Source organism: Mesocricetus auratus, unplaced genomic scaffold (genome assembly GCF_017639785.1).
Source record: "Mesocricetus auratus isolate SY011 unplaced genomic scaffold, BCM_Maur_2.0 Super-Scaffold_100008, whole genome shotgun sequence".
NCBI classification, from domain to species: domain Eukaryota; kingdom Metazoa; phylum Chordata; class Mammalia; order Rodentia; family Cricetidae; genus Mesocricetus; species Mesocricetus auratus.
Window position 1 is genome coordinate 55,195,377 of NW_024429192.1, and position 217,847 is coordinate 55,413,223.

General features: G+C 43.9%; 3 protein-coding genes and 1 pseudogene across 6 annotated transcripts; 3 read left to right on the plus strand and 1 right to left on the minus strand.

Annotated features, from left to right (window-relative positions):
- Window positions 1-19,707: 19,707 nt before the first annotated feature.
- On the plus strand, window positions 19,708-49,556 carry Parp14 (poly(ADP-ribose) polymerase family member 14). 2 transcript variants are annotated; one of them, XM_040750853.1, is made up of 17 exons: window positions 19,708-20,054; window positions 25,013-25,143; window positions 26,301-26,334; window positions 28,280-28,513; window positions 31,682-31,918; window positions 33,964-36,203; window positions 39,158-39,397; window positions 39,926-40,144; window positions 41,092-41,167; window positions 41,532-41,681; window positions 41,939-42,001; window positions 42,339-42,503; window positions 43,660-43,866; window positions 43,954-44,553; window positions 45,859-45,992; window positions 46,986-47,160; window positions 47,457-49,556. In XM_040750853.1, exons 1-17 carry the CDS (start codon window positions 19,868-19,870, stop codon window positions 47,744-47,746), a joined length of 5,382 nt encoding a protein of 1,793 aa, XP_040606787.1. In that variant the 5' UTR covers window positions 19,708-19,867; the 3' UTR covers window positions 47,747-49,556. The 2 variants fall into 2 exon arrangements, with proteins under 2 accessions (XP_040606787.1, XP_040606788.1); XM_040750854.1 differs by having other exon boundaries at window positions 28,298-28,513.
- Window positions 49,557-54,279: 4,723 nt separating this feature from the next.
- On the minus strand, window positions 54,280-99,784 carry Hspbap1 (HSPB1 associated protein 1). 3 transcript variants are annotated; one of them, XM_040750856.1, is made up of 8 exons: window positions 99,610-99,784; window positions 86,144-86,329; window positions 75,326-75,507; window positions 64,410-64,546; window positions 60,787-60,904; window positions 59,226-59,309; window positions 54,952-55,062; window positions 54,280-54,833 (listed from the first exon to the last, which is right to left on the minus strand). In XM_040750856.1, the coding sequence occupies exons 1-8, from the start codon at window positions 99,671-99,673 to the stop codon at window positions 54,318-54,320; spliced, it is 1,398 nt and encodes a 465-aa protein (XP_040606790.1). In that variant the 5' UTR covers window positions 99,674-99,784; the 3' UTR covers window positions 54,280-54,317. The 3 variants fall into 3 exon arrangements, with proteins under 3 accessions (XP_040606790.1, XP_040606789.1, XP_040606791.1); XM_040750855.1 differs by having other exon boundaries at window positions 60,787-60,958; window positions 99,610-99,782; XM_040750857.1 differs by having other exon boundaries at window positions 60,787-60,958; window positions 86,144-86,270; window positions 99,610-99,742.
- LOC110341164 lies at window positions 79,898-83,344 on the plus strand (annotated as a pseudogene).
- Window positions 99,785-100,624: 840 nt separating the features above from the next.
- On the plus strand, window positions 100,625-183,884 carry Slc49a4 (solute carrier family 49 member 4). Its single transcript, XM_040750858.1, has 9 exons — window positions 100,625-101,277; window positions 126,825-126,918; window positions 146,907-147,172; window positions 148,853-148,982; window positions 151,538-151,646; window positions 156,167-156,234; window positions 158,541-158,668; window positions 175,240-175,422; window positions 182,832-183,884. Exons 1-9 carry the CDS (start codon window positions 100,935-100,937, stop codon window positions 182,945-182,947), a joined length of 1,437 nt encoding a protein of 478 aa, XP_040606792.1. The 5' UTR covers window positions 100,625-100,934; the 3' UTR covers window positions 182,948-183,884.
- Window positions 183,885-217,847: the final 33,963 nt, after the last annotated feature.

Genomic DNA, 217,847 nt, shown 5'->3' on the forward strand with positions numbered 1-217,847 from the left:
GACCAGGGTCTCAGCATCCCCCTCCTCAGAGGCCATACTCACCAGACAAGTTTCTCAGCATCCTCTCTGAGACCACACCCACAAGACAAGGGTCTCAGCATCCCCTCTTTAATGATATCCTGCAATGACTTCCCATAAGCTTGCCTCTTACAGGTTCTACTCCTCCCAATAGCACTTGGCTGGGCTGGGCCTTTAGCGTGAGTGTGTGTGTGTGTGTGTGACACTTGGGATCCAGATTTCCTCCAGGACATTCATTTGCTTCCCTTATCTTAATTTCACTTCCTCCATTGGTAGTGTCCCAATGCTGCCAGTATCCTGGCCTGCCATTTTCTCTCCTTGCGTACACAGACCCTACAGTCAGCAATAGACCCAGTGGCTTAGGGCTTCTTATGTCAAATAGCAATCAAATAGCCCACAGGCTGATCAGTGTTGGCGCACGCCTTTAATGCCAGCACTTGGGAGGCAGAGGTAGGTGGATCTCTGTGAGTTCAAGGTCAACCTGCTCTACAAATTGAGTGCCAGGACAGGCTCTAAAGCTACACACAGAAACCCTGTCTTGAAAAGCAAAACAAAACAAATGAGAGAGAGAGAGAGAGAGAGAGAGAGAGAGAGAGAGAATAGAAATAACCCACAGGCATGCCCATAGGCATGATAGGCATGAATTCTCCCTGATGGAGAAAATTCTTCAGGCTTCCTTTCCCAGGCATGTCAAGTTGATGACCCAAATTAATCACCATAGTCATGTTGTGCCAGGTTCGCAGAACCCATAGACTAAACCAAGGAGTGGGCACTGATGCTAAAGCAAAAGCTTTCATTATAGTTCAATGTGGCAAACTTGAATCTCTTTCCATGGCAGAGGAAATGAGATGCCAACCAATCAAAAAGAGAATCTTTTAAAGGGGCAGACCATAAGGTTGAAGGCCACAAATTTCAGTTTCCATGGTTACTTAAGGTTATACAAAGTACAGAGTAAAGCAGTAACTATATATTTTAAGCAAGATACATATGAGTAAGATAAGACAGGGCTTGGGCTTGCAGGGTGACAGGGTCACAGAGTCTGTCACCAACCCCACCCTCAGCCCCCACTGGGGGATCTTTACAACTGGCAGGGGCAAAGGAATGTTAACAGAAGTGGTGGACAGTTACCTCCCTTTCTCTCAGGCACCAGCCATGCACTCCTGATTTAAGGAGTTAAATTTCCCTTTATCATTAGAAGTTCCTTTTCAAGCTGGGTGTTGATGGCGCATGCCTTTAATCCCAGCACTCGGGAGGTAGAGGCTGGTGGATCTCTGTGAGTTCAAGGCCAGCCTGATCTACAGAGCCAGTGCCAGGACAGGTTCCAAAACAATACAGAGAAACCCTGTCTCGGGAAAAAAAGTTCCCTTTCTCTGTATAGATTTAGGACCCAAGTTTTGAAACTTCTATTAATTTTAATTTTTGGTTCCTCAGTCATACCATTTTCAAATCCTGTTTGTGGCCTTAACTCATTTCTTGTTTCCCCATTTTAAAGATGAGGAACTTGAGTAATTAAGGAGAACTTTGGATAGGTAGTGACCTTATTACTTTCTATTCATGAAAAAACATATAAAAGAAAGCAATTAATATGGCGTTCAGGGTTCTAGAGGGTTAGTGTCCATGACTATCATAGTGGAGGGCATGGCAACAGGCAGACATTCATGGAGCTGAAGCAGTAACTGAGAGAAATTACAGGGGGCAGGCAGAAAACAGTGGGGAAGGCATGGCAGAGGGGTTCAGTTCACATAGTAGTGGATGAGGGAGCAGAAAGCAGGGAGCCAGGGGTATACCCCTAGGACCTGACAACAGTGGCCAACTTCACCCAGCTTCCAAAGTTTCTAGGACCCCTGAAAATGACATTAACAGGGACTCAGCCATCAAATCGTGAGCCTATGATTCTCAGTTGCTACTCTGAAACGTGTTTGCACAGTGTGTCTAAGCATTGGTGTTCACCTACAACCTTCCCTTCCTGTTTGGTAGCTTCTCTAGCTCTATTGTAAAGGATTAGACATGCAGCCGGTCTGTCAGTCACTGTTTTCACCTTTTGGAGCACTTGACTGTGAAGTACCATGAGCCTTTCTAGTGATGTGTGTTGGGCTCAGCAGAAGACAGTCTTATCAACATTTCTGCTGGGAGGTGTTGGTTTCACTTCCCATAGTCATCTCTCTGACAGCTGCTTCTCCCCAATGTGTCACAAGACCCAGCACACATAAGAGCTGTGCATGCACAATTAGCCACCGTGAAAACACCAGTTTCATTTGTTAAGGTTTTTGCAGTAATATAAAAATTATACTAGTTTATGCAAAAACTAGAATTTATTGGCTCATAGTACAATACAGCCCAGGAATTTCCTGCTTTAGGTATAGCTGGATACAGGTGATAAAATGACATTATCTAGGCCAGCAGTTCTCAATCTGTGGGTCCTGGCTCCTTTGGGGGTCGAATGACCCTTTTCACAGGGGTCACAAAAGACGATCAGACAAGGCAGCTATTTACATTTGATTCATAACAGTAGCAAAATTACAGTTATGAAGTAGCAACGAAATAATTGTATGGTTGAGGTCACCATAACATGAGGAACTGTATTAAAGGGTCACAGCATTAGGAAGGTTGAGAATCACTGGTCTAGATCTTGATGTTCTTGGTTGTTCAGTGGTGTTTTCTTTTTCCTTAGAGTTTTACATGCTGAATAATGGCTGCTCTCAGCTTCAGGTCCATTTCAGGCAAGGATATCCAGTAACAACATATATTAGTCATCAAGAGTGGGACACAACAAGGTGTTCAAAAGAGCCCTGGAAGTCCTTCCGATTGGAAAAACCTAGGTCGTTGTTGCAACCAGGAATAAACTCCCAAAACACAGAGGGATAAGCCAGGTCTCATGCTCTACACTTAGCTAGAGGTGATCATTATCTCAGCTTTCATTGGCTGTTCCCAAAGAAAATTCAGGGTGCTTTTTTTTTTTTTTTTTTAATTTTTCAAGACAGGGTTTCTCTGTGGCTTTGGAGGCTTGTCCTGGAACTAGCTCTGTAGAGCTAGTCTGTCATTTTATTGAGTCCCCTTTCTCACCCTCACTGTCAGCTGAAGAGTGAGAGACATTCCTCAGGAACAAAATGGAAGTGCTGTGTCAACACTTTCATTTCTTTTGAAGCGCTGCAGGGCCCTTTATGGAGGAAGTCAGTCCTCAACTGCAGGAAGTGATTCTTCTCAGCCAGGGATTTCTCAGATAAACAGACACAAGGTCATGTTCTTCCTAAGGCAGGCCCCATCCAGGGACAGACTCTGGGGGTCACAGAGGGCCAGCCTCACTGGAATTGTGCATAGCTAAGGAGAGACTAAGGCAGGAAGATGTCAGTGTGTAGCCAGCCTGGGCTCCACAGTGAGACCTTGTGTCAACAAACTACCAAAAATGAAATAAGTAACATAAAGTCTAGTCTTAATCCCAGCACTTGGGAGGCAGAGGCAGGCAGATCTCAGAGAGTTCCAGGACAGCCAGGACTGTTACAGAGAGAAACCCTGTCTCGAAAAACAAACAAACAAATGTAACAAAGAGTCTCAGTCTTTCTTGAACAACGCTGGTGAGCCATTTTTGCCTGCGAGTTCCCTAGAGATTAAATGAGGCTGCTCCTGGGCCTGCAATGGCTTTGTTACCTGATTTGACTTCTGTGTCCCCTTGTCACTGGTCTCCACCTCAAGGTCACTTCCTGATAAACTTCCTGCACACTGCGTTTCTTGTTAGCTTCTGGTCCTTAGGGAAGCTGACTTGCAATGAATGTAATGGGAGCTGACATTTTCAAGTGTCTTTTAATTACAAGCGTTGCGGGCAAGTCAGTGACTCAGAATAGGTACCAACTGCTCAAGCTATGTGTCTTTCACAGTCCAACTGCCTGTGCCTCCTTGAAGGAATCAGCATCACCTTCGCAGACTCAAGTTCATAGCATTTGGACACTGTAGCTATCAACAACCAGAAACGACATTGGAAAATCTTTCCTCCACAGAAGATTTTTGGGAAATCTTTTCTGCCTCCTCGAGTCAGTGATATGCCTCAATTAGAGCAAATTATCTCTCCATGCTACTTATCAACTGTTTCCTGAAATTCAATTGTCTGTCAGTAACTTAAATGTATTAATATAAAGAAACCTCAATAAGGATGACTGTTGTTTTATACCAGGCAGTAACCTAATATTTAAATTTTGTAACAGAGTTATTGTAGCTGTCTTTCTCTTTTTAGCAGCTACTCCAGTTTAGTGACATAGAATGGCAGTAATCAGCTAGGTGTGATGGTGTACTCCTTTAATCCCAGCACTAGAGAGGCAGAAGAAGCTGGATTTCTGTGAGTTCCAGGCTAGCCTGATCTACATAATGAGTTCCAGGATAGCCAGCCCTACAAAGCAAGACCCTGCCTTGCAGGGGTATGGGGGGGTGACTGGGGGAGGGATGCTATAACAATCATTCTTATGTCATTGTTCTGTCTCAAGATTATGGGAATTAACTATTATCATCAAAGATGTGGTATGTCAGAAACAGATATGTCTGTCTTTCCACATTATCAGAATTTATTGAATAACAAATGCACAAGCTGTACAAGTTTCATTGGCTGCAGTTCAACAGGTAATCCTAATTTTACTTCACGGCATGGCTGTCTGCAGTCTCAGGTTCTTTCATGTCTGTCTTAATTTCTACCTTCCAGATCACGTGTTACATAATTATGTATAGGTTACAGAATTGCTACAAAGTGACTACAGAAGTTACAGTTCCAAGAGGCCTTACGGCAGGTGGAGGTGCAGAGTTTATGACGCTGCAAAGAGAACCACTGTAGTTAGTAAGATAAGGTATTAACAAACCCAGTCACACAGTGGTTGGTGGCATGAAGAGGTGGTTCAAGGCTGAGCTTAGATGCAGGACTGAATCCAGTCTAATGGCAGTGTGGCCTGTGTCAAACAAGGAATCAACTATACTTAGCTGACACGGCCTGTTGGTTCCATGAGGTATGTATGCTCTAGACCAGATTCGCCCAACTCTTTGATTTTTCTGGGCAGAGAGAAGTTACAGCAAATTGTGAACTGGCATATAATCTGCCAGGTGGGGGTGTAGCTAACTGAACCCAGGTCCTCTGAAAGAGCAGCCTGTGCTCTTAACCACTGAGCCATCTCTCCAGCCTCAATACCTTATTATTTATTTATTTATTGAGATTTTGTTGTTTATATGTATAGGCTTTTTTTGTTTGCTAAATGTCTGTGTACTACATGCATGCTGTTGCTAACAAAGGCCAGAAGAGGGCAATATTCTCCTGGAACTTGAGCTACCAACGTAATTTTTTTTTTTTTTTTGGTTTGGTTTTTCAAGACAGGGTTTCTCTGTGACTTTGGAGGCTGTCCTGGAACTAGCTCTTGTAGACCAGACTGGTCTCGAACTCACAAGCGCTGGGATTAAAAGTGTGTGCCACCAACACCCAGTGACACATTTATATTTTATTTATTGATTTATTTATTTTTATTTTTTATTTTATTTTTTTGGTGTTTTGAGACAAGGTTTCCCTGTATTGTTTTGGAGGCTGTCCTAGAACTCACTCTGTAGACCAGACTGGCCTTGGCACATCTATATTTTAAAAGTAGAGTTTTCACTTTCAACTTTCTCCCTGTCCTACTCTTGGAAAGCTAGGTGGTAGCTTAGATCTTGCTGCTGCAAGCTGAGCACTCCCTGACACAGACACAGACAGACGGAGAGGAGGGAGGCAAAAGTTAAAAGAAGCGTACCAATGAAATATGAGTATATTTTTAAATTAAAAAGTGATAACATTGATATTTAATGGTCACTAAATATGTAAGGGAAAGGAAATGATGGAAACAGGTTAAATTTGTAAAAACAAAGGCAAGGGGTTAAAATACAAGACACAATAAAGTTCTGCTACACTTACTTATTTATCATTTGTATTGTGTGAGCAGGTGCCACAGCAAATAGGAGGGGGACAGAGGACAATTGTCAGAGTTGAGAGTGAGGTCGGGGTGTCAGCAAGCACCTTTATTCACTGAGACAACTCACCTGCTCAAGAAGACACAATCTAAAACCCAGGAGAAAACTGAAAGCCAAACAACTTTTAAATAATCCAAATACCATTCATTCATTCAAGCACCATCACCATCTGCATGATAAACACCCTACCCTAAGGAACTCATTGTCTACCATGGGAGAAAGGCATTGTGACAGGTCATATAATGGAACTAAACACGTCTTTTTTGTATATGTTTTCTTTATTTTTATTTTATGTGCATTGGTGTTTTTCCTGAACGAATATCCATGTGAGGGTGTTGGGTTCCCTAGAACTGAAATTATAGACAGTTGTGAGCCACCATGTGGGTGCTGGGAATTGAACCCTGGTCCTTTGTAAGATGCTCTTAACTAGTGGGCTGGCAAAACCAGCAGAGACAGTTGATCCGAACAGGGGAGAGCTCTTGGACCCCAGATCAACAGCTGGGAGGCCAGCATGGGACCGATCCAGACCCCCTGAGTGTGAGAGTCAATGAGGAGGCCTGGGCTACCTATGGGGTCCTGAGCAGTGGATCAGTGTTTATCCCTCGAATACTGACAGACATCGTGTGTCCATAACACAAAGAGGGTTGTTCTCTCAGCCTGGACTCTTAGGGAAGTGCCTGGACCCTACCCTGAATGAAATGATAGACTCTAGATATTCCCTATGGGGAAGGAATTGACAATAGGGTGGGAGGATGGGGGGATGGTAGGGGGTTGCGGGAGGAGGGGAGGGAGAGAGAACTGGGATTGACATGTAAAACAAGCTATTTAAAATTAAAAAAAAATATATTAAAAAAAAAAGATGCTCTTAACTGCTAAGCCATCTCTCCAGCTCCCCAAACATCAGTCTTAAAGGAGAAGTAGAGGGTGTGATGGTTTTAACTGGGTTTTAGAACTCGGAGAAGCTTTGTCTGAGAACTATGTCAAACAGAAACAAGAACCTTCAGAACTCAAATCTAAGAAGGTAAACGAAGGGGCTGGTGAGATGGCTTGGCGCTTAAAAGCACTGGCTGCTCTCCCTGAAGACTGGGGTTCAAGTCCCAGCACCCACAAGACAGCTCATTACTGTGGTAACTCCAGTCCCAATGGACCCGATATCCCCTTCTGATCTCCTAGGGAATGTGTAAAGTGGACACACATGCAGGGAAAACACCTGTAACACCTGCATGCATAAAGGTAGAAATATCTTGTTTTAAAAGAAGGTAAACGAAAACATTCAAGTAGAATGAAACACTGTTTCTCAGTGGAGTGGATTGGCTGTGGCCAGTGAGCATCCCCACCTCTAGTCACCAACATCGAAACAAAATAGAGCAGAAGTTTTGAGGCGGAGGAGAGCAGCTGAGTCACCAAGAATCAGAGCAGCCAGACTGCAGCTCCAGAGACGCTTGGAGACAGCTGACTCAGGTCACTTTGCTGTCTCCTTCCAGGCAAGTGTGCACCTGGAGGCTTGCTGCTTAAGGCTGCTGGTGGAGATCCCCAGAGCTGACATCTGTGGAATTCTGAAAACTCCAGGCAGCTACAGGCAGCCACAGGCAGCAGAATAAAATCTTCAGAAATCCTGAGAGGCAAGGTCCAGGACTCTTGTTGGGAAGGGTAATGTGAAGAAGGTACAGTATTTCTGCTGAAATTCCTATAGAGACACTGAAACCAATGCAGACTGAATTTTGCCAGGACCACGTCCACCCCGCCCCCTATTCAGCATAGCTTACTATGGAGTTGAAATGAAATACTTGACAGAATTAATGTAATTTTCACTTTTTTTGTTTTTGTTTTTTGAGACAGGGTTTCTCTGTATTGTTTTGGAGGCTGTCCTGGAACTAGCTCTTGTAGACCAGGCTGGTCTCGAACTCACAGAGATCGTCCTGCCTCTGCCTCCCGAGTGCTGGGATTAAAGATGAATTTTCACTTTTGTATGGGAAAGTAAATAGGCAAAAGTATCAAAAGAATCCCTAGACTCCAAACGGATTATGAAGCGAATTTGGAGTTGTATAAATATGTATGAATGATAATAATATATTAAAAGTCCACACCCATCATTCTCTGCAAAACAAATTCCAGGTAGATTAAGAATTAAATAACTTAAAAATAAAAACAAACGTATGAATCCACAAAGTAGAGAGTAACAGACAAGGAAATCACCATTTGACTCTTGGTAGAAAAGAAGATTGAGAAGACAGATCCAAGAGACTGGGGATGGCTCAGTGGTTAAGAAAACTTCCTTATTGTTGCAAAGGTGGTCCAAAGTCTTCTCTCTTCACTTTCCCAGGATCCTGCACACAAGTGCATATACTCAGGCAGAGAGAGGCAGGCGGATCTCTCTGTGAGTTCAAGGCCGCCCCGGTCTCCAGAGCAAGTTCCAGGACAGCCTCCAAAACAATACAGAGAAACCCTGTCTCAAAAAACAAAACAACAGCAAAAAAAAAAAAAATTCAGGTGGAGAAAAATTTGCACAGAGACAAAAATTTAATGACTAAAATATATAAAGACTATATAGAAGCTATTAAAAACACAAGCTTTTTTACATTTACTTACTCTGTGTGTGTGTGTGTGTGTGTGTGTGTGTGTGTGTGTGTGTGTGTGTGTGCCCCTCGTATCATGACAAACATGTGGAGGTCAGAGGACAAATTTCTGGAGTTGGTTCTCTTCTTCCACTAGATGGATTCTGGGGATCGAACTCAGGTCATTCAGGGTTTGGCAACAAGTGTCTGTACACATTGAGCTGTTTTTCTGGCCCCCAGTTGTACATTAAATAAATGATGGGAAGATAGTTCATTAAAAAAGCACCACCAGTAAGCCATGACTTTAAAAATACACAGCCAATCTTGTTGGTGAAAGAACTGCAAAGTAAACCTATTGTGAAGTTTCATTTTATACCTAAAAAAGAATCGGAAAAACTTTGCAGAAGTTATGAAAATCCATGCCTGCAAGGCTTTGGGAGAGGAGATATGATCATGCATTAATGAAAGCAATGTAAATTGATCCAGTTTTTCTGAAGGGCAAAATAGTACTTTATTGAAAGAATCATAAATATGCCTAACCCCTGACAAAGGGATAGTATTTATCCTGAGGAAAAAATGTTTAATAAAAACAAAAAAATGACACATGTTTATTTTATGATAGTAAAATGCTGGAGGAAAGTTAAGATTCTTCTGACAGTACAGATCATAGAAGGTAAACTGTGGTATATTAAAATGATATACTCCAGTGACATCGTAAAGTGATCAATATGAAAATGATATAAGAAATAGACAATATTTGATCAAATGATGCTGAGCATGTACTCTGACTATACTTTAACAGAACTGTGAATACGTATGGGTCACAGGGCAGATGGAGGGAAGTTTTCAAAATATTTTAAGAACAACAGACTCATAAATTTTTCTGTAAAGTTATTAAATATTTGATTTAAAAAATTCTTTTTGGTTTTCCGAGACAGGGTTTCTCTGTATTGTTCTGGAGGCTGTCGGTCCAGCCTGGCCTCGAACTCACAGAGATCCGCCTGCCTCTGCCTCCCGAGTGCTGGGATTAAAGGTGTGCCCCACCACTGCCCGGCTTTGATTTAAAACTTTTTAAAGTGGAGTTATAATGAATTTTCTTCATAGGACCCTGAACTGCCTTAAAGAAATAGTTACTGCATGTCTAAACTCAGCATGTCAACAGATGATAGTGTTTCCATTGGAAAAAAAAAAAGATATATGTTGAGACAGGTTCTCAATATGTATAGCCCTGACTGGCTCTCTATGTAGATCAGGCTAGCCTAGAATCAGAGAGATCTGCCCCTGCCTCTCGGGTGCTAGGGTTTAAAGTATTGACCTCTATTCCTGTCTGAAACTGGAATTAGAAAGAAAAAAAACTGTAAAGCGGATCCAAGTGATGGTCAAAGCTCAGCTCTACTGGAGAGTCAGGCTGCAGCTGGACTCAACTCTAGAGCTGCCCTGCAGCCTGACTCTCCAGTAGACCCTCTCCAGGGACCTCAGCTGGGAAGCTGGGATGGCTCAGCCCCCACAGACTTGGTGGCATTTCTGTCAGTTTCCCAGTTCTGGCTTCCCCTCTTTCACATTCCTAGATTCTTGAACTTTTTGTAGTCACTCTGTAACCTACAGATAGATAGATAGATAGATAGATAGATAGATAGATAGATAGATGATAAATGGATAGATCGCCAGGAGCCAGCCCCAGGAGTTGTTGGTCCTGAGAGGATGTAAGCCATGACGGAAGAAGGGAGGAGTCAGGCACGATGGTTGGGAGAATCTTGCAGCCTGACTGACTAGCAATCATGTTGCTTCTTTATTTATACAGATTCAAAAGACAAAGCACACTCATGGTTTTTTCAAAAAGAATAGATTACATCACTTTGTCTCCAGACATATGTTATTTTCTATAACATTTCCAGGGTCGTAGATTCAGTTATAATAAACAGTAGAGATAGAACAAATTTTGCTTTTACCATAGTCTCATTACCCTATTTCAAAGAGTCTTTTAGACTGTTTTGTTAGGACAAGTATACTTAATATATAACAGCCTGTTTCCAGACTGGTATCACTTGCGGTTTTGAAGAGCTAAGTAAATAGGAAATATCAGAGTTAGTTCAGGCGAATCATCCTGCCTTGAATAGTGTACTGTCAGTTCTTAGAGAGGTAAAAAGTCCAGGACACCAGGCAGTGGTGGCTCATGCCTTTAATCCCAGCACTTGGGAGGCAGAGGCAGGCAGATCACTGTGAGTTCGAGACCAGCCTGGTCTACAAGAACTAGTTACAGGACAGGCTCCAAAGCTACAGAGAAACCCTGTCTCGAAAAACCAAAAAAAAACAAACAAACAAAAAAAACCCAAACAAAACAAATTCAGGGCTTTCCTAAAGAGACACAGGCATAATTTTCTTGGGAAAATATATTAAATGAATTATAAGTATGCAATACACAGAGACCAAACCCAAAAGTGAGAGACACGCAGCAGTGATTATAGCATTTGACTCAACTATGCTGGAACTGTGTCAAATAGCTGTGCTGGCTTCATGACTCTTGCAGCAGCCCGTGTACACTGCTGTGCTAACAGATAGATTTACTGTGTGATGTATAATGTATAATCTGAGCACTAATATGAAGTCATTAAGATTAGAATAAAAGAACCTGTTTGCCTCAGCCTGAGCTATCCAGGAAAGCAGGGGTGTCTGGGAAATTGCTGCCAATGAAACAACCAAGCTTTATGAATTTGTTAATCTGTAATTTCTGACATTGTGGAAAGAGAGCAGTGTGCTTGTTAATGTTTCTAGTGTGAGACAAATTATATCTTTCAAAACAGTGTGTTGAAGTTCTGACTCCCATACTTGTGAATATGATTTTATTTGGGCATATGAATTCTGCCAGCATATGGGGGTCTGGGAAGATGATTCAGTGAATAAGAGCTTGCTTTAAAAGCCAGAGGACCTGATTTCAAATCCCAGCATTCACATCCAAGCTAGGAATAGTCATGTGTGCCTGTATCCCAGAGTCTGGGGTGGAGGAAAGGTAGACACAGGCAGATCTCTGGAGCTCCCGGTTAGCCAGTCTAGCTAAAATTGTGAGCTTCAGATTTGCTGAGAGACCCTCTCTCAAAAAAGTAAGATGGAGAGCAATAGAGGAAGACAAAAAGACATTTACTGTCTTCCACATGAGGCTTGACACCTGTGGGCACATACATACAAACTTGCACATATGCCACATGTCCTGGTAAGGATTTTTTTGTCACCTTCAGTTTTTGTCAACTTCAATTGAGAAATGTCCCTACCAGATTGTCTTGTGGGGTATTTTCTTGATTAATGTGGGAGGGTCCAGTTCACTGTGCTCAGTGCCATCCCTGGGCAGGATGTCCTGAGTTGTATAAGAAAGCAGGCTTGCAAGCCATGAGGAGCAAGCCAGTGAGCAGCACTCATCCATGGCCTCTGCTTCAGTTCCCACCCCCAGGTTCCTGCCCTGATTTCCTTCTGTGATGGTCTGTTCAAGATGCAATAAACCCATTTTTCTCCATGTTGCTTTTGGTCATGCAGAAATAGAAACCTAATTAAGACACCACATATGAACAATGTCAATGTAATAAAGTTGAGATGGTGAAGATGGAAAAAAAAAGCCAGGCGTTGGTGGTGTACGCCTTTAATCCCAGCACTCAGGAGGCAGAGGCAGGCAGATCTCTGTGAGTTCGAGACCAAGCCTGGTCTACCGAGTGAGTTCTAGAACAGGCTCCAAAACAAAACAGAGAAACCCTGTCTCAAAAAAAAAAAAAAAAGATGGTGAAGATGGGCTTATACTGGATTTAGTTGAACCCTAACCCAGAATCCCTAACCTTAAAAAAAAAACAAAAAAACAGGATATCTGTGCACAGAGAGATTTGTGCAGACACCATGAGTCAAAATCAGATGCTGAAAAAGGAGGAAGAAGACTGAACTGGGCGTTGGTGGCGCATGCCTTTAATCCCAGTACTCGGGAGGCAGAGGCAGGCGAATCTCCATGAGTTTGAGACCAGCCTGGTCTACAGAGTGAGTTCCAGGACAGCCTCCAAAACAATGCAGAGAAACCCTGTCTCAAAAAACCAAAAAAGAAGGAGGCAGAGGCTGGAGTAATAAATGATCAGCCAGCAATGCCAAGGACTGAGCCAAACATGAGGCAGGGAAGTTGTCTTCTTTGGGTTTCTTGCAGGAACCAACCCTATTAACATCTTAGTTTGGAATTCCAGACTCTGAGACAATGGAAAAATCATTATCTATTGTTTTGAGTTATCCAATTTATTGGCTTTGTCATAGTACCCGGGAAATGAATCTAGAAGATTAAATATGTTGTCTGGTGGAAATACCAACAAAGCCAAAATGGGCTGCAGCTGACTGCTGGTTACCAAGGCAGTGGTAAGATCAGTGATTCATCATCCTTAGGTATGGGCATAGAGAGAAGTCTGCATGCATAGTCAGAAAAGAGGTCAAGGGTATCATATCCAGTACACTTTTATTTTATTTTATGTATGTGGGTCTTTTCCCTGCATATATGTCTGTACCCTGAGTGCCTGGTACCCTAGAAGTTCAGAAGAAAGCCTCAGATTCCCTGGGACTAGAGTTACAGATGGCTATCAGCCACCACCTGGGTGCTGGGAATTGAACCCAAGTCCTCTGAGAGAGCTGCCAGTGCTCTTAACATTGAACCATCTCTCCAGACATCTTTCTGTGTGAGTTGCAAAATAAGGATGACTTTTAACATGTTTGATACTTTGATGGAAATCAAAAGGATACTCATACTTTATGACATTTCAAAATTACATGAAATTTAGGCCTGTTAGATGGCTCAGTGAGTAAAAGCTCTTGCTGAGTGAGCCTGATGGCCTGATCTCAGAAGTTGTCCTCTAGGGCAGCCTGGTCTACAGAGTGAGTTCCAGGACAGGCCCCAAAGCTACAGAGAAACCCTGTCTCAAAAAACAAAAAACAACAACAACATGTATGACCTCCATACATGTGTCTCATCTCTCTCTCTCTCTCTCTCACACACACACACACACAAACACACAAGATGTCTGTAACAGGATCATGTTCACATAGTCACACCTGTGTGTTCTATGCTTGCATACAGTAAATGCAAATACAAATTTTAAAAAATTGATTCCCTAAGATGCAAAAGTAGGGTGACATCTTCTTCAATTTCATTTTTAAACACCTGTCTCTGCATATCCTTTGGAGGTGTATAAAAACCTTTTCATTTAAAATCTGTGGTCAGTTTTACCCCCCTGGGAATGTTTTCACAAAAAGCTGGGAGCTATCGCTTTGAAATGCAATTGTCAAAGAAGGTTGTATTCTTATCTCTCAAATTCCCTAGGAGGGAAGAAGCCTGATTTTGGCTCACATCAACTCCAGAGATGAGAAAAATGTATTATTCTTTTGGACTAAAGGCAATTTAAATGGTCACCCCAATTACCAAGTAGATATGGGATGAGCTGTGTGGTGTCAAACAGTGTTTTCAAATCTTTTTACTTGAGGGCTATTTTCATTAATCTTAGAAAGTGTGTGACTAGTGTTTGGCTGATAACATTAAAAGGTGAGATTTTGTTGTTTCTTTGAAATCTGTTTAGCAGATTGATTTTAATAAATATAATTTTGACTTAGTAAGTATTCATAATAAATAATTTTCTTTTTGCCCTTATTTATAGCAATGCTCTCTGGATGGGTAGTGTTACCAGGGAAATTGATGTCCCTTCTTGGAGTTTTTAGTGTTACTAGTAAAAGAATTTAAGGGTGGACTCAGAAGAAAACTTGAAGGCAATTTTATTAGAGTATAAAAGGAAACACTGAGCAAGTAACTTGTAAACATCAGCATCTCTCTGGAGGAGGAAGGCAGAGGAGAGAGAGAAAACCAGGCTGTTGGAGCTGAGCCTGCATGTCTATCAGTGCAAGTCAACCCCATGGCCAGGGGGCAAGGTGTTTCAGAGAAAGAGTAGGGAAGCCCAAAGAATTGGGAGAGCATGCCCAGACTCAGGTCAGTGGAGGAGGAGGAGGAGGAGGAGGAGGAGGAGGAGGAGGAGGAGGAGGAGGAGGAGGAGGAGGAGGAGGAGGAGGAGGAGGAGGAGGAGGAGGAGGAGGAGGAAGGAGGGAAGGGGGAGGGAAGGGAAGGGAAGGGGAAGGAGGGGGAAAAGGAGGAGGAGGAGAAGGAAGAGAAAGGAAGAAACAAGGAGTAGGAGAAGGGGAAGGAGGGAGGACAAAGAGGGAGAAGAAAGAAGGAGAAGGACAGAGGAGGAAAAAAGAGGTAAAAAGAAGGAAAACAGCTACAGACAAACCTCACAGGACCTCCTGGTTGGTCTGGGTATAGGGACTGCATTGAAAGTAGAGCTTCTGGGAAGGAAAAAGTACATTATCTCATCAAAGGGTTAATTATTCCTCCCATCTCTTTAGCAAGAGACTGGGTAAATCTACCTTCTTGAGAGGTGGTCTCTTAGGTGATTGGCTAGCGGAACTGGATTAGTGATTATGTTTGAGGTAGTTTGGAATCTTGTCTTCACCATTTACATGATGCATAGTCACACATCCAGGGAAAACACCATACACATGAAATATTTTTTTTAAGTTTCAGCTGTCAGAGAGAGAACATGTGGTATATACATACATACAATAGAATTTTCTGTTGTAAAGAAAAACAGATCATTATGTTAAATGTAATAAGCCAGATTTAGGAAGATAGATACTGAGACTGGGTATCTCATTTAATATAATTTCAAGATGGGCTCATTTTTCTACAACACATTTTATAATTTCATTTTTTCTTTTGTGAAACTAAAACAGGAGCCACATTGTTGTTAAGGAGCCACATTGTTACACATTGTTATTAAGTCTCTATACCTTACCAGAGTTAAGCTTCTGTTTCCTAAGCCTAAGGTATCCTGCAAACGTTAGGTATTCCAATCTATCCTGAACTTGTGACCCCATGATGTATACCCACCCCTTTGCCTTGCTAAACTCCTGCACCTCATGAAAATGTCTTATTTTTCCTTATGAAAATGTGTCTTTTCAGACACCATGACGAGTCAGTCCCCTTCCACATGAGGCATTCTCGCTCTTACCACAGGCAGCCTTGAGCACTGAGTCCCCTCACTTTTCTGTCTCTGCAGTCCCAGCCAGATGTTGGAGTCCCAGAAGCTTCAGGGAGAGTTGCTGGTTTTCAGTCCACCTTACAATCCTGAAGAAGTTGGATTTAATACCACCAGTAGCAAAGAGGTAGCTAAATTTACTGCAGCAAGTAAGAGCAAACAGACAAATAGCCAGGCGTTCTCTTTCAGTGTCTTTTCATGTGGGCTGCCACCAGAAGGTGTAGTTCAGATTTAGGGTGGGTTTTTCCACTTCAACTAATTCAATTAAGAAAATCCCACTGGGCGTTGGTGGCACACACCTTTAATCCCAGCACTTCGGGAGGCAGAGGCAGGCAGATCTCTCTGAGTTCAAGACCAACCTGGTCTACCAAGCCAGTTCCAGGACAGGCTCCAAAACAATACAGAGAAACCCTGCCTTGAAAAACAAAAAACAAAAAACAAAAACCAAAAAACAACAACAACAAAAAAGAAAATACCTAGCAGGTGTGTCCAGCAGCTTGGGTTTTTAACACATTCCACATATAGTCAACTTGATAATCAAGTTAGCTATCACAGTAGTGGAAACAGGATAATACTTGCTTCACAGAGTGAATTGGTACTGTTCCTTCTCTTTGTGTTTTGTGGGGGATCTTGAGAAGTGTTGATATTAGGTCTTCCTTAAAATTTTGATAGTAGTAGCTGGTCATGGAGGTGTACACCTTTAATCCCAGCACACAAGAGTCAGAGACAGGAGGACCTCAGTGAGTTCAAGGCCAGCCTGGTCTCATGGTGAAAGACCTCCCCAGACCTCCCTGGGTAACTGACATCAGAGTTGACAAGTTGAGACATGAATAGTGATCAAGTCACCATGGCACAGTTGAGTAAACCAACCAACAAACAAGAACAGTGCACGACAGGAAATGTTTCTATGAAAGTCTCCTATCCCTGAATGCTGATTGGTGAGAAACTTAACTGTAAGTTGGCACAGAGGTTTGCAGTTTTTCTGCTTAAATACTTACTGAAGTGAATGTTCAGGAACGTAGTCAGCCCCGGAGTCAGTACTGTTGTCCCTGACAGTTAACTTTTGATGTCTAATGCAATAAAGATCTTACTCTGTGTGGACTCTTGTACTTGGGTTGTTTTGGACTCTCCGACCATACAACATGACTTTGTTTCTTAGAAGTTGATGGTGTGAGGAAAACGAGAAACCATTTGCCCAGCTATGGAACCATAAGTTCTGGGAAAGGGGTTGTCAGTTTTATTTCTGGTTTGGGTGAGCCAGAGACAAGTCCAGGAAGAGTCTGCACTCTAACCTAACCACCTAATCCTGGTGTCCCCTAACACCAGGTTCCAACCCTGTTTGGATCAGATGATGAGCGCCATCTGCAGGCAGGATGCTGAAAATTGGAGAAAGATACCACTGTTCAGCATTATTAAAGATCAGGAAAACAAAGCAAAACAGTAAATGCTCTTCTGTGGGTCTCTGACCTCTTCATACTGTTTCAGTTCTTTGGGGTTAAGTAACAATATGCAAGGTCTGTCTTTCCCCAAAGCATTTCTGAACTTGACAGACTCTAAGACAGGATTTCTTCTTCTGTTCACATATGCTTTTATCATTTACTGAAAATGGAAGCAAATTTGCATATTGCAACAAATGTGTTTGTTGTTAATATAAAGAACTAAATCTTGGCTGAACATTTGCTACTGCAGGACATGGAAACTTTTCAATTTTTTTCATAGTTAATGAGTACTTTTTTTAATGAGTACTTTTTATCTCACAGTTGTCAATGCTGAGAATCCTACTTTGAATTAAATACACACTATAAAAATAGCAGACAGATTTTAGAAATAGTAGGAAATTCTGCCTTAATTCCCAAGCCAAAATTCATTGAAAGAAATTTTATTTTTATCTTATGTGTATAGGTGTTTTGCCCGCATGTACATCAGTGTATCAGATGTGTATGAAGTGACCACAGAAACCAGAAGAGTGTATTAGATTTCCTGGAACAGGAGTTATAGGTGGTTGTGAGCTGCCATGCAGGGCTCCAACCTGGGTCCTTTGGAAGAGCAGCCAGTTCTCTTAACTGCTGAGCCATCTCTCCAACCCCTGAAATAGCAATTTAAAAACTAAGCATTCTAACACAATGCAATCCAAGGATAGACTAATCTGATAACTACATGCTGAAGAGTGACAGCAGGAACACATTACAAGTCTGTTTTCTATTACTAAGACATTATGTTTCTTTAAGAACAGAAACTTTGTAAACAATGAAAACTGCTAAGCGAATCATTCCCCAGTCTCTCATCTGAGCAGGGTTGTTCAGAGTGCTCACTGGTATCACCTGGTGTGAAGGCCTCCTCTGCAAGTATGTGTGTGTGCTCAGAACCAGGCTGCAGTGATGGTAGGAGACACAACACCGGTGAGCAGGGCCAGAAGAAGCAATGACGTGTTGCTGTGGAGTTGATTTTGAGTTAAGTTTTGGTCATTACGATTTTAGAAGCCTTTCAGTGATTCCAAAATTTTCACAAGCCTCACACTGAGTTGTGGGACCCGTTGAATTGCAATCCATAGAGAAATGGGAGCCACCTGTAAACAACCTATATCTTCATACAACCCCTGGTCTGTCTTCATTCACCATGTCTTGCAGCTGGCACTTGGGGAAATCATGGCTGATGTCACCAGTATCTTCCACATCCCTTCGCTGTGCTAACATTTACACATACCTAGTATTTTTTTAATCTTCAAAATATTTAAATCTGCCCGGCGGTGGTGGTGCACCTTTAATGCCAGCACTCGGGAGACAGAGACAGGTGGATATCTGTGAGTTCGAAGCCAGTCTGGTTTACAGAGAAAGTTCCAGGACAGGCTCCAAAGCTACAGAGAAACCCTGTCTTGAAAAACAAAAAACAAACAACGACAAAAAAAATTAAATCCAAGAAACAAAAATAAAAACGTTCTGAGCCCCAACTCCCATCCCCCATCACTGCCTGACTCCAGTCTTCTTGTTCAGTCAACCTTCTGGAAACATCTGGGTAGGTTTGCTGCTTCTCCTTCCTTTCTTTTTTTCTGGCCTCAGCCTCTTCAGACTCCCTCCTCTCTCTGTTTTCCATCAGACCCTGCTGCTAGAGGCCCCCAGAGGGCCCTGGACTGGCAAAGCCTCTCTAACTGTCTGAGACATCATGTGTTGAGGACACACACATTCCCAGCTCTTCTCACCTCGTCCCACTCAGCCCACCTCACTCCTGCACTAGGATTCAGCCTCTTGCTTGGCCCGCCCCTGGATGAACTTTTCATATCCTTCAGCAAATCCTACTGTCAGTGGCAGCTTAGCGCCCACCTTCCCTCCATTCCTCTCTGTATGTGGTATGCAGGCCAGCCAGCCTCCTTTCAGCCACCCCAGCCACCATGCAGCAGCCCAGGTAAATTTGTGCCAGTGACCCACAGCCCAGAGCCCTCCACCCAATCCTCTAAGGCCATTTTGTGATAGTCCTTAGGCTTCACCTGCCCATAAGTTCTTCCACCACCTTCCCATGATTAGGCTAGAAGCCCTTGCTCTCTTACTCCAACACCTGTTTCCTGTCGTAACTCCTGTGTTCTTACATCTGCGTCCCTCTGTTGAACACCCAGAAAGCATGGGGCCTAGCACACGTTCCTCAAAACTGGGAGTTTGTAGACACAAAGTGTTCCCGGATGACAAAGCACAATTCAGACGCAGAAAAAGCAGGTCAAACTCTGATGGTAGTTCCCGAGCGAGCAGGGAGCATCCCAAGACGGATCATTTTGTGAGCCCTTTTCTTCTCTCATACAATGTGGGTTTCGGGTGAACTGAAATTATCCTAGTGATGGAGCAGCGCTCGGCTGTGGCCAGGGTGAAGGGCAGAGAGCAGCTGGGGAGTTGGGTGCAAGGTGCACTGGAGGCCAAAGTCTGGGACAGCCAGCTCCGCAGGACTGGACTCACCTTTGTTGATGTCAGGAGGAGAAAGTTGCGGACTGGGTGTGCCCTGGACCATGTGTGTGTGTGTGTGTGTGTGTGTGTGTGTGTGTGTGTGTGTGTGTGTGTGTGTGTGTGTGTGTGTGTGTGTGTGTGTGTGTGTGTGTGTGTGTTTGCTTTATTCCAATTCGGGGACAGTTAGGTGAAGATAGAAACTAAGGGTGGAGAGGAATTTCCAGGAAACGAAAGCGAAAGAGACATTAACTCAAAGCAAATTCTGAGCAGCTTTGGGCAACCCGGCAGTCGTGGTTCCTGACCAGCCAGGATGGCAGCATCCGGCCCGTTCCCGCTACTGGTCGAGGGGTCTTGGGGCCCCGACCCCCCAAAGACCTTGATCAACAAGTTGCAAATGTACTTCCAGAGCCGGAAGAAGTCCGGCGGAGGGGAGTGCGAGGTCGTTCCACAGCCAGGGAGCCCGGCGTCCTTCCTAGTGCTCTTCTCCCCGGAGGACGGTGAGGGGCGCGAGGGCGAGGGGGTTACCCCTCGCGGGGTTCCGAGCCACGGGTGGCTGGCCCAGAACTCGGCTGCAGCCCGGTGGGAGCGGGAGACCCTGGGAGCAGAATCTGGGTAGCAAGCGCATCCCAGAGTCCGGTTCCCCCTGCTCCTCCAGGCGCTTCCTGGAACTGTGAAGCTTCCCGTGCTTGTCTCTCTCTCTCACTCTCTCTCTCTCTCTCTCTCTCTCTCTCTCTCTCTCTCTCTCTCTCTCTCTCTCTCTCTCTCTCTCTCTCTCTCTCTCTCTCTCTCTCTCTCTCTCTCTCTCTCTCTCTCTCTCTCTCTCTCTCTCTCTCTCTCTCTCTCTCTCTCTCTGTCTCTCTCTCTCTCTCTCTCTCTCTCTCTCTCTCTCTCTCTCTCTCTGCCATTCTTTCTTTTTCTTATTTTAACATTACTGTTTTTATTATTCAAGCGGTGTAGGAAAAGATAAAGAAACTTGGGTCAGTTAGCATGGCAGGATTCTGGGGACAGGGTGTTTTTGGGGGCTGAGCTTGAGGAGGGAAAAGCCCCAAAGCTCTTGTCCCACAGCCTGGGGGTCTTGTTCCTGCTTTGTTCTTCATCTCCAGGGTGGCCTGAGGTGGCTGTGAGCTTTGATCCGAGGTGGGGTGGGCGTAGGTGGGAGTGGGGTGGGGTTTCCCTCATCGATGGAAGGCCTCCCGGACAGTTGAGCAGCTGAGTGTCCCCCACTTCTGTCTGCAATCTGCAAGGGAGGCCCAGCCTTGCCTGCTTGTTCAGGTGGGTGAGCTGAAGCCCCAGACCTGCGGCTTCCGGAAGGCCACCATTAGTTCCCACCTGAGATTTTGTAGACCACGGTCATCCTCAGAATACAGACAGTTCCTCCTTCTTGTCCTTGGATTTGGAGAAACATTTGGGCCAGAGGAGAGGCAAGGAGGCCAGAGGAAGTCAAGGCTGTAGGCAAGGTAACAGGTCCAGCAGAGAGTTCCAAGAAAGAAAACTGAAAGAAAAAGAAGGCACAGACACAGGTTTTCAGAAAGCCTAGGCTGGAGGGCAGGAGAGACCTGCATGGCACTGGCCCTTTCTAGAAAGCAGGCCCTGTATTGTCCTAGGTTTGATTTCACCAGGGAGTGCTTGCTAGACAGCTGGCAGCAGAACCTGTTTTCTCATCATCACTTTCCCTAGAGCAGTGGTTCTCAACCTCCCTAATGCTGTGACCCTATAATACATTTTTCTTTTCATTGCTACTTTATATCTGCAATTCTGCTACGGCTATGAATCATAATGTCAATATCTTTTTTTCTGATGGTCTTAGGCAACACCTGTGAGAGATCATTTGATTCCTCAAAAGGGTCACTACCCACAAGTTGAAAATCACTGTAGAGGGTTAGAGGTTCCCAGTTTGATTCCAGGGGTCAATGCCCCAGTAGACATGGCCTTTATGGAGTGCGTTCTTCTCTAGAGCTGTCCTCAAATGTTGGTCGAATGTTGGGGGTACAGACTACTGCATCGTGGTCACAGGGAGGGTGGGGTAATTAGACACAGCCCCAGCTCTATTCTAGACAGTTTAGAACAGTGAGTGTGGGTGAGAGGAATCAGGTGCCACCAGCCCTCTGCAGTGACGGGACGTACTGAAGTTTGAAAAATCTCTGTTGTTTATTGAGACCCCTAAGCCAACAAAATGGAGATGTATATAAGATATTGGTAGTATAATGACACACAGCATAGGAAAATATGGTTGTGATGATACAATTCCAGTTCTAGCCTTCACAGCAGATCCCTGGGCAGGTGGGTTGAAGGTTGAGCTCACAACCCAAAGGTCAAAGGCAGATCTGTGCTCAGCTCTCCCCTTGGGGGGGTGAAGGTGGGCTGGGCAAGGGTGAGTGCTCCCAGCCCACAGACCCCCTCCTCTCCCGGGTGTCTCAGGTGATACCTCTCATTTCATAGAAGACTAGGTACATGAAAATGTAGCATTGTTTATGGGTCAGTCTTTAGGGCAACTAGAATTTCAGTTCACTTTCAGTTTCCTATCTGAGGCACCACATCCTCAGCAGTAAGCCAGCTGGAATTTCCCTGCTGTCCTAGGGCAGCATTCCTTTCCTGTAGAGGCCACAACTCCTGTCTCTGAAGTAGCCTGAGCAGGCATGACTTTATTCATATAATTCTACAATAGCCGACCAGCAACACCACCCACCCCCACAGAAATTAGTGTATACCAGTCAGTAATGGAAGATCTCACTCTTGTAGGTTAACTGGATTTGTGTACTGTTGAGTATGTATGTCTTTTGTGTTAGGACATTGAGCTACACTCTCAGATCCAAACTCAAAACCACTGTAAACCCCATTTCACATGGGCACACTTTATCATACTTTCTAGTCCCAAATGGGCTCCTGTTTATTATGTGAGAGCCTAGGTAATCTTGAAGTAAGGGAACTAATTTTCTTTTTCTTTCTTTCTTTTTTCTTTTTTTCTTTTTTTTTTTGGTTTTTCGAGACAGGGTTTCTCTGTATTGTTTTGGAGGTTGTCCTGGAACTCACTCTGTAGATTAGATCAGGCTGGTCTCAAACTCACAGAGATCTGCCTGCCTCTGCCTCCCGAGTGCTGGGTTTAAAGCGTGCGCCACCAATGCCCAGCGGAAACTAATTTTCTTTTTTCTTTTTTTTTTCTTTGGTTTTTTCCAGACAGGGTTTCTCTGTGGCTTTGGAGGCTGTCCTGGAACTCGCTTGGTAGTCCAGGCTGGTCTCGAACTCACAGAGATCCGCCTGCCTCTGCCTCCCTAGTGCTGGGATTAAAGGCGTGCGCCACCAACGCCCGGCCGGAAACTAATTTTCTTTAAAAAAAAATTGGTCAGGTGTTGGTGGCTCTGAGCTCATCAGACTAGCTGACCATGTGAGAACAGGAACCCAATGTTTAGCTGTAGCTGTGAACAGTAAGACTCTGGTATCTTTCTCCTTGACCTGTTTGCACTATTTTCTAGCTGGCCACGCCCCTCCTATTCTGTTTCAGGTCTCCTCTATGATGGCCACGCCCTTCCTGTTCTCTATGCTGGCTACACCCCTTCCGGTTCCTTTTCTTTCCTGTTCTTCTCTATGATGGCCACGCCCCTCCTGTTCCTTCCCTGTTCTCCATGGTCTGAGTTACACTGGTTTTCCTCTACTTTCTCTGGCTGCTGCTTGTGATGCTTACAATTTACATTTTCATAACTCTTCATGTGATTGACAGCATTCCTTGAAAACACTTTCAGTGAGGGAAACCTCAGCTCCAGAGGTGTTTGTTTCTTTATAGCTACTCAGCTAGTTTGTGGGTGAGTTGGAAATCAAATGGCAAATCTTTGGATTCTGGTCAGTTTTCACAATAGTTCAGCTGTCCGGTGCTCTAATTCTATTTTTGCAAAATATCTTCTATTCCTTTTTTTTCTTCTCCCTTTACTACTAAGTATGGGTTGTTTATCATTGCAAGCTGAGGTGTTAGTTGAAATGGCTGGACTCCCAGTCATTCTGATAATGGCCAACTGGGTCACCTCTCTAAAACATGGCTTTCATCACACCATGTACCCAGTCATCCCAATATTTATAAGTATTTCTACTTTCAGTGCCTACCGAGTACAGTACAGGTACAGTACTACTAAACTCTTTATATTTCTTCAATGTAATACGTTTACTGGCTCAAAAACATTCCTGATAAGCTCATTAGCCAATAAGAAGACTGGGGGCTTTGTAAGTAGAGTTTGTTTAGCAGGATGCTAACAGTGTTCACTGGAGTTCCATTGCTGTGATAACATATCTGAGATAATTAGCTTGAATAGAAGAAGGGTCTATCTGGGCTCAATGGTTTTGGAGTTTTTGGTCAACAGTCAGTTGGCCTGCTGCTTTTGGGCCAATGGCACAAGGAGTACACCCTGTCGAGAACTCTTGGCTATGAACTGATTAAGAAGGGAGTAAAGGGCTAGGGTCCCAGGATCACCCCCTCTCCTCTGGCAGAATCTGACTTCCTCTAGGCCCCACTTCTTAAAACTTTCAGACCTCCTGTTAGACTAAGAGCTGGCAACTGTGTTTGTAATCTCAAGGCCCTTGGGGAACACTCCATATCTAAGCTAAAGCAATGAATATTAAAAAGTAATCCTGGGGCTGGAGAGATGGCTCAGCGGTTAAGAGCACTGACTGTTCTTCCAGAGGTCCTGAGTTCAATTCCCAGCAACCACATGGTGGCTCACAACCACCTTGAATGAGATCTGGTGCCCTCCGCTGGCATGCAGGCAGAAGACTGTATACACAATAAAAAAAAAAAAAGTAATCCTGGCATGGCAGTACATGCTTTGATCCCAGCACTTGAAAGACAGGGGTAGGCAGATATCTGTGAGTTTGAGCCATCCTGGTCTACAAAGCCAGTACTTGTCTCAACAAAAACAAAACAAAACAAAATAAAACTACATCAACAATGCCCCAGTAAGTTTAGGGGCAGGACAATGGGTCCCTGGGTAATATAGTTTGCTGTGTAAATGTGAGGGCCGGAGTTTGACTCTCCAGTACCCTCATAAACAGCTGGCCAGGGCTACATGTGCCCAGTGTAGAGAGCAGAAGTGGGCAGACACCAAGAGCTCCCTGGCCAGCAAGCCTAGCCAAAAGGGCAAACGTCAGGTTCAGTGAGACACCCAGTCTCTAGAATGGGAGGCAGAGTGATGGCGGGAGTCAGCCAGTGTCCTGCTGTGGCCTCCATGAGACCAGGGATGCACACCCCTCCATGTGTGCCACCTGTACACAACATGAATAATGCACACAAAGTAAGTTTAAAGGTGAAATTCAAATCCATCCAGTAAGTTTTCCTTCTTTTACAAGAGCTTGCTTCTTAGGGGACTGGCTGAGCTGCTGGCTCAGAACAGTGAAATCTGTGGAAGTCAAGGACTGATTGTGTAAGTAAAGATTGCTTGCAGTTTGGCTTAGAACTTTTTTTTTAATGTTTCAGTTCGTCAGAATGTTCTGGAGAAAGAAAATCATGAGTTAGTGTGGCAAGGAAAAGGGACATTCAAATTAACTGTCCGGTTGCCCGAAGACCCAGATAAAGCCTCAGTCTCTAAGGAGGCAGTTCCAGAAACGGTAAGAACACACGGTGTTGTTCCAAGGTGTGGGACTCCTCATGATGAAATATGGTGAAGATGTGCTGAGTGGGGTGGTACTCACCTTTAATCCCAGCACTTGGGAAATTGAGGCAGGAAGATCTCCATGAGTTCATGGCTAGCCTCATCTACATAGTGAGTCCAGACCAGCCAAGGCTACATAGTGAGACTGTGTCTCAAAAAGAAAAGAAAATTGGCTGGGCGTTGGTGGTGTATACTTTTAATCCCAGCACTCAGGAGGCAGAGGCAGGAGGATCTCTGTGAGTTCGAGGCCAGCCTGGTCTACAGAGCAAGTTCCAGGACAGCCTCCAAAGCAATACAGAGAAACCCTGTCTTGAAAAACCAAAAAGAAAAAAGAAAAGAAAAAACGATAGATGAGGGCTAATTCACACTAGCATAAGAATGGTGGCTGGAACTATGGAGGGAGGCAGGTTTGTAAACAATGAAGAAGCGGTCATTTTCTGACACTTTTGGCAGAGTGAAGATTTTGGAGCTGCAATAATAATAAATTTGGGATGTCAAAGTTTACATCTATTTGTTCTGACTCCTTTATAACCAGAAGCCTGCCGTTTTGTTTTCATCATCTTGAGAGACCAGCAGTGCACATGGTGTTCCCTCAATTGTGAAGAAGATTGCCAGGGACCTCTTTGAAGCACATGCCCTGTGCTCATATAATAAACATGAAATAAGTGCCAACTGAGGGAAACCATGGCTACCCTTGGCATGAGCTGGAGACTTTTGTGTGTGTTGCATTTCATCAATGATTGTTGTGACCAGCAAAGAAGACACACTGTGATGTGTAGTCTCAGTTCCATTCACCAGCCCCTTAGCCAAGTGTGTCATTATCATTTCAATTTATAATTAGCTTACATCTCCATCTGGCCCAAGAAGTGTTTTATTTATTATATGAAATTATTTGTAGTGGTGCACGCCTTTAATCCCAGCAGCATGCAGGAGGCAATGGAAGGCAGATCTTTGTGAGTTCAAGGCCAGCCTGGTCTACAAATCAAGTTTCAGGACAGCCAGAACTGTTACACAGAGAAACCCTGTCTGGAAAAAACAAATAAACAAAATCAAAGATACAAACAAAAAAGAAATGATTTGTGTATTAATGCTGTCTTACTGTTTGGGTTTTAGGAATCCAAGATAAAAAAAGATGCTGCAAAGACAGGTAAGTCTCAGCTAAGAAGGCCGTAGTGTTCACCAGGCAGTTTGTGTTTATTAAACAAGTTGCTTGGAAGATCGCTCTAGATTCACAGTACACAGGACCTGCTCAGCTTGGAGTGTCTAGAGTTGCATCATCTTTCCAGTCTCAGTCAGATGTGTAGGAAGCATTCATTCCCTGTGGGAGCACCTTCACCTCGTCAGGCTCCCATGAGAGAAACAGGACCAGCTCTCTCTGGTACTGGGAGATTGTGTGCAGCTGAGGAGAGAGGAGGAAGGCCTGGGAGGTGGTGATGGACATTGTGCTTGGGTGGCCACTTAGCAAGGACAGGGCATATAATAGATGCTTGCTGTGTGCCTCTCTGGGTAGCAGCGCTCTGCAAACACTTAGTGTATCTTAGGTGGACCCCAGCTTCCCAGCACCAGCTCTTCCTTCCTCATCCGCTGCAGGGAACAGCCAGAGGTGGGTTCTCCTGGTTTACTAGTGAGTGGGCGGGGCCATTTCCTGCCCCAGACTTAAATGAAGGAGCAACTAATACTATGTTTATAAAGGGTACCAAATGAAGAACTGTGCTGAGTAAGACAAGCAAGAGCAACCAAGAGATGCAGACCCCCAAGTCTGAGAGAAAGGAATTCTTTCTTCCCTCCATCACTCTGCCTCCGGGTCTAGAGACTGGGTGTCTCACTGAACCTGACGCTTTCCCTTTTGGCTAGGCTTGCTAGCCAGGGAGCTCTTGGTGTCTGCCCATTTCTGCTCTCTACACTGAGCACATGTAGCCGTGGCCAGCTGTTTACGAGGGTTCTGGAGATTCAAACTCTGGCCCTCACATTTACACAGCAAGCTTTCTTACCCACTGAGTCATTCCTCATTGATACTGTTATAGTATTAATCTTTAAACTATTATTTTGTAAACTGGGCGTTGGTAGCACACATCCCAGCACTTGAGAGGCAGAGGCAGGGGGATCTCTGAGTTTGAGGCCAGCCTGATCTATAGAGTTCCAGGACAGCTCCAAACAATACAGAGAAACCCTGTCTCAAAAAAAAAAAAAAAAACAAACAAAACACCAAACACCCCCACACAAAACCACTATTATTTTGTTTAGCATGAATGTGTACACACTTCAAATATCCGGCTTTTCTCCAGTGAGGCCAACCATAGTTCTCTAATTCAGTGAACATCTGATGAGCTTCAGCTGTATGCCGTGTGCCAGCAACACAAAGATGAAGAAAGCCGTGCCTTGCTTTTAGAAGCCCGGTTCCATAATTACAGTGTAGTACTCCAGAGGCATATGTGAGGGACGATGTCCATTCCTCAGAAAGACAAAGTAGAACAAAGTAATGAATTAGTGATAACAACAACAACAAAACCAATGCTACTTTTTAGTTCACTGACAATAATAACAACAAATATCCAACAATACATTTTAGGCTTATTTATTCATCTATCTATCTATCTATCTATCTATCTATCTATCTATCTATCTATCTATCTATCTATCTCTCTATCTCTCTATCTCTCTATCTCTCTATCTCTCTATCTCTCTATCTCTCTATCTCTCTATCTCTCTATCTCTCTATCTATCTATCTATCTATCTATCTATCTATCTATCTATCTATCATCTATCAGGTTTTCAAGACAGGGTTTCTCTGTGAAACAGTCCTGGCTGTCCTGGAATTCACTCTGTAGGCCAGGCTGGCCTCTTACTCATGGAGAACAGCCTGCCTCGGCCTCCTGAGAGCTGGGATTAAAGGCATGTGCTACCACAAATGGCTACATTTTAGTTTTTAATTCACTAAAGCAAAATCTCCCCTATTCAAGATTTCCTTTCAGTGGAGTTAGCCAAGAGGCAGGAAGCCAGAGGAGAGGGGGAGGGTGTCTCAGGATAATTTACTTAATAAAACCATGATTCAATACCTTACACCTTTCATTGTCATTTCCAATTTAATCAGATGATTTGCATATAACAGATTCTCCCAGTGACAGATCAGAAAAAATGGAAGATGTACCCACAGAATGTGAAAATATTTCCTCCATGGTGGCATTTGAAAATCTGCCGGAGAAAGTGAGTGACATAGTGCTGACCATCCTAGTGGAGAATATAAGTGGCCTCCCCAGTGATGACTTTAAAGTGGAAGTGATCCGAGATTTTGGCGTGGCTGTGGTTACCTTTCAGAAGCCTATAGGTGAGTCCTGGGAGGGTCCCTATCCTGGACTTCTGTCCACCAGACCCCAGGATTTGGGACATCTCTGAAAGTTTGACTCTTTGTTGTAGTAAGTAAATGAGGCCTCAGATTTTGGAAAAAGAAACAAATTCATTTTGAGATCCAATTTGGGTATCTCTAACAGACTGCCCTTTAGTATATGATTGTTTGAGTGGGTGGCGTTGAGTAGGGTGGGGAGGGAAATAGAAAGTCTAAGGCGATTCAAAGTGGAGGGGTTTGAACTCTCACTTTATGTCCCCCAGAGGAGTTAAGACTGACTTGTTACCATGCCACACTTACTGGAAGCCAATGTTGCTAAGGAAGTTATCCTCAATGCTTGCCATAAGGCAGGCACTTGCTAAACTCTGCATGTGTTAACTTATTCATTCCTTTCAACCACCCCTCGATGTTGCTGAGAGATGGAGGAACTGAAGTTGATCCCCGGCATCTACTCCCCATTTTCCTACCATTTTACCACACTTCTCCTTGGTATAACCCTTTCATGGTCATACATGCAGAGATGAGGGAGCCCACTTAATGAGGGAAATGAGCGCTCCAGACAGCAAAATGGAGGAATGGGCAAAGGCACGCCAAGTCTGAGTTTGATCCCTGGGACTCATACAAGTTGTCCTCTGACCTCCAAATGCACACACACACATAAACATGAAAAAGAAAATGGTTGCTTCGGTAAGTCATTGTCACAATCAAGACCCAGCTCTACCTAGAACAGGGCAAATTTCCAAATCCAAGCCCTCATGTCCCATGGCCATGGCAATGGGATGTCAGTCAAGCTCACAGGTGCTGTGGTCAGAATTCTAGCCCTGCCACTTAACTATGTGTATGAAGCTGACCAAGTTATTATTTTCTCTATTCCTTATCCACTCATCCATAAAATGGGGATGATCATACTTACTGTGAAGATTAAGTGAGATGATACTTAACATAGTACCTGAAGCATAGTAAGGATTCAGTAAAGGACACTATTATTATTTCAAGTTTATTTTTATTATGAAGGGAAATTTAGAGATTTGTTTATTTTATGTTTACGAATACTTGACCTGCACATCTGTATACCACATGCATGCAGGGCCTGCAGAAGTCAGTAGAGGGCATTGATTCCCCTGGAGTTACAGACAGTTGTGGGCTTCCAAGTGGATGCTGGGAACCGAGCCACAGTCCTCTGCAAAGGGGCCAAGTACTGTGAACCTCTGAGCTGTCTCTCCAGACCCATAAAGGGAAATTTAAATGTAAATAATCTTGCTCTGGGGATTGACATGTGAAGCAAGCTTGTTTCTAACTTAAATTAAAAAGAAAAAGAAAAAAAGAAAAGATGCATACAGGAAAAAGAACGAAAAGAATAAAAAAGAAACCATCAAAAAAAATCTTGTTGTTCATGGAACAACAATCTCGAATACACACTGTGTTAGCTTTCTGTTACTGCACCAAATACCTGGGGGAATCGGCCTCCAAAAAGAGAGGTTCATTGCATTTCACAGTTTGGGTGGCTTCAGTACATGATCTAGCCCTGTTGCCTTGGGGCTTATGTTGAAGCAGATGTAAAATTGTTCGTCCTAATGACCGGAAGGGAGGGAGAGATGAGGGAGGGAAGGAGGTGGGGGAGGAAGCCAGGGTCATTTTGTCCCCTCCCTCCCCACACAGTGACTGGAACATTTCCCTCAGGTCTCACTTGTTGAAGGATCCAGTACTTCCCCATAGCACCAAGTTGAACACTAAGCCTAAATTTAACACGTGAGCCTCTGGGACAGTTTCAATCTAAACTATAGTCACTGTTATGAGCCAAGCACCAGTTTAGTGGCTGAGACACAAAGATAGATCTTGAAACCATAGTTCCCTCTCTAGTGGAGCCCAGTCTGGGAGGAGGAAGGAGACATGTGTACAAATGAATAATGAAGATGAAAGAGAAGTTGTCTCTCGGCTGTAGTAACCTGGGGAGGCGGGAGACAAGAACCTGCATAGTTGTGCTCACCTGAGTGTGTCCTTCAGCACTGTCACCTGAGCCTTAGAGCGTGTTCTGAGGGGGCTTCCGGAGCTGAATGCTCTGGGCCACACCGCCTGTGAAGTCCTCGAAAGCCTCCCTAGGGGGCACCAAGCTTGTTCATGCTGCCATTGCTCCCTCCTTCTCTTTGGCGGCCCCCCACTTTAATCTTCAAATTAGAGACCATATGTAGATCATATACACTCGGAGTCTGAGTCCCAGTTTTATCTGTTCCTTATTGGATCTCCAAAAGACAACTCATTTGTGTTCAAGATCAACACCTTCCCAGTGATACAGAAGCCAGGACTTGTATTCATTTCCCAGATCCCACCCAGCACAATGATTGGCACATCGTAGGCCCACCATCTACCCTATTAATTTAAAAGAGATAGTTAAGCTGAAGGATAAATAGAACCCTCTGGAAAAATGGAGGAGGGCTGTAGAAATAGCCCTATTTTGGTAGCATGGTTCAGTTTGATCCTTAGCATCACAATAAAACAACAGCCCCTCCATCTCCCATGTTGGAGAAGAACATTTTGGACATGGGCATTGCAGACATGGGCATTGCAGACACAGGCATTGCAGACACGGGAATTGCAGATATGGGCAATTGTACATGCAAGGACAAAAGAAGAGAACTTTAAAAACATGACTAATTGTTTCTTTTTTTTTTTGGCTGGTTAGTTAGTTTTGGTTTTTTGAGACAGGGGTTTGTTTTTGTGTGGCCTTGGCTGTCTGTGAACTTGTTCTGTAGTCCAGGCTGGCTTCAAACTCATGGAGATCTATCTGCTTGTCTCTGCCTCTCAAGTGCTGGGGTTAAAGGCATCTCCTGCCATCACCTGGCTCATGACTAGTTTTTTTGTGGTAACAAGAAAATGTTACCACATTTTGAATGTGCTACTTGGATATGTGTTTGGAGTCACTAGCCTGGCTGTGGATGTGGGTTCCTACCTGTTGACATAGTGGGCATCAGGGGTCTTGAGACAGTGGGGAGAGGGTGGCATTGTAAGGAGTGCAATCAGGAGGGTTGGTCAGTTCGGTGGCAGAAAATACAGCAATTGGCTAGTTCCCCCTTCTCACTTGTAGCCAAGCCATTTCTTCTATACCACACAGAGATGTCATCAAAATTTTCTCACTTTATTTTTGTTTTGTAGATACCAAAAAATTTATTACTGATTGTATCAGTCACCATACAAACCGACAACTTCAGCTTGTCCCAAAACTTCTGGAAACAACAAATGTAGTTAGGGTGGAAAACCTGCCTCCTGGGGTAGATGACTTCCAGCTGCAGCTCTACTTTGAAAACCCTTTCAACGGGGGTGGGAGAGTCGCCCATGTTGAATGTTTCCCGGAAGAGAGTTCAGCGCTGGTTGAGTTTTTGGACAGCAAAGGTAATGTGTCTTGGCCTGCTATCCTGGACATAACCTGGATGTTTGGCCATTTCAGCTGTTACTTAAATCCTCGTGCATTTGTTAGTCTGTCAGAAGTGGCATCATTTGGATTTGGTGCAGAATGAGAGCAGCAGGGCAGGCTCTGGCGAAGCAACACAAGCTGATGAGAGACAAGGGAGAGCGTCTCACGAGTCCCACCTATGACTGAAAAAGTCACCATTCTAGGAACTTGTGACACAAGGAAATAGAGCTGTGTTTTGATTCCCAAGTTGTGGTAAAGTTGGACTTGGAAGCACGTATAGTTCTACAGAGGATCTCTAATTCTCCCTTCTGCTGCCCCTGTGCTGACGCAGGACATAATGGGGCAGGCGGTGTCTCATAACCTCAGGATCGAGACTGGAATCATCTTCAATGGTTCTTGAGTCAGATAGACTTGAGGACTGCCTGATTCGTGTTCATTGGCTTTGTGACCTTTAACCCTCAAACCTTCTGTTTTCTCACCTATAGTGTTAGCACATTAGGAGTTACCTCAAGCGTGCTGTGAGGAGTAAATGAAATAATCCATGAACACTGCTTGGTGTGACGTGGTGCTGAGTCCAAGCTCTCGGTCACTCAGGCTATCCAGTCTCTCTGGAGCCCTGTGAGATCCTGCGCCTCTGAAGGCCACATTCTTTCCCTCAGGCCTGAACCTGCCCTAGGATGGAGTCCTTTACTAGGGTATTACAGTTTAGCATCTTTCTACCATGGATGCTATTTAAATCCATGTTGTTGCTATATTGACTCTATTCCATGCAAATACTACTTACACTTGCCTAATAACTAAAACAATGTGGGGTGAGTCCTGCAGCAAGAGAGAGAATGAGAGCATTCACCCAGGGGTGGGTTGTGGTGGCTGCCCTGGTACACATGACGGACAGGAGATTATAACCGGGAAGGCTTTCCTAAATGTGTCCCCTGGGGCTGGGCTGTCCAACAACTGTGAGAATGATTTTGATTTGGTATAGGGGCAAGAACATGGAGTCTGGGTTGGCTCACTCTGGCCATTGCTCAGATACTTCCCTTGGTTTATGGAACCCTGACCATTCCCAGCCTTAGCTTTCTCATCTTTAGTCAGAGTATAATAGAATTTCTACCTGACAAGGCCAGTGTCAAGATTAAAGACATTAAATCAGGTAAAGCCCTTGAAAAAGTGTGTACAATTATGCTTCTCCTGTGAATTTAAGTTGCTATGAAAGGTAAATTCTGGGACTGGACACGAAGGGACAGATGGTAGAATGGCATGCCCAGAGGATTAAAACATTCTTTTTAAAAATAATTTATTATTTTTCTTATTTTATGTGCTTTGGTGTTTTGCCTGCATATACATCTGTGTGAGGGTGTTGGATCACCTGCAATTGGAGTTCTAGACAGCTGTAAGCTGCTGTGTGGGTGCTGGGAATTGAACCCTGGTACTCTGGAAGAGCAACCAGTGCTCTTAACCACTGAACCATATCTCCAGCTCTTAAAATGTTCTTTGTGTTGGTACAAACAGCAGCCGCATGCTTGTATCCAACTTAGTATCTGTTTCTTTTTTTATATATAAAGGATTTTTTTAATGATTTATTTATTATGTATACAGTGTTCTGTGTGCTTATAGGTCAGAAGAGGGCACCAGATCTCATTACAGATGATTGTGAACCACCATGTGGTTGTTGGGAATTGAACTCAGGACCTCTGGAAGAGCAGCCAGTGCTCTTAACCTCTGAGCCTTCTCTACAGCTCCCAGTATCTGTTTCTTATTGTGCCACATACATCAATGACATCAGAAAAACAACAGAACAAAACATGATTTCAGTGTACAGTGGTTAGGTATAAAGTAAATATTGCACTAAATAAAGTCTGCCTTGTTGTAGTTAGCATGTATCAGTTCATGGCTGAGCATTCTGGAAATGCTACCTTTGAGTTCTACAAAAATCAGAGACTTTCATCCTCTAGAAAGTTTGTTTTGCTTTGTGTTCTTTGGAAATGCATGTCATTGAGATTATGCTATTTATTTTGCTTTACAGTGTTAGACACCATTATGGCCAAGAAACACAGCTTCAACAAGATGCCACTCTCTGTCTTCCCCTATTATCCCTCTCTGGGCACAGCTTTATATGGAGAGGAGAAGCCATTGGTCAAGCTCCCAGCATCTTTCCAAGAGTCACTGGGTCTTCCTTTGTGGAAGTTCTTTCAAAAGAATAATCATCTCATCGAGGAGATAAATGACAAAATGAGACACTGTCACTGTGAGCTAATGTGGTCTGAAATCAATGGCACATTGACCATCAGACCTGCTGCCACCTTAGCCAATCATAGACCAAGCATTAAGACCTGGCAGAGAGACGCATCCAAAGTGCTCTCTGCCATCAGGTCTAAATATGAAATTAAGGTGTTTGAAGTGTATTCGCCAGTGTGGGACATCATAGGGCATGAGTTAACAGATGACAGGGTTTTGATTGAGTTTGACAAGGATAGTCTCACCATAGCAGGAAAATCAGAAGATGTCCAAGACATCAGTCAGAAAATCAAGGAATTAATAGACAGCACCACGGAAAAGGTCAGAAAGGAGGAGCAGAGTGTGAAGGAGAAAGTGGCCATTTCTCTGGGGAAACATTTTCTTTTGGAACACAGTGGCTTTCTGAAGAATCTAAGCAAAGAGTACCCAGAGATGGAGATACATTACGATGCTGCCACTCAGCACCTGTGCTTTAAGGGATTCCGTGTAGATGTGTATAAAGTAAAGTGTGACATCCAGGAAAAGGTGTATTCCATGTCTCAGAAAGACATCCGGGTTCCTTCTGAAATCTTCATGTTCCTGCAGCAAGTAGACAGTCAGGAGTTCTCCAAGACTCTTTTTGAGGCACAGAAGATTCTCGCCACATATGAGCTGAAGGACAGAACTCTTCTCCTGACAGCCTGTTCTTTCAGAGCCCTGGAAGAAGCAGAGAAGCAAATTCTCGATGCCTTAAGTTATAAGCTCATTGAAGTTGAAGACAAGGAAGTTCTTAGAGGTAATGTGTGGAAAAAGAAAATTCACCCTCTGCAAAAGAGATACATCTCCACCGCAACCATTATAATAAGGAACGAACTAACTTCAGGAATGCCGGCTGAGGTCATCGTTGCGGGCTGTGTGAGAGAAGTAAATGAAATCTATAGCCAGCTTTTTGTGTTCTTGGAAAACAACATGAAAATTGAAAGACTGGTTGAAATAGAATCACCCTTGATTATTGAGTATGTAAAGACAGACAGGAAGCTATTCTGGCCCAAAATAAGGAAGGCAAATGTGCAGGCAAGTTTTAAGCTGGAGGAAGAATCAAAAGGCATTTTACTAACTGGCTCTAAAAGCAAAGTTCTGGAGTGTGTGAACATGGTCAAGCAAATCCAGGATTCAGCCTGCATTCAAAGATTCCAGATCGATAAGCCTGGTGCCAGGCACTTCTTCCAAGACAAAGCATCGTATTACAAAACTGAGATCAGACGCCTGTATGGATGCGTCATTGAACTCCAGGAGGGTGGAGATGAGGAGAAAGGCAGCCTTAAGGAGCAGAAGTGCCACTTACAGAAGGACATAGCCCCTGGAGTCACGCTGATAGTACAGCAGGGAGACCTGGCTCAGTTTCCTGCCGATGTGGTAGTGAATGCAGCAAATGAGAATCTGAAACACATTAATGGTCTCGCGAAAGCTCTCTCAAATGCAGCTGGCCCTGAACTTCAAGCAGAATGTGACAGAATAGTACAAAATAGCGGCATGGTCTTTACTGGCAATGCCGTTATCTCAAAATCAGGCAAGCTCCCTTGCCGTCATGTCATCCATGCAGTAGGACCTAGGTGGAAGGGAGATAAGGCCCGGGAGTGTGTGAGTCTGTTAAAAAAAGCTGTGGATCGAAGTCTCACTTTAGCTGAGGAGTACAAGTGTCAATCCATAGCCATGCCAGCCATCAGCTCTGGAATCTTTGACTTTCCCTTAGACCAGTGTGTGACAACTATTGTTTCAGCCATCAAAGACAACTTCCAACGTAAACCACTCAGACGCACCTTGAAAAAGATTTATCTGGTGGACATATCTGCAAAGGTTACTGGGGCCTTTGCTGAAGCTGTAGAAACTGCATATAAGGCCACCCTCTCCCGCACTGCTTCCTCACCCAATTTAGGAGCCTTAGAATTGGTACCACCTGGGAAAATGCCACAGGGAGAGGGCTGTCTGCTGGTGTCACCAGAAGGCCTGAGAATCCAGCTGGTGGAGGAAGGTGTGCAGCACGCAAAGGTGAGTGTCCCTGTCACCACCAATGTGCTGTGATGTCACTGGCCTGTGCCTGCTTTATTGAGGGCCAAAGAACAACAGGGTGGAGGGAAAGGACCAAGGAAAATTCCATGTTCTCCTGCTCGGGCCTTCATTTCCCATAGATTCTGGATTGCCATATCACTCAGGAGTAGAGATCAGATGTGTCTAAGAACTGAAAGGGCACTGAGAAAGGTCACCCCATCCCAGTGACTGTGGTCCACAGCAGGAGACACTGCATTTCTCTCTGCATTTTCATCACTGTCCATCTGTCCTGTTTGGTCTTCTAGGGTTGGCTTCTGTCAGTTACAGGTGTGGAAAAGAGCCTAGGGAACACAGAGGACAGGAATCTGTCCAAAGTCATGAGCAAGGGTGAGCTTGGGGGCTGGAGAGGATGAGGGAGCTCAGTTCCCATCTGGGGGTCCTTTGTGAAGAAGGAGTGAGTGGGTGGGCAGGGGGAAGGTCCAGATGCTGCGATCATGTAAGGACAATTCTTGTTTTGTGTATTTGTTGCAGGAAGCTAATGATTTTTGGATAGGCTAGCAGCTAGAAAGCCCCAGCAATCATGTCTTAGCCTACACACACAACACACAACACACAACACACACACACACACACACACACACACACACTGGGGATACAGGCATGAGCAGCCACTGCTCCTACCCATTGTGTCACATCCCTCAGCACCAGAGAGAGAGAGAGAGAGAGAGAGAGAGAGAGAGAGAGAGAGAGAGAGAGTGTGTGTGTGTGTGTGTGTGTTTAGCTAGGCATGGTGGCACATGCCTTTATTTGCAGCACTTGTGAGATAGAGGCAGGAAAATCTCTATGAGTTCAAGACAAACCTGGTCTACATAGAATTCCAGTCCAGCCAGGGCAACACAGTGAGACCTGTTTTCTTTCCCTTCTTCCTGAAAAGTACTTAATACCCTTTCCAACACAGACTCTACTAATAAGAACTATAGCTATCTGAAGCAGGGCAGGTTAATGCCTGCTTCCTGACCAGTAGCTTCATTTCTCTCTAGACTGTGTCATCCTCCAGTGAATGTCTGTCCCATCCTTCTGTTTGCTTCAGGAGGAGTTGGGGCTCAGGGTTGAATGAACTGCCCTTTCTGCCTCTCAGACTGCTCTGAGCATTTTGTTGTTACTGTTCTGCTTTTAAAGACAAAGGCTTGGTTGTGGCTCAGTTGGTAGAGCACTTGCCTAGCAGGCATGAAGTCCTGGGTTCAGTCCCTTAGCACTGTATAACCCAGGTGTGGAGGCACACATCTGTAAAAGCAGCATGAGGGAGATGCAGGAAGGAGGGGCAGAGACTCACATTCCTTCCAGCCCCTACAGTGACATTTTTAGCCAGTCCTTAAAAGCTTTGTTTAAAGACCAAAATCAGAGTCCTAAATTATGACCACTGGGTGTCACTTGTTCCCACTACCTTTAAACAACAAACAGTTGAATATGCTGGCTATGATAATAGATGGAATGAACTAGACATTGTGACCCTGTTTGCTTTGAATTGTTTTACAAGAAAAAGTATCTCTAAGTTCTTGGTGTACTCGGATCAGCAGTGATACAACTGAAACTTAAAAAAATGTGTATTTATTTTTATTTCATGTGAATTGGTGTTTTGCCTGCATCTGTGTCTGTATGAGAGTGTCAGATCTCCTGGAATTGGAGTTACTGACAGTTGTGAGCTGCCATGTAGGTACTGGGGATTGAACCCCAGTCCTTCGGAGGAGCAGCCAGTGCTTTTAACCACCAAGCTATCTCCCTAGTCCCACAGGCTAAGCTGAGGAAAACTTTTTTTTTCTTTAAACAGTGTTATGTAACTCACAGTACCCTTCCTTCCTTCCTTCCTTCCTTCCTTCCTTCCTTCCTTCCTTCCTTCCTTCCTTCCTTCCTTCCAAGAATAAATCATGTTTTTAAAGATACAGTGTTCTGCTTGCATGTATCCCTGCAGGCCAGGAGAGGGCACCAGATCTCATTACAGATGGTTGTGAACCACCATGTGGTTGCTGGGAATTGAACTCTGGACCTCTGGAAAAATAACCAGTGCTCTTAACCTCTGAGCCACCTCTCCAGCCTCACAATTCTCATTTCAAGTGGGCACAACAATGGTTTTTAGTATATTCACTAAAAATACACATGGAAGGTCTTGGTGTTGGGACTATGTTGGGGCAATCCTTGTACTATGAACGTGTGTGTGTGTGTCTGTGTGTGTGTGTGTGTGTGTGTGTGTGTGAAACCATTATCATGCAACCATACCTGCAATTAACATTAGTGAACTTTAATCCCACCAGAAATTTGTGCCCACTAGCTGGTATTCTTAATATATCTTCTGATCACTAGCTGTTATTCTTAATATATCTACCTGATCACTCCACCTTCCCAGCTCTAGATAGCATCTATTCTATGCTGTTGTTTTGTCTGTTTCTTAATTTCCTTTTTGAGACAGTGTTTTTTACTACACAGGCCTGGTTGTCCTGAAGCTTGCAATGTGGACCAGGCCTGCCTCGAACTCACTGAGATCCCCCTGCCTCTGCCTCCTGAGTGCTGGGATTACAGGTGTATGTTACCACTCCTGGCTCTACAGACTCACCTACTCTTGAAGTTTCATGTAAATGAAATGTATTTGTGGTCTTCTGTAACCAGTTTCTTCCAGGGATTGTCTGTGTTGTAGAATATGTCAGCATTCTATCCTTCTAGGTGCCTGCATAATATCTTATTAGATGACTATACATTTGTTTTACCCAAACATTAGCCAATAGACATTTGAATTGTTTCCACTCTGACTTTTATGAGCTGTGTTTCTCTGAACATCGATCACAAAATGTATACCAGCAGCTGTTGTCTCCCTGGTGCCAAGCCTGGTGGCTCAGATGTAGTTATGGTTGATGAACGCCTTGACTAAGACTTTGAAAAGAATCTTTGGTTTTGTCTTTAAGACCGATGTTGTTGTCACCTCCATTCCCTTGGATCTTGCACTCAACAAAGGACCCCTTTCTCAGGCCTTATTGGAAAGAGCTGGACCTCAACTCCAGGAAGAATTGAATGAAGCAGGACAAGGGGTCACTGTTGGGGTGGGCACAATTCTACAAACCAGCGGCTATAATCTGAACTGCCGCCATGTACTTCATGTGGTGGTTCCACAGTGGAAAGTCAACAACAGTGCATGGTCACTGAAGGTACGACCCAGCTTTATATTTTTCAGGAAATGGGGTTGCTCTCTGGACTCTTCCTATATCACAACACAGCTGGTTTCTGCTTCTTCTCTGTGACGGCATCATGAGTTTGACAGGTCCCATACCATGGCTATTTCTTTTCAGTTGTAGATGACTTCTTGTAGGACACAGTTAATAATGTAAGTTAGTTCTTGTGCTTGGCAATTATTGATGGTCAGGAAAGGGTTTGGGGAATACACTACACTTATTAAGAAAAGGGAAGGTGAGGGCTTGAGGTTGGGACAGTGATAGACAGGGACAGCTGTCGCTTCCCTTCTTTGCTTCATGGTGGGATGTGTCTGCACTCTTGTAAGGGAATCTCACATTCTCTTTCTCTTTTTTTCTCCTAAATGTCTCTCTTTAGACTGCTGTTAACTTTTTGTTGAAAGCATAATAGAGTGGACAGTGCTCCCAGTAAAAGCTGCTGAGTGTTTATTTCCTGGGGTCTTTGATTTCTATATGACATTTAACAAAGTGCTTTGTGCCTTTCAGGTCATGAAGAACATCATCAGAGACTGTCTGAGGATTGCCGAGGAGCAGTCTCTGCAATCAATTGGATTTCCAGCAATAGGAACAGGAAATCTGGGGTTTCCTAAACCTGAATTTGCTAAATTAATCATTTCAGAAGTGCTCAAATTTAGTAGCAGAAACCTGAAATCTTTACAGGAAGTTCAGTTTCTGCTGCACCCGAAAGACCAAGAAAACATTAAGGTACAGACTTGACTTGCTTCTGATTACTTTGCCAACTGCAGTTCTGAACCTGTGTTCTAAGTTTTCTTGGTCTAACAGGATGGGTTTTTTGTTTGTTTGTTTTGTTTTTTGAGACAGGGTTTCTCTGTAGCTTTGGAACCTGTCCTGTAGACCAGGCTGGCCTGGAACTCACAGAGATCCACCTTTCTCTTTGCCTCCAGAGTGCTGGGATTAAAGGTGTGCGCCACCACTGCCCAGGGATATGTATATTTTTATAATTTTAAAAATACAGAAGTAAATTAAAAATATAGAAGTAAATTAAATACTCCTGTTCGAGGGTTATTATTTTCCAATTCTGTGTGTGTGTGTGTGTGTGTATTGTTTGATGTTGAGTTGTAGGTACTGCAGTAGAGAGAAGCTCACCAAGATGCTAAGCCTTCACTTTCTGAAGGAGCAGAAGAAAAGACTGACACCCAGCTAGCTCCAGTTACTTTATTCAATCTTATACAAGGCCAATATGAACTGGGAAAGGTTCCAATGAGCAAAGTTATCTTGCCCTTGCTACCCATGAGAGCAGACAACCCACACTCAGTCCCCTCTGACTATGACAGCCAATCAAAAGTAAGAGCTCCGGGTCTGCCATGAGTGTCTTAGGACAAGGTCGGTGCAGCTGCAAGCTCTCTCGTAGCACCAAGTACAGATTGTCCAGAGAGACAACATTTAAGGTTTAAACAGTCTCAAAACAATTTACCAGTCTCTACAGATTAATGCCAACATAGCAAAGGCTTTGCTGAAACTTTTCTCTCAAAGCCAGACACAAGCTTTACTATACATTTCACTTAAAGCCAGACACAAAGGCTTTACTACACATATCACTACACATGCACATACAGAATCCAAAGCCCGAACAAGCAAACTCACTCATCCATGAGGGAGTGTAATGGCTAAAACTGTGTTTGTATTTCCAGGTATTTTCAGATGAATTTGACAGAAGGAGTAATGGAAACCCTAGTGACAAAAGTCCCAAGGCTGAAGACTCACAAGGTTCAGTAAAGTTCTTAAGTTGACCAGTAATTTCTTGTAACTGTTGATTTCTTAAAGTAACTGTTCAGTGACAGGTAAAGGATGATGGTGATCAAACTATGGAACTTATTAAAGAGACATATTAAGGGACAATACAAGCCCACACTTCTCTGACAAATGCGGTTTGAGTTCATCTTGTTTGGGGTCACTGGAGCTTTGCTTTGCTATGTTGCCCAGGATGGCCCCAAACTCCTAAATTCAAGCCATCCTTCTGTCGCAGCCCTGGACCACTGCCAGTACAGTGATAGGGCAGCTGTGACCTCAGTTACTCTTGCTTCTGATGACTTGGCGTCTGATTCTGCCCTTTTTTTTTCTTTCTGGGAAGGCTATTATGGCAGTCTTTCCAGCCCTACTTTAGGAGTTCACGAAATGAATATTGGCCCGATCCTCTTCCAAGTAGCCACAGGGGACATCACCAAAGAAGTGGCAGATGTGATTGTCAATTCAACATCAAACACATTTACTCTGAAATCAGGTAACTTACAGAGATGGATTCTGTCTTATGTAGTAATCAGTGTGGTAGATCCTATGAAGAAATGTTTCTATAAACAAAATGGTTTTGTAGACTTGGGCTTTAAAGTTATTTTAATGGGCTTCCTTACAACTAGCAACATTTTTGAAATTTTCTTCTCTGCCAGTAATGCCCAGGCATGGGCCTGCTCTATGATGGGGCATGTTGGGATACAAAGGCTGTCTTTCTGGTCAAGTTACCATCTTGATTTTCTCATGTAGGAGTGTCCAAAGCAATATTGGAAGGTGCGGGACAAAATGTGGAGGCAGAGTGTTCTGTCTTAGGTAAGGATGGATGCTGCTTGTTGGTGCCAGATTTGTAAGAGGAATATTGACTATGGGAGGCTGAGAAAGGTCTTTGGGCTGGGAAAATTATGTACTAATATTTGTTTTGAGATCCATGTATCAATCTTAAGATCATATTTTTATGAAAGAACTCTATGTGAAAGAATGTTAAAAGTGGAATGTTATGTTACAATTAAGAGAAATTAAGCCACAAAATTTCACTAATCATAGTATTTCAAGAGCTTTTAGTTCATAAAATATTTCCTCATCAAATCAGACATCTTGCTTTCTCCAAGAGTAGGTTCATCATCTGATTGAGTCTGTTTATGTTTCACAGCTCAACAGAACAAGGAGTACATAGTTACTGAAGGTGGATTACTGAAATGCAAGAGTATTATTCATGTTGTTGGTGGGAATGATGTCAAGAGATCAGTTTCCTGTGTGTTGGAAGAAAGTGAACAGCGGAACTACGAGTCCATTTGCCTACCAGCCATTGGCACAGGTTTGTACCCACAGGCTGTCACGGCTCAATCCCAAGTGTGGACTTCCCCATGGATTTGCTCCTCACAGGGTTTGCATGATGACAGTAACACCTCACCCAGGAGTAGACATTTTCCTCACTCCAAGGCACCCCAATACAGTCGGGACCGAGTAAAGCCTGGGATACTTAAGTAGAAGGAGGAAAATGAGCACCTGTGGTCCCAATTACTGGAAGGACAGAGGCAGGAGGAATGACCTGTGTCCCCACAATTGACTACGAGTTTAGTCAAGGGCATTTACTGTAATTTTCTGCCACAGTGGTGGGCACCATTAACAGGTATAATCCAAATGGGCTCTCAGTCTATTAAGTCAGCTTGCCCAGGAGACTTACATTGCCTGTCATGTGACTTTGCCAGCTTCCACTCACTTTGGGCCACACCCATGATTAGAAAGGTCTTACCTAGTCAGTCTTACCTAGTCAGTGGGTTCCAGGGCTTGAGATACAAGATCTGAAACATGCTGAAGACAGGAGTGGATCTATTCGGTGGCTGCTTTGAATGCGCTGGGCAGCTAAAATCATACAGAGTATGGGAAAAAAGACATCCTGGAAGCTCTGGGTAACTAATGAACCTAGAATAGACAATAACAAGTAGCTCACAGTTTGGGATATCTTAGTTTAAATCAGTTCCCCAGAGAGTAGCTGGGAGGATCATAACCCATGCATAAAATCTATCAGAGACTAGGATTGTCTCTGTAAGGGCCATGCTGTTTTAAGATGTATTAGTGTACACACACACACACACACACACACACACACAGCCTTTTATGATATTTTGAGGACACTAGTAAATTAAGGAGGAGTGAGTCACGTGGAATCTGTAATGGGAGGGGAGTGACACTGGGAGCCATGGTCAGCTGAAAAGGACAGATGTGAATGTCACAAATTAAAATGGGTTTCAGGGTCTTTACCTGGGGTGTTGACCTATGGACAGCATGAAACAGAAATTCCCACTGTGTCTAGGATGTCAACACTATTTGCTGATGTGATGTTAGAAAAGTTTACAGTGATCAAAGTGGGAGCAGATGTTTTTTCCTGTGACAACTGGACTTCCTTGTTTATGTTGAGGTCTTGTGCAGGTGGACCTTAACCTTGTCTTTTTGTGTGTGTGTTTTTAAAGGAAGTGCTCAACAGGACCCAGATGCAGTTGCTAAGGCCATAATGGATGCCATTGAAGAATTTATCCAGAAAAAATCACTGCATTCTGTGAGGAAAGTGAAAGTTGTCATCTTCCAGCCCCATATTCTGAAAATTTTTTATGACAACATGAAAGACAGAGAAGGCTCCCCACCTCCTCCCCAGCCGTCTATGCTGTCTAAGATCGCCTGTGAGTTGTTTGCTTTTATGAAATACATATTTGTGACCTTGATGCTGAAGGGAATAAAAGAAAAATTAATTTTCATTTTCTCTTTAGCCTTTCTTGGCTTTACAAAGCATGCTCCCCCCAAACAGAACACCCTGTTTTTGGAGAAGAAAATAGAGCAGACAGCTTTCCAGGTATGTGGTGCAGATGCAGATAGCGTGGAACGCACGATCTCCTGGATACAGAATCTGATCACTGATGAGCAGTTATCCTATACCAGTCGTGATGAATGTATCCGGGACTTTGATGAGAGCGAGTACAAGAAACTGAGTGAGCTACAGGAGGGACTGAATATCACCATAGACTTGGACCAGAAGGCACCTTTGCTTAAAGTTGAAGGAATTAGCAGAGATGTGGTACGAGCTAGAGATGAGATTGAAGACCTGATCAAGAGCATTCGATTGACTAAAGAAAAGGAGAGCCATGCAGACTATGTCCTCACATTTGTGGAATGGCAATACGTTGACAACAACGTCACCTACCGTTTTGACAAGATAGCTAACATGCAGTTGGAGGACGCACGGAAGGCAAAGCACAAGAGCACTGTTGTCAGAGTTAATAATCAGAAGTTCACAGTGAACCTGAGCACAAACACGGCTACAGGCCCTCAAGGACAGAGTCTCACTGTTCAGCGCATCTTAAAAACTGAAGGTAAGTTACATGCTCATGGGCGTCAGCCATTGCTCCAACTCTGAGTTTAACACAATTTTAGAAACACAGCAGTTTTTGTTTTTTGAGACAGTGTTTCACTATGTAGACATGAGTGGCCTCGAACTCTTTATAGACCAGGCTGGCCTCAAATTCATAGACTTGCCTTCTTCTGCCTCCTAAATGCTGGGATTAAAGGCATGAGCCACCCATGCTCTGGTACATTAAAATGTAATGTAGATAAAATTCAAATAACCCTAGTAGAATAATTTCAAGATCTCAGTCCCTGAGTTTTCAAAGCATATACTGTGATCAGGAAAACACAGCATGGATGAACCCAACAGCCCAAGAACAGCCATTTAACTGTAACAACAGTTAATTCTGATTTTCCATCCCTGCAGTTTATAAGCTTCCTGGATCCAGTTCTTCTAGATCCTGAGGCAGTCATGTTACCTCAGGTAGAGGTAGAAGAAAAATAGCTTCCTTGGTACCAGGTCAGGAAGCAGCCTACAGGTTCCCTGATGGATCTGATCCTCAGGAAGGAAATGTCTGTCTTGTGTGGGCAGTTATTCCTGCCATCAAACCACATAACCCAACCCTGGAGGAATGACATATCACACGTGGTATTCTGCAGCCTGTTACAGACAAACCCTACCTCTTACGGATGCTGTGAAGAAAATGAGAAAATACATGTAGACTACTCCCCAGTCATAGTGTGGTGTTCTGGTACAAACCCACACATACACAAAATGACAGATTGTTCAAAACAAGTTAGGTAATTAATTTGTTAATTCACATCAAAGTAGAGAATGTGGTGATATATTGTTGATTAAAGCTTGCCTGGAGGTACAGAAAGCAAAGGTAGTCACAAGCCATAGAGCTAGGCAATGGTGATATACACCTTTAATCCCAGGACTCAAGAGACAAGCAGATGGAGCTTTGTTAGATCAAGGTCACACCGAATTACATGAAACTGATCTGGTCCTAAAGAGGAATGGCTCACACAAAGGTGATCTCAGCACTGGGAACACAGAACTTTAGGATTTAAGAGATATAAAAGGAAGAGGTAGCAGTCAGGCTAGAGATCTATCACTGCCCTTGCCTTAAGTCCCCCCCTCATTTGAACATTCTTCCAAGCTCATCCTGATCCCAGTTGTCCACGGTCTACACTTTTAACAACATCCTTTTAGAAAGACAAGGAATTTCTTGCACACATAGAATTATGAGACTATAACACAAGAGGGAGGCAGGTTTTGCCAAAGCATATGGGAAATGGACACATGAATTCTCAAATTGTCTATTTTGCAGCTGAAATCCCTGCAAATTGGAGTGACATGAAGCAGAAGAAATTGCTTGTGGTCAGTCTGCAACCCAGTGATCCTGAATACAACATGGTGGCAAGCAAGTTCAACCAGACCTGCACAAACTTTACCATAGAGAAGGTAAGTCATTTGCTGATGAGTTTCCTAATGATGGAAATAAGGAATATCACAATCCTGAATAAACCCATTCATATATGAGGTGATTTAGGGGGTCAAGATTTTCTGCTGCTCTCTCAGAGGACCCAAGTTGCAAGTTTGGTTTCCAGACTCATATCAGGGAGTTTACCATAGTCTAAAAATGCAGCACCGGCACTCTGAAATTATGCTGTTCTGTGAGCTCAGTGGCTATGTTTTCATTTTATTTATTTGTTTGTTCTGTTTTTTTAGTTTTTCAAGACAGGGTTTCTCTGTGTAGCCCTGGCTATCCTGACACTCGCTCTGTAGACCAGACTGGCCTCCAATTCACAGAGATCCACATGACTCTGCCTCCTGAGTGCTGGGATTAAAGGCGTATGCCACCACCACCCAGCTTGAGACAGGGTCTTATGCAGTTCAGGCTGGCCTAGAATTCAGAATGTAGTTCAGGTTGGCCTCAAGTTATGATCTTAATGCTTCAATCCCCCAAGTGCAGGGATTAGCACCCAGATTAGAGGGAAAATAATGCATAACTCAATTGGTAAAATTCCCGAGACTCCACATAAAGTCCAGATATGGTGCTGCACCCTGGTAACCACAGAGCTGCCTAAGCAGACACAAGTGATCCCTGGGGCTCACTGGCCAGCCAGTTTGCCTAACTCTGTGAGCTCCAGGCCAGTTAGAGAGCATTGTCTGTATATGTGTGTGTGGGGGGGTGAGAGATAGAGAGAAGTGGGGTTCTCACATCTATAGAAGTCAGAGTGTAACTTTGTGTGGTCAGTGTTATTTTTCCAAATTCAGGTGTCAAACTCAGGTCACCATATACTTCCTGAGCTGTCTTACCAATGATAAAAACATTTCTGAACATAGGACACTGTCACTTGGCACTGAATTTTTACTAATGAATGACAAAGCTGGTAATTTGCTATCACCTGGCACGTGATCTTGGCATCTCCAGAATACTTTATTAATTTATAGATCGAAAGGATCCAGAATCCATCTCTCTGGAGGAAGTACCAGGCAAACAAAAAAATTATGGATGAAAAGAATGGCCATGAAAGAAATGAGAGCCAGCTCTTCCACGGGACGGAGGCTAGCTCTATCCTACACCTCAACAGCAACGGGTTTAACCGCAGCTACGCTGGGAAGAACGGTAAGGAAGCATGCAATCAATTGCCCCAAATGGGGTGCTGGCTGGTAGAGCCCACCCTGGGATCTGTGCACAGTGTTCCTCACATCGTGGTGGCCAGACTGGAGCCAGTTTTTAACAGTAAACAGTAATATGTTTCAGTTTCAGCCCAAGGGTTGAAATTGATGATGATGATGATGATAAAGAATTCACACAAAATATTCATGCTGAGCATCCCTTTTATATTAGCTGACATATTGGGCTAACCTGTTGATTTATATGCTATACTGAATTACTTTAAAATGTCTTTGTCTTTGCAGCTGTGTGCTATGGGAAGGGAACCTATTTTGCTGTCAATGCTTCCTATTCTGCCAATGACGTATACTCCAAACCAGATGCCAATGGGAAAAAGCATATGTATTATGTGCGGGTTCTCACTGGGAACTACACAAATGGAAACTCGTCACTGATTGTGCCTCCTTCAAGGGACCCTTATAATCCTACTGACTTGTATGACACTGTTGTAGATAATGATCAAAATCCAAGTATATTTGTAGTGTTTTATGACAATCAAGCATATCCAGAGTATCTTATCACGTTTAGGCGGTGATACTTCAGGGCACCTTCCAAGAGAAATTCAAATTCATGTCTCTGCTGTAAGACAAATTTTAGCTGTTTTCCTCCTTAAGCTTTCTGTAAGAGCCCAACAAGGTCTTTCATGGACATGCCATGGACATGTTTCCTCAGCTGCTCCTCCATGGTGGAAATGAATCTACTAGAGAGCCAGTCAACCTGAGAATTTCAGTCTGATAACAGCTGTAGCCATGTTATCCCAAATGTGACAGTAGCACCCTCACGGACTTTCAGGAAGTCACACAAGCCCAGCTGCCACCAGTGGAATCATGTCAGAGTGCAATGGTGCCGTCGGGACGCACAGTGTCACTGACCAGTAAGGCTGCTAACTGCCAACTGAACAGATTCCACAGCAGAGAGCCTCTTTCTTCACCAACAGCCCTGTGCCACGTGGCTTGGACAGCTCCAGCCAGGGCTATGTACAAACTGGGTGCTGGGATGTGGCTCATGGTCTCTGTAAACTGAGCCTCAAGGAGGGGTACAGCTCAGAATCCCTGGCCCCAATTGCCAGAGGCCCTTTCTAATGTTAACCCAATGTTCCGGCTACCTAGCGAAGTCAATGGTGTGACGTCTGTTACATCTCCAGGGGAAACCCTTCACCATGTGAAAATGGGTGAACTCTAAGATATCTGCTAGTGTGTTTTCCATAGCAGGCCAGTTTGTGATTATTTCAAAGCTTTATGTGTAAGCCAACTAACTAGTCAGATTGCTAACTTAGTAACTCAGTGTCTACTGGGTGGTAATTCTTCCTTGTGGTACTGCGGGCTGAACTCAGGGCCTCATGCTTGCCAAGTGAGCACTCTAAAACAGCTACACATCCCAGCCCTCTTTACTTTCTATTTGGAGGCAGGCTGTGGTTTAGTTGCCCAGGCTGGCTCTGATAGCCCTCCTTAGCCTTGGCAGGCCTTGAATCACTCTCTTCCTGCTTGTCACTCGTCAGAGGCCTGTGCTACCAGACCTGGCTTAAGTTCTTTTACTTTTCTCCTGTAAATTGCAGCCTCAATGCCATTTGTTGAGTGCCTAGACCTTGCCTGGCAGAGTGAGAGATGAGCTCACATACATGATTTTCTTCCCATTAATAGTGCTATGGGAAATTTTTTCTGTATTTCAAGGCTAAGGGAACATGTTTAGAGTACAAGAAACGCCCTTGTCTGAGGTCATGGAGGCAGGGACTCTCAGAGCCAGCTGAGTCTTGGTGTTGGTGTGGAGTCTTTCGCTATTCCCACCATAGAACCTGGCCCTGAGATGAGCGAGTGCTGTTTCAGCCATCATTCAGTGACTTCACACAGTGACTATCAGTGGGTGGCCATTACTCAGTGTTCTTCACATAGTGGTCATTACACAGTGGCCTTCACGAAGTGACCATCACATAGTGTCTGTCACACAATGTCTATCATCACTCAGTGGCTAGTATCTCAGGTGATCTGTGAGGCGGCTCCAGATTTCCCCAGCTTTTTTCTTTCTGGATTTTGTGTCTACTCTACTCCTTATTAGGAGTTCTATAGGCCAAGGAGCTAGTGCTGTGTGACATCCTCAGGTGGTACACTCCTGGGTGTTGGGAGGGTTAAGTCGCTGGTTCCCACCATGGGGATCACAATGAGCTTCAAGTAGAGCAGGGGTCACCACTGCTGTCCCAACGACACAGAGGCCTTGGAACCTATGCTGCTGTTTCTAAACGGACTGGCACAGACTGGCTTAGGAGGGACTGGCTTCCCCTGCACTGGCTTCTGGACTCAGTACTGACAACAGTCTAAGGAAATGCAATAAAAGTGAGAGGCCTGTGTGCATTTGCTTTGTTCTACAGGGTTTGGTCAACTCAGGGCAAGGCTCAATAACATTTGTTACAAAGAAGAATAAGGACCCAAACAGCAAATGTTACAGTTGCCTTCAGGCTTGAAAAATGTCTCTCAGTAGAATCATTTTTCTCCTAAAGGGCAAACATGGAGTGGGTGTGTATGGGGGTGGGGTGTAGTTCAATGACATATAGTGGTCACTTCTGATAAAAAAAAAAAAAAGCCACAACTGAACAGGACAGCACTGAGTGATCCTTAAGGTTCAGGTGGAAATTACTGGAAGGGCACAATGCACTTTAAGGTTTAGAAAGCCTGTATCCAATGAGCAGGCTTCCTGGGGCCCAAGTCAGGTCTTGATCGCTCACTGTAGGGTCACACAGTTGTATGTGCCTTGTCACCTGAGGGATGTGCTGAAAGCTCAAGTTGTGGTGTCACTTTGTGCAACCCAGATTCTGCTTTCAGTGGGCACCTGGAAGAGTCCAACAGACCTGACACCCAGGGCTACACCAACACTTTGGTACTTTTGCCTTTGTAGTCCCTTGGTGCATAAAAAGAATTAAAACCCAAGCCGGGCGTTGGTGGTGCACGCCTTTAGTCCCAGCACTTGGGAGGCAGAGGCAGGCGGATCTCTGTGAGTTCGAGGCCAGCCTGGTCTACAAAGCGAGTTCCAGGACAGCCTCCAAAGCCACAGAGAAACCCTGTCTTGAAAAACCAAAAAAAAAAAAAAAAAATTAAAACCTAACCTCAGGGCGGGGCATTGGTGGTGCATGCCTTTAACCCCAGCACTCAGGAGGCAGAGGCAGGTGGATCTCTGTGAGTTTGAGGTCTACAAACCTACAAAACAAAACAAAGTCCAAAAAACCCAAACCAAACAAACAAACAAACAAAAAAACCTAAAATATCTTCACGGAGCCTTGAAAGCAAAGTGAGCCTTGGCCACCATACCTACTGAAAACCAGTTGGGTGTTAGCCCTGCTGACTCATATACACCATAGAACAGGACACTACAGGAATGTGTGAGCTCTGCTGGCCTCTGAGGAGCCCAAGTACTTCTGGCCAGTTGGTGTTACTCTGTCAGGTGTGGTCTTCGAGAGGCAGGATGGTCATGCTAGCTTTCACTGAGCTCACCTTCTGACACCTCTTTGTAATCAGGGAATCCCCTCCCATCACCTGCATTTACTGATGTCTGAACTCTTCCCAGGTCTTTGTAGTAACACGATTCCTTCTCATAGAATTAAAGACTTCCCTGCAGAAGAGCCTGCAAGCTTTGCTCAGCCCAGCCCAGCCCAGCCCAGCCTACACTGGGTCCATTCTGTCAGTCCCATGCCTTCAGAGAACCTAAAATGCCTCGTGAGAAACTTACCAAGAAACAACATTTTCCTGAGAAGTTTCATCAAATAATGCCCATTCTTGAAACTAAAATGTTTTTGTTTCCTTTAAAATCAGGAGAAAGCTGTAACCCAGCCCTCTCTAGACCTGCCTTACAGGATACTGAATGCTGGAGTTGTAAGGATTCAGGCATTATGCTGGCCTGCCCGTCACCTGGCAGAATGCACTCAGGCAGTACCCTGGTCAGCCCAGGGTTCCATGGTTAAGTAATTTGCACACAGGTGCAAAGGACCCTTTAAAAGAAAGATCCCACCCACATCAGTCCTCTCTTTCCTGCTGTTCCCGTGGGGCAGACAGGTCTTTTCCTGTCTCCCTCTTCTCTTCTGTCCTCTGTCTCTTTACCTCTTTTCTCCCCGGCCCTTTCCCTTTTTAATAAAACTTCTCACTAAGCTCTGTCTGTCTGGCATGTTTGTTCCCTGCCTTGCTCACCCTTGCCAAGGTCCCCCATGTGCATTATCATAACAGGGGTGATTCTCGAATTATCTCTTCTTTTCTACCCTATTCCATACAGATCTGAGCCCTTCAGCTTGCTTCTATGATTCACAGCTGAGTCATGCAGAACAAACCAAAAACACCTGAAGAAAAAGAGATGTTTCTGTGGAGAAGCACAGATCATGTCCCGCCAGAAGCGGGAGTGGCCCAAGCTGAGGACCAGTGTCCTTACAAGATGGCACTGGGAGGAAGCTAAGGAGGCAAGGCTTCAAGTGTTTGCTAAGAAAAACAACTGGCTGCCCAGACTCACACAGATGAGGTCATCACACTAGCAGACTGTGCCCAAGAGGAGACAGGACACTAGATACATAATAGGAATTCCTTTAAAATTACTGGGTGATGCTTTTCCTGCCCTGCAGTTTTTCACTTTAAAAAGAGGGCTTTACTGTTAAACAATAAATGAGATCCTGCTTGACGTGACTCCCTGTTGCGTCTGATTGTCTCCGGGTTTCAGGGAGGCTAAGGGATGGGTGAACAGTGCACTCTACCCTCTCGACCCAGGGGTCCCCAGAGACCCCAACATGTTTCCGTGGAGATAAATCTAAGATCTGAAAACTGAGCACTGACCACGGTATGCTCTATGCTAGTGCTACTAGTGGAACATTGCTTACACTGCTCTCTCTTGCCTGCCTAGTCAGAGGTAACTTCTGTGTTCCTCCTGTTCTCAGCACTGGCCCAAGTTCCGTGAGTGAAGCCGTAACCGCTAAAACTCCTTACCCTCGTGGAGTTACGTTGTGCTGGGGTTAGAGGGGACCTCCGAGGGCTAAGAGAAAAGACCAACAAGAGCCATGCAGGCTGGTCAATGCCCACATGTGTGCATGGGCAGGCTGGTCAGTACTCCTTTCTACCTCCCTTCTCATTCTAGCCTTAACTGTCTAGTAGTTAAAACATCCCATCAGAATGTATGTAGCAATATACAGGAGACAAAAAAGCCAAATATATATAAACCCTGTAACATTTGGGGCAACTTTAGTCTTTGGATAACTCTGTGTAAAGCCTGCTGGCTGGTCCAATAAACTTGACCTGTTAAAAGAAGCCTCAGGGCCTCCAAAGCTTACAGCAACATGCTGATTTGGCAAGATAAACAATAATCAGGCAAATATACATAGCCAGTGTAGGGCAGTTGTGCAGGCCGGGGACCAACCCACTCTTAGGGATAACTTGTTACAGTGCTGGCTGGACAAGCAGTGCTGAGACTGGAGAGCGGAGCAGTGAGGCCCTGCTCGAGGCCTCTGCGGGTGCCTCAGTGCCGTGCACTGTCCTTGCTTCCTACGCCACACACCGTGCACACCTACTCTGCCATGGCAATCTTAAGGCTGCCACAGACAATGGGAAACAAACGGCTTGGGGGAGGTTCAATAAAAATTTATAAGAATAAGCCAGCATCATGGCACATGCCTTTAATCCAGGCACTCAGGAGGCAGAGGCAGGTGGACCTCTTTGAGTTTGAGGCTTACATAGCGAGCCTGTTTCAAACAAACAAACCCAAAATAAACAATAAAATGACACGAACAAGCAGCAGACTGATCACTGCTGATTGGAGCTGAAGAAGGAACTGATTCCTGCTGGAAACAGGTGGAGCTCACATTTAAGAGGCTGACAAGACCACATGGAGGAGGAAAAGCCAAGGGACTGAGGAGGCCTGCAAATGTGAGCTACAGAGCAACATGCTGGAAAAAAGTGACCACAGCCCATTTCCAAACACGCGCAACCTCACCGACTGCTGTCCATCTTTCATTTTAAAATCATACTGTTTAGAACCAATCTTGTTAGCACTTGGGGGCGGGGCAGGGTCAGAGGATGTTGAATTCAAGGCCAGCCTGAGGTATATAGCAAAACTCTGAAAAACAAACTCTCAACTTGGCCAGGAAGTGTGACTGGGGAACTCAGAGCTCAGAGGCCCTGGAGGTGAAACTATTGTTTTGTTACACTGACAGACTATTACATTGCCTCCCAAGTAGTATCTGTACCAACCCTGAGTCCTCATCAGAGAGGCTTCTTTGTGCAGTGAATGGTGTTAACACAAAGCCTGGAGAAATGAGGAAGAAGCCAAGGTAGGGGGATCTCTGTGAGTTCCAGGCCAGCCTGACCGACATAGAGTAGAGCTAGAGCTAAAGTAGAACCCTGACTCAAAACCACCCCCTCACTCCCAAAGGGAAAGAAACAGGGAGGAAAATTTACTAAGCCAGGGGTCAGGGAGGAATGAGGCAATGTCTTTTGGACTGGACAGGACAGAACTGTTGCACCTAAGGACTGGGCAGATGTGGTGTGGCCGCCTGTACTAGGACAAGCCGGTCACTAACATTTTTTAGATTTATTTCACGTGCATAGTTGTTTTGTGCGCATGCATGTCTGTGTGAGGGTGTCTCTGGAAGAACAGCCTGTGCCGACTCTCCATGGGCACATAAGCCCCTAGCCAAGGAGTTATTGACAGTTGATGGCTTCTTCGGGAAGGAAAGTCAGTTTGCTTTAGGTGTATAGCTCCTGGAAGGATAGCCAAGGCCCAGTGGATGGCCCTACCCCATATACATATATGGGTGGCAGTAACTGAACTGAAAGGGCTGAAAAACAAGAAAAGAAAATAAAGTTTGGAGGGGGAGGAAGGGGACTTGAGAGAATCTGGAGGTAAGCAATGGGGCATGAATTTGGTCAAAATATACTGTATATACATATGATAGCCTCAAAGAGTAAGTAAAAAATGCTACATAAAAAGCAAACAAATAGCCAGGTGGTGGTGGCACACGCCTTTAATCCCAGCACTTGGGAGGCAGAGGCAGGCGGATCTCTGTGAATTTGAGGACAGCTTCCAAAGCTACACAGATAAACCCTGCAAAAATAATTTTAAAAAATTTTATTAAAAGCAATCTATTAGAATCACAAACTTTTTCCTTGTATCAAAAGCTGGGCCACCATCCTGGTTACTTGAGGATTCACCAAGCAGTCCAGCAAGTCATCTGTGGACACGAACGTTCGAGACGTTGCCACAGGACACCTCGAGTTGACCTGCTCCGCCACTACACTTGTCCCTGTACTAGCTTGTTGTCTCCTGGCACAGGACAGTTCTGCAGAGTGTTCTTTGTCTCTGTCGACACATTCTTTGCTGTCACTTCCCAATGTGCGCCCTTTTTCCAACGCTGGTGTCACAGGGACCAGATCTGGGCCAAACAGACTTGCGACCTCCTGTTTCCCCGTCCTCCCCGTGAAGCTCTGGCCGTGTGCTTGTTCCCCTTCCGTGTGCTCCTGCACGCTTGGCTCCTCCTTCCTCCAGTTCTCCCCGTCTGCTCTCAGTGCTTGCTTCTCTACTTCCTTAGCTTTTCCACAACGATCAAAAAAAGCACAAACGGCATCATTCAAGTAGCCGCAATTGACTTCATGAGATGTTTCTTCAACCTAAGAAGAGAATGACCTTTCAGAATGCATTGATCAGAAGTGGGAACCAACTCTCTATCCTGGACCAATCGATTCACCATGAAAATCCAAGAGCAGGATGAAAACCTGGCCATCCTACCTCAGTGGGGTTCAGCCAGCCTCTGGGGTGGTGTGGATCTTCTGCAGTCTTCAGGGCACACACGAGCATGCGGGTGATTGCCTCTTCCACCCGCGCTAGGTGGTCCTCTTCCTAAGACAAGATAAAAATGAAAAAGACACAGTCACCATTTTGTTATGTGTCTCTGTGCCCCATGATTGAAGTGTCTTTTTTAGCTGTATACACTGATCCCCCGCTGATGCTAACTTCCTCACACAAGGAGCCAGTGCTGGGAGCGAGCACTGAACTCTCGTATATTCATTGTTATTGCCATCCATGAGAGTGCAGGGAGACAGTGCTCCAAAACTTAGAATGTGTATTTTTAGAAGACACAGGCTTCTGTACAAATGACCTTAGATAATTTTTTTCTAATCTTTTCCACTCCTTGGTATGTCCAATGTTTTTAAGTATTAAACATATGGAATAATGACTATTATGGAGTTGGAAAGCAAGTCATGTAAAAAATAGGAGAATGAGGCAGCTAGGCTGTCGGGTAGGTTGTCACATGGGAGTAGAACACATGCCTGTCCATACACAGGCCTGGACTAGATCCCCCAACATTTGGGTGGGTTAGGGGAGAGGTTGGGCATGGTGATGCAGGTAGGTCTGTAGGCTGAGATGGGAGACTGCTTGGAGTCTGAAATGTCTTGGATATGTTGATGGGCTGGAGGCCCATCGGAGGCCAGTCTGGGTTACAGGGAGACTGTGTTTCAGAAAATAAAGCAAACAAAAAGTGTCTAAGCATCTAAGCACAGCTTCTTAATAAGTAATGGGTATATCATGCAATATTACTGATAAGTAGAATTAAAACCAACAACTTCTTTTCCTTAAAAACAGAGCAAGAGAAAAGATTCAAAATAGATGCCTGTTAACATACATAACTAAAAAGAGTATCACCAGACAGAACACACAAGGGTTTGTACATATTAATAAGAATTTCTTAAATGGGCAACAGACATGAAGATGAACATTTTAAAAAACAACAATCATTTGACTAACAAATGCCTGAAGACAGTTGACTTTCAGGAGTCTGATAATTGCATGTGCTGAGGAAACGTAGCCTGACAGACACAGCCTTACTTATGGCACTTGGAAAATTGTGAGGGACACTTGGAAAATCACACTGGTATCGACTGAGCCACGTGAGTCCTGCGCACCCCAGAGACCAGCCACCACTTTCAGGTCTATATACACCATCCCTGGAGAAACTCTTGCACTCCTACATCAAAGGCCATGCACAAGAAGATTCTGTTCATGAATGCAAGAAGCTGCGAACAATTCAATTATCCACCAACAGAACAGCCAATAATAATTACTTAGTAGTATCTTTATGCAAGAGACCAACAGGCCACAGGAAAATGAGAAAAGTTGTATTCAACAACAGTCAAGTCTGAGAAATATGGTACCTAACTTATAAAGGAAATCCCCATAGTGAGATCTCACTTCACACCAACATGGCTACAATATAAACAACAACAGATATTCACAAGTGTTGGTGAGGAGGTCAATCTTCACACAAGGCTGATGGGTATGTGACTCAGTGCAGGACTCTGGGAAGTGGGTTGGGAATTAATAGGCTAAATATAGAACTAATTTGGGATGATTTGGGGGAATGGATAATTGTTTGAGTCAAGCTGGGTAGGCGATGATCCCCACATGTTCAGTCAAGCACTCACACAGTGAGATGCTGTTATCATCACAGTTAGTGTTGACTTTGGGTAAAGCATCAGTGTTGACTCTAGGTGAAGATTACATAGCAGATGAGTATGCTCTTCACTCAGTTGACGGTCTCAAGAGCAAAAGGTTGAGAAGGGACTGCAACAGAATTCCTCAATGAGTAGGCATGTGTTTTTACCTTCCCAAGAAGAGTTCATGGAACAATGGGTCATGAGGTTTGTCAGAGCTTTCCAGACAAAGTACCAGTAGATATGTGGATGGATATACATAGCCAACAGAACAAAATTTTCTTTTTAAGCAAGAACATGAAAACAGATGACTAGCCTGAGGGAGAGCTGGAAAGGACAAAACACAGATACAGTCATTAGTGTTCTAGTTTGGGGATAATTAGGTAGTGAGTGGATTCACTGATACTATCTTTTAAAAACAAATCTAATTTAATTTTATTTAGGAGTGTGTGTGTGTGTGTTTGTATAGGCACACAGTGCCTGTAGAGGCCAGCAGAGGGCGTTGGATCCCTTGGAGTTGAAGTTAATAGGTGATTGTGAGCCACTTGCTAGGAACTGAACTCTGGTCCTCTGAAAGAGTACTACATGCTGCTTTCTACTGAGCCATTGCTCCAGCCCTTGATGCTATATTATCTTTAACCTCACAAATATGTCACATATACACTCTCTTTATATGTACAGATATAATACAAAGGCCCATCAAAGGAGAAATTCAAAGAATGAAAGGAAATATTTAACATTAAAGTTTTTCCTAAACTAAGTTGAAATAAAATACTGCTACGATCGATACCTCTTGGTATGCAAAAATAATGGTGCAAAAAGGAAGAAAGGTGCTATTCAGAATATTTGAGAACACACTTCCCCCAGAGTGTGAAAGGGCAGAATCTGCACTTCAACAGTGAAACCGAGAAGGACTAAATACTGGACCACCTGCACCCAACTAGAGCAGGCCTAGTTACCATGTACAAGCCTCAGGACGGGAACATCAGAAGGAGTTAGGAATGCTAATTAATTGACGCCTCACAACCATGCTGAGCTGGGCTCGGTAACAATTACTGTTCTGTAACTGAGGAACTGAACAGGCCTGGAGTGAGCATCTGCTGAGGACATGGGGTGTGGTAGGTGTGTGAGTCTTGCAGTGGACTCCATCTTACATCTGCTCCAGCTGCAGCTCCAAGTAGACTTACTGTGAGGCTGCTATCTTCCAGCATTACTGTCACCTAAGTCCCAGGTGAAGGGGCCCCTCTTCCCTAAGCCCAAAATACAGCTTGCTTCCTGTTACTGTGATTCTCAGGATCTGTCTACTCCAAAGCCCCTCCCATACCCAAAGGAAACCCTCACAAGGGGAGGATATAGCTGCCAAAAGAGCAGAGGAAGGTCAAGCTTCAGGTTAAGGAGGGCAGATGCAGATATGTAACCAGAGCCCTAAAGATGGAATCAAAGGCTGCAGTTAAAGACAGACAGATGAAACTGAGGCTTCGGGTAAAGAGACAGCTATTGTACTGTCAAACAGAACAGGGAACCAGGATGAAGCTGTTCCTGGGAAAAGGCAGAAGTGAACGGTAAGAATATAGCGCTGCACCATTCTACTTTTAGAAATGCTTACATCAAGGCTAGAAATTGTCGGGGCCCATAAAGATGGCTCCACTTCATCTTGACTCAAGGCCAGAGAGTTCAGAACTGCCCTTAGCCTTCAGAGATTAAAGTCATAACACCTAAAGGTCTAAGGCGTGACTACTGGAGGATGTTTGACCTTGGTAATGGATGTGTTATCTAAGTAAGAACAGACTTAGTCTGAGGTGTGGTTACTCTTGACCCTCAAGGCTGGATAATAGGAAATTGAGTCTAAAGTGTGGTTACCAAATGTTTGGAGAATTAAGGGAACAAAGTCTGTTTGTTCCTTATACACGATAAAAGAAGTTTGCCATGTTCCCCTTTTGGTCGGGGTACTTAAGAATGTTGAAGAATAAACTTGGTGTGTTCAGTATTCACTGGATTGCCCTTCTGACTCTATCCTGTGTCTGTCTTGTTCTTAGCATCTTTACCTGCTGTTTCTCAATCCACACTCCCCCTCTCTGGTACGAACCGGGCAAGTCAGATGGATAGACTGAAGCCCCACAAAGGCGGGCTACAACAAGAAATGAGGACCCTGAAGCAGGAAACATATTCCCTCTGCGATGGTGTGGGATGGAACCAGCAATGTTAGGCATATACTGTAGACCCCACCAGGTCCTGACACTACTCAAGGTCAAGGCCACTGTGTTTCCTCTCAGGAAGTAGCTAGACACAGTAGCACCTGTATCATCCCAGCATTCAGGAGTCAGAGGCAGGAGGACTGCAGTTTGAGGCATACACAGAAATAACCTGTCTCAAAGAAAACACAACCAACTCAGGCAAAACAAGAGAATGGCCCATCTCCAACTTCAATATTTATCAAGAGAGGATAGAATCACAGAACACAGAAACGAAATCTCCTGGAACACTGGCCACACAGAACTAGTGACTGAATTTTGTATACAGACTTTGCTTATCATAGGGATTTTTTTTTAAAGGACAACAACAAAAAAGTACCAGCTCAATCCAGGAGTTTATACTGACGGTGACAGGATCAATGGATTCCACATAATGCCACCAGTGTCTGGGGACAAACAGAACCTGAAAACAAACAAAAAATAGTTAGCACAAGAACAGGGCATTTCCCACTCTGATTGAGACTGCTAAAGGGAGAAAAGACACAAATAAATTCAAGGGAGTAGAGTAAAGGGGGTTAGGAAGAAACCCTATGAGCTCTCTCTTGCGTTCCTCCTGTAACTGGTGACCTCAAAGGCTTATAGGGCTTTCTGCTCTTCTCAGTTCTGGGATTTCTGTGTTTATATCTGAATTCTAGTAAAGGCTTTGAAATTGCAGCTTTTCCTCTTTCCCTCTGCAAAGCAGCTGTGCACATTGTGATGGAAGGAAACACGCACTGTGGCTTCTTTATCTACTGGAAAGTTCCCCAAAGGCAGGGAGCGCTGGGGAAGAGTGCAGCAAGCAGAACTGTCAGACGTCACTGGTGGGGACATAAATGGCCACTGTGGAGAACACTAGAGGCCTCTCAAAGACTCAGTCACAATCATCTGAGCCCCACCAAGCCCACTCTAAACACCCACGGACCTCAAAAACAGATGTTCACGGCAGCAACACCCATTCATAACAGCTCACGAAACAAACCGTGGAGTGGATCATCACGGCACACCTACATAGCCAGGAACTGTTTAGACGTGAAAACATGGTCTGCATCAGAAGTCAGACAAAAGTCCATATAGTGAATGGATGCACGTGTAATGTCCAGAGTAGGAAAATCCACGAAGATACAAAGTAGAGTAGTGGTTGTCGGGGCTGGAGGAAGAGGCATAAAGGGCAGAGCCCTGTTCAGGGATGTAAGCAACTGGCCCAGGTCCACCTGTGTGAACGGGGAGGACACGTGTGAAGAGAGCAGAAGGAAGGCTAGCAAGGAGGGCACAACTGGGGAGGGGGGATGAGCAACAACACACACACACACACACACACACACACACACACACACACACACACACACACACGTGCGATGGGTAAGAATGATGGAGGGAATGAATTCTCTGTGAGACCAAGAAAACCTTTCAAATGCTAAGAAACTGGGACAGCAAGTGCCAATGTTGTAAAGGAAATTTTCCCCACAAGGCGGTAACGGGAAATAACAGTCTCTTTAGAAGTGATTCAGATGTCGTCAGTCATTCTTGCTGAAAAGTAAAGACCATTCTCAGGTTCACCTCTGAGGGCCTGGGTGCATTGTAGCCTGTGCTCGCCGTCTGGCAGAACAGGTGAATAAATGTCCTAGTACCCACGCCCTCATATGATCTCTTAACCTGAGATATAGTAATGGCTTCACCAGCTGTCTTCCTCAACGCCTATTCTCCTCTTCACCAGCAGGAGGAGCTCTGCTCTCTCTTCCCATCTCTTCTGGACAGAGCTGTGGGTCTCAGGCCCACAGATGGGGAAGGGAACCTCCAGCAGCAGGGCTGTAGGGAGGAAACCATGTCATCTGTACTGAGGGAAGCACAGGCACCAGGCTGTGGTGTCCACTGACAGGTCATCGATGTTTAAAGCCCATTACCTGTCCTGGGCTCAGCGTGACTGTATGTCTTCGAGCTTTCTGGAACCGAGGGAAACGCTCTAAATCAGGGTTGACAACATTGATTTTACTGAACACACTCGACTCTTCGTAAGGGATTCTGGTTGGATAAAGGAAAGGCATATCTTCAGGAGGAAAGAGATGCCATCTTTTCCTGTGAGAAAATAAGATACAAGTTAGAGCTCTCCACTTGAGACAAAGCATGTAAGAAGGCTCTCTGGAGGGTTTCTCATGCCCTCCTGAGGCAGCCCCCCTCACTGCAGGGACAGGATCGCCTTTGTAAGATGCCTTTTTTCCCCCCCTTTTTTTTGCATCTTATGTCAAAGCTTACTTCCTTACCACTGCTTTCACTCCTAACCCTGAAGCTAACTAGAATAATCTTTATCTTTTCGTTACCTTTCCTTTTTGTGTACATACGTGTGCTATGTGTTTATACATGTCACACAGATATATGTGCATGTGTGTGGAGGCAAGAGGCTGACGATGGTGTCTTCCTCATCATACATTGCTTAACTCTTTTTCCCCTGGTCTTTTGAGACATGGTCTCATTATGTAACCTCATTGGCTGTCTTGGAACTTGCTATGGAGACTAGACTGGCCTCAAACTCATAAACACCTGCCTCGGGGACTGGGGACATTAAAGATCCTCCTGTTTCTGCCTCCGAGTGCTCAGAGTCTGTGCCACAAAGGCATGCCACCTTATTTTTTGAGACAGGATCTCTCTCTGGACCCAGAGCTCTGATTGGTGAGCCTGTCTGGCCAGTGAGGCCCTGGGGCCTCCTGTCTCTGACTCGCTCTACACCTGAGTTACAGATGTGTACCTTTTGCACAGTGCTGGGTACTGAACTTATACCATCATGTTTGTGCAAGGATGTTTTATCGACTGAGCCATCTCCCTGCTGCAAATGTCTGTACTCTACTACTAACCTGAGTAAACCCCGAAAGCTCTCCCCAGCAAACAGCCTCCAGTCGCCTCCTGTCTGGACATGTTAAGTTGATCTATTAAGGATGAGAAACTTGTAACTAATGTCACATAACCCAAGAGGAGTGTAACTGAGGCTCTTTTTAAAAAATAAAACTGTTTGATACACTTGATTTTTTTTAAGGAAAGGAGGCAATAAATCCAATTTCTCAAAACTCTAAAAATCCATATAGTAATAGGAGGAAGAGTGATGAGGCAGAGGACAGGATGTGAATAGAGATGAAGGAGAGCTGAAGGGAACAGAGGAAAAGAACCAAGCCCCGGTTCTGAGGAAAAGTCATAAGGCTTCCATGTATGAGCAGGGACAGCCAGCCCCGGACCACTAGTCCTTTCTGAATAGGGAAGCAGTGGCTGCCACGTTCAAGCTACCAAGAAGCTTTCACTGAACGGTGAAGTATTTGACTTCTGGATTCTAGGGTAGCCTACCAATCACACAGCCCCTGGGTGAGAACTGTCGAGGCTCAGATGCCTGACTGACGGCCTCTCCAGGAATGGCTGTTCCACTCCCCAGCTCCGTTGCTAATGTGAAAGTCATTTTTGGTTATTTGGTATATTCAGAAGTTAATTCTGGAAGGGCTCTGAAGAGATGTCAGTCTAACTTCATGTCCAAAGTAGCGGTAGAGAGAGACCGATGTCTGTTCAGTGTCCCTCAGGCTCATGGGGACCCAGGACACACAGTCTTTGGCTTCTCTAGATTGTGGCTCCATCCCCTACACCAACGTAGTATTCCCCAGAGAAAAGCCATCACAGCCAAGCTATCCAATCTGCTTTGCTAGGTTCCACACCTTAAGATGTGTAGTCCTTCTAGCAGAGAACTGCATCACCGTGCCATCCCCTGCTCAAACGCCTCCCATGGTTCTGTACATGGAAGGGATGGAGAATTGGGGTGTCTGGATGGGAGTCAAGACCTTTATGCTCCACCCTGACTTTTCTGCCTAGTCCTACTGTTCCTATTTTGTAGGGTCCTCTGCACAGTCCATGCTTTCTGGGGACCGTGTCCCTTCCATCTGAGTGACATAATGTAAACACATACTCTGCTTCAAAGGCCACTACACAAACAGCTGATCCTTCCTGCAGAAGCGCTGGCTCTTCCATCTTTCAGTTCCAATGCCCTGAAGACTCCTTCAAGAGCAAGCATCCTCCCTTCATCACTCTCTATGATGCAGGTACCCGGCTGGGGATGCTCTCTGCACTTATTCTAACACACGAAACTTGATAGACATGCAATAGATATTTACTAAAGATATTTTATTACACCAGAGTGCCATGGAAATGAAAAGTATGCTGTTAGTTACAGCAAAGCTATATTTTTAATCAAAGAAAAAACCTATCTTTTTTCTTTTTGGTTCCCTTCCCAATTCAGAGCACCACAGATAAGAGGCAATCTAAAGCAGTGCCCTATTGAATCATGTTTCAGTTCCCAAACTCTTACCTGTAGAAGGGCAGAGAAACTCATACCAGATGCCCTGCTGACTCCCGGCATACAACAGTATACCTAAACCTAAAGATTAGCCTTTAGCAAGGATGTGATGAACTTCCCAGCTTCCCAGCTGACATGCATTCACCCCTCCAAACACACACTATTTCTCTCAGATCCACTCATCATTTTTGTGTTCAGTGGGAATTTGTTTGTGGCCATTTTTACCATCTTCTATGAGTTGCCCTGCAAATGTCGCAAAGGGTCAGAAGGGAAGTCTGGGGCATTAAATATTAGGGGAAATAAGGCTGCATGTATGACAAATGGGTACACCCTCCTTATGACACCTAAGCATAACCCTCCATAGGACAACGGGGTACATCTTCCAGGCTGCCAAGCTCCAGGCTAACGGGTGCTGGCCACTTGGTTCTGCCACTTAGTCAGGTGGAGACAAAGCTCATCTACATAATACACTGTACTGGCTCAGTAGGCAGACACAAACTCACTGACTAACATTTAGTCCAAGAGGAACATAAAAACCATGTGACCTGCCAGTTGTGGTGGCACACACTGGTAGGATTTGCTGAAGGAATCGGAGACAGGAGGATCATGGGTTCAATGCCAGCCTGAGCTACACAAGCTGGGCAGTGGTGGTGCACGCCTTTAATCCCAACACACGGGAGGCAGAGGCCAGTCTATGAGTTTGAGGCCAGTCTGGTTTATAGAGCAAGTTCCAGGACAGGTTCCAAAGTCACAGAGAAACCCTGTCTCGAAAAATCAAAATCAAAAAAAAAAAAAAAAAAAAAAGAAAAAACAAAGAAAAACCAAAAACCAAAAACCAACCGTGTAACTCAGGCTTCCTGGCTCCTATCACATCCAAGAGGCTACTTCGAGGTCTCTTTCTTTCAGTGAACTTATTATCTGTTCTTACTTATTTGCAAGGTGGAGGAAGGCAGTGAAATGTGAACACAGCCAGGTAAAATAGCTAAGAGAATCCTGATCACGGCTGAGACACACGGAAGTCATTTCACGTCCCCTCACTCACACAGAAAGAAACAGAACAGTGGTGAAGGGAAGAGTGCCTTGTCACAGGCTGGTGGAATGGATGGGGGTGGGGCTGCTATCTGACCCCACCTTCTTCCTTTTCTTGTTCCAATTTGTGTGTAGACGCACAGAAGTGGAAACACACACACACACACACATTACCTTCCTTGTACCTGGAATACTAAGTTGCAACCATAGGAGTCCAGATGACAGGGAGTATGGGCTCCCAGGGAGCCGATCCACAGTGTACTTTCCTGTCCATTTCTTCCAGGAAACCCAAAGTCAGCCCACATCACCTCCTGTTTGAAAAAAGTACAGCCCATCAGGAACTGACCATCATCTACAGTGGTGCACATGTTTACCTTTTATTTATTTAAAGATTCTTTTATTTAGTATGTATACAGTATTCTGTTGTATGTCTGCCTGCAGGCCAGCAGAGGGCACCAATCTCATTACAGATGGCTGTGAGCTGCCATATGGTTTCTGGGAATTAAACTCAGGACCTCTGGAAGAGCAGCCAGTCCTCTTTTTTGGGGGGGGGGGTTACGAGACAGGGTTTCTCCGTGGCTTTGGAGGCTGTCCTGGAACTAGCTCTTGTAGAGCAGACTGGCCTCAAATACATAGAGATCCACCTGCCTCTGCCTTCTGAGTGCTGGGATTAAAGGCTTGCATCACCAACGCCCAGTGACATATTCACCTTTTAAAAACAACTGTTTTTTTCAAAATAATTTTTAAAAATTTATTTATTTATTTTTATTACATGTACAGTGTTTTGTCTGCATATTTGCCTGCACACCAGAAGAGGGCACCAGATCTCACAACAGATGGTTGTGAGTCACCATGTGGTTGCTGGGTATTGAACTCAGGACCTTTGGAAGAGCAGTCAGTGCTTTTAACCTCTGAGTTATCTCTCCAGCCCCTAAAAACAACTGTTCCTAGTGCATATATTTTCTTACAAAAAATGCAAGAGATGGAGGGGTTAGGTTTTCAGGGTATTATGGGAAAACTTTTCAACCAATAATACCTGAATAACCTCAGTAGTAGCAGCCATTCATCAAATACTATTTATACCATGCCAGGAACTGTTTTGGGAGCTTGTGGCAAATCAATGAATAAATTAGGCCCACCAGGTGTGACTCTTACACCTGTTAGAGACAGGCTAATAAACAGCAGGCATAACTCTATAGCTACCTGGGGTCAAGATAGTGTAGGCAGCGGGAATACCATGGGAGTTCAAGTCAGGAGGCCACAGGCCTTTCAGTAGGAGACAGTGCTGTGGGCACAGGCACTTTATCACCCTTGCAGTGTAATGGCCACATAAGAAGCCTTATGGGTGAGCTCAGTCATTTAAAGCTCATGCTTCTAAACCAGGCTCAACCAGGTGATTGGCTCAAGCAGGAATGGCTTTTGGAACAGTCATTCACAGGTGACTGAGTCTGCTGTCTGCCCCAAGTCATGAACCCCTAAGTGCAATAAAGACAGCACACTGCTGCAGACCTGGGCTCTCCTGGCCGAGGCAGGTCCCGCCCACTCATAAGTCAGAAAAGAAGAACAGCTAGTGACACAAGCATGCGAGAATGGTGGCGTATTCTTTAATCATTAATGTTCCCTTTGATTCTTTTTAAAGAACGAAACAAAAACACTTCAATGGGCAGAGTATTCACATACATGCAAGCACCTCAAAAAAAAAACTCACTATCTGCAACCCAAACGCTCCTTCTTTTGAGGGGAAATTCAGTTTTATTCAAAGAGAAAAGTTTTAAAACGACATTCAATGGATGGTTTTGAGGAAGACTAGAAAAAACATTTTAAGTGATGAAACAGTGGGTTGTCAGGGATGTCCAAGAGACCCCCGAAACATTATAAGTGTTGCTGTTGCTCTTGGTTGTGCCCCCAGAGGTAGAAGCCGAACCCCCACTGCTGAAGACACACACATATATGAAGCACAGTTAAAGAAAAAGAAGCTATGATTTGAAGAAGAGAAAGGGGGGGTACGTGGGTGGGATTGGAAAGAGGAAAGGGAAGGGGAAATGATGCAATTATAATACAAATTATTTCAAAAAAGGAATGAGGTTATTTAAGAAAAATTTAAGTGGAATGCTTTGCTATGTTTTAATGATGGGTTGTGCAAGGATGAAAAGTCAATTATGGCTTTAAAGTTTGGCTTAAATTCTTAAGATGAGGATCCTGGAAAACATCCAAATTTGAAGATGGTGGAAGTAATAAAAGAATACATTAAAAAAAGATGTCTAGGATAAGTGGGATGGAATTGACACATAGGAATGTATCAAGGGGTCGGGGAGATGGCTCACTCAATAGTGTGCTTGCTGTGCAAGCATGAGGGCCAGAGTTCAATCCCTAGAACCCACACACAAAAGAAGCTGGGATCGGTATCCCACTCGCAAACCCAGTGTTGGGGAGGGAGGCAGAGACAGTAGAAACCTCTCGGGCCAGCCAGCTTTACCTAATCAAGGAATTCTAGGCCAAGTGAGAGGCAGTGTCTTAAAAAAACAAATCAAGTGGATTATACCAGAGGAACACCCAGCGTTGACCTTTGGTCTTCCCCCTTCCCCCCACATGTTCTCATGTACTTGCATACTGATGTGCTCACCTATGTATTTATTTCATGGTAATATCTCATGACTAGAAGAGCACTGTTCACTCACAGGTTATATAAAACGGGGCAAATTATAAACTGGTTGGCCAATGAGAAACGATCCTGGTTTGTAACAGAGAAGCAGGGCAGACAAGGCTCCTCTCTCCCTTTGGATGGCCCTGCTTATCATGGTGTTCTGAGTATTATATGTGACTTACACATAATGATGGTTTTATTTGATATGGACATATGTAGTTCAGTTTCTCAAAGGAAAAAAATGAGGATTCAAAGGCATGCCTGACACCTTTTTGACACCGGTGAAGGTGAACATTCATAGGGGAGACATTGCTAAAACACTAAGTAGCCAGGTGATGGGGGCGCACGCCTTTAATCCCTACACTCGGGAGGCAGAGGCAGGCGGATCTCTGTGAGTTCGAGGCCAGCCTGGTCTACAGAGTGAGTTCAAGGACAGACTCCAAAGCTACACAGAGAAACCCTGTCTCGAAAAAGAAAATGAACAAACAAAAAATACTAAGAAGTATTTGGAAACTGCGGCCCCCTCCATCTATTTTCCTTTTCAACTTAATTCCATTGAGATAAAATTTAAATATGCCAAAATGCACTGTTCTGGAGCAGAGTTCTCTATGTCTGACAAATGTAGACAACAGTTAACGGGCCACAGCAAAGACCAGTCATCCATCCATTACTTCCCAAAGCTGTCTCTTTCTTCTGGGGAGGCAATCCTCCCGTTTCTACAGCCAGGTCAAAGTAATAGTGCTGGGCAACTGGATTATTCTAGATACATATACCAACAAGGAGAATCTATACTGACAGTTTACTCATTTTCCAAAATTTTTCATTTATTGATAGCGTGTGTCATGGCTCATGTGTGAAGGACAGAGAACAATTTGTGAGCATCACCTCTCTCTCTACCATGTGGGTTCTGGGGATGAAACTCAGGTCATCAGACTTGGCATCAGGTACCTTTATCACAGTGATCTCTGGTTCACCTTTCTTAATTAAAGGTTTCCTAACCCCGCAATGGCTCCTGAGCCTTAAGGGTGGTAGTATCAATATCCTGTTTAGGACTGTCAACCCTAAAACTTTGCTTCAGAACTGTGAGGACTCCCAGGGAGAGGTGGGCCTTATTTTCCAGGTATACCTGCTAAGGAGCCCACCAAGCTCCAATGGACAGTTCCAAACCCATGTTCACATAGATGATCCTGGTTAAAATCAGTGGGACTCAGAAAACTTAACTTCTTCCAAAACAACAACAAAAAAACCCCATGAAATGTGGGAAGGAACTTAAAGGGGGGTTAACAGGACTATGATGCAGATTAGAGAGGTTTGGGGAAAGAGAGTGTGTGTGTGTGAAATTGTCAACATATTTTTGTTAAAAGGGTCCCCCCATTGGGAGGCAAAGACAGTAAGATCTCTGTAAGTTCAAGGTCAGCATGGTCTATATATACAGTGCATTTCAGGACAGACAGAGAAACCCTGTCTCAAACAACAGCAACAACAAAAGCAAGCAAATGAAAGGGCCCTGAACACACCAAACAACGGAGGCTTTACACTACAGTAAAAAATAAGAAGGATACCTCAATATTCTTGATAGTGTACTGCATTCCTAAACCATTACCAACATTTAAGTGGCACAATAATAATTAGAAAGTGCACTGAGTTCAAGTAGAAAACATACTTTTTGGTGGAGTCTTGGTTCTATCTTTCTGCATAGGCTTTAAACACTGTTTTTTTTTTTTTTTTTTTTTTTTTTTGGTTCCTAGATAAAACATGACCAAAGCAACCTGGGAGGAAAGGATTTATCCCATCTTACACTTCCAGGAAAGAGTCCAGCACCAAGGAAGTCAGGGCAGGAGCTGAAGCAGGGGCCATGGAGGCTTGCTCAGCCTGCTTTTGTATACTCCAGGACCACCAGGCAATGGTTGCACCACCCACAATGGGCTAGGTCCTCCCACATCAATCATTAATCAAGAAAATGCCCCCCCAGAGCCCAGTCTTATGGAGACATATTCTCAACTGAGGTTCCCTCTTCTCAGATGACCCTAGCTTGTGTCAAGTTGACATAAAAAACGAGTCAGGAAAAGTGCCACGACAGCTCAGTCTCTCACTAAGGTGACTTCTCCAATACTGTTGGGTTACTCATAGGAGCTCCTGGGTCTATTTTTAGATAAAAAAAAAAGGTGTTTTTTTGCTTTTGACAGGGTTTCCTGGCTGCCCTGGAACTCCCTCTTTAGACCAGGATAGCCTCAGACTCAGGTCCACCTGTGTGCCAGTCTCTGCTAAGATTAAAGGCATGTGCCACCATGCTTAGCTCCTAAATAACCCTTAAGCCTATCCTGGTGAATGAGTTCAATTACCATTACTCCATTTAAAGACTGCTGTACACATAATGAAGTCATCCATATTTTTACAGTTTAACAACAACAAAACACTAAAGAAAAACTGGTATAATCTTACAAAGCAGAATGACGGCTTCTGTTAGTCTACCACGAAATCCAATACCCTCCCTCCTCCCAAAATTAAAAACCCATGATTAAATTTCTCAGTTTCACAGGATATTTCCACATTCTTTGTTCCCATCCTCACATTATGGGTAAGCGTCTACAGCCCAGAGTTTAAATGAGTCGATGTTGACAGCTCTGAATGCCTCAGCTCAGGAATGTTCCTTCTGTCACCTAAAGTCACTATCTCACTCTAGCTATTTTCCATTAACAGGTCATGATATAGAACAACCAACTAGACACAATTCCACAATGAACTTGCATCTGAATAAAAACAACGTTGCTCAAGAGCAATAAAACCAGAACTCTGAAAAATAACAGGATTGTTAACTATTGTTAATATACAGAGTTTAAACTCTCTTTTTTCCTCCGGAAAATGACCCAGACATACAGAAACAGAAGAGGCCATTAAGTATCTATCTACTGGGTAAACACCTAAATTCTATTTTCTACTTCTTAATCATGTAAATTCTATGTCTCACCAGGAAGCACCCCTGTCTGAGATTCGTTTAATCATTTCCAAAAACAGCTGCTTCCATTTCCACACATCCTCACAGCTAGGCCACAAAGTCCAACAGGTCTGAGCTAATCTTCCAGTTATTGCTTCTGCAGATTCTATATCCCGCTGACTTAATGAGGCTCCTGTCTCTCCGGAGCCAGCCTCAATCACAACTTGAAACAGAATCTACCCAGAAAACATTCTTGGGGGACAAAATCCCTTTATTATATGCTGATTCTTCACAGTCTCAATTTTTAGAACGCTTATCAATAACTCCAAGAGATAAGAGAGATGTTTCTCACAACTTCCCTCTCTTCCCAGGGTAGCAGAGACAAAGTATTCAGACATGCTTAGCTGAGTCGATGGCCTTAACAGGTAACTAAAGGCCAGAAGACTAATTCTGTTATATCAAAAGGTCAGGTGAGTGTCAAAATAATAATTTCAGGCCACCTGCAAGACTACCATGCATTTTCCAATTATGCCAGTTCATTTACCAGTTTATTTGTCAATATATAAATATGGCATATTTAACAGAGTATTAATCTCCTCTAAGGAAGAAAAGATTAAGTAGATGGAGACATTAACTAGAGGTTGTAAGTGAAAACTTAAAAACCTAGTAGAAGCTGAAGAGAGCTAGAAATTTCTTATCAAAGTCGACAGATGTTACATTCAGTTAAAAGAGAGCTAGAAATTTCTTACCAAAATCAACAGATGCTACATTCAGTTAACTAGATGGCCCAGAACATTTGACAAGGGTAACGCCAGGGGTTTAAGTCAAAATGTCCTTTAAAGGATGCTAAAGACTAGGAGAATATTCAAATATTTATTACACATTCAGGACTATGTCAGCAGTTCTGAGAAACAAGTGAAGAACACAGCCAATGTTGCTCAGGGACCAAGACACAATTTTATGAAATACTAGTCCAAACCGTACATAAAAGGATGCTATTTAAGGGGCTGAGGTTTCACAGCCAAGGCTGAATCTGAGCCAGCCCCAAGTAGAACTTCTTAGGCAAAACTTAGGGGATCTGAGCAAAGGTGAGAGGTGGGCGAGAACATGGTCTGCCCAGCAGTCAATGAGGAGACCAGATGGCAGCTCATGCAGACAAAATGGTTGGGCTAGGAAGCTGAGGAGGGACTTAAATGCTATCCAGACATATTTTCAAGTCATTAAATGTTTAGGAACACAATTAGTATGTTTTAGTATTTAATATTAAATATGACTTGAAGAGTATAATTTTCAGAAGAAATTATTTTAGAGCTAGAGGAGACAGTGACAGAAGAATAGAATAATTATAGAAGCAATGCTAGACTCAAGAGACTCCCTCCCTTTGGCCCTTTTGAGGATCTGTGAAGACAAAACTATCTTCACAATATTATTGGATTGTTACTTGTCTATTTCATTGTGCTGATACTTGTACTGTGTATAGGCAACAGTGAATAAAACTGTCAGCGTCAAGATAGTGCAGTTAGAATACACTATCTTGTATTTATCTTCATTTTAAGTGCATGCGTGTTATACCTGCATCTATGTCTGTGAACCACAGGGTATGCCTGATTCTCAAGGAGACAAGAAGGGGGCATCAGATCCCCTGGAACTAGAGTTGCAGGTGGTTGGTAAGCGCCATGTGGGTGCTGGGATTTAAGCGTAGTCCTCTGGATTAGTCAGTACTTTTAACTGCTGTACCCTCTCTCCAGCCCCAATTATTATATTGTTTTAAAGGTATAATTGATGTATATAATTGATGTACACCAAACAGCATGTATTTAAAGCATTTGATTGATGAACTTGATCCACCTGCATTCTTGAGACTCTGTCAAGATAATCATCAAGATGATAAACATTCTGACCATGTCCAAAACTTCCCCAGTGTCCCCTCATGATTCACATCTCGCCACAAACCACATTCTCTGACAACCACTGACCTACTTTGTCACTATAAATTAGTTCATAAGTTCTAGAGTTTTACAGAAGTTAAGATTTAAATGAAACATTTCTTTTGAGTGCTAATATCAATCAAAGACAAACATGGTAAAAGGTCACTAATACGAAACAAAACCTGACTGATAGAAAATGAGGAAAAGAGCTAACAGTGTCCCTCTCTATACAACAGATAAAACAAATGTACAGAAATCAATAAGGATGTGAGTGACACTTGAACCCCAGCCTGACTTAAAGGAGACTTACAAGGTACTCAACCCAACAAAATAGTGCATAATATCCAAGTTTGCATGGAACACTCATCAACCATACTTTGGGCTGTGAAACAAGTTTATATACGTTTAAAAGGACTGAAATATGCCAAATATGTTTTCTGACCGCAATAGAACCAAATCAATGACAAAAAGATGGTTAGAAAAACCACCAAATATTATAAACCAAATGTTATAAAATAAGCAACAAATCAAAGAATAAATCACAAGATAAGTTAGCAAACATTTTGTATTGAATGAAAGTGATATTGGAAACTGTACTTTAGATGTATGACTTTGGAAGCTGAGAACCAAAAATTTCTCCTGTAAAAACGATGTGGTACCCCACAAATGTGAGTTTAAAGAATGGAATGCATCAAGCACCCTGTCGCACACTAACAATGTGGGAGAGCTACACAATTCAGAAACCCAACATTTCCAAACAGCCAACGATCGACATTACATGAGATCCATTCTGTGTAAGTTGGGCAGGGGATTTTATGATAGGAACACAAAGAGTTCTTTCATTGTGGTTTCAGAGTCTATACTGCAACTAATGAACTTTTAAGGAAATAGCCCACCAGGCCGTAGTGGTGTATGCTTTTACTCCCAGCACTCTGGAGACAGAGGCAGTCAGGTATCTGTGAGTTTGGGGCCAGCCTGGTCTACAGAATGAGTTCCAGAACAGCTAGGACTGTTACACAGAGAAACACTGTCTTGAAAATACAAAACAAAACACAAAACAAAGAAAAGAAAATAGCCCTTACCAAGTTAGGTGTAATATTCTAAAGAATTCCACAACTGCCTGAAAAGATTGTTAAATACTTCCCTTTTCTCAGCTGCATGTGCTGAGACAAGATTTTCTTCATCTCTTAACAGACCAAAAAATTGCAACAGCTATGCTGCAGCAGCAGATATGAGAATCCAATTGTGTCCTGTAACCAGGCAGTAAGATGACTTGCAGAAAATATAAAGCAACCCATTCTTCTAATCACATTACATTTCAAAGCATATTATCTTAGAATATAATTTTTATTAACACATAATGGGCTTATTATGTTATCTATTTTTTTTGTTTTACTTTTTGGTTTCTTGAGATAGGGTTGTATGGAACCCTGACAGGATGGAGCTGAAGCTATACTTTATCTCCTGGTTAAATACTTACCAATAATCTCATGCCTATATACAAAGGCTTGGAAGCATAACAAGCATGATTTAATAACCAAGCTAATTGCATTTCTAAAAGCAAAACCTTAGGTACCTATGATGTACAAAGAGTTGGTACCCAGAAAACTGTCAGATGACAATGTTATAATATTAACAGTCTTGACTATTCTTAAGAGGGAACTAACTACTACTACATGAACTGACATGAACTCATTGGCTAAAATTACCAGCTTTTATAAGGGCTCACTGAGAACTCTAACAATGGCCAAGCCATATGTACACCCAGAAGTGTGTATCCCTGGGATGGGACAGACACCTGACCAAGTTCACTATGAGCAAGAGCCAGACTCAGCATGGCTGGACACATTTCACCTAACTAGAAGAAACCCCTTCTGAGAAAAGGTTTACACAACCTCTTTGTGCCTTGTTTTCCCTAAAACAGATAATCGTGAAATCACAGTATTACTGTGAGAATCCTAAATGCAATGCACTTAGAGGGGCCAAGAGCATGTGAGCGCTTGGTAAATACCATTATTGCACAAGATTTTTCTGAAATGGGGTAGGTGAAGGTGGAAGTACAATCTACATAGTAATTGAGGGGGTGTGGGGAAGACCAAAGTATTCTAAAAGTTAATTATGAAATCTGCGAGTTCCAGGGTTAAAGATCCATAAAAATTATAAGAACCCCCACCTACCTCAGAAGTATCACTTAAAGATGACTGCATGGTGTGGAGATTTGCAACCATTTACTGAACATTTTCAAAATCAACACATTTATTTCATGGCCATAAGCATACAGAAGATCAGCCAGTTCCTGGTGGTGCATGCTTTTAATCTCTTTTTGTAAAAAACATCTTTTTAACTTTTTAAAAGATTAATAAAGAAAAGTCACAAACTATTTGTAGTTACAGTAACTACGTGAATACCTTGACTCAATAAGAAAAAAAAAAAACCCATAGGTTGAATGGGGACAGTGAGAGCCGATGAGCATGGAACACAGGAGAGGGAGCCAGAGCAGGAGTGGTCAGGAGGGAGGGGGTAGGGACACCACACACAGGAGAGGGGGCCAGAGCAGGAGTGGTCATGGGGTACAGGGACACCACACAGGTGAGGGGTTCACTGCAGGAGTGGTCATGGGGTACAGGGATACCACACAGGTGAGGGGTTCACTGCAGGAGTGGTCATGGGGTACAGGGATACCACACAGGTGAGTGGTTTACTGCAGGAGTGGTCATGGGGTACAGGGACACCACACAGGTGAGGGGTTCACTGCAGGAGTGGTCATGGGGGGCAGGCAGGGATGGGGGTGGGGAGTGGAGGGTTGTGGCAGGGTGTAGCCAGACTGTAGGGGAAATACTTCCCTCCACAGATCATTAGTAATGGTGAAGGACTCTGGAGTTAACGCCTGTTAGGATGGCAAGACAGCCATATAAACAAGCTCCCTGGGACCACTCCCTCCTGCCCCACACCTATGGCAAAACAGAAACCAGAGAAGGGAGTCTGTGAAATCCCTCCACAAACAAACTGGCAGTTTGAGATAGAATATACTAAAGAGAAAAGGACATGGTGGTCGTCTACAAACCCTGCTGTCAGTTACACCAACATACAGCAAAGAACTTCCATATTGTTCCTTCTACAACTATTCCTACACTTCAGCAGGGCGTCTGTCAACACTAGGAGCCCAGAACTCTCTGCCTCAGGCCATAAGCCACCGAGGAAACCACAGCCTGAGACTGAAGGTAGAGGAAGCCTGGTCAACTCGACTGCACAGAGAGCGCCCAGAGAGCCGCTTCCATCCCCACCTCCCCACTGACAGAATGACTTCTGTGCAGGCCAAGGGGAAACGAAGTTTTACACAGTCTATGCTTCTCTACATGGTTTAAAGGTGGAAGGGTGTGGAGGAAGTGCCTCTCATCCGCAGAAGACAAATGTCAGCCTCTCTGGAGCAGGTCTTTGGCTTCAGTGGGTCAAACGGTCAGGTCTCATGTAACTACTTATACGAGAAAAAGGCAGTTAAGGAAGAAGGGACCTGGGAAATTCAAATTTAGGATCACTCTCAGGAGCAAATGATTACCAAGACTACAAAGAATACATAACTCACCTGGAAAACATCTGTCTTGTCTTCAAACAGACTGACAAAATATTTATAGTCAGCATAAGCCCAGAATTTGGAATGGTCATAATCTTTAAATGGTCCAGAGACACTAGACTGGTCACAATTCCAGGTCAGAAACTCCTCAAGTGTAGCATCCACGTAACTACATGCAGTTTCAAACTGAGGAACTGCAACACAAGGAAATACAATTTGAAATGTTTAACAAGCCCATCATCTAAATACTTTTTAAAAAGGCAAATATTGATCAAAGTATTGTCTACCAACATTTAAAAATGAATTTTGTACTTGTTCATATAACAATTAAAATCATTCACAATAAAACAAAAAGAATGGTTTTGTTCTTAAGATTTATGATTCTGGGTGGTGATGGCACACTAATCCCTGCACCTGGGAGGCAAAGACAGGCAGATCATTGTGAGTTCAAGGCCAGCCTGGTCTACAGAGCTAGTTCCAGTACAGCAAGGACACACAAAGAAGCCCTGTCTTGAAAAACAAAAAATAAACAAAAAAGATAAATACTACAGGAGAGAGCCTGCATCACTGGGGTCCTCACTGCCTTAAAAATAGGAGACCACTGGAGAGAGAATTCATCATTGGGGTCATTGGGAATTTTTAAGTGTAAAGTGACCCTATGCTCAAAAAGCTTGAGAACAAAATGAAAATTAAAGTTGAAAAAAAATGTAAGGTGTTGGCACACCCCTGTAATTCCAGCACTTGGGAAGCAAAGGCAGGTGGATCTCTGAGGCCAGCCTGGGCTACAGAGTGCGTTCCAGAACAGCCAAGGCTACAGAGAAACTCTGTCTCAATAACCAAAACCAAACCTAAACAAACAAAAGGAAAAAAACTTAAAGGAAGTAAGTGGCTTTTGAAAAATTTCTACTTTGCACTGCATGTTTACAAACAGAGCTTAGAATTGTAGTGACCAGTCCCCCATTTTAGCAGCCATTACAGGCTAACATGTGCTTGCATGACCTTGCAGCTCCTGTCTTTTGTGGCAAGGAACCAATCAGAAGTTAGCTGGCAGAGCTGTGCTTTACAGCTCTGGGTGTGCTTTATGGAGAGTGTACAACAGTGCCTTACAGAGCATAGCAATGGCCCTGGGAGGGCCTATGGGCCATAACAACCAGTTGACCAATCAACACAGGGCGGGTCACCCAAACCTGGAAGCACACCAATCCTGAGACTGTTTTATACCCTTAGACACTCCCCTTATGCTGCCCTATAAGGTCCCTGCCTCGACGTTGCTTGGGGTCTTTCTCCAGCCATCTGCCATGGTGGAGGGGTGAAGGGCCCGGGTTAATTCGTTAAACATCTATAATAAAAGACTCTTTGCTTTTGCATCGAAATGGGCCTCTTGGTGATTTTGGGGTTCAGAATCACAAGCTGGACAATATCCATTTAATGTCTGCATTCATTTCTTAACTCATTTACTAAGCACATAAATTTTTTTTTGGTTTTTCAAGACATTTTGTTTTGGAGGCTGTCCTGAAACTCGTTCTGTAGACCAAGCTGGCCTTGAACTCCCAGAGATCCGCCTGCCTCTGCCTCCCCGAGCACGGCATCAACACCTGGCAAGTGCATAATTTTTGATAAGTGTGGTGCTTAATATGTAGGGACACAAAAGAAATAAGATAACAGTCTTGAGTCAAATATGTTTGTAGCACCAGCACTGAAGAGGTTGAGTTATAAAGACACTGAGTTTAAGGCCAGCCTGGGCCACCGAGGAAAATGGATGGAGAAAGCAATACTCAGAGACTAGGGGAAGAATGTAATGATGAAACGTAATAAGGAGAATAAAAGTTCCCAACTAAGTGACGGGGGTTACGTGATCAGAAGCTCAGACCCACCAGCAGCTGCAACATCATTGGCAGCTACTCCCTTAGCCCACAATCACAGGATGTGCCAATTTACCTAACCAAATGCAGTTATTGTCTTCTCAAGGCCCTTCCTCTCATGATAACCTTGTATAAAAACTTAATGTGCACTGGGCATTGGTGGCCACGCCTTTAATCCCAGCCCTCGGGAGGCAGAGGCAGGAGGATCTCTGGGAGTTCCAGGACAGCCTCCAACACAATACAGTCTTGAAAAACCATAAAGAAAAAACAACTTGATATGCAAGGAATCTCTGTAACTATGGGAACCCTACTGAGACTACCAACCTCAGGACTCTTTCTTCTGTCTTCTCAAGGCCCTTTGTCTCATGATAACCTTTGGTATGCTAAGTCATCTCTGTAACCATGGGAACCCTGTGACCTGAGACTTTGTAGCCTTAGGACTCCCCTTCCCCTCTTTTTTTTCTTAAAAATCCTCCTTACAGAGTAAAGCCCCAGCTAGCTGGTTTTCTGGAAATAAGCAAACCTTCTTGTACTTGCATTCGGTGTTATTAAGCTCCTTGAAGCCTTGGGGTCCTCTCTGAGTGGGCACAACACCTATGCTATGGCTTGAATGTGAAATGCTCCTCATGGGTAAAGGTCTTTGAATTTTGTCCCAGGGGTGAACTGCTTATGAAAGCAACAGAAAAAAAAAAAACCAGTATACTGCTTTAGGACGTTGTTGTGGAACTCTGGATAAAAATGACCCCCATAGGCCCACAGGGAGTGGCACAATAAAGAGGTGTGAACTTGGAAGAAGTGTGTCTTGGGAGTGGGCTTTGAGGTTTCAGAAGTTCAAGCCAGGCCTAGTGGCTCCCTGTCTCTTCCTGCTGCCTGCTGATCCAGAGGTAGAACTCCCAGTCACTGCTCCAGCACCATGTCTGCCTGTGTGCCCCCATACTTCCTGCCATGATGATAATGGACTACACCTCTGACCTATAAGCCAGCCCCAATTAAATGCCTTCCTTTATAAAAGCTTCACAGAATAGAAACCCTAATTATGACAGCTGTGAAACCTTCTGGACATGGGGTCTAGTGGCAGATGGAGGGCTAAAAGGACAAGGCTAGAAGCTTACACCGACTGAGCCAATCCTTCTGCTATGCTTCTCCCACCACAATGCACTCTATCCCTCTCCTGCTGTTTTGAAACAGGGTTTCTACACAGCCCTGGCTCTCCTAAAGGCGTGTGACATCATGCCCAGCCGCACTGTACCCCTTTAAACTATGAGCCAAAATCAAGTTCTGCTCCTTAAGCTCTGTTGTCGAGTATTCACCACAGCAGGGTGAGAGCAACAATACATCCAACCTCAGAAACTAAAAGCAAACCCAGTCCAGACAAAGATGAAGCTTTAACTAGACTGACAGAGAACTTGCAGACCCATGTAATGAAGTACAGAACACTGTGCCACAGACACTTCGAAAAGGAAAAGCAGCACAGCCGACAGTAACCAGTGGCGCTCTGAGGGGAAGTCTACAATCTGTGCACATTGCCTTGAGTCTGATGCCAAGGAGTCAAGACTACGCTAAATGGAAGGAAATCTTCTACAGGTTAAGGAGTGTTTTAGATGAGCATGAGGAAATTAATAGTTAAGAAATCTAATCATGAGCTCCTTTGCAAAGTATGAAACCCTTTCAGGATGGGGGGGGGCAGCACAGAACCTGACACACAGCACATGCTCAGTAAATGTCAGGCACTATCATTAACCCTTCCTATTCTGTCCACTGTTGACCTGGAACTGTTTCAAATTTAGACAGATAGACGGATAGTCAAGCTCTTCTTTCAGCATCTTTCTTCTCCCTCCTTCCTCACCCACTGGGATTATCCAATCATCTTTTGTCCCTTCTCTTACTTTTCTTGACACTACCAAACCACAGAGACCGGACAGAGGCAGGATGTGATCTAATCCATCTATCTCATCAACTTGTCACCTTTGGGAAATGGGAAAACTTTAGCAGGCCATGTTGATCTAAAAGACAAAAATCTATATACTTAAAAGCATTTCACTTTTGAGAACTTGTGAAGCATTTTAGGACCAGCGTCTGGCAAGCTGTAAACCACTGATAATATAAGCGCTTATAACATTGGCATCCTCAAGAATTTATCATAAAACCAAGAGTAAATAGAATTTATTTTAACAGAAACGGATGTGGCAAGACAGTTTTCGTGATTCTGAGAAGGGAGCCTTTCTAATCCTGAGAGAAAACTCTATGGAAAGTGCACGAGTGTTCCCTTCACAGAATTCAACCCAACTGACTAACTGGATGCTAAAGCCCTTGACTGAGCAACTTGGTCTTGGGGTGTAATGAACAGGACACTTCAATGATGGCATTTACCACCAGCAAGTCTGCCTCACAGTCTTCAAAATTTGGCTTCATTACAGGACTTTACTTCCTGTCACAGCAAATTCTGCATGTTAAAAATGAAAAGCTACAAATGTAAAAATTACATTTGAGAATTGTTACTGCCAGGGGAAAATTGAGATGAACAGAATGAATGGAAGTGACAGATCTTTTCATTTACATAATGATTTCGCTCTGGAGTGGTGTTCTGACTTCACTGGTGACAGTCCCCTCTGGTCGCATGCTTGCTTTCCTTGGTTTGCTTTATCATTTTGTTCTTCTCTTTAATGTGAAAGCAGTCCAGACAGTTCCACCGCCAGCTACTTACTGCCAAGTATTAGGCAAGATGCAGCTGCCCCAGTGCAAGATTTCACAGAAAAATACAAAGTGAGCTTGCTTTTAAATCTAAAACAAAGGGTTTAAGTATATACAGTTGCCCAGCAGGAAGGCAACTATTCTTCCATTTTAGAATTTCATCACTTTACAAACTAGAAGGAACAACGTGTGGAGAGTGACTCTGCACAGGACTTCCAGCCACTCTGCTCCTCTCCAACTCACTGATGTTTGACATTGTTTCTAAAATGGTACTTGCTGCTGGCTGAAGTACAGTGCAACCAGTGAGCCCTCATCTCCACAAATTAATTTGACTAAAAATGGGTTTAAAGACCTACGTGCTATTTACCAGCTGTGTCCTAAAATAAACTCAGGAAGGCATTGTGTTTTTGGTTTTGAGACAGTTTTACTGTGTAGGGCAGGCTGGCCTCAAACTCAGAGATCAGGTTACCGCTGCCTCCCAGGTGGTGGGAGCAAAGGTGTGTGCTAGCATGCTTGGCTTCAAAACAAAACAAAAACTGTTTTAAAAAATACCCTGTAACCAAGCTGGGTGGTGGTAGTGCACGCCTTTAATTCCAGCACTCAGGAGGCAGGCTAAAAAGATGGCTTGGTGGTTAAGAGCACTGGCTGCTCTTCCAGACGATCTGGGAATGATTCCCAGCCCCCACATGGCAACTCACAATGGTTTGTAACTCTACTTTCAGGGAATCTGATGTTCTGCCTGCCATGGGCATCAGGCACACATGTTGTACACAGACACACATGAAGGCAAAAGACCCACATACACAAAAAACTACAGGCACACACACATAGGATTTAATGAAGGAGGTGGAGGCTATGAGTTCAAAGCCAGCCTGTGCTATACATTTGTTTGGGGTGGTGTACACTTGTAATCCAAACACTCTCCTCCAGAGTTCAAGGTCAGTCTGGTCAGAATGAGCTCCAGGATAGCCTGAGCAGCATAATAAGATATCTTTCAATTTCTGTGGCCTTTCTACTTTTTCCAATTAGTTTTTACACACAGACCATACTTTCACTTTACAATTATTTCTTTTTTTAAAGTGATATTTGTTGAATACTAACTATGTAGGCACTACTCTAAATGCATTGTGCACAAGAGCTTTTATTTTTCTTCTAACACAGGTCTCACAATGTAGACCTGGCTGGCCTAGAACTCACAGAGATCTACTTCCTAAGTGCTAGGAGTAAAGGTACACATCACTACACCTGGAAAAATCACTTAGTTTTGAAAATATTTTTACCATACACAAAAGTTAATTGACCTTCCCAGGGTCACACAGTAAGTCAAAATCTGAACAATTCTTTCATGTCATAATCCTATGCTGAGGGAACATATATGTTCAAGAGACATAATGTTTTTTAAAAAACTATTTTATGTGTGTGTGTAGGTCAGATGTGACTTTTTCCTTCCATCATTATATTCCCAGGGACAGAACTCAGGGCACAGGCAATGCTTTACTATTGAGCCATTTACATCATCCCAAAGGAATAATTTTTAAAAGGAGCAAAGTATTAGGATAACCTACTGAGTGGAGAAAACCTTTGTAAGTTATACATCTCACAAGGACCTAATCTCTAGACTATATAAAGAACTCTTTCAACTCAACAACTAAAACCTCCATTAGAAAACAAGCAAAAACTGGGCGCTGGTGGCACAAGCCTTTAATCCCAGCACTCGGGAGTCAGAGACAGGAGGATCTCTGTGAGTGCGGAGGCCAGCCTGGTCTACAGAGCAAGTTCCAGGGCAGCCTCCAAAACAATACAGAGAAACCCAGTCTCTAAAAAAAAAAAAAAAAGGAAAAGAAAACAAGCAAAAAGATGAAGACACATTGCTATTGGCTAATGCAACCACAAAAATACACCTAACATCATTAGTCATTATAGAACAAGGCCAATCAGAACCACAACGGATTACGTCCTCACACACACACACACACACACCAGCATGGTGAAACTGAGAAGAGAGGGAGGCACGAGGTGGGAAGTGTTTGCAAGGAGGTGGAAAAACAGGAACCTTCGCACATAGCGGTAGAAGCATTTGGACAGTCCCACAAAAGGTGAGGAAGCATACCACATGACTTGGTGATCTTACCTTTAGCTCTATATATTTATGAGGAATGAAAACACAGCTCAGCTTCAAAGTCTGCACTCAAATGTCCATGGGACTATTATCATAATAGCAAAAACAAACACAAACAAACACCCTTGCATTCCCATCTACTGCTGAGTTAACAAGAAACAAGCTATACATATTGCTATCTGCAGAATATCATCTGGTAATAAAGACATGAAGTGCTGATACACACTAGCTGAGTACCCCTTCTCTGAAAAGTCTAGGATCAGGAATGGTTCATTTTTTATTTCTAATTTTTCTGGATTTTGGAATACTTACATACACAAATAAACTATCTTGTGGATTGAACCCAAAGCTACTATGAAATTCATTTCTACTGCATGTCTTCCTTAGACACATAGTGGTATTTATTACCATACAATTTTAGGCTAAAGGCTATACATATTTGCCTTGTGAGATCAGGTATGGAATGTTTCTGTGGCATTGTGCTTTGGTGCTTAAAAATTCAGATGCCTGGGGGTTAAGGAGGTGGCAGCTGATGCAGGAGGCAGTGCGGGAGATGAGGCACTCCCGAGTGGACCAATCCCTGCATCCCGGGCGCTACCCTGCTCCTGCTGGACAAATGGGCAGCTGAGCCAGGGACCGTGTGGAGCCCCTTGGCGCTAAGATCAAGATATTCCACTTCATGATGGACATGGAGCCTGCAGATCCCATTTTCTTGATGACCCCTTCACAATTCACTGTTAGCATGAGCCGCATGTTGCAGGTGGCTTTGGATACAGCCTCTTCCTTAGCATCACAGATGTTAATATGCCAGCAACCAGGCCTGTCTGCCATAGGATGCAGGCTGGGGCTGTCTCTCCTTTAGAGATGTTGGGAATGTCTGGTGGCTTCATGGACATGCTTGGGATGATGAATGACATGATTGGAAACATGGAACACATAGCCACTGGAGACTGTCAGACCTTTTCTTCCTCCACTCTCAACACTGGGGATGGTGCCCTGAAAGTTTACCAGGAGACATCTGAGATGCGCTCTGCCCCAGGCGGGATCCGGGAGACATGGAGGACTGTCCAGGACTCAGACAGTGGTCTAGAGCAGATGTTCATTGGGCATCACATCGGGATAGGGCTCACATCCTCCAGCGCTCCCGAAATCACCACACAGGGGACCAGGAAGAACAACAGGACTATATCAAAGTGAGATGAAAGTGAGATCGCAGCATTTGATGATGATGGCGAAGGGAGACATCCCGATTCAGGCAGCAGTATTCTCTGGAATTTCGACACCTTGAGACTTCCATGCCTGGCTATCCAGGGACCTGAGGACTCCCCCTCCCAACAGTCCCATCGCTATGACTGGTGAAGGTCCCTCTCTCATACAGGGTGAGAGGCTGAGGGGTCATCCAGTGAAATAACGGTATCCTTCCCAATCTCATCTCAATTTAATATTGAGCCTTTTACCTACGTTTATCCCCGCACCACAATGACCCCATCCATCTTGTATCCACTAACTCGAGTTTTCATTTCCTGCTCTGTCTCCAAATCTCCTCATCTTCCTCTGAGCCCTGCCACACTTTGAAGGTTTTGGGGTGCAAGCTGTGGGTTTAGGGATCACCATCCCTCAGCTCCCCTGGATCCTTGCCCACCTCTTCCTCAGAGCCCACTGCAGATGCCACAGTCCTGTGAGGGCTGTGGAGGGAGTGGACCAGTTTCTGCCTCTTCGTCCCTTCTCCCAGCCCACATCACTCACTCACACACACACACACACACACACACACACACACACACACACACACACACACTCCTATAGCCTTCTCTGCCTTTATAAAATTAAATGATTTGTGCAACTTGTAACTAGGTGTTTATGGAATGAAGAAGAATGGAAAAGAAGTAAAAAAGAAATCAGACCCTGAAGCACTGCAGATTAGAGATGATCCGTTTACATTCCTATATGAATGAGCCCTGAAAACAGGCTGTGAAAGAAAGCAGACACAGGGAGCAGAGCTGTGCCTGGTATTATGACATCCTGAATGGGGACACTTAGACAGACAGAAGCAGGCTGCTGTTGCTGGGGCTCTCTGCTTAAAAAGCACTGGCCTTCGTTATAGGAAAATGAAAACATTCTGATTTAGACAGTGGGCGTACAGCCTATGAAAATGTTAACCACCATTTGATTAGATAGTTTGGAATGGCTAAATCTACATTTTATGCTATGAGAATTTTATTTCAATTGTTAAAAAAAGATTAAGCTACCTTTAGTAAAAACTCACAGTAGTTCTTACAACTGCAGAGAGGCTTTTAAAAACTCCTTTTAGGCTTAAGTATTAACTTGAAAATGTCAGATTACCATGGTTCATGTGCAGTAACAATCCTAGACCCCTAGGGAGGAGGTGGCAGATTAAGGCACAGAATTCAGGTAAACCAAGCTCAGTGAATGAATGCCAGCCACCAGCAGTAGTGTGGTGCCTGGATTCTATGCAGGATGTGAAAATACCATACTTAGTATTTCTCTTCAAGTCAGTAACAGATACTTCAGTGAATGGCAGGTTTGTTTCACAACATCAAAAGGAAAACATGTAATCTGATTTTAAGTCTAGCATTTCATTTAAAAATAACTGGACAATCAATTCTGTGGTTAGAATGAGACACCAAACTACAGTAATTCTCATTTTTTTTTCAAGACAAAGTTTCTCTGTTGCTTTGGAGGCTGTCCTGGAACTAGCTCTTGTAGACCAGGCTGGTCTTGAACTCACAGAGATCCTCCTGCCTCTGCCTCCTGAGTGCTGGGATAAAAGGTGTGTGGCACCACAGCCCGGAAAACTACAGTAATTCTGTTGTCTGTGTTGGGAGTCCAAAATGGCTCTAGACACCAAAAAGCAAACTGCAGGACATATCCTATAAGGTCAGGATAAGAAAAAGGAGCTTGGAGCTGCTGGAAGGGAAACTGAGAAATGTTCTTGCTCCACTTAGGCTATGACTAGGTCTTCAAAGACTACTTCTCTGCAATGCACACCGAGTTTCTACAGGACCAGTTACTCATTCTGAAATGCAAGTTAGAGACCAGACCATAGCTTTGGACACCTTCAGATCAGAAAAATATTATGCCTGTTCTTTAAAATAATGACAATTTAGATATAATGATAATCGATTTATCTGACAAGGCAAAAATGTCAAAATTTTCAAAGTGTTCCAGAAAAAAAAAGGCAACAAGCACAATCACCTGTTAATACTAAGGAAAGAAAAACAAGAAAAATAAAAACAAAATAATATTAAGGAAAGCAAAACAACAAGAAAAACAAAAACAGAGTGCAGTGTATCATATACCAATAGCCTCAGCTACCAGGATGACCTTGGGAGGTGAAGACAAGGTCAACACAGTGAGGCCTTGCTTTTTTGTTTGTTTGGTTTTTTGAGACAGGGTTTCTCTGTGTAGCTCTGGCTGTCCTGGAACTCATTCTGTAGACCAGGCTGGCCTCAAACTTAGAGATCTGCCTGCCTCTACCTCCTGAGTTCGGGGTATAAAAGGTGAGGGCCACCACTGCCTGGTTTGTATCATCTTTTTAAAGGTGGGAGCAGAGGTGTTCAGTATTGCTTCACTTGCACATAAACACATAGAACAAACAGCTTTATGTACATTTCATGCTTCCACAGTAAAAGTCAAGTAGACTAAAAAGTAAAAGATAAATTATACCCAAGACTAAGTGTTACAAATAGCTTGAAGCCATATATGTAGGGATGTGTTCCAGATGAATCATAAGAGGAAGGGACTATGACACTGTATTCCTAGGTATTATTGTATTATTATACTGTAATTCTATACTATTATAGTATTACTATTTTTCAGTGGAACGGGGCACAAGTAATACATTAACTTACGTATTGTCTGCTATGCTCAATCAGTCACAATAATGTCTGGCAACATGAGGAATACACGAATAAACATTTGCATTTTGTGTGGGTGTTTCAACCCGATTGTTTGAACAGGGGAAAACCTGTATGAGGCCAAACTCTTTCTCCAGGCTTTCTTATAAGTGAGTGGGTAGAGGACTTGAGACTACACATAAAGGACTGCCTAGAGACGGGGTGGGCACTGCTGAGAGCATGGGAGTGCCACTGGAAGCGGCAGCAGGGGGGGCAGGCTGCCATAGTGACCGCTTATTACCCGTATCCGTGCTTCTCAGGCCCATTCTGAATCGGATCTGCTTGCCCTGCAGGACCCCGGAAAGGTGTTCCACAGTCCAGTGTTGTGCGGGCCAATCAGAAACCATGTTGCAGAAGATTGCAGGCTGCTGTAAAGACATTATAATTTCTTTTGCTTTCTCTGGTGTGAAAGGTTTGACATGTTCACCTAGGGAGAGAGAATAGGGCATTAGAAAACAATGGACAGATAACTATGTAGTTATTTCCTGCTTCTGTTCTGGCAAATCCTTCCATGCAATTACACTGCACTTACACTCCATTTATCACTGATTAGGTACATATTTGGCCTCAAAGGTCTGATTTCTTGCCTTTTGTTTTGTATTTGAGACAGGGCTTCATGGTTAGCCTGGAATTCACAACGTAGCTAAGGCTGGTCTAGAACTCATGAAGATCCTCTCTGCCTCTGCCTTCCAGAGGTGTGAGGCACCACATCTGGCTAAGGTAATTCTTTTTTTTTTTTTTTTTTTTTTTGGTTTTTCAAGACAGGATTTCCTTGTGTAGCTTTGGAGCCTGTCTTGGAACTAGCTCTTGTAGATAAGGCTGGTCTTGAACTCACAGAGATCCGCCTGCCTCTGCCTCTCAAGTGCTAGAATTAAAGGCATTTGGTACTACTGCCTGGCACGTAATTCTTTTTTTAAGTGATTTTTTCATATTAAAATTTAAATGTTGGTAAATATAATTTTCAAAGATAACAGTAAAGTTTTTTAAAAAGTTTTCTATCTTTAAAAACAATGAAAAATTTGGAATATAACACTTCTTAAATATAAGACAAGGTAAGCCGGGCGGTGGTGGCGCACGCCTGTAATCCCAGCACTCGGGGGGCAGAGGCAGGCGGATCTCTGTGAGTTCGAGGCCGGGCTGGACCGACAGCCTCCAAAACAATACAGAGAAACCCTGTCTCGTAAAACCAAAAAAAAAAAAAAAAAAAAAAAAAAGACAAGGTAAAAAATGTTGATGATAATTACTCTAGAACAGCCAGAGTTTCTGGAATTGTCAATGACTGTACTTGCTATATGACATGCTTAATGCCAAAACAAACAAAACACTATGCTACAGTAGTCAATCAGGAAGGTAGAGGTTGCTTTTCATTGCAGTTCCTACAATAAAAGATACAACTTAGATAGTGACACATTACTAAAATCCTAGCATTGGGGAGCTAAGGCAAGGAGACCAGGATAATGAGCCCAACCTGGGCTACATAGTTAAGTTCCAGGACAGCCTGAGTTACATATTGAATTCTATATATATTCAATAGACATGTAAACAGTTAAGAGATACCAAACTATGATGTACTGAGAACTCAAATGTCACTGAATCTGGGCTGGAGCTATATAGCTCAATTGGTATAGTGCCTGCCTAGCATTTCCTTCTATAGCTGTCCCCTACCCCTCAATCAAGTGTAGTGCACATGATTATAATCCTAGCACTCCGGAGGTAGAAGCAGGAGAGTCAGAGGTTCAGGCCACCCTTGGCTACAGTGTTTGAAGTCAGCTAGGACTGTGTAAGACGGTCTCATAATTACAGAATTTAAAGTTTGGAAAGAACAGTCTGCTATCTTCATTTGTTCTCTCTATCCTCCCTCTCCAACCACCCACCCACCCATCTCCTCTTTCCCTCTCTCCTTTCATCCCTCTGTCCTTCTCCTTCCTTTCAGGGCTGTTGACATGGTGGACAACCATTCCACTGAGGAGCTACTGTTCCAGCAGGGAGGTTCTCTTTAATGACCTCCAAATATGGACAGCCAGAACAGCTTCACACTCTGACTCTTAGACATCTATATGATTCCCCAAATCTCTCACGAAGAGTCCCACGTGCTTTGCCATCCAGCCTTCTAAGAGGAGGTAGGAAGCGTGTGTAATCTGTGCCTGTCTCACTGGCTGTCCTGGAGCTCTCACCATGTCTGCTCTTGAGGTCACAGAGATCATCCTGTAAGGCTCATTTTTTGGGGGGGTGGTTTCGAGACAGGGTTTCTCTGTGGCTTTGGAGGCTGTCCTGGAACTAGCTCTGTAGACCAGACTGGTCTCGAACTCACAGAGATCCGCCTGCCTCTGCCTCCCAAGTGCTGGGATTAAAGGCGTGCGCCACCAACGCCCGGCTGTTGGGCTCATTTTTAAGACAATGAAAACTTGGTTTTGCTCCTTCTCAGGAAGGCCCACACTGTAGAATCTGTCTTTATGCCTTTGGTGACAGAGGTGAACAGGCTCCCAGCCCTCAGCAGCTAACACCTACTAAGAACCTTGACCACTCAAGGGATGAAAGCAGTGTGGGTGTATGGATGAAAGGCTACAGAGCTAAGGCCAGGAGTCAAGTGTCTGTCTTTACCTTCAGCTGGTTATTTTTGTTGGGAACTTTACATACAGACAGGGATCACAGGGTCCCACTTTCCCCTAAGGATAGATGGATGTGTATGGAAAGACTACTGAGAAAATTAATTTTGAGTTAGGTCTTTATCATAAGGAACATTCAATGTTTTAAATGAGCAAAGCTACAGGCAACAGTCAATCTGCTCTTTATTGATATCTGATAGACTCTTCATTTGTATTGGTTGCCTTAAAGAGGGTGCTGTCAATAGAACAGCTGTCCCCTTTAGGGGCTACCAGCTAGACTGTCATCATGACAGACAGGCCACTTGACTATACCTCAGTCACTTCAAGAACACTCCATTCCAATTGCAAGGAACACTACAGCCACCAATGCCACTAAAGCCACAACTACTTCAGATACAGACAAACTTGCCCTGGATCCAGACTTCACTTCAGTCATGACAAGCCTCGATGAACTCTAGATGGCCCCACCCATCCTGAGCAAGTCTCAACCAGGACAGGAGGGGGAGGGTTTTTCCAGTGACTCAGCAACAAACTTGTCTTTAATGTGTATGTGACGTCCATGGATAGTGTGGTCCACACAAAAACACAGTTCTCTACTCAAAGGGAGCAAGAGTTTATTCTGGGGTCAAATATGACCATGGCCCAGGAACAGATTCAGGCTGCCCCAAACACCATGTTCCACTGTGGAAGTGGCTACATAACATTTTATTAGTTACAGAACAAACTCATACATCAAGGTCTTTTGGTGCCCAGTGACATGCACAGACAACACTATGAATAGATGGATCACTGGGTTTAGCTCTAGGTATACAGTTGCAGTTAGGTAAGCAGTTGAAGTATCTAGAAGATAACTAGAGGGTGGCTCTTGAGGTTGTAAATCCTCCAGTCTCCCAATGCCATATGCCCTCAGCTCACACAGCAGCTTAAAGGAGACTGGAGTGTCTAGTGAGCTGCCCTTAGTTAAGAGCTGAGAAAGCAGATGCCCAGAGCCTGGAGCTGTTAAGATCGCCCAGTGTTGAGTCACTGAACACTCAGAGACCACAGCAATAGGGACCTGACTTGAGCATGTAGGGCATAAAGGCTAGAGTTATAACCCCTAGCTCTCAAGGTCTACAGCTTTGGAGGTGCAGACAGTAAGGTCTGACTGATGACCTGTTAAGAGAAGCTTTTTCTTTGCTAGCCGCTTTGGTTTATCACCCGCCAGTCGCCTGGGCTCTGCCACATTGTAGTCCCCAAATAAACACACAGGAGGCTATATTAATTATGAAGCTGTTGGCCTTTGCTTGTTTCTTACTGGCTAGCTCTGACTTAAGTAATTACCCCATAATTGTTAATCTAAGTATGTTTCCTACCGGAGAATAGTTCCAGGCTTCCTACCCCCATGGCGTTACATGTTGACTCTCTTGTGTTTCTCCTTCCCAGAATCCTCCTGGACTCCTAGCCCCACCTATCTAGATTCCTATAGGCTCAACAGTACTTTATTGACAAATAACAGGACTTCCCCAACAATGACCTCAGAGACTAGATCTATAACCTCTATACTCAATGCCTTTAACCCAAAACAATCAATATGCCAAAGTGGCACATTTTCATCCCCCACAATATAAAAAGACAACAGAGTTGGGGTATATATCAGCGGTAGACTGTTTACTGATCCCGAGGCAGACCGTGGGCTCAGCACTCAACGTTAAAAACAGGAAGATTCCATTACCCAGGAGGCAGATGCAGGAGGATCTCTACCAGTTTAAGGCCAACTAAGACACCATAGTGAGACCTTTTTCAAGCAACAATATATTTATACTCTATGCTTATAAGCATAAAATAATTGGGAAAATGATGCCAAAGTCTCAAAGAACCATCCATTATCTCAATAACTCAAATAACTTCTAGAAATTACTAGCCAAATAATCATAAGCTTCAAATATGTACATAGATATGTTATATACATATACGATATATAGCATACAAATACACGCAAATTAATAACACACTATAGCAGCTAAAAGTGTGGATACTTAATGTTCCCCAAATACTAAATTTTTTGACACAGCAACCACATGGCAGATTAGATGCAGTGAAAATAAAAATAAGAGCTATGTGGAAAAGTATAAAAATATGAGGTGGTTAAGGAGAGTAGGGCTGAACTGAACCACAGTTATTACAAAAGCCATGAGAAACACGATGTCTGAACAACAAGAGGTGTCAGTGAGGAAGGCGGTGACGGTAGAGTTGGAGAAATACCAACAGTATCAAAGGCCATTTCAACCAGAGACATGGGGTGGGAGAAAGGTGTGGCCAGAAGGCAGACTGGGGCTTCTAGACTAGTGATGGGTCACAAAGAGAAGTCACATGCAGCCATTGTCTTGTTGGGAAGATGAAGAATATGGTTTTGAATACCATCATCATAATCTCATATATTTACAGTGTCCATAAGCTCCTCTAAGAAGCCTATAAAACACTGAGAAGATATTTTATTTCCATAATCAAAGGGTAAAATGGAAACTCAGATGTCAAATGAGCTAGACAATGACAAATAAACTAATCAGGTCTGATTTTGCAAGTGTAATGTTCTTCATACTGCACAATCTTATTACAGAGAATGGAAAGGGTGGATCTTGACCTAAGTCTGAAAATTTGAGGGGGGGGAAGAAGGGTGGGAGGGAAAGGGAGAAAGAGAGAGAGAGAGAGAGGGAGGGAGAGAGAGAATGTGTATGTCAAAGTCCTAGTCTGCTTTCTATCACTGTAATAAACACCTGTAGTGCTTATTCTGAACCCCCAAACCACCAAGAGACCCATTCCAATGCAAAAGCAAAGAGTCTTTTATTATTAACGAGTTAACTGCTTTAACTCGGGCCCTTTGTCCGTCTAACATGGCAACTGGCTTAAGAAGGACCACAAGGGGCTGCAAGGTGGGGGAATTAATTGGGGGGAGCAAGGGGAGTATCTAGGGGTACACAACAGCCTCAGGATTAGTGCAGTTCCAGGCTTGGGCGGCCTGTCTGTTGATTGGTCAACAAGTTATTATGACCTATAGGCCCTCCCAGGGTGGTTGCTGTGTTGCTGTCACTGTTATGCCACTTTTACCGGTAAGCACTTCATCTAACTTCTGATTGGTTCCTTGCAAGGTCAGAAGGCTGAAAACTAAGCACGTGTGCTGAGTGTGGGGCCTCTGTCTTTGCTAGGTCTTTTCTGCAGCCTGTCATGGCTGCTAAAGCAGAGGGCTGGGTAAGGGTCTGGTCCCTTCACACCATGTCCAAAAGCAACTTGGGAAGGAAAGGGTTTATTTTGCTTACACAGTTCATCATTGAGGGAAGTCAGGGCTAGAACTCAAGACAGGAAGCTGGAAGAAGGAACTACACAGAGGCCATGGAGGAGTGCTGCTCTGTTTGCTTTCTTACAGAACCCAGGACCACTTGCCCAGGGGTGGCTTCATCCACAGTGGGCTTGGCCCTCCCACACATCAGCCAAGAATGCCTACGGGCCAATCTGATGGAGGCATTTTCTCAGTTGAGGCTCCCTCTTTTTTTTTGATGAACCTAGCTTGTGTCAGGTTGACAAAACACTAGCCAGCAAAAAGAGTATGTATGACCTGAAAAGATACAGGCCTAGGAAATAATCTGTGCATATTTTGGGGAGACAGGAATGTCTGGGGAAACATGGGGGCATGCTACATCTGCAGCAGACTACTAGTCCTCTGCCTACCCAGTACCCACTCTCTTCTTCCTGAAGTTTAAATTTTCCTCATTCAGTACTGGGCACTGAACCTAGGTCCCCATGGATCTAGGTAAGCACTCCACCACTGAGCTGTATTGACACCCACACCCCTCCTTATCAACAGAACTGTGTGGGGGCAATGACTGTACACATGTGTGTTCACATATATGTACGCATAGGTACGAAAGTTCCTGAGTCAGCATGTTGACCCTTATCCTCCCTCCTCTCTTGCACAAGAGAAAAAAAGACCTAATAGCGTGAGAAACAAAAGGAAGCAAAAGTATGAGAAACCAAAGGAAACTGCGAATTTTGCCAAAAGGATGCAAGATGTTACCTCTGTGCCACAGCACCGGCACAGCAAACTTTACCTCCTAAGTGTTTTCTGTATGAAAACAAACCTCACAGTCAAGACTCCATTGTTATTAATAGTTGCTAACTGAGGAACACCTTCCTTGCTGTCTCCTCAGGCAAAGACACTTTCAGGGACAGCCTTTCTCTCCCTTTGTAATGCTTTGTGGCTTAGACAGGATAAATCATGGCTGGTCTGACTCACCCTAGCATTTCTCAGTTCTTTTTTTTTTTTTTTTTTTTGGTTTTTCGAGACAGGGTTTCTCTGTGGCTTTGGAGGCTGTCCTGGAACTAGCTCTTGTAGACCAGGCTGGCTTCGAACTCACAGAGATCCGCCTGCCTCTGTCTCCCAAGTGCTGGGATTAAAGGCGTGAGCCACTTCTAATGTGGTAAAATATTCAACCTTCGAACAGTTCGCTTGTGGAACTTTAAAGGGCAAAGACAATCAGACCTATTGGTGCTTCCCGGGTAGGGCCTGACTTACTCCCTTTGTCTCAAACCAGAGCCAACAAAGCACACAGCTCTGAATGCACCTTCACCAAACAGTTCGCACACGTGGATGTACACCTGCGCCTCTTCTACACAGTCAGGCATTACTGACACATGTCTTAACAAAACAGTTTCAAAGAAATTATGTTTCTCTACATGTTAGAGTCTTAAATGCCTTCATTGTTATGATCTAACAATCCCAGATATCCAGAATCTATTTAATGGAAGAGCACCCAAACCAAAGTCTGCTGCAAAAGCAGCTGGTCTAGTGATGGGCATACACAACAAACATTTGCCAAGTGAATACAAAGTGCTATTAAATGTGTGTTTAAAAAAAGCAATCAGATGGTTACCATAATAGAAAAGCGTGCATGTTACAGAATTTCAGACCCCTAGTGAAATAGCAATCACTTGATTGTGAGATAAAACTCATTTGGCTTCTGATAGTTTAATCAACAATGAACTGGGCCATTAAATTAGCAAGTGTAAGTCTCATGATTTCCTTTAAAGAAGGATGTAAGGCTACATCCTATTAATTAAACAGCCTAGGGATATACCCAGTCATTGCGCCAGGAATATGTGCAAAGAGCTGTAAAGACTCTGAAGTAACCTCAGCGGCCTTTGAAGGATGAATGTCTTTCGGTCCAGACTTGCAAGCAGGGATTTCTTACGATACTACTCAGAAACTGCTGGGGAGAAACCTCACTGATTCAGATGCTGCACAATCATCTATTGTAAGGATTATGTTGGCCTGCCCCTGTCACCTGGCAGAATGCACTCAGGCAGTACCCTGGTCAGCCCAGGGTTCCATGATGACTAGTCTGCAGGCAGGTGCAAAGGATCCCTTTGAAAGAGAGACCCCTGCCCACTTATACTTTCTTTCCCGCTATTTCCTTGTCCTGTCTCCTTCTTCTGTCCTCTCTCTGTGTCTCTTTACCTCTTTTCTCTTTCCTTCCCCCCTCCCTCCCTTTCTAATAAAACTTCTCATTTAAGCTCTGTCTGTCTGGCATGTTTGTCCCTCTGCCTCAGTCACCCTCACCTGCCATGGAATCCGCCAAGGTTCCCCATGAGCTTTATCATAGCACCTACTCTCCCTTCAAACATCACATAGGCACAAAACAACAAAGAAAAAGCCAGTACAGTTAGTCTATTTGTTGCAGTAGGTTACTATAATTCTCAGGGGACAGCTGAAACATCATTAAAGAGTGAACTGCCCTTTTCGGAAATAATAATAGTAACAATAATAATAAATCGCACAAAGCATAAGATACTTTGGAACCTAATTTCTCTGGATTTCCTAGCTATCTGCCTTAGTAATTAATATCTGACTTGGACTTTTATCTAAAATTTAGAGTAAGATGAGACTAGAACATTTACCAGTTTTTCAGAAGACTCTCCAAATACTGATAGACTATAACAAAGATCCTGAAATAAAAATAATTTGTCTCTCACATTAGAAAATATAAATGGAAGAATAAATAGTAAAAAATGTGCAGAAGGCATCATAAAAGTTACAATATAGAAATTCCCAGAGTTTTAAAACAGGATTAAAAAAAAACCACAAAACAAAAGCCTGGAATGGGATATTAGTGAAGTATAATAGCTCCAATCTGACAACTATTACACATGTGTGAAATTTAAAACCATTAGAATATTAGTGAACTATAATAGCTCCAATCTGACAACTATTACACATGTGTGAAATTTAAAACCATTAGAATGATAGCTACTAGGACAAACAGCAATTACTATTTGGGCCAGGTCTAAAAACCCGACAGAACCACATGTAACAAAATGACTGAATGATAGACATGTGCCTGTAATCCAGCACTGGGGGCTAAGATTAGATGACTGGGAGTTCGCTAAACGCTGGGGCTACACTCTCAGACTCTGGCCAGAAAAAGAAGCAAACCAAACACTGGAGTAGTAGTAATGAGAGAAGAGGAAATTTATTCAAAATATTTTCTCATTTTTGTAGGCATTACTTTGAAATGTCAATAAAAACTAAAAAAGTTCTCCTAAAAGGCTAACATAAACCAGGAGCCCAGGTGGCACATGCCTTTAATCCCAGCACTCTGGAGGCAGAGCAGGGGGATCTCTGTGAATTCAAGGTCAGCCTAGTATACAAAGTGAGTACCAGGACAGCCAGGCCTGCACAGTGAGACCCTGTCTCGAAAAACAGAAACAGAATATCAATTGTCATAAATCTTGGGAATTTCAAGGATTCAAGATCTTCTTTTGCTACAGAAGAAAGCCCACATGTTAAGGTTGGGGCAGTTATGACTTAACAATACCATTGCCCATCGTGGGGTGAACACATGACACAGGCTGTTTAGATTCTTCTGACATTACACTTATAATTTTTGCCCAGCTGACCCAGAAACTTTACTGCCTTCTCAAAAATTTGCTCCTAAGAGTCTAGGGAAATGGCTCAGCAGGTAAGTGCTTGCCAGGCAAGTGTGAGGACCAAAGTTCAGATCCCCAGAAGCCACATGAACCCCCAGAGCATGCTGACTGACCAGACCCTCTAACAAGTTCTGTGTTCAACCAGAGACCCTGTCTCAATACAGAAAGTTGAGAGATCCATGGAGGAAGATTCCCAGACCTCCACCTACACATGCTCTCTCTCAACTCACACAGATGTGCACAAGCATATGCACAAACACAACACACACACCCAAAAATTGCCTCAAAAACTAAAACTTACAAATTTAAAAATAACACTCGTTTTAAACTTAAAACGTGGAAAAGTAACTTTCTGTGTTTAAAATCAGGCGATATACTAGAAAGAAAGGAATTTTAAATACTAACGCTCTTTCCAAATGCTTCAAAGTATCTTCAAAATCTCTACAAAAATATTTTGATCTGACTCCAGATGCTTCTAAGTAGATTTTCTATAACTGAAAGTATATTGATTATTTCGCTTTGTCTTTTTTTTTTGATTAAAGATAGTCCTAGACCGCAGAGACATTTGCACCCATGCTTCCAGAAGCACTACTGTAACAGCTAAGTGATGGAAGTCACCCTGATGCCCACTACTGAGTGTGTCACTTAGCCTCATGAAAAATGAAAGAATAACATTAACGAAACAAGCTGCCACAAAGCCACTCTGCTATGTGATTTCCCTCACAGAAGTGTTGAAAGTGGTCATATTTATAAGCCTTTTGAATAACGCTCCATTAAGCATAACCAGAAACAGTCTCAAACAAGGATCAGTTCCGGTTTCACGCTCACCCTGCTGGCACCGGGCCACTTCACCTGCTTAGTTGCGCTCTAACTACCCCCGACCTTCCAGCAACCATTCCAAGTTTCACTCACAGCACCCCCAAACCTTCTCCACATCCTCATTTCTGTGGTGGTTTGCTGTTTTTCTGAGAAGCTTGAAACCCATGACTCCCCCCCACACTACTTCACTCTGCCTTTCCTCTGGACTAGACAGACACAATTTCCTCCTTTTCTTCTGCATCTGTCACTACCTCCATGAAAACTGCAAGTTGCAGAGAGGACAAAGGCTTGGGTTAAGTGAAACATTAAGGGTTCACTCGGCAAAGTCTGAAGGACTGAGGAAGTCAATTAAGAGGACTTGGAAGCTGGGCGTTGGTGGTGCACGCCTTTAATCCCAGCACTCGGGAGGCAGAGGCAGGCGGATCTCTGTGAGTTCGAGGCCAGCTTGGTCTACAGAGTGAGTTCCAGGACAGCCTCCAAAGCCACAGAGAAACCTTGTCTCAAAAAAAACCAAAAAAAAAAGGACTTGGAGCTGAATATGAGATAGCCGAGCAGAGTGACATGAGCCCTTAAGGGACACATGTGTGACATTATTGTCCTTTCTTACTTATATTCTCACTTCTAACGCAGCTAATGGTAACATACTAAACTGCAAGCAAGGGCTTTTTTGTTTTTGCTTTTGTTTTTTTGTTTCTTGAGACAGGGTTTCTCTGTACTGTTTTGGAGCCTGTCCTGGAACTCACTCTGTAGACCAGGCTGGCCTTGAACTCACAGAGATCCGCCTGACTCTGCCTCCTGAATGCTGGGATCAAAGGAGTAAGCCACTAACACCCAGCCTGCAAGGGTATCTTATAACAAGGAGCCCCCATCTATTTCAGCAAAGAGACCCCAGACCACCCCATAAACAAGTAGCTGACTTAGAACAAATGCAGCTACTTCTTGGTATCCATTTATCCTTGAGAACAAAGAGCTTAGCGTACATAACTACCAGCATTTGAGACACTTGCAATAATAGAAGGTAGTTTACCTAACAGCTAGCAGTCAAGGCCAACCACTAACAATGGCAGAATCAAAGACAACAGAGGGTTTCAAGCACCCCAACTGAGTGAGCAGCACAGGAACCGCATGATCATCATCACCAGTTAGGTCAGGGGCCTGCTTGGAGTGTGCAGGCTCTCCACTGGTTCAGCCCATGAGAGGCTGAGAACTAACCAATCTCAACAGATTACCTCAGCCTTTGTCTAGTTACAGCAGGGCCTTACAAAAAACCCTAGACAAAGAAGTTCAACAGCTTTTCTTCTCTTGGAAACCCATCCCATTCTTGGGAGTTTCTCACTTTTCCTAAATTTCTCACTTTTTTGTAATTAAGCTTGCTTACACTTTGCACACTCCAAGAAGAATTTGAGTCTTTAGTGTTCATTGGCATGAAAGTTTATGCCTATTGATGTTCTGTTTTTTGTTTTCCGAGACAGGGTCTCACTGTGCAGGCCTGGCTGTCCTGGTACTCACTTTGTAGACCAGGCTGACCTTGAATTCACAGAGATCCCCCTGCTCTGCCTCCAGAGTGCTGGGATTAAAGGTATGTGCCACCTGGGATCCTGGTTTATGTTAGCCTTTTAGGAGAACTTTTTTAGTTTTTATTGACATTTCAAAGTAATGCCTACAAAAATGAGAAAATATTTTGAATAAATTTCCTCTTCTCTCTTTACTACTACTCCAGTGTTTGGTTTGCTTCTTTTTCTGGCCAGAGTCTGAGAGTGTAGCCCCAGCGTTTAGCGAACTCAGTCATGGCACCTTAGCCCCCAGTGCTGGATTACAGGCACATGTCTATCATTCAGTCATTTTGTTAGATGTGATTCTGTCAGGTTTTTAGACCTGGCCCATTAATATTATATAAAGTATTCAATAACCTTAGCCACTTTGAGATTCCATCTCATCCCAGTCAGTATGACTTTTATCAAGAAAACAGGGACAACAAATATTGCTGAGAGTGTAGGGAAAGAGTAACACTTACTCACTGTTGGTAGGGGTGTACACTGAGGCAGCCACTTGAAAATCAGTGTGGAGGAGGCTTCTGGAAATACCGGAACAGAACTAACATGATCCTTCTGTACCATTCCTGAACACAAAGGACTCTATCCTACTACAGGGTTGGTTGCACATCCATGTTCAATGCTGCTGTATTTACAACAGCCAGGAAATGGATTTAGTCTAGATGTTCATGAATTGATGACACACGAGTATACACACAAAGGTGTATGACACACGCACATACACACACAAACACACGTATAAATGATTTTTATTCAGCCATAAAGGAAAAAAAACCCTAAGAAAATGGGTTGGGACTTGAAATTATATTAAATGCAGCTCTTCTAAAACATCTGAGGAGTGTGGATAGAAGCCAGAGAATTAGAAGGGATCCATAAAGGGGGGGCACTAGGGAAGGGAAGTGGGGGGACAGAAGGAAGGTATGACATGAGAAGAAGGGAACACGGGATGCACGGGTGCAAAGTACGATGGAGAAGAGGTTGGTAGACGGTGAAATAAGTTTGATGGGGGAGTCAACAAAGTCAAGTAGGTATGCATGAAAATGCCGTAAGAAATCCTGTTACATTTTATGGCTAATTAAAAATTTTAATTTAATCAAAGAACGAACAAACAGAAGTGATGCTGCTTAGAGACATCAACAGACCTCAAATCAATTTTTTTAAGGCCATGGTTTCAAGCTTGCATTTTATTCTAGGTTCCAAGTACAATACAAATTATTAAAGAATTTTCAGTAATGAAGTATCACTTTGGCTGATGAATGGTGTCGAGAAAGGAGGCATAACATAGGATACAAGACACTTATCAGGAAGATGAACCAGTGGTTTAGGTAAACAAAAGACTGATTTGGGGCAGAAATTGGGTTGGCAAGTAAAAACACCTGGTGCACAAGTTCGGCGAACGCCCCAGAGACCTACACAAAAAGCTATGGTTGCACACACCTGTAATCCCAACACTTTATCCTGGAGACGAGGAGGCAGAGACAGGAGAATCACCACAAAGCGCCCTCAAAGGCCAGCTAGGCTGGAGTACTCAGATCAACTTCTTACTCCCACAAATTGTCTCTGACCTCCACAGCGGTCCTAGTCGTCATACCCCGTCCCCAAAGGAACCCAGAATCTACATACAATCAGACAACGGAATGCACGATGTAAGAAGTCACAACCACTAAAACAAGTCACTTTCTTCACGGCTTAACGCACATTGGGAGACTTGGGATGGAACTGATGCCTGTTTGCACCACCAAGGCACCCCGGAGCCCTTGACCCGCACCTACCTTCCGCCCGGACAGCTATCTGGGCCGGGGTCCCGGGCGCGCTCCTCTCGTCGTCCGTTGCCATGGTTACCTTGCCAAGGCTGCAGCTAGCACCGGGTCAGAGGTACCGCCGGGATCTGCTGCCTGCACACAGGAAGGATTCCGTCTCCGCCGGAACCGGCGCTCCCGGGGTCACGTGACCACACAGGGCGTGGCCACGCCAGTTTGTTTTGCTCTTAGGATTCAGAAAAGCGCCGAGCACGTGGCCTGGCCCGGGGTTCCTTTCTCCAACCCTTAGCTTTGTTTTTGCTCTGATCCTCCTTCTCTAGGCGGATCCTCCATCTCCTTGGCTTTCCCTCACTCATTGGGACTCGCGATTGAGGGGAACCTGGGACAGGTTTGCCCGCTCCTCTACCTCGCTGGTCCCTTTGGTCACTCAGTCTGGTTTTCCTAGCTGCCTGGAAATTTGAACCCCAGGCAGTGTCCCTTGAAGGCGTTCCCTGTGTGACTCATTTCCCGAGCCAGATATGCCAAATTGCTTGACTGTAGTTTTCAAGGACACAGACAGCTGTCAGGGTTCTGGACTTGAACATCAGAACAAATGCCTGCCTGGTTAAGGGATGCACAAACACCCCTTCCCCCAGCTTCTGCCGTTTATTTAGTCTGGTTAACACCGTAACGAGAAGTAAATATAGGTCACTGTGTTCCAACTTTAACATAATCTGTATTGTTTACCCTTTTACGTGACGAACAAAATGGGCAGACTCAGGTGTGAATGAAAATTGGCTAGTTTATAATTTCCCTCGACACACAGGACAAAATCAAATGGTTTTCAGGACACAGTACCCCGAGACCTTCCTATACCTCGATATCCTGCCCTCTATAATTTCTGTTGTTAGGACCCCAATAGGAACAAAATTTCTTTATATAATATAGAAGACGCAAACACTGGGATAAGTGACCTGAGGTCAGGGAGTTGTTTATTAGGCACGTGATGTAAACTTGGGTACTTCCTCCAGCAACCCGCGAGTGACTGGCTCAGCCTCCCCCGCTCCAGCCTCCCGGCCAGCTGATCCCCTCCACGCTTTCCTTCCTTAGGGTAACACCTCGCGACCCCGACTTCTCTCCTAGGGCGTTCCTGCGCTCCCAGCGAGCAGGGTGGACCCTGCCTCGCCTCCTCCCCTCGGGCTCGGGCGGCGCAGGCGCAGGCGCAGCAGACGCGGCCGGGAGGCCGAGAACCACAGAGGCTCCGGCTTCGGCTCCACCCGCCCAGTCAGCGCCCGGCTGGCTGGTCTGCGGCCACCGGGACGCGTCGGGCAGGGTCGGCGGTCGGCGTCGCCGTCGCCATGGGCTCGGGTTGGAGCAGCGAGGAGGAGGAGCGGCAGCCGCTACTGGGGCCGGGGCTCGGGCCTGCGCCGGGGGCTGCGCGCAGGGGTCGGGAGGCGGCGGCCGTGCTGCCAGCGGCCGGCCCGGGGCCCGGGAGGGTGTACGGGCGCCGCTGGCTGGTGCTGCTGCTCTTCTCGCTGCTGGCGTTCGCACAGGGCCTGGTCTGGAACACCTGGGGCCCCATCCAGAACTCGGCGCGTCAGGCCTATGGCTTCTCCGGTTGGGACATCGCGCTCCTGGTACTTTGGGGGCCCATCGGCTTCCTGCCCTGCTTCGCTTTCATGTGGCTGCTAGACAAGAGAGGTAAGGGGGTCCCAGACGCCTGCGGGCGTGTCCCTTCTCTGGGAGCCGGCTCCTGCCAGCATCTCGGCCTGCCTGTGTCTCCCGGCTCGGTTTGGGGTTGTGTGAGGTGACCCAGGGTCGCTGGCATCCCATTCCTAACTCAGGAACCCTCTGTCCCCAAAGTGACAAGTAAGAAGGATGCTTCTCAAGCATTGGTGTTTTTTGTTTGTTTGTTTGGTGTGTGTGTATGTGTGTGTGTGTGTGTGTGTGTGTGTTACGCCCTTTATACAACTGTAGAGATTTAAGCAATCGTCAGATGTTGAAGTTTTGGCGTAGTGTGGACATCAGAGAGACCCAATGCACTTGCTGTGAATGTTTTTGACATCTGACAGAAGTGATTCATGCTTTGGTTGTAAAGGGAGTCGGGGTGCTGAGGGCGAAAGATCAGAAAAGAGACTGGCGATGCCCAGATGTAAGGAAGCAATACGCTGGCGTGGTGACTCTAGCCCTGGAAGCATTGTTGGGAAACTCAGGTCTGACGCTTGGATTTCTGGAAGGTAGCTCCCCAGGTTAAAATGAGCGCGTTCGCCCAGGTGACTGTTCAGTTGCGATTTATTACTCTCAGATAAAGATTGCAGATGCAAGAAGGGGACTCCAGGCATCTCGTTTTGCCAATTACCAGGTGATTCTGTGAGGTGGAGAGAAGGCCACTGTGGGAAGAGTCTAGATGTTGTTATCCCTCCTGAGTACAAGTAAGCCCCAGGAGGCTGTTGTGCAAGATTTAGACTTCTTAGCTATGCGGTTGGATAATGGTTAGAATAGCTTTGAAGCAATAAATTCTTCAGTTAGTTTTCGGATAAAATTGTCTTAGTCTACAGGTCTGTTAAATGGCCATAAACTTACTAAATAACCTTATTTATAACCTTCCTGGAAACTGGGAAGTCCAAGAAGAAGGACTAAGCAGATTGCTTGTCTGGTGGGCTTCATCCACACAGCACTCTTTTCTTTGTAACTTCTCAAGGGAATGGCCAGGGATCTCTCTGGGGTCTCTTTGATAAGGAATTAACCCTATTTGTACAGACCCTGCCCTTGAAACCTGTTAGGTTCCCAAAGCCCCACCTTTTAGTCCAATCACTTTGCTGGGAGTAGGATTTCAACAGAGGAATCTGAGAGGACCCAGACGTTCTCAGCGAAGTAAAAGTAGAACATAGTTTGGTGTGAAGCTGTGATTGTCTGGTGTGACATAGCACTCAAACTGTTTGTTATTGATAGAACAAAATCAGCTGTGTTCGCTCCCATCCTGATGATTCCCTCACAGGAGCCCACACGGAAGAGACAACAAAATTGATTACTGAATACATTCATGATCAATGTGTGTTACAGATGCTAAAAAGGACGGGCAGACCTAAGCACTGGAGGGAAAAGTGCTTTGCTATGTTCTGCACAAGTGTGCAGTCCTGTGCACTGATTCTTTTCTTTTTAAGAAGGTCACTTGGCAAACTGGAATGACTGTCAGGGTTGTGTGACTGGAGTGATAGTGGGTGTAAAAAACCATGACATTTAAGATGGAGTTTCAAGACAGCGGAGGCAGAACATAGAATATGTAGAGGTCAAGTAAAAGAGTGGCAGACTTAATGTGTATAGTTCTAAGAGGAAGGACCGGGATGTAACTGTGGCATGAAGAACCTGCTAGCAGTAAGAGGTGTGTAGTAGTGGAAGCTACCCCTGGTGTAGAGCCTATAGGAAGAGCAGGCATGTGGCAGGGAATTCCAAACAGCACTTGAAACAGAATGAGATAGAAAAGACCAGTTATTAGCTACTGATTTATTTAGCGACTTACTTAAAGCACTGCTTTGCTGTCTATTTGTCAAGCACGACTTTACTTGCTATCTGAAACAGTGACCTAGAGAAAGGTTGAAACAATCTATTATTTCCGTTAACAACTTGCTGATTGCCATGATCACCTCTGCAAAGAAAAAAATCTAGCTTGTGCTGGGTGGTGTGACGCCTTTCACCTTTAATCCCAGCAATTGGGAGGCAGAGGCAGGTGGATCTCTGAATTCAAGGACAGCCTAGTCTACAGAGTGAGTTCCAGGACAGCCAGAACAACAGGGAAACCCTGCCTTTGAAAACAAGCAAACAAACAAAAAGCTAGCTTGCTTGCTCACTCCACCTTTGGCTTTTAGTATAAGATGAGAATACAAACTGGACCCAGGATTGAAGGGTTTCAGAAGCTGTCCTGGCTTTGGTCCACTGGTAATATTCTCTTTCTTTCCCCCACTTTCGCTGATGTCAGTGTGGTTATTCCAGAAAGATTCCCACAACACATGGAGTGGGGATTTCCTTTGTCTGGGAGCTTTCCATTTGCCTTTAAACTGAATTATAGATTTTATTTGGATTCATCAATGTTTTCACTGTTGTTTGTTTTTTGTTTTCTAGCTTAAGATTCAGTCCAGTTTCTTCCAATCTGGAAATTTCTTAGTCCTTTAAAAGTTGACCATGCTAAGAGTCATCAAAAAGCAACAATTAAGGAATTGAGGAGATGGTTCAGTGGGTATGAGTACTTGCTGTGAATGCAATTGGACCTGAGTTTAAATCCCCAAGTACCCATGTAAAAGCTGAGCATGGCCTCCAAGGCAGGAGGGTCCCCTGAACTCCAATGAGTTTCCGATTCAGTGAAGGCTATCTTAAACAAACATGGAAAGTGATAGAGGAAGGTACCCAATGTACTTCTCTGGTCATGGCATGCACCTGCAAACACAGGTGTGCACATACAACCCCTCCCCCCCACATACTAAACTAAAGGCTTAATCACAGCCTTACTGATTTTTGACTTGTGATCAGTGAGTGAGATGCTCTCCATTCTACACAATAGAATGCACACACCCACTGCAATCACTGGGTTTTATGGGTAGAAACATGAACACAGAACAGAAGAAACATGGCCTTTAAAATCAGATGGCTCCAGGCCACGTTTATGTTAAAGCAAAGGAGACTTCTTTAGGATACCCACTTACTTGAAATTGCCTGTTTAGGAGAGACTGGTCTGTTTGGGGATTAATCCACTTCCTTAAAGTTCTAACTTAATTTTGGCATGAATGACTCTTAGCCTGGCTAGTTTTTAATGTCAAATTGATATAACCTGGGGTCATCTGGAAAGAAAGAATCCTGCTAGAGAAAATGTCTCCCTATAGGCTTGACCCGTACTTAAGACATTATCTTCCTCTTAAAAAAATCATTTATTTATTTGTGTGTGTGTGTGTGTGTGTGTGTGTGTGTGTGTGTATACCTGAGGAGGTCAAAGCCATTTCCTGACACTGGAATTACAGGTACTTACTTGTGAGCTTCCTAGTGTGGGTGCTGGGAATCAAACTTTGGTCCTCTGCAAGAACAATTATGCTCTTAAACTGGGGAGCCATCTCTTCAGCCCCTGTGGTGTGTTTTCTTCATTGATGGTTGATGTGAGAAGGCTCAGTTCACTTTGGATAGAGCCACCTCTGGGCTGGTGGTCCTGAGTGCTGTAAGAAAGCAGACTGAGCAAGCCATGAGGAGCAAGCAAAAGAGCAGCACCCTCCATAGCCTCCAGGGTCCTGTCCTGTTTGAGTTCCTGCCCTGACTTCCCTCAGTGATGGACTATGACTTGAGAATTGTAAGCTAAAACAAACCCTTTCCTCTCCAAGTTGTTTGTGGTCATGGTGTTTTAACTATGACAACTCTATTTTGGTTTGGTCTGGTCTGTTGGTTTTTTAGTGTAGGAATTCAGTCCAAAACAATCAAAAAAAATAATAATTTTTTGCTTAACAGAGCAAAATGCTGTTTTGTAGTTTCTTTTAACTTCTTTTTTCCCACAATAGTATTTTATTGTTATTTTCTGAGGTTAGCTAATCTTGCTTTTGTGTTACTGAATGTTAGTTTTTACTCTACCTACCGTGAGTATATCTGTCATCTGTGGCTGTCCACATTAGAAATTACTGTTCCCTCTAGAAAAAAAGTTGCTTTTGGGATTACTTCATAGTTTCAATAACTGTATGGTAAATTTAATTTTGTATTTTCCATTGGTTGAAGCAATAAAAAATGAATTTAAGATCTCTTTCTTGGGCTGGGGTGGAGTACTAGAGTTTAGATCCCCAGAATACACACTGTACACATATATAACCATCCCAAAAGTTCTCTCTTTTAGGAATAGTTCCCCTTTTCAGTGGGAACAGTTAATATACTTTCATAATGTTGGTGTCCCAACTGCACCCACAGCAAGTTCTCTGTTTTAGTGGCTTCTCATGGGGAGCTATATGCAGTTCTGTCTGCTTAGCCTAGAAGCCCTGTTATCTTCCTGGAAAGAGTGTTGTACCTTCCCACCCCTTTCCATTCACCAGCAGTGAGATAACAGGGGTGCCAAGCCGGTGCAGCCTGGAAAGCAAGGCAAAGAATGACTCAGGAAATAACAATAAGCTAAGCGGGCTGGGACTAGAGGCTCCCAGAGTCTTCATCTAGTGAGAGGACTGAGAAGCAGAGAGACAATGGTTCGGAGAAAGAAAAAAGAACAGTAAAGGAGGAAGGGCATGCAATATGGTGTCATCCAATGCACTCTAGTTTGTGTCAGCTGTCCTACCGGCCTCACATGGAGAGAAGGTGTGTGTGAATAGATGCCTGATGGAAGAGGGAAGCCTGGCCTGTCAGTGCTGGACAAGAATGTCTGGAGAAACAGTGGCAGTGACAAAGACCCTGACTTGTTTGTCATATTCCAGAAGTAGCTCAGTGAGGGAAACTGTAGACAGAGATGACATCAGAGAGCTAGAGAGGCTGGCTCAGGCTGGGACTCATCAGCCACTGTTAAGGACATCGGCTCTTAGGAGAGAGCTTGGCCATGAGGCTTTGAACAGAGTAGAGATGCCTGCTGTTGTCCTGATTATGAATGTGGGAGCAGGAAGATGTCTTAGGCTAGTAGGAAAGCCCCGATGGGAGACCGAGCCAAGGCTGGCTTCCAGCCCAGGTGTAGCAGTGGAGTTTGAGAAGAGATAAGACTGGACATGCATGTTGGAAGTAGACTCACCAGCATTGTTGATGAGTTGGGTATAGCATGTGAAGGAAAAGAGAAGGCTAATACATTTCTTAACTTTAGTAACAGGGAGAATAGAATTGTGATCTACTGGGATATTTAAGATTATGGAAGGGAAGCTAGGAGTGGCACATGTCTTTATTTCTCACACTAGGGAGGCTGAGGTAGGCCATTTTCTGTGAGTTTCAGGCTAGCCTGGTTTACATAGGGAATTCCAGGCCAGCCAAAGCTACCTTTATAATGAGACCTTTACACACACACACACTATGAATGTAGTATTTTAATAAATGGCATGAAGATTAAGGTTTAAAATGCCTGTTAGATATTCATGAAGATAAACTGTCAGTTGATATATAAATAAGGAGTTCAGTGAAAAGCCCGAGAGATGCTTGTAGGGATTAACTGTAATGGAACTTAAAATCCTGGGGCTAGGTTAGGTATCTGTGGAGGGAGATGGGAATTGAGGTTCAATAGGATTGAACCTGGGACATCCCATTATTATGAGGGTTAGGGAAGAGGAGTGAACCCACAAGTGAGGACAGAATAGAGTCTTGAATTTAGCAACCTGAAGACCTTTGGTGTCATTTGAAAGGATGGCTTAATTGGAGTAGTGGGATGAGGTAAGAATAAAATGGCAAAGAATTAGAGACAGTGAATGTGGACATGTCTTCCAAGAAGTCATAACCTAAAGGGCAAAAAGAGAATCTGAACAAGAGCCAGAGGAAACGTAGCACTAAGAACTTTCTTTTTTTAAGTAAAAGAACTTAAAGTGTATTTCGGCAATACAGTGGTGTTATGGATACATGAGATGCTGGAAGGAGAGGAACTGATGTAACCATGCTGTTATATAAGCATGATGGAATGTATTCTTCACAACATAGATAGACTAGTTGGCCTTAGAAGCATTGACAGATAATTCTTACCAGTAATAGAAAACAAGGTGTATATATCAAATAGATGAAGGTGATAGGTGGTGGTAGCTCATGGTTTTGTTTTTTTGTTTTTGCTCTTATGTAGCAGAAAATTAGAAACAAATTATTGCTTGATAAATGAGGATAAGGGAACAGTTATTAGAGAGATAATAACTTACTGTCTTAGTTAGGATTTCTTTTGTTGTGAAGAGGTACTATGACCATGGAAACTTGTAAAAGAAAATATTTAATTGGGGCTAGCTTACAGTTTCAGAGGTTTACTCCATTATCATCATGGTAGAAAGCATGGCAGCAAAAGCAGGCAAACATGATGCTGTTGATGGAGCTGAGATTTCTACATCTGTATTGGCAGGCAGCAGGAAGATAGTGAGCCACTAGGCCTGGCTTGAGCTTCTGAAACCTCAAATCCCACCCCCTGTAATACACTTCCTCCAACAAGGCCACACCTACTTTAAAAAGGCCACACCTCCTAATTGTGCCAGTCCCTATGGACCTATGGGGCCATTTTTATTCAAACCACCACACTTTCTAGGGAACTGCAGAACACACCCAGCACTCGGGAGGCAGAGGCAGGCGGATCTCTGTGAGTTCGAGGCCAGCCTGGTCTACAGAGCGAGTTCCAGGCCAGCCTCCAAAACAACAATACAGAGAAACCTGTCTCAAAAAAAAAAAAAAAAAAAGAAGTTGATGGATTGTTTCCACATTGAAGCCCTACTTGATTGATTATTAATTTGAAGTGAGATCATTCAGAATAGTTGTACGTTTTCCTTTACCCTGTTCTTTTGGACATGCTCAGGCAAGAGCAGAAGTGTATGTGTGTACCCACATGTGCTTGTGTGTGTGGGAGTATGTGAATAGGACCTAAAAATTCATGCCAAGAATAAAGGGTTATGTTGAAAGTGATATAAAAAGAGACCATGAACTATAAGTTGAGTCAAGAAAAAAAAAGCATCCTAGACAAAGAAGAAGACTTACCAGTTGTTTTTTATAAGATAAAAATTTTCTTGTCACAGTTGTTTGAAAGGGAATGTGTGGGAAAGAGAGGTCATGATTAAAAAACCAGGTACTACTAATTCAGATTATGTTATGGATGTAATTTTGTAAAAATACAGGCAAAATATAACCAAGAGAGTAGATGGTTTCTTTTGCTATGACGAAACATCATGATCAAAGCAACTTGGGGAGGAAAGGGTTTATTTAGCTTATATATCACAAGTACATTGAGGGCAGCCAAGGCAGGAATTCAAGCAGGGCAGGAACCTGAAATCAGTAACTGATGCAGAAGCCATGGAGGAGTGCTGGCTACTTTACTGGCTTGCTGATCATGGCTTGCTTAGCCTGCTTTCATTCCTTCTTTTTTTTTAAGATTTTATTTATTTTGTACACATTGTTCTGGCTACACACCAGAAGGCACCAAATCTCATTATAGATGGTTGTGAGCAACCACATGGTTGCTAGGAATTGAACTCAGGACTTCTGGAAGAGCAGTCAGTGTGTTTAACTTCTGAGCCATCTCTCCAGCCCTCAGACTGCTTTTTATAGAATCCAAGACTACCAGCCTAGGGCTGGTCCCATCTACAATGGACTGGGCCTTCTTACATTAATCACTAATTTAAAAATGCCTAACAGGCTTGCCTACAGCCAGATCTTATGAAGGCATCTTCTCAATTGAGGTTCCCTCCTCCTGTATGACTGTAGCTTGTGTCAAGTGGACACAAAACTAGCCAGCACAATGGTGGAAATAGGTTGGAGGTCATGATCATGAATAAGAGGACAGAAAACTGAGAGGTCAAGATGAAAACATTATTTAGCAGATATTGAAAGGATTTGAGAAAGGAGTATTGTGTTGAGTAGTAATGAATCAAGTCTCTTCAGACAGCCAGGGTAAGTGATCTGGAGGCCTGTGTGTGTAGTGATCTGTTAACACACAATGAGAAGTAGTTGGTGTTTATTACTTCAGATCAAACAAAGACTGCTTTGGGTTTAGAAATGCCCCCATAGGCTCAGACATTTGGTTCCCAGTTGGTAGCACTGTTTGTCAAGATTAAGGGGAGGTGCAGCCTTGTTGGAGGAAGTACAGCGAGTGTGGACTTTCACAGTGTAAAGCCTCTCCCCACTTCCAGTTCATTCCTTGCTTCCTGTTCCTGTTTCCTGCCACCATGCCTGCCGTTTGCTTCTGTGCTTCCCTGCCATGGTGGACTCTTCCCCTCTGGAACAGTAAGACCTAATAAACTCTTCCATCACAGCATCAGAGAGTAACCAGGACAGAAGTTCAGATCAGAGAGTGGGCTGTTGACTGTGAAGAACCTGACTATGTTGTCTTTGGAGGAATGTGGAAGACTTGGGAACTTCGGATTAGAAAAGTGGTTGAATGCTAAACACAGCTTAATGGGCTGCTTGTGTAGGAGCCTGGAAGACAGCAGGACTGAGAACAGAGCAGACTATGGAGGCTCAGCTCAAGAGGTTCCAAAGAGAAGCAAGTACTTTACTGGCAACTAGGCAAGAGTCCATGCCTGTGATAATTTGGCAAAGAATCTGGTTGTCTTCTCTGTCCATGTCGTAAGAATTTAGTTGAGGCTAAATTGAAACACAATGGACTAATTTATTTGGTGGAGGAAATTTCAAGATAACAATGTTGGATCTGTGGTATGGTTTTTATGATGGGCTTAGGCAGTTCTACAGTGAAAAAGAGCATGTAGGGCAAAAAGAAATAAAAATGTACCATCAAGAGAGAAGAAACACTAGTAAACTTAATGTTACAGCCAAGGCTTGTGCTGAAAGAGAGGCTGCAATTGTTAAAGGGATTAAGGTGTTGAGGAGAGGCCAGCTCTGCCCTAAGGGACTAAGGGAAAGGTACTCCCTGGACCAGACCCCACCCACCTAAGCTCCACCTTGTCTAAGGAAAAGGCTTCATGAATGTTCTGTTTCTAGAAAGTAACTGCAAACAGAAACTGGTGCTAGTGTGGTTCCTGGAGCTGACCGTTCACTCTGAGCTGACAGTACATCCAGTCCACACGGTGATTGATGGTTTTAGAGGCATGAAGGACACGAAAATGAAGAGATTGTGGATTATTTCTCCAAGGTCTTAAGAGAACTGTTGAGGCTGGGCAGCTTAGGGCAGCTGAGTCTCTGTCTCTACATGACGGCCCTGAGAGGCCATTGTGTGAAACTGTGAAGACCAAGTCTAGGTTTCAGTGAGCACCCCAAGATGTTGAATGCTGGAGCCATGGGAAACCTGCCAAGAAGAGATGCACATAGGGAATTGAACCAACCCAAGAGAGAAGATGTCACAGGCAGCAAAGCTGGAAGTCGTTTGAGCCCTTTGACACCAGACATGAGCCACAGAACTTGTGTTTGCGCTGGTGGCTTCTGACCTGCTTTGGCCTAGTATTCCCTTACTGTGCTCTCAATCCTCCCTTTTGGTCTGGTGATCTATATTCTGTGCTGTTAAATATTGTAAGTTTGTGATATGAGGTTTGATTTTACAGAGGGTTACAATTAAGAGATTACTTTAGTCTCAAAAAACACTTTTAAAATGCTAACGCTATGAAAGACTATGGACACTTTTGAAGTGGGACTAAATGTGTTTTGTGTTATGATGTTGCCATGAGTCTGTGGGTGCCAGGGAGTAAATGTGGAGGCCTGAACTGGAAGCCTCCCCATAGGTTTGAACTGTTGGTAGTGCTGCTGTGGAGAGGCTATGGACAGCCTTGGTGGAGGAACTGCACTGCTGGGCATGAGCTTTGAGAGGTTAAGGCTCCGTCCCACCTCCAGTCTGCTTTCTGCTTCATGCGTGTTAAAGATGTGGTCTCTCAGATTCCTGCTCCTGTTGCCAACTTCCGTGGTGTTCCTGCCGTTTTGTACTTAAACCCTCTGGAACCATAAACCAAACCGGTCCTTTCTTCTATAAGTTGCCTTGGTCAGGGTGTTTTGTCAAATCATAGAAAAATAACTAACAGAGCCTGATGGACAATCAGGAACTGGGTTTTCACTAAAACAAAACAACAAAAAAGTACCTGAAATATGACCTCAGACACTGAGCAGCTGGGCACACCAGTGGCCCTTATAATGATGACTTCATCTTGCTCCGTGGAGAGAACCCCATGTAGCAATGCAAAGATGGAGATGCCATTCTTTCCTAAGTTGAAGACTCAGTGATGAATTCAGTATTAGCAATGTAGCACAGTTGGTTGGGTGCCCACTTATCATGCCGCACTTCCTGGGTTTGATCTCCAGCACCACCTGAATCAGAACAGTAGCCCCCAGGCCTGTAATCCCAACCACTGTGGAGGTGGGACCAGGAGGAGCAAGAGTTCAAGATCATCTTCTGCCTCATTTGGCTCCTAGCCTACATGGATTCCATGGGGCTATCTCAAAACAACAGGATAGTTACAACCTGGCATGTTCTTAGGCTAGTGAGATGGCTCAGCATGTAAGGGTACTGCCAAGCTGCCATGCTTGACAAGCTGAGTTTAATCCCTGGAACTCACATGGGGAAAGATGAAAACTACTGCAAGTTGTCCTCCAACCTCCACAGGTGCATTCACATCCACACAATATAAATGTAAAAAAAATTAAAGAAAAAATTAAAGAGGCCATCAAAAAGAAGCAGCTTCGGAGAATCTTTTTAGATCTATGAGAGGTGTTTTATCTAAGAAAACATCCAAAGACTGGAGAAAAGAAGAAAAAAAAACACACCCTAAAAGAGATTGGCAGGAAAAAAAAATGGTTCTGAAACCTGTACATAGTATAAGCCCATGACAGCCAGAATGGGAAAACTTTTATAAATATGCCCCATTTGTGTTTAAGAGGATGAAAGGAAGCTTTACTGTGTTAAGGAGAAATATGAAAAGCATTAAAGGCCAATATTAAACTACCAGAGTTGAAAAGTCTACTTAGTGTCTAAAACTTAAAAAAAAAAATACTGTGCGGAGCGCCCTGACCAGCAGGAAAGACAAACACCAGACAAGGATTCTTCCCAAATCACGCTTTATTAGAGCCTCTTGGTTGAAGGGAGAGCAGGAAGCGAGAGACCCCGAGCAAAGACTGCAGCTGCTTATATAGGAACTAAGGCGACGTGCACTTGTCCTATTGGTCAAGCACCTCCGGCAGACATTCCAGACTCCCCTATTGGTCTAGCAAGCTGAGGACAATATGCATGCTCGAGTTGGTGATTCTGGTTATGACCTTGCATGGAGTTGTTTACTCCAACCCTGCAGGGGCCTGTTAAGAGAAGCTTTTTCTTTGAGAGAAGCTTTCCCGCCAGCCTGGTTCTAGAGCAGCATCAGTCCCAAATAAACACACAGGAGGCTATATTAATTATGAAGCTGTTGGCCTTGCTTGCTTCTTACTGGCTACCTCTGACTTAAGTAATTACCCCATAATTGTTAATCTAAGTATTTCTCTTACCGGAGAATAGTTTCAGGCTTCCTACCTCCATTGCATTACATCTTGACTCCCTTGTGTTTCTCCTTCCCAGAGTCCTCCTGGACTCCTAGTCCCTCCTATCTAGATTCCCTATAGGCCAGACAGTGCTTTATTGACAAATGCACAGGACTTCCCCAACAGGGGCCCAGCGCCATCTTGGAATGGCGGCCACACATCTCGGCTCCCTGCAGTTCCCCCTTTTTGTTTCCTTCAGGGCCAAGTCAGGTCTTATTCCCGATCAGGTCTTCACCTCATGATGTGTGGGCCGATCAAGGGTGGCTGAAAATGCCCCATAGCATTCCTTCCCCAGTGCAATGGGATCAAGCCCTTGGGGGTGCAAAGGCAATGCTACGAGGGAATTAGCCAGCACGCCTTCCTCGGTGCAGTGGGTAAATATCCCATGAGGGTGCAAAGGCTGTGCTTAGCTAGTGGCTCCTGAGAGCAGACAACCATACTTGGGGGGAATCGCCTTTCTCAAGGGCAGCCAGTGCCTGCAGCATTACTGCCTTATCGCGGGCAGATCAACCAAAGGCACAGCACGCACCCTCCTATGCAGCATGCAAAAAACATCCCCACCCCCACCCAATCCTTAAACAAGGAGAAAGCAGAGGAGATCCAGGACTGTAGTCCCTCCGCCAAGCTGTGATCCACACTCATTGAGTTAATCAGGACTACTGCACGCCTGAGATCTTCCAGGGTGGCGTCAAAATCTTCAGGCCACTTTCCTGCAAGGTACAAGGACAAAGAGTGAGACAAATTGGCAGCCCTAGTAAAATTTTCATATTGAATACTGGTAATGCACAGGGCATCTAACTTCCATTCGCAGCCCAATTGAGCCAGCTGCCAAAGAATATCCACCTGTTCCTGTACCAAATCTATTCTTTGGTTGACCACCATCAATCCTCCTTTGATTTGAGCATCCATGGCGGTTTGTTTTTCTAGGGCTGAGGCCACAGTGGTGGATAACTGATTAAGCGTCTCACCTGCTTGGACAGCGGTGGTCATGGCAATAGCCGCTGTAGTGGCTGAAGCCGCTATGGCCGACATCGCAACCACCACCAGAGCTGTGACGCTGAAATATCTCTTATGTTGAAATAATGTCATAGTCCTAGGGGCTTCCACAGGCACAGGGACCCAACGAGGGACCCGCACCACCAAGGCTCGGGTGTACTGAGCCGTGCTCCAGCATTGGGATAAGGAGCAAGTCTCATTAGAACAATTGGTAAAGGAAGAATTGCTTAAGATAAACAGAAATGGCGGGTAGAGGCATATAGGGGCAGGTACATAATTGGTAGCATTTACAACATCCTCTAGCCTTTTATCACATCCTCCAGTAATATTAACTGGTGTTAGTTTTTCCTTTAAGTATTTTTCAGTTACATTAAGCGTACAGCAAAAGTTGCTGTAGCCTGCCTGTCCCCCCGAGAGCAAAACAAAGGGGGTAATATCTGAACAGCTGCCATTTATTCCACAGAGCATCCATTTATTATAGGGTGTCATCCTAGCATCCTGATGGAAAAAACCCAAGGGGTAAGAATTTTTGTGGGAGGCTGGTCCATGCATATCAGGCGAGAAGGTAAACCTCTTTGCCTCATCAGCCCAAGCAGCTACAGTAGACTGACAGTCTGACCAGGGCCAGATTTCTCCTTCCTCAAAGGAACCCCAGCAATGCAGAGCAAGCCGCGGCTGGGTGGGCGGATTCTCGCCTACCGAAATATTGGGGGATAATACCATTTGTTATCCAACACATTCTTCCACACCACATCTCCCACCCCTTCCGGGGTGGGGTGAGTATGTCGGTTGGCCGCTGTATGACCTTTGTCATCCGTTATCAGGAAATTGAGAGTAAAAAGGGCCATGGCAATCCTTTTCCTCGGAGAGGCAGTCTTAGCCACTCCCCCTTTTTGTTTTTGTAAGAGCTCTTTGAGGCTGCGATTAGCTCTTTCCACTATCCCCTGGCCTTGGGGGTTATATGGCAAACCAAAGGTGTGTGCGACCTGAAGCTGTGCACAAAAGGCACGAAAACCCTTGGAAGAATAAGCAGGGCCATTATCTGTCTTTAAACGGATAGGTTTACCCCATGCCGCCCAAGCCTCCAAATAATGGGTCTTTACATGAGTGGATTTTTCCCCTAACAAGGAGGTGGCAAAAATGATACCCGAGTAGGTATCCACTGAGACATGAAGATACTTGACACAGCCAAATTCTGGAACATGAGTGACATCCATTTACCACAAGGTGTTTGGTCGCAGGCCTCGGGGGTTGATGCCTACATGAGGGGGATGGAAGAAGGTGACACAAGAAGAACAAGCTTTTACAATACTTCGAGCATCATGTCTGGTCAGGGCAAACTTTCTCCGCAGGGTGTCAGCGGGGACATAATACAGATTGTGGAAGTCCTGAGCATGTTGGATAGGATCGGCAGCAACCAGGACCATCATGGCTCTGGTGGCTAAATCTGCTTGTTCATTGCCTTTAGAAATAAAGCCAGGAAGCAAGGTATGCGCTCTGACATGGCTGACAAAAAAGGGATGAATTCTTTGCAGAATACAATGTTGAATCTGCAACAAAATATTTGAAACGGGGCTCGCCTGTCGGACTGAGGCAGCCATCTCAAGGGAGGAAACCACATTGACCACGTACTGGGAATCTGAAAACAAATTAAAGGGCTCAGGGAACTTCTTGAAAACTTCAAGCACCACCAAGCATTCAGTAGCCTGGGGCGTATCAGGTTGAAAAGAAAAAACCTGAGGCGGCTGGTGCCCCACAACCATCGCCCCTTTTCCTGTTTTTGACCCATCAGTAAATATAGTCACAGCACCAACCAGAGGAACGGTCGAAGTAACCTTGGGAAAGTAAACCAAATTATTATCCACAAAACCTAATAGTGGATGTTTTGGAAAATGATTGTCTATAATATTAGGAAAGGAGCATAACAAAACTGCCCAATCATCCACAGTGGCGGCCAAAACCTCCACCTGATCTTTGGTATAAGGGATAATCAGCTTATCCGGCTTCTTTGCAAAGGATGTTAAGCAAAATTTTATGCCAATCATGGCCTGAAGGGCTACCAAGGCAGGATAATAATTAAGGGTCCACATTCCCACAGAGTTGCCATGTAGCCACCATAGGGGCCCATCCTGCCATAATACACCAGTAGGAGAATGCCTTGTCTTTAGAATGCATAAAGAAATAGGAAGAGATGGATCATATCTACTAAGCTGTGCCCGGGACAGCGCCTTCTCCACCAAACGCAAGGAGCGCTCTGCCGCAGGAGTCAAGGCCCGCGGGGAGGTCACATCAGGATTGCCTTCTAATATTGAAAATAGGGTCAATAATTCAGATCTAGGAAGGTGAAGATAACCCCTAACCCAATTGATATCCCCCAGCAACTGCTGGAAGTCATTGAGTGTTGTCAAGTGTTGGGTTCGAATAAGGACCTTCTGGGGGCAGATAGCATCCAGCTGAATTATCATCCCCAGGAACTTATCTGTAGTAGAACATTGCTCCTTTTCAGGAGCTATAACCAGGCCCCGAGCCTCAAGTGTTGAAACTGTCTTTCGAAAAGCATCCTCGAGAATTTGTAGGGAATGTGCTGCCAACAAAATGTCATCCATATAATGAATAATACGCACAGTAGGATATTGCTGCCGCACAGCCAACAAGACAGCATCCACAAACAGTTGGCACATTGTAGGACTATTGGCCATCCCCTGTGGGAGGACTCGCCACTGAAAACAGGCATCAGGCTGTTCATGATTAATGGAGGGTATAGTAAAACCAAACCGTTCCCTGTCTTGCTTACACAGGGGCATCGAGAAAAAACAGTCTTTAATATCCAAAATCATTACGGGCCAATTCCTAGGTAAGGCAGAATGTAATGGAAGACCTCTTTGGGTAGGCCCCATGATCTGCATTTGGTTATTAACAGCTTTCAAGTCATGGAGCAATCGCCATTTTCCGGATGGTTTTCGAATGACAAAGATTGGCGTGTTCCATGGTGAAACAGAGGGCTCGATGTGGCCCAAGTGGAGCTGTTCCTGGACAAGCTGTTTAACGGCTTCTAATTTCTCCTGAGAAAGGGGCCACTGGGGTACCCATACCACCTTTTGGGTTGTCCAAGGTATGGGGAGAGGCTGAACATCAGAAGCCAATGAGTCAGTGGCCCCTAGGAAAAACCCAATCCCGTCCGGTCTGTTTTTCCAGATGGGATGATGGGCTGAGGTATGCCTTGAAGGCTCTTTCCTAGCCCCTTAGTGGGGACAAATCCCTGTTTCTTTATCATATTTCTACTTTCCTCTGAGAACTCATTTGTCAACCGTAGCTGTAGTTGTTGTTGGATGTCTCTGCCCCATAGATTAATGGGGAGGTCAATCACAAAAGGTTGAACCCTGCCCTGTTGGTCCTCCATCCTCCAGACCAACTCTTTTGAACTCATACATGGTGTGTGTGCATAGCCCAAACCCTGCAAGGATTGGGCCGAGCGTTTAAGGGGCCATTGCTTAGGCCACTCTTGAGTCCTGATAATACTCCGGTCTGTGCCAGTATCCATCAGGCCAGAGAAGGACTTTCCTTCAATGGTTAACTGCAGTACAGGCCTGTCATTGAGAGCCATAGACAAACAAGCCAGATCGACTCCTGTAGAGCCCAGGCCTTCCTTTCCTCTAATCTTCCTTTTGGAGGGAAACATCCCATGGGACGAGGATAGAAGCAAAAGCTGAGCAATACGGTCTCCAGGAGCAATTGAAATAACCCCTGACAGGGAGTGACAAAGAAGCTTAATCTCCCCAGTATAGTCCGGGTCAATTACTCCCAGAAGAATCATAAGCCCTTTCATTGTTGACGAAGAACGACCCAGGATTATCCCCACTTGGCCCTCTGGCAATGGGCCCGACATGTCTGACGTCAAGATTTGAACCCCCATCTCAGGTGTTAATACCATTCCGGAGGTGGCACAGAGGTCCAGCCCTGTGGAGCCGCTAGTCGCTCGCCGGACAACTGGCTCGGCCCCATCAATTGGGGAGTCTGTGTTGATGTAGGGGTCTGAAATGCCCCAAATATTTTTGGGCCCTGGGGACGGGGGCCCTTCATTCCGTTTTTTGACCCGGCTGTATCGGGTGGAGGAATAGGGTGGCCATTTATGTCCTTAGTGGAGCGACACTCATTTGCCCAATGCTTGCCTTTCTTACAGCGTGGACAAGTCCCAGGCATGCGTGGACCTGCTGATGCAGGCTGCCCAGGCAAAATAGTGCAATTCCTTTTTAAGTGTCCTGGCTGGCCACACCGGAAACAGCCCTTTCCTTTGGAATCAAGGGCGGCTTTAGTGACTGAGAGCACAGCCGCAGCAAGGCCAGCATTAGTCAGAGGGCCCCCCACCTCCCGGCAGGCTTTGATCCAGGCGTCTAAATTTTTATGTCTGACCGGGGCTATGGCCCTCTGACATTCTCTTGTGCTTTGTTCAAAGATGATTTGTTGTACAAAAGGCATGGTGTGCTCAGCACCACCTATCGTCTTTTCTGCTACCTCGAAGTAGCCTGGCTACAAAATCTGCAAAAGGTTCCGTGGGGCCCTGGAAGATCTTTGTCAGGTTGCCAGCTACTTCCCCTTTGTTGGGGAGCACCCGCCAGGCCCGATAATGAATTTCATTTATTTGTTGATAAGCATCCATGGGGAGGCCAACCTGGTTGCCCATATATTGTCCAAGGCCCAAGAGCATGTCTACTGTCCATTCCGGATGTCCATTTTGGATATTTATTCTAGCCTGTGTCTGGGCATTATCAGTGGCCAGGGACTTAAAGTCCAAAAATTGACCCTTAGTCAGGCATGCCCTGCCCAACTCAATCCAATCTGTGGGCGTCAGCAGCGAGACACAAATTCTGCGCAAGAGGGCAATCGAATAATCTGCTGTGGCCCCAAAGTCTTTTACTGCAGCGACTAAATCTTTCAATTGCTTATAGGGGACTGGCTCATATCTCCTCTCATGAGTCATTGGATCTTCCAGCACCGGGAATGCCGAGGCTAAGCGGGCCCAGGTACCCTGGCTAATGTAGTGGCAGCCTCCCTGGGGCGCGCCAGAAGGCAAAGGAACAGCCGTTAACGGCGGTGTGGAGGGCATGACCCGTGGTGGGTCAGGTGGACGAGGTGCCGGATTTTTCATGCCATATGAGGGTGCGATTTTGGCCAATCCCATTCCTCCTTTCAATCCTTTGCCGCTTCCTCCTCCAGCTCCTCCTCCTCCTCCTGGCTAAGTTCATCATCTGATAATTCTTTTTTTTTTTTTTTTTTTTTTTGGTTTTTCGAGACAGGGTTTCTCTGTGGCTTTGGAGGCTGTCCTGGAACTCACTTTGTAGACCAGGCTGGCCTCGAACTCACAGAGATCCGCCTGCCTCTGCCTCCCAAGTGCTGGGATTAAAGGCGTGCGCCACCAACGCCCGGCATCTGATAATTCTAAATTAGCAAATTCCCTCAAGACCGGGTAAAGTCGGCCTGTCTCCTCCCCTGGCCCGGGGAGGGGCCACTCCTCCTCCTTTTGATCTAATTCCTTTTTCTCATCTTTGTGTGTGATCGTTTGCTTTTCCTTTTCTTTTCTATTTTCTTTTAGGCCTATCCAAGTTTCCCTCTTGTGTGTCCGATTCTGAGAGACTATCCTGGTGTGCTATCAATGCTTTTCGCCCTTCTCTAATAATTTCTGTGTTGGTTCCTTCTCTGAGACAGTCACGCACAAGGCCCCAGAAGGGAATCGTGCCCTTTTTTAACTTCCCTTCTCTCTCTGCCGTTTCAAGATCGAGCCCTAACTTTTCCCAGGAGGGCAAAGTAAGATCCCCTGAGACTGCAAACCACCACGCTGTCTTATCTATATATGCCAATAGGGAGGTGATTGTCCGTCTTGACACCCTTAAGTTACGTTGTTTAAGTAAGGCCTGTACAGGGCCGATCATGTCCACCACCTCTCGACCAGCACCCTGAGCATTACCCATGGCGCATCAGGTCGCCGCTTTATCTACAGCGGACTTATCTGGCACTTTGAGAGGCCGTGTTAATTGTGGCAGACTCTAATTTTGGTTTGGATCGTCCGAAAGGCTGCTTTATCTACAACAGGCTTACTTTCGGTTTAAGGGTGTTTGCAGCAACACACTCTTGTCCAGGCCTGTGACAGCGCAACCAAAAACAGCAAGAAAACACAACAACTACCATCAACACAAAAACCATACAAAATACCCAAGGATGGAGTCCCCCAATCAGCATACCTGGAGAAACTTACTTACCGACGTAGCCGCTCAGCGTGTTGGGTTCTGAATCCTCTGCGGTCCCTCGCTCGGTACCAGAAGAAGTCCCGGCGTCCCGAGTTTCCGCACCAGTTGCGGCGCGCTCCCTGACCAGCAGGAAAGACAAACACCAGACAAGGATTCTTCCCAAATCACGCTTTATTGGAGCCTCTTGGTTGAAGGGAGAGCAGGAAGCGAGAGACCCCGAGCAAAGACTGCAGCTGCTTATATAGGAACTAAGGCGACGTGCACTCGTCCTATTGGTCGAGCACCTCTGGCAGACATTCCAGACTCCCCGATTGGTCTAGCAAGCTGAGGACAATACGCATGCTCGAGTTGGTGATTCTGGTTATGACCTTACATGGAGTTGTTTACTCCAACCCTGCAGGGGCCCAGCGCCATCTTGGAATGGCGGGCCACACATCTCGGTTCCCTGCAGTACTGTGTCGCCGGGCATTGGTGCGCACACCTTTAATTCTTAGCACTCAGAAGGCAGAGGCAGGTGAATCTCTGTTGAGTTTGAGTCCAGCCTGGTCTACAAAGTGAGTTCCAGGACAGGTTCCAAAGTTACACAGAGAAACCCTGTCTCAACACCCCCATCCCAAATACTGCACTGGGGCTCAGTGATTTCTGAGACCATTTAAAATGGCCTGGTATACATGTGGTTGGAATCTCAGAATAAGGTGGGCATGGTAAAGGGGTAAAGAATGGATAAAATGAGGTGATAGAAAACTGTTTTGAAGAAATAATGGAAGAAAAGTTTCCAAGTCTTATTTTTCTATCCTGTATATCTAGGAATCCCAGCCGAAGAAAACTACATCAAAACATACAAGGCCAGTGATAACAGAGAATCTTTTCTTTTTTTTTTCTTTTTTCTTTTCTTCTTTTTTTTTGGAGACAGGGTTTCTCTGTGTAGCTCTGATTGTTCAAGAACTCACTCTGTAGACCAGGCTAGCCTTGAACTCAGTGATCTACCTGTCTCTGCCTCCCAAGGGCTAGGATTAAAGGCATGTGCTACCACTGTCCAGCTGATAACAGAGAATCTTGAAATGCATGCGAGAAAGAAGACCGGAGAGCTTTAAGACAGAAAAAGTGGCAGTGGAAGCAACATCCTACGCCAGGAGTCATTATAGCAAGACAAGGTGGAGAGACCCTTTGGAGAAGTGCTTTTGAGGGTTGGGTCCCATTGATTGTGCTGAACCCTCCAGAAGGCACAGTGGGAAGACTTCCAGAGTTAGATTTCAGAGACAATGGGTTAAAGGATATATAGATAGACACATAATGGGCTAAGGGATTTTGGATCTCATTTGTCACCATTGTAAGTAGGATAAACAGACATGGCGTCATCCTGATAGTGTCCATGGTTGATTGATGTGATGGGAGGAGAGGCTTGGCAGCCAGCAGAGTGTGTCTTCCCTCCACCTGAGGAAGAGGAGGCCCCTAAACAAGCATGCTCTCACCACATGAACTTTGTTCCTGCACTCTGTTCTTGAATTAACCTGCATTCTTTGTTTGTTTTATTAAATACTTGTATTTCTCTATAGTGTAATTATAGAAATCTTTAAATTTACTTTTGTAAATTTAAAATCCCAAGTGCTGGGATTAAAGACATACACCACCACCGACAGCCCCCTCCTTTTTTTTTAATGTGTTTGAGTATTTTGTCTGCATCCATGTCTGTATGACATATACATATACACATACATATACGTATACACATACATATACATATACATATACATATACATGAGAACATCACAGATAGTTGTGAGCCACAATGTGAGTGCTGTGAATCAAACCCAGGTCCTTTGGAAATGTAGTCAGTGCTCCTAACATTGACTCATTTTTCTAGCCTCCTGAATTTACTTCCCATTGCAGGTATTTGTCAAGTTCTGCTTCACAAAAAAATAAAAAATCATTCTGACTCTCTTATGTCATAGCCTGATGTTTAGTATAAGTTGTGAAGAATCCCATCCCTATATCCAGTGGTTCCCCATATCTCATCTACCCGAAGTATTTTTAATTTTAATATTGTTTGCTTTTGCAAGTGTATTCTAACCATACTCTTCATGTGTGCTTTTGCTCTCACATGCTGGAATCCCTTGGGGGCCATTCATGATGCATTTTATTTATCTCATTACTGTATTTCACTGAGTCCTTTATTTATCTCTTTTCCTGGGATGAGTTGCTATCTCTCTGATTAAATTAATTAGAGAGTTCTGCCTTGTTGAGGTATGTGACAGAGAACACTCCGCTCAAAATGAAGAATCTAAGTGGAATAGATTAAGTAACACTTGGCAACAATTAAACAGAAAAGCCTGTAGCTTATCTGTACAACAGTGCTGTATCAATTGAAAATTGCTTTAATAGTCAGTTTTTCACAACCTCTTCATTCTTACATTTACATAAGCGATTGCAGCTTCATATATTTGATTAAAAGCCAGGCTGCACAGGAACGTCTTGGGCAGTAGCAGTGGAAAGCTGGGTTATGTGGACCATATGGCACAGTCAAAGCCCACCATTTCATTGCTGAGTCTGTAATTACAAGCAAAATCTTTAGGAGGAAGATAAGCCTTGTGTACAATATGAAATATAAAACTCTGTTTGGTGTCTCACTGGGTACCCAGGATAACTTTAAATGAACAGTGTCTTACAGTTCTAGGGTATTTATGGTCGTGTGTGTATTTTTCATTAATTACACTCTTATTTCCTATGGCTATACAGCCTTTTCCAAGCCTGTGTCTCTTAGTAGAGGCAGTAATGAGCAGTGTGTATGCATTACTTGTTACCAGGAAGCACGATTCTCTATGGCATTCCTTCTGCCAAATTGTATTAATCATATTCAGATTATATAAGAATATTTTAAAGTTTGCCTCATTCATTTCACAAAGTATTCTCAGAGTGGCATTTATGTGCCAGATCTGGATCTTAAATTTATTTTTCCCTGCAATGTTTGTTCTGCATAATCATCATTTTGTTGACTTTCAATTTCATCGAAGCAGAGAAGAAATTTGAAAATCAAACATTTAACCATCTACCATCTACTAATTTTTTTCCTGAAATTTTTTTTCATTAATTGTTTAGTTCTGTTTTCTCTGTGACATAATTTCAAATGTTGGATTTGGGAGATATATGAAAGAATGTGGGGCCACCTGTACCATGAATTGTATAAGTCACCTGTGTGACGTGGCTGCCACAGACATTAAGGTAATGGTAGTTCAGTGTGAACTAAAGAACAGCATTCCAAACATAGGCAGATACCTTTCATCACAGTGTTTCATCCACAGTGTACATCTTACTGAGTCAACCTGTGTTTTTGGCTACCTTGTATTCTCTTTCCTTCTGTCGCTGTGACAAATACCATGACCAAAAGCATCCTAGGGAAGGAGATTTATTTGTCTTACAATTCCATTATTAAGGGAAGTCAGGACAGGAACTTGAAGCAGAAACCTTGAAGGAAGATTGTTTATGGCTCACTCTTTGCCTCATGTTTACTTATACAGCCCAGGGCTATTTGCCCAGGAAAAGGCTGAACTGAAGTGGGCTGGACCCTCCTATATCAATTAACAATCATGACAGTGTCCCACAGACCAGTCTACTCTGGACAGGCCCTCAGCTAAGGTTCCCTTCTCAGGTGACTCCAGGCTGTGTCAAATTGACAGTTGAAACTGACTTAAACTCAGACACCTCATTCCTATACATGTTTATAAATACACACACATATATGTGTATATACACACATATATATACATATACATGTGTACATATATATATGTATGTATATTGTCCTTATGTGCCTGGTCATTGGCACACATTTGAAAATAACTGATCATATTACTAATACTAAGGAAAAACTACCTGGTCCACATTCTTTTCTAGATTTCTGAGCAATTTAAATAAAAAAATTCTTTTTGACTTGTCAGGTATGGTAACACATACCTTTAATGCCAGCACCCAGGAGGCAGAGGCAGGTGGATTTCTGTGAGCTCAAGGCCAGTCTGGTGGACACAGCAGGTTCTTGGCCAGCCAAAGCCAAATAGTGTCTCCATCCTCCCCCCATTTTATTATTATTGGTGTATGCATGTATGATAGGGAAGTTTCCTGGGGAGGCACAAGTTAATGTCCAGTCACCCCAGATGGGTGCCAAAGGCAGACAAAATACGGTCTCATCCAAGTTCAGCCTGTTTTACTGAGCTTTTGTACAGTAATGGGCAAGGGTTTCATTACAGGCATGGGGGACACCAAGGCAGCTGCCATCACTATAAGGCCTGCCCCCCCTCATGGTTGGGGAGCCTCATGGAAGCCACATCATGGAGGCCCATTTTAGTAACTTCCCACTTCATATATAGTTTAGCATCTTCCCAAGATCACTAGTACCCAGAGCTGGAGAAGTAATAGTTGAAGTCCCAGGCAGGGTTTCCTGATACTAGAGAACCCTACTACCATGACCAAAAACTTGACTGTATTGATCTGCTTTAGTTGCCTGTCGCGTCTGCTGCTTGGCCTGTGTCCGAGAACGTGCGGAGGGTGTCGGGGATTGACAACACAGAGACTCGTTCAACGATGTAAAGAAAACTTTAAGCAGGCCCCAAAAAGGTCCAAGAAAACTTCCTAAGAAAGGCTCCCACCAGAGAAGCTTCTGCTCTCTCCTCTCCCCTGGCTGGTTCTGCTCTGACCCCAGAAACTGATCTGGGCGTGGCAGAAAGGGTGGTTAGTCTTTGGACAAGGTCGAGGTCAGGGTGGTTTCTGTGGGCAGGCCTTTTCCAGGAACTTAATGCCCCCAGGCATTGTATTATTTTTAGTAAACATGTTTTTAGTAAACATTGTCTTACAGCTGCCTACTCCCAGGCAGAAGGGGAAGTGGGTCTCTGCTCAAGGTCTGGTGTTCCCACAGTTGCCATGGCTACAGAGCACCTTCCCAGAATGGAGTCTTGCTCTAAGGAGGTACAAGCTTCCATACAACAGAGGGGGTGTGGTCTTTTGTGGAAATTAGAAGACACTTTTCTGGAGTTCATTCTCTCCATCAGAAGTCCCTGGGATTGAACTCAGATTCCCAGGCTTGCCTAGCAAAGAGCTTACCTCTGCAACATCTTGCTTGCTTCTGATTTTAATTTTTAATGGCTTCACTTTTAATATGTGTTAACATATTAAATCATACTATAATTATATGTAATGTTATTTACTACATGTAAATATATTTTTGTCTTATGTGCATGAATGTTTTGCATACATGTATGTATGTATGTACACCTTGTTTGTGCATGACTGGTGCTTACAGAAGTCAGAAGAGGTATTAGAAATGAATAATGTTGGTCTTGCTCTCAGAGTTGTACAAAAAAACATGAGAACAAAAGTAACCTGGCCATGCAATTTCTATTTGTATAAAGGTGTACGATCACCACGACCAGGCTAGCAAGCATGCATGACCTAGATGGTCAATGTATCTTTTATCTCTGACACAAAAGGGCATTTGGCTATTCCTATTGTGGAAGGTTCATCCTCACAGTCCACTCTCAGTTGGCTAATTTGGAAAGTGGAAGGAAAAGGAAAATAAGAGACTTGAGAGGAACGTTGACATAACAACCACAGCTCTCATCCTAAAGGAATAAGATAGTTTACTCTGAAGCCATTCTGAATGGCCATGGCCTGGGAACACAGATTTAGGTTACCCGAAATTCCAGGTTCCAACATGGAAGCAGTTACATGAAGTCTGTATAGTTTCACAGAACAAAGAAAGTCATAAATCAAGGCAAGTTTAAAATACATTGGTGAGTATGTCAGAGAGGCAGGTACGAGATGGGGGAGCTGTTCTATAGGTCTAGGTGCTGTCTGATGGCATTCTTAGCTTTAGTATTGGTAGATGCTAGTGGTCTTCTAAATTGATAGGTTGTAAGAGGTTTCTATTTATTATCACAAGGTTCAGATAGAGAGTGGGGCAACAAATGGCTATCCCAGAAGGCTAAAAACAAGCCTAGGCTAAAGTAATTATTCTCTGAACCTGCTAAATTCCAGTCTCTCTAGAGTACTGAAATGTTAGTCTATCAGCCTCTACAGACAGGGAAGCTCTTTCAGGAGTTTTTCATTCACACCCAGCCTCAGCTGCTTTTGAGGAATTTTCTTTCACTGGGAGGAGGGGAGAGAGGGGAAGCAGGCACATGGCCACTAAACCTGTTTCTCACAGAGGGCATAGGTTCCCTTGGAACTAGAGTTACAGATGGTTGTGAGCCACCTTGAGTGGGAATTGAACCTTTGTCCTCTGCAAGAGAAGCAAGTGTCATTTACCCTCGAACCATCTCTCTAGTCCTAACACATCATTTTATAAACTGAAAGTAGGTTATAAAAACTACTTTCCATGTCCCATAATAAACAAATAATTTGTAACAATTATAAACTAAAATATATAGCTTGGGCCAATTTTCTTCTTTTTTTGAAAAAAACTTAATGTATCTGTTACCTTAGAATAGTTTTTAGCAACAATGTAGTTTTAATTAACAGTTTGAATTTGAAAGTAGGAATTTTTACATTGGATATATATGTATGTATATTTATTTATTTGTGTGTGTGTACATCCCAGAGATATAAAATTTAAATAGTCTTTTAAGATTATTACTTTTAGTATGACACTTGAATAAAACCTTTCAGACATTGGCTTGTATGGTTAGAGAGATAGAGTCCTTCTATCTTTGTGGTCATCCCAGGTTTCTATCCAAGTGAAAGCCAGCTAGTTTTCTGTGTGCAGGTGGATTTTCCCGTCCTCATGTTAGGGCATTAGAAAAGAGCTATTGTGTTAGAATGTAATATTAGGTTGATTACCCAAAAAGAATCTCAGTTAACCCTGGGCTCACACAAAGGAAATGGGACTCACCCGGATGCTGTTCTCCTCCCTAGGTTTGCGGGTGACGGTGCTTCTGACGTCCCTTCTTGTGGTTTTGGGAACTGGTCTAAGGTGCATACCTGTATCAGACTTAACCCTTAGGAGAAGGTAAGTTCTATTTGACTAATCTTTTCTTACAAGTGTATTATTTATGCTCGATTATAAGTCTCTGGCAATGTGATCTGAGAGGGTCACAGGTGTGGAAGCATTTGTTCTTTTTACTCTGTATAATGGTTAACTTAGTTTCCTGTCACATGGAAGGTGCTGGACCAGTTTTGTGGAAATAAATTGCAACAACGGGCAGTGGTGGTGCACACCTTTAATCCCAGCACTTGGGAGGCAGATGCAGGCGGATCTCTGTGAGTTCAAGACCAGCCTGGTCCACAAGAGCTAGTTCCAGGACATCCTCCAAAGCCACAGACAAACCCTGTCTCGAAAAACAACAACAATAACAACAAAAAAACAACAACAAAACAAGTGAATCTTCTTGTTACCCAGGAGCTGTAATAACCATGAGAAAATGAAAGAATAGCATTCCACAAAAAGTATAACAGGTCTCGTGCTCTCTCTCTCTCTGTCTCTCTCTCTGTCTCTCCCTCTGTCTCTCTCTGTCTTTCTGTCTCTGTTTCTCTGTCTGTCTCTCTCGTGCGCGTGCGTGCGTGCGTGCGTGCGTGTGTGTGTGTGTGTGTGTGTGTGTGTGTGTGTGTGTGTGTGTGTGTACACATAAAATACAGGCAATGGAGCTGGAGAAATAACTCAGGGGTCAAGAACACTTGGTGCTCTTGCAGAGGATCCAGGTTCAGTTCCTAGTACCCACATGGCAGCTCACAACCATCTGTATACCCCAGTTCCAGGGGGTCCAAAGTTATGCACATGGTGTACATATGTGCATGCATGCAAAACATTTATACATGTAAAGTAAAATAAATACATCCTAATAGTTATTTTTAAAATAGAGGTAATGGTATAGAGGAGATAATAAATTACCCTGCAGGATAAAGAAGTTTTAATTGTGCAGAGAGACCCACAGGTGTAAATGGTAGAAGAGAGAAGATCACACCTGGCAGGGAAGCTAAGATGGCTACAACCAAGTGAGTGGCTTTGTGGGGAAGTATGGGAAGACCCAAAAAAACCCTAAGATCCAAGCAGTGAGAGGTGCTGCGTGAATGTGGAACTGGATTCTTTAAGATTGTGTGAGCTCCTGGAAAGGTTCAGGGCTTTTTCTGAGCTAGGAAACCACTGGGGGTTTTAAGCTGGGTGTGTCCTGGTTATAGGCTGCTGTTGGAATGGGGAAGCTGGAGGTCACAGGCAAAATAAGGAAACCGGCTGGGAAACAAGTCAGAGGTCCAGGGAGGAAGGTGGCCAGGTGTTGTGGAGTAATGATGTCATGACAAGGTGAAATTATGTTTCTATTTTGGAGAACTTGCTGCTGGGAATGCTGATGATGTGGGCAGGAGAGGGAATCCAGAATGACTCCTGTCTTCGAGGAGCTGTGGGAATGTGTAGCACGATAAATTAAAGGACCAGACACAGATATTGGGGTTCAAGCTTCAAGCTGAACATCAAAGAAACAAAGAAGCCAAGCCAGTAGATCTCACCTCAACCGAGATGAAATGGTAACCCTGTCCCCACAACTCCTCAGAGGCAAAAGGCTCTCAGTTCCTGTCTCCTTCTTTATATTCCTTTCTATGCCCATATCACTCCTGGCTGCATCTCCCTAGTGCTGGGATTAAAGGCATGTGATCCCAAGTGCTGAGGTCACCTTTTAGTGAGCTGTTTCTTTTAGGACTAGATGAATTTCAAGTAGTCAGTGTGGTCTTGAACTAACAGAGATCCATCTCCCACTTAATCTTGAGTCCTGGGATAAAAGGTGTGTGCCACCACCACCTAGCTCTGTAGCTGCTGTGACTAAAGGTGTGTGTCACCACTGCCTGACCTCTATAGCTTGTAGCTGACTTTGCTTTCTGAATCCTCAGGCAAGCTTTATTAAATCATAAATATCACTACAGGAATGGGATGGATGTCATATATGAGAGCAAATGTGACGACAGAGGTCTGAGGCATACCTAGAGTAGATGGCTTTTGATTCCCTTAGCAGAGATGGAGACACAGGAGGGGAGGTCGGTTTCAGTGACAAGGTGACTTTCATTTAGAACAGAACTTTACAGTTTAAAAATAAATGTTCAGTTTCTGATTTTCAAAATATATTCTCTTAGGATGCAAAAGTTTTGTATTGTAAAAGCCAGAGAAGATCATGTGGGCTCCTGTGGAAGGCTGTCAATTCCACCGTTCCTTAGTTGGGTCTTCAATGTGTTTGACATGGTCTTAATTTTTAAAAACATCACAGGGTTATTTGTCTTGTTTTTAAGCATCCACAGTGTTAAAATACAAGTTCAGTGTTGATGTCATCAAGGCATTCTGAAGATGTCAAGCATCCTTTGACTTCTATCCTACTCTGAATCACCTATGCTGTTAATCCCAGCCCTCCTCATCCTTCCCAGTTACGATTCTAGAAATAAAGTTGAGTCTGCGTTTTGACTGAAAAAGTAGAGCAAAGGAGACTAGAACCCATAAAGAAATGTGACTAGCCCAGCTGGAGAGATGGCTCAGAGGTTAAGAACACTGGCTGCTCTTCCAGAGGACCTGGGTTCAATTCCCAGCAACCACGTAGTGACTCACAACTGTCTGTAACTCCAGTTCTAGAGGACTAGACACCCTCACACAGACATACATGTAGGCAGAACACCAATGCATATTAAAGAAAAATTAATTTAATAAATACAGTATGGACTGGATGGAGAAACAGAGCTCAGAGATATTGAAACTTCCCTAAAAAAATGGTATAAATTCAATTTTCATTTTGTGTTCATCTGTAAAGAAAGTTTTCCCAGGAATAAGATAGTGTGTGTCCACACAGTATTTTCAAGTATTTACTGTATATTTACAGTACACATTGCAGCTGTCAAAATGAAAATATTGTAATTAGAGCCTTCATTTTTATCTGATAAATATGCTAGATTGCTACTTTTCAATGTATATGACACTGTGGAAGGAATAAAGACCTAGAGTATGTGCTTAAGCATCACTGAAACAAAGATTTGGCACTCTGTGTTTTGTGGACCTGTCTTACAGGGAACTTTTTGAGTTCTGGCCCAGCCCTGTACCCTGACTTCTTAAATCTTGACTCCTGGAACTATCATGATAATAATGTATTTTGTTTGAATGTCCTGGAGAAAACTCAGGAAAAAGTATTTTTCACTTTTTCTTGGTAGCATCATAGATCAAAAGGGAGTCTCTGATAGCAAATCTAACAGCAACCAAAAGATGCTATAAATGTTCTGTAGCAGTGAATGACAGCACACTGTGGTGTGAAGTACTGTGTGGCATGCTCCGTGAACAAACTGGACTTCTTAATGGTGAAGATGCAGTGAGGGATTTCTGTCTTTAGTCATAGGTGTATCAGCCATCCCATAACATGTGCTGTGTTTGTTTCCTTTCCATTTAGGGAGGTTCTCATCAGTGCAAGCAGTAAATGGCATTTACTAATGTGTCAGACAGTTGGAGAGTGTGGTTCTGATAAACAGGTTTTTCTAGAAATAGTCTCCATCGTGAAATGCCTTGCAGCTGGCAAAATTATCTTTAATTTGGTCAAAAGCTTTTAGAAACTGCATAACTCTCTAAACAACAATGAGAAGAAACCTAGACTCTTGCCTTGCTGCTTTTTAGGAAATTCCTGTTGGATCAAAGACCTAAACATAAAAAACAAGCAGTGAAGTTGTTCAAAAATGGTTGTTTTAAAGAAGCTGAGAGTGGGGAAGGCCTGCCAACTAAGACACAAATCCTAAAAACCACAGAAGAAATGGATTTGACTACATGAAACTTTAGAATGTCTTCGTGACAAGCCACACTGTCAAACAAAGCCAAGACACAAGTTAAAAAGTAGGAAGTCCCGGGCGGTGGTGGCGCACGCCTTTCATCCCAGCATTCCAGAGGCAGAGACAAGTGGATCTCTGTGAGTTCAAGGCCAGGCTGGACCGACAGCCTCCAAAACAATACAGAAAAACTCTGTCTTGTAAAACAAAACAAAACAAAACAAAAAAGTAGGAAGTACAACAAATCAGACAAATGGCAATTTCTTTCGTTGAAAGTAATTATTACAAGTCAACAAAGAAGTAGCAACCCAATAGGACATGGGTAAGGGACATGACAAGCAATAATAGAAGTTAAAATGCAGATGACAGAACTGAAAGAAATAGGTCACTTTCTGTCTGTTAAATAAACGAAATAATTTGCTCTCTATCTGGCATTGCTGGCGTTGAAGCAGTTTAGGGTGTCCCATTTGCAGGACATTTGGGCAATGTATCTGGTTTAAAATGTATACAGGGTTTACCATGTGCATTTATAGAAAATGCAAAGCTGTACCAAGTGGCAGGGCCTACCGTGTGTGTGTGTGTGTGTGTGTGTGTGTGTGTGTGTGTGTGTGTGTGTGTGTGTGTGTGTGTGTGTGGCTTTGCTTATAATAACAGAAGGCTGTACTCACCCTGTTGCCAACCACAAAGGGGTGTGCAGTTGATTGTGGGCTTGTTTGCAGCTGTGAAAAGGCTAACAGTTTTGCAGGTGCCGATGTGGACTGTCTGTAGAATGTGGTTCTGAGCAAAGAAGTCTGGTTTAGAAAAGTCTGTTTAGTGTGCTTCTACTTAGAAAACAATGACAATGAACGGTGTGTGTGTGTAACAGCTTTGGCAAGGACTGTTCCTAGAAAGGTCATTGCTGTCAGTTGTCTCTGGGGGAGGAGCTGGGGAATTGCAGGTCTGGAAAGAAGCAAACATTTACTTGTTTTATATTCTTTCCTACTATTGGGAATATTCTACCACATGTGAATATGGTTTAGTTTGCTTTCTATTGTTGTGATAAACACCATGGCCAAAAGCAACTTGGGGAGGAAAGTGTTTATTTCATTTTACAACTTACAGTTCATCACTAAGAAAAGCCAGGACAAGAACTCAAGGTCTGAACCTGGAGGCAGGAGCTGGTGCAGAGGCCAAGGAGGAGCAATGCTTCCTGTCTTGTTCCCCATGTTTTGCTCAGCCTGGTTTCTTATAACATCCAGGACCATCTGCCCAGGCATGGCACCAACTCCAGTGGGCTGGGACCTCCCACGTAAGTAATCAAGAAAAGGTCCCACAGGCTTGCTCGTAGGCAATCTGATGGCATTTTATCTAAAATAGAGGTTCCTCTTCCCAAATGACTCTAGCTTGTATCAATTGACAAAAAAACAAAACAAAACAAACAAACAAAAAAAAGCAGGGAGGGAGCATTGCCTTTTTGACTAAGTAAGTAAAACTAAAGTGCCTACTAAGTGTCAATGAAGAAACAACTTTCACCTCTAAGAGGATAAAGAGAACTTTTCTGGAGTCAGTAAATGGCTATGGTCAGGACTATAGATTCAGGTTACCACAAATCTATGAACAGAGCAAAGAAATTGTGAGTCAGGACACTTTTCAAATATATCAATGAGACATCAAATAGGTAGTCCCTAGGCCCCAGGTGCAGTGTGACAGCATTCTTAGCCTTTTGGTTGGTGAGAACTAGCAGTCAGTACATTCCAAGGGCTTTACCTAATGATCACAAAGATACTAGGACACATAGAAGAGGACAATAAGTGTCCATTAAGGGAACTAAAAACTGCATAAGATAATTTGATTTGGGCCTAGAAACATTACATTCTCTCAGGCCATTGAAATTCTAACCAATCAGCCTTGTACAAGTGTCAGTGTAAGGGATGGTTTGTCCAGGACAACAGTTACCCCTGTTGGTAAAGCTCCATATTTTTTACATAAGGACTATGAATAATGAGGGGGAGGAGAGTTATATGTAGAAATATGAATCATTTGATAGAAAAATGAGAATATGAACATTTAAGGGTTAAGATTCTTTCCTATAAATGTATAAAATTAAGGTTCCCCCACATTGGTGTCTTGAAAAATAAATACCATAAACTACCTGTTTACTAATATTCTAGACCCTTGGTCCCCACTGCAGTGCCAACAATTTTAACAAGGTCTGTTAGGTAGTCTCGTGTTTATTTAGGCTCAAGAACTACTGTATGCCTATGTGCAGAGTACTTCACTTTTAATTACAGTTGTTTAGTAAATTTCATGGATCCATTATGTGATACAGTCTCATAAGTGCCTTTTAGGCAGATTACTGATTAGAGGATAGGGACTGATGGGATAGCTCAGCAGTTAAGACCACTGCTGCTCCTTCGGGGAACCTGGGTTCAGTTACCACATAGCTGCTCAGAATTTTCTGTAACTCCAGTTCTTGGGGATTTGATGCCCTCCTTAGGCACCAGGCACACACAGCACATATACATACATACAGGCAAAACACACATAAAACAAAGGTAAATCTTAAAGAGTTAGACTCTAGGGACTGGAGAGATGGCCCAGCGGTTAAGGGTCCCGGCTTTTCTTCCAGAGGGTCCTGGTTCAATTCCCAGCAATCACATGGCAGCTTCAGTTCCAGAGGATCTGACACTCTGACACAGACAGACATGCAGGCAAAACACTCATAAAACAAAAATAAATCTTTTTTTATTTTTGAGATAGGGTTTCTCTGTAGCTTTGGGGCCTGTCCTGAAACTCACTCAGTAGACCAGGCTGGCCTCAAACTCACAGAGATCCACCCATCTCTGCCTCCCAAGTGCTGGGAATCAAAGGCGTGTACCACCACTGCCAGGCACAAAAAATAAATCTTAAATAGTTAGACTCTATAAATGTAGTTGCCCCGTTTGAGTCTTAAAGCTAGGCCAAGTTTTAAGTATTTCAGTGTGGTGCTGAGATTCAAAACTGATGGTAGGAGGGGGCCGGAAGGTGAAAGGTCTTCAATAGAAGAAAAAGGTATGAAATTAGCTTTGGCAATACATCATTTTCCCCTTTTGTTGTCATTATGATATGTTGATTTCTAATCATTCCCAGGCCCCTGTATCACCTAGGAATATTAATTTTTTTCTTGTTCAACAGACATACATATATAGGTAACTGCACGAAATACAGCCAGGCATGGTGATGCACATCTTTAATCCCAGCATTCAGGAGGCAGAGGCAGGTGGATCTCTGTGAGTTCCAGGGCAGCCAGGGCTATTACACAGGGAAATCCTGTCTTGAACCCCTCCCCCAAAGTATATAAAAGACATATTTTAGAACTTTTTTGGGGGGGTTTACGAGACAGGGTTTCTCTGTATTGTTTTGGAGGCTGTCGGTCCAGCCTGGCCTCGAACTCACAGAGATTCGCCTGCCTCTGCCTCCCGAGTGCTGGGAATAAAGGCGTGCGCCACCACCACCCGGCTTAAAAGACATATTTTGATAAAAGTATCATCAAGCACATACTAAGTCCCATCGCCCAGGTCAGACCTCTAGAACACCCGTTCATAACTGATTACCCACTTTCCCCCTCCTTCCTGTGTAGGATCACATCATGGATGTGGGTGAGATTTTCAGAGTAGCTTGAGTTGGGTCATTAGGAATATTTCAGGGCCAGCAAGATGGCTAATCAGGTAAAGGCACTCACTGCCACAATTGATGACTTGAGTTCAATCCCTGAGACCCACATGGTAGAAGAGCCAACTATTTCAAGTCGTCTTCTGACCTCTGTATACATGCCATGGCACACATGCACACATGCACCCAACACACAAATAAATAATTATAAAATAAATGTTTTTCTTGGACTTTTTGGAGGAGGCCTGCTGGGGGAGTGGGAAGGGTAGTGTAGCCCAGGCTGGCCTCCTGTTTTCTATGTCACTCCTGAGGATGACGTTGAATCGAATTCTCCTGACTGCACCTCCCAAGTGCACCACCACACCCCGGTTACGTAGTTCTAGGATTCATCCCCAGCTTGTCTCTAGGCAAGCTCTCTACTACGCGAGCCTCATTCTGCCCCAAGAAGAAAACACAGTTTCAAAAGAATTTCAAAGGCTGTTGGAAATGCCTGTTTCTTTTTTCCTTCAAAATCAGGTTTGTCTTGAATATTTTCCTCTTAATACCAAAAGAAACCATTAAAATTTTATTTTATCCACACTGAAATGGTTATAGGAACAAAATAGGCTAAAAAGCAGTTGTCGATAGTAATGCAGGGAAAACACGAGTCAGTGGGCTTGTTGAATCATTTAGAGTGTCTGTCTGTCCTTGAAATCGTTTCTATTAGAAAAAAAAGCAGGGTCCACTCTGCAGCATACATTAGGGTACATCCCTGACAGGTTTGAAAAGGTATTTCAAATGAGACTAAAGAAAACAAAGTAAATCTTGTTTCCAAAGACTTTTTTTTCTAAGCATAAAATCAGTAAAGAAATCACAAAGGGAAACAACCACTTGTGATTAGGATTAGGATGGGGGCTTAGTTAATATTTTGACATCATCATCTTAAATTTCATGCTTCATAATAAATCGTAAACTGAAAAATGGGAAAATGCATACTGGAAATGTTTTAGATAGCTTGCAAATTATATAAGCTTTTGTCCTAGTTTGGTCCTGATTAAACACTGACCAAAACCAGGGTCGGGGGAGGAAAGACAATTTCTTCTTTCAACTCTATCACTGGGAGAAGTCAGAAGCTCAAGGCAGAGGCTAAGCGGAGAAAATGGAGGAGCACTGCTTCCTGGCTTGCTTCATTACCTTTCTTACGCAGCTCAGACCACCTGCCCAGGGTGGAGGAGCCCTCCTGCATCAATTAGCCATCAAGATGTCCCACAAACATGCCCACAGGCCACTTGGATGGAAGCAATTCTTCAGTTAAGATTCCCTCTTTAGCCAGGTGTTGGTGGCACACACCTTTAATCCCAGGATTTGGGAGACAGAAGTAGGTGGATCTTTGTGAGTTTGAGGCCAGCATGGTTGGTCTACAAAGCAAGTTCCAAGACAGCCAGGGTGGTTATACAGAGAAACTCTGTCTTGAAAAACAAAACAAAACAAAAACAAAAAAAGATTCCCTCTTCCAGGTTGACAACCAAGATTAGCCATTAAAGTATTTAAAAAAAAGTCAAGTGTTTAAGGGAAGAAAAAGGCAGGAAGAAATGGATGTAATTGTATTATAATCTCAAAAATAAAAGAAAAATGGGAAAAAGTCTACGGAAATGAAAGTAGTAGCCATACTTAATAAATGTTGATTTCCATTTTCCATCACTTAAATTCATAATTCAGTTTATATTTACTTAACAGCCAATGTTTGTATTAATAACGTATAGGCTGACCTCTAATAAAGAGGCCAAAAATGTAGTTTGATAAAAGTTTGGATTTCTTCCAAATATTAATATTATGAGGTGACTCAAAAACAGTCTAAAAGACAGTGGGCTACTTAAGAGAAATGGGAGTTCCAGCATCCCCTAGGATGACCACTTGAGGGTGCTACAACAAAAGACAGAAAGGAGACCGTCATCAAACACGCTCTTCACTCCCCATGCAGACAGCTCATGCATGTCATCAAACACGCTCTTCACTCCCCATGCAGACAGCCCATGCATGTCATCAAACATGCTCTTCACTCCCCATGCAGTCCATGCATGTCATCAAACACCCTCTTCAGTCCCCATGCAGACAGTCCATGCATGTCATCAAACATGCTCTTCACTCCCCATGCAGACAGCCCATGTATGTCATCAAACACACTCTTCACTCCCCATGCAGACAGTCCAAGCATGTCATCAAACACACTTGCCACTTCCCATATCTAAAGTCTTGCCCAGTGACTGTGTCCTGTCAAACGCCACAGTCTGGGTAGTTCTGTAGCTGCTTTGGTTGCTCTGTGGACTTGTGGCCTTCACCTCTGGAAGACTGTTTTTATCCATTACCCTCAGTGGTGTGTTATTTGAACTGTGCATCCCTCTTGGGGTGACACAGTTTTCACAGTTGGCGTTCTACAAGAAGCAGATTTAGGGATCCAGAGGTTGCTCAAGTCTTGAGCAATCTTAAAAGTTTTGTAGGAGCCGGGCGTTGGTGGTGCATGCCTTTAATCCCAGCACTTGGGAGGCAGAGGTAGGCGGATCTCTGTGAGCTCAAGACCAGCGTGGTCTACCTAGCGAGTTCCAGGACAAGCTCCAAAACAATACAGAGAAACCCTGTCTCAAAAAACAAAACAAAACAAAACAAAAAGTTTTGTAGGACTGTTTTGTGGGATCTTGGCAGTACAAACCCCTCAAGAACTTCCTAGACTCCAGGTCTATTTATGTTAAAAGATGAGTACAGCCAAGAGAATTTTTACTCCTAGTGTGATTTTTACACCTCTTGAATTTCCTCTTGCCTTTTACACCCGTCCCTACTCCCCTAATTTTTTAAGATTTGTTTTTACTGGTTTTTAATTATGTGTTATGTGTGTGTTGTAATATGTTATGTGTAACTTGTAGGTTATGTACAAGTGTGTGCAGGTGCCCATGGAGGCCAGAACTATTGGTTCTCCCTGGAGCTGGAGTTACAGGTGGTTATGAGCTGCCCACTGTGGGTGCCGAGAACTGAACACTTGGGTTCTCTGCAGTATACACTGTTAATTTGTGGGCTATCCCTCCAGCACCTAGTCCCCCAATTTGATGATGACTCTCTTGATATTATCCTAAGAAGTCAGCCTGAGTAGGAAATGGTATTCATCTGATATGTGCATGTAGACAGGCTTGAAGGACTTTCTGTTTCCTGCTGTTAATAATTTAGGAGCCATCTCAGATTTCAGTTCCTGTATATTCATTTAGTTAAGGTTTCAGGCCCTGAGTGGAAAGAAACTCCAGCAGGCTTTTGTCCCTTATATTAATGCTTGCAAACTAGCTAGCATATTCCTGGCTGTATTACTCCCAGACATGCTGAAATCAGTATCTATTTTGGTTTGCTACTGTGATAAAATACCTAAAATTAAAAAAAAAAAGAGAGGCTAGGTGTGGTGGCTTCATTTTTGAACCTAGCACTCAGGAGACAGGACAGTCAGGGCTACATAGAGAAACCCTGTCTAAAAAAAAAAAATCAAAATGAAAAACAAACAAAAACAACAACAACAAAAAAGCAAGTGGTGGTATAGTTAATTTTAGCTTATGGCTTCACAGGTTTTACCCCGAGGTCAGTTGGCCCTGTTCTTGTGCCTGTGGAAGAAGGCAATGCCTCAGGTCAAAGGAAGTGACCAGTTTCCTTCCGTGAGGCCCCACCTCCAAAGGTTGGCATAGGTTGGCACCAAGCCTGAACACAGTCCAAAGTAATCAGCAAGAAGTAAGGGACTCAGAGTCAGGTCATGGCTTCCCACCTAGTTCCTGGTTATTTTCAGTAACAGCTTTATTGTAAGTCTACAGGGACCGGCCTTCTTGGCCTACAGTTGAACCACGTGGTCAGGGCCATGCATGACATACCTTTGTGAGTACAGCTCCTTAGTTCCTGACTAACTTCTCAGTCAGGGAGTGGGTTAACCTACTGTAGCAAGTAGATTCCAGGACATACTGTTTCTTGTTTGATTATCCAGGATAGATCTGCAGGTGGCCCGGGGCACAGTGCAGTTCTGTTCTGCAGGTCATCTAGGAATAAGTTCCCTTTTGTTCTCCTAAGGGAAGTCACATCAGCAGCAGGGGCATTTGCACTACTGTCACTCACAGTGGGAGGGAATCCCAGGAGGGCAGCTTTGTCTGCAGAAACATGACCTTGAAGTCCTTCTAATATAGTCATTAGCCCAAACTTAGGTACAGCAAGCAGCAGTGGGGTCTTGTAAATGCAGACAGTGTCTTTCCCTGCATAGATGGATGCATTGTCTGTTCTTTCTTGCTAGGAAGAGATCATTTTGTATTCTCACCTCATTCCATATTTTTAATAGCAAAACAGTATGTGGGACTGTTTATCCCTTAACTGCATGAGGGTGCTTTTCTGAGGAAAATAATAAAGAGATAAATGGACAGATGTGACTGTTTACAATTATTAACTATTATGCTTCAAATATAGATTGACAGGCTAGGAGATGACTCAGTCAGTGAAGTGTCATACAAGCTGATTACCTGAGTTCAGATCTCAGCACCCACACAAAAAAGCCAGGTGTGGTCAGTGTGCATCTATAATACTAGTTCTGGGTGGGGATTAGAGACAGGCAGATGTCTGGAGCTGGATGGCCAGCCATTCTAGCCAGTGAGCACTGAGTTCACTAAGAGACCATGTCTCACAAGATAGGTTGGAAAGCAGTCAGAGAAGACATCTGACACAGAACTCTGGTCTCCCCATCTGTGCACATATGCACACCCACCCACCACATGCCTCCTGTCACACGCACTATATACATGTATCCATCTACACATAAAAATTGTACCAAGAGAAAGCAGCAAAGACTTTTGACTTGACAAGGGTAGAGTAGTGTCCCTATGATCTGAACCTGTGACTATTGTGTTATACATGAAGAAATGCTATGGCTGAAATGAAATGATGCCTGTGCTATGGTGGGGTATGCACTGAGTATATCCTGAAGGTCTGTTGTGACTGTGTATTGAGACTGTATGTTGACAGGACATAGAGCCAGTGGAAGGCTTGAAACTCTGATAAGGGAAGAGTACAAACGTGCTTCAGGAGAGCAGCATAGGCAAGGACTTTATGTAAGTCTCCAGTTGCCTAGAAAATATAGCCGACGATTAGCAAATGGGTTTTCATGTAACTAAAGAGTTTCTGTACAGCAAGAGAAATGATCAAGTGAAGAGACAGCTTGCAGAATGAAGAATGTAATGCCAGCTACATATGTGATAGAGGATTTGTGTGAGAACTCATAATACCAAATGCCAACAAACAGCCCAGTCAGTTAATGAGCCAATGAGATGAGCGGACAGTTCTCAAACAATGAAATACAAATAGTCAGTAAATGTGAAAACAGTGTTTAGTCACACTAGCTCTTAGAGACATGCAAATTTAAAGCTTCATTGACATTCCACCTCACCTCAGTCAGAACAGAAGTAACAGCAAGTTCTGCCCTAGATGCAGACAGGGAACTTTATCCGCTGCTGGTGGGAGTAAAAACTAGTCCAACCACTTTGGGAATCAGTTTGGAAGTTTCTCAGAAAACTAAAAATAGAACTACCACGTGACCTAGCTGTACTGCCTGTCAGTGTTTACCCAGAAGTTGACTCACTGCAGAGATACAGGCACAGCCTTGTTTGCTGCAGCCATTCACAAGAGCTGAGTTATGGATACAGCCCGGGTGTCTTTCAACACAAGAATGGACACACAATGTGATTTATAGTCATAGTCTGATATATCAGATGTAAAGAATAATGGAGTAAAGTTGTTTGCAGGGAAATGGATATAACCATCTTAAGCTAATTAAGTCAGTCCCAGAAAGACACATGCCATGTTTTCTCTCATTTGTGGGTCCCAGGCTCTGTAGAGACATAATGCATATGCATACAAATAACATGAAAGTGGAAGCAGAACTGGAGGGCAAAGGGGACTGGTGAGGCGGGGTGGGGTAGAAGAGAGTAGTGGAGCATGTGGGTGCTCTAAGTACATTACATACATGCATGCACATTGTCTTATGTAATCTTGTATAATGTGATTTTTAAAAAGGAGACAGGGCAAGTTCTTAGTTTGTTTGGGACATTTGTGACCCTTTGGGTTGTAATCCGAGTGTTCTTATAGAAGGCACAAGACCAGGCCTTCCTGTCTCCTCTGCTTCGTGGATTAAGATTATTTCCTGTTCTCCCATACATGTGTCACTGCTGTCTGCACGAGATGGTGCAGCCACACAGTAGCACTCAATACAGAACCTGAAAGATGACATTTGGGGAGTCAGCCCCCAAACTCTGAACCAAGTGGCCCTCTTCTTAAGTAGGCTAGATCAGGTATTGTTATGGTAACAAAAAGTGTTCCGGTTTGCTAATCCACTGACCCGAGAACAGGGAGAGTACCCTGCATTGTTCGGGTAGAGCCTGTGTGACCACAGGGTTCTTTAAGAGAGGCAAAAGGGGATGGCAGGGAGGTCCCAAACCACAGCTGCTGGTTTTAAAGATAGCAATGGGGGCCAAAGTCAAAGAAGGGAGCTGCTAGGAGCTGGAAAAGGAAAATATGAAAGGCTTCTCCCCCAAAGCACAGTCTTGCCACACTGTGGCTTACCCCTGAGACGACCCAAGTTAAGCTTCTGATTTTCAGAGGCATACAATAATAATAAAGTGGAGGTAATTAATTGTAATAGCAGTAGAGAACTAATATAAGAGGTGTGAATGTGTGTGTGCATGAGGATATGTATAAATGTGCATGTGTATGTGTGTGTAGTGTTAGTATGCAAGGCAGTTTGAGGAGGCACTTTCATTGATGGAAATGGAAATTACTACAAACTCTTCAGTGAACTCTGTAGTAACATGTTTTGCAGCACTTTAAATAGTTCTTGTACTTTGCTTTACTGGCCCCAGAGAGGTAATTTGGATAATGGCTGCTACCAACAGTATTAATATTAAAAACAAGTTATCAAAAACTTAACAATGTTAGGTAAATGTTTTTATACATGTATCATAAGATGTCACAAACCATTAATGATTATGATAATAGAAGTAATGAAATGAGAAAATACTCATGAGGCAAAATAATCTACTACATAAAACTTGTATATTCAATATAATATCTATGATTGCCTGACCAGAAAACAACTGAAAGAAAAAAGACTGAAAATCAAAATAGTAATAGCAAACTGATGTATGGAATTTATGGATGAAGTTTTTCTTCTCTGTGCATTTCTTTCCAAATTTTTCTGCTGTGAATACATATACTTTTAGTTAAGAGGATGAAATAAAGTTATTTGGCAAGAAAAAAAGAGTATGAGGCAATGTAAGGAGAGGTAGACACCTCTCAGGCCAGGACTAAATCCATTTTCCTCCTCTATCTCGCTAAAGGTTGTTGTATTTGACCTTGTGAAACACCTGTTAGAGTAAGAAAGTGTCTTTGGAGCAGGGGAAACAGGTGAATGAGACTGTATGTTGACAGGACATAGAGCCAGTGGAAGGCCTGAAACTCTCATAAGGGAAGAGTACAAAAGTGCTCCAGGAGAGCAGCATAGGCAAGGACTTTATGTAAGTCTCCAGTTGCTTAGAAAATATAGCCGACGATTAGCAAATGGGTTTTCATGTAACTAAAGAGTTTCTGTACAGCAAGAGAAATGATCAAGTAAAGAGACAGCCTGCAGAATGAAGAATGTAATGCCAGCTACATATGTGATAGAGCCCAGAGGCTGAGTGTTGGTTCTGTGTCTAACAGTGTGCTTTGCACTGTTGCTCTGTCCTTTCTAATAGTGTTTGAGAAGTTGCTATCAGCAGCCTCTTTAGGGCCCAGGCTTCATAGCCTCTTCAGTGACAGCTACAGCTGCCTTGAGTTGAGCATTGTAGATTCTTGGGGTGTTTGTAATTCAGTCCTAATTGGCCAATTGTTTAAAGATTTGAAAGTACACTAAGTTTTCATTTAAAAATAGTTCAAAGCTTGGGACTTTCCCGGGGTCTGTGTCTCCTTTTCTAAGTTCCTTTTTCCTAGAGTTAACTTGGAAGCGTTCTTAGGCTATGAAGAAGTCAGACTTATTTCTAGTACTTCTCCTATTTTCAATACCCAGTGAGTTGATGTTGGTTAGGAATTGGGAGAAAGTTTCTGAATTGTTGGCATGTTAAGTCTAAGAGGCAAGTAATATTTTATGACTGCTAAAATATTTCATATTTAAAAATAGAATTTCAGTAAAGATCACTGGATAACCCCCAGGAAGTATCTGCTATGTTTAAAAAAAAAAGTCAGTCTCTGGCATCAGCAGTGCAAGTCATACCCTAGGGGCTGGTAAAGTAGGACTGTGCTCAGGATGGAAATGTCCTGGGTACTGTCTACCTTCACTCTGCCTGCCTGGGGGCATTGTAGCAGCCACTGATTTTTACTGTTCCTATTGTAAATGGAGAACCTGCAGAATGCTGCCTGTGGGAGAGCAGAGGAGGCCTCTGGGGGATGATGTCACTTCTGATTGTGCTTCCTAGTCAGACCCCACCCAGTGCTTTCTAGAGAGGGGGAAGCTTTAAAGTTATAAATGTTATTTTTCTTTTCTTCTTTTCTTTTTGGTACAGGGTTTCTCTGTGTATCCCTGTCCATCTTAGATTCACTTTGTAGACCAACTGGCCTCAAACTCACAGAGATAGGCCTGCCTCTGCCTCCCGAGTGCTGGGGTTAAAGGTGTGTGCCACCATCGCCCAACATAAATGCTGTTTTTCAATGCATTATTAATTTCTCAAGGGAGTAGGTATGGAATCACTTTTAGCTACAAAAATTTAAATGATAAAACATATTGTTCTGTATGGCTAGCATTTAGGAATCCATGATGCCAGAAAGCAAAAGGATAAGATACCAGAATATCATTAAATGTAAGCTGAAAGTCAAGTACTTAGAAAACACAGAGTTAGCTCTTTGGTCTAAACTTGAGCCATTGGCATTTCCTTGAAAATCTAAGTAATGCTGACTAATAAGAAAAGGAGTGCAGCTGTGCATGAGTGCCATCCTGTGTGTCCCTCAGGGCTTGTCCTCTGTGTGTACAGGGCATTAATTGAAGGCCGGCCAGAGGTGCCTCGAGCAGTGGTAGGATTCAGCACACCTCTCATGGCCAGGGCGTAGCCATCAAACATGGCAGTGCACATTCTTGTCCCTGCATCCAGGTCCATGGGCACAAGAGGGGCCTCTGTCTTATTCTCCACGCTGCTTACTATGGAAAGCCTAAATTTATCTGTATTTAAGAAGTAAAGTCTCATCCTCTTTCCACCCGGCTTACAGTGGTGGGAGAAATGAAGCTTGCAAAGTGAGAGAAAAGAAAAGAATTGTGGGAGAAAGGAAGCCTGAGGATTTGAGTTGAGGTTGGGGACAGAGGACACTGAGGAAGCCGCATGAGGAGGCAGGGAGGAACGAGGCAACACAGCTACCCTGACAGACCTGCACAGGCCCGTAGACAGACCCCATCTGTGATGTTTCTGGTAAGGAAGCTTTACACCCCTTGAATAGCTCAGGGCAGCTCCTGACCAGTCTTGTTGTGTCACTTGACTTACAGGCCAGAAGCAAAAGTGCCTGAGCTTCCGCCCTGCCCCCAGCCGCTGTGCTGTGCTGGTGATGACCTTTACACCCTCAGCATCTTTTGTAATAGCATTAACTCCAGAATATTTGCTGATGACCTTTACTTTTCTTTGTATGGAGAGTGTGATGGGGACAGTACAAGTGTGTCATGGCACGGTTATAGAGGTCAGAGGACAGCCTGTGCGAGCCCTGCCTGTCCTTTCACTTTGTGGTTCCCAAGGATTGCACCCCGGTGACAGGCTTGGCACCTTAAATTGCTGAGCCATCTTGCCAGCCTGACTTTGCTTTTTTTGTATTGCTAATTTGAAATTTCTAAAAACTTATAAATAGTATTGATCCCATATACACATTTGGGTGACTTGAGGATTTTTTTTCTTTGTTTTGTTTGTTTTGATACAGGATTTCTCTGTGTAGCCCTGGCTGTCCTGGAACTTACCCTGTAGACCAGGCTGGCCTTGAACTCACAGAGATCTGCTTGCCTCTGCCTCCCAGGTGCTGGGACTAAAGGCCTGTACCACCACCTCCCAGCTGACTTGGGGATTTTGAGTTCACTTGCATGCTGATTGTGCTTAAACAGGTTTACAGTGAAAAAGTTATCTAGTGATAGAATTGTGGGGCTGGAGAGATGGCTCAGAGGTTAAGAGTACTGGACTGCTCTTCCAAGGTCCTGAGTTCAATTCCCAGCAACCACAACCATCTATAATTCAATCTGGTGCCCTCTTCTGGTATGTAGGCAGAACACCGTATATGTAATAAATAAATAAAATTTAAAACAATTTGAATGTAATTCTGTACCTGGAAAATTATTCCCCTTACACAAGAGATCTTAATTATTTTTTTCACTTTTGAACCTAGGAATATTAATGGCAGTTAGAGCTATTTTTCCTTCAAATAATCTCCCTAGCACTCATGGAGAGAAGAACAGACCTGGCTTGCATATTTCACTTGTTAATGCCTGCTTAGGCCCATGCCTCCTCCGTGTGCCTGTTATTTCTTTCTGCATTCCGGAAATGTTTTTTCTGAATGGCTTAAGATGCCCAGTTACTAGTAAAAAGAGAGAAAGAATTGAAAATACACATATTAGTTAGAAAGCACAGGATGGAGAAGCTCACCTGCTGGGCCCCTTCCTCCCTGCCTCTGAGGCAGGAGGCACTGCGCTGCCTTTCTTTCTTGCCTGTGAACACTGGCTTTTTCCTTCAGGATTGCTCTCAGAGATGATGTGTGTGTTGAGAGGAAGAGCACCCAGGGAATGAGAGTTTGACCAGTAGGAGGGAAGAGTGCTAGGTCACCCATTAGGGACAGTGAACAAGAGAACAGTTGATGACAGCAAGGCTGTCTGTCCTTCACGAGCCCTTACTTGTGAAGTCAGAAGAGGGGCATTAGAACTGAGGGGCCATGAGGCCCTGGGTCCAATCCTCCACACAATGTAACACACACACACACACACACACACACACACACACACCTTAAAAAGGTCTCATCAGCCAAAGGTTCCAGGACCTCAGCCTCGCAGGTTGCCAGGAAATACACACTTAGTCTAACCCTACCCTCTTGTCATATACAAGTGGAGTCTCAGTGCCTGGGGTCATTAGGACATCTAGTTCTCATGGGATCCAGATAGTGGTACAGGGGAAACCAAGGTCCTGCTTTGGGGTCTTAGTCTCATTAATAAAAGAATTTAAGAATGGACTGAAATGAAAACAATTTTATTAGCACTTAAAAGTAAAGCCCCAGAGCAGACAAGCTGTAAAACTTCAGCAGCTACTTGGAGGAGACAAATGGAAAAGAGGAGGGAAAAGCAATGCCATTTGTCTGGCATGGAGGTCAGACACAGGGTGGGCAGGAACCAGATGTGGGAAAGCAGGGAGACACAGGGTGTTGGGGAGGGGTGCTTAGAAAATAGATGGAAAGAAGGAGAGAAAAAGCCACACTTTAATAATCCAGAAAGGCAGGCAGACTTACCACCTACGTGGCTCCAGTCTCCTAAGATGGGGCACAAGTTCTAGGGAGGAAAAGTACAGAATCTCATTAGAAACGAATGATCCCACCTTTCTCTTTAGCATGGCCTGAGGTGAGTTCACTGTCCTAGGGCTGTTCCTCCTAGGCAAAGTGACTGAAGCAGCCCAATTGGAACATTTGGTCTCCACCTAGGCCAGAGTGTTTTCCATCTGACATGAGAAGAGTCTTGATGATTATTTTGTGTGTGGATAGCATTGAAATCTTGGCATAGAGCAGTATGAAATATTGAGCTCAACTGTATCGTATCTAGGGACTAGGAAAAGGCAATGCATTTTTTCCTAATTTTTGACTTTGCTTTCTTAGCACCTTGGCAAGTTTCTTCCAGGTTTAGGCTTTCCTATTTCAGCAAATTGAAACAATAATAGGGTAAATGAACCAAGTGTTTTAGTCAATGCTCTATTTCTGTGAAGATTTCCCATGACCATGGCATCTGTTATAAAGGAAAGCATTTAATTGGGTCATGCTTACCGTTCAGAGATTTAGTCACTTGTAAGCATGGTGGTATGCAAGCAGACATGGTGTTGGAGAGGAGCTGAGAGTTCTACATCTGGATTTGCAGGTAGCAGGCAGACGGGGAGAGGAGAGAGAGGGAAAGGGGAGAGAGAGGGAGGAGACTGGCCCTGGCTTGAGCATTTAAAACCCCGAAGCCCACCCCCAGTGACACACTTCCTCCAGCAAGGCCACACCTACTCCAACAGTGCCACTCCCTGGTGAATAACCATTCAATTCTGTGAGCCTATGGGAGTCTTTCCTAGTCAAGCCACCACAGCAAGGTTATAGCAAGTTCTTAGTTTCATATTTGTGAAGTGATAAATGGTAACTCACCACACTTAGTCTCCCTCCCAGAGAGTCATCATGGCATTTGAAAAGTAGGTCAGCTCACCTTCTTGGAGTGCCATTACTCTTCACATGGGTATTTTTATTGCCATAGTTAAACTGTTGGTTGCTCAGTAAGATCCTTTTGATTTAGAAAGTGCTTGCTTCAAGCCCTTGTAACTTTCCTAATTCCAGATTAATCCATGGTGGACAGATATTAAATGGACTGGCAGGCCCAACTGTCATGAATGCAGCCCCGTTCCTCTCTACAACATGGTTCTCTGCAGATGAGCGAGCCACTGCCACAGCAATTGCATCAATGTTGAGTTACCTTGGTGGAGCATGTGCATTTCTCGTCGGTCCCCTGGTCGTTCCAGCTCCCAATGGGACATCGCCCCTTCTCACCGCGGAGAGTAGCAGGGCCCATATCAAAGACCGCATCGAGACTGTGTTATATGCAGGTACTATGGAGATTTTTTTCTTCCTGGTTGACTTTAGTTTCTATTCCAGTCTCTGTTCTCTAGTTGTGGTGTTCTAGGTCATATCACAGGAGAGCCCTGAATATTGATAGATACGCATTCTCAGAATGTACTTTCATTATATTATATGGAGGTACCGGTTTGAAGCAACACTTCCTAGGATGTCATTAAATGTAACATGCTCTTGCTACATGAAAATTCTTTAATCCACTTACAGTAAAACGCTCTGTAGCACCATATCCTAGAGTCCTCTCTAGATTTGGTATCTGTCTACAAAACTGAATGTCATGCTTGATCATGCATGTATGTCAAGCACCTGTTGGTAGCATTCAGCCTATTTTCTCCCTTGCAGTTTTCCCACTATTGGCCACATTCTCTCACCTTCTTCATCTCGACCACCTGTAGTTTATTCTTCTCTTCATTGCTCCGTGTACGTCTGTCTGTCAGTCAGAGATACTGACCTTTCTAAAGCATTCTTACATCCACCCCCTTGTTATTTGTAGTCAAGCCCTGTATTCCCCTCCTCTAGCTCTTTCAAGTGTCCTCCTGCATGTGCCTGTTTCTTGCTCCTCGGGCTTTTATACATCTTTGCTGTATCTCAGCACTGGGAATTGGTGAGATCAGAGTTGGGACCACTGTCATTCACATAGGGGCACACAGAGGAGGAGCCAAACTTGCCTGGGTTTAGAGAGAAACTGAGGGGCTAAGGAAAGCTTTACCAAGAACATAATAGTAAAGCTAAGAGTTTCATAGGTATTCCCCAGATGTTGAGATAGAACAGAGTGGTCGAGCCATGCCGAGGGCTCTGAAGCTCTGAGGCAACAGTGGCATGCCTGTCTCAGACTGTGAGTGTGCAGGGGAACTCCTTAGAGATAAGCAGCTAATCTAGAACTCAGGAGTGAGAAGGAGTTAGCAAAACCCAGTGGACAAGGGAAGGTGAAAAGATAGAACCCTCGAGAAAACTCCCAGTGAAGGGAGAGAACCTGGTGTAGACAAACACCTGAAGCATAGAGTAGTTCAGATCTAGTGAGCATCTGCTGAAACAGAAAGGAAGCCAGGCCATGGAAGCTTCTAGAGCAGGACCCTGCATGAACCAAGACCACACTCTGAAGTTCATCCCCAAGAGGTTACATGATGAGATTTACATTTCGGATTTGGCATAGAGGGAATAAAACTGAAAGCAGGGACCAAGGAGAACATAGAGCATTGTGTTTCCTATTTTTAGATGCTTCCTTGTCTTGTTTAACTTTCCTGCAGTGTACAAAATGAATTTGTCTTACGTGCACATCAGAAGTCCTCCCCTCCATCAAACAGAATCCTGTCCTTCCAGCCACCTCCCATATTCCTTCTGAGAATCATGCTTATTAGAATCTTCTTAGACCTGCTTCAGAATCTCTGCAGGGTTTGGGTGGGCTTTCCAGTAGAGTAGCATTGTCCATCTCTTAGCCTTTGGGTGGCTATGTGTTCATCTTTGTTCATAGCACGCCCCCTATTGGTGGTCTGTGGAATTTAGGTCTGCACGTGCACATGCTCAGCCTCCTCTCTGGGCTGAGTGGTCTTTTTGCTTCTCTTTGTAGAGCTACATAGAAGTACTTACTACAAAGAAGTAAGTACTGACTTTTTGTATCGTTGGTTAACACTTGAGTTTTATTTTTCTTTCAGAGTTTGGAGTTGTCTGTCTAATATTCTCTGCAACCCTCGCTTATTTTCCACCCCGGCCTCCTCTTCCTCCCAGCGTTGCTGCAGCCAGCCAGCGGCTGAGTTACCGGCGCAGCTTTTGTAGGTTACTAAGGTGAGTAGACTGTGCCTGTGCAGCTCTCAGTGTAATTGTGTCTATTTCTATCTGTGTGTGTGTGTGTGTGTGTGAGTGTGTGTGTGTCTATGTCTGTGTGTGCATCTGTCAGTCTCTGTGTCTGTGTGTCTGTGTGTGTGTGTGTGTGTGCCACAGCACACACACGGAGGACAACTATGAAGTTGGTTCTCTATTCCACCTTCACAATTTGGCAAGTGCTCTGGCCCCTAATTCTTAATGTTTAAGAATAATTTGAGGTGGTAATTTTTCAGCATTAATTAGATTGTAACTAATTCATGTTAATAATTAAAATACTAATTACTTTAATTTCTAGTCAGAACTATATCTTTAAAATTCACCACGCATCAAAATGTCATTAAGTTTTATCTCATCCATGTTCCATGTAGACTATTACTCAGTATTTTAAAAATCAGATCTCTTACTTTGTGTTGTATAGAAACTTACACAATATATCCTTAACATACATTATATAGGTAGTAGTCAATACAAAGTAATAAAATGATATCCTTTATATATCATCTAAAACCATCTCAGTGTACCCTGAATAGGCTCATAGAGTGTGAAATGCAATGTATCACTTCATTGTATTGTTTTTAACTTAGATGTAGTTAGACTCTGCCCTAGGACTAAACTTGACTCCAAACATCAGAGCCACTGTGGGTTGTGACTTGTAGTCGGGACATGTGATGTTACCTTCTGAATTTTCTTTCCTGGTTAGCTATCAGGAATTATTACTAATTCATTAGCTCTCTGGTTGGTTCGCCCTCCCTCCCTCCCTCCCTCCCTTCCTCCCTCTCTCTCTCCCTCCTTATCTCTTTATCCCTTTCCCTGTAGCAAATTCCTTCCAATAAAGAACTGCATCATTATATCCTCTTTACCCATTTGTAATGCTTGATTATGGCTGCTGGGTTTGCATTTAGAGCTGAACCTGTTCTTTCAGAGTACATTAAGACTTTTATCCCTTCATTTTATTTTCATCCATTTTCTTATATATTTCCCTGTTTTCTCCCTTGCAATCCTCCCATTTCTCAAGTACCTTTTTTATGAGTTTCTTTACCTCTTTCTTTTGTAAAATATGTAGAGTTTTTCACGTTTACCTATGCTCAGTTTATATTCCTCTTTCTGTTTGGCTGGTTTTTGTCTGTTTTGAGACAGGCTATCATTTTGCCCTCAACTTCACTCTGTAGTCAGGATTGATCTTGAACTTCTGATCTCCTGCCTCCACCTACATCATGTCTCTGTTTCTGAGTGCTGCGATTACAGATGTGCCACACTGCCCAGATTATGAGTGCTAGGCAGGCTCTACACCAAAGGAGCTACATTTAACTTTTGGTTTTAGAACGTTATAATCTGTATGAAGTAGAATAATATAACCCCCGTCCACTTCCAAGAACTCAATACCAGTAGCTATTGCTGCTTGTTTTACTCTGCCCCACCCGATCACCCAAAGACAGTTAGCTTCATCCAGAAACGCTTCAGTATATGTAATACACATTAAAATATACAGACCTTTAAAAAAACTGAGACAGGATCTCACTGTTTCCCAAGCTTTTCTCAAATTCTGGATCCATCTGTGTCAGCCTCTGGCTCTTTAAGAGCAAGCTCCAGGACAGCCTCCAAAGCAATGCAGAGAAACCCTGCCTCTGGGAAAAAAAAAAGCTATCACCCTTACAAAAAGATTGGTGGGGAAGCCCTTGTCCTGAGATAGCCGGGCAATGGTGGCTCACGCCCTTAATGCCTTTAATCCCAGCACTCTGGAGGCAGAGGCAGGCGGATCTCTGAGTTCGAGACCAGCCTGGTCTACAAAAACTACACAGAGAAACCCTGTCTAAAAAAAAAAAAAAAAACAAACAAAAAAGAAATATAAGTGCAAAGGGTGCTTTTGGTACAGTTTCTTTTTTGTAATTTTCATGCCATATATTGATCATAGTCTTCCCCCCCTCCAACTTACCTCAGGTTTTCACCCCCATCTTACCCACCCAGATTCATATTCTCTCTCTCTCAAGAAAGCCAAACACAAACCCAAACAAAAGAGAGCACAAGACAAAACCATGGAGTCTGTTTTGTGTTGGCCAACTGTTTCCAAGCATGGGGCCTGCCTTGGTGTGAATGATGATCCCCATTGTCACTGATTAAATAAAGCTGCTTTTCCCTGTGCAGGCATAGTGCTTACAGATACGTTCCTGGTTAGGGTGCGACTTTGTGTCCACTCCCTTCTCCATGCTGGGTTCTGTCTGGTTTGAACCTGTGCAGGTCTTGTGTGTGCTGTCATGGGCTCTGAGTTCCTATGTGCCTCTGCCCTGTTGTGTCTGGAACACAGTGTTCCCTGAAGTCATCCACCAACTCGGGCTCTTAAGTCTTTCTACCTACTGAGCCTCGAGCACAGGCGTGTGAAAGAATCATCCTGGCCAGGGCCGGTTCTTATAAAAATTAACAGGATAAAGAATTCTGTGTTTCAGTTTCAAAATGACTTAAGTGTTTCATAACTAGTTTAAGTTCTACATTTTAGTTTGTAATAATGTCTTCTTTTGCAGCAATTTGCGGTTTTTGATGATTGCCTTAGCATATGCAATACCACTTGGTGTGTTTGCTGGCTGGTCTGGAGTTCTGGACTTAATTTTAACACCAGTGCATGTCAGTCAAGTGAGTATATGTGTCTGTGTATGTTGTAGGAATTTTAGTTCATTTAATTCATAAATAATTGTGATTGATATATTTTGCTTTTAGCATCAGGGATTACATAAAATATTGCCTAAATCATGGTTACAAAAACAAGATTCCTATGAGACAGTTGAAAACTTGATTTTTAATATCAGCTATGAATTTCACGTTTCCTGGAATGCTATTACTACTGATAAACAGAAGGGGAAAAAAGTCTTAGTTTTGTTAATCTCATCATTTATCCTTGTTTTATACCTGATGAGGTAAATTATGAACCTGTCACCTGATATATTGCTATTCTAAGTATTTTCTCTCTTGTCTCAGAATTAGGACATCTTTTTTTCTTTCAAACATAACAATGGCCAGCAAGATGACTCAGTGAGTAAAAGCATTTTCAGTCACACATGATGAGCTGAGCTTAATGCTCACCTAGTGGAAGGAGAGATCTGATTCCCACAAGCTGTCCTCTGTCATGTATGTATGCATGCACACACATATACAGATGGGCACACACACACACTCACACTCCCACACTCCCACAAGCTGTCCTCTGATCTGCATATCGCTTGCATACACATACACAGATTCATGCATGTGCACATGTAAATGCAAAAAAAAGAAATCAAATCCTTTCATCATGTTCAGTATCTTTATTTCATTCTTTTTGCTTCTAGATAGTATGGTAGGAGAGGCAGAGAGAGGGTTAGAGAGGCAGCTAGAAGAAATCCAACACTTTGGTATGCTGCGAATGAACAGAATGAAACGTCATCTGCTTTTAATGAACATTTGTATTGTTTCCAATTTTTCGCTGTCTCAGGAAGGCTGTGTGACCATTCTCATGTGTGGCTCTTGATGCCCCCTTGCACAGTTCTTCTGGTTGTATGTCTAGGAATAGAGCTTCTGGTTTTTCATGTGTGCTTCCTTTGACAAGCAATGTAAAACTGCGAGTAGTGCTTGGTGTTTCTCCTATTCCATGGCAACAGAGCACTTGGTAATGCAGCAGTGTTAGCGGCCTTCATCATAGACGGGCTAATGACTGTGTGTTGTATGTGTCTCTCTGCACCCTTGCATGGCAGTGGATGAGGCAGCCCCTTCTACTGTTTCTTTTTTCCAAGACAGGATGTGTCTGTGTAACCGCTGTGGCTGTCCTGGAACTCTCTCCGTAGACCAGGCTGGCCTCCAACTCACAGATATCCACCTGCTTCTGCCTTCCTAATGCTGGGATTAAAGGAGTGCACCACTACTGCCTGTAACCTGTTCTACTTTTATAAGGAAAGCTAATCCCATTTTCATACGGGCAGGTCTCTTACGATTTTATCATTGAAAAATCTCTCCTCAGGCTGGAGAGATGGCTCAGAGGTTACAAGCACTGGCTATTCTTCCAGAGGTCCTGAATTCAGTTCCTAGCAACCACATGGTGGCTCACAACCATCTGTAATGAGATCTGATGTCCTCTCCTGTTATGCGAGTATACGTGCAAATGGAGTACTCATATCCATAAAATACAGAAATAAATCTTTAAAAAAAAAAAAGACCTTTATCACCATACTGTCACACCAGGGATTCAATTCCAACACACATGTGTTTTGGGAGGGCACCAACATTAGACCATAGCAGAGCCTTTACCACAAGACAGAGGCTTTCTTTAGTTTCCTAACCCATGTTTGGGATGGCAGGCATTCCAAGTATGCTCAGTTAAATAAGAAAAAGTACATGTCTATGTAAGTGATGTTGATGTTTGTGTATCTGTGCTTTGTGTTACACGAAGAAGCCCTTCCAGGTATCTGTCTTTGTATAAACTCAGAGATACAGTATCCATGATCACGCCAGGTATTAAAGCAAATTTAAAATTAAATGAGAGCAACAAAAATTAAATGAAGGTTATTGGGTAGAATTTAATTAAATAAAGTAAATACCATTAACAAGGGAAAAGATCATAACTGGCTTGAAAAGAACAGCATCATTACAGCTAGACGTGAATTCTTAGCCTGGCACACAGTGCCACTCACCAGGGGCAGATGAGAGCGTGCAGGGCTGTGCTAGAGAGGTGGGTGGCTCTGTGTAAAAGGTTTGTCACACAAGCATGAGGACCTGTGTTCAGATCGTCAGAAACCATGAAAACCAGTGACAGAAGCATGCATCTGTAGTGCCGACACTCCTGCAGTGAGAGGAGAGAGATAGGAACACCTGAAGCTTGAAGGCCATCTTAGCAGCGACGCACGAGAGACCCTTTATCAAAGTAAAAGGCAAGGTGGGACTAACACAGAAGTTGTCCTCAACATGTGTATCATGGCATGATCGTTTCTGCATTCATGGCATGTGCTCAAGCTCACACACACAGGTTTTTATTTTAATAAAGAGGAAGTAATGTGCAGAGGCCTGGGTGTTACTCAAGTGAGCATTGAGTAACAGATAACAGATGGGAAGGGAGAGGAGTAGCCCTGTATTCCTGAGTCTTCTTGTCCCCAGTGCTGTGGAAAACTAGAGATCATAGAGTGCCGGAGCCTTCCTTGTCCAGAGAGCCTTTGTGTGCTCCCAGTAGAAAATACCACAAAAGTTACTGGATTAGAGTAGGCTTGGCTACTACTTCCCCCATTCTGAGGACTGCAGGATAAATTTCTTGTCCACAGCAATTTAGGACAGATGTATAATGCTCCTGGACTCTAGGCCACAGCTTGACAACTCTTTTTGCTCATGTTATTCTAGAGACTGGACTGTTTCTCCTTTGTACCGATTCTGTCCTCTGGACCTTATCATTGCAAATAAGGTCCAGACCCAGAGGGCAGGAGGTGGAAAGAGAGCATGGAGGAGCATAGAGCTGTCTTTCGGGTCCTTGATTCCATTAAGGGAGCTTAGTTACATGATCATACATAGCAAATAGTAGAGGATGTGTAGTCTACCTGTGTGCATAGGTAAAATGGCTGTCAGTCCTTGTCACAGTTAGAAATGTCACTCAAAAAAGAAAAGATAATAAAAGATAGACATTAGCTTGGATGATTCAAGGTCAGGTGGTTGGGTTTTGTGTGTAGCTTCAAGGAAAGCCAGCAACGCTTTCTGAGCAGAGTGACTGGATAGTGTACAAAACAGATTTCCAGGGGCCATTTCAGGAGCTTTTTATAGGGGCATGGAAGTAAGAAATGAAGTGATGGACAAGTTGGTGATTGTAGGAAGAGAAAAAATGTACCAGTATTCTGAAGGATGCAGAGACTCAATTACAACAACTAACAAGTGTTCAGTGCTTTACATGTAGTAGCTGACTTTACCTCAGAAGGAACTTCCTCAGCCCCATGCTCCTGACTTGAAGTGTGTGGGTGACAGAGGGCACGTCATATAAAGGTGCATTAGTGATGTGGAAATGTAGGTGGTGTTGTCAAGTGCCCTGAGAGAATGTGACTTGAAAGTGGGGAAGAGCTAAGACTGAGAAGCATCCTGAGGTGGGAGTAGCTACTGATGCTCAGTGAGCACTTGCTGTGTGCCCCGATGAGCTAAGTCCTGGGCACAGATCATCTCATTCATCATTCTGTACTAAGAGGCGTAGTTGACCAGGGTCACTGAGCTCGTCAGTGGCAGGAGTAGAGATGTTTTCTGAGTTCAGATTTTCTTTTTCTACTTGTGTTCATCAGACTTCTAAGTGACAGGACATTGACAGAACAACTTACCAGGATGGAAGGTGTTACTGTGGCTTATGTTTTAGAGATCTAGTCTGTGTTGGGGCTGAGAAAGGCAGAACATCATGGCAGAGTGCAGAGCAGTCTACCTTCTCATAGAGAGGGGCCTGGGACAACATACAGTCCCTAGCAACATGTCCCAAGTAACCTCCTCCCTCCAGGTAGGCCCTATGTCCTGAAGCTTCTGGAACTTCTCAAGTAGTGCCACCAGCTGGGGACCAAGCTGAGTCACCTGAGGCCTAGGTGTGCATATCATATCAAAACTATACCAGTCTTTTCCTCAACGCCACCTCTCTCTCCCCCTCTTCCCCTCCCCCTTCTCTCTCTGTCTCTCTCTGTCTCTGTCTCTCTGTCTCTGTCTCTCCTTTCTTCCCCTCCCTCTCTTCTCCCCTCCCCTGCCCTCCCCTCCCCTCCTCTCACATCTCCCATCCCTTGATGCAGTCTTAGTATGGCCAGATATCTTAGCAACAAATGATTTTCTAGTTTTATATGTGTTGATGATTAGATTTAAACTTCTTGAGGTCAGCGACTTTTTTCTGTCCTTTCTTATTGAGAGTTCTTAGTACTAGTCAGTTCTAGACAATGTTAGTGTACAGCACATGCTTGAAAATATTTACTGGCATTATTTTGTTGATTTAAGCATTCTAATAAAAATTAGTGGGGATATAATTATGTTGATAAATTTGTACTCATTAGTTATACATGACTCCTTTTGTTTTATCCATTTTCTTAAATAATATTCCTAGATTTGTTGCCAATTAGCTGTTAATACTGACTATAGAGGATTTCATTTATGCCAGTCTTGTATTAATGTGTCTGCTGTTTTGTTAACAGGTAGATGCTGGCTGGATTGGATTTTGGTCTATAGTTGGAGGCTGTGTTGTTGGGATAGCTATGGCAAGGTGAGAATATTTCATACCAAACTTGTAAGTGATGGGGATGGAGGGAGAAGTCAGAAGAGAAGTGGGTTCCCCGATATGAACTTTATTTAGGAAAGACCAGAAAAGGCCAGAAACAGCCACTTGTTCAGGCCACAAGGAATGTTCATGTGGCAGAAAGGATTCTAGCCACAAGAAGCCTGTTTAGGAGCAGGCCTTCCCACAATAGTTTCTGAAGACTAGAAGTGTATTCCCCATGTAATTAAGCTCCTTCTCCTTGCTTTATTGGAGAGCAGCATCTTCAAATGCCCCCCCCCGTGATATAATTAAGAAAAAAAGTTAGAGGTAAGGCAGCAGTTAGCAAGAAGGAGCCACATACCAGAATATCTGTGGGCTCAGAGATGCTTGATGGAAATGTCTATAAAGGTCTCTACTGCCCTCAGACTCTCTTTCATCCAAACCCATTATGATAACACATTCTTAGAGTGGGTTAGAAGAAGAAAGAGGGTTCTTTATTCTAAAAAAGAAAAAAAGGAATCTTAGGAATACAAATGTCACTCATTCCTGTGACATTGAAAGAATGAGTGCCGTTGGCTGTCCAGGCCATTGCATCAGACAAACACCAGGAAGAAGAGACTCTGATTACATTTTTGAGGAGATCAAGAAGATACACAAATCCTCTCAATATTAAACCCTTAAACAGTTGATACAGGATAATGTATATATACTTTGCAGCTTTTACATAGTGTTTCTGGGATGTTGTAGGAATAAAGTGAATTCATAACTTCCAGGTCACTTTTTTTTTAATTCTAGAAAAGCATAGAAAAATAAAAGCTAAAGATTTGGGCGAGGAAATCTCTTGACTGTGACAAGAATCACACACAGTTTTCCTATAATAAATAATAACAAGCAGTGAGCTCGGAATTTAGATCAAGCATCTGCCATCTCCTTGAGGACACATCTTGGGGATCTTTCCAGAGTATGTATAGGAATTTCTCCTTGACAAGAACAAACCTGTCACTAACCAGGCAGCACATTCTTCCCACCAGTAGGTGGCAGCAGCTCTCACATCATAGAGTCACTTAGTCCAGAAAACACTAATGAACATAAGCACCGACATCATATCATAAAAAGAAAAAAGACCAAAACAATACAGAGAAACCCTGTCTCGAAAAACCAAAAAGAAAGAAAGAAAGAAAGAAAGAAAGAAAAAAGAAGTGTCCACATAGAGAGTAGACATTGCACTCTGTTTTGAAGGCAAATGGAAAGAACATGATTCATGTTATATTGGGGGCATTTCTGTATAGAAATAGTGCCAGAGAATGGAGTAACTGTGTTTAGGCACAGCCAGAGCTGTGGTAGGAAGAAAAGCAGCAAATGGAAATGGGGGAGGGGAGCGAAGGGCATGGCTTTTAGTTCATGGAGATTTCAGGAAAAGAGTAGTAAGTTTAATGCTGTAAAACTCCCACAGCACCCCCCATCCCCCGACTGATTTTCAGGTCTCATTTGTGGCCCAGGCAGGTCTTGAACACTCCCTTCTCCTACCTTGGCTTCCTGGGTGCTAGGATTACAACCACATGTTACCACAGCTTAGCTGTCTTCTTGTTGTTAGAAGATAGGGAATAAACAAATGTGAAACCCAAACAATTTCCAACAGAGGAAAGCTGTTATGCGGATATAAAACAGAGTGTAGGGCCACCATGGGGAGGACTTGAGTGAGCATGTAGGGCTATGTTGAACAAGACCTGGGTAAGAGGGGAATAAGCAGGAGTGAGCACTTGAGGGTCTGGTATTAGTATTACCAGCAGAAAGGCAACTACAAGCAAGTACTAAAGCCAGACCCTGCTGTAGGAACCAACCTTAGCGTGGATGAGAACGGAAAACAGTTACCCATTGGAAACCGGGGAAGGAGAGCAGAGTAGGGCCGGGTCATGTTGGCTGCCGAATCTATGCATGCATCAGTGTGCATTCTTTCAGTGTGACTTCTGGAAGAGCCATCTTCGTACACCAGTGTCAACGCTAAAACTGACCTAATATGTATTCATTATAGAATGTTTAGATAGTGTAAGAATAAAATAAAAGTCAATTTAGAAAGTCAAAATCTATTCTGTGAACTGTAGACTACAAACAGATTATATTTTGTACGAGGAAAATAAGTTACTATTAAATAACATCCTAGACACAAGGAAAGAAGTAAATATATATTTATAACTGGCTTCTAAAACTATGCAAGGAAAATGCAAGTAATAGTTGCTTAAACTAAGTATGTTGCTAATTTAAACAATACTGAAAAGTCTAGCTAGGATTAATGTAATACTGTTTCTTTTCAGGTTTGCAGATTTTATCCGGGGTATGCTGAAACTAATTCTTCTCCTCCTGTTTTCTGGGGCTACACTGTCCTCCACATGGTTCACCCTGACCTGTCTAAACAGCATCACCCACTTGCCTTTGACGACAGGTAAGCACAGGTTATTTTTGAGCTTGGGCTCAATATTTTCATTTCACAGAAACATACATACTTTGGCAGTAGGGCCTCGTCTTTCTGTCTGTCACTGCTCAGTGTATAAAGAAGCAGGCTATGGTAATGGCCCTATTGGTAAAGTGCCACTGGGGAGGTACCAGGACCTGAGATCAGATCCCCTTAATCTGCATAAAATGGTGAGGGCAAGGGGTTAGAGATATGGCTTAGCTTTTGCAGAGGACTTTTGTTGGAGTTTCCTTTACTCTAGCCCCATGTTGGAATGCCAAAATGTTGGTTGTTTTACTCTTTAGTGCTTAGCTCCTTTGGGGGCCTGCCACCCAACTACCAAATAAATCACCCACGGAGGCTTATTCTTACTTATGAATGCCCAGCCTTAGCTTGGCTTGTTTCTAGCCAGCTTTTCTTAATCTAAATTATCCCTGTCTATCTTTTTCCTTTTCTTACTTCTGTCATCTTTCATTCTTGCTTCATGGATGGCTGGGTGGCTGGCCTCTTCTTTTCTCGCTCCTTGATCTCTCTCTTCTCCTCCCAGATTTTTCCTTGTATTTATTCTCTCTACCTGCCACCCCTGCCTATCCTTTCTCCTGCCTCACTACTGGCCATTCAGCTCTTTATTAGACCATCAGGTGTTTTACACAGGCAAAGAATCACAGCTTCACAGAGCCAAACAAATGCAACATAAAAGAATGCAAGACATCTTTGCATCATTAAAACAAGTGTTCCATAGCATAAATAAATGTCACATACCTTAAAATAATAGTCTACAACAAAGACTCAAGTTCAAGTCCTAGCAGGCATGCCAGGTGGCTCATAACCACACTTCTGGCCTCCAAGGGCAATTGAGCTTGTGCACATACCCATGCCCACACACAAAATTTAAAACTGTTTTGTTTTGTTAAAGGCTGGGGCCTCAGTACAGGAGATCCATGTAGCATATTGGCTCACCAGCCTGTCCCAACGAAGGTACTTCAGGTTCAGTGACAGACTCTGTGCTACAGACACCCAAAATCAGCGTCAGGCCTTCACTTATATGCACTTGTGTACATGTGTAACTGCACACACGTGTAGTACATAACACACACACACACACACACACACACACACACACACACACGAAGAGGCTTCCCTTGTCCATTCATCATACTGTCATCCCAGACAGAAAGAATCCAAGGAATAATTGCATATTTCCCACAGGGAAGTGTCCTTTTTACATTATCTCATATAGAGTGAAAATGCTTTCATGTTAAATTCACACCAGAGTATAACACATTTTATCCTGTTTATAATTGTTATTAAACAGTAAAGTAAAAGCAAAGTATGATTTTATCTAAACTATACCTCAGTACAATTTTCTGAACTGGCCTGGTCCTCAGTTTATATGGTGTCATCACATCTGTACAGAAACATGGTTTCTAGAAATACCTTTTGGAAACTACTGTATTCAGCTTACTTAGTTTGTAATTGACCAGGAATATTTGTAGTTGCTGTTATTTTTATTATTATTGCTAATATAAATTTTGAGGTTTTCTTTCCCCTGTGGTTGCTCTAGTAAGTTGCATAAATATAGTGGCTCAACAACAGCCCAAAGCGTTGTCTTAAATGCCATGGAATGGAAGGAGACCTGCCATAGGGGGCTGGGCTGAGAGCATCATGGGAACCCTGGAAGAATCTCTTTCCTCACCTCTGGGGGCCAACGCTTCTTAGCATGCTGCAGCCCCCTTGACTTTGTTCACAGTTGTGTCTGTGCTCTCCTGTCCCCCACGTCTGTTTCAGGGATCCTTGTCTCACATAGGGCCCACTCCGATAGTCCAGGATAATTTCCCGATTTCAGACTCTATTTATTAGCAACCTTAATTCCATCTCAGACTTAATCTTCATTGCCCTGTAAGGTAACACACTGATAATTTCCAGAGACCAAAAACATCAGTTTTCCATGGGAAAGGAATCATTCTGCCAGCCCCAGGATCTTGTCGAGGTTCCTGCCATGGCTCACTGAGGAAGGCAAGGGACTCCATGACTGTTTCTTCCTTTCTTCTAATAGTGCTTAAGATGAAGGTTTCTTACTCATCTTACCAGTAATTTTTAGCCACCATGGATTAGGTGCTCAATTATAGGGTTACTTATTGATTGTGAAATATGTTGAAGGATTAATGTTATACCAGCATTTGATATTTGATAAGTAGGAGCATGTGGTCGTGTCGTGTTCTCCCCTCCCCCCCCCCATTGGACCCTGGGAGTCACAGCTACTTCCAAACAGGTAATAAGAAATAGTATAAGGTTGCCAGACTGCCCCAGCCAGGCTAGAGTGTCCCAGCAAACTCACAGGGGCCACGCTGGGACTTGACATCTACCGGACTCCACTGCAGCCTCCAGTCCAGGGACATTCCCACTGTCAGTCACAGCTTCCAGAAGTTAGTTCTTCAACAGTTGGTGTAGTGATGAGCAAATGTCCACAGAACTGATCTGGACAGGCACTGTTCACTGCGTTTGGATTTGGAACTCTATGGTTGCCCATCAGAGGCACACCCTGCAGTAGTTGTGGTCATTCCTTCCTCTGTGGATTACTCTCTAAGTGGCTGCTAAGCTGTCAGGACGTATACACTTGCTGAACTGTTTGCACCTAAGTGTGTGAACAGAGCAATTGTTAGCTTATTTATTTTGGCCTTGGAAGCACCATTAAAAATTGATACTAAGTAAGCATCAAGAACAGAGATAGTTGTCTGGCGAGTTGACTCCATGGGTAAACATGCTTGCTGCCTCACCTCACAATCTGAGTTCAAGCTCCAGACCCACACGGAGAAGCAGAGAGTTGCCTCTACACATATGAATTCATACATACATACCTGTTAAATAAGTAAATAAATCAGTCTAATTTTTACATATACACAGATTAAATAAATTAATTTTTAGATAAAAGAATAAGTTCTCGTTTTTTAAGAGGGAAAATGCTGGGAACTTCTGCTCCTGCCATCTGCTATCGGTCCTCTCTTGAGGGGTGAAGCCCAGGTGTCTAGTATAATAGACACTGACTAAAAATCTGTGACTGTTTATACACCAGTGTTCCTACATGGGGTTTCAAACAGTTAGGCAAGTGTTCCCGGTCAGACTTCTTTTTAAATTTATTTAATTGTATGTGTATGGTTGTTTTGCTTGCTGTGTATCTGTGTACCACGTTCATGCAGTACCAATGGAGGCCAGAAGAGGGCATTAGGTACCTTGGAAGTAGAGTTACAGACAGTTGTGAGCTGCCATGCAGATGCTGGGAATCAAACCCAGATCCTCTGCAAGAACAGCCAGTGCTCTTAACTGCTGAGCCATGTCTTCAGCCCATTAGGCCAGATTTTTTATTTTTATTTTGTTGTTTACTTCATTCTGATATAGGTTAGCAATTGGGTAGCACTCAGGTGCAACCATTTTAGTTTACAGCTCCTCTTGTCCATGGAATTACATGCAGATTCTGTTCATGATCACAGTCAGTATCTGTGAGACTCTACAAAAAACATCATCAGGAGTACTTGATGACAATTGTTGGTTATTATAAGACAGTGCAGCTATCAAGTTCAGGGGCAGCTTCATCTCTGAGTGGAAGTGTTAGAAGGGAATTTGTGGATTTGTAGTAAGTGTATCTGTCCTTTACAGTCAGGGGAAGAGTATATTTGAAAGCTGTGCATCTTTTTAATCTTCCACTGATGTAATTGACCTGGTGACGACCATGTTTTCCAGTCTCTGGTGGAAAAGAATTCTGCTGGGCAGAAAGCTAAGAAGCAGCAGACTTCTAAACTAAAGCAGGGCTGGATTGAAAGGTTGAGTTTGATATACTCATCTTGACAACCAGCAAAATGTTAACTATACTGACATCGTGACATTTATATAAATTTTACTGCTGTCCTCAGTTGCAAGTCAGTTTTTAATGTCACTTGGGTATTATTAAAAAACAGTTTTTAATGACACAGGGTTGAGGACCAGCTTGTGCTGCCTCCCCTACAGTGTCACAGCCTTTCCTATTTCATACTGAGTAGCACTTAGCTGTTTGTTCTCTGAGTGAATCTTGCTCTCCTTGCCAGGTGGAAAATCTGGAGCATGGATTTGTGTCTCATAAATTCTGTGCCTAGCCTTGCACCTGAGAATGGAGATGGGGAGGGAATATTACCTTATCCCGAGCCTCCGTAGATAGAACTTCCAGCCTGCAGGATTCAGCAGCCGCTGGCTGTCACTCTTTGTCATTCAACACAAGCTACATGGAAGGCAAAAGGGCACATTTTAATGGAACAATGGGAATTTGAATAAATCTATCACAGCTACTCCTTCTGCCTTTGTAAAAATCTGACCTAATTCCTTTTAAGTGAAAGAGGTTCCATGAAGGGGAATTTACTACAAAATCTAATTATGGACAGATCTAGACCTCAAGGTTGATATTTAAAGTCAGTAATGGCAAATTCATGTTTCTTTTTAGTGACTATTCTTATTCAGGAAATGTGTAGCCTTCTTTCTTAGAATGGTTAGTGTTTCTCCTGTGGGTTTTATAAGGCAGGAGAATCTCTATTAAAAATGTGAGGCAGTCATGCTACAAAGCAGCGTTGTGGTCAAAGCAGGCAGCATCTGTACCATTTGTTCGCTGTTAGCTCAGCATCTCAACCGTCTCTGTGCCCGTACATCCGCTGTTTCAGTAGGAACAGAATCATCTAATGGCACATTCCTCAGAGTATCGTCACTAAACAGTGGCTAGTGTATATGCAATAAGCTAAAGCCAGTTAAGTTTTCCCTCACTGCTGTCTTATGACAACCTCTGTTAGTCTCTGTGTAGTCCACCCATCTTGATATTAGTGTTGCCGTCTCTGCAGAAGAAAAACTGGGTCATGGTTTTGTCTCTGAAGGCATAAGAGGTTGATATATGAACTTGCTTACACACATCCTCTTGGAGGCTGTCAGCAGTATGCATTTTTTCCTCTTAGGAAAACAGTATTTAAAATCCCATTATTAATTAACTGAAGTATTTACAATGCGGCACACAAATAACTTCATGACTAGATACCGTGAGCTTCAAAATCTTGAGGCTTTTGCTATAAACAAAGTGATGCAAGCACATTATTCACCTGACCTGGGAATGAGATGTCTAGGCCTGTTAGATACGACTCACACAGTCATTTTTTACTGAACAGATGAATGCTTGGGAAATGACATTTTGAAAAATGTTAGCACTTTTGCGTAGAGTTTGCTGAAACAATATAATTTGACTGTTTGACAGAAGTTGCCTTGGGAGCAATTATTCATCTAATTTCATCTCAGCTTACTAGAGTGTGGTGGTGCTACCCAGAAAGTCCGGGGCGAGGCTGGAGGACGGTGTCCTACTGGACAGATGCCCCGTGGAGCCACAGCTGACCACAGTTAGCTTCAGTGTCACCTCAAGAAAGGAAACATTCCCAGCTGTTGAAAGGCATGTGATGTGTAGGCCAGGGAGTGAGTTGATTCATTTCCATGTGCTTTGCATTTATTAAGGTAATTATTCCCATTTCAATAGCATACAAAAAGTAAAAGTGTACACATGCCCCCTCCAGCTATGCCCCATTTTAATAGCATGCAAAAATTAAAATCATACTCATGGCACCTCATAGAGTAATGAATATGATATGGGTTTTTTTTTGTTTTTTGTTTTGGTGTTTTCGAGACAGGGTTTCTCTGTATTGTTTTGGAGCCTGTTCTGTAACTTGCTCGGTAGACCAGTCAGTCTGGTATCGAACTCACAGAGATCCACCTGCTGAATATGATTTTTAAACGTATTTTTAAAGAATAGGGAAGCTTTCAGGAATTGAGATAAAAAAGAGTAACTTAACACTTTTCAGTTTTGTTGCTCTTACTAATGGCCATTAGTAACAGCTCAAAAAAGGAAAGTAGAATGTGAATTAAAAGAAGAGAATGGATCTGTGAAACTTGGGATGTAACACTCATAAGAGCTGGGAAGGTGGCTCACAATAGTGTGGGAACCCAGGTTTGAAACACCAGAACCCATGTAAAGAAGCCAGGTGCAGCCATGCAGGTCTGTGGCCCATTGCTGCATGGTGAGGTGGGAGGCAAAGGCAGCAAGGCCCTGGAAGCTTGTGGACAGCTCTCCTTCCTGTCTGCAGGAAGGTGGAACGGAGGACTGACCCCCAAGGTTGTGCTCAGACACCCACACGTGCACTGGGACATAGACACCCATGTGCATGTACTGTGTGCACACACAAAGGATGCTTCAGAAGTGACTTCTCAAAGTAATGAAGTGCTCAGAGGATCTGCTGAAGAAGATCATGTAATATTTATTTGTGGAAATGTTCAAGAGAAGTTAAGTCCTGGGCAGAACTGTTTGTGGCGGGTAGAAGGCAGTCAGTCAGCGCTCATGATTTAATAGTAGGCTGCCTTCTTCAGAGCCATAAATAATTTGGTGGGTCTGGGAAGTGTCTGATAAACCTCCATGCTGGTATCATTTCACAACCAGTCTCCAGGCCCACTCTTTCAAGGATTATTTGTTGTGCTTCATTTCTGCAAGATAATTACTTTGCCTTTCAGCCATACAGAACTGTAAACATAGCAAGCAGTCAATTTTTATGGGACTAAAGTATGCCAGCAAAGAGGCCAAACAAGGGTGCCTGCAAATTAACAGCACAAAAGAAAATCATAGTCACTAATGATATCACACCCAATATCCCTTCCTCATCTGGGCCGGTTTCATGGACCACACGCTCAATTTTCAGCAGATTATGAGGGCTCCAGCGGTTACTTTGTAGTGAGAAAATGTGATGATGTGAAAAGAGTCACAGCTCAGCAATGGAGAATCAGAGAGCCAGGCCTGGTGACACACACCTAGAGCCACAGCTGCTTGGGAGGCTGGAGCAGGAGGGTCATAAGTCCATTGCTTAACGGGGCTGTAAAGTGTCTGTGTATGGATGCGGCTTTGGTTTTCAGGGTTTATTTTTATGTGTGTATGGGTCTGTGCATGTGAGTGCAAGTGCCATGGAGACCAGAGGGTTCTGGAATTATAGATGGAGATCAGTTGACAAGCACGTCTACAACCTGTTTGGCTTGGGGACTGAATTCAGGCCTTCACAAGAACAGTACATGCTCTTAGGCACTGGACTATCTCTTCAGCCCCTCTAGATGTGTTTTGTTCTGTGTGTTCAGCCTGCTCCAAATCTGTGTGTGTGTGTGTGTGTGTGTGTAGTGTGTGTGTACACTCGTGTGTGCGCACACACTCGCAGTATGTAGATAGCATTGTGAATATTTCCATTTACTGCTTGCTGTTTCTTTTCACCTGAATCTTTATTGCCAAAAGAGGTGTTTTCACTTACAAGTTTACTTTAGATGGGAGTAAAGGAGCAGTTCTAGTAAAGGTTTAATCTAATAATTGCAAACTGTCTTTCCCAGCTTTCTCCTGAAATAAAAGTTCTGTCAGTGTCACTATAAGAAAACTCACCTATAAAATATATTCATGTCCTAAACATACTTTAGAGAAATTTCTTAATTCTCTCAAGGTAATTCATAGTAAACTTTCTTTTTTTTTACATGATATCTTAGTTCCTTTTCTATTTTGTTTTTTTGTTGTTGTTGTTGTTGTTTGTTTGTTTTTTGAAGACAGGGTTTCTTTGTGTAGCCCTGGCTGTCCTGGAACTCACTCTGTAGACCAGGCTGGCCTGGAACTCACAAAGAACTGTCTGCCTTTGCCTCCTGAGTGCTGCGATTAAAGGAGTGCACCACCACTGCTCAGCCATCTTCTTTCTTTAAAAAATTTTTTATTTATGTATGTATTTTTTTAGATATGAGTGCTTTGTCTGCATGTATGCCTGCAGGCCAGAAGAGGGCATCATATCTCATTTCAGATGGTTGTGAGCCACCATGTGGTTGCTGGGAATTGAACTCCAGATCACTGGAAGAGCAGTCAGTGCTTTTACCTCTGAGCCATCTGTCCAGTCTGCTATCTTATTTCTTTTTTTTTTTTTTTTTTTTTTTTTTACGAGACAGGGTTTCTCTGTATTGTTTTGGAGGCAGTCGGTCCAGCCTGGCCTAGAACTCACAGAAATCCGCCTGCCTCTGCCTCCCGAGTGCTGGGATTAAAGGCGTGCGCCATCACCGCCCGGCTTCTATCTTATTTCTTAATAAAACTGTAAACAAATCTTGTCCATCTAGGAGTGCCATAAGAGTTTGGGGTTTTTTGTTGTTGTTGTTTGTTTGTTTTTTTCTGGTTTTTCAAGGCAGGGTTTCTCTGTGGCTTTGGAGGCTGTCCTGGAACTAGCTCTTGTAGACCAGGCTGATTTCGAACTCACTTGCCTGCCTCTGCCTCCCGAGTGTTGGCAAGAGTTTGTTTTTTACATTCTGGCAAATGTCTTCTTGCTACAGAGTTAAATGTGTCACTCATCTGCTTAAATGAACTTTACCCTTAGCCGTCTGTTACAATGCCATCATTCAATAAGTGAACCATGGGGCTGGAGAGGTGACTCAGTAGTTAAGAGTGCACTGTGCTCTTGTAGGGGACTGGAATTTGGTTCTCAGCATGCCTAGGGCATCTCACAATTTCCTGTAACTCCTGCTCCAGGGGGACCCACAGCCTCTGGTCACCAAGAGTGCCTGCACATAACCACACACACATAATTAAGAATAATAAAATAATGAGGTAAATGAACCTCACATTGAAGGTGTAGCTCAGTTGGTGGAGTGCCTGTGTAGTGTACATGCGGCCCTAGGGTCCATTCCAGCTCATGCTTAGAGGCAGGAGAATCAGAAACTCAAGGTTTTCTTCAGCTGCATAGCCACTTCAAAGTCACCTGAGCTATTTGACACCCTGTCTGAAAAGAAATAATAATAATAATAATAATAATAATAATAATAATATTTGAGTGGAATCTCTTCTGTAGCATTTTAGCTATCTTTATCTGATGGCAACTTGCATATCTCCCACAGGGGACTTATAATCACTGTTGAGCAGCAAGCCCTGGAGAGCAAGCCACCCCCTCTCCTGTTAGTGGCCCTCAGCGTCTGGAGACAGCTAGAATGTCTGAAGTCTGAACACACACCCTCCCCACAGCTCAGCAGCCATGTTAGCACGCCACTGACCAACGCTGTCCCTTTGGTCTCACCCTCCCTTGTGGATCAGGGTGTCTTCCTCAAAACGTGGCTAGAAGGGGCCTGTGAGATGGCTCAGCAAGTAAAGGCACTTACCATGGGGTGGGGGATTGAACCCACCTCCGGGTGAATGGAGAGAACTGACTTTACAGAGTTGTCCTCACACATACGTTTAACAAATGTGTCAGGACCCCTGATAGGTGGTTGTGAGCTGCTCCTGTGCTGGAGACAACTCGAGAGCTGTACAAGTTCTTAACCTCTGAGCCATCTTTCTAGCTCCTAAATTTTTTAAGTTATAAACAAAACATTCCTAGAACTGGTGTACCCACCTTCCTGCTGTGCTCATACCCATGACTGCTTATGATCAGGCATGGAATTACCTTCTGTTATGATAATGCACGTGGGGGACCTTGGCGGATTCCATGGCAGGCAAGAGTGACCAAGGCGGAGGGACAAACATGCCAGGCAGACAGAGCTTAGTGAGCTTTGTTAGAAGGGGGAGGAAAGAGAAAAGAGGTAAAGAGACAGAGACAGAGGACCGATGAGAAGAGGGAGACAGGAAAAGTCCTGTCTGCCCCAGGGGAACAGCTGGAAAGAGAGGACTGATGTGGGCGGGATCTTTCTTTTAAAGGTCCTTTGCACCTGTGTGCAGACTACTTAACCATGGAACCCTGGGCTGACCAGGGTACTGCCTGAGTGCATTCTGCCAGGTGACGTGCAGGCCAGCATGATGCCTGAGTCCTTACACCTTCTTCACTGCTGCTAAGCCAGGAGATAGCAGAAGAGGAGGGATCTCAAACAGTGTTTACTGCTGTAGCCTCGCAGCCCACATGTGATAGGCTGCTGACAAATTCTTTTGAAGAAAGACTCAAGCTAAGTTTTCCCTCGAAGATGCTTAAGCAATAATTTTTGACCCACTCTGCAGATAGATGATTAGAATTCTTTTCATTTGTAACCCTTGGATGCTCTGCCTTCGGTTGTCAATCTGTCTCCATGCAATCACTTCCAGCTTTGGTATTGAATACAGATTTGAGGCACAAGCCATGTGTGTCAGTACTATTGAATAAAAAATACCAATCTTTGGTGTCTTTCAGTCCGACACAGTGGCTTGGTAGCAAACAAGCTAGAGCCTGTTATTGTTAACACTGTTAGATGGGGATTCATGGAGGTGACATGGAAACAAAAGGAGGCCATCTTCTACAGAGAAGAGTTGTCCTTTAATCAGAACAGTGAAGGGCAGCTGTCTTGCCAGCAGAGTGGAACCTGTGCACAGGAGCTCGTCTGCAGGGCAGAGAAGGGAACTTTCGGGGTGGCAGATTCCATCTCTGCAGGTCAGTTCCTGAGGCTTCTAGGTCATTAACCCACCACTGTAATTTAACTTGTTGGGGGATTTGTTGTTTCCTTTCAGGACTTTAGCCACTTCAATTTAAGACACTTAATTTGCCCCAGGGAAGTTGATAAGAAGATGGAGTTTGGTAACATGTGAAGGCTGACACAAGATCTTGTAAGTCCAGAGTTACAAAGTTGCTGCTGACCATATCTTCATTTTGTTTTTCAAGACAGAGTTTCTCTGTGTAGCCTAGGCTGTCCTGGAACTCATTCTGTAGACCAGGTTGGCCTTGAGCTCAGAGATTCACCTGCCTCTGCACCCCCAGCGCTGGGATTTGCGGTGTGTCCCCCCCCATACCTGGTATACAGAGCCTGTCTAGAGTCTCATTAGATGCTGAGTGCACCAGTGCTTGTTGTTATCTGAATTTGGGATTTATTTTGTCTTTTATAGAAAGGGTCCCAAATAGACCAGGCTTGCCTCAGACTCTCTAGATAGTCAAGGGTAACCTTGAACATCTCATCCTCCAGCCTCCACCTCTAGACTCTGGGGTTACAGTGTGCATGGCTGCACATGATTTATGTGGTCCTGAGATCAAATCTGGGACTTTACACATGCCAGGCAAGCGCTCTACCACTAAGCTACACCCAGCCCTTCTTGAGAATTTCTTTTGTAACGGCTAATCACCTAGGGCAATGGTTCTACACCTGTGCTGCACGACCCCTTGGGCTGAATGGTCCTTTTGCAGGGGTCATCTCAAAACATTGGAAAATACAGATATTTACATAACACAATTCATAACAGTAGCAGAACTACAGTTATGAAGAAGCAATGAAAATAATGTTATGGTTGGGAGTCACCACATGAGGAACTGTATTAAAAGGTCACAGCATTAGGAAGGTTGAGAACCACTGACCTTGGGGTTTGTATGTTTTACTAATGAAAATGTATTCATATGTAGTTTTCTCCCTCTAAAGTATAGTTATTTGGTTTGTCATGGGGATGAATACTTTCAGGGCTGTGATCCAATTTATGTGCCTGACATTCATTCATTTTTACTGTACTTTGTAGTATACGGGATTTTTTTTCAGCTTAAGCTACAGACCCAGGAAATCTTATTAGCTTTTTTGAAAAAAAAATCTGCATCAGCACTTGATTTGTGTTTGTTCTGCTAAATTACCTTGACATTTTAATTGAAAAGCAGTTTATTATAATTTTTGTCTCACTATTATAAAACATCATAGAAATATTTAATGATCGTGTAGTTTGAACCCTCTGTGATAAGCAGGAAATCATCCTGTCTGCTTGACTTTGAATAGATGACACTCACTCACTGAATATATCAAGGCTGAACTGAAATTCAAGTAGAAATCAAATTCAGACTTCTGACAGCTTCTACGCTCTTCATGCCCCTGAACACTAAGGGATATATGTATCAAATCAGTGTGCTCGCAGCTGTCTTTACCTAGTTCTGATTAGGAGGACATTCACTTTACTCTTCCCTGTGTAAATTGTTTGAATCTTGGGTTTCTGCAGTAGAAAATTATTTCAGCTTAGCAATCCAGTGATGTTTGTTTGTTTTTTAAAGCCCTCTTATCATTTTTATAGTAATGAAAAGCAAATACTGGGATTGAAGAGAATGGCTTGGCCCCGCTGCTGTTGCAGAAGACCCCAGGATACCATTCCCAGCACCCACATGGGGCATCACACAAGCACCTGTAACTCCGGCTTTAGGGCACCCAGCATCCTCTTACGGCCTCCTCAGGCACTCACATTCATGTCTACACACACGCGCACGCACGCACGCAATAAAGATAATGTTAACATAGATAGAGGCAGCTGTGTTTTCACTAGTGGCCCTTGAAGTTATGTCATCCATTTATTCTACACATAAGGTAGCCCACATATCATGCCCCCTGTCCTGCATATTACCATGTTTCTAATAAGTGAAGTGGGACTAGTTATGACAAGGATCCTGGACCAGGCTTGGGTACATGGCGACTGGCAGTGCTGATGGTTTCTGAGTCATGGAGCTAACAGACTCTAGGAAGTAGAATCCTATCAGCTGTCAGTGTTCATTTGGAATGAAATTTCCCCCTTGTTCATCAGGTCAGATATACACATAGTAAAACCAACCAGCAGCAACAGCAATAACAACAACAACAAACTCTAAAACTTCAATAGTAGAAAAAGAAAGTAAAGTGACATATTTCCACTCTACTGTGCCTCTGTCCTCCCATTCTAGAGACAGCCCATCACCAGTTTCTTCTGTGTTGTGGGGAACTCTAGACATTTACAGTGGGTATGTATCACTCTTTTCTTCCAGCAGTTTTTCACGTGTGGATCTAGCAATACTCATATACATGAGTTTCCTTGTTTTTAATGGTCATATAGAATACCTTTGCTTGAGGAGCTTGGGGGGTTGGCTAGTTTGTTTCTGTTCTTGTTAGTGGTGGCTTATTGTTGTTTGGTTGGTTGGGGTTTTTTGGTCTCATTTGTTGTGACAGCTGGTCTTAAACTTGCTGTGTATAGCCCTGAATTCCTAATCTTCCTGCTTCTCCAAGTGCTAGGGTTTCAGGCACAGGTCACCACGCCCAATGTCCTTGTATTGGAATTCTGTTAAATAGAATTTTTGCCAGTCAACCCCCAAAGGTGACATACAGCTTTCTTTTTTTAGTGTGTGTATGGGGGGGTGTATGGGTGTGGGCTTGTGTATGTGTGAGTACATATACCTGTGCTGTCCAGAAAGTGACATCTGATCCCCTGTAGCTGGAATTACAGGTGTGAGTGCTAACTAAGCTTGTGTCCTCTACAAGGACAGCAGGGGTCTTAGTCACTGAGTTATTCTCAGGCCCCATTTAGCTTGTCTTTAATCTTTGCATATACCACAAACAGCATCTCCATGACTGTGCTGTGTATGTGTACCCACACAGATAGAGCATAAAGTCCCAGACACAGAACTGCTGCGTCAAAGAGTAAACACATTTATTTAAGTTAGATATTTCCAGATCGCCCACGAGAAGATGAACTACGGGGGGCCATCAGCAGTGTTTAACCTCAATAGAACTTACACCTTTCCAGGGGCGTTTCTTCAGAGGCTCCTTGTGAGTGTGGGCCAAGAGAGCTGCTTGGCCTTGACGTTGTCTGACAAGGTCTGGCTTCTCGGACTGCCACTCTTCATGTGTATCTCAGGTGTGTCTGTGTAGCAAGCTTGCTAAAAATGAATAGACTCTCATCTCACCTTTCAAGACCCTATACCAAGTCCCCGTCCACTATGTACTTCTCATTATATTTTCATTTTCCATAGCAGTTCTCTTGTATTGATCATGATTGTTTCAGTCATTGTATTTTAATTTACCTGATTATAATTTCATGTAGGGAAATAGCTCCTTCAAAAATATAAACGTAGGTTTTTTGGGGGGGTTGGTTTTTTTGGGGGGGTAGGAGATTCTTTGTTTTGTCTTGTTACAGTTTGATGTGTTCTGTTTTGAAACAAGACTCGCTGTAGCCTAAACTGTCTTGAGAAACCTTTGTGGAGTCCAGGCTGGCTTTGAACACAAACCCTCTGTCTCCCCCTCCTGAGTGCTAGGTTTACAGATATGGGCCAGGATGTTACCATGGGAAGATTATTTCTAGCCGTGTTTCCTAAAGCATCCAATTCCATCAGTGTGCCTCTCTGTATTCAGTAGTAGCACCTGCTGGTCCCCGTGACCTGGAATTATTTTGTCATTTATTTCAGTGCTTTTTTGTTTTAAACCCTAGCTAATGTGTTCTTGGGTCAGTAGTCCTTTCTCCCCTGACCAATCATTAAATGACTGTACATTGGAAACAGAATACACTATAAAAGCTATATTCCACCCCCAGTGCACCACACATGAGTCACTGTGATTGACACCCAACCAATAGATTGTGAGCTTGGGGTGCTACATGGTGCTTTATGTCTATGAATCTCTTGGGGTGGGGGGTGGGGCTGAAGAAGTGGCTTGGTGGTTAAGAGTGCATACTACTCTTGCAGAGGACCTGGGTTCAGTTCCTCACACCTAGAACTCCAGCTCCAGAGGAATCCAGTACCTCTGGCACCCTGCGCATGTGTACTCACACACGAGCACATGCATGCACACACTCATTGGGAAAAAAGTAAAACTCTTAATGGGCAGCAGGATGGCTCAGCTTGCCTGACACCCTGAACCCATATAAAGGTGGAAAGAGAGGACCAACTCCCAAACAGTAATTCTTGGCCCTCTACATGAGCTCCATGGCACTCACACAGGCGTCATACACACATGCACAACGATGTGATGTGCCGTTTAAAAAGAAGAACTTCTTGAAAACAATGTCTGTTTTAATGGATAACGTGGCTGCTCATGTGTCTGTAACAGGGCCATGGCAGTAGGGCTAGGCTTTACATCATCCTTTTGTCTCTAGCTTCATATCTGTCTCTCTCACAGAAATAAAGGGAAGTCAAAGTAATTACCAGCTAGTTACATTATTAGAAGACACTATTTTATAGTCCTGGAAAGCAAGCAGAAGTGGGGGGGGCAGCAATGAGGGCAATCAGAGAAACTAAACCAGAGGCACTGTTGTCCTCTTATCCCTGAGTCCTGTGGTGGATGAGTAATGAATGGAGTCAGCTGTGGTCAATTCTGGTGCTTTGAAATGCCGGAATCTGTGAATGATGTGTAAGAGATTTAGGCCTTCACTTCCTGTAGCTCTTTTTTTTTTGTTTTGTTTTGTTTTTGTTTTTTGAGACAGGGTTTCTCTGTGTAAAGTCCTGACTGCCCTGGAACTCTCTGTGTAGACCAAACTGGCCTTGGTCTACACAGTCCCAGCAGAGGCAAGAGATCCACTTGCCTCTGCTGGGACTGAAGGTGCTAGCTACCACCACCTGCTAGCAATTTTTTCCTTAGTAAATCTTTATAACAAAAGTCTTTCTCCGAACTTTTAGCTTACAACACATTCTGTTCATTACTGTCAGCAGATATCTTTATAAAATACAGGTACATCTTACAGCTCTACGCCACTGGCTGTTTCACCTTCGAACTTGCATGAGGGAAAGCGTGCAGGCAGACAGGAGCCGTGGTAATGTTAGAGCGGTGTGCACTTCTCTTAAGCATTTGTGCAAGCATCAGGAGGTACCCTTTCCAGCAGATTTCAGTACAGAGTAACGTTAGTAGGCTACCCTGCTAATCTGTGATCCTACCACCCTCCTCACCTTTTACTATCTGTTGGTTTGTCTAAGTAGCCCGGACTGGCCTCAAACTTGCAATCCTCTTGTTTCAGCCTCCCCAGTGCTGCTATTAGAGACAGGCATCACCACGGCTGGCTCAGCACGGTTTCAGTGTCTGTGTTTGAAGGTGGAAACAGTACTTACTTGAAAAGACACTGACACAGAACTGCTTCCCATCTGAGGATCAGCCCTCCTGTGTTCTCTGGAAGGACACTGAGAGGCTCATGTGGATCATGGAAGTCATTGTGAACCAGTCTTGCATGAGTACTTCTATACCATTTCATCTGTCTTACATTTATTTATTCTTGCATTTTAAGTTCTCTTTAAGATTGTAAAATGAGGCAAGATATGTTAATTTCCTTGCTGCATTTTATTCCCTTACTTCATTTGCCTGTGACTCAGAGAAAAGTATATTTTTGTTTTTATGAATCTTTTCATCAGAAGTTTTATTATTTTTATTACATTTATTTACTGTGTGCTACATGTACCACACCACTCAGGTAGAGGTCTGAGGATAGCTTGTGTGTGTGTGTTCTCCCCTCCCACTGTGTGGGTTCTGGGGATTGAGCTCAAGTAATCAGGTTTGGTGGTGGGTGCCATCCACTGAACCATCATGCTGGCCCAGAATGTTTTTAATTCAACTCTAATGCTAAATTGCTTCTGTGCTTTGGAATAATCCAACAGAAAGAGAAAGCAAATAAACTGGTAGTCATTCAGCAATGAAACCTGTTCTTCCTGTAGAAAACGCCAGCGAGGAGATGACAGCCCTGTGATGTCCTGTCAGACTTCCATCAGCCTCTGAAACAACTCCAGATCTGGTGCTTGGGAAAACCCAGAAGCCCCATCTTCCTCGACTCATCACTGCTGACTTCTGTGAACTAAAATGTTTGTGTTTTATTTTAGTGACACTGTACGCCTCCTGCATCCTCCTGGGAGTGTTCTTGAACAGCAGCGTCCCTATATTTTTTGAGCTTTTTGTGGAAACTGTCTACCCCGTTCCAGAAGGAATTACTTGTGGAGTTGTCACTTTTTTAAGTAATATGTTTATGGGAGTGCTTCTATTTTTTCTCACATTTTATCATACAGGTAAGAATTTGATTCTTTTTATTTGCTATCTAGATGTATTATGAGACAGATTTGTGGAACTGATGGATAGTGGAGAATTCTCACTAAAGCGCATTACTTTATGTAAGCTTTCACATGACAATAAAATGATAACCACAGTTGGGTTGTTTTTTGTTTAAGTGTGCCCTTAGGCACCCCTACCCCTAGAATGTTTGAATTAACCTGGGTGGAGAGGATTGTCATTTGTTTTCCTGTCTTCCCAGCCCACCCTCTGGCCAGGTGATTCCAGCACTACTTTTCGATGTACCAAGACGCTGCTCTCTGAGCACAGAGTGTAAATTAGTGTCAGGGGTATGTGTGTGGTTCGGGGTCTTGGGGACAAATGAGAGGAAGTCAATAAGCTGAGCTGTTCTCTACAAGGGAACACTCCAGGAGACCACGTTGTTTATAGGGAGCTTCCTGACAAGTCTATAATTGAAATAACCGTGTTAACCTCCATAGCCAAAAACATACATCTTCAAAACTTTCAAAGCAACGAAGCAAACTCATAACAACTTGAACTTCTCCTAACTGGAAAATCATTATGAAAGTGATTTTCATAACATGATTAACGACAAACTAGATGGTCACTGTCAGTCAGTGTTGCACATAAACGGTTTGATATACTACCTCTGGTTTGGGCTCAGTTTACTGTCAAGGGGAGGAACTCTTGAGTAGTAGCCTTTTCTTTCCCATTTCTAGTCAGAAAACACCACCTGTAGAGAGGACATTTGCTTTCTACACAGAGCCTTGCAGCTGTTGTGTTACAGCCTTAATTCACTTGGGTTGTGTGACAGTGGAAATGAAGGGACCGTCACCTCTTTGCATGGCAAAGCATCAGAGCTAGCATGTGCCCCTAGCATGATAGAAACAATTTTCCAGCTGACGGGCCCAGGTTTACTAAGTAGTCTGTGCAACCTAGCAGAATGTGGTTTTTCCTGTCAACTAGAAATAGAGTTTCTCCTCAGGTAACAGCAGTTGATGTCACATGGTGTTATTCCCCAGTGAATCTCTCTTCTTGGTCTCTAGAATAGAGCAGAGAGATGCTGATCAGGGTAAAGCAGGGACGACCCGATACCAGCAGCACTCTAAAACTGCTTCTTCTCCTCAGTTTCCCGTCCCTGCACTTGACTAAGAAAAATTTTATTTTACTCATTCTTCTGGAAATCCTGTGCATGATGATGTATCACTCTGATGAAATCTCATAGGGCGTGGTGAGAGAGACAAGATGTCATCACTGGGCAAGGTGACAAGGATAAAGTGGGGCAGTGGGGACAATTAATAGCTTCACACTGGAGCCCACCTCTCAAAGGTCCAACATACACTGGGGCTGTGAGTCGAGGACGTGGTCCTTGAAGGCTCTGTCCATGTTCTCACACCTCAGCCTGCCTACTGCAGGAGAGAGCTGAGTGTTTAGTGTCCATCACTCTTCTAGGTCCAGCAGCAGCTTTTGATAGAGCTGCAGGGAGTGACACCTGCGTGACTTAGCTGCAGTTCTCATGCCCCAGATTCATAGTGACCAGAAAAGCACTGAGTACCATTTCTACTAACACCTGCCTTAGTGATGATACCTGCCAGCCCCTGCCCTAGTGATACCTGCTAACTCCTGCCCTAGTGATACCTGCTAACCCCTGCCCTAGTGATACCTGCTAACCCCTGCCCTAGTGATGATACCTGCTAACTCCTGCCCTAGTGATGATACCTGCTAATCTCTGCCCTAGTGATGATACCTGCTAACCCCTGCCCTAGTGATGATACCTGCTAACCCCTGCCCTACCGGGAATTTTACCTGGTTAGGAGGAGAGCGCCGTCCTCTTGTTAGTCACTTGCTGCTCGTGTATTCTTACACATATCTGAACAGCTGAGCAAGGTGCTTGCTGACCATGTGTTTTTACGCATATTTGAGCAGCTGATGCAGAGTTTCTACCTAACCTCTTGACTGCTGTGAGCAAATGGAACTTTTGTAATAATTAATTTTAATCCACCAAAATGATTTCCAGTCAGAAAACTTTCGAGTAAATGCTGGTATGTGGGCAGTGGGTGTGTGGTTAGGTGAGAGAGAGCACAGTGTGCACACCCCAGGGGCATGCATTGTTTTTTTTTTTTTTGGTAATTGACTCATTGATGCTACAGTGTGAATGAACAGAGTTCTGTCCTAGAGAGGTGACCCCCATGAGTATGTGAGACCACGGGTTACTTAGTGTGACCCTCATTGAAATCCCTTCACATACAGTTAGCTGACATTGCCCTGCAAATCCTGGCCGCAGAGTGCTACATGCTTTAGGACTTTAGGATAAACTGAGAATATACCAATTCTATGAAATGGTTTTCTCAGATCACTCCTAGTGCTGAGCCCAGTGCCCTAAGCAAGTGTGGAAATGGCATACATAATTCAGTAACTTTAAGATGAAAAATCATCTGGGAAGTAGATGTGAAGATTCAACTATCGTTGCCCTCTTGTAAGTCCTGAGTTTATTGTTTTTTAAAGAAAGCCTGGGTTTCTTTTATTCATTCATTTTTGTTTTAAAGATACAGTCTCACTGTATTGCCCAGACTTGTCTCAGACTCCATGGCCCCAGCCACCCTCCCGATTACCAACACTGACAGATACGCATCCCCATGCCTGGCTGAAGCCTGGCTTTTGAGCATTGTGAAGAGCTGTGGTTTCTAGCATTCCTTTCAAGGAAGTACACTGCTTCCTTGACAGGGTTCTTTCCCACCCACACTGAGCTGTCTGGCGACTGTGTCGAATAATCTCCCAAGGCTGTGCAACTTGCTCCCACGTGAACACATCAGATCAGATGCCTTGCCTAAGGATGGGCTCCCCTGTCATTGCTTCCAGGTCAAGGCACTGCTTATGTGGAGCCCTGGACCATAGAGCCTTTCTCTTGTGCTTTGGCACATGGAACCATATCAGAAATTTTTAGCATTTTTCTGACATTGGGTTTTCTAAGAAGGAAGGTGCTTGTTCCCTACTATAAGGGGATGTTTGCTTTGAGACCCTCAATGAGTTGTTCCAGTGCAGAGATGCCTTATTCTACTAACACCACAGAAAATAATCAATGTGGGGACACTGCTGTCTTCTTATTCTCTGAAATACTCTGTTTGATATTCTGAAGTTTGTTTTCTCTATTATTTTTTGTTTCTGCGCTAAGCAGTGAGTTTTGTCTAAATGCATAAAGATTTTGAAGTGGCTGACTGAATTTGAGGGTGCAGTGTCACTCAGAAGGTTTTGGGACACTGAGGTGAGCACATTGGCAATTGGCTCCTGAGAGAACAAAGGGGAAGTTCAGCGGATGTGGCCTGGAGAGGAGTGACATCATGCCTAAGGAAAGTGCTGTGGAGTAGGGTCTGTGGGGTAATCCCTGTGGAGTGGAGGGAGAAGGCCGTTGATCCAGCATGTGGGGTGCCAGCTGGCTGCTCACCAGGAGAATGGAGACAGTTTTGTTAAATTGGGGATGGCTCTTGAGGTTCTGGAGATGATATCTGTAGATAATCAAACTGTAAACATGGTCACACACACACACACACACACACACACACACACACACACACACACACACACACACAGAGGAGGGAAGCGGCTAGCAGCTTCTGCAAGAAGAGAGGATGTGTAGCCCAGGCTGGTCTCAAACTCGTGATCCTCCTGCTTCTGCCTCCTTCAGCAAATCCTACCGGCGTAGTATTTATCCCTGGCATACAAATAGACTTTGAGTGCCCATGCCACATTATGGGAGGCTCTCTCAGCAGGCACTGTTGGGGGAGGGCCTAGGCCCTGCCATGGATGAAATGACAGTTATTGGAGATCCACCATGGAGAGCCTCACCCTCCCTGGGGATCGGAGTGGAGATTGGGTGGAGGACTGGGGGACCTGGTGGGGAGGGCGGGGGACGAGGGGAGGGAGGGAGAGCTGGGATTGACATGTGAAACAATAATGTTTCCAACTTAAATAAATAATAATAATAATTTTTTTAAAAGATCTGATCATAATGCCTGTGTATAAATTGCCTTTTCTGGTGCTGCGGTAAAATCCCTGATGGAAACAACAGCATAAAAAAAAGAAAAAGAAGAAGAGAGGATGAGCAGACAATGCATAGGGTGCTGTGCAGGGTTGATGCACACAGACAGTGCAGAGATGCTGGGCAGGGTTGATGTATACAGACAGTGCAGAGATGCTGTGCAGGGTTTATGTACACAGACAGTGCAGAGATGCTGTGCAGGGTTGATGTATACAGACAGTGCAGAGATGCTGTGCAGGGTTGATGTACACAGACAGTGCAGAGATGCTATGCAGGGTTACTGTGGTGTACACAGACAGTGCAGAGATGCTGTGCAGGGTTGATGTACACAGACAGTGCAGAGATGCTGTGCAGGGTTGATGTATACAGACAGTGCAGAGATGCTGTGCAGGGTTGATGTACACAGACAGTGCAGAGATGCTGTGCAGGGTTGATGCACACAGACAGTGCAGAGATGCTGTGCAGGGTTGATGCACACAGACAGTGCAGAGATGCTGTGCAGGGTTGATGCACACAGACAGTGCAGAGATGCTGTGCAGGGTTGATGTACACAGACAGTGCAGAGATGCTGTGCAGGGTTACTGTGGTGTACACAGACAGTGCAGAGATGCTGTGCAGGGTTGATGCACACAGACAGTGCAGAGATGCTGTGCAGGGTTACTGTGGTGCACACAGACAGTGCAGAGATGCTGTGCAGGGTTACTGTGGTGCACACAGACAGTGCAGAGATGCTGTGCAGGGTTGATGTACACAGACAGTGCAGAGATGCTGTGCAGGGTTGATACACACAGACAGTGCAGAGATGCTGTGCAGGGTTACTGTGGTGCACACAGACAGTGCAGAGATGCTGTGCAGGGTTGATGCACACAGACAGTGCAGAGATGCTGTGCAGGGTTACTGTGGTGCACACAGACAGTGCAGAGATGCTGTGCAGGGTTACTGTGGTGCACACAGACAGTGCAGAGAAGCTGTGCAGGGTTGATGCACACAGACAGTGCAGAGATGCTGTGCAGGGTTGATGTGCACAGACAGTGCAGAGATGCTGTGCAGGAATCATGCAGAGTGACAGATGGACTTGAGGATGAGGTTGCAGTGTGATAGACATTGGGAAGCAGCTCATGCAGAGGTGTGTTTCATAGCTCTGCCTTCCTGTGCAGATTTCTGTTTTCTCCAGTGGGAGGAATGGGAAGGATTGCAGGAAACTGCTTAGCCAAACAAATAAAAAGAGTTAAGAGTGCAAACATTTTGGTAGATTGGGCACCATTCAGTTATATCCTATGACACCAAGCTCACAAGGTCAGTGGTTTGTTAGCTTGACAACTTAGACAGATTAAATGTTTAGGGGGGTCTCTCTGCCCTCTGCCCCCTAGCTGTGGTTTCTATGAATAGTCTTCAGCAGGGAGATGCAGGTACTCTCCTGCCTCTGACCTTTTGCTTTCTGAAAAGGGACGTGTTTTTAAAGAACACTTGCTGTTTGTTGAACCAAGTGAACTTCCTTAAAGTGGATTTGACTTTTCAGAGAAACACAGTAATGAAACAAATATTTGAACCTAGACAGAAGGGATAATTTCACCCTCTGATGAAATAAATGTTCAGCTTTGGCAATATTAGACAAATTCCTCGCCTGAAAGAGAGCCTGCCTAAGTCAGTCATGGCACTCATGTTGCTTTTCCTTTCCATAAAAGTCATTGAGATCTAGAAGATGCGCTTGTGACCCACACGGTCAGCTGTCTGCTTCCTTTTGTCTGGTATTTACACTGTACCTTCAAGTCAGAGTACTCAAGGTTAGGATAGCGTGTGCTATACCATTGCCATCACACCTCAGAGTACTCGGGGTTAGGATAGCCTCTGCTCCCATGTTCAGCCCTCCTCTAACTGCTTCATCTTGCCTAGTAAAATTACCATCAGAAATTCAGGCTGTGTGTTTAATATGAGAGCAGAAGATGCCCAAGTGTCCTACCAAGGACTATGAGAATGAAGGCAAGATGGTAGGGACCAGAGCTTTCTCTCAGTGCTTGGGTTCCATGAAATCCAGGAAGAGCGCGGCAGACAGTTTGGCCGAAAGTGATGGTGGGTGGGGTCCATGTCTGTTTACACCTGCTTTGCCAGCCAGTTTCCCGATCCTGTCCAGCATGGTTGCTCTCTTAGGTTCTGTGAGTTGTGGGTAAACTAAAGCAGTAATACGAGGGTTCCAGGATGGCTCTGAGGCTGAGGCAGCATCAGCATTTTAAGGACCACAAAGGGAAGTGTAAAGCGTAGGGAAAGGAGGGAAGAAGGAAACCATTTTTTCCCGCAGGAACTGATGGTGTTAGACTAGAGAAGTTGTCCCCAACCACCATAGACAAGTTCTTCACGCCAAGAAGCTGCTCTCTCCCAAGCTGGGGATTGGTGGGCAGGTAGGGTGGGAGCAGAGGGAGGGACAGCCAAGGATAACAGTCAAATCACTGTTGCAGGTTTCCCACTGATTGGCATAAGCCATGATTATTCGTGGTAATGTGGGGGAGGGACTAGAAAAGATAAGTACAGTGGTCTCCGAATAGAAATGGTCAGTTCTCAAATGTTTTACCTTATTTTCCATATATTCTAATTCACTTTCCTAAAGCTACTTTTTAATATTTTTGTTGTGAAGTACATTATTTCCATCAAAAAATACAAGAAGGTTATCTGAAAGTAATGAGGAGGTGGGAAGTCAGCTCGGTGGGTTACTGTGTAAACATGAGGCACTGATTTTGATGCTCAGCGCCCACGTGAAGAGCATGGCATAGTCACATGGGTCTGTAACTCCATGACTGTTGAGGGCAGACAGGAGGATTGCTGAGATTTGCGGACCACTAGGGTAGCTGCTAAGACACAAACCTCAGGAGTCCGGTTTCACGGAGAGGCCTTGTCTCAAGGGAAAAGCCACAGTGTGGCAGAGAAGGACACTGACATCCTTCTCTGGCCTCTGGCAGTGTGCACACCTATACTCGTGTGTGTGTGTGTGTGTGTGTGTGTGTGTGTGTGTGTACGTATAAATAAAATAAAATGAGGTAATTTTTCCCTTTACCTAAGACCTCCAGGTATTTCTAAACAGACATAAGAGTGACGATGACAGAGGGCACTTAAAAAACAATTAACAAACAAGCTGCACTTAAAGTGATCAATTTTTCCCCTTTCAACTAGTAGATTGATTTTGCAACCAAAGTCAAGGTGTATTACGTTGAAAAGTTGTTAACACATTGATTAAATATTCCACATGGAAGTCTGGTGATATATTACACACGTCACTTGTGAAGTAGCTTCCAGGTGCTTTTGTTATATGCGTTTTGGAAGGCAGAGCAGGTGCAGCTGATGCAAAAATACTTAAAACTGCTTCTTTTTTTTCCCTTACAGAGTTGTCTTGGTTCAACTGGTGCCTTCCCGGGTCATGTCTGCTGAGTCTTCTCCTCATTCTGTGCTTCAGGGAATCCTATGACAGACTCTACCTAGATGTGGTCGTCTCGGTTTAATGCTACAGACTTGCGGGACTTGAAAGGGACTGCACGTCAGTGACACACGTTTGCTTGGAATTGCACATCTAACGGGAGAAAAGGGGAAGAAACTTCTTTCAGGGGTTTTGTTAGGCTCCAGAGTCTCACATTAATTTAATGACTGCTAGGTAATAATAATGCCAGTGTTGTGGGGATTTGGAGACTTTTGTGGACCACATACCATGCTGGCAGCACACCAGTGATGGAGGACTCTAGAGTAGAGCTGTGACATCTCACACGGGACACGCTGCCCACGGGAGTAACCCCTTGTGCACGCCGTACAAGTGCTAACCTACTGATGAGCTGAATTGCGCGAAGAAGCCAGGGCATTAGTCCCATGAAGATGACTTCTTCCAGGCACACAACAGAAGAATAAGAGAAACTCCACTAACTTCTAAAGACGTTTGAACCCTGTATCAGATTTTAATTAAAAATAGCCAAGCTGTATACCTGTGATAGGACTTAGCCACATGTACACTACATGTTTTTCTAATAAAGCCATTTCTTATATGACTCCTTATTTTTAATCAGGTGTCTTTGGGCACAGGCACTGCCTCATCCCCACCTTCCCTGTTTCTGTGAATACAGTGTCTGTCACAGCAAGGTGACTAAATGCCTGATAGGGTCGCATTAACTGTTGTGTGAAAAGTGTAATTCTGTTATGATTTGGCACTTTGTTAAAGATTAAATTAGGGCTACACGAAGCATGCATGTCTGCAGCACCGTGTGGTAACACAGGTGTGAAGCCCAGCCGCCACTGTTACTTAACCAGGTCAGATTGTTTAAATGACCCCCATTTGAAAAAAACAGTGTATAACATTGAAGGTTTCAGATCTGTATGTGATTTCTGAACTAAGCCCTTGTGTTTAGATTGTAATATACTCGATTCTAAATGAAGTAATTGTATTTGATTGGACACCACTTTGCCCATACCTATTTCTTTGTATAAATGATGGATTTTTAAAAAGCATGCTCATCGGATGGCTCTTGGACCTCTTTCACCAGGTCGTAATTTTCCCTGTGATCGGCCCGTGGCACTTGACTGCTCATGGTTCCAGAGCTCTTCTCACACAGAACCAGACCTTCCCCAGACTTCCAGAGCAGCAGTGAGCTTTACTGTCTGCCTCTCCCTTCCCCTGTCCTCACATGGAATAGCAACTCCCTGGCCAGCCACTCCTCTTACATCTCATTCTCCGCGCAGGTGGAAGCCCCTCCTGGTGGCCCAGATGGCAGGCTGGACAGTACTGGCTTCTGCCCACCCCTGCGCACCGTTGCTCACCTGCAGATGCACCTCTCACCACAATTTCAAGTTGAAAGCCATGCACCAACCACCTTGGCCTTGAAGGAGAATCTGGGACTGCCTAGTATCTTCTGAGGCCCTAAGCTGTGAAGTGAGAAATGCAAAGCCCTCAGATTTCACCCCGTCTTCAGCCGCTGCTGCACCGATGCATTGCTGCATCGTTTCCCGTTCTACCCAGTCTGCCCCTTAGCAGCAAGGACTGGGGGAAGAGCCTGTTAGAGAGGAAAACAACCCTGCTCAGCCAGACTTAGCTCCACTAACTTGTCCTCATCCTTCTTAAAGTGGAATAGAGGCAGAATTCTGAAGATGATGGGAAGCTAGCCACTGCAGACAAGCAAAATAGCCACCGCCTCCCATTTTGGGAGGAGAGCGAAAGCAGAGGGAAGCAATGTGAAGAATTGGATGGTGCTATATAAAATCTGCTATCATAAGACTTCTGATGAGGAACACTTTAATTAATGGTTAATTCTACTTTTAACACAAAGTACAGAATAACGCTTAAAAATATAGCCTAAAATAGCTAATCACTTCAGGGCATTTCAAGTGGATGCATTGAACCAGCCAGTAGCTCTTCAGCACACCTGAGGTGAGGTCAGTCCCTCATCTCAACTGTGTGGCTTCCCCCTACAGCAAACCACTGCTCTGCTCATGCGCTGCAACTTCCTGAGTGATGGGACTTCATAGGGCAGCCAGTGGGTCCTGGGAAGGAAGGCGGCGCATTATGTACGCGGGTGCTACAAACCCTATCATTTCTAGTAGTCAACACATACCAGCTTCGGCCTTGTCTCCTAGCCCTCCTCCAGCCCAGGCTCTCTGTACACTTACAGAAATGACCCTAGAGAAGTAAGTTGCCTTGACAGAAGACTAGAGTCATCCAGTGTCTGTGGGGATCTCTTCCAGGGTGCCCATGGATATTCAAGGCCTCTGTAGAAAATGAGTTAGTAGTCACATTGCCCCCTCCCCCACCTCCAAGGTATTTGAAACCATATCTTAGAATATTTGAACTGCCTAGTCCAATCTGTGTGTAAGCAGCTATGGTGTATTGTTAGGAAGTAAGAAAAACATGTATACATGCTCATTTCCGTGGAAGTTTTCTTTGTTTTAATCTTTCAGATCTGTGCTGGGGTGAGTCCGTGGATGCAGAAGTGGAGGGAGACGCTGTAGTGACAGATGTAGACCTGTATCTTCCATGGAGAGAGACGCTGTAGTGACAGATGTAGACCTGTATGTGTGCTTTCCCCTACCTCACAGCACTACAGCTTGATTTAAAATGCTTGGGATATTCATGAGGATTCACATGTCCAGAGGGAGGGGCTGCAGAGTGCATCAGCTGCCGCTCTGCGGGAAGTACAGTGTCAGAACTCCATCGATTGGTTCTTTCACACAGTTTAAGCCCTGTCACGGACGCGCTAACGTCTCTCCAGTCTTACCTCGCAGGGACTTTATGCAAAGATTCTGATGAATAATTCAGCCCTCATAAGCGAGCCTACAGCATTATTAATTGGTGAGGACATGCTATCATCTAAGCTCCCTGTGGCTTATCAATTAATACTTCACAGTTCATGGGAAGAAGTGTTTTTAATATGATCCATGGTAGAGATGTAGGAACAAGATAATTACACAGATGTGTTTCCCTGCAAGAAGGAACTCACAAGAGGGGATCAAGTACACATGTAATTTTGCATATTTAACTGTGTGTGGCCTAAGGGCCAGGTTTTATCCTGGATCATATATTCATGTTTAATTATTGAAAATGTTTACAGCTTGCTTTTAATGAAGCCTGTCTAACGAGGGAGCCAGGCTAAGGGACTTGAAGTTGAAGAGATTAAATCCCCATCTACTTATCTTTTAATTGGTTTTTTTAAAAACACTTATTTTTACTAAAGTTGAGTACTCATCTTGCATTCTGCCTGAATACTAGCTTTATTTTTAAATCAAGATCAAATAAAAATACATAGCAAATTTTCTTTCAGTTAATGCTAAATCTCACATTAATTTCACATTTGTTCTTGAAATACTAAGTACAAGGATTACTATGGCCATGTAAAAGATGTGTACATGAGGCTATGGGTGAGCTCAGTGGTAGAGCTGCCCAGGGTGCACAAAGCCCTGGGTTCAGTCCTCAGCACCAAAACAACAAAAACCCTGTCACATTAAATACAAAAGTATAAAACATTTGAAGAAACTTAGAAATACAGAAAAGATAGAATTTATTGTAGTCGTAGAAAGGGATGAGATAGATCTTACCTGTGACAGCAGTTTGCTAGTCAGATAGGAAAGGTAGTTCAGGGAAATGGTGGAATATTCTAGAACAGAAGTTTATAGTAGGTTTTGCAGGTCCATCAAGAGCATGGACCAGAGTGCCCAGTGTTTGTAGAGATGTCTGCCCAGACAGGCATCTTGGCCATCCAGAGAACTCATTCCCACTCAGTACCCTCCTGGTTCAAGTGGAAACTCAGACTGGGAGACAGCTCCAGGAATGAATGCCAGGACACCAGGAACACCCAAAGGGTGCTATCCATGGATGGGAGATGCCAGTGAGAGAGGCTGAGGAGAGAGGACACACAGGCAACTAGTCCTAGCTCTGAACTCTTTCTGGGTCAGGGATGAAGCGATGCCAACCTCATTGTATCCTACGGATTCCTGGAGCCCCAGCTTGTTCAGCTAGCCCGACGTACCCCAGCTTTCTGCACTGTGGATGAGTGTAGCCTCGGCTCTGTGCCCAAGATGTCTCACTTCCCTGCACTGACTTCCTTGTCTTCTTAACCAAAGCCCTTCCACAGCCTTCCAGGAGAAAGAGCAGTCTCTCTGGGGAGCAAACAGGCAGCAGTCACTGTCCTCTCTCCTGAGCAGGACACTGACCCAGGAAGAACCTCAGGAAGGCCAGGTGGAGATCAGTTTTTACGACATGAGTCTTAAAAACTACATCGCCTCCATGAACTGGGAGTTTCGGGGGTCTACAAAGGGGCATCGTGGTCCTCATGGGTTTGAAACGATGAGCTCATTGCTTGATTAGTCCTTTGGATGTTGACTTATGACCAGGTAGGCCTCAAATAGCAGCTGTCCATCTTAGCCACTTCCAGAATGACGGCACACGTGCCCCAAACTCAGCTGACCTTTCCATTAAACATGGCTTAGAGAGAGACAGAGACAGAGACAGACAGAGAGAGACAGAGACAGACAGAGAGACAGAAAGAGCATGTATGTATATTTAATGCGTTTCTCCGCTTTTTACCCAGATCAAGTGTAAAAAGTGAAAACAGTGTAGCATGGACACAACAAATCATTTTAGCTTCAAACGTGGGGTCAGCACATTGCAAGGCTGGGGCTTACTAGAAAACCCCAATGCTGTGGTGCTCCTTGGCTGCCCCTCTGACCTCTCATTTGTTTTTTGTTTTTTGTTTTTGTTTTGTTTTGTTTTGTTTTGTTTTTTTGGTTTTACGAGACAGGGTTTCTCTGTATTGTTTTGGAGGCTGTCGGTCCAGCCCGGCCTCAAACTCACAGAGATCCACCTGCCTCTGCCTCCCGAGTGCTGGGATTAAAGGTGTGCGCCACCACCGCCCGGCCTGACCTCTCATTTGTAAAGGTTTCTGCCCACTGGACAAAATAGTCAGGCATACGGATCTTTGGTTTACCTTAATCTTAGAAAGCAATACTCCTTTTAAACAACTACAATTTTTAATTGAGGTCTGTCTGCCTTGGCTTGCCTGTCCATTTACCCAAAGGGCTATGGGTGAAACATAACCTTATTCCACTTTCTCAGTCTACAAATAAACAAGCAGAGAGAGCCTGTTGAGGGAGATGGCGTGGCTGGATTCTAACGGACCCCTGGGCTCCCTCTGGGCTCCAGGGCCTGAATTCTTTTCACAAGTGATCAGAGTCCTTTTTTGTTTGCTTTCTATTTTTGTTGTTGTTGTTGAGACAGGGTTTCTCTGTGTAACAGTCCTGGCTGCCCTGGAACTTGCCCTGTAGACAAAGCTGGAGTAATTTTTTAAATACATTTTCTCTCACTTCTGAAGTTTTGGAGAAACATACAAATGTGTGACTATTATAAAACACCCAGGGCAAGAGTAAAGTGTTATAGTGACCCCTCAAAAATTTTAACAGACCTTGCCACTAAATAATATGCCTTAAGATTATTTAAGGCTAGCCGGGCGGTGGTGGTGCACACCTTTAATCCCAGCACTCGGGAGGCAGAGGCAGGTGGATCTCTGTGAGTTCGAGGCCGGACTGGACCGACAGCCTCCAAAACAATATAGAGAAACCCTGTCTCATAAAAACAAAAAAACAAAAACAAAAGATTATTTAATGCTATGTACTCTGCTGTTTTACTGTGTATAAACCTGTTTTAAGTTTAATCTGCCTCTAAGAGAACACTGAAACCTACTTTACTATGCCTTCGATTTTCAAAGAAATCAGCTTTTACAACCTAAGCTAATGCACTGCTTTAAGCTTTGGCTATATTCTCTTCCATGCCTCTGACCCAGAATAATGTATGTGTGTTGTAATCACTTACTGAAAACACCAAGCAGATTGGGAGCAGTCTTAAAACTAATACCTGCCATAAAAATTGCAAACAACATGGATATAGATTGATAATGCCTGTTTGCTTATCTGGGTCAGTCTGTTAAAAGATTCCTGTAAGCTGGGTGAGTGGGGGCACACCTTAGATCCCAGTTCTGGGGAGGCAGAGGCAGGTGGTCCTCTGTGAGTTCAAGGCCAGCCTAGTCTACATACCAAGTTGAAGACCATCCAGGGATCCATGGTGAGACCCTGTCTGTTTACTTGGATATGTATGGAAACATGGAATACATACATATCTGCTGAACTGTTTCTCCCAGCTCGATCGCTCTAGAGCAGTGGTGGTTAATGTAGACCTTTCCACATAGCTGGTTCTGTACTCACAAGCTCTAGCTTTTCTGAGGTTGCAATGTGAATTCAAGTGTGCACACTCCTGTTTTCTTACTGAGTAGACAGTTTCTGTTACTGCTCCCTCAACTGAAATCCCACACTGCTAAAGAGCGTGGTCAACCCCCCAAATCCAAACTGGTCTCCCTCACAGGGTTTTCCTGGCTCTGTTGACTCTGCAGAGGCATGCAATACAGCAGAGAACAGGACACTGAAATAGTGAGTGTGTGGCGTCTCGTGTTTCTAAAACCATTTGCTTGTTACCTTCCCTAGACACCCAGCTCCTCAAGCAACAGTAGGCCCCTGCTCCAGAGCAAACCAAGAACTCGGTTTTACTTGTGTGTGTCCCCTGCCCTTCCCCCCCTGCCCGTGTGTGTGTGTGTGTGTGTGTGTGTGTGTGTGTGTGTGTGTGTGTTTCACTACAGGCCAACAAGGGAACCTCACATGCTAGGCAAGGGTTGTGGCACTGAGCTACAACCAGCCCTTTTCTTGAGATAATATCTCACCAAGTTGCTCAAGTGGGTCTTGAACTTGAAATCCTCCTGCCTCAGTTCTCTGAGTACATGGGATGACATGCATATGATCCTGGGTCCAACTTGGGTGATTTTCTCTCCAGTTTTCTCTTCCATCCAGCTTACTCCTTTCTGGTCATCTGAAATCTATTTCTGACCCTGCTTAGAAGCAAACTGCATGAAGCTTGATGATCACAGTAAAGAGCTGGCCTTGCTGTTTCCTCATGGCCTCGACTAGAGAGGACACACGGAGCAGGCCCTCAGGCTTCTGGCTCTCATGCCAGGCCTAGTGACTTCAGCTGTCTGACCGTGAGCAATCCATTTCTCATTTATACACAAATCTAAAATGAGGGGGTAGACAGTGATGTTCCCAGGGGTTGCTTCTGCTTCAGAAATCCTAGTCCATGCATATTGCAGTGTTGGAAATGACTGAGATACCCTCAGTCTGTAGCCTAAAGAACTTTCCAGTGCTTTCATGTTCATTTGCAAAGCGATGCCCTCTCCCCCAATGCCCCTGAACACATGAAATACTGTGCTGCATTCACTTACAGCTAGAAGAGGTGGCTTTCTAGTGTCTGTGGCATGGAATAAGCATCAGGTGCCGTTTATCTTCCCAAAGGATTTTATATATGAATGCAAGATTTATTAAATTTATCAAATACAGTAAGAGAAAATCTGCCACCTGATGTTGAGATAGCATGCCAGCAAACAGGTAGAAATAATGCGTCTGCTTATTGGAGTCAGACCAATCCGGATTCCTGTCCTTTGGTTTGATTTGTTGTGAGGTGGCCTGAGCTTCCAGTTGGAGAAATCAAATAGTCAGTTTAGACAGGAAGGCTGGTCCTTGAATGTCTGTCTCTAGGGTTCTGGCATTGAATCACTGTAAGGTCCTTGGCAGCAATGACTGAGCTCTGAAAGACAGAAATCTCCTAATCAAGCAATGGGTTGAAGTTTGCTCCATGTGCTAGTGTCAGTGAATGGAGCTCTGTTTCAACTCTAATGTGGGCACACAAATTGCCAGGGGCAGATATGAACCCAAATTTGGGGTATTTGGTGTATATCTGGGGAAGGCAGGACAACAAAACATCTTTTGGGACCATCTGTACTCAGGATGCGCCTTCTCTTCTCACCCAATCCTGTTTGGAAATGCCCTTGTAGAGTGCTCCAAGTCTGGTTGAAGATGACGACTGAGCATCACAAGCCGAGAGATAAGAGGTCTTTTGTGCCCAGCATCCTTGAGGCTTTGTGCAGGTGGCCTTGTTCTCTCTGAGATGCTGCTCTCACCTCTAGAATGAGAGAGTGAGCAGAACCCTCTGGTCCATACCATGAGTCACACCCACAGAAAGTAAAAGAGGACTGGAGGGTAATGCCTTTTTAAAAATGCTTTTGCTAATTCTTGGAGAATTTCATATAATTCTTGATTATATTTATCCCCCTGCTCTAACCTCTCCCTTCCCTCCTACCCAACTTCATGTTCTTCATGGTCACCTCCTCCCCTCTCCCATCAACTCTAGTTTGTGCTGACTGACTTCTGGATGTGGGGCCCACATAAGGCATTGTTGATAGGCCAAGTCAGTTGATGAAAACTGGCCCTCCCCTCCCAGCAGTAATCAAATGCCCATAGCTCCTTGGCTAGAGTTGGGACGTCACACCCCACTCCTTCTCTAAGCTGGAATTTGCCTGGCTTAGGCTTGAGCAGGCCTTGTGCTTTCTGTCACAGTTGCTCTGGATTCATATGTGCATCTGGCCTATTGTGTCTGAAAACATTCCCTGGGGTTGTCCACCACCGCTGCCTCTTGCCATCTCACTGCCCCCTCTCCCACACAGATCCTTGAGTTCTGAAGGAGCCATGGGACATAGATGCCCCAGTTAGAGCTCCATGGAATGCAATACCTTTCTTTCATTATTCCCTAAACCCCAGCATAAGAACACAACCAACAGGGCAGTATGTCCCCACCAGAGCCCAGCTGTCCTACAACAGCAAGACCTGAATATCCCAATGCAGCTGAAGCACAAGAAAATGACATTAAAACCAACTTTATGAAGATGATAGAGGCCCTTAAAGAGGAAATGAAAAAAATCTTAATAGAAATAGAACAAAGAAAACACAAACTGAGAGAATTCTGGAAATGGAAAATCGCCAACAGAATACAAGAGATGAAAGAGAGAGTCTCAGGCATTGAAGATATGATAGAAGAAATAGATTCATCAGTCAAAGAAAATGTCAAATCTAAAAAAAATTCCTAACACAAAACATCCAGGATATCTGGGGCACTATGAAAAGACCAAACCAAAGAATAGGAGAAGAGCAATCCCAGCTCAAAATCCCAGATAACATATTTAACAAAGTCATAGAAGAAAAATTTCCTAACCTAAAGAAAGACATGCCTAAGAGGTACAAGAAACTTACAAAACTTTATAGTAATAAAGAAAATCATATATCAAGATACTACAAGAATATTTTTAATTTAAAAATTGTGTATGTGTGTGTGTCTGTGTGTCTCTGTGTGTGTGTGTGTGTGTGTGTGCATGTACGCATGCACACAGATGTTCATGAGGGCCAGAAGAATGTGTTGGATCTCCGGAGCTGAAGTACAAGGCAGTTGTGAGCCATCTAATGTTGATGCTGAGAACCAATCTCAGGTCCTCTGCAACAACAAGTGTTCTTAACTGTTGAGCCATCTCACCAGACCTCAAGACACTTCTTAAATACAGTGGAGGAAACGTCAAATAGGCAGATTACAAATATAACAAAAGAGGGAAATTCCTGTTATCAGCCTCAGATGCTATCTAATAACTTTCTTGGCTTTTAGGTTAGTGAGGTGTTTGCTAGTACATTCCAAAAGGATTTACTCAATAGTCAGATGTTAGGTCAAGTACTGAGGTAACTAGTGAGTTACTATAGTGACTGAGATAGACCAAGACAATTCAGTCCTGGATCTGTAACATTCCAACTCCTCACAATCGTTTGAGGTTTTCGTAGATGTCCAGTCGAGGTGCTACTTTTATGCTGGAAACTTCAGCTAATTTCAAGAAAAGTTTTTTTTCTGTTCCACTAAATTTCTATTGAGTTAAGACATTGGAGTGAGGGTGCAGTGCATAGAATCAGCTTGGGCCTGGGGAATCCAACCCTGCTGTGTGTTTCCATGGCTGAGGAATGTGATGTTTTCTTGAGGAAATGGAAGCTGTTGGTGCTAACCGTAAGTTCCTGCAGAACTCAATTGCAGACATACTAAGAGCAGGTGCTCTGATGGCTTTGGAGTTTCTTTTCTAAGGGGAATTTGAATTTTAACAAAGGCTTACACTAAATGGAGGTGTTTTAAGCCATAGAGCTTTGGATGTCAACCTTCAGATAGGAATGGGTTCCTTTTGGGGCTGATACCACAGGAGTCCTTCAGACCTCTACTTTTAAGAAAGCCTTCCATGCTGATGCACGGTTATCGAAGTCCCTGACTCTTGTGCTTTTGCCCAAAACATACAGAATGTTTTAAAAATAAATAAATAAATAGAAGACGTTAGTTTCCACAAGGATTATGCACCACAGATGTCTCCCCATTCCAGATTTACTTCCCTCCTACCAGAAGGATATTCTTTCTGAAGCTGAAGAAAATTATGTGTCGGGAAATTCTTTCACCATCCCTCCTAAGACACACCCACAAGCCCCCAACAGTCACTCGGTTCATCTACACAGACAACTGCCTGCATCTGTCTCCATCTGTGACTGGAGAAGTGCCTGGGAGAAGCCTTGGGAAGCACCGCAGGCTCCCTGCCTTGGACAGAATGAATCGGGCTGCTCGTGAATCCAGCTGACACGCGCTGTGTGCTGCCTGGCTCAGCTCTTCTCAGAACTCTCTAATTCACGTTGCTCTTCCTGAGTTAGTGCTGAGAGAAAAAGTGGACCCGCCCCTCTCCCAAATATCTTACTGTCTTTGGCCTTTCACTCCTGAATCGTGAAGGACTCAGCCCCCAGCTCCAAACCCAAGACTCTTCTGTAACTCCACTTGTCCTTCTCAAGGAAAAAAATAAAAATCAATTGTCTCAGTCCTTACATCATCTTCTGTCTCAGAATGGCGACGTCCTCCCTCATTCGCGGTGTCTCCTAGGGTTTAATATAGATGACCCTCCCCAAAAAACCACAGGAAATGGCTGCCTTCAGTCACCTGGAATTGTCCTTCTGTGCAATTGGGGAAAAGGTTACACTAATGAGGCTCTCTTGGTTATATAATCATCAATATTCCTGCACCAGTAAGTTCTTTGTTATCTGGGTCCTGCAATGCATGTTGTTTTCAAACTTGAATGTTTCTCTCACGAACTACTTTCATCTTAAAGCAGACTGTGATTTTCCATCTACTTTAGAACACAATTTAGACAGAACAGAACACGCTAAAGCCAAGCATGGATTGCATCACGGCCAGTATTAAATGCCGGGGAAAGCAGACCATGTAAAGATTTTTAGAAGAAGAAAGAAAAGCATGCCTCCAAAACAATACAGAGAAACCCTGTCTCGAAAAACCAAAAAAAAAAAAAAAAAAAAAGAAAGAAAGAAAGAAAAACACAAGCATGGAGGACTCAGCACCCAGGAATTTGGCATATCTTTGGCTCCGGCTGTATGCTGGCCACTGAGTTCGATACTGGGGATACACGGAGAAATCGGCTGGTATCCTGGCCTTTGCAGAGATTTGTATTCCAACAAGCCTATTAAAACAAACAAAAACTCTAACTCAAAACCAATAGCCATCCGAAAGGACTATTGGAAACTTTGTGTCTCATCTCAGCTTGCTATCTTGGTTTCTATAGGTGATATTACTCTCTTGTGGAAATATATCCTAAATCCCATTTTCTTTTTTTTTTTTAATTTTATTTTCCAGTTTAAATTTAGATAAGAATCAAGGTTGCTTCACAAGTCAGTTCCAGGTCCCTCTCCCATTCCCTCCCTTCCTCCCGTGCCCTCCCCCCTTATCCCCTCATTTCTCCAGGGAGGGTGAGGCCCTCCATGGGGGCGTCCATAGTGTGTCATTTCATATAGGGCAGGGCCTAGACCCTTTCCCAAGAGTTCAGGGTGAGAGTGCACCTCACATTGTTCTATTGGAGTCCAAAGTCCGTGTGTATACTTGGGATGGGTACTGATCTGCTGCCCAAGGCTCAATAGATTCCCTAGGCCTCTTCACTTAAATCCCATTTTCTTAAGCCTTTAAACACCCATGCTTGTTACTAATTAATGTGTTTGACCTTCATAGAGTAAAAGATGTCCCTGGGTGGCCTTGGGAGGGAAAGGCATAGAAATCTGTTTCCATGGTTTGAAAAGAGGTGGAAGGTTTTGAGGGGACTCTTAACAAGCTTCCAGAGATCTCAGAGCTGCCAGGGTGCAGTCAGGCATTGGATGTAGGCCAGAAGAGCCTTCTAGCAAGAGGAAGCGGAGACTGTGTGAGGAGATCCACGAGCAGAGACCTCAGGAAAAGTCACTGAGCTAGAAGCCAGGCCCTAAGGTTTAAGATGGAGCTCAGTGGTAGAGTATGTGCTTAGCGTGCACAAGGACCTGGGTTCCATTCCCAACAGCATCACAAGTTAACAAAATAAACCATAAGCCAGTCATGTAGATATATCTGTTAGGGCGCCTACCCAACCCAAGTGGGGGAGGAGTCTTGGAGGCATGTGTTGTGGTGGAAGCAGGCTCTGGGAAGCAGAGCCAAAATCTGGCTGGTTTTTCCGCCTCACCGCATCATCTGTCCCAGCCTCCGGCTTCCAAGCACATCCTGTCTGAGCATGTCTGGCTCCCTGGATGGAGATACTATGTCTCATTCTGGCATCTGCTGCTGCTCTTAGAAGTGTGAGCCTTCAAAGAATGGGACTCGTGGGAGGAAGGGTGAAAAAAACTACCAGAGGAGACTCAGGGCAGAGGGCTCCTGAAGGGAGAGGGCGGCTGGACCAGCCTCCATGGCCACACTTCTTCCCACATTTAAATGTGAGCAGTTGGCTCCAAGGCTCTAGGGGACTCTCAGAGGTGGGAATAGCCATCTGGGGACTCCAGGTGCCACAACTGGTACAGTGGAAGGGATTAGAGACCCACCCTGGAAGGCAGTGAGCATTGCCTTGCCTCCTAGGAACTGAGTCTCACTATCCTCTCCTCCGGAGGGACTGGCTGTGACTGAGGCCTTCCTCACTCTCTGCACTCAGCTAGCTAGCTCCAGGGCTAACTCTTGGGTACAAAGAGGTCTTGAGTGGTTCAGGGGTGTCACATTCAAGAAAACTTACCATCTCCTGATGTCAGACTTTTCCACCCCCCACCCCCCCCAACCTCATCCTCTCAGTTATACCACCAGAAGCAAACAAGAAGCCTGCCAAGTGCTGGACCCTGCCCTGAGTGAAATGACAGACTCTAGATATCCCCTATGTGGAAGGAAGTGGTGATAGGGTGGGAAGCTGGGGGGGATGGTGGGGGGTGGGAGGAGGGGAGGGAGAGGGAACTGGGATTGACATGTGAAGCAAGTTATTTAAAACTAAAATAATAAAATAAAAAAAGAAGCCTGCCCAGTGGAGAGCACTCCCCCCGTAGCCCAGGCACTTCGTTCTTCTCCCTCTGTCCTCAAACCTTGGGGTACTTGGACTAATCATGCACCATTTGTTACCCGGCTTTCAGAGCTCTATGCTGTATCGTACTCAGGGCAGGAAGACAGGCAGGACTAATACAGCAGAAGGGGGAAGATAACTGCAGAAACAGTGGAGGCTGCACCAGCGAGGGAGCCTATGATGGACTGGGGGCCTTCCTGGTTCCCACCTCCATCTCTCAGCTTCCAGCTTCCCTTGGACCTTGGCTCTCACCCTAGTTTATCCCTTCCCTGCCTACTCCTGGCTTCCTTGGAGCCTCTGACTTTCATGTGAAAGGACAGTCTCTTCCCACTGGGGACCTGGGCCCATTCTGGGAGTTGGCAGAGACTGTTGCCATGTGCAGCAGCGCACAGTGTGTAGCAAGTATGCTAGACTCCCTACCTAGGGGATCTGAATAAGGAGAAGGGTCAGGAGTGTCCCAGAGCTCTGTGGATCCTCTCTCTAGATCTGTCCCAGTCATAAGACCTGATTTAAAATGGATCACCCTGTGTGCCTGAACAAACGCTGGAGCGGTGTGAGGAACAGTGCAACAGGGAGTGACTGGGTTCAGGGAAGGAGTCAAGCCCTACCCTGTGGAGGCTTGGTACCCAGAGAGAGCAGGTACACTAGCCCTGGCACCTAATGGGTTGCGTAGTGCCAGAGTGTGGGCTGTTTATGATGAATTCCCAAGATGGTGCACACAACTTCGAAATGTTCTGGGTGTTTTTAAATATTCTTAGCATGAAAAGATTGTGTGACATTTTAATACAAACATCTTTTTTGCGTTTTGCTTTTGTAATATCTGGGGGTTGCTAGATTTTCCTTTTCTGGCCAAGTATCCTTTTGTAAGGGAATGTTGACATCTTGAGTATTTTTATAGGAAACTATAGTTAACGTCAACTGTAAGCACTGATAAATATTGTTCACATGCAATTTTTCTTCCTTTCAATCGGACTTTTAAAGGAACTGTGCCTTGGCAGAGCGTTTTCTTTAAAATGCTGCTTCATTTTACACATTGTGAATACTGAAGAGTCTGAAAAATAAGGGTGCATTTAAAATCCCTGTGCTGTTACATTGTGGAGATGGTAATGTGTATTGCTTTGCCAAAGTGGTAATTAAATGTTTAATGGTTCCGAACGCCTAGTTCGGAATCGGGGGTCTAGTCATCGCTCATCGAGCCAAGCTTACAAACGGGCCTCCGTATCTTTGGAAAAATGCACTTCGGGATGGCGATTTCCTGTTCACTTAGGAAATATGGTCATGTTGACATTATGGCTGTCTGCTTGTGGATCTGCAATAAATGTGTACTGAAAGCACTTGTGATAACGTGGTCCACGAATTTTGTTTTTAATCAAACTCCAAATGGCAGGAGAAGTGGAGCCAAAGCTCTGTGAGCATCCAGGCAGCAAGATGTGCTGGGAAAAACACGGGTTGGAAGTGGAAGAAGTCGAGCCAGCTCCAGCTCCTCCTCCACCGGTGAGCCCTGAGACCGGAGAATCCCTTCCTTTCTGTCTTTGGAGCTCGCCAGCCCTCATCCACCAAAATTATAACTAAAATCAAGGAGGAAGATGATTTGCAAATTGCCAAAATCAAAATGGCACCACTTGTGTCAAAGCCTGACCAACATCAGGGAAGGCCACAAAAAGAGGACCCTCGCGTACCATTGCCCTGTGACAAGAAATATCAGAAGGCTGCCAAGTGGCTGGAAAGGTGGCTAGTGAGTGCAAACCTGCAAGGCCCTAGGCTGGATCCTCAGCAACACACACACACACACACACACACACACACACACACACACACACACACTCAAACGCATACATATATATACATACACACACAGATACACACATATACATACACTATACATATACATATACACCCATTACATATACACACACACAAAAAATATATATACCTACACACCCACACAACGTATATACACATACCACCTCTGTCACAGCCTTGCACAAAGGCCTCTAAAACCTAGTACACACACTAAGTAAAACAATACACAGTATTGCGGGCTTTTTAACCACAGGCTTTTTAACCCTTCTTGCCATACTGTTTCAATACAGTCCATGCCATGCTTGTGCCTTTGTACTGTTTCCTGAGCATTTTTCCAATGACAAGGTAACTGTCACTGTATTTCGGGGAATACATGGTTGTATACTTATCCCCACCCTGGTTCCTAATAGTTTCCTTTGAAAAGATACCTAGAAGGACAATTGCTTAGTTAATCTATGAAGGCTCTGGGTATCACTGTATTCCCACATTAATTCTCAGGACTGTTAAAATCTACCAGCACATGAGTCAGCCCTGAGTGAGAGATCTGCTCCATTTGGAGAGGGTGGGGGTGTCACACCAGGCTCTCCTTGTGTTTTTCTGCACTTCTCACAGACATGTGACCCAGGAGGATGTGGGTACTCCCTTTAGATCTTTCTCCCATAACAACACTGAACCTGATGCTCTTTAAAACGCTGCCTATTCTGCCACGACTGGACAATGTACAGAGAGTAGAGAGTTGGAGCACTCAGTCCTAACTCAGATATGTGCATTAAAAGCCCACCCCTCAAGGTTTGGGAAGCCACACAGAAGAGGTTGTAAGAGTCAGAGGTTATGGGTGAGTCCAAGAGAGTAGCCTCTTTCAGTCACAGCAGGACTGACACACAGGCTCGCAGAGACTGTGGCAGTATGCACAATACCATCAAACCAGACAAAATCCCAGAATGGAAAAGGGAAGATGGGTACAAATCCCACCCTAATCAAGAGGCTAATTGCTGATACCCTCTGACAAAAGGAACATCTGTTTTCTCCAAGGAAGTGTAGCTGAATATATCAGCTCCATACCTAGGAGTAGTTGGTCAACACAAAATTAATTCCATGTTTTTGCTCTCTCTCTCTCTCTCTCTCTCTCTCTCTCTCTCTCTCTCTCTCTCTCTCTCTCTCTCTCTCCTTCTCCCTCTCTCTCCCTCTCCCTCTGTGTGTGTGTGTGTGTGTGTGTGTGTGTGTGTTTTAAGCAGGTACATGCACTTTTTGTTTTGTTTGGCCTGTTTTGTCTTATGAGTTTTTTTGTTTGGCTGGCTGCTTTTTGTTTTACTTTATTTAATTTTATTTCTTATGAGACAGGGACTTTCTAAGTAGGTAGGCTGGGCTGTCCTGTAACTTAGTATGCAGACCAGGATGACTTCAAAACTCACAGAAATCCTCCTGCTTTTGCTTCCTCAGTGCTGAGATACGTACTGCCATGCCCAGCTCCTTTGTGTTTGTTTTTTGGCAAGGAAGAAGGAAGAACATACAGTTGGGTAGGTGGGGAGATAAGAAAGGTTTGGAAGGAATTGGGGCCAAGGGAAAACATGATCAAAATGTATAAAAGATTAATTAAAAATAAATAAATAAAAATCCATCTATTCTGAATTCCAGTATATTAAAGGCAGGAAGGGGCACTGTAGGAAGTGATGGGGCAGGGATGGAAACTCAGCTTGGGTATGTGGAAATATGAAGGTGTAAGTCGATGTTCTCTACCCTGGAATCCTAGAGAGTGTTTCATCCATAAGTTCCTGGGTGGGCATCGATTGTCCTCCAAAAGAAGTGAAAGTGTCTTGGGACACTGTCACAGAGCATATTCTAGAAACTGCAGATTCCCTTTGTCCTTGTTCTTGCCACACACCTGTGAGTCAGGCTGCAGGAGCACGCCCCCGGTGCTGAGCTCAGTAACAATACTCATCATTCAGTGCGCTTGCGCTGGCCTCCATACTGTTCCAAGTACTTCCTGTGCTTCAGCCGGTGCAGCAAACCAGAGCAGGTTCTATTATTAGCTCCATTTTGCATAAGAGGAGCAAACCGCCCAAGGTCAAATAGCAGGTGAGCCTGAAGCTGGGTTGGAGCCCAGGCTGTGTGGTTGCAGGGAAGCAGAAGTAACCCTTTGGTCAAACAAATCCGTGTGGGCTTTTCCAGGGATCAGAGAGACTTTGCGCTGTGTCCTGTTCCATAATCACTTATGCCTCACCAGGCTCCAGTGAGGCAGATGTAACAATTCCCATCCACGGCTATGAAATAGATGATGGGGCTGAAATCCCAAAGCTCAGAGGGTCGTGGGTCTGCATCGGAGCCCCGGGCAGAGCGCGGGAGTGCATGTGGTTCACAGATGTGGGAGCTCTGAGGACACCGAGAACTTCCTTTCCTAATGCTGACCCGAGTCTCCCCCACAGATGAGAGGCTATGGCTGTGTTCTGCTTGCCACTTCCAATTTTCATTAATTCCCTTCCTCTGCAAATCAGAACATTGCTCTCACTCAGTGGTACTCTCACAGAGTTGCTGCAATGTAAATCCTTCTCACAGAAAGAGCCTGTCAGGCCTGTGAGATGGCTCTGAGGGTAAAAGTGCTTACTAAGCCTAACATAGTCAGATGGATCCCTGGGACCTACAGGGCAGCATGGTGGAGGAAGAGCACCAACGCTTGTTAAGTTGTCTTCTGACCCGCACGCGCGCACTGCGCGGCGCGCACACACACACACACACACACACACACACACACACACACACTTGCACAGAATCAATCCATCAGTCAATCAATGTAATTTTTTAAAAATAGATTGAGATTGGGCCTGCCAACATTCCAGAATGAATAAGGGAGGGGCACATGACTCCACTCCTGGCTAAGGAGCCATTGGTGGTTAGTAGCTTTTAGGGAATGGGGAATAATTTTTTCTTCATAGTGTGGCCACTGGCAAATTGCCCATCTCCGGTAAATACCCCCACACTCTTGCTTATGCAAGCAACTCTAATTAACTTCAGTGGTTCACTTAGAAAGAATAAAACGGGGGGGTGTTGGGAAAGGGGTCCAGAGGCAGTGTGAGGGGTGTATATGAGAGGATAATGGGATGAGCATGATCAAAGTACATCATTTACATGTATGAAAGATGTTAATTTACAAAAATAAGTCAAACCATGCCCATGGTGCCTCTAAGAACAAGCTATCACAGAGCCAGCAGAGGGTCGCACGCCTCGCCCTCGCTCATGCACACCCATCCCTTGCTTGTGCACACTTATCCATGGCTCTGTTATGGGCAACAGTGTATTATGACTCCAGTGCAAATGTCCACAATTCTGATGTGTTCTAGAACAGGAACAGGAACAGGAGCAGTGGCTTAATTCTTCTGTCTCCAACTACCGTTAGCATCAACAGACTCGTGAGGAGATTTACAGTACTGCCTTAGAGAAACAGTGGAAAAACAGAGAAACAGTGGGCCCTGGTTTCTTCAGGACACACTCAGGTCAAGGCTGCATGCATCATCTACCAGGCTGGAATAAAGCATGCCAAGTTTGAGCTTGTCCTTTCTGCTTCTTCTATATGCTCAGTGAAGAAGAGTTTCCAGAATCTTCTCCTTTACCTCTGCCTTTACCTTGTGTTATATCACACCTGACCAAGAAGGGAGACAGGAAGCCGCCCATCCACTTTTGACAAGTCAATGGTACAGCAGCTTCTAAGAACAGTGGTTCTCAACCTTCCTAATGCTGGGATCCGTTAATACAGTTCCTCATGTTGTAAAGGTGACCTCCAACCATACAATTATTTTCACTGCTTCTTCATAACTGCAATTTTGCTACTGTTAGGAATCGTAAATATCTGATATGTAGGATATCTGATATGCGACCCCTGTGAAGTCATTCAACTCCCAAAGGGGTCAAGACCCACAGGTTGAGAACCACTGCTCTAGGAGTTAAAGTTTAGTTGTCAACATTCTCTTACACACTAGCCCACACATCCTAACAGTCCTGTTGAGGTACATTTTGTTTCAAAGGCAGAGTCTTATGTAACTCAAGCTTGTTGTAAATGCTATGTGCCTGAGGTGGTCTTGAACTTTGGGTTTACCTGCCTCCATCTACCCAGTGCTGGAATTATAGATCTATGCTACCATGCATACCTATGGCTTTGCATATTTAAGGTGTGGAGTAAAGTTTTATAAATGCATACCCATGAAACCATCATCACCATTAAGATAATGAAATACCCGTCATCCTCCTCGATTTCCTTCTTCTCTCTGTCTCCATCTTGAACCTAGACAATCATGATTGGCTTTCTATCACTGTAGACTGGTTCCATTTTTTTCTGGAATCATATAAAAATGGAATCCTATTGAATATACTATTAATATTTAATTTTGTTTTATTTCTTTCACTCAATATAAATGTTTTCATATCAATAATGCATGCATTGGTGGTTTACTCCTTTTTGTTGTTGACTTCTATATTATATTTTTCTAATATATTTTTTATTTAAATTAGAAACAAGCTTGCTTCACATGTCAATCCCAGCTCCCTCTCTTTCCCCTCCTTCCTTGCCCCTCCACCAACCCCCAAGCCCATCACCCAATCCCCACACAATTCCCTAGGGAGGGTGAGGGCCTCCCTGGGGGATCTCCAGAGTCTGTCATTTCATCCAGGGCAGGACCTAGGCCCTTCCCCATGCGTCCAGACTGAGAGAGCATCCCTCCACGTGAAATGGACTCCTAAAGTTCATCTTTACGCCATGGTAAACACTGATCTACTATGCAAGGCCCCAGAGATTGCCGAGGCCTCCTCACTGACACCACATTTAGGGGGTCTGGATTACTCCCATGCTGGCCTCTCAGCCATCAGTCTGGGGTCCATGAGCTCCTCCTTGTCAGACTTGTATATTATTACATTGTATGGGTATACCATAATTTGTTTTTCCATTCATCTGTTGATGGATATTTGCCCCATGCATAGTTTTTGACTCTTACAAATAGTTTTGAACATTTATGTATTTTTTTCTTATGGAGAGATACTATGAGACCCCAACATATGCCACCTCCAAAATATATTTCTGTGTCATATATCAAAATGGCCATTCTGAAAAACTGCAGACAACATTAACTCTGAAGAGATGGCTCCTTTTAGAGAAATTCATACCTAAAAAAGAAATCCACACATAAGTAGCCAGAGACTATGTCCACACCCTTTCCCATCGGATAGACCCTTTCTGCAGAGCAGGGATCTCTCCACAGAAGAAGGCTTCTTAGTGGGCACGCCTGAGAGCTACAATAGGCAGAAATCACTGCAGGTTGCTGCTCCCTGGGAGGCTTCATCTGAATAACACCCCTTGCTCTTGGAGCCTCTGTTCTGCTCAACCTTCCTTTTCTCTACTCTCCCTCCCTCCAGAAGTTATCCCTCTTGGTTTAGCTCATACGTGAGCTCCACCATCCAGCCCCCATTTAAGGCTTATACTTTATGTCTGGTCCTTGTGTTTCTACAAGTTAATATTTGTTGCTTTTCTCCTGTTAATCTGTCTATTGATGGTTTAATTAGTTCATACACTAAAATGACTGAAGCTTCAGAGTGAAAGGAATCAATTTAAACTTCCCCACAATGCCTACAAGTGGAATGGCTGTCTGTCCAGTAATTGCTACACTGCTTCCCAGAGTGGTTGCTTCATTCTGTAAAGGGGACTCACAGGCTACTTTGTTGAAAGCCCAGACTTTTCAGAGTGCTCAGAGATGCCTGGTAGGGAACTAAAAACAGAATAAAACTTGGCATCTTTGCCTTCACTTTGTGTTGTCCCCTTAATTACCCTACCGTTGTGTTGGATTCCTGCTTGGCTCTACAGTAGGCAAATTGGTTACTGAACAAGTATCTGTCTGAAAATGAGTTACCCAAGGTTGATGATCCCTAAGTCTACCTAAACTCTTCTCCTCTCACCCTCAAGGGTTGAAGATGCCAAGGGAAGAGTTAGGATGGCTTAAAGATTTATAAGGATGCAATAACCAACATTGTCAACTGTCAACTTCTGCAACAGCCTGTTCCAGACCTTGGGAGTAGTGCTAGTGGTGGCCAGTCTTTGTCCTGAATCTTCAAAAACAGTGACTGAGCAATATGAGCCTACCTCCCAAAGGGTATTGAACATCCAATGATAACAACCGAGACTGTCCCCTAAATGGCAATCATCTCATGGTAGAAACCAGATTATCTGCTACAAGCAGTGACGACTGAGAAGCCACCACATGAAGTTACAGTAAACATAATGACCAGCCAGACCACAGTTTAGCTAAGACTGTTTGGCTGTGCACACTTTTGGCTTCTACCTTCACTCTTATTCTATTTAATCTTTGAGCCCCAAGTCCCTGCAGGGGTGCCTGGGGATACTGGTGCACTTGCCTTTCCATGCAGCTGAATAAAAGTTTTTTTTCTTTTCTTTCTGTCTTCTCTACTGCTTGTCATTTGGGTTGGTTGGGTCTTTTCGGATTGGCACCTTAGGAAAGTTGGAAGAACCTAGTCCTGACGCTGAGGCCATTTCCCTAAGACCTTAAAACATCATTTTCACCTGTAATGTGGAAGGGTCACATCTACACCCTCGCTGTGCTCACCATGAGGAGTTTATTTTTAGGTTTGTAGGACTGGGGATTCACTTCATCATGAGCTGGGTATCTATCCACTCCACACTCAGGCCCAGCCCCTTTCCTTCTAGCCATTTTGACAGGAGCTGTGGCATCGTGTAGTCTTCACTTGCGTCTTCACGACCATCTCTCCGCCTGCTTGTTCACGGTCCTTAAATCTCCTCAGAGAAAGGGCTCTTCTTTGGTTTTAGTTTAGGTTTTGTTGTTGTTTTGTTTTTGCTTTACTGGTTTTTGTTGTTGTTGTCCTTTATTTGTTTTGATTTTCATTTCAGGAAGCTTTGTTTCTTTTGAGAGAGAGAGTCAACATGAAGTTTTGGATAAGTAGGGAGGTGGAGAGGAGCAGGGAGGAGCTGAGGTAAGGGAAAGAATAGGATCAAAATATATTTTAAGAGATTTTTAATTAAAAAAGGTCTCAAATCTTTTCCTTGTGTTTTATTATGTTCTTTGCTTTCAACTTAGATCTTTTTTTTTAAGTTAGAGCTTTTAAAAGATTCATTTATGTATTATGTATACAGTGTTTTGCATGTATGTAAGCCTTCATGCCAGAAGAGGGTACCAGATTTTATTATAGATGGTTAGTTGTGAGCCACCATGTGGGTTCTGGGGATTGAACTCAAGACCTCTAGAAGAGCAGCCAATGCTCTTAACCACTGAGCCATCTCTCCAGGCCCCCTGAGATCTTAATAATCATGTATTCTGGATTTGCAAATATTTTCTCCTAGCCTGTGGATTGCCTTTTTTGTTATTTTCAGATCCTTTTGTAAGTTCATGTGGATGTGTGCGGGCACTTGTGCACACATGTGGAGGTCAGAGGACAGTTTGTGCAGCAGGTTCTCCCCCATCCACCTTTGCCAGGCTTTGGGGATCACCAGGCTCCTGTAACAAGTGCCTCTTCCAACTGAACTAACTTGTTCACCAACAGTGTCTTCTAAAAGCCTTTTAAGGATTTTGCTTTCTTCTCCTTCTCCTTCTCCTTCTTCTTCTTCTCCTCCTCCTCCTCCTCCTCCTCTTCCTCCTCCTCCCTCCTCTTCCTCCTCCTCCCTCCTCTTCCTCCTCCTCCTCTTCTTCCTCCTCCTCCTCCTCTACTTCCTCCTCCTCCTCCTCTTCTTCCTCCTCCTGCCAAGTGGTTGAACACTATATTTGAATTTTACTTGAGCTCATCTTCTTCTTTCTTTGGTTTATTTTGGGGTACTGAGGGTTGAACCCAGGTCCTAACACGTGTGACATAAGTACTCCACCACTGAACCAAGTCCCTAGCTGAAGTCTCATTTTCATTGCCAACCTCTCTATTAAAAAACAGACCTCTGACTCAGACTTCAATGTCAGTGCTGTTACAGGATGGAACTGCAAATCCTTCTGTGGGTTGTTCAGTTAGCAACAGCTATCAGGGTCTGTTTTAAATCCTGAACCTAAAGGTTCTTTCTCTCTCTCCCCACCACATTAACTTAAATACCTGCTTCTAAAATTTGTCTTTTTATTTAATATGCTCAAACACCCCTATAATGTCTGTTATCAGTAATCATAATTTTTAATTTAAATCTTACAGCCATGGAAAGTTTTAAATTTTTATGTTATAACTCATATATATATATATATATATATATATATATATATATGTGTGTGTGTGTGTGTGTGTATCTCCTAGATCAGAAAATATGATATAAGATTTTCAAACATTGTTTTGGGTAAAATTTGTGGGAGAAGTAGTATGATATATTAGCTGGGAGAGTAGACAGAGCGGTGTAAACTCTTAGTTGTTGATATATTTTCCAGTGTTTTTTTTAACACTGTGCCTTTTAAGATTCTGTTGGCTGCATTTAGAAGAATAGATTGCTTTTAAAACATCAGTGTTTACAATATCCCAAAAAAATTGCATTTAAACTGTGATGAAAAATTCTGCATGTCAACCGAGAAACCATAGCGAGTGTGACTGACTTTTTCAGTCATTTCAGGGAATGTGTGGGTAAAATAATAAACTAAAGAAACACCCACTGCTCTACCCCACTGCCTTCCCATGAAGCAGGAGCTGGCAGGATGCTGGCTGGAAGCTGGCAGTCACTTCCGAGCAGGGAGGTGAATATCAGGAGAGTGGCTTTGCCTCTGCACCAGGGACTGCTTCCTTCTGAGTGAGGAGTGCCAGCTTCCCCTGTCCTGAAAGGGAGCTTGAAGGTAAGAATCCTAAGCATGGCCAATTTTACCTGTTCTGCTTGAAGGGTCTCCTGAGCAGCTCTTTGGGTGGAGGAAGAAGGGACCAGAGAGTGAATTCTGAGCCATACGAGTGGGTAGATATCCTTGAGACAGTATGCCCCCGGGGTTACAGGGATCAGAACCACACTAGCCATCTTTGCTAAGGTGAGTGAAGACATGGGCTGGAGGTGTATGGGTTCTCCCCACAATTTTCTCTCCATTCTTCAGCTCGGACGTTAGAGAGGAGTTCTTCAGCATACCTGGGCAGATTTCTTCCTTTGTGAGTTTTTTATATGATGGTTTAAATGGTAATGGCCCCCGTAAGGCTTGTGCATTTGAAGACTTGGTCCCCAGTTGATGGAACTGTTTGGGAAGGATTAGGATGTGTGGCCTTGTTGAGGAAGGCATACTATTGATTGTTAGTGGGAATGTGAGCTCTCCTATTTCTTCATGGACTCCAGGTCTCTGAATCAGTGAGCCAAACTGAATGTTTTCTTTTTGTAGTTATATACGGTGTGGTGTTTTATCACAGCAATAGAAAAGCAACTAAGACAGAAGAGGACCTGGTGAGTTGTGGTACTGAGACTGAACACGAGGCAATGATGGCCATGACAAGATGGTGGCCCAGGTGGGTGTGTGAGACTCATATTTCCTGGCTAACCACAGTCTGGTCTTCCCTCTGCTTCTTGTCTCATAGATCCCATAGATCAAGAGGAAGTGCAGCTTCTCCCTAACCATTTCAGGACCATGTTCCCAGACGGATGTTAACATGAAGCTCTAGGGGGTATAGAGGTGCTGGCAGTTCTGGGTCGGGGGAGATAGGCAGGAATTAGGAGAACTGTGAAGTGAGATAGGGAAGTGTTGTTAATAATCCAGGCAGCTTTCTTGTCAGGGCTCGGGGACTCCTGTCCAGACTGTTTGCTCACCTGCCACATTACATTCCGAAAGACGCAGATCTACTCAGGTCAGGCTTTTGAAGCTTTATCACGTAAAACCTTGTCAACCAGTCACACCCCAGCCAAACTCTGACTATCTAATCAGTACTTCTCACGTCCCAGCTACACTCTATCCAATCACTACTTTAAAAACAGAGACTCAGGCTATGTAGGGCATCAAAACAAGGTTTGATTCGGAACAGAGATGTGGTGAGGTCCTCTAGGGGCGTTTAACTAGGGAGGTAGGTACCTGGTGACTCAGCCATTAAAGGAAGGGGGGAGTGATCTTAGCTAATCTCCCTTTCTTTTCTGTTTGTGGAGGGGAGGACCTCGCATATGTGCTACACAAGAACTCTATTACTGGGCTATATCTGTATCCCTGTTTTATATTGTTAAGTTTTGCTTTTAAATGTTGCTGGGTGGTGGTAGCACACACCTTTAATCCCAGCACTCAGAAGGAAGAGGCAGGCAGATCTCTGAGTTGGAGGCCAGCCTGGTCTACAGAGGAAGATGCAGGACAGCCAGGTTACACAGAGAAACCCTGTCTCAGAAAAGCAAAAGAAAGGTGATGATGATGCCTGTGCCACGGCATGTATTAGGAGTCAGAGGACAGTTTGCAGGAGTCATTCTCTCCTCTCATCATGTGGATTCCAGGTACCCAACTCAGGTCAGCAAGCTTACCTGGCAACCAATTTTATGGACTCAGCTGTCTCACCCGCCCTTTTTTAAGCACTTGAGGCCATGTCCCACTCACTCATCTGGGCTGGCCAGACAGTCCTTGATGTTTGCAATCCTCCTGCCTCAAGCTCCAGAGTGCCTTAGATTACAGGCCTGTGACTTTGCACCCAGATGTTTGGTTGATTCATGCTCCCATTAACCAGTGTTCATTCCATTAAAACTGTGGAATCTCCTCCGAGAAGAGAAAAGGTTGGCAAGGTGGCTCAGCTGCTAAATGCACTTGCCGCCAAGGCTGACAACCCGAGTTTGATTCCTGGAATCCATATAGTAGAAGAAGAGACCTGGCTCCCACAAACTGTCCTCTGAGCTCCATGTATGTGCTGTGATGTGTGAGTGTATGTGTGACTATACACATACACACACAAACATAATAAAACTATTTCAAGAGGAACAGGTAGGAATAAACTGTGATACTATAGTAAACTGAACAAAACAAAAAAACAATAAAATGGGCAAGCCTATCAAAACTTAAAATACATATGCTCTGAGCAGTTGTCTTTTTCAGAATTCACCCTATCATCATAGCCTTTGCGTCGATGCGTAAGACATCTGATGTCTTCCGTTGGGGGTTTGGTTTAATAAACATTGGGCCGGTTGTCAGGGAAGAGACAGACAGAGATCCTGGGGATGGCTGCCAGTGGCAAAGCCTCAGAGAAACCCCACAGACGGATGCATGCATGAGGCTCAGAACACACACCTGGGCAAATGTTAAAAACCAACCTGGGGTTCTGGTTGGGGCCGAAGCCAAATGGGGCCATCTCAGAATGAACTTCTGGGATGCAAGAATGAATCAGAAATTTCCCTCTCAAGAATGACATTCTCCTTACAATTAAGATCTGCAATGGTCAGATTTTTAGCAGGGTGTTACTGTGGTGCAACAGCGACAGCTCTTGACTGTCAACTGCAGGGTGGTTCCAGTGGTCACTTGACTACAGCTTCATCGTCAGAGTCACATGTGTCTGTAAGCCATAGTCTCATGTAGCCCAGGCTGGCCTTCACCATGACCATGTGCAGATCCTCCTGCCTCCACTGCTGAGTCCTGGGGTGGCAGACATGAACCATCACGTTCTGATTGTCTCTGTGCTTGGGCTTGACCTCAGGGCTCAGTGCTTATTAGGTAAGCATGGTACCATCTCGAAAGCTTTTCACTTTCCGAGTATTATTACATTGTGCAGTACTATTTCCTTTTCCTCATGTCTCTGCATATTCCTTCATCTGGATCAAAGGTGATTTAGTCACCAATATTAAACAGATTAGTATTTTTTTCTGCTTATGAGGTGTTGAAGTAGAAAAACTGACATTATTTTTTAGATTAAATTTCGTAAGATGAATTCCCAAATACAATTTATTTTCAAAAGACTCATAACCTAAATGGGATTAAATAACCAAAATTAACATAATTCTTAAAAGTAATTTTATTTGATTTAATGAATGCGAGACAGCCATCAAACCAGTTGACAAATATTGGACTCATGATTTCATCAAATCTCTATTATTCTGCCTTAGATCATTGAACACTGTTCAACACATATTGGCTTACAAAGATTATAATATTCTTCCTGAATTTATCTGACTAATATTCTTTTAAACTCTCAATATTTTCCCCTATTCACTTGCTATTTGCAAGTGTGGAGATGTTTTTGAGCATAAATTAATTGCTTTTGTAATCAGCATTAATTATCATGGCATTTTCATCTTGCAATCCTATGTGCACACACGTAGCTTAACTGACTAATAGAGTGTTCACATGGGACGCATGAGAGATCTTCACTGGAGATTTAGCCAGACATTTACAGTGTTTTCTATTAATAAATCTGAAGACAAGCCTTGTGCATGTCACTACTATAGATGTGCTGGTTAGATTCAGTGATGACCTCCTGCAACCACAACTGTCCATCAAGCTCAGCTCCAAATCCGAAGGCAAAGGGCAGTTTGCAGATTTAGGGCTGAACTCCCAGTGCATCTTGTATAAGCTCATGTGCAAATGCAGACAGTCTCCCATTTACGGCGATCTGCTTTCTGGTTTTCAGATTGTATGGAAGCAATAAGAATGTAGTTAAAACCAACTTCAGAATTTTAAATGTATTATGTTCCCTTCCTAGCAATATGTGGTACCATACTCTTGAAATACTGAACAGTGTCAGTGAGTCATGTGAGATGCACAGGCTTGCTTCATTAGAGAGCATGCTTTGTGTTGGCTGATTTTGCCCAACATAGGCTAATGTGGCTGTTCTAAGCATGCTTGACATAGATCAAGGATGGCAGTGATATTTGCTGTGTCAGGTATATTAGCTGCATGCTGACTTATATTTTCAGGTTACCCTAGGTTCATAGGCACTATTCATCATAAGTGGGGAAGCATCTTTGTACATGAACCTGCATATGCATGTATCTCTATGACCCCGGCTTCCACAGGGAGAACCCTGAAGCCTAAGAATTAAGGCTGGGAGACATGTATAATCATAAAATATTATATGATGAAAATTAAAAAGCTAAAAGATTTGGAACGTTTTTACAGTAAAGAAATGGCATGTTTAAGGGGTGTCTTGTTTTCTTTTTCTGATGACTACTTAGACAAAAGCAACCCACAGTAAGAGGGTCTATTTTAACTCACAGCTAGAGGGTACGCTCTCACATGATTGGGAAGTAGCAGCTTGGAGCAACTGGTCACATCTCATCCATAGCCAGGAAGCAGGAGGGATAAACGCTGCTGCTGCTCAGTTCCATTTCCCCACTTACAGAGTCCAGGACATGATGCCTCCCACAGAGGGCAGGTCTTCCTGCCTCAGTTACAGCATTCAAGATAAATCCCCCACAGGCATGTTTAGAGACTCATCCATTTCCCAGGAGGTTCTAGATTATGTCAAACTGATTATTAACATTGACCATCAAAGGGAGGTTGATATGTTTATCTTGATTTGAACACTGCACATGTAAGTGTGCAGCAAAACATTACATAATACCCATAACTCTATACCATCTTATGTTATGAGTTACAATTAAATTTAAAAAGTCTTACTTTCACTGTATACAGTTTTGGGTTTTTGTGTTATTTGTTGTTTGGAAGTTTTGTTATATAGCCCTGGTTACCTAGAACTCACTACAAAGACAGTGATGGCCTCATACTTGCAAAGATCCTCCTGTCTTTCCCTTGTGCGTGTTGGGACCATAGGTGTACACAACAATGTCCAGCTGTGTATTATTTCATACTACTCAATTTTTTAAAAAAATTACACTTACTTATTGTGTGCACAATGTGCCCTGTACTTGAGAATTTGCTATGGCACACATAGAGGTCAGAGGGGAGTCAACAGGAGTCAGTTCTCTCCTTCCACCATGTGAGGTCCAGGGATTGAACTCAAGTGGTCTGCCTTGGCAGCAAGTGTCTTCACCTGGTGAGCTATCTTAGCCCATCCCCTGTTTGATCCCCCCCCACCAGGGTCTCACTATATAGCCTTGGCTTGCCTGAAACTGGCTGTGTAGACAAGCTGGTCTTGAATTCACAGAGATCTGCCAGGCTCTGCCTTCCCCAAGTGCTGGCATTAAAGGTATGTGCCTCCATGCCCTACTTAAAGATTCATTTACTTATTTTTATTCATTTGTATGTTGTGTGGGGTTGCATGAGTTTATGTACAGAAAGGCCAGAAGAGGACATCAGAACATCGGGAACTGGAGTGACAAGCAGTTGACACCATCACATGGATGCTGGGTACTGAACCCTGGTCCTCTGCAAGAGCAGTAAATGCTCTTAATCATCTCTCCAACTCACTGTCTGATTTTTTTAAATCCCAGTAGTTTATTCCTTTTAAATATCTGCCATTATCACTTATGAGATTATTAAAGCAATATGTTGCTGGATTTTCTTGTTCCAACCTGGTCCACAGCTGCTTTGCCCCCAAAGAAACACACAGACCCTATATTAATTATAAAACTGTTGGCCCATGGTTAGGGATTCTTATTGGCTAGCTCTCTCTTAATTATTAACCCACAACTACTAATCTATGTATTTCTACAAGGCCTTATCTTACCAGAGAACGCCTGGAACGTCCTTTCTTTCCAGTCCCTAGATGGCATCCCTTTTTGTGGCCCCTCCCTGCCTACCTTTTCCAGAATTCTCCTTGTCTCCTAGTCCCATCTATCTTCCTGCCTCTATTGGCCAAACAGTGTTTTATTCATCAACCAATAAGAGAAACATATATACAGAAGGACATCCCCCATCAACAATGTGAACAATGCGAGTGGAACAAAAGTTGTTCAAGGAAAGCAGAATTCAAGGTTGCAGGTTGCCAAGCAAGACTTAGATCCTACCTGGTAATATGAGCTGCAAGGCAGCTCCTGGGAACCCTATACCCCTGGAGTCTCCTAAGGTGGAGTTACCTAATGGAAAAGTGGATCTCTTGTGTTCAAGAATGTTCTTACTGGGGGAAGTTGGTCAACTATGCCCCAAATATGGGATGCCTTGTGTCCTGCCTGTCCTGGATGGCAGGGTTCAGTCTAGAGAAAACAGAGCCCTTTGGGGGGTGTTTGGAAGTGCGTCTGGACACAGATGACTTTTCTAGTAAATTTCAGAGTGCAATCCCCTCCAGTCATGACTAGAGACTGAGGTGCAGCCTCCAAGGACTGAGGGTAACTCATTTAGAAGCTTGGGACAAGGAGAAAGATTTCACTAGAGGATCCATTGTGGGCTAGCTTACAGTTCTGCAGTGCATCTTCAGAGGTAACCTACTTGTGAAGCCAGAGGCTTCAGAATGAGCTGAGGTATCTGAAGTGAGTACCAGGCTCAGGAGGAAGAGAGTCCTGTGAGGAGGCCCAGGGTCAAAAGCAATGGTCTGGTTGCTTTTCCAAGTCCATTTCCTCAGAATTATACTAGGACTCAGGAGTGCCAATTACTTGGGACCAAGGTGAGTGTTAGAGGCCCTGCTAAGGGCTGTGACCAAATATGTTATACAGACTACCTAACAGAGGAAAGACTTAGTTTGGCTCATAGTTTGAGGAGGTTCAGTACACGGTCCCTCAGCCTCGTGCACTAGTCAGAACATCATGATAAGAGCATATCATGGAAGACCTTCTTCACAGTAAACAGGAAACAGAGAGAATACAGAAAGAGGCTAGGCTAAGATACACCACCCAGAGACACATCCCCAGTGACCTACTGTCTCCAATAAACTTTCACCATTCCAAATAATGCCTTATGGTTTCTATTGCTGTGAAGAGACACCATGACCATGGTAACTCTTACAAATGAAAACACTTAACTGGGACTGGCTTACAGTTCAGAGGTTTAGTGAGACATGGTGGCATTCAGGCAGAAATGGTGCTGGAGAGGGAGCTGAGAGTTCTACATGTTGATGGGCAGGCAACCAAGGAGTCTGTAATGCTGGGCATAACTTGAACATATATGACCTCAAAGCCCACCCCCACAGTGGCACATTCCCTACAACAAGGCCACACCCACTTCAATAAGGCCACGCCTCCTAATAGTGCTACTTCCTATGACCTAGCATTCAAACACATGAATCTATGAGTACCATACCTATTTAAACCACCACAGCCATTGTATTGAGTCCATCAAATGGTTAATCCATTGATTGTGTCATTGACCCCATAATCTAACTGTCTCTATTATGCTGTCACAGACATGGCCAGAGTGCCTAGAAAGACACTCTTGGATGCCGCCATGTTGATTGTCAAGGCTGAGATCATAGCAGTACCTGATGGCTGGTACTGGTAACTGGGCTTCTCTTTCCACCTGAAGGGCCCCTTTCAGAGTGCTGCAGTTTGGAGAGACAATAGCTATTGTCTCAAGAAGACATTTTCAGGGCTAGTGAGACAGCTCAGTAGGTAAAATCCTCGAGATCTGAGTTCAATCCCCAGAACCCCCATAAAGGTAAAAGGAGTGAAATGACTCTGCAAAGCTATCCTCTGGTTTCCTCATTATATATATACCTCCCCAAATACACACAAGAGAGAGACAGAGACAGAGACAGAAACAGACAGACAGATTTGGGGGGCTGGGGAGATGGCTCAGCTGTTAAGAGCATTTGTTCCTCTTGTAGAAGACCAAGGTTCTGTTCCCAGCACCCAAGTGGTGGCTCAGAACCATCTGTAACCCATGTTCTAAGGGATCTGATGCCCTCTTCTGACCTCCACAGACACCAGGCACATATGTGGTACACAGACATACATGCAGGCAAAGCATCTATACACATAAAATATTTTTTAAAGGATATGACAACATTTTCCCAGGTTCTCGTGCAAGGACAATGGGCTCACTGTGCCCAATAAGCCAGGGTGACAGCACAGCACTTCTGTGACAACATCTTCTTCAGGGGATGATCAACAGTTACACTCTGGCCAGCAATGTATTCCTACTTTACCTTGACTAATTCGGAAAGCCACGTGACAAGCGCATTCCCTACTTGCCTCCACTTCTGGGAATGTATCCTAAGGGCATGTAAGAAAAACTCACAGGAGACCTAGAGTAGTAATCTGGAAAAGGAAAAGGAGTGGCTAATGTGAATTATGATACATTTATGTGGTAGAATGATATCATTATATAGTAAAGGAGAGCAGATTTGGGTAAAAATAAAAAGTGACAGAATGTTCCAGAGTTTTCAACTGTTATGCAAACACTTCAAAGTCTACTGTGGTATAATGAAATGTGTAAAAATTGCATTTTCTCTAATTGAAGTGGTAGAATGGGGGGATCTTATCACTCATGGGACTCTGCAAACAGGGCTCTCTCTCCTCTCCCACTGCTAGGACCAGGGCTGCAAGGGACTCCGAGGCTTAAAGAATTCCTAACAATATAAGAAAATTATGACATGATGTTATGTGTTAAAAATCAGAATAAAACCCACACATTTAGTGTGCCTTGCTTTTATAAAATGTCACCAAACTCACATAGAACCACAGAGAAACATATTAAGACAATGAAGATTATCTCTTTAGGATATTTGATTTTTATTAGTGTGTGTGTGTGTGTGTGTGTGTGTGTTTTAGAATTACTTTTCTTTTTTGAGGCAGTGTCCCTTTTATCTCAGGCTGGCATCAGATTCACTATAGAGTCAGGGTCCTCTGTCCCCACATTCCAAAGTTTGGATCACCAGCAGGCCCCGCTTATTCTGGGCTGGTATTGAACCAAGGACTTGGTTCATGCTAGACAAGTTCTCCCCAATGAATTACTGCCCCCCTTGTTCTGGGGAGTCAAGTCCAGGGACTCATGGATAGAGAAGACATGTACTCTATCAACTGAGCTACATCCCATTCCCCTTCCCAAATTATCTTCCTTCCTTTTAGCTTATAAACAAAGGCTCATTTAGCTCATGGTTTTGAAAGTGCAAGGTTCAAAAAGCACAGCACAGTTAGAATGAAGGCCCACCTTAAATGCAACATGTTGCAGCGAGGTGCAGGTGGGTATTTCTGGCCTCAAATTTCCTTCAATGAACACATACTACAGTAATGGTCAGGAAAATAAAAGGAATTTTCATTTCTTTCTCTCCCAATATTCACTCCAACATTCAGGAGCTCGGAGACTTGTCCCTCTGCTATCGCCTCTCCTATGACTAAAACATAATAGATGCATCACAAAGATGAGACCACATCGTGTCTCTGTTGCCACCATTATAGAAATAGGCTCTGGTCTAGCCATGCTGTGAGCAGCAGTTGTATTTCTGTTCCTGTTGTATTTCTTTCCCTTTTCCTGGTGCCGATAACCATCTCATTGTTTGAGGGAGGAGAAGGAAAGAAAAGAGGTTCTAGGACAGCTGTCACCATTCTGTTTCTTGACCCAAGTCCTCGTTGCAAAGATCTTGCCCTGTGTTATTAAACTATATTGTTGCTTTACCTGACTTTTCTGTACCTGTCCTTTTTTTTAAATTTTTAACCATGGCACATAAATAAAAACTCAAGGATCTAGCTGGAGCTTACACGATTTTCATACAACCCCCTCTTTTTTAGTTTCATTCTCACCCTCCATCCGTTGCTGACCCTTTTCTGAAATCCTTTGGCTGTCAGCCCTGCCCCATTCCCATGACCCCAGGAGATCGCTGTTATTGCCCTCTTTCTGTCACTGTAGACAGACAGACAGCCCCCCCTTCCATAGCTTCCATACCCACACTCAACCAAGCACAGGCAGAAAATGTCTGGGGGAAATTGCCTCCGAACTGCACACACCCAAACTTTTCTTCTTGACATTATTCCCTCAGCAATATGGAACAGTGATTCATAACTCATTCACAATGCAGTAGGTATCAGAAATAATCCAGAGAAGGTTCAAGAGGGTGTGCACCGCCTACACGCAAATGCATGCCACTCCATTTTGCATAGGGGACCCTGAGCATCCACAGGTTTGAGAATCCACAGGGGGCAGTGCCTTGGAACCAATTCTCTAAGAATACCGATGGATGACTGTATTATGAGCTGGGATTAGAACTTCATCCTTGTTTTATTGAAAATGGCGTCAGAGCTTTTGTTTTTTATTCTCTTTGCTTTGGGGGCTGATTCTGAGAGAAAGGGAAAGAATTGTATTCACATAACATGTTAAAATCCTTAGATCTCTGTCTTGGTTTTTGGTATAATCATTGTAAGATTTGTTTTTGGGCTTCCCATAGCCTCTAAATTTTCTGCAATGGATATGTATGACTTTAAGACAGTGGGCTTTCCCACAGAGTGGAACATAAAAGCTGAAACACCTCCTCCTGCTTCTTCCTCACTCTCCCTGAGCCGGCGGGGTGGAGAAAGCCTGATTTCCTTAGTTAGTTCAGCCTCCTGACATATGCCAGAGAACACCTCCTTGTCAGGGCACCTGAGAGGGTGACTTTTGGGGTCCTTTGCTCTGATCTGGGGGCATTTGTTAAGTAGCCTTTGCCAACCACGCCCACTCCTCTGCATGTGTGCAGCGCAGTACTTCCGGTACATTCTTAGATTAGCCTTCAAACCACGCTCTCACAAGAGACTTCAGGTGTGTGTGTTCAGGTCCCTGAGGGTGTACCTTCCCAGGGACAGCATTCCAGTCAACAGAGGTACACTTTATCTGGCAGTTCTCTTCGACCACCACCCATAGAACCGTCCCTCACTTGGTCACATGTGAGTGACACTGCTGAGGCAGACACACTGGCCCTGGAACACTTTCAATTTCCATTAGTACTACTGGGTTCAAGGTAGTTGAAACTCCAGGGTCTAAAATGCCCCACAGGCCTCCACAAGCTCTAGGCTCAGGGGCTGGACAAGAACCACACAGGGATCCACAAGCCACAAGCACTCCAGTTCCCTTTGGCCCAGGGACATCGCCATTTGAGC

Excerpts from the sequence above, each read along its gene's own strand:
- Slc49a4 (XM_040750858.1), top strand. The coding sequence starts at position 100,935 with ATGGGCTCGGGTTGGAGCAGCGAGGAGGAGGAGCGGCAGCCGCTACTG. Across the intron at positions 148,983-151,537 it reads AGCTTTTGTAGGTTACTAAG|CAATTTGCGGTTTTTGATGA; the intron begins GTGAGTAGACTG and ends CTTCTTTTGCAG. Across the intron at positions 151,647-156,166 it reads CACCAGTGCATGTCAGTCAA|GTAGATGCTGGCTGGATTGG; the intron begins GTGAGTATATGT and ends TTTTGTTAACAG.
- Hspbap1 (XM_040750855.1), bottom strand. The coding sequence starts at position 99,673 with ATGGCAACGGACGACGAGAGGAGCGCGCCCGGGACCCCGGCCCAGATA. Across the intron at positions 55,063-59,225 it reads TAAACTCCTGGATTGAGCTG|GAAGAGGACCACCTAGCGCG; the intron begins GTACTTTTTTGT and ends ATCTTGTCTTAG. Across the intron at positions 54,834-54,951 it reads GCTGGCTGAACCCCACTGAG|GTTGAAGAAACATCTCATGA; the intron begins GTAGGATGGCCA and ends TTCTCTTCTTAG.
- Parp14 (XM_040750853.1), top strand. The coding sequence starts at position 19,868 with ATGGCAGCATCCGGCCCGTTCCCGCTACTGGTCGAGGGGTCTTGGGGC. Across the intron at positions 26,335-28,279 it reads AAAAGATGCTGCAAAGACAG|ATGATTTGCATATAACAGAT; the intron begins GTAAGTCTCAGC and ends CAATTTAATCAG. Across the intron at positions 43,867-43,953 it reads TATGCTGTCTAAGATCGCCT|CCTTTCTTGGCTTTACAAAG; the intron begins GTGAGTTGTTTG and ends TTTTCTCTTTAG.